The sequence below is a fragment of the Anomaloglossus baeobatrachus genome, chromosome 2, assembly GCF_048569485.1.
Source record: "Anomaloglossus baeobatrachus isolate aAnoBae1 chromosome 2, aAnoBae1.hap1, whole genome shotgun sequence".
NCBI lineage: Eukaryota > Metazoa > Chordata > Amphibia > Anura > Aromobatidae > Anomaloglossus > Anomaloglossus baeobatrachus.
This window is the reverse complement of record NC_134354.1, coordinates 218,602,794-218,884,358: the sequence shown is the minus strand read 5'-3', so window position 1 is coordinate 218,884,358 and position 281,565 is coordinate 218,602,794. Positions and strand designations below refer to the sequence as shown.

Sequence of the window (281,565 nt, the reverse complement as noted above, 5' to 3'; positions counted from 1 at the left end):
TTGTCGCTCCTAATTGGGAGACCCAGACAATTGGGTGTATAGCTACTGCCTCCGGAGGCCACACAAAGCACTACACTTAAAAGTGTAAGGCCCCTCCCCTTCTGGCTATACACCCTCCCGTGGGATCACGGGCTCCTCAGTTTTCATGCTTTGTGCGAAGGAGGCACACATACACGCATAGCTCCACTGTTTAGTCAGCAGCAGCTGCTGACTATGTCGGATGGAAGAAAAGAGGGCCCATATGGGGCCCCCAGCATGCTCCCTTCTCACCCCACTTTTGTCGGCGGTGTTTGTTAAGGTTGAGGTACCCATTGCGGGTACAGAGGCTGGAGCCCACATGCTGCATCCTTCCCCATCCCCCTTAGGGCTCTGGGTGAAGTGGGATTTACCGGTCTCCAGGCACAGAGACCGTGCTCCGTCCACAGCCCCTGGGAATCTGCTGGATATGGAGCGGAGTATCGTCAGGGACAGGGCCCTGCTACGCCAAGGTACTCTGTGTCCCCGTACAGTCCGCGCGCACACTGCAGCATTGCTGGGTGTGTTAGTGCGCCGGGGACAACAGCGCTGCGCGCTGGTGCCATTCCTATCTACAGCTTTGCTGAGAGGGGACATGTATTTGAAACTGCCGCGCGGCCGCTGTTGTCAGTTTTTTCGCTGCGGCGCGGCTGGGACTTGTGGTGCGCCGGGGACTTCCGCGCTGGCCGTGCATATATCACGGCCGCGCTTATTACTCGAGTCCCCGGCTTTCTGCGGCCTAGTTTCGTTTCGTTCCCGCCCCCAGGCCTGCCAGTCAGGGGAAGGGCGGGACGCTGTACAGAACATCAGCGCAGAGGGCTGGAGTCTGCTTTGCATACTCCAGCCCTCACACTGGGCACAGTGGGACGCCAGTTTCCCGCACTTTGTTTGAGGCACGCCCACGATCCACCTCTCTTCACAGGACGCCGGCAGCCATTCCTGTGTGCAGTCTGAGCTGGAGAGAGGAGACTGGGAGACCCAGACACGGGATTCTGGTGCCCACACACCCGCTTTCAGCGGGCGGTAAGCTGCCCTCAAGGGCTGACCCCCACTGGTGCCGAAGTGTATATTGTATTTTATGCTTGCAGCTTTACATTGCACTGTACGGTCGCTGGGGATCCTTTGCTATATACCCTCCTAGATTTCTCAGAGGACACAACAGCATGTCGACCGCAAAAAGCAAAGGTGCCAAGGCACAGGCTTTCTATGCTGCTTGTACCGCTTGTGGGGCTGTTCTACCGGCAGGTTCCATTGACCCCCACTGTGTGCAGTGCTCGGCCCCTGTGGCACTTGCTCGGCCGGGGCCTCTGCTGGAGGTGACCCAGGCAGTACCTCCTGTAAATACTGTCCAGGTGACAGGGACGGAGTTTGCAGTCTTTGCTGACAGATTGTCTGTGACTATGACTAAAATTCTTGAAACATTGCAGTCTAGACCAGTACCTCAGGCCATGGACACTGTTAACTCATTGCTCCCTGGTCCCCCTCAGTCGGAACAGCTCCGGGATCCGGGGGTGTCTCTTGCATCCCAGGGTGATGGCTCTGACACGGACGACAGTCCCAGACAGCCTAAACGAGCTCGCTATGAGCGGCCCTCGACTTCGTCACACTGGTCAGGGTCCCAGCAGGACTCTCTGTATGATGAGGCGGAGATAGCTGATCAGGATTCTGATCCTGAGACCGCTCTCAATTTGGATACACCAGATGGTGACGCCATAGTGAATGATCTTATAGCGTCCATCAATAGAATGTTGGATATTTCTCCCCCAGCTCCTCCAGTGGAGGAGTCAGCTTCACAGCAGGAGAAATTCCATTTCAGGTATCCCAAGCGTAAATTAAGTGTATTTCTGGACCACTCTGACTTTAGAGAGGCAATCCAGAAACACCACGCTTATCCGGATAAGCGTTTTTCCAAGCGGCTTAAGGATACACGTTATCCTTTTCCCCCAGACGTGGTCAAGAGCTGGACCCAGTGTCCCAAGGTGGATCCTCCAATCTCCAGGCTTGCAGCTAGATCCTTAGTTGCAGTGGAAGATGGGGCGGCACTTAAAGATGCCACTGACAGGCAGATGGAGCTCTGGTTGAAATCCATCTATGAAGCTATCGGCGCGTCATTTGCTCCAGCATTCGCAGCCGTATGGGCACTCCAAGCTATTTCAGCTGGTCTTACACAGATTGACACGGTCACACGTACATCTGCTCCGCAGGTGGCACCCTTAACCTCTCAAATGTCTGCATTTGCGTCTTACGCGATTAATGCTGTCCTAGACTCTACGAGCCGTACGGCAGTGGCGTCCGCCAACTCCGTAGTTTTACGCAGAGCCTTGTGGTTAAGAGAATGGAAGGCAGATTCTGCTTCCAAAAAGTGTTTAACCAGTTTGCCATTTTCTCGTGACCGACTGTTTGGGGAGCGCTTAGATGAAATCATTAAACACTCCAAGGGTAAAGATTCATCTTTACCTCAGCCCAGACAAAATAAACCCCAACAGAGGAGAGGACAGTCGGGGTTTCGGTCCTTTCGAGGCTCAGGCAGGTCCCAATTCTCCTCGTCCAAAAGGACTCAAAAGGATCAGAGGAGCTCAGATTCTTGGCGAACTCAGTTACGCCCAAAAAAGACAGCCGGAAGACCCGCTACCAAGGCGGCTTCCTCATGACTTTCGGCCTCCTCTCTCCGCATCCTCGGTCGGTGGCAGGCTCTCCCGCTTTGGCGACATTTGGCTGCCACAGGTCACAGACCGTTGGGTGAGAGACATTCTGTCTCACGGGTACAGGATAGAGTTCAGCTCTCGTCCTCCAACTCGCTTCTTCAGAACTTCTCCACCTCCCGACCGAGCCGATGCTCTGCGGCTAGCGGTGTCCACTCTAAAAGCGGAAGGAGTGGTGACCCCCGTTCCTCTTCTGGAACAAGGTCACGGTTTTTACTCCAATTTGTTTGTGGTGCCAAAAAAGGACGGGTCTTTCCGTCCTGTTCTGGACCTAAAACTGCTCAACAAGCATGTGAAAACCAGGCTGTTCCGGATGGAATACCTCCGTTCCGTCATCGCCTCAATGTCTCAAGGAGATTTCCTAGCATCAATAGACATCAAAGATGCTTATCTCCACGTGCCGATTGCTCCAGAGCACCAGCGTTTTCTACGCTTCGTTATAGGAGACGAACACCTTCAGTTCGTAGCCCTGCCTTTCGGTTTGGCGACAGCCCCAAGGGTCTTCACCAAGGTCATGGCAGCAGTAGTAGCAGTCCTGCACTCTCAGGGTCACTCTGTGATCCCTTACTTGGACGATCTACTTGTCAAGGCACCCTCTCAAGAGGCATGCCAAAACAGCCTGAACGTTGCGCTGGAGACTCTCCAGAGTTTCGGGTGGATCAACTTTTCAAAGTCAAATCTCACCCCGGCCCAATCGATAACATACCTTGGCATGGAGTTTCATACTCTCTCAGCGATAGTGATGCTTCCGCTGGACAAACAGCGTTCACTACAGACAGGGGTGCAATCTCTCCTTCAAGGCCAGTCACACCCCTTGAGACGCCTCATGCACTTCCTAGGGAAGATGGTAGCAGCAATGGAGGCAGTCCCTTTCGCGCAGTTTCATCTGCGTCCACTACAATGGGACATTCTCCGTCAATGGGACGGGAAGTCGACGTCCCTCGACAGGAACGTCTCCCTTTCTCAGGCGGCCAAGGAATCTCTTCAGTGGTGGCTTCTTCCCACCTCATTGTCAAAGGGAAAGTCCTTCCTACCCCCATCCTGGGCGGTGGTCACGACGGACGCGAGCCTGTCAGGGTGGGGAGCGGTTTTTCTCCACCACAGGGCTCAGGGTACGTGGACTCAGCAAGAGTCCACCCTTCAGATCAATGCTCTAGAAATCAGAGCAGTGTATCTTGCCCTACAAGCCTTCCAGCAGTGGCTGGAAGGCAAGCAGATCCGAATTCAGTCGGACAACTCCACAGCGGTAGCATACATCAACAACCAGGGTGGCACACGCAGTCGGCAAGCCTTCCAGGAAGTCCGACGGATTCTAACGTGGGTGGAAGACACGGCTTCCACCATATCCGCAGTTCACATCCCAGGCGTGGAAAACTGGGAAGCAGACTTCCTCAGTCGCCAGGGTATGGACGCAGGGGAATGGTCCCTTCACCCGGATGTGTTTTCAGGAGATCTGTCGCCGCTGGGGGATGCCGGACGTCGACCTGATGGCGTCACGGTACAACAACAAGGTCCCGGCTTTCATGGCACGGTCTCACGATCACCGAGCTCTGGCGGCAGACGCCTTAGTTCAAGATTGGTCGCAATTCCGGCTACCTTGTGTGTTCCCACCTCTGGCATTGTTACCCAGAGTGCTGCGCAAGATCAGGGCCGACTGCCGTTGCGCCATCCTCGTCGCTCCAGACTGGCCGAGGAGATCGTGGTACCCAGATCTGTGGCACCTCACGGTAGGCCAACCATGGGCACTACCAGAACGACCAGACTTGCTATCTCAAGGGCCGTTTTTCCACCTGAATTCTGCGGCCCTGAACCTGACTGTGTGGCCATTGAGTCCTGGATCCTAGCGTCTTCAGGATTATCTCGAAAGGTTATTACCACCATGAGACAGGCTAGAAAACCATCCTCCGCCAAGATCTACCACAGGACGTGGAAGATATTCTTATCTTGGTGCGCGGCTCAGGGAGTTCCTCCCTGGCCTTTTGCATTGCCTACTTTTCTTTCCTTCCTGCAATCCGGGTTGGAAAAAGGTTTGTCGCTCAGCTCCCTTAAAGGACAAGTCTCAGCGCTATCTGTATTTTTTCAGAAACGCCTAGCACGACTTACTCAGGTGCGCACGTTCCTGCAAGGAGTTGGTCATATCGTCCCTCCTTACAAGCGGCCGTTAGAGCCCTGGGATCTGAACAAGGTTCTAATTGCTCTCCAGAAGCCGCCTTTCGAGCCTATGAAGGATGTTTCCCTTTCTCGTCTTTCACAGAAAGTGGCTTTTCTAGTAGCAGTCACGTCTCTTCGGAGAGTGTCCGAGCTAGCGGCGCTCTCATGCAAATCTCCCTTCTTGGTGTTTCACCAGGACAAGGTGGTTCTACGTCCGGTTCCTGAGTTTCTCCCTAAGGTGGTATCCCCCTTTCATCTCAATCAGGATGTCACATTACCTTCCTTGTGTCCTCATCCAGTTCATCAATTTGAGAAAGGTTTGCATTTGTTGGATCTGGTCAGAGCACTCAGGATCTATGTGAGGCAAATCCCGGGATATGAAGATGAATTATGACTCCAGTCATAATCCCTCATCACTCCCTGGCAGTGCCCCCTCCCTTCTTGTTCTCAGTGTTCCACTTACACCTCCATGGCCATGTCCTGTGATATGGAAATTAGGTGGCTTGGGGACAATGGACACAGGATGACTCCCTGCCGTGACCCTGTAGTGGGGGCTGCTAGCTAGTTAGCAAGGCTATGGAAATAGCCAGACAGAACGACTCCAGTAAAAAATGGTTCATATCTCGCAAGCCATATTTCCGATAAATATGGCAACCATAAAAATGGTGTCTCCGCATGCGGACGATGCCGGCACACCCTTTTTATGGGAGCAGGACATTGGGAAATGCCCCAGGCGTGATATCAGCCAATGGGGAACTGGCAGACAGGTCATGAAACCTCTCATTCTGTAGCTAAATTCATAACTGTCACAATGAGAGCATTGGCGTCCGCCTACGACGCTCCCAGGCCAAGTTATGGCCATATTCCATGTTGTGGATTTTGTCCATAACTCCAGCCAGGGGTGGAGCAGTGCTCCCTCTGAGGTCACGAAGGTAGGAGGGGACCTGGATTTGTCCAGGTTGATAACCCTACTTCGGCCATTTTCCAGTGTTCTTTCGCTGGGGGTCACGTGCAGGAAACATCTGTGGGAGTTCCTGGAAACCTGGTCTACAGCGCCCCCCTGTGGCCAGACGCACAAGGTAACTGATTGAATTGCATACCTGTCTGTAAACCATGCTTTATCTGTAACTGTACTCTGACATATGTATATTCTGTAGATTCCCTATTGTATATATTGTAGTTTCTAGTGTGCTTTAGGCTGATTAAATTATATAATTAATCTTGGGCTGTTCTGTTATCTCGATCTTGAATCCCACGTCTGTGTGTTCGGCTAATAGTTACCGTGAAGCGGTTGGTGGCAGCGAGTTTGTGCCAAGGATTATTGTGGGGAGGCCAGTGAGATTCGGGGAGATTTTATATATTCCGCCCGCGGAGGTCGGGGGAATATATACCCTACTCTCACCGGGGACTCTTCAATAATCGGCATAAGTAGTATAGCGGCCTCCTTGCTTATTGTCGGGCAATTCCATAATTGGCCTGACTATAAGAGGGGCGCTAGAGAGCGCGTCACGTGCTCTGTCTGTCGGTCGGGAGGTATAAAGGAGGGGTGACCCCCACTTGTTACCCCCCGATTGTGACGTACTGGTAGCCAGCGCGGGGGATTTCTGAGTGACCCCCCGGTGGTTTGTGACAATCTACATTTCCCGCACGGCGCCCTTACGCCGCTCGGATGCACTCTTTGTCCTTGTCGCTTGTCAGCGTAAAGGGTCGCAAGCTTCCAAATCCACCCTGGCTCGGTGGATCAAGGAACCAATTCTTGAAACCTACCGTTCTGCGGGGCTTCCGGTTCCTTCAGGGCTGAAGGCCCATTCTACCAGAGCCGTGGGTGCGTCCTGGGCATTACGGCACCAGGCTACGGCTCAGCAGGTGTGCCAGGCGGCTACCTGGTCGAGTCTGCACACCTTTACCAAGCATTATCAGGTGCATACCTACGCTTCGGCGGACGCCAGCCTAGGTAGACAAGTCCTTCAGGCGGCGGTTGCCCACCTGTAGGACAGGGCTGTTTGACGGCCCTATCACGAGGTATTCTTTTACCCACCCAGGGACTGCTTTTGGACGTCCCAATTGTCTGGGTCTCCCAATTAGGAGCGACAAAGAAGAAGGGAATTTTGTTTACTTACCGTAAATTCCTTTTCTTCTAGCTCCAATTGGGAGACCCAGCACCCGCCCTGTTTTCTTAGGGATTTTTGGTTTTTTCGAGTACACATGTTCATGTTGAATGGTTTCAGTTCTCCGATGTTTCTTCGGATTGAATTTGTCTTTAAACCTGTTATTGGCTTTCCTCCTTCTTGCTTTTGCACTAAAACTGAGGAGCCCGTGATCCCACGGGAGGGTGTATAGCCAGAAGGGGGGGGGCCTTACACTTTTAAGTGTAGTGCTTTGTGTGGCCTCCGGAGGCAGTAGCTATACACCCAATTGTCTGGGTCTCCCAATTGGAGCTAGAAGAAAAGGAATTTACGGTAAGTAAACAAAATTCCCTTCTTTTTTCTTAAAAAAAAAAAAAGTCACCCTAATATGCATTACCTTACATTAGCATTATTCTCATACTTTGGCATTTGCCGAGAGCTACTACATTACTTGCGCATTTTTAGTTTGCAGTTTTTTATGGCTGCCATGCATGGATCCATACAGCATTGGCTATACACTGAACACTTATGTAAAATCAGTGCTCAGTACAAATTCACTATTGATCCTGAAGCGTATGCCCTCCTTATGGAAAGTATACTTTTTAATGCCATTCATCCCCCTGAAAAAAGTTAATTACAGCTGCCTTAGTCTGCATCACTGCGTATAATTGAAGAACATAGGAGCCTTAAGCCTGCTTTACACCTTACAATTAAGCATACGATATCGTATGCGATGTGACACGCCCCCATCGTATGTGCGACACGTTCAATTTGTTGACCGTGTCGCACAAACTATTAATTGCCGTCACACGTACTTACCCTTCCATACGACCTCAATGTGGGCGGTGAACATCCACTTCCTGGAGTGGGAGGGACGTTCGGCGTCACAATGTGGCCGGCCAATTGAAGCGGAGGGGTGGAGATGAGCGGGACGTAAACATCCCGCCCACCTCCTTCCTTCCGCATTGGCGGCGGGACGCAGGTACGAGGTGTTCATCGTTCCCGGGGTGTCACACACTGCGATGTGTGCTGCCTCGGGAACAATTAACAACCTGACATGCAATTTTTAGCAAATGAACGACGTGTATGCGATGAACGGTTTTACGTTCAATCGGACATAGCTGTCACACGCTACAACACCACTAACGATGCCGGATGTGCGTCACGACGTGACCCCGACGACACATCGTTAGATATGTTGTAGGGTGTAAAGCCCACTTTGGACTGCATATGGAGAGTAAAATAGCTTTAGTAAACTTCTTCCAGTGCTTCAGATATTTCTTCAATGATTCTTTGTGGCCAATGGATGCATAATCCAAACACTGTCAGTTGTGGTTGGTCATCTGTTACTTTGCAGGGCTCTACCTACATATGCAGAGCAGCAGGTGGGGTGAAGCCACCGGAGACCCGCCTGTCCGACTAGTCTCAAGCATATCTTTCAAAGTGTGTTTTTCTTCGGTGTTTGAGTCTAAAATACCTGGCTGAGATTATACAGCTAGTGCCTGATGTATGTATTAAAGTGAACAATTAACAAGCGTTCATGAGTTGCCTGCTCCTGATTCGAATTGAGAATCAAGTGCATGCTTAAAAGAATTTACACCGGACAAAGTCGGATGTGAAATCTCTTCTTGATCACAGTAATGGCACCGAGAGAGAGAGCTTCATTCCAGCAGGCACATGCACTTATATAAACTAGGAAAAGGGGCATGGTTGACTCTACAGTGGGCATACCCAAATGTGTTCATTGGTCAGAGGGTTGGTCCACGAATTGACCAATGGGTGGATCTGTGACGCTGGTGGGTGGGTCTGTCATCGGGGCAAATCTATGGTGACTCAGGTGGGTCCTTTCCTTACATGGTGATCCTCTTACATCTGGACATTCTTGCATTCTAGGGTATGGAGAACAGGAAATGGCAGCCATCTTTAGATCTGTGTCACGTGTATGATCTGAAAACTGGTTTATGTATAGAGAATCTTTCATTGAATACACTTCCCATAGTCCCCCAAGTCCGGAGTTGAATTATTTGATCCAATGGCCCTCCTCAACATACAGTTAGGTCCAGAAATATTTGGACAGTGACACAATTTTTGCGAGTTGGGCTCTGCATGCCACCACATTGGATTTGAAATGAAACCTCTACAACAGAATTCAAGTGCAGATTGTAACGTTTAATTTGAAGGTTTGAACAAAAATATCTGATAGAAATTGTAGGAATTGTACACATTTCTTTACAAACACTCCACATTTTAGGAGATCAAAAGTAATTGGACAAATAAACCAAACCCAAACAAAATATTTTTATTTTCAATATTTTGTTGCGAATCCTTTGGAGGCAATCACTGCCTTAAGTCTGGAACCCATGGACATCACCAAACGCTGGGTTTCCTCCTTCTTAATGCTTTGCCAGGCCTTTACAGCCGCAGCCTTCAGGTCTTGCTTGTTTGTGGGTCTTTCCGTCTTAAGTCTGGATTTGAGCAAGTGAAATGCATGCTCAATTGGGTTAAGATCTGGTGATTGACTTGGCTATTGTAGAATGTTCCACTTTTTTGCACTCATGAACTCCTGGGTAGCTTTGGCTGTATGCTTGGGGTCATTGTCCATCTGTACTATGAAGCGCCGTCCGATCAACTTTGCGGCATTTGGCTGAATCTGGGCTGAAAGTATATCCCGGTACACTTCAGAATTCATCCGGCTACTCTTGTCTGCTGTTATGTCATCAATAAACACAAGTGACCCAGTGCCATTGAAAGCCATGCATGCCCATGCCATCACGTTGCCTCCACCATGTTTTACAGAGGATGTGGTGTGCCTTGGATCATGTGCCGTTCCCTTTCTTCTCCGAACTTTTTTCTTCCCATCATTCTGGTACAGGTTGATCTTGGTCTCATCTGTCCATAGAATACTTTTCCAGAACTGAGCTGGCTTCATGAGGTGTTTTTCAGCAAATTTAACTCTGGCCTGTCTATTCTTGGAATTGATGAATGGTTTGCATCTAGATGTGAACCCTTTGTATTTACTTTCATGGAGTCTTCTCTTTACTGTTGACTTAGAGACAGATACACCTACTTCACTGAGAGTGTTCTGGACTTCAGGTGATGTTGTGAACGGGTTCTTCTTCACCAAAGAAAGTATGCGGCGATCATCCACCACTGTTGTCATCCGAGGACGCCCAGGGCTTTTTGAGTTGCCAAGCTCACCAGTCAATTCCTTTTTTCTCAGAATGTACCCGACTGTTGATTTTGCTACTCCAAGCATGTCTATCTCTCTGATGGATTTTTTTCTTTTTTTTTTCAGCCTCAGGATGTTCTGCTTCACCTCAATTGAGAGTTCCTTAGACCGCATGTTGTCTGGTCACAGCAACAGCTTCCAAATGCAAAACCACACACCTGTAATCAACCCCAGACCTTTTAACTACTTCATTGATTACAGGTTAACGAGGGAGACGCCTTCAGAGTTAATTGCAGCCCTTAGAGTCCCTTGTCCACTTACTTTTGGTCCCTTGAAAAAGAGGAGGCTATGCATTACAGAGCTATGATTCCTAAACCCTTTCTCCGATTTGGATGTGAAAACTCTCATATTGCAGCTGGGAGTGTGCACTTTCAGCCCATATTATATATATAATTGTATTTCTGAACATGTTTTTGTAAACAGCAAAAATAACAAAACTTGTGTCACTGTCCAAATATTTCTGGACCTAACTGTAAGTTGCCTGTAGATCAGGCAGCATATCAACTGTCAGGTTCCCTACAAATTACTGCTCCGGATATGGGCAATAACCTAAATGATGTTCAGTGTGATTTGCTAGACAAATGGGTCATAACATCTATTTTCACTTGTTAAAGGGAACCTGTCAGGTCCAATATGCACCCAGAACCATGAGCAGTTCTGGCTACATAACTCTAATCCCTGCCTAACCGTCCCTGCATCTGGTAGCATTGATAAAGAGATCCTTTAGAAAAAGTATTTCTAAAGATCTTTTATCGTATGCTAATGAGCGAGGGGATTAGTCCACTGGGCGTTAGCTCCCCGACCAGTCGGCCCCATTAGCATGTTAGTATGCCCACAGGGACGTACTATCATGCTAATGAATGTGCAGTGTCAGAGGCTCTCACTCACCTCTCCGCTGCCATCACCGACTGACACTGTATTTTAGCGCAGTGCGCATGACCCCAGACTTCTGGTCATGTGCCCTACTTAGTTTGAAGCCAGGACGCAAACACCCAGCTTCATAGTGCGCAAGACCGACACTCTAGTCAAGTGCACTGAGCCGAAATCCAGTATCTGGCAGCGGAGAGGTGAGTGTGACCATCCCTGACACTGTGCTTTCATTAGCATGTTAGTATGCCCCTGTGGGCGTACGAATATGCTAACGGGGCCACTAACGCCCAGGGAACTAGTCCCCTCGCTCATTAGCATACGATAAAAGATCTTTGGAAATACTTTTTGTAAATATCTCATTATCTATGCAAGTGTATACAGGGACGGTTATGCAGGGATTAGCAATATATACCCAGAACTGCTCATGGTTCTGGGTGCATATTGCACCTGACAGGTTCCCTTTAAAGTCACATGGCTGCAGATAAGAGCTCTGCCAAGATCCTCCATGTAAAAAAATACTCCAATAACAGAAAAGCAGTAATTGTTGGGGGGCGGGGGGGGGGGGGATTTCCGTTGAGGATACGTTTATACTATGTTAAAGGGGTATTGCCAAAATAATTTGGTTTTATAATACTGCAACAATTAAATGTGTACATTATAACTCCAATAAAAGTGCATATTGTCTCTTTTACGAAGAATGGTGGCCATTCAGGCTCTATTTACTCTCCAGTTGCCATTGGAATAGTCCTTGAAGTTCCAGATGCCCTAGTCAATGCTGTGCCTCTTAGCTGGTTTTATGATAGCATAACTGTGCCGTAACTAGAATAGAGCTTCTACTGTGAGGGATGATGTCTCAGTAAGAGATGCAGCTTACATGCAGTAAGTGGCTGTGTGCTGGTAAGAGAGGCGGTATACTGCAAGATGGACTGAATGTAGAGCAACAAGATGAGGCTCCGTTTACAGCTGGGGTCTCAAACTCTGCTTGGGGAATGGACCGCACGTAGAACAATAAAAATTGAGGGTGGCCGCATTCCTTGCAGGACAAAGTGACATGTTTAATGATTCCATGTTTTCCTCTATAAACCTTTAGATCACTATTGTGAACATTTTTGCTTGATTAGAACAAGCTTACACTTTTTTTGGTTAGTGAAGTGTGTGTATATATAATATATATATATATATTTTTTTTTTTATTATTTTTTTTTCAATGGCAAAAAATGTCATGCTTTATTCTGAATTTTTTTTTTTTTTTTACATTTTATCCCCTTCTAATATTGTTTTACAATTAGCAGCATCATACAGTCATCTTAGCCAATATCTTGTAGTAATGTCCCCCTTGTGTCCTGTATAATATGCACATCCTTGTGTCCTGTAGTTATGTCCCCCATACTGTAGTAATGTCCCCCATCCTTGTCCTCTGTGGTAATGTCTCCCATGCTTGTGCCCTATAGTAATGTGCCCCTTCCTTGTACCCTGAGTAATGTGCCTATTTTTGTGCCCTGTAGTAATGTTTCCCATCCTTGTGCCCTGTAGTATTGTGCCCATCCTTGTAGTATTGTCCATAATTGTGCTCATCTTGTGCCCGGTAGTATTCTGCACATCCTTGTAGTATTGTACTCATCCTTGTATTATTGTCTATCCTTGTGCCCATCCTTGTAGTATTGTGTCCAGCCTTGTAGCATTGTGCCCATCCTTGTAGCATTGTGCCCATCCTTGTAGTATTGTGCCCAGTAGTATTGTGCCCATCCTTGTAGTATTGTGCCCAGTAGTATTGTGCCCATCCTTGTCCCCTATTATGCTGCTCTTCACACATGCAAAAAAAAAAAAAATTCTCACCTTTCCTCCCATTCCCTCAGGGCTGCGTGCCGATCAGTGTTTGTAGTGTTTTGGAGGCAGCATGTTTCAGCTGCGTCCAGATCGCTGGGTTGTACAGTACAAGCAGAGTGGATGGGATTTCTAGAAATCCCATCCAGTGTGCGGCCCGCAGCAAACACTGACCTGTGGTGCGGCTGTCAGTGTTGCAAGTGTCTTCCATACTGAGCATACAGCGAGGAGACCGCAGCAGCCTGAACCCAGATCGTGAGCACGAGCAGCTAAGGTTTCCTGTATTCTCCTGCGGAGGAGACTCACTGCCCCGCAGTCAGGTCCCGCAGTGTCAAGGACATGACTGGTCCTGATCGTGGGCACATACCTGCTGTTTGTGGCTTACAATCGCAGTTCTATGCCGGGAGCCGGCGCCGGCAGGCAGGGTTTTATAGTACAGTTGAATCATTTGCGGTGCCGCGCAGAGGAGCTCTGAGCACTCTACCAATGGCTGCTGCCGGCCAATCAGATGCAAGTAGGTGACCTCATACAGCGAGATCACCTCCTTGCATCTGATTGGCCGCATCATCCATTGTGGTGTAGTGCAGACAGCTCCTCAACGCGGCACCGCAAATGATTTAACTGTATTATAAAACCCTGCCGCCTGCTGCCAGCTCCCGACATAGAGCTGCGATCGTCACGGGCCGCAAAAAGCAACCTCAGGGGCCGCGTGGTTGAGACATCTGGTTTATAGGGACTGAGATCATCTGACCGGTTTTTCCTGCTGCTTATCGTTCAGTGATGTGAAACTGCAATCCTGCTCCATTTATTTATAGAACAGAAAATTCTCTTCTGCCATATGCATCAGTATAGCAGCACTTTCATTTTAAAGGAAGGGTGTCATGGTTTTTATTTTTTTATTAATAGTGATTATGAAATCAAGTATTTTTAATACAAAATTAAAATCACTGCTTATTTTTTTATTTTATTGAAGCAGTGGGGGCTGCCATCATGGATTTGGTGTTTGTAACAGTTACCTCCTTTATGGCAGCCCCTTAGGCCTAGACTCCATTTAGTAACATTAGAGAAGGTGTCTGCTGTGACCTGCACGTGCCCCCTGGGATTTCCAGATCACAGCAGGAGGAGGAGATCAGAGCCATCATTGTGGAGCTCACAGCGTATGTTTGCTCCACTTTACCCCTGTCAACTTCCGGGATGTGTGAGTACGGGGTGTCGGGCCGCCTCCCCTCCCCCCACAGTTACCGCCTCCAATTACACCCTCCCCCCCCCCATCCCCCGCTGGCGAGCATGCAGCAGAGGTGTGTGTGTGTGTGTGTGTGTGTGTGTGTGTATATATATATATAATATATATAATATATGCATACATACAGAGCATGTGAGTACCGGCGCCTCTCCCCCCACTGCCGCCGCTAGTGTCTCCAATGCACCAATGACAACCTCTCCACTCTCCTTGCTGCAGGCGTGCATGTAGAGCAGTACGTGAGTACTGGCGCCCCTCCGCCACTGCTACCGTCTGCAATGACACACCCCACTTCCCCCCCCCCCTCGTGGATCTAAACCTCTCCTGTGTGATACTGCCTGCTGAGCTGTATCTAATCCGATCCTGTGTGATACTGTCTCCAGAGCTGGGTATGTAATCCGATCCTGTGTGATACTGCCTGCTGAGCTGTGTAGCTAATCCTTTCCTGTGTGATACTCCTGCTGTCCTTTGTGAGACTTCAGACATTTCTGGTCTCCAGCAAAATGGCTCTGCACTGTGATTCTAAGGGGTGCTTCACACACAGCGAGCTCGCTGCCGAGATCGCTGCTGAGTCACGCTTTTTGTGACGCAGCAGTGACCTCATTAGCGATCTCGCTGTGTGTGACAATGAGCAGCGATCTGGCCCCTGCTGCGAGATCGCTGCTCATTACACACAGCCCTGGTTCGTTTTCTTCAAAGCCGCTCTCCTGCTGTGACACACAGATCGCTGTGTGTGACAGCAAGAGAGCGACAAATGAAGCGAGCAGGGAGCAGGAGCCGGCGTCTGACAGCTGAGGTAAGCTGTATCCAAGATAAACATCGGGTAACCAAGGTGGTTACCCGATATTTACCTTAGTTACCAGCCTCTGCAGCTCTCACGCTGCCTGTGCTGCCGGCTCCGGCTCTCTGCACATGTAGCTGCTGTACACATCGGGTTAATTAACCCGATGTGTACAGCAGCTAGGAGAGCAAGGAGCCAGCGCTAAGCAGTGTGCGCGGCTCCCTGCTCTCTGCACATGTAGCTGCATTACACATCGGGTTAATTAACCCGATGTGTACTGTAGCTAGGAGAGCAAGGAGCCAGCGCTCAGTGTGCGCGGCTCCCTGCTCCCTGCTCACACTGGTAACTAATGTAAACATCGGGTAACCATACCCGATGTTTACCTTAGTTACCAGTCTCCGCAGCTTCCAGACGGCGGCTCCGTGCAAGCGCAGCGTCGCTTGCACGTCGCTGCTGGCTGGGGGCTGTTCACTGGTCGCTGGTGAGATCTGCCTGTTTGACAGCTCACCAGCGACCATGTAGCGATGCAGCAGCGATCCTGACCAGGTCAGATCGCTGGTCGGATCGCTGCTGCATCGCTAAGTGTGAAGGTACCCTAAATTTCATTCTCTCTTATCCCTTGGAAACACCCAGATTGGGAGGGGGCTGTGACATCACACAGGAGGGCAGATTCTGCCCACTTTGACTGCAGCTGTAATGTGAGCTATTTCTACAGTAGGATTTCAGAAGCTGCTTCCCCTTGTGTTTTTCAGAGTGGAAAATATCAAACTTTAATAATTTTTTTATATTTTGCTCAATTAAAAACAAATATCTAAACTAAACATTAATACTTTACATTTTTTCAGTTATTGAAAAAAAATTTTTTTGGACGACATCTTCCCTTTAAGATTGCCAATTTGTCTGCAAAAATCACAGCTCAGCACTGCCTTTCTATAAGAGTGCAGGACAATGGAGCGCTGCTAGAAGCAGCTAATGATATAAAACACTTCAGCTACACTGATATAGAAGGTAAAAGATTAAAATTAGTTAGACAAGTTGCTGTACAGGAGCAGACAGTACACAAATAAGCAGAAGGTGAATTCTAGACTTGGATTAACTTGAGGATATTTCATTTTAGGTGGTGTTACTTAGGCGCACAGGAGAAGGGAGAGTGGTGTGAATGAATGTCACCAAATGCTGATGGGAAATGAGTTTTTAGCAAATACAGTAGTACTGCACATTTTATGTGAAGCTGAATGCACTGGGGGGGACACAGGAATAAAAACAAAGGTACAAGAAAAACTTAAGTAGAAAAGGAAAAAAAAAAAAGCATCCTAGGGAACCCTGAAAAAAAAATTAAAAAAAATTCCAGCATCCGCAAAAAAAACCCCCAAAACACATAGTCAGATAAGGGCATTTATTTGCCAGAAACACGTAGACCCTTGTCTACAGGTGCTATTGTTAAGGTCTCACTGGATCTTTGTAACAACAACTGCAATCTACACAGGCAAGAAAATCAAAGCATAGATGTTCTGAAATTTAGTGATTTGTAATGAGAAATGACATAGGGAAAAAGTATTGACCACATAGGTGCAAAAAGCCATGTGGCATCATGACTCCAACCTAGCTATCTATCAGTAATTGGAAAGGAATCCTGCCACTCTGTGAGAAATATCAGTTCAATTGATGGCCTATAAAAACATGTCTCATTACCAAGGTCCCACAAAAGAAACTTCTCATGACAGGTAAAACCAGTGAGCTGTCTCAAGACCTTCACCACCTTATTGTTGGAAAAGATTCTTGATTGCATTTTGTTACAAAAGAATTTCTAAATTATTGAAGGTTCCTGTGAGCACTGTTAGGCCATGTGCGCACTAGAAAATGGAATATTTAGAAAATTCCAGACCCTCTCAAAGATACCCGCGGCAGAAATCAGTATGCAAATTCCGCATGCGGTTTTAACGGTTTTTATGTTGCGGATTTTCTGTGTTTTTTCCGCCACTTGGTCCCTGCGGGTTTTTGACAATAACCAATGGCAAAACCGCAGGAACCTGCAGAAAAGAAGTGACATGCACATTAATTCTGCAGCAGAAATTCCGTGGGTAAATCCGCAAGGGAAAAAAAAAAACGCAGTGTGCGCACAGGATTTTTTTTTTTTATCCGCATAGATTTTGCTGGCGAAGGACTGCAGAAATGTTATAAACATCTTCTGCAGCGAAATCCGTGTGTAATTTGCAGCGTTTGCACATGGCCTTAGGGCCATAATCTGAAAGTGGAAAGAGCATAATTTCACCCTAAGGCTAGCTTCAAACATCCGGCTTTTCGCTGGTTTGCCTGAATCGGCGCACGCCAGTACAGTGTATAAAGTACAATGGCAGAGCTGAAACTTCTGGGTCACATGCTCCGGTCACATGACAGCATATGACCGGTGCTTGTTGCGCTGCCATTGTACTGTATACACTGTACTGGTGTGCGCCGCATCTGCCAAACCGGCCACGACCAGGTGCTCAAGATTTCAGACAGGTGAATTGAATTGTCAGAAGAGATGTTCAAGAGCTGAGGACCACCTGTGGAGAGCCACAGAAAGACTTGGAATTAGTAGGTACAAAGGTTTCAAAGAAAACAATAAGTAATGCACTCAATCTCCATGGCATGTATGCACTCTGACCACGCAATTCTCAATTGCTGAACAAAATGCATGTTCAAGTGTATTTAGTTTACTCAACAATATTTAGACAAGTCTGTTAAAATCTGGGAAAATATAGTCTGGTCATAGGAGATTAAAATTAAACTCTATGGATGGCTAATAAACACCATGTTTGGAGGTTAAAAAGCACTGTATATCAACAGTGAAGTTTGAAAGTGGGAACAGTATTGCACGGAGTTGTTTTTCAGCATACGGCACTGGCAAATTTCATGTAATTGAAGGATGAATAGACAAATGTACCTAAACATTCTTGATAAAAATCTGCTGCCATTTACCAGGATGATAAAGATGAAATGAAGGTGAACATTTCAGCAAGACGATCCCAAACACACAGCCAAAAAAACTCAATTTGGTTTCAGAGAGAAAATAGAGCTGCTAGAATGGTCCAGCCAATTACCTGACCTGAATCCAATATAAAATATATGGAAGGAACTAAAGCTCAGAGTTCATGGAAGGAGCCCAAGGAATGTTCAGGATTTGAAGAGTGCTTGTGTGGAAGAAAGGGGAAATATAACTCCTGAGCAATGAATACGACTAGTTTCTCCATAAAGGAGGCGTATTGAAGCTATTATCACCAATAATGGCATTTGTACAAAGTATTACGGTAAATAAACTTAAGTAGGCGTAATCAATACTTTTTGCCTACGTCCTTTCTCATCATTAGACATCACTACATTTATGGATATTTATATTTTGATTTATTTGTGTGGATCAGATGGATTACCAACATGTAATAAATTCATGTCATTAGCACCTTTAATCCCTTCACGACCTATGACATGCCAGTATGTCATAGGTTGTGTCTGTCCTTATAGGCCATGTGCCCACGGGCGCTCGTACCTGCGGATATATTCGCAGGTACGGCCGCATGTTTCCCGCAGCTGCCCGCCGACATTCGCAGCTATTTTTAGCTGCGAGTTTCCAGCGGAATAGCTGCGGGAAACATGCGGACTTTCACGCGATTTACCTGCGGACGTCCCGGCCTCTATCTCCATAGCAGAGGGCCGGGATCTCCGCAAGTAAATCCGCATGAATAATTGACATGCAGTTAGGTGCGGCTGAGGGATCTCTGCAGGAGATTCCGCAGCGGCACTTTCCGCAGCGTGGACACAGACACTCCCCATGTCCCATAGGGTAACATGGGGAGTGCCTGTACATGCTAGAACCTGCGGATTTATCTGGAAAATCCAGAAAAATCTGAAGGTTTTCCGTGGCAAACTCCGCAGCAAAAAGCTCCCGTGGGCACATGGGCTTAATGCGGGCTTGCACGGCAAGCCCACATGTTTTCTCGACATGTCAGCTGACGTGCAGCTAACAGACTGGGGTGGATATCCAATCCACGTGCGCCTGTTAACTAGTTAAATTCCCCGTGTTTGATCATGGGGTGCCGATGGGTTGTCATGAGAGTCGGTGGTCAGCTGATGACGTCTGTCACTGTCATGACAGTTCCTGTGAACGCTGGCATTCACTGGAGATTAACATTTGTGCTGTAAAGAGCAGATTTAAAAAAAAAAATCAAATCGCCCCCTTTTGCCTCCTTGAAAATGAAACAAAAATAAATAATGCACATTTGGTTCTGCCACATTCAGAAATGCCCAATCTAGCAAAATATAAAATAAATTAATATGATCGATAAAGGCCATAATCAGAAAAAAATCTAAACACCAGGATTATGTTTTCTTTGGTTGCCGCAACATTGCAATAAGAGGTGATAAAGACATCACATCTGCCCAAAAATGGTTTGTCAGCTCAAGATGCAAAAAATAAGCTGTCACTGAGCCCCAGATCTAGAAAAATGAGAACACTAGAGGTCTCAGAAAATGGCGACAAAAGTGCAATTCCTTTTTTTTTTTTTTTTTTTTTTTTTTTTTTTTGACAAATTTCTGAATTTTTTTTGCACAAATTAGAAAAATAAAACTATATACATGTTTTGTATCTTAGAACTCGTACTGACCTGGGGGATCAAAATGCCAGATCAGTTTTACTATATAGTGAAAATGGTAAATTAAAAAAAAAATAAAAATAAATAAATTGTGGAATTGCACTTTTTTTTGCTGTTTCACAGCACTTGGAACTTGTTTTCCTGTTTTCCAATGCAGAATGAATGATGTCATTCAAAAGTACAACTCAATCAGCAAAAAAAAATTTAAAAAACTTATGGCTAGTGTTATGGCTCTTGGAAAAAAAAAATAAAAACCGCAAAATTGCTCCCCCCGCATAAGAAATGATTGCCGTGACTGAACCAACGTCACGGCAATGTCCCATCGGCTCTGCGTGTGCGCTCCTGAAGTGACGTCAGAAGCCCAGAGCAATGTTCACAGGGCATAATGAATCTGGGGACCTATAGCCAGATTCAGTGTGCATGCCCAAGCAGAAGACATGTAGTGCGCAAGCGCAGGATTAACAGGAAGATTGCCTTGATCTTGGAGCAATCACAGCAATCATTTCTAATGTGGGGGATGTTATTAAAAAAAATTGTGTGTGTGTGTGTATATATGTGTATATATATATATATATATATATATATATATATATATATATATATATATATATATATATAATATATAGTATTTTTCAACCTTTTCCCACATTTCAGGCTTCAAGCATAAAGATAAAAAATGTAATGTTATGGTGAAGAATCAACAACAAGTGGGACAGAATTGTAAAGTTGAACAAATTTATTGCTTATTTTAAACTTTCATAAAAAAAACCCCAAAAAACTGAAAATTGGGCCGTGCAATATTGTTCGGCCCCTTTAAGTTAATATATTGTAGCGCCACCTTTTTCTGCAATTACAGCTGCAAGTCGCTTGGAGTATGTCTCTATCAGTTTTGCACATCGAGAGACTGAAATTCTTGCCAATTCTTCCTTTGCAAATAGCTCGAGCTGAGGGAGGTTGGATGGAGAGCGTTTGTGAACAGCAGTTTTCAGCTCTTTCCACAGATTCTCGATTGGATTCAAGTCTGGACTTTGACTTGGCAATTCTAACACCTGGATGCGTTTATTTGTGAACCATACCATTGTAGATTTTGCTTTATGTTTTGGATCATTGTCTTGTTGAGAGACAAATTTCCATCCTATCTCAGGTCTTTTGCAGACTCCAACAGGTTTTCTTCAAGAATGGTCCTGTATTTGGCTCCATCCATCCCATTAATTTTAACCATCTTCCCTGTCCCTGCTGAAGAAAAGCAGGCCCAAACTATGATGCTGCCACCACCATGTTTGACAGTGGGGATGGTGTCTTTAGGGTGATGAGCTGTGTTGCTTTTACGCCAAACATATTGTTTGGCATTGTGCCCAAAATGTTCGATTTTGGTTTCATCTGACCAGAGTACCTTCTTCCACATGTTTGGTGTGTCTCCCAAGTGGCTTGTGGCAAACTTTAAACAAAACGTTTTATGGATATCTTTGAGAAATGGCTTTATTCTTGACACTCTTCCATAAAGGCCAGATTTGTGCAATGTACGACTGATTGTTGTCCTATGGACAGACTCTCCCACCTCAGCTGTAGATCTCTGCAGTTCATCCAGAGTGATCATGGGCCTCTTGGCTGCATCTCTGATCAGTCTTCTCCTTGTTTGAGATTACATTTTTGAGGTATGGCCGGGTCTTGGTACATTTTCAGTGGTATGATACTCCGTCCATTTTAATATGATCGCTTGCACAGTGCTTCTTGGGATGTTTAAAGTTGTGGAAATCTTTTTGTAACCAAATCTGGCTTTAAACTTCTCCACAACAATATCACGGACCAGCCTGTTGTGTTCCTTGGTCTTCATGATGCTCTCTGTGCTTTAAACAGAACACTGAGACTATCACAGAGCAGGTGCATTTATACGGAGACTTGATTACACTCAGGTGGCTTATATTTATCATCATCAGTCATTTAGGACAACATTGGATCATTCAGAGATCCTCAATGAACTTCTGGAGTGAGTTTGCTGCACTGAAAGTAAAGGGGCTCGCCCCATTTTTCAGTTTATTCTTTTTTACAAAAGTTTAAAATAAGCAATACATTTCGTTTTACATACTTTGTTTGAAGCCTGAAATGTGGGAAAAGGTTGAAAAATTCAAAGGGGCCGAATACTTTTGCACTGCATTGTACATACAGAAACTCAAGGTATGAGATACATACACCTAACCAAATAAAGTCTTGTTTTAAGATAGCTACATGGTTATTATATTTTTCCTATCGCCACGACAGCACCCACTGAGAGAGGGATCCGCCCCTCCAGGACAGGAAAACCTACAGATAAAAAAAGGGCGGTCCCTCTCCATCAGTTGGTTTCTTGTCCTGATGGATCGGAACCTATAGGTACCTGGGCTCCAGTACTGTCTTTGCGGTGTCTGAGGGAACGGCGGAGCTCTGGGTCTGGAAGCACGGTTGGTGGAGCTCCCGTGGTGGACTTCATTTTCCTAGTGTTTCTGCGTTGGTTGGCTCTGGTCCGGGTGAGGCCGCCAGAGAAACCACGTCTGCGGGAGGGTAAGTGCTGCTTCCCTCATGGCCGCCTGGTGAATGCGCGCGGTTCCCGGGTTAGTGTGGTGCGCAGTTGGGCGGGTGCTCCCCCTGCTGCGTTGCACGAGTGTTTGTGATGGCACTTCCAGGTTGTGGCTGGCAGCCGTGCACGCGTGGGGAGGGTGACCCGGATGTGACTGACTGCGCATGAGCGCTGGATGGTCACCGCAGCAGTGCCCCGGAAATGCACAGGAGCACTTCCGGGGTATTGGATCCGGAGGAGGCGACGCTGGAAGGGGCTGTGGGGTCCTCCACCTTTAAAATGGAGTTGAACCCTGAGAGAGCAGTGCTTGCTACTGCCCTCTGCAGCTATGGACAGCCCGCAACCTCCACAACCCCGGGATCCTTCTCGGGAACCATCCTAGGATCCATCCCAGGATCACAAGAGGAAGAGCAGCAGTGCAGATAGTCACTCCAGAAGTACTACTGCAGGTCGAAAAAGGAAGGAGGATCAAGTCAGATTTAAACCCTCTAAAATCCGCGAGATGATTACCTCGTCTCCAGCTCCGGTATCCGTATCTTTTGCTATTGGTGAGTGATCTTCGTGAAAGTACTCCAATAGCTAATGTCCCCCTTCTTGTCTATAACTGTGTTTAGGTCCATAGGAAGTGTTCAACAAAGCAGAAAAGAAGGGAATTTTGTTACTTACCGTAAATTCCTTTTCTTCTAGCTCCAATTGGGAGACCCAGACGATTGGGTGTATAGCTACTGCCTCCGGAGGCCACACAAAGTATTACACTAAAAAGTGTAAGGCCCCTCCCCTTCTGCATATACACCCCCCGTGGGATCACGGGCTGCTTCAGTTTTAGTGCAAAAGCAAGAAGGAGGAAAGCCAATAATTGGTTAAACAATTCAATCCGAAGGAACATCGGAGAACTGAAACCATTCAACATGAACAACATGTGTACCCGAACAACCAAAAATCCCGAAGGAACAGGGGCGGGTGCTGGGTCTCCCAATTGGAGCTAGAAGAAAAGGAATTTACGGTAAGTAACAAAATTCCCTTCTTCTTCGGCGCTCCATTGGGAGACCCAGACGATTGGGACGTCCAAAAGCAGTCCCTGGGTGGGTAAATTAATACCTCAAGTTTGGACTGTAAAAACAGCCCTTCCCTACATGGAGGCAACCGCCGCCTGCAGGACTCTTCTACTTAGGCTGGCATCCGCCTAAGCGTAGGCATGCACCTGATAACGCTTGGTGAAGGTGTGCAGACTCGCCCAGGTAGCCGCCTGGCACACCTGCTGAGCCGTAGCCTGGTGCCATAATGTCCAGGACGCACCCACGGCTCTGGTAGAATGGGCCTTCAGCCCTGATGGAACCGGAAGCCCAGCAGAACGGTAGGCTTCAAGAATTGGTTCCTTGATCCATCGAGCCAGGGTGGATTTGGAAGCCTGCGACCCTTTGCGCTGACCAGCGACAAGTACAAAGAGTGCATCCGAGCGGCGCAGGGGCGCCGTGCGGGAAATGTAGATTCTGAGCGCTCTCATCAGATCCAACAAATGCAAATCCAATTCATATCGATGAACTGGATGAGGACAAAAGGAAGGTAAGGAGATATCCTGACTGAGATGAAAAGGGGGATACCACCTTAGGGAGAAACCCCGGAATCAGGCGCAGCACTACCTTGTCTTGGTGAAACACCAGGAAGGGAGCTTTGGATGACCGCGCTGCTAGCTCGGACACTCTCTGAAGAGACGTGACCGCTACCAAAAAGGCCACTTTCTGTGAAAGTCGAGAAAGTGAAACATCCCTCAGAGGCTCAAAGGGCGGCTCCTGGAGAGCAATTAGTACCCTGTTCAGATCCCATGGATCTAACGGCCTCTTGTACGGAGGGACAATGTGACAAACCCCCTGCAGGAACGTGCGTACCTGAGGAAGTCGTACTATGCGCTTCTGAAAGAATACAGACAGCGCTGGGACTCGTCCGTTAAGGGAGCCGAGCGACAAACCTTTCCCCAAACCAGATTGCAGGAAGGAAGGAAAAGTAGGCAATGCAAATGTCCAGGGAGACACTCCCTGAGCAGAGCACTAAGATAAGAATATCTTCCACGTCTTGTGGTAGATCTTGGCAGACGTCGGCTTCCTAGCCCGTCTCATGGTGACAATGACGTCTTGAGATAATCCTGAAGACGCTAGGATCCAGGACTCAATGGCCACACAGTCAGGTTCAGGGCTGTAGAATTCAGATGGAAAAAACGGCCCTTGGGACAGTAAGTCTGGCCGGTCTGGTAGTGCCCACGGTCGGCCGACCGTGAGATGCCACAGATGCAGGTACCACGACCTCCTCGGCCAGTCTGGGGCGACGAGGATGGCGCGGCGGCAATCGGAGCTGATCTTGCGTAGCCCTCTGGGCAACAGTGCCAGAGGGGGAAACACATAGGGTAGCTGGAACTGCGACCAATCCTGAACTAAGGCGCCTGCCGCCAGAGCTCTTTGATCGTGAGACCGCGCCATGAAAATCGGGCCCTTGTTGTTGTGCCGAGACGCCAGTAGGTCGACGTCCGGCCTCCCCCAGCGGCTACAGATTTCTTGAAACCCGTCCGGGTGCAGAGACCATTCCCCTGCGTCCATGCCCTGGCGACTGAGGAAGTCTGCTTCCCAGTTTTCTACGCCCGGGATGTGAACTGCGGATATGGTGTATGCTCTGTCTTCCACCCACATCAGAATCCGCCGGACTTCCTGGGAGGCTTGCCGACTGCGTGTTCCGCCTTGGTGGTTGATGTATGCCACCGCTGCGAAGTTGTCCGACTGAATTCGGATCTGTTTGCCTTCCAGCCTCTGCTGGAAGGTTTGCAGGACAAGATACCCTGCCCAGATTTCCAGAACATTGATCTGAAGGGTGGACTCCTCTGAAGAGAGTCCTTGCCCGTCTGAGAAAGGGGTACGTTCCTGTCTAGGGACGACGACTTCCCATCCCATTGGCGAAGAATGTCCTATAGAAGTGGACGCAGATGAAACTGCGCGAAAGGGACTGCCTCTGCATGAGGCGTCTTAAGGGGTGTGACTGGCCTTGAAGGAGAGACTGCACCCCCGTCTGTAGTGAACGCTGTATGTTCAGCGGGAGCTGCACTATCGCTGAGAGAGTGTGAAGCTCCATGCCAAGATATGTCAGCGATTGGGTCGGTGTCAGATTTAACTTTGAAAAGTTTATGATCCACCCGAAACTCTGGAGAGTCTCCAGCGCCACGTTCAGGCTGTGTTGGCATGCCTCTTGAGAGGGTGCCTTGACAAGTAGATCGTCCAAGTAAGGGATCACAGAGTGACCCTGAGAGTGCAGGACTACTCCCACTGCTGCCATGAACTTGGTGAAAAGCCGTGGGGCTGTCGCCAGACCGAAGGGCAGGGCTACGAACTGAAGATGCTCGTCTTCAATAACGAAACGTAGTCAACACCGGTGCTCTGGAGCAATCGGCACGTGGAGATAAGCATCCTGATGTCTATTGACGCTAGGAAATCTCCTTGAGACATTGAGGCAATGACGGAGCGGAGGGATTCCATCCGGAACCGCCTGGTTTTCACGTGCTTGTTGAGCAGGTTTAGGTCCAAAACGGAACGGAAAAAGCCGTCGTCTTTTGGTACCACAACCAGATTGGAGTAAAAACCGTATCTTGTTCCTGAGGAGGAACAGGGATTACCACTCCTTCTGCCTGCAGAAGAGCATCGGCTCGGTCGGGAGGTGAGGAAGTTCTGAAGATCTAGTCGGAGGACGAGAACAGAACTCTATCCTGTACACGTGAGACAAAATGTCTCTCACCCACCGGTCTTTGACCTGTGGCAGCTAAATGTCGCCAAAGCGGGAGAGTCTGCCACCGACCGCGGATGCGGAGAGAGAGGGCTGAACGTCATGAGGAAACCGCCTTGGTAGCGGTTCCTCCGGCTGCCTTCCTTGGACGTGATTGAGCCTGTCAGGAATCTGCGCCTCTCTGAGCCTTTTGAGTCCTTTTGGACGAGGACAATTGGGACCTGCCCGAGCCTGGGAAGGACCGAAACCTCGACTGTCCCTTCCTCTGTTGTGTTGTTTGATCTGGGCTGGTGTAAGGATTGAGTCCTTACCCTTGGACTGTTTAATGATTTCATCCAATCGCTCACCAAACAGTCAGTCACCAGATAATGGCAAACTGGTTAAGCACTTTTTTGGAAGCAGAATCTGCTTTCCATTCCCTCAACCACAAGGCTCTGCGTAAAACCACGGAGTCGGCGGACGCCACTGACGTACGGCTCGTAGTGCAGGACAGCATTAATAGCGTAAGTCGCAATGCAGACATTGCGAGGTTAAGGACGCCATCTGCGGCACAGATGTACATGTGACAGTGTCCACGTGCGCAAGACCAGCTGAAATAGCTTGGAATGCCGGAGCAACCGACACGCCGATAGCTTCATAGACAGAGTTCAACCAGAGGACCATCTGTCTGTCAATGGCATCTTTAAGTGAAGTCCCATCTTCCACTGCAACTATGGATCTAGCCGCAAGCCTGGAGATTGGGGGATCCACCTTTGGACACTGGGTCCAGCGCTTGACCACGTCAGGGAGAAAAAAGGATAACGTGTATCCTTAATACGATTGGAGAACGCTTATCTGGATAAGTGTGGTGTTTCCGGATTGCTTCTCTGAAGTCAGAGTGGCCAGAAAAGTACTCAAAATACGCTTGAGATACTGAAAAGGGATTTCTCCTGCTGTGAAGCTGACTCCTCCACCGGAGGAGCTGAGGGAGAAATATCCAACATTCCCTTGATGGACGCTAGGAGATCATTCACTATGGCGTCACCATCCGGAGTATCCGGATTGAGAGCGGTCTCAGGATCAGAGTCCTGATCAGCTACGTCTGCCTCATCATACAGAGAGTCCTGCTGGGACCCTAACCAGTGATGAAGCCGAGTGCCGCTCCCAGCGAGCTCGCTTAGACTGTCTGGGACTGTCGTCCGTGTCAGAGCCTGCGCCCTGGGATGCATGGGACCCCCCCGGAGCACTGATTTGTTCCAAATGAGGGCGGCCAGGGAGCATTGTATCAACATTGCCCATGGTCCGTCTGGACTGCAAAGTCTCTAAGATGTTAGTCACAGTCACAGACAATCTATCAGCCGAAACTGCAACTCCGTCCCTGTCCCTGGACAGGGTTCACAGGTGGTTCCTTTGGCCACCTCTAGCAGAGACCCCGGCTGACCAAGTGCTACAGGGGAGCATTGCACACAATGGGGACAGTGGAACCTGCCGTGTGGAACAGTATCACGTGCAGTACAAGCAGCATAAAAAGCCTGTGCCTTGGCACCCTTTCTTTTTTGCTGCTGTTGTCTAGCCATCTAGAAGCATTAGCCAAGAATAGCGACCGTACTGAACACTTCAGCACATGCAGTACAAGCAGCATAGAAAGCCTGTGCCTTAGCACCCTTGCTTTTTTGCTGCTGTTGTCCAGCCATCTAGGAGTATATAGCCAAGAATAGCGACCGTACAGTGCAGTGTATAGCATACCAGCATAAAGTACAAATGAACACTTCAGCACATGCAATACAAGCAGCCTAGAAAGCCTGTGCCTTAGCACCCTTGCTTTTTGCTGCTGTAGTCTAGCCATCTAGGCATAAAGTACAAATGGCATTAGTGGGGTCAGCACTTCAGGTGCTGCTTACCGCCCGCACAAAGGCGGGTGTGTGGTCGCCCGAATCCTGTGACTGGTTGCCCAGAGCTTGTCTCCCTTCTCCAGCCCAGACTGCGTGCAGGAATGGCTGCCGGCGTCTTGTGAAGAGGGGCGGGCCGTGGGCGTGCCCCAGACAAGAGCGGGAAACTGGCGTCCCACTGTGTCCAGTGAAGGGGGCTGGAGAATGCAAAGCAGACTCCAGCTCTCGGCGCTGACTTTCTGTACAGCGTCCCGCCCCTCCCCTGACTGGCAGGGCTGGGGGCGGGAACGAAGCGAAAACTAGGCCGCAAAGCCGGGGACTCGAGTAATAAGCGCGGCCGTCCTATGTGCACGGCCAGCGCGGAAGTCCCCGGCGCACCACAAGTCCCAGCCGCGCCACAGTGTAAAACACCCCGCAGCGGCCGGCGCGGCAGTTTCTAACACATAAATTCACTCAGCTAAGCTGCAGTGAATAATAGCACAAGCGCTCCGCGCTGTTGTCCCCGGCGCACTAGCACTCCCAGCAATGCTGGTGTGTGTGTGCGCGATGTGTACGGGGACACAGAGTACCTTAATGTAGCAGGGCCCTGTCCCTGACGATACCCAGCTCCATATCCAGCAGGTTCTCCGGGTCTGTGGATGGAGCTCGGTCTCAGTGCATGGAGACCGGAAAGATCCCACTTCACCCAGAGCCCCGAGGGGGGATGGGGAAGGAAAACAGCATGTGGGCTCCAGCCTCCGTACCCGCAATGGGTACCTCAACCTTAACAAACACCGCCGACAAAAGTGGGGTGAGAAGGGAGCATGCTGGGGGCCCCATATGGGCCCACTTTTCTTCCAACCGACATAGTCAGCAGCTGCTGCTGACTAAAAACAGTGGAGCTATGCGTGGATGTCTGACCTCCTTCGCACAAAGCATGAAAACTGAAGCAGCCCGTGATCCCACGGGGGGTGTATATGCAGAAGGGGAGGGGCCTTACACTTTTTAGTGTAATACTTTGTGTGGCCTCCGGAGGCAGTAGCTATACACCCAATCGTCTGGGTCTCCCAATGGAGCGCCGAAGAAATAAAGAATGCCCTTTGTGTGCCTGAACACTGTGCAGCTCTTATAAAAAATGACTATGTGAGCCCTGTATCCAACAGACTGTACGGGAAGAAGCCCCTACATCCTATATCCTAGCAGCAGACCTTAGGGAACTTATCCGTACTGCGGTTCAGTCGTCCTTAAAATCGTTAAAAGGGTTGAAAATGCGTAGGAAAAAAATTGTGCGTCCCGATTCCTCTTCAGTCCTTAGTTCTGAAGTCGGGTTGGACGTTTCTTCCTCTGATGGTTCTTCCTCCTCCTCAGATGAAGCAGGGAGATCATGCTTTTCTCTGGAGGGGATGGATGGCCTTGTCAGGGCTGTTCGCTCCACCATGGGGATTCAGGATACCAAACCCACTAAATCTACTGCAGATGCAATGTTCGCAGGGTTATCCCAGAAGAAACGTAAATCTTTCCCAGTGAAAGATACAATTAAGGCCCTAATCAGGAAAGAATGGCAGAAACAGGATAATAGGGGGTTTCTTCCATCCTCTCCTAAGAGAATATATCCCTTTGATGATGATGACCTCTCTCGATGGTGTAAAGTGCCTAAAGTGGATGTGTCAGTGGCAAAATCTTCTAAGAAGTCTGCACTTCTATTTGAGGATATGGGCTTCCTGAAGGATACTTTTGATAGGAAAACTGATACTTACTTGAAAAGGACTTGGGAAGCCTCGGCCGTAGCACTAAAGCCTGTTATTTCAGCAACCTGTACAGCTAGGTCGCTATCGATATGGGTAGACCAGTTAGAGAAGCAGATTAAGTCTGGTTCTTCTAGAGATAAGTTACTCTCGTCCCTCCCACTCCTGAAGGATGCAATGGACTACCTTGCTGATGCCTCTGCAGATTCTGTATCTTTGTGGGCCCGATCTGTGGGATCGTCTAATGCTGCTCGACAGGCACTGTGGCTAAAATCATGGAAGGGGGACACGTCTTCATAAGCAAAATTGTGCACGCTCCCTTGTCAGAGTGAGATTCTTTTTGGGCCAAAGTTTGCGATATTCTAACTAAAGCAGGGGATAATAAGAAGGGTTTCCCTAACACATACATTCCTACCTTTAGGAAATCCTGCAAAAAGCGTCATTTCCAGTCCAACAGGTCAGAGCGCCGTGAAAAATATGACCATCGCACCTCAGGTTCCAAGGGTTCCCTGTTTGGTGGTACATCATTCAGGGGAAAACAACAGTAACATTGACCTCCCTGTGGGAGGTAGACTCCGTTTCTACAGTGCCATCTGGAAGACCATTACCTGTAGTTCCTTTATCCTCAATGTCATCTTTGACGGTCTTCACTTAGAATTTACTTCCATACTTCCACAATCTTTTGTGTTAACCCCTACTAGGAAAACGTCAGAACAACATAACGTTTTAGTGACTGAAGTCCTCACTCTAGTGCAAAAACGGGTCCTAGTAGAGGTCCCTGCCCTTCAAAGGGGCCAAGGGTTCTACTCTCCACTCTTTCTGGTTACAAAACCAGATGGCTCTTAGGCTATGTCCGCACTTTGCTTTTTACGTGCTTTTTACCTGCTTTTTCAACTGCAGCGTTTTAATGCCAAAGTGTTCTGCTTTTCAAGCATAGTCTATGGGAATTTGGGTTTCTTGTCCGCACTATGCTGTTCAAAATGCTGCCTTTTTGTGGCAGAAATTTGGGCAAAAACTCTGCTTTTTAAAGAAGCAACATGTCAATTGTTTTTGCCCTTTGCGTTTAGAACCGCAAAGCAGAGTTTTTGCCCAAATTTCTGCCACAAAAAGGCAGCATCTTGAACAGCATAGTGAGCACAAGAAACCCAAATTCCCATAGACTATGCTTGTGTCGCGGGCGGAGGAGGGGACGCCGCGCTCTCCCTCTGCTGCTCGGGTCCGGCAGGCACTGCGGCCTGCTGCTGCCGCTGCTCGGTGGCTCGAGCGATGGGCCGGATCCCGGGGACTCGAGCGGCACTCCTCGCCCGTGAGTGAAAGGGGGTTTGTTTTGGGTGTGGGGATTGTTTATTGTCCGTGACGCCACCCACGGTTGTGGTGATTTGTTAGCACCACCGCTGCTCTGTATGGGGTTCCCGGGAAGGATGGTATGGAGCAGCCAGTTGTTGTGTTGCCCCTCCGTGGGTAGGGGTTGGTGATCCCGGGGCCCAGTGATGAGTTGGGAGATGCAGGGCTTGGTGGGCGCAGGGACGCGGGGGCAGCGCTGTGCCTTGCGGCACTGTGGTACTCACTCAGCCAGAAATCAGGACACAGTTCTTAGTAAAACACTCGGCTGGATGGACGGGTACCCACAGACGGCTGCGGTTGTTGTTTCTCCCCTGACCCAGTTTGGTGGTGTAAGTCCTTTCTTCCACCTCCGTGCACTCTTCTCCTGCACTCCGGCTTCCAGCTGGCTCCTCGATTCAGTATCGGGGGGCCACTGCCCAGCCCCGGCTACCTGCGGTTCCACCAGCTGTCTCCCCGGCTCCCTGCAGACGGCCACTACCGTCTGCCGGACTCTCTGTACGAGGCCCTAGGCTCCAACCTAGGCCCCTGGCTATGTCTGCCTCTCTGCAGACCTTCTCTCCTCCTCTCCTAGGACTTGACTGGGCTTGTTTCCTGCCTCAGGCCAGCTCACTCCAGGGTGGGCGTCTCCATCTCCTGACTCCGCCCACCTGGTGTGTCAGTCTGAGCCCGAGGCAGAAAGCAGGTCACTTTGGGAATGTCTGCTGTGAACTGCTGGGGGTGGGGGTGTGTGTTGTTACCTGTGTCCCCTGGCTTGTCCAGGGCGACACACTTGAAAAGCAGAACACATCCATTTTGGCATTAAAACGCTGCAGTTGAAAAAGCAAAGTGCGGACATAGCCTTACAGAACAATAATCAATCTAAAAAAACTAAACCTTTTCCTAAAATATCGACCATTCAAAATGGAGTCGATTAAGTCAGTCAGAAAACTTCTTTTTCCCAATTGGTCTTAAGGCCCCGTCACACACAGAGATAAATCTTTGGCAGATCTGTGGTTGCAGTGAAATCATTGACATATTGTTCCATGTGTACACAGCCACAAACCTGGCACTGATTGTCCACAATTTCACTGCAACCACAGATCTGCCGCAGATTTATCTGTGTGTGTGACAGGGCCTTTAGACTTAAAAGATGCATACTATCACATCCCTGTCCAACCACATCATCAAATATATTTAAGGGTACCTGTCTTAATAAATAATTCAATCCAGCATTTTCAATTTGTAGCTATGCCCTTTGGAGTTTCACTTGCTCCTCGTATTTTCCTCCGTCATAGCCCGGTAAATATTTTAATGGCCAACAGATAGCCCTCTTAATATTATCATGGTCTCCACATAGCTTTATATATATTATAATTGGTCCACATAATCCTCCATAGTATTATGCATCCCCCATAGTCCTTCGTAGAATATGAGCCCTATACTGCCTTCCATAGAGCATATCACACTCCCAAAGACCTCCATTTAGTATAAAAGGGCCTACATTGTCTTTCATATAGTATAATGCACACCCATAGTCTACCATATAGTATAATGGGCCCCACAGAGCCCTCCATATATTATAATGTAGATCTTATAGTCATCCATATACTAAGCCTCCATATATTATAATGTCACCCTAGTTCCCCAGATGCCCACACTATAGTCCTCCATATAGAATAATGCAGCTGCATAGAGCTACAAATGGTATAATGCACCCAAAGCTTTAGCTTGGGATGAAGCTCGGGAAGGGGGGGGGGAGGGAGCGAAACACCTGAGTGGGCCCCTAACCAGATAACCATGATAATGATAACTTCGGTAGCACAGACTAATCGTGGGTATAGTGGAACCTCAGCAGATGGCACAGATATTGCCACTATATGGGGACTATATGTTGCTAGATGTCAGTCCTGCAGCACATACAAGAGATTACAGTGCAGTTATAGATAGTGACTTACAGCTGACGTTTTTCGGATGGAATTGTTCACTTTTCTCGACTCTTCCATCTGGCTCAGACCGATATGACAACGTCTTCCAGCCACAACTCATCTACAGAGCTTACAACAAAGACACATCTGATTTCTTACACTTCCAGCACTGTCCCCATCTATTCCCAACCTGCACAAACTCTTCATCCTTCTGATGCCCCAATACTGAGTTGCTGCTGCCATACATGTCCCTATTACTGCACCTGTTGTGTTCCACAAAAACAGTGCTCCTCTAACTGCCCCACATAGTAATGCCACCACTGTGCTCCTTACATAGTAATATTGCACTTTTGTGCCCTCTAGATAATAAAATTGCCTCCTAGAAGATACAATATTATTATCCTGTGCAAGTGCCCTAGAAAAGTGTCCATATTTTGTTCCTAGAAAGTAATATAACAATAACACTGGTCAACACAAAAAAAATCATCAGCAAGGTAATATGTCTGTTTTATGGAGTTTGATGTGCTGATTCCAAAAATATGCTTAGTCTTTTTCTATCACATAAAGTTTCTGAGATAGTATTTTTGTTATTACAATATTTCTGCTTTTTCAATGTATGCTGGGCCCCTCATGTGATATGCTCAAGTTGTTCAACTGGTCTTCGTGACTGGTTGAATATGAGGAAAGTGGCTATGGCAATTGCTGGTACCATGATTTGTCGAGAACCCAAAAATCATAGTGCTGACTGCTACTTTTGTTTTGTCAAACTGAAGGGCTTTTCTACAAAGAAAAAACATAAGATTAATTACCCTAAACTTGAATCTGTGATTAGGCCAGTTCCACATGATGGTACCTTGCCAATTCCGGTACCACTGTTGTCTGGATTGGATGAAAATGAAGTAGAATATGAAGACTATGGAGCCGAAGCTACTGGTGAAGACATGGAGACCTCAAGTCAAGATGAGTATGTACCTGATGGAGCAGCCAGAATGTTTTACTCAACGTGAATTAACCCCTTCACGACCATGGACGGAAAGATCTGTCATGGTGCCCTGGGCCTTAAAGACCAATGACGGATCTTTCCGTCATGGCGGAATCACGGCACCGGAGCCCCCGGTGAGTGCGATCACAAACCGCAGATTCGGGGAGGAGGGGACCTGTACCTGACCTCAGGAGGGGTGGTGCCTCCTCCCCGGACCTACGGAGGGTGTGATTGGCTGACGAACACCGCTCAACCAATCACAGCCACTGTAATGTTCCAGCCATTGAAAGTGGCTGAAACATTGAAATCCAGCCCTGACCAGTGCAGCTGTAGCACTGGCCATTGGCTGGAGCTGGGTGACCTCACTGGATCACCCTCCCCCAGCTCCAGCAGCTCTGATTGGAGAGATCGGCCTTGTGACCGATATCTCCAATCACAGTGGACCTGTTGCCGGTGACCGCCCCCCTCAGCTTCACTTGTCAGTGCTGCACTGCAGCACGCCAGCACAGTGAGTGTATACAGTGCAATGGCAGGGCGACAAGCTCTGGTACCATGCTGTTATGTAACCGGAGCATAGGACCCGGAAGTTGCCGCGCTGCCATTATACTGTATCAAACCGGCGAAAAGCCTCCCGATCCGCCGCCGCCCTCCTCCATCTGCCACTGCTCTCCCCGATCGGCTGCCCGCACCCCCACCTCTCACCCCCGTGATCGGCTGCCCGCCCCCTCGTGATCGGCTGCCCGCCCCCTCGTGATCGGCTGCCCGCCCCCTCGTGATCGGCTGCCCGCCCCCTCACTTCCATGTGTGCTGCCTGCAGCCTCCCCCTCATGATCGGCTGCCCGCCCCCTCACCTCCGTGTGTGCTGCCTGCAGCCTCCCCTCCATTATGTGCTGCCCACCCCCTCCCCTCTGTTATGTGCTGCCCGCCCCCTCGCCTCCGTCATGTGCTGCCCGCCCCCTCGCCTCCATTAACGCAGCCTCCCCTCCGTTAAGTGCTGCCCGTCCCCTCCCCTCCGTTATGTGCTGCCTGCAGCCTCCCCTCCGTTATGTGCTGCCCGCCCCTCCCCTCCGTTATGTGCTGCCCGCCCCCTCGCCTCCGTTATGTGCTGCCTGCCCCCTCGCCTCCGTTATGTGCTGCCTGCCCCCTCACCTCCGTTATGTGCTGCCTGCCCCCTCGCCTCTGTTATGTGCTGCCCGCCCCCTCTACGCCGTTATGTGCTGCCCGCCCCCTCACCTCCGTTATGTGCTGCCCGCCCCCTCGCCTCCGTTATGTGCTGCCTGCCCCCTCGCCTCCGTTATGTGCTGCCCGTCCCCTTGCCTCCGTTATGTGCTGCCCGCCCCCTCGCCTCCCTTATGTGCTGCCCGCCCCCTCGCCTCCCTTATGTGCTGCCCGCCCCCTCGGCTCCGTTATGTGCTGCCCGCCTCCACACCCTCGTGATCGGCTGCCCGCCCCCTCACCTCCGTGATGTGCTGCCTGCAGCCTCCCCTGTGTGATGTGCTGCCTGCAGCCTCCCCTCCGTTATGTGCTGCCCGCCCCCTCCCCGCCGTTATGTGCTGCCCGCCCCCTCCCCGCCATTATGTGCTGCCCGCCCCTCCCCCTCACCCCCGTGATGTGCTCCCCACTCCCTCACATGTCACCCCCGTGCTCCCCGCTCCCTCACCTGTCACCCCCGTGATGTGCGGTCCCTCACCTGTCACCCCCGTCATGTACGCTCCCTCACCTGTCACCCCCGTGATGTGCGCTCCCTCACCTGTCACCCCCGTGATGTGCGCTCCCTCACCTGTCACCCCCGTGATGTGCGCTCCCTCACCTGTCACCCCCGTGATGTGCGCTCCCTCACCTGTCACCCCCGTGATGTGCGCTCCCTCACCTGTCACCCCCGTGATGTGCGCTCCCTCACCTGTCACCCCCGTGATGTGCGCTCCCTCACCTGTCACCCCCGTGATGTGCGCTCCCTCACCTGTCACCCCCGTGATGTGCGCTCCCTCACCTGTCACCCCCGTGATGTGCGCTCCCTCACCTGTCACCCCCGTGATGTGCGCTCCCTCACCTGTCACCCCGTGATGTGCGCTCCCTCACCTGTCACCCCCGTGATGTGCGCTCCCTCACCTGTCACCCCCGTGATGTGCGCTCCCTCACCTGTCACCCCCGTGATGTGCGCTCCCTCACCTGTCACCCTCGTGATGTGCGCTCCCTCACCTGTCACCCCCGTGATCTGCTGCCCGCTCTCCGCTCACCTGTCACCCCCGTGATCTGAGCTCTACTCTCCTGTCAACCCCGTGATCTGCTGCCCGCTCTTCCACCTCTCACCCTCCCTGATCTGCGCTCCCTCTAGCACCTCTCACTCTCCCCGATCTGCTGCCTCCTTTATCTCCTGTCATCCTGCTGCCTAGATCCATCCTGTAAGGTAACTATCCCCAATTTCGCCTCCCACTACCACTCCCCTTCCCCCCCATCCCACCTCCTTCCCCCCATCCTCCGCTGCTTCTGCATCCACTGCGCCCTCTCCCATCCGCTGCCACCCTATCCCAGCCGCCGCCGTCTCACATTCACAGATGCTCCTTTTATATGCCGCTGCCTCCCCCATCTGCCGCCCCCCCCCCATCTGCCCCTGTTCTGATGCATCCTGTAAGTATTGCTCATGGCTCTTTTCTAACTATCCGCAATCGCATCTCCCACTCCCTCTCCCCCTCCTCCCCCACCCGCTTGCCGCCAAGTGCTAATCAGCTACGTGATTGGCTGATCAGGTACGTAATTGTTGCTCGAGTTTTTGCTTTTTTTTGTGCACCCCAAATAAAAAAAAAAAGACAACAACTTGAACAATTAGGTACCTGATCAGCAATCGTCCTGCAGTCGTACTCGACTTTGAACAGGACTTCTTTTTTCCATCCCACCTAGTCCCCCCCCTTTTTGCAGAACATCCTTGCGTGTGCCCTGATTTTTTTTTATGCCATGGGGTTCTAGTTTACAATATGGGGGAGCTCCACTGTTTCAGCACCTCTGGGGGTCTCCAAACACAACGTGAAATACGCTAATTATTCCAGACAATTTTGCGTTTGAAAAGTCAAATGACGCTCCTTGCCTTCTGAGCCCTGCTGTGCGCCCAAACATTTGATTTCCACCACATATGAGGTATCTGTGTACTCACGAGAAATTGCACCATACATTTTATGGTGCAATTTTTCCTGATACCCTTGTGAAAAAAAAGCTACCTAGTTGAAGTAACAATTTCGGGGTAAATTTTTTATTTTCACGGCTCAACTTTATTAACTTTTGTGAAGCCCCCAGAGGTTCAAAGTGCTTAATAAACATCTAGATAAATTCCATGAGGGGTCTAGTTTCCAAAATGGGGTCACATGTGTGGGAGCTCCACTGTTTCAGCACCTCAGGGGCTCTCCAAATGCAACATGGTGCAGCTAACGATTTCAGCTAATTTTCTGTTCAAAACGTCAAATGAAGCTCCTTCCCTTATGAGTCCTGCCGTGCGCCCAAACAGTGGTTTTTCGCCACATATGAGGTATTTGCGTGCTCAGAAGAAATTGCCCAACAAATTTTGGGGGTTCATTTAATCCTGTTACCCTTGTGAATATGCAATATTTTAGGCTAAATTAACAATTTTGTTGTAAAATGTTCATTTTTTCCTTCCACATTGCTTTAGTTACTGTGAAGCACCTGAAGGGTTAATAACCTTCTCGAATGTGGTTTTGAGTAGCCTGAGGGGTGCCGTTTTTGGAATGGTGTCACTTTTGGGTGTTTTGTGTCATGTAGACCTTTCAAAATCGCTTCAAATGTGATGTGGTCCCTAAAAAAAGTGGCTTTGTAAATTTTGTTGTAAAAATGAGAAATTGCTCATAAACTTTGAACCCCTATAACTTCCTTAATTTTTTTTTTCCCCAAAATTGTTCTGATGTAAAGTAGACATGTGGGAAATGTTATTGATTAATTATTTTGTGTCATATCTCGTTGGTTTTAGAGCATAAAAATTAAAAGTTTGAAAATTACAAAATTTTCAAAATTTTCGCGAAATTTCCGTTTTTTTCACAAAGAAACGCAAAAAATATCGGCCTAAATTTACCACCAACATGAAGCCCAATATGTCACAAAAAAACAGTCTCAGAATCACCGGGATCCGTTGAAGCTTTCCAGAGTAATAACCTAATAAAGTGACACTGGTCAAAATTGCAAAAAGTGGCCTGGTCTTTAGGGTCAAAATAGGCTTGTGGCTGAAGGTGTTAAATGATCTCATCAGAGACCTCTCATTGTCAAAAGATAAAGCTGAACTTCTTGGATCTAGGTTGAAACAGAAGAATTTTCTTCATGATGATGTTAGTGTGTTATTACCGAAACAGAAGTAACACTTTAATACAATTTTTCACAGTTGATGGACCAATGGTGTACTGTAACAATGTGAATGGCCTCTTTGAAGAACTGAATCAAGAGTATTTTGTTGCAGATTGGCGACTGTTTATTGACTCATCCCAGAGAAGTTTGAAAGCCGTGTTGCTTCACAATGGAAATATGAAACCATCAATCCCTATTGCTCACTCATGTCATCTAAAGGAAAGTTATGAAAATCTGTCAGTTGTTTTGGATGCTATACAATATAAGCACCTTCTTGTGTTTATGGGACAGTAGAAATACAGTAGAGCATTATGTTCGTTGTGATTGGGGAGAGATAAACATCTATGCTCCAGGTAGAGACAATGTTCAACATAATCCTTTAGTTGCTTCAACAAAAATCTTTCTTCCTCCACTACATATAAAGTTGGGATTGATTAAAAACTTTGTGAAAGCCATGGCAAAGACAAATTCAGAAGAGTTACAGTACATTTCCCAGAAATTCTCCATCATTTCACAAGCAAAACTGAAGGAAGGGGTATTTGTTGGTCCTCAGATCAGAGAGTTTATGAGGGATGATGTGTGTGAAGGAACTCTAAATGATAAGGAATTGAGATCTTGGAAAAGCGTCAAGTGGATCTGTGAAAACGTCTTAGGAAAAAATAAATCTCCAGAATATGTTGGTGTTGAAAAACTGTTAAATGTATACCAGTGTCTTGGATGTCGCTTGTCTCTGAAAATGCACTTTTTACATCCACATTTAGATTTCTTCCCTCAAAATCTTGGGGATGTAAGTGATGAACAAGGTGAGCGGTTTCACCAGGACATTAACACTAGAACTAATGAGGTAGTCATTTTGACTACTTTGCACTATGTATTTCTATATAGGTGTCACGAGTCCAGTAGTTCTAGTGTTAAAGTATTTGACCACCACTACCAGGGTTTTTGGAATGACTCAATGATGGCAGATTACTGTTGGATGTTATATGGGACAACCCTGAAAAATCGTATCAATGACAGTCTAATGTCAAGCACTTTTAATTTTTGCTCATATTTTGGTGTCTATTTTGCATGTGAAATTATTTTGGTTCAATAAAAACTGTTTTGTAAAGTGAAGCATTTTTTTTCTGATATGTAGATTACTGTTTTCTTAATGTCACCAATATATTTCCTATACCTTATAATAATGATGTCTATACACAGTATGAAGCTCCTACACCTTCCCTATACACAGTATGATCTTCCCATAGCTCCCTTATACACAGTATGATACCTCTACACCTCCCCTATACATGGTATGATAGCCCTACAGCTCCCCAAAATCAATTGTCCACACTATATAATGGCCACAATACATGACACACTGGTTAATTGTTCCCACAGTAGCCCCCACATTGTATAATGGCTTCAATAGTAGCCGCCACACTGTATGAGTGCTCCCAAAGTAGTTGCAACAATTAATAACAGCCCCCCACATTAGTTCTCATACTGTATAAGGCCCCCCCCCACACTTTATAAGTGCCTCCCACACCAGTGGCATAACTAGAGTCCGACGGACCCCCACATCTGAGATTTCTCAGATGGTAGATGAACCGACAAGGCGAGATAATCTGCTAGATCTGGTCCTGTCAAATAGACCGGATACAATTTCAGATCTACAGGTCCGGGAGCACTTTGGCACCAGCGATCATAATATGGTAAGCTTCAACGTAATATTCAATAGAACATTTCAAAGAGGAAATGCTAAAACCTGGAATTTTAGGAAAGCTGATTTCAACAAATTAAGGGAAGAGCTTAAATGTGTAGATTGGGACAAAGTCATGATAACTGGGGATACTGAACATAAATGGGGTAAGTTTAAGGATATACTACTAGAGCCCTGTAAAAAAACGTATACCCTCTGGTAATAAAATGTCCAGGCAAAATAAGCATTAAAATATACTCCTTTATTAATATAGACCTAAAAAGAGCAACGTTAATTACTCTAATACATACAAGTCAGATTCAAAAAGCCATCACTATCTAAGGTGAAAACACCATGGCCACTTAGGTTAGCCAATTAAGGACATACCCGCGAGGGGTCCTATCTAGTGATGGCCACAAGGAAAAATAAACACAAGAAAAAAACCAAACAAACAAAACCAAAAAGTGATGTTGCTGTGAGCAAAGGACAGTGGTCCAATTGACAAAAAACACAACATAAGAAATAATACCTAAAAAAAACAAATCAGTATGCATTCATCTTTCTGACAGTGGTCAGTCATATAAATACGTAAATACGCAATATATTTTTAGGTATTAGAAAAGGAATGGTCTCACCCAGTCCCTTTTCGTGTGAGGTCATGCAGTCTCTTGATCCCGAACAGTAGAGTCGTCCACCATATACTGACCCTACCACTGCTTGGGTACAAAAAAAGAAATGACTGCTGCCCCGAGCTTCCGTCCTCACAAGGACGGACCACAACTAGGTCTCAAGCTGGACCCCTATGCTGACCCTGATGACATTCCGACGCGTTTCGTCACTCAGACTCCTCAGGGGACATAATAATTGTCAGTCAGGTCCTTGTTGCCAGCCCTGAACCAAACCCACATGGCAGGATCCACATTATCTTTACTAAATAAACATCAGGTGAGCTGTACCTCCTGATTGGAGGAACGATATGACTCATATGTTTAAATGACCCCAGTTTTGGCCACGCCAGAATCTCTGACACTATGGTTTGGTGAGGGCTGGCAACAAGGACCTGACTGACAATTATTATGTCCCCTGAGGAGTCTGAGTGACGAAACGCGTCGGGATGTTGGGATGTCATCAGGGTCAGCATAGGGGTCCAGCTTGAGACCTAGTTGTGGTCCGTCCTTGTGAGGACGGAAGCTCGGGGCAGCAGTCATTTCTTTTTTTTGTACCCAAGGAGTGGTAGGGTCAGTATATGGTGGACGACTCTACTGTTCGGGATCAAGAGACTGCATGACCTCACACGAAAAAGGACTGGGTGAGACCATTCATTTTCTAATACCTAAAAATATATTGCGTATTTACGTATTTGTATGACTGACCACTGTCAGAAAGATGAATGCATACTGATTTGTTTTTTTAGGTATTATTTCTTATGTTGTGTTTTTTGTCAATTGGACCACTGTCCTTTGCTCACAGCAACATCACTTTTTGGTTTTGTTTGTTTGGTTTTTTTCTTGTGTTTATTTTTCCTTGTGGCCATCACTAGATAGGACCCCTCGCGGGTATGTCCTTAATTGGCTAATCTAAGTGGCCATGGTGTTTTCACCTTAGATAGTGATGGCTTTTTGAATCTGACTTGTATGTATTAGAGTAATTAACGTTGCTCTTTTTAGGTCTATATTAATAAAGGAGTATATTTTAATGCTTATTTTGCACACTAACTAATTGGGATTGCTGATTTACTAATAAAATGTCCAGGAATAAAAAGAAACCACTATGGATAAATAAGACTGTACAAAGTATAATAAAACAAAAACAAAGGGTGATTATAATCTTAAAGGCTGAGAATACAGAAATAGCATTTCAGAAGTATAAAGATATCAATAGGAAATGTAAAAAATAAATCAAACAAGCAAAACTAGCTACTGAAACAAAAATCGCCAATGATATTAATATAAATCCCAAAATCTTTTATAGACACATTAATGCCAAAAGGAAAACAAAGAATAGTATTGGCCCCTTAAAATATAATAACATGTTAGTTATAGAGGACAAACAAAAGACTGAGATATTAAATAGGCATTTCTCATTTGTGTTCACCAAGGAACTGACTGTACCAGGGATCATTCAACAAATGAAAAATCAAAGTTCACCACCCGATATAATTAATTTAACACAAGATGAAGTACGCCTACGTCTGAGTAAATTAAACATTGACAAATCCCCAGGGCCAGATGGCATTCATCCACGAATATTGAGGGAATTGAGCTCCGTAATCGACAGACCGCTGTATCTCATCTTTTTAGATTCTCTTGTAACAGGGTTGGTGCCTCAGGATTGGAGGATTGCTGATGTGGTACTGATATTTAAGAAAGGTAAGAGGGTAGATCCAGGCAACTACCGTCCAGTAAGCCTGACATCAGTAGTATGCAAAGTTTTTGAGGGGATATTAAGGGATGACATGCAAAAATATATTGCAGAAAATAATATAATAACTGACAAACAGTATGGATTCATGAAAGATAAGTCGTGTCTAACCAATCTGTTGGGGTTCTATGAGGGGGTAAGTGCAAACCTGGATACTGGTAATGCAGCCGATGTGATTTATTTGGACTTTGCAAAGGCATTTGATACTGTATCACATAATAGCCTTATACTAAAGCTCCAGAAGCAAGGACTAGGGGAAACTATATGCAACTGGGTAAGGAATTGGCTAAAAGATAGGAAACAAAGTAGTCATAAATGGTACATTCTCTAAATAGGCTATAGTCAGCAGTGGGGTGCCACAGGGATCTGTGCTAGGACCGATTCTTTTTAATCTCTTTATTAATGACCTTGTGGATGAGATTGATAGTAAAGTGTCAGTCTTTGCTGATGAGACCAAACTATGAAGAAAAAACAAAAAGCCAGCACCAAATGTGCACTTCAGCACTAAACATTCCAAACTGTACTTATTATAAAAATTTTGAGATTTTTGGCAAAAAATTGCACTTTCTTGAGCTGCCTCGCCACGTCACGGCAAATCTCATTTGAGGCAGTCCTACACTAAAATATTTTTATAAAATGTGCCATACGGCCTCACATATGAATAGTAGAACTGCTCTTAGCAGCACTCACCTGGTCTATTTCAATCCCGTACCCATGACTGAGTCATGGCTGTGGGCGGGACAGGTCCAAGCAAATGCTGCATGAAGTAAATAGCCTGTGGACAAAGCCTGATGACTTAATGTGAACAGTCACCAACCGCCAAAATCTAGACAGATGGCATACATCCCAAATTGGGGTGCATAGCAAGGTGGAGGTCAACCACCGACCAATTCAATGAAGAAAAAACAAAATGCCAGCACCAAATGTGCACTTCAGCACTAAACATTCCAAACTGTACTTATTATAAAAATTTTGAGATTTTTGGCAAAAAATTGCAATTTCTTGAGCTGCCTCGCCACGTCACGGCAAATCTCATTTGAGGCAGTCCTACACTAAAATATTTTTATATTTTGGGGATGTATTCCATCTGTCTAGATTTTTGCGGTTGGTGACTGTTCACATTAAGTCATCAGGCCTTGTCAACAGGCTTTTTACTTTATGCAGCATTTGCTTGGACCTGTCCCGCCCACAGCCATGACTCAGTCATGGGTACGGGATTGAAATAGACCAGGTGAGTGCTGCTAAGAGCAGTTCTACCATTCATATGTGAGGCCGTATGGCACATTTTATAAAAATATTTTAGTGTAGGACTGCCTCAAATGAGATTTGCCGTGACGTGGCGAGGCAGCTCAAGAAATTGCAATTTTTTGCCAAAAATCTCAAAATTTTTATAATAAGTACAGTTTGGAATGTTTAGTGCTGAAGTGCACATTTGGTGCTGGCTTTTTGTTTTTTCTTCATTGAGACCAAACTATGTAGGATATTAAAAACTGACCTTGATAGTACAATATTACAAAAAGATCTGGATAAGATGTCAGAATGGGCAGATACTTGGCAAATGAGATTTAATGTTGATAAATGTAAAGTAATGCACCTAGGACGGAGTAATCCTATAACTGCGTATACATTAAATGGAAGTAAGCTCGGGACTACAGAACAGGAGAAGGACTTGGGTATTCTCATTACAAATAAGCTGAGCAGCAGTGCTCAATGTCAAGCAGCAGCTGCTAAAGCAAACAAGATTTTAGGGTGTATAAAACCCAAAAAGTTAGCTCCTCCCTAGCAGTATACAACCCGAGCCGGAGGCGGACTCAGATCAGTTTGGTGCACAAGCAGTAGGAGGAGTACCAGAATCACCATACATAAAACAAAGTTATAACTAAAATAATGCAGCCGTGCGAACAAGTGGTCTATGAACATAAGACCGCTGAAAATGGCAGGCAAATGCAATTAAACAACCAAAAAACAAGCAGGGCGGGTGCTGTGTCCCCCAATGAAGACTCAGAGAAAGAGATTTTACGGTGAGTACACAAAAATCCTACTTTATCGTTTCATTGGGGGACACAGGACCATGGGACGTCCAAAAGCAGTCCCTGGGTGGGAATACATAATCACCGCAGACAGGAAGAAAAAAAAAGACCTCCCTCGGCGGGCTTGTACCATAATTGAATGCTGTCACCCTATTACAGGTGTGCAACTGCCGCCTGCAAGACCTTTCTCCCAAAACTAGCATCTGCCGATGCTTGGGTGTGAACATGGTAGAACCTAGTAAAGGTATGCAGGCTAGACCAGGTGGCGGCCTTGCAGACCTGGTCGGCCGACGCCTGATGCCTAATCGCCCAAGAGGCTCCCACTGCCCGGGTAGAGTGCGCCCTTACCCCCCCGCGGCGAAGACTTGTCCCGAATCCAATAGGCCTCAGATATGGCGGAACAGATCCATCTGGCAATTGTGGCTTTGGATGCCGATTTACCCCTCTTGGGACCAGAAGGAAGGACAAACAGACCATCCGACTTACGGACCGGCGCGGTCCTGGAGACGTAAATTCTGAAGGCGCGCACCAGGTCCAGGGTGTGCAAGGACCTCTCCAAGCTGTGAGAGGGGCCAGGACAGAAGGACGGAAGGACAATTTCTTCGTTTAGATGGAACGGGGAGACCACCTTTGGGAGAAAGGAGGGATCTGGCCGGAGAACCGCTTGTCCTGGTGAAAAACCAAAAAGGGGGCACGACAACAGAGAGCTGCCAGCTCTGATGTCCTTCGAATAGAAGTGATGGCAACGAGGAACACCACCTTCCAAGACAGGTGAGAAAGGGAAGAATCCCGCAAGGGCTCGAAGGGAGGACCCTGAAGTGACCCTAGGACTAGATTAAGGTCCCACGGTTCTAGAGGCCGACGATACGGCGGGGCCAGGTGGGCAACTCCCTGGATGAAGGACTTAAACTGTGGGCGAGAGGCCAGTGGCTTCTGAAACAGGATTGACAAAGCCGATACCTGGCCCTTTAGAGTGGCGAGCGAGAGACCCGCATCTAGGTCTGACTGCAAGAATGCCAATAAGGAAGGAAGGGAGAAGGCGAGAGGAGAAGAAATGCTGTGTTCTTCACACCACCTGAAGAATACTTTCCACGTGTGGTAATATATTTTTGATGAAGATGGCTTGCTGGCCCTAATCATTGTCTGTATCACCCTTGAAGAAAAACCAGCCTGAGCTAGAACCCAGGATTCAATAGCCAGGCCGTCAAATTTAGGACCCTTGAGTTCTGATGGAAAAGAGGTCCCTGCTGCAGAAGATCAGGATGGTCTGGAAGGCGCCACGGAGCGTCTGCGAGGAGCTGAGTGAGTTCCGCGAACCATGCTCGCCTGGGCCAGTCCGGAGCCACCAGAATAACTGGAATTCCTTCTGCCTTGATCTTCTTGAGGACCCTCGGGATCAGAGGGAGCGGAGGGAAGATGTACGGGAGACTGAACTGGCTCCATGACAGGGTGAGGGCGTCGACTCCTAATGCCAAGCGGTCGCGGCACCGCGCTACAAATTGCGGAACCTGACAGTTGAACCGGGAGGTCATTAGGTCCACATCCGGAACTCCCCATCTGTCGCAGATCTGGTTGAAGACTTCCCGGTTGAGGGACCATTCGCCGGAGGCGAGGCCTTCCCTGCTGAGGAAGTCCGCCGCCCAATTGTCCACGCCTGGGATGTGTACCGCTGAGATCAGGGAGTGATGACACTCGGCCCAGTGCAAAATCTTCTTGACTTCTCGCATCGCCCCGACACTTCTTGTGCCTCCTTGGTGGTTGATGTACGCCACCGCCGTGGCATTGTCTGACTGGATCCTGACCGGGCAACCCTGTACTAGGTGCAGAAACTGCTGCAAGGCTAGCCGGATGGCTCTTATCTCCAGAATGTTGATCGGGAGACAACTCTCCCGCGGTGCCCATCGTCCTTGCGCCGTGTGATGCCGGAACACTGCCCCCCAGCCCTGGAGACTGGCGTTGGTGGTCACTATCTTCCAGTGGAGCGGGAGGAATGACCTTCCTGTCGCGAGGTTGCGTTGATTGATCCACCAACGAAGTGAGTGGCGGGTCTCCGGCGAAAGATGAAACTTGCGGTCTAGAGCAAAGGGAGATCTGTCCCACTTCCTCAGCAAGGCCAGCTGGAGAGGCCGGAGGTGGAACTGTGCAAAGGGTACCGCTTCCATCGCCGCCACCATACGACCGAGGACTCGCATGCCGAACCTGATGGAAACTTGGCGCTGACGTCGGAGAACGTGGAGGCCTCGTTGCAGGGAGGACATCTTCTCCTGTGTGAGGAAAACTCGCCCTTGGGTGGTATCAAATACCATGCCTAAAAAGGTGATCCGTCAGGCCGGGGTCAGAGAGGACTTCTTCCGATTGATCAGCCACCCCAACCGTGAAAGGGTGTCGATCGTGACCTGAACCCCAAGACGACATTCATCGAAAGAAGAACCTTTGATCAACATATCGTCCAAGTACGGAATGACCATAACACCCCTGGAATGTAGGACGGACATGGCAGCCGCCATGATCTTCGTAAAGACTCTGGGGGCGGATGCGAGGCCGAAAGGAAGAACCGTGAACTGGAAGTGATCCTCCGCTATCGCAAAGCGGAGGAACTGTTGGTGAGAGGTGGCTATAGGGACGTGAAGATAGGCGTCTTGAATATCCAGCGATGCCAGGAATTCACCGACCTCCATGGACGCGATCACGGAGCAGAGTGACTCCATTCGAAACGGCCGAGGCCTCACCGACCTGTTTAGAAGCTTTAGGTCGAGGACGGGGCGGACAGAGCCGTCCTTCTTGGGGACCACGAAAAGGTTGGAATAGAACCCCTTGAAACGTTCTGCGGGAGGGACTGGTACCACGACTCTGGCTTGGAAGAGGGAATCTATGGAGTGAAAGAACGCGCGAGCCCGCGCGGGAGACTCGGGAGGGCGAGATAGGAAAAAACGTCTCGGTGGCTTTGAATCAAATTCTATTTTGTAGCCTGAGACGATGATCTCTCTGACCCAGGCATCCGCGGTCAGTGGGATCCACACATGCTGGAAACGAGACAGACGCCCTCCCACGAGTCTGGCGCTGTTGCGCGCCGACCGCGAGTCACTTGGAGGAGCGTCGACGGTAACCGGAAGAGGACTTCGTGGACTGGCGGGGACGTGAACGCCAGGCGGGATTGGTCTTGAATGACGGGGTCCTCCTGTCTCTCGGAGGAGAGCGGCTTTTTCGAGGCTGGGGAGGGGAGTTGAAGCTGCGAAAGGGCCGGAAACGAGCGGTGGGGCGCCGATTCTGGACGCGCTTGGGGCGAAATTGGGGGAGGGATGTACTCTTTCCTCCCGTCGCCTCGGAGATCAACTGGTCCAGCTTATCTCCGAAAAGACGTTCCCCCAGGAAGGGCAGGGAAGTCAGTGACTTCTTAGAGGCTGCATCCGCGTTCCAGGACCGGAGCCAGAGGGCTCGACGGATGGCCATATTGTTGCTGGAGGCCTGGGCCGCGCAATTGGCAGATGCCAGGGCTGCGTTGAGCAGGAACTCACCCGCGCGAGAAATCTGCGAGGAGATGTGGACCAGATCCGGATTGGCAGAAATGGCGCGGAGTCCGCAGCGTAGCGTGTCCGCCCAGGACATCAGTGCCTTCGCAACCCAAACCGAGGCAAAGGCCGGTGAGAGGGATGTGCCCGCTGCCTCGAAGGCGGAACGGGCCAACCTGTCAATAGTACGGTCCGTGGGGTCCTTGAGAGACGTACCGTTAGTGAGTGGAAGGACTGTGTGAGAAGACAGGCGGGAGATTGGGGGGTCGACCACAGGGGAGCCTGCCCATTCCTTTCGAAGACCTTCGGGAAAGGGATAATGCAAATCAATGGACTTACCGCTGGTAAATACCTTGTCCGGCTGTTGCCTGTGGTTGCGCAGTAACTCAGCGAATTCTGGATGTCCGCTGAATGCGCTCTGGGCCCGCTTCATCCGCTTACACGAGACCTGGATGCTCTGGGAGGAGACGGGGTCCACCTGTACCTTTAGGGTCTGGTTTACTGCTTCTACTAGGCTATTCACCATGCGCCGAACATCAGCCGCCTGCTCTGAGTCCAGCAGTGGTGCTGCATCTGAATCATCATCGGAGCGGTCAGAAGACTCCCGGGAGGGATGATAGTCTGGACCTGGGGATGAAGGTGAAACCTGGGAAGAGGCTGAAGACGAGACCTGGCGGGTCCGCTTCTGAGCAGCCGACGAGGTCCCTGCGACGGGGCTCACCTGCTCCGGAGGCGATTGCGTCGGGTCTGCGGGAGTCTGGGCGAGCGACGGCAGCAGGCGCAGTGCTTGCACGATGGTCCGAGAAGCCTCAGAGAGGGAATCTACGGACTGGGACAGGGACGCTAGCCAGTCGGGGGGGGGGGGGGGGGGCGGGACGCAGGGCCCTGTAGCATCTGGCGCTGCGGCAGCTGCGGTATCAGAAGCGTCGGCCGAGGAGTCCTGCGGAGGCTGCGAGTCTGCAGAACAGTCGGAGCATAGCGGGGCATCCTGGCCTTGGGTAAATTTGGTTTTGCAGGAGGAGCATGCAAAAAATAAGGCAAAAGGGGCCTGCTTGGGTCGGGTGGACTTAGCATTAGGCATGGTGGAAAAGGTACTCTCCCTGATGGCTGCTAGGAAGGAGACAGGAGAGGGTTAACTCGTCCCTAAACTAAGTGAACGCTACCTAGTGAGGGCTACTCCTTAGGAGCAGAGCTTACCCAGGTCCTGTGTGCTGCCCACCAGTCCAGAAGAGGGAGTCCAGGATTGAGCTGGCCAGAGAGAGAGAGAGAGAGAACGCCGGCGCGCTGCAGCCTCAGGGGACCAGGAACAGGCTAAAATGGCGAGGGGACGCTGGAGGAGGCTGGGGGAGGAGCAGCGTTCAGGCGCGAAAAACCGGAGTATCCACAGCCCCCACCATAAGCCAGGAGGCTGAGCGGTGGGAGGAGACTGGGCCTGACGATCGGCGGCCAATAGCGCTGCAGCGGGGGGGCATGGCTAGGACGCAGGAGCGACTAGGCCGAGACCGGGGCCTAAATTTTGGAGCAGCCAGGGGAAGAGGGTAGGAAAGGTCGGTCCTACCTGATCTCGGCACCGCCGGGCCCAGCGATGGATGCGGAGCAGGCAGGACGCTCTGCCCCTGCCTGTGTGCAGCGCCCCCGTCCTGGAAGACTGCGGGCTCCGGGGGAGCAGCGTGCTGAGGCAGGGAAGTGGACATCAGGATGAGGGTAAGGAGCTCCCCTGCAGGAGAAGGCAGCGGTGAGGGCCCCATCGGATTACAAACGCGCTGCGGAGGTCCCGACCCTGCTGTATGCCCCTGTACGCCCTTTGGGGTGATACCGCAGGGCGAATCAGGGGTGCCCACGAGGATCTGCCCACACGCGCAAACCCGGGAGTGGTACCACGGGGATGGACGGGGGAGAGGGCCCGAAATCTCAAGCCCCTGCGACCCTGGGGAGTGGTACCCACAGGGCTGCGGAGGATGAGTAAAGAGAATACCTGCAGAAAAAAAAAAGACAGGTATGAGAGCGATGAGCGGCGCCGAAATAAAGGAAAACGCAAAAAAAAACCAAATGGCTGAGGGGGGCCGAGACGGCCCACATCAGCCTCCTACGACACTAAGCAAAAAACTGATCTGAGTCCACCTCCGGCTCGGGGTGTATACTGCTAGGGAGGAGCTAACTTTTTTTGTTTACTTAGTGTCAGCCTCCTAGTGACAGCAGCATAACCCATGGTCCTGTGTCCCCCAATGAAACGATAGAGAAACCCTTGTTGGCCAGCACAGCAGTCAGATGTTTTTTGTAGCTGATGGTGAGGTTTGTGCACGTCAGGAGGAATTTTGTTCCAGTCCTCTTTGCAGATCATCTCTAAATGATTAAGATTTTGAGGCTGTCACTTGGTAACTCGCAGCTTCAGCTCCCTCCATAATTTTTCTATGGGATTAAGGACTGAGACTGGCTAGGCCACTCCCTGACCTTAATGTGATTCTTTTTGAGCCACTCCCTTATTGCCTTGGCTGTATGTTTTGGGTAATTGTAGTGCAGGAAGACCCAGCCACGACCCATTTTTAATGTCCTGGCGGAGGGAAGGATGTTGTCACTCAGGATTTTATGGTACATGGCTCCATCCATTGTCCTATTGATGCGGTGAAGTAGTCTGTGCCCTTAACACAGAAACACTCCCAAAACATAATTTTCCACCTCCATGCTTAACAGTGGGGACAGTGTTCTTTGGGTCATAAGCAGCATTTCTCTTCCTCAAAACACAGTGAGTTAAGTCCAAAGAGTTCAATTTTTGTCTCATCTGACCACAGCACCTTCTCCCAATCACTCTGAGAATCATCCAGGTGTTCATTGGAAAACTTCATATGGACCTGCATATGTGCCTTCTTGAGCAGTGGGACGTTGCGGGCACTGCAGGATTTTAAGCCATTACGATGTAATGTGTTACCAATGGTTTTCTTGGTGACAGTCGTCCCACCTACCTTGAGATCATTAACAAGTTCCCCCTGTATAGTTTTAGGCTGATCTCTCACCTTCCTCATGATCCTGGATACCCCACAAGATTAGATGTTTCATGGAGCCCTGATCGATTTCGATTGACACTCATTTTGTATTTCTTCCATTTTCTTGTTGTTGCACTAAGGGGGGCTTTGCATACTACGACATCGCAGGTCCGATGTCGGTGGGGTCAAATCGAAAGTGACGCACATCCGGCGTCTCAGTCGATATCCATTTTCACATGTACTGGTGACACATTGACATGCATGCTAATTATAATCAATGGGGATCTTCACACCTCTTTGTTTTCATAGGGACCATGTGTCCATGAGAACCACCTTCATGTCCATGGAATCAATCCACACTGAGACATGTCCAGGAGAAGCTTTGAAGCCTAAGAAACACCAATCCAACTGTTACATCCATTAGATGTGCCAATTCTGGCACTGTACCCGCTGTTCCCGATTGCCCTGGTATGATGGCAATCAGGTTAATGGTTTATGGGGTTGATGCCAGCTGTGAATTGACTATGGAGTGCATTATAATATAGGGAGGACTATGGGGGTGAATTATAATATATGGAAGACAATGGGGGGGAATTATAATATATGGAAGACAATGGGGGGAATTATAATATATGGAAGACAATGGGGGTGAATTATAATATATGGAGGACTATGGGGGTTAATTATAATATATGGAGGACTATGAGGGTTCATTATACTATTATTTGGAGGACTATGGGGTGAAATATAATATAAAGATTATGGCAGGTCCATTATAATAAATGAAGGACTATGGGGGTGCATTACAATATATGAAGGACTATGGGGTGCATTACAATATATGGAGAACTATTTAGGGCCCATTATACTATATGAAGGACCATGGCGGGTGCATTATACTATATGGAAGACTTTGGGGGTGCATAGTACTATATAGAGGACTATGTGGGGCGATGATAATAATTGGAGGGCTATATGGGGGGTCATTATAATATATGGAAGGCTATGTGGGGGCCATGATAATATTAGGAGGGCTAACTGCGAGTCATTATAATATTTGGTGGGCTATGATAGAGCCTTTATACTTTATGGAGGACTATATGAGGGCTGTGTTGGATGCCATTATACAGTGTGAAGAGGTGTGGGGGCATTATACTGTGTGGAGGGCTTGTGGGGATTATACTGTGTTGGGGTCATTTTCAGGGGTGGGATTCAAATTTTTAACAGAATCTCTAAACCCCACCCATTTGAAAAAACACACCCATTCTATAACCACACCCATTTTGACGCACTTGACCAGGCCATTTTTTGCAATTTTGACTAGTGTCATTTTATGAGGTTATAGCTCTGGAACACTTCAATAGATCCCAGTGATTCTGAGATTATTTTTTCGTGACATATTGGGCTTCATGTTAGTGATAAATTTAGGACAATATTTTTTGCGTTTATTTGTGAAAAAAAAATCGGAAATTTGGTGAAAATTTTGAAAATTATGCAATTTTCAAAGTTTGAATTTTTATGCTCTTAAACCAGCGAGACATGACACAAAATAATTAATAAATAACATTTCCCACATGTCTACTTTACATCAGCACAATTTTGAGGGAAAAAAAAATTATAAGGAAGTTATAGGGGTTCAAAATTTATGAGCAATTTCTCATTTTTAGAACAAAATTTACAAAGCCACTTTTTTTTTTTTTTTAGGGACCACATCACATTGGAGTGATTTTGAGAGGTGCACATGACAAAAAAGCTCCCAAAAGTGACAGTTCCAAAAACGGCACCCCTCAGGCTACTCAAAACCACATTCAGGAACGTTATTAACCCTACAGATGCTTCAGAGGAACTAAAGCAATGTGGAAGGAAAAAATGAACATTTTACTTGTTGCAACAAAAATGTTAAAGGGAACCTGTCATCGGAAATTTTGCTTTAAACCTAAATGTTTCTCCTTCTGCAGCTCCTGGGCTGCATTCTAGCAAGGTTCCTGTTGTTTTTTTGCTCCCTTTTACACGAAATATAATACTTTATAAAGTTGTACCTTTTGGGATGCAAATTTTCTAAATCGTCCATGGGGGCGGGCTCTCTGGTGTCCGTTATGTCCCTCCTGCTGATTTACGTCGTCCCCCAACGAGCATTTCATACTTCCAGGATACCGCCCAGTGAGCCCGTGGTCCGGCGCATGTGCAGTGCCACTGTAGCGGGACTGTGCACTACGTGCACAGTGTGACCGCTGGTGACGTTTGCGCAGGCACGAGATTATGGGTGGCGCTGTGTTGTCATCGCAAGTGCCCGCGCTTTCCCCTCTGCCTCCAGCGTTCCGCGCAAGCGCTGGCCAGATGACCGCACGTCCTCTCTTTCCCATCTTTCCCTGTAGCAGGAAATAGATGGGAGGATCGGAGCAGGACACCACCGGTTACGGCCAGTGCTTGCGCAGAACGCTGGAGGCAGAGAGGAAAGCGCGTGCACTAGATTATGGGTGGGCACTTGCAATGATAATCACAGCGCCGCCCATAATCTCGTTGGGGGACGTCGTAAATCGGCAGGATGGACATAACGGACACCAGAGAGCCCGCCCCCATGGATAATTTAGAAAATTTGCATCCCAAAAGGTACACCTTTATAAAGTATTATATTTGGTCTAAAAGGGAGCAAAAAACCAACAGGAACCTTGCTAGAATGCAGCCCAGGAGCTGCAGAGGGGGAAACATTCAGGTTTAAAGCAAAATTTCTGATGACAGGTTCCCTTTAATTTAGCCTCAAATATTGCATTTTCACAAGGGTAGCAGGATTAAATGGACCCCAAAATTTATAAAGCAATTTCTTCTGAGCACGCAGATACCTCATATGTGGCGAAAAACCATTGTTTGGGCGCACGGCGGGACTCGGAAGAAGCATCATTTGACAGTTTGAACAGAAAATTAGCTGGAATTGTTAGCTGCACCATGTTGCGTTTGGAGAGCCCCTGAGGTGCCGAAACAGTAGAGCTCCCCCACGTGACCCCGTCTTGGAAACTAGACCCCCCCATGGCATAAAAAAAATCAGGACGCACGCAAGGATGTGCTGCAAAAATGGGGGGGGGGGACTAGGTGGGATGGAAAAAAGAAGTCCTGTCCAAAGTGGAGTACGGCTGCAGGACGCTTGTTGATCATGTACCAAATTGTTCAAGTTTTGTCTTTCTTTTTTTTATTTGGGGTGCACAAAAAAAGCAAAAACTCCAACAATTACGTACCTGATCAGCCAATCACATAACTGTTCAGCTTTCGGCGGTAAGCGGGCGGGCGGGGGGTGTGTGGAGAGGGAATGGGAGGTGGGATTGGGGATAGTTAGAAAAGAGTTACGAACAATACTTACAGGATGAATCAGAACAGCAGCAGGATCACAGGAGAGATGGAGACAGATCGATGAGGCAGCAGATAGGGGGCAGCAGCAGATGAAGGGGAGCAGCGGTGGATGGGAGAGGGCGGCGGATTGGAGAGGGTGCAGCAGATGGAGGAGCAGCAGAGGACTGGAGATGGATGCAGGAGCGGCGGAGGATGGGAGAGGGCGCAATGGATGCAGGAGCGGTGGAGGTTGGGAGAGGGCGCAATGGATGCAGGAGCGGCGGTGGATGGGAGAGCAGCAGATGAAGGGAAGCTACAGATGGGTGGAGCAGCGGTGGATGTGAGAGGACGGCGGCTGGGAGAGGGTGGTGGCGGATTGGAGAGGGCGCAGCAGATGGATGAGCAGCAGACGATGGGAGATGGCGCAGCGGATGCAGGAGCGGCGGAGGATGGGAGAGGGCGCAAAGCATGCAGGAGCGGCGGAGGATGGGAGGGCAGCAGATGAAGGGGAGCAGCAGATGGGTGGAGTAGCGGTGGATGTGAGAGGGTGGCGGATGGGAGAGGGTGCAGTGGATGGAGGAGCAGCGGAGGATGGGAGAGGGTGCAACGGATGGAAGAGCGGCTGAGGATGGAAGAGGGCGCAGCGGATGGATGAGCGGCAGAGGATGGGAAAGGGCGCAACGGATGCAGGAGCGGCGGAGGAAGAGGGGGGGAGTGGGGTGGGTGGAAGGGGAGTGGGAGGTGAGATTGGGGATAGCTACCTTACAGGATGGATCTAGGCTGCAGGATCACAGCATATGAAGGAGGCAAGAGATGGAGGCAACAGATCGGGGAGGGTGAGAGGTGGGAGAGGGGGCAGCAGATAAAGCGGATGGGAGAGAGCGGGCAGCAGATCAGGGGAGGGGGCCAGCGGCTGATGTGGGAGAGCGGTGGCGGATGGAGGGGGGGCAGCAGATGGAGGAGGGTGGTGGCAGATTGGGGGCAGTGGCGGTTGATCGGGGGCAGTGGCTATAACTTACCGATGGGGCACGCACAGGGATTGCTCTCCTCACCTTCCACGGACGGAGTGAAGCTGAGGGGAGCGGTCACCGGCCCCAGATCCACGGTGATTGGAGAGATCGTTCACAAGGCCGATCTCTCCAATCAGAGCTGGGGGAGGGTGAAACAGAGGTCACCCAGTTCTAGCCATTGATCAGTGCTATTGCTGCACTGATCATGGCTGGATTTCAATGTTTCAGTCATTTTCAATGGCTAAAACATTACAGTGGCTGTGATTGGCTGAGCGGCGTTCATCAGCCAATCACAGCCTCCGTAAGTCCAGGGAGGAGGCATCACCCTTCCTGAGATCAGGCAGAGGTCCCCTCCTCCTTGAATATTCGTTTCTTGTAAACCGATTGCAGTCATTAGGGCTTCGGGACCAGGATTTTGCCATGACATACTGGGTACGTCATGGGTCCGTAAGTACCAGGGAGTGATGATGTACCCAGTACGTCATGGGTCGCTAACACAAATGAATACAGAGAACTGGATCGCCGAAGCCGTCTATTTTAACAACTGGTTCACCCAAACTGGACAGAAACGGCTGAATCCCACCCCTGGTCATCATACTTTCCAGGGGTAGTTAAGGGTAAGTTCTCACTTATGTTGTGTTAAATCCGTCAGGTCCGTTTTTGCAACGCAACGACGGATCCGTAGTTTTTTAGATGTCAACTGACGCAACGGATGAGTTATTTCACAGGATTCCGTTCACAGGAATCCTGTGAAAAATCTGTCACGTCTGTTAAATCCATTGTGCGTCCGTTTTTTTGACGGATCCGTCGTGATCTGTATGTGTTTGGGACAGCCCAATGGGTGTGCCAAACATGCTGGGCATGCTCAGTAGAGCATGATGGAATCCAGCACCATACACATCCATTATAGCTTGTGACGGATGGCGACGGACACCTGCTGAGTCCGTTTTTTTTCCCGCTCCAAAGAACGTTACATTCAGCGTTGCTCCCACCTCAGTCAGTAAACGACTGATCCGTCATGCGGTGGATGGGTGGTGCCCTGGACAAGCCAGGACGTCACAGGTACTGCAACAACACACCCCACACCCCGGCTAGGCACATCTAGGTCAAACACAAATCTTTTTTGCCTTCCTCCAGGGGCTGATGTCCACACCAGGGGGTGGGCCAGGCGGTTGGTCCCGCCCACCGAGGAGTTCACAGTCCTGGAGGCGGGAAAAGGGGTCGGGGAGAGATGAATTTTGGAGTTCGAGAAGTGAAGTGGTAGAGGAGCAGCCTGACTGTGTCCGGGTGCGTGGCCCCGGCACATACAGCAAGGTTGGCAAACGGTGGTGACCGTCTGCAGGAGAGGCTGATTGGAGCGAACCGTAAGGACCGGGGACGGGCGGTGGCCCGACGGTACCGGATCGGAGAGCGAAGAGAAGCCAGCACCATTCGGCAGGGCCTACGGACCCCGACCAGGCTAGGAGTCGCCGTAAAACTGGTCAAATCCGTTAGCGAAGGGAACCTCCGGGGTTTCCCAGCAGTCAAGACCCGATTGAAGGCAACAGCTCACACCGTGAAGGGAAACACAGTCACCGCCAAGGCTACAGTTCCCAGGGCCAGAGCCTGCGGGCAAAAGGGGCTCCCTCAGCATCCATCCAAGCTGGGGAGCGGGTTACCGGTGGGAAGCCATTGGAACTGTAAACACAACACAGGAGCAGGGAAAGGCAGTCACCATCAACCTACCGGGAGAACAACCGCAGCCGTCTGTGGGACCCGTCCATCCAGCCGTTTGTTTTACCGGAGACTTTGTATTATTCATTGGCTGAGTACCACCGTGCCGTGCGGCACCGCGCTGCCCCCGCGACCCTGCACTTCACCAGGCCCCGTAACCTGCCTGTCATCCCTAACCCTCACTGGGGCCCCGGACAACCAACCCCCCCTACCCACGGAGGGGAGAGCCAACATCCAAGCTGCTCCCTGTCATCGCTCCCGGGATCCCCGTCCAGAGCAGCGGTGGTGTCACAACCTCACCACAACCGTGGGTGGCGTCACGGACAATATCCCCAAACCACACCACCCCCTTTCACTCACAGGCGAGGAACGCCGCTCGAGTCCCCGGGATCCTGCCCACCGCTCGAGCCACCACCGAGCAGCAGCAGCAGCCGGACCCGAGCAGTGGGTGAGCGCAGCGTCTCCTCCTCCGCCCGCGACAGATGCAACGCAAGGCCATCTTTCGCAAACCGTCGCTAATAGAAGTCTATGGGGAAAAAATGGATTTCTGCAAAATATTTTGCAGGATACCGTAATTCCTCAAGGCGACGGAAGCAAAACAACGGAAGTGTGAACTTAGCCTAAGTGGGGGTGGGGGTGGGGTGCGGCACGGTCACTATACTGTGCATGGGAGGGTACCGTGGGGGAATTCCCTGTGGGGCACGTTTGTTTGCTTATACTTTGTGGCTGCAGTGAAAGGGGGATCTAGGGGCTTCACTGAGAGGATAATTACTCTATGTGCGGGCAGCAATGTTGTGAGACACGCTCTTATGTTCCTCAGCTGAATAGTTTTTTCTTTTTTGTTAGGGGCAATTAGAGCTGCTGCTATAGGGCCCATGATTTCTATGTACGCCCCTGCCCCCAATACATGTATGCCATTTCGGTGCGGACCCCCGAGTCGTCATGCTCCACATGTATGACGCCAGACTGTTCCCATGTGGTAAGCTGAGCGCAGCCCCGTCCTCACAGAAGCGGTCGGAGGGCGAGGTGAGCGGAGGGCGGAGATCTCGCGAGGGTTGGAGCAGAGGACGCGGAAGCGGCTGCGGGGGGAGGAGGGCGCAGGGTGCGCCCGGACAGAGTGAGTGGCCGGGAGTCCAGGGACAGTGACCGGTGCATGGACCGAGCGGGGCGCAGCGCCGGGTGAGGAGGGTGAGTGTCTCCACTTCGCGCGTGTTTCCGCGTATCCCGGGAATCCTATCGCCTGTGAGGACAGCACTGTATACTGAGCCGAGGGGAGCCTGCACTCCCGGACCGGCGGCGCCAGGTTCAGCCCTGATCAGAGCTTTGTGCAGGTGGAAAGGCAAAATCGGAGGGAAAAGTCGCATTGCCACGAAAGCCGCAGCGCAGGGGGCACAGTGCCTGCAGGACAGGGGGCTGGGAATGCCCGGGGTGCAGGAGGAGTGCGCGGTCCTGTGCCCCTTCCTGCAGTGCCCGGCTCAGGCGGCTTCCCAGTGCGACTGAACTTAGTAATAGCTTTCTATGTTGTAGATCTAGTTACAAGGAATTTCCCCAAATATCGATTTCTGTCGCGGGGATAAATGATTTCCTGGGGTCCATCCACTGGGAGTACCACTGATTCCAGCAGGGGGTCCGCAGAGCCTCATCCTGAACGAGATGTGCCGGCTTCACCTCCGCTCCGCTGATGGTCTACGTCTGGCGGAATTAGCGAAGCGTTGCACTGTGCGACTGGCGGAATTAGCGAAGCGTTGCACTGTGCAACTGGCGGAATTGGCGAAGCGTTGCACTGTGCAACTGGCGGAATTGGCGAAGCGTTGCACTGTGCGACTGGCGGAATTGGCGAAGCGTTGCACTGTGCGACTGGCGGAATTGGCGAAGCGTTGCACTGTGCGACTGGCGGAATTGGCGAAGCGTTGCACTGTGCAACTGGCGGAATTGGCGAAGCGTTGCACTGTGCGACTGGCGGAATTGGCGAAGCGTTGCACTGTGCGACTGGGTGCATTTTTGTGATTACGACAAAACTGCAGCGTGCAGACATCCCCTTAGCGGAACATCGCACTGCGTGACTGGCAGAATAGTGCAACGCTGTATTGCGCGACTGGTAGAAATAGCAGGGCGCCGTGCTGTGCGACTGGCGGGACAGCGGAGCGCCGTGCTGTGCGACTGGCGGGACAGCGGAGCGCCGTGCTGCAGTCGGCTCTCTACTCAGCGAGCTCACTGTAATCTCCCTGCTCTTTTCCTGACATCTTTTCTTCCTGAAGTCATTCCACGTGTTTAAAATGTTATTTACCTACAGATTACTACTACGACTGAAGGGGAAAAATAAATGTATATTATTTCATTTTTTTGCGGTCACGTTCCCTATGAAAAAAAAAAAAAAATTGGCCCAAAAGATCAGCACCTTGACAGAAAGCATAATGGGACTTGTTTGAGATTCCTCAGTGGTGCAGCCCCAGGCTTTATGCTTATAAAGGTTCCTTTTCACAACAGTTTTTTTTCCAGCAGTTTTGTCGATGGCTTCTATGTACATTTAGGTCAGGACCTACTTTTTTTGCACCATTTTTTAAGCCCTGTAAAGAATGACATAGAAGCACCAAAAGTAAACAATACCAAAGTATAGAGGGTTTAGAAAACAATGCCTCAGTGCTATCTTTAGATTACCAGCTCCTTGTTTACTTGCAATGATTGTTTTAACACCAGGACCTTATCATTACTTGGACTCCATTGGTTTGTGCCTTTTAGTCTGACACGCCCTGTCTCTGATAAGCAGCTCCCTGTCTATAGACATTGTACATACAGAGTCTGGTCTGGTCTGGGCAGGGAGAGCTTTCCCAGCACTGCTGCATTGCTAAATCTAAAATTCTGTGTCAGAATTGACGCACCCAGTCATCTAAGTGACACATCATTGGATTCAGGATCTCTTTGCCTACATCATGCTGATCTCAGATTAGATGGCAAAAACCTGCTGACAGATTCCCTTTAAGTCTATTAAGATGTGAGGTAAAGTAAATGTATTAGGACTGGTGGGTAGAGTTGATCGAAGACGCCAAAAACCGGGACCGGCGGATCACAGCCAGATTTTAAAGAGTCTGATCCTCTCCAGAATCCGGTGCCCATGAAAGTCAATGGGGACCGGAATCTGGAGATTAAAAATGTTTGTGGAGGTGATAGGGGGGTAGGAGCGAGCGCAGCGTACTCACCCAGGCGCTGTCATGGCCGCACACTCCTTCCGGGTCACGCTTTTACCTTCCGGAGCCGACAATTCAATATTCACTACTTTGCCCGTCCACCGGCGAGTGTAATAGGTTGCAGTTAGACGCGCCACCACCCTGACTGTCAGCTGAGTGCAGCCAATCACAGGTGGCAGGACTGCTGGTGGGCGGGGAATGCAGTGTATCCCTCGCAAGTGTGACTCCGGCTTTTTTTTTTTGTGTGTTAAATAAGAAAGAAAAAGCTGATATGTGGTCCCCGGCCCCCCCCCTCCCCCCCAAATTTTCATCCCCAGCCATGATAAAGCCGGCTGGGGGGCTGGTGTATTCTCAGCCCGCAACCGCCCTGTATTGCTGCATCTATTAGATGTGACAATTCTGGTGTGATACCGGTCCTTCCCGTTGGCCTGGAGCAGTGCCAATCGGGGTAATAAGGGGTTAATAGCAGCGCACAGCTGCCACTAAACCCTAGGTTGTGATGGCTCAGGCCGGGCATCTATCAGATACCTGCATCTCAAACCTGTAAATGAATGTAAATAATCACACACAGAAAAATCCTTTATTTGGAATAAAGAAAGTACAAAACGCACCCTTCTTCACCACTTTATTAACCCCCAGCACAGCCCTACAGCTCCGGCGTAATTTACACTAGGTCCCATGACGACACATCCATCTCTGCTACATGTCACAGCTAGCAGCCATAGAGAAGACCGGCAGCTCTGAGTGTAGCCTATTACTGAGCCGCAATGACTGGAGTAGAGACTGTCACAGGCTGCAACCAATCACAGACGAGAGGACGGCCGGTGGGCGGGGAAAACAGTGTAAGTGTCTGCGGGTCGGTATGGTGAGTGTGCATGTACCTAGAAACACATGCACGCTCCTGTCAGATGAGTGCGGCTGTGCCGGTGATGTCAGAAGAGTGCGGGTCTGCCATGACCTCACCCGGCACAGCCTGCCACTGTCTGAACATGAGCGTGTATGTACCTAGAAACACATGCACTCTCCTGTCAGAAGTATGCAGCTGTGCCAGGCATGACCTCACCCGGCACAGTCTGCCGTTCTCTGAATATGTGTGCATGTACCTAGAAACACATGAATGCTCCTGTCAGAAGTGTGCGGCTGTGCTGCAATGTCAGACTCGCGGGAGTCCTTCGCAAGTGTGACTGCGGCTTAAGAAAAACCGCATGCGGCTTTTTTTTATTTAAAAAAATAATTTAAAAAACCCCGACGTGTGGTCCCCCCCCCAATTTTTATTCCCAGCCATGATAACACCGGCTGGGGGCTGGTATATTCCAGCCCACAGCGGCTCCGTATTGCCGAATCTATTAGATGTGACAATCCTGGTGCGATACCGGCCCTTCCCGTTGTCCTGGAGCGGTGCCAATCTTGCTAATCAGGGGTTAGTAACAGCGCACAGCTGCTACTAAGCCCTAGGTTAGTGTGATGGCACAGGCGTCTATGGGATACCTGCATCACACTAACCTGTAAGTGAATGTAAATAATCACAGACACAGAGAACAATCCTTTATTTGGAATAAAATACAAACACACACCCTCCTTCACCACTTTCTTAACCCCCAATAGCCTGCAGCTCCGGCATAATCCACACGAGGTCCCATGACGACACATCCAGCTCTGCTACATCTCAGAGCGAGCAGCAATAGAAAAGACTGCCAGCTCTGAGTGTAGCCTATGACTATGACTGAGCCGCAATGAGCGATGACTGTCACAGGCTGGGGGCGTGTCAGACTGCAACCAATCACAGACAAGAGGACGGTCAGTGGGTGTGGAAAACACAGAAAGCTGTGTGTATGTACAGGAAGTGAAGCGCGACCTGGAAGCAGTGTATCGCCATAACACCGAGTCTCGGTAAGTATGAAACTCTAACTTATTTCTTCTTTTGTTTATTTTTACTTTTAATTGCCGAATGCGGATCATGCACCCGGAATCCCGTGTCCGGGTCCGGCACTCAGAGAGCTTGAAACCGTGCGGATCCGGAGTTTTACAGTCCATATCCGCTCAGCCCTACTGGTGGGTCTGAATGAGCTCTGAGTTATTGCCACTTTTCTGAATGTGTTATTGTATGCGTATATAATATATATATATATATATATATATATATATATATATATATATATATATATATATATATATATATATATATATATATATATATATATACATATATAATGTGTGTGTGTTAACTACCTTGTGTTAATGATTCAGGAAAGATAAAAATGCTGTATTGACTTGCCATGAGAAAGTTGAGTGCACAAAACTGCCATAGGCTATGTGCGCACACTGCGTTTTTTTGACGCTGCGTTTTTGTGCGTTTTTGGCTGCTAAAAACGCACAAAAACGCACCTGCGTCGAAAAAACGCGGCAAAAAACGCACGCGTTTTGCTGCGTTTTTGCTCACTGCGTCCTTATGCGTTTATCAGTGAACAAAAAAAAAGGTCTGATGTCATTTCCTTCTTCAATGTGTTCTTCATTCTCCACTAGTGTATGCAGAAGAGCAGACAGCTGCAGAACTACAAGGCTCAGCATCCTCCATCCAATAGTGTATGCAGGAGAGCAGACAGCAGCTGTCGAACTACAAGGCTCAGCATCCTCCTTCCAGGACTGTATGCAGGATTTCTTTGCCCCCCCAAACAAAAAAAATGACGTGGGCTTCGCCATATTTTTGTATGCTAGCCGGGTACAGCAGGCAGGTACGGGCTGCCCCCAACCCCCAGCTGCCTATTTGTACCCGGCTGGGAACCAAAAATATAGGGAAGCCCTTTTTTTTTTTTTAAATTATTTCATGAATTTCATGAAATAATTTAAAAAAAAAAATGACGTGAGCTTCGCCCAATTTTTGAGTCCAGCCGGGTACAACTAGGCAGCTGGGGATTGGAATCCACAGTGCAGGGTGCCCATGCTTTCTGGGCACCCCCGCTGTGAATTGCAGTCCCGCAGCCACCCCAGAAAATGGCGCTTTCATAGAAGCGCCATCTTCTGGCGCTGTATCCAACTCTTCCAGCTGCCCTGATGCCGGGTGGCTCGCCGGGTAATAATGGGGTTAGGGCTAGCTGAATAGCTGGCCCTAAGCCCGAAATTCATGGTGTCACGCCAATATTAGACATGGTTACCATGAATTTCTAGTAAAGATAAAAAAAAAACACAACACACAGAAAAATATTTTTATTAGAAATAAAACACAACACAATTAGTGACTCCATCTTTATTGAAATAAAGAACCCCCCTCCGCAGTAATCCTGGGTCAGGTTCCCGCGCCGTCCAATCCGGATCCAATATCATCTGATCGGTTTGCTGGAAGGCAAAGCGATCAGATGATGTGTCAGGATCAAGTGCCTGAATCACATCACACATCAGCTGATTGTATAAAAGCCGATTATACGATCAGCAGATGCATCGGTGCAAAAAAAAATAATACTCACTTATGTGCTGATTACCGGCAGCTCCTGCAGCGATGGGGCGGGAGTCTGATCCCGTCCGATCGCTGCAGCAGCTGCCGGTAATCAGGGATGAAGTCTCCTGACGCATCCGCTGATAGGTGAAGCCGGCCGGGCGCTGGCGTCACCGCGATACTTACGATCACCTGATGCGTCAGGTGACCGCATCAGGTGATCCATCGCCAGGTCCTGCATCCATCGGAGGTTTCCCGGCCGCCTGCACACAGTCGGAGCGGCAATACCGTGAGAGGAGATGGGAGCGGGCATGGCACCGGGAGGCTGCAGACAGGTGAGTATAACTTTTTTTTTTTTTTCTACTGTTAACTTTTGTTTTCGCAGCCGCTTCCACCTCCCGCCCAGACATGGCGCCGCACGGCAGCATACATGCACATGACGGGAGGTGGACGCGGCAGTGACGGTACCGGGAGGATTCACGCTTCTGTATATACTGACAGAAGGAATCCTCTTCCTGTACACGTCACTTTACTACCCACCTCCTGCGTTTATAGCTGCGTTTTTGGTCTTAGAAACGCACCAAAACGCAGCTATTTGCGTTTCTCATTGCGTCTTTCAACATCCCATTGAACTCAATGGATGAAAAGCGCAGTGAAAAACGCGGGAATAATTGACATGCTGCGTTTTTGTGGCACCACAAAAACGCAGCTGAAAAAAACAGATGTGTGCGGACAGCAAAAATGAAAACTCATAGACTTTGCTGGGGAAGCAAAGTCCTGCAGTTTTGAGGCCAAAAACGCACCCGAAAAACACGCAAAAACGCCGCGAAAAATGCACTGTGCGCACATAGCCATAGGCTGTCTGCTCTACGTCTATTCTCACCTATTAGTCATCTATCTGGCGCGTGACTGCAGCCGTGCGATTTGCATACATGCGATCACTTGCCCACTAGTAGTGCATAGCCTCACACAATGCAGTGACTTGAGCGAGGCCGGATACAATCTAGTGAGAATATGGCTGGCAGTATGACCACCCGCACTCAGCTCTGGAGAATCCTGACAGTGCGCACTTTGCTCACTGTGAGGATTCGCAAGTCTGTACTCACATTTAGTGACCCCAATTTTGGACAACCCCTTTAAGGAGAAAGCTGGTGCTCTTTTTACTATAGCGGCTTTGCCAGGGGTTTTTCAGTCTTTTTTTGTAGCAGCTCCACCATCAGCGTCTTTTCCTTAATTTTCAACTGTAAAGAGAGAGCTGTTTTTGAACAAAGTCGCCCAAAGAATGAGCATGTTAATTCCTCTAATTACTCCAGTTTCCGAACCCTGAAGCAGTTAAGTGACATAGGACAGACGTTCATGCATGTGCTGCCTATTTTTTCCTTGTAGAGTTGAAGCATCAGTGTTTTGTTCTTTTCCCAAATCTGCAGCACGTCATTTCTTGTTATCTTTGCAGTGTTTCTCACTCCTTCAAAACAATGGGGGAAGTAAATGTGAATAACAATGCACGTTTTCTACCCAGCATCTTTCCTGACGTCACCCTATAAATCAAATAGAAAACCGGTTTTAAATGCCGCGCTAAAAACCACAGATGCTGTAAAGAGATACTCACCTGGTAGGGTTGTGCCAGTCACAACCCCCTATGATCGCATGTGAGTGGTTTTATGTGGTTTAGCAGCGGCCCCAGAAAATCGGCTGCAGAGGGTCTTCCACAACATCGTCCGTGGACCGGGTAAGACCCTATTGCGCTTTTTTCCCCCTACAGCACTACTGACGTCACCCTGACATTTGCTGCAGAAAATTCTGCTGCAGTTACTCACTGTGAGCACATGACCTAGCCGGGATTTCCACACGTGGTTTAGCCTGTTCTTACTGCACACCTAACCGGAGTGTATCTATAGCAGGGGTGGGGAACCTCCGGCCCGCGGGCCGTATGCGGCCCGCGACGACTTTTCCTGCGGCCCCCGAGCGGTGGCTGCTCCCTGTGCCCGGCGGCGGTGGCTGCTCCCTGTGCCCGGCGGCTGTGGCTGCTCCCTGTGCCCGGCGGCGGTGGCTGCTCCCTGTGCCCGGCGGCGGTGGCTGCTCCCTGTGCCCGGCGGCGGTGGCTGCTCCCTGTGCCCGGCGGCGGTGGCTGCTCCCTGTGCCCGGCGGCGGTGGCTGCTCCCTGTGCCCGGCGGCGGTGGCTGCTCCCTGTGCCCGGCGGCGGTGGCTCCTTGTTCGTGGCTGCTCCCTGTGCCCGGCGGCGGTGGCTCCTTGTTCGTGGCTGCTCCCTGTGCCCGGCGGCGGTGGCTGCTCCCTGTGCCCGGCGGCGGCTCCCTGTGCCCGGCGGCGGCTCCTTGTACCCGGCGGCGTCAGTGGCAGCTCCCTGTACCCGGCGGTGGCTCCTTGTGGACGGCGGAAGCTGCTCCTCTCTGTGCGCGCTGGCAGTGCTCTCCGTGCCCGCAGCCACCTCCAGCACTCAGTGATCCAGGCCTCCCCCAGTTCTCTAACTGCCTCCAAGCGCCCCCAGTGATCTCTGTGCCGTCTCCCCAGTGATCTCTGTGCCGTCTCCCCAGTGATCTCTGTGCCGTCTCCCCAGTGATCTCTGTGCCGTCTCCCCAGTGATCTCTGCGCCGTCTCCCCAGTGATCTCTGCGCCGTCTCCCCAGTGATCTCTGCGCCGTCTCCCCAGTGATCTCTGCGCCGTCTCCCCAGTGATCTCTGCGCCGTCTCCCCAGTGATCTCTGCGCCGTCTCCCCAGTGATCTCTTTGCCGTCTCCCCAGTGATCTCTGTGCCGTCTCCCCAGTGATCTCTGTGCCGTCTCCCCAGTGATCTCTTTGCCGTCTCCCCAGTGATCTCTGTGCCGTCTCCCCAGTGATCTCTGTGCCGTCTCCCCAGTGATCTCTTTGCCGTCTCCCCAGTGATCTCTGTGCCGTCTCCCCAGTGATCTGTGCCCCCCCCCCCCCGTGAGCTGTGCCCCCCCAGTCTCCCCAGTGATCTCTGTGCCCCGAGCCTCTCCCAGGTCTGTCTGTGCCTTCAGCCTCTACCATCATTCTCTGTGCCCCCAGGGCTGTCTGTGTCCCTCCGGCATCCCCCAGGGCTGTCTGCCCCCAGCTATGTATATAACCCCAGCAATATTTATGCCCCCCAGTCTTGTCTGTGCAACCCAGTGATGTGTATATACTCCCAGTGATGTATGTACCCCCAGTGACGTCTATGCCCTGCTGCTTCCCTAGTGCTGTATATTCCTCTCAGCCCTCCCCAGCAATGTTTATGCCCCCCCAGCTATGTCTGTGCTCCCCGTCAATGATGTATTTACCCCCCAGTGATGTCTATGCCCTCAGCCTCCCCAGTGTTCTATATTTCTCCCAACCCTCCCCCTCTCCCTCTCTGTCCCCCTCTCCCTCTCTGTCCCCCTCTCCCTCTCTGTCCCCCTCTCCCTCTCTGTCCCCCTCTCCCTCTCTGCCCCCCTCTCCCTCTCTGCCCCCCTCTCCCTCTCTGCCCCCCTCTCCCTCTCTGCCCCCCTCTCCCTCTCTGCCCCCCTCTCCCTCTCTGCCCCCCTCTCCCTCTCTGCCCCCCTCTCCCTCTCTGCCCCCCTCTCCCCCTCCCTCTCTGTCTCTCTCCCCCTTAAGATTAATGGGGCGGGGGTATAGTGGGGTGCAGCTGACAGACTTAAATAGGATAAATTGTATGTTTAGAGAGACAATACCATATAATGCATAATGGTGACCCTATAGGTTCTAACTACAAACCAGCTTGTATCTGGTGAAGCTACTGTATGTTTGCACCAAAAAGTGGAACTATACAAACTCTGCATGTGTCTCTCTACCTGATGGTATTGGTGCAGTTACTCTGCACAAGTTGTGAATGAGATGTTTGGCTTCCCGAGACTTCCCACTGGGATCACAATTGGGATGTCCTTTATGTGAATTTGCAGAAGTTTGTGTATAGGAAATGTTAGAAGGGTGTGGCTCCCCGCTGTGACCTCTGTACAATGCAGTGATGGCTAGAGCACTGTGCCTGGCTAGTAACCGTGTATGTGCAGCTGTGTGAGTAAGCACTGCTTGGTTACAATCTATGGAGATTCAACACATACACAAAAATCTAAACACAACACTTCTGTTTTTGCTCCCATTTTTCTTGAGCTGAACTCAAAGATCTAAGGCTAGTTTCACACTTGCATTGAATGGCATCCGTTGCATTGCGTTGTGTGACTGATGCAACGGATCGTACAAAATAACGCAATCCGTTAGTTTTTTATTTCTGCACTTTACACATCTGAGCATGCGGCAGTTGTGTAAAGACGGTTATGTTAACGGAATCCGTCAAATAACTGATTCTAACGCAATCCGCCACCATAGGCGTCCATTATAAAAACAACGGACGCCGACGGAATCCTGCAGGTTGCGCTTTTTTGACACTCCGCCACTTACAGAAAAACGCTACATGCAGCGTTCCATCCGCCAGTCGGATGCAACGCAGCGTTGACTGACGGATGCAACGCAAGGCCATCCGTTCCTATCCGTACCGAATAGAAGTCTATGAGGAATAAAACGGTTTCCTGCAATGGTTACCGTAATTCCTCAAGGCGACGGATAGCAACGGATGCCGTTCAATGCAAGTGTGAAACCGGCCTAAGGCTTTTTCTATGTGCACAAAAGGCCTTATTCTCTCAAATATTGTCACAAATTTATATAAATCAGTGTAAGGCCATGTGCGCACTAGAAAGTGCCTTTTTCTGCAGAAAAATCCGGACCTTCTTAAAGAATCACGCATCTACGGTAAAAAAACACACCAAAACTGCAAAGAAATCCACATGCGGTTTGCCGTGGATTTTCCGCAAGTTGGTCCTTGTGGATTCTTACCATTTTCTATAGCAAAAACCGCAGGTACCGAGAAGTGACATGCTCATTAAGTCTATGTGCCCACGGGCGCTCGTACCTGTGGATGTATCTGCAGGTACGAGCGCATGTTTCCCGCAGCTGCCCGCCAGCGTCCGCAGCTATTTTTAGCTGCTAGATTTTAGCGGAATAGCTGCGGGAAACATGCGGCCTCTTATCTCCATAGCGGAGGGCCAGCACATCCGAAGGTAATTCCGCATGAATAATTGACATGCAATTATACATGCGGATGCAGAAATCCGCAGCATGTTCGGCAGCCGCACTTTCCACAGCATGGACACAGCACTCCCCATGTCCCATAGGATAACATGGGGAGTGACTGTACATGCTAAAACCTGCGGATTTATCTGGAAAATCCAGAAAAATCCGCATTTTTTCCGCTGCAAAATCCGCAGAAACAAGCTCCCGTGGGCACATAGACTAATTCCGCAGCGTAAAGTCCGCGGGTATAAAAAAAAAAACGCATTGTGCGCACAGCATTTTTTTAAAACCCATAGGATTTGCTGGGGAATGACTGCAGCAATGTTTAGACACATTTTCTGCGGCGAATCCGTGGCAAAATCCGCAGCGTGCGCACAGGGCCTTAGTGAGAACTTCTCCTTTGCTGAAATAATGCATCCACCTCACAGGTGTTGCCTAGATCTTAGGGTTCAGCTCATGAAAAATGAAAAGATAGCTAAAACAAGTGTTGCGTTTATATTTTTGTTAAGTGTGTCTGTGTGTCTGTGTGTCTGTGTGTGTATATATATTTATTATATGCACACACACACACACACACACACACACACACTCTCTGGGGGAGAAAAACATATTTATTCAGCCACCAATTGTGCACGTTCTCCCACTTAAAAAGATGAGCGGCCTGCACTTGGCATCATAGGTAGTGGCTGGGTGTGTCAGCATGAGAATGAACTTGCACAATTGGTGGCTGACTAAATACTTTTTTTCCCCACTGTATAATACTGTGCAGCATTTTTCCATATCTGCTTAAAACGTCTGGAAAGTAAGAATGTTTAAAAAAATTACTTTTATTAAGTACATGCAAATTGAGTAAACAAAAGAGAAATCATATCAATATTTGGTGTGACTACTTGTGATGGGCGGACTCAGACTGTAAAAATCCAGATCTGCGCGGATTCAAAAGTACGTGCACCGACCCCGGGCCTGGAGTTTTCAGGGAACTCCGGGTAACTATCTGGAAATGCAGGTAATTAAAAAAATAAATAAAGGAAAAATAAAGAAAGAATGGGAAAAGCTGGCACGTTATACTTGCCAGTCTCCGGCACGGCTGTAACACTACTTCCGGTGCACTCAGACGACTTATGGGGCCACTCATTATCCTTCATACATGTGCACTGTTTTCCCCACCCACTGTATTGTTGGTGGGGAAAGCAGTGCATATGTATTGTTGTACTGATGTATTGTTGATATTTTAGTCCTGAGGAACAGGTTCCATACCTCAAAACGTGTAGACCTATGGAATAAAAGAAATTTTAATCAACAGTTTTAAATCTTGTCTGGCAAATGCGCGGCGTTAACCCCTTCTCCTCTCCCGCTTTAAAGATTTCCCCACCCACTGACAGTCCCAGCGTCTGATTGCATTCAGACAGCGCCCCCACCCTGTGTGACAGCGTCTGACTGCTTCCAATCACACATGCTGTCTGTGTATGTATATTGGTGTAAAAATAACAAAATTGGTGTAGGGTCCCCCCATATTACGATACTCGGCACAGATAAATAATCATGAAAAATTGTCCACAAGATAATGAAGTCAGCTAGTGAAAACTGAATATCAAAGTGTCTATTCCCCTCCCAGTAATAAGCCAAGTGCAGTGGAGGGAGGGATTTAAACAAATAGTGCCAACTAGAAAATAAATGCACATCAATTTATTGAAATAAATACATAGGACATAACAGTAGGGGACCTCACTCTGAAGAGGCATCAACAAAAACCACAATAACACAAATAATGCAAACCACCAATTAACAGGAGACAAATGTAGCCGGACTAGTATCACTGAACCTGTAATCTATGACGAGCCAGACTAAAAGCATCAAATTACCTCTAAGGTGGGTTATCAGCAATTCGGTCTGTGAATCTGGTGTCCCTGTACCCCAACGCATGTTTCGTCACTTCCTCAGGGGGTGTTTGAGGGTTAGAAGGTAGATGCCAAAACGCGTGTTGGGGTGGGCGCCGTAAGCACATTGCTCCTGGGTCCAGATCTGGTAATACCTTTTGATTACTTCCATGTACACTTATGTATCTTCATATTGATAACATGTATGTATCTTGACAACAATACTGTTACTATTGGCTATTAATGAGTCATATGGCTATAGCATCTACTGGCAATAAAGATTCCAGGAGTATATATACCTTAGGGCTGTGGCAATTGATAGCACTATACTATCATACATGTATTCAGTGATACTATTATAGTAGCAGCAATATGGAGGGGTATATCTTTCTGCACTTTATTTTTTATTTTCTTCCTTTCATTTGCTGTGATATCATTGATACCTGGCAGTCTTCATATGTGGAGTGGAGATACCCTTTTCCTCACCACTTGTAAAAGAAAAACAATCAGATGTATTGTGTGATATATGCCCAATTATCTTTGCTGTTTACCTCTGTATGTGACATTATATAGCCATGTACCGTTGTGTATATTGGACTTATTAGGATTCTGGCACATTGTGTGTATTTTATAGTGCGTGTGACGCCCCATTTCTCCCAAATTTTTTTGTCAAGTTTTTAAATCAATAAAATGTATAATTGTTAATGACCCTTTTTCGTTTTTTTTCCCTCCGTAATTGATTTTTATGTACCCATTATAACCTATAGGGCTCTTCACATGTCCGTTTTTGTTATCATCAGCACAGATGACAATGGCCAGTACAAGTCTATGGGTTCATGAAACACAGATGGCCTATATCAATCTGCTGTACGGTTTTAACATTGCAAAGTATAGAAGTGTTGTAATTTAGGTATTTAATGATCCATCCATGAAAAAACACTGATGACACAATGATGGTGAAAATGGACAAATGGACAAAACTCTGATTACACGGTACCATTTTTTCATGTGTTTAAACACAGATGTGTGAAGGAGGCCTAACATATTGATGATAGACTTATTAGAAGGCTGGGCAGCCCCTGTAATGACTGGGTGTATGTTTGGGCTCGTCGTACTGCTGCAGAACAAATATGGACGCCATCAAGACTCCTTCCTTATGATATTACATGATGGATAAGTATCTGCCTCTATTTCTCATTATTGAGGACATAATTAAACCTGACCAAATCTCTGGCTCCATTTGCTGAGCTCCAGGTCTAAGCCTGCAAGGACCCTCCACCATGCTTCACTGTTACATGCAGACACTCATTGTTCGCTGAAGAGAGGTACAATCTGCCTTCTACAGACAAATATTCTCTAGATACTTGTATGCAAATAAGACACATATTCTAGTGCTATTTGAGTTATACTTTTATTGGTTAATCAGAAAAATTATATTAGGTTTTTAGAGCACAGTTGTCCCTTCATCAGGCAGGTTTACAAATGAATGACTAGAGCACAACATTTAAAGCACCACTCCAGCATTTTGTTTTTGTATTTCAATGCTGGAGGGATGTTGTAAATATAAGTCCCCTGCCCCCTGTGGTATACTCACCTGCCACCATCTTCATCTTTTTTTCCCATTGGTCTCTGTTGATTTGTGACCTTCCCACAACTCCAATGTTTCATAGTGTGCCAAGGTTAAAAATCAATCCAACTCTAGGAAAGCCTCGATCTGGCTCTCATAGTTACATTGAGCTCTTGTGACGTAACTTCTGACTTCCGGCCATTTGAAGTTAAACTCACAAGATAGTGCCGTGGGACCAGAGTAGCAACAAAAAAAGGGTGAAGATGGTGTCAGGGGAGTATAATAACAGGGGCAGGGGATTTATCTTTAAAACGCCACTCCAGCGCTGAATCCCCCTACCCCTCAAAAAACAAGACACTGGAATGGTGCTTTAAAAATGCCACATTTGTATATGGGGGCATGGGATGGTGCATCCTAAAGGTAAGCCATGGTAATACAACTGAGGTCTTTTTAACAAATAGAGATCTAGTAGGTGGTCATGACTAAATACATTCATACACAATAGACTAATATCACCCAAAAAAGATGAAATCTGTATAGAATTGAAAGGAGAACATTAACTGTAACCTACACTATGCACCTTTTATACAAGCAAAATGTCAAAATATTTCGGCCATACCTATGTAAATATTTCCAGATGTTCCCAGAACAGGTGACATTTGTGACAAGCTGCTCCTGATGGTGCTATATGGGGCATGTGGCCTCCGATATTACAACATATACCTGCAAAAACTGTATAGCTGCATTCCATTATTTTTGGCTATCGCCTTTTAAAAAGTGGAAATACAGTTAGGTCCAGAAATATTTGGACAGTGACACAAGTTTTGTTATTTTAGCTGTTTACAAAAACATGTTCAGAAATACAATTATATATATAATATGGGCTGAAAGTGCACACTCCCAGCTGCAATATGAGAGTTTTCACATCCAAATCGGAGAAAGGGTTTAGGAATCATAGCTCTGTAATGCATAGCCTCCTCTTTTTAAAGGGACCAAAAGTAATTGGATAAGGGACTCTAAGGGCTGCAATTAACTCTGAAGGCGTCTCCCTCGTTAACCTGTAATCAATGAAGTAGTTAAAAGGTCTGGGGTTGATTACAGGTGTGTGGTTTTGCATTTGGAAGCTGTTGCTGTGACCAGACAACATGCGGTCTAAGGAACTCTCAATTGAGGTGAAGCAGAACATCCTGAGGCTGAAAAAAAGAAAAAATCCATCAGAGAGATAGCAGACATGCTTGGAGTAGCAAAATCAACAGTCGGGTACATTCTGAGAAAAAAGGAATTGACTGGTGAGCTTGGGAACTCAAAAAGGCCTGGGCGTCCACGGATGACAACAGTGGTGGATGATCGCCGCATACTTTCTTTGGTGAAGAAGAACGCGTTCACAACATCAACTGAAGTCCAGAACACTCTCAGTGAAGTAGGTGTATCTGTCTCTAAGTCAACAGTAAAGAGAAGACTCCATGAAAGTTAATACAAAGGGTTCACATCTAGATGCAAACCATTCATCAATTCCAAAAATAGACAGGCCAGAGTTAAATTTGCTGAAAAACACCTCATGAAGCCAGCTCAGTTCTGGAAAAGTATTCTATGGACAGATGAGACAAAGATCAACCTGTACCAGAATGATGGGAAGAAAAAAGTTTGGAGAAGAAAGGGAACGGCACATGATCCAAGGCACACCACATCCTCTGTAAAACATGGTGGAGACAACGTGATGGCATGGGCATGCATGGCTTTCAATGGCACTGGGTCACTTGTGTTCATTGATGACATAACAGCAGACAAGAGCAGCCGGATGAATTCTGAAGTGTACCGGGATATACTTTCAGCCCAGATTCAGCCAAATGCCGCAAAGTTGATCAGACGGCGCTTCATAGTACAGATGGACAATGACCCCAAGCATACAGCCAAAGCTACCCAGGAGTTCATGAGTGCAAAAAAGTGGAACATTCTGCAATGGCCAAGTCAATCACCAGATCTTAACCCAATTGAGCATGCATTTCACTTGCTCAAATCCAGACTTAAGACGGAAAGACCCACAAACAAGCAAGACCTGAAGGCTGCGGCTGTAAAGGCCTGGCAAAGCATTAAGAAGGAGGAAACCCAGCGTTTGGTGATGTCCATGGGTTCCAGACTTAAGGCAGTGATTGCCTCCAAAGGATTCGCAACAAAATATTGAAAATAAAAATATTTTGTTTGGGTTTGGTTTATTTGTCCAATTACTTTTGACCTCCTAAAATGTGGAGTGTTTGTAAAGAAATGTGTACAATTTCTATCAGATATTTTTGTTCAAACCTTCAAATTAAACGTTACAATCTGCACTTGAATTGTGTTGTAGAGGTTTCATTTCAAATCCAATGTGGTGACATGCAGAGCCCAACTCGCGAAAATTGTGTCACTGTCCAAATATTTCTAGACCTAACTGTAGTTTTTTTCAGAAAAGAAGAGAAGTTCCCCCTTAGAACCACACTCAGGGGCCTCTCATCTAGCCAAATCAGATCTCCTGCTTTGCACGTCTGTAAATGGAGTTTCTGTATCGGCTTTTATCCTAAATGCCACGTCTCAGTAAGCGACATCGCTAGCAACATCACTGCTGAGTCACGGTTTTTGTGACGCAACAGCGATCTTGCTAGCGATGTCGCTGTGTGTGACATCCAACAACAACCTGGCCCCTGCTGTGAGATCGCCGGTTGTTGCTGAATGTCCTGGACCATTTTTTAGTTGTTGCTCTCCCGCTGTGAAGCACACATCGCTGTGTGTGAAAGTGAGAGAGCAACGATCTGAATGTGCAGGGAGCCGGCTTCTGACAGCCTGCGGTAAGTTGTAACCAAGGTAAATATCGGGTAACCAAGCGAAGCGTTTTGCTTGGTTACCCGATATTTACCTTGGTTACTAGCGTCCGCCGCTCTCAGGCTGTCAGTGCTGGTTCCCTGCACTCGTAGCCAGAGTACACATCGGGTAAATAAGCAAAGCGGTTTGCTTATTAACCCGATGTGTACTCTGGGTACGAGTGCAGGGAGCCAGCGCTAAGAGGTGTGCGCTGGTAACCAAGGTAAATATTTACCTTAGTTACCAAGCACAACATCGCTTCCACGCGTCGCTGGGGGCTGGTCGCTGGTGATATCTTACCTGTTTGACAGCTCACAGGGACCATGTAGTGACGCTCCAGCGATCTCTGCCAGGTAAGATCGCTGGTGGGATCGCTGGAGCGTCGCTTAGTGTGACGATACCTTAAGTCACAGGACAAGGCTCGTTAAAGGGTCGATATTGACTTTTAGGATTGCTACACTCCACAGGTGGCGATACAGTTCAAGGGATCTCTAAAGATGCTATTTGAAGTCTCCTTATGCCTGCTTGGCACTCTCCGGAAGGAGAAATGTTCCCCGTTAGACCTTTAAATGTTGACTGCTTGTGCAAGAAACATGGGCCATTTAATATGACTGAAGTTAAAAGCCCAAATCCACATTATAGTAAAGGAGGCCAGTCAACTATCCATCTAATGTGTTATTCTCTCCTGATCATTGAAGTAGGGGAGAAAAGGATTAGGCGCTTGACTAAATGACCTTTATGCCCTCCTTGACGATAAACTTCCACAAACGACGAACCAAACATGTACATTTGGCTGAACATGTATTTGGAGGGGAAGTGGTTGACTGATCAAGCCTTTGACAGACAGGCTCTCTGTGGCTACATTTTAGGGGGTAATGTGCTTCTTCAGGTGTTCTTGTGGTAAGCCACCCCTATGTACTGTATATTGTATAATCCTAACATGAGTATGTAATGTAAATGATGTTAGTTATATCTTTAGTTTTTCTTTCATTTTATTAAAAAGAAATAAAAATATATAGAATGCGTCAGCTCACCACACCGGAGGGTGTCTCCAGTGAATGCTTCGGAGCCCGACATGGATAAAGCAGCAGCCAGAAATAATCCAGCTAATCTCCATAATAAATGATAAAAACCGACGCTTTATTCAATTAAAGTAAAATCAAAGAGAAGGGTATATGAGGGCACCACGGCTGAGGTAAACGGGATCAAGCCAAAGGCACATACCTATATGATATAATCCAAAAAAACGAGAAAGATGGTGTGCGACAAATGGGATCACCAAACGTTATGCAGAAATTACAAATTATCTTTATTTACATGAAACCCAAAAATTCATGATATATTTAGTCAGTCTCCTCAGACTACGCGTTTCGGCCCTCCAATCTTTTACTGTGCTGAGGACACCATTGATATGTCAAGGCTGGAGAGATGTCATGTTTGCGGGTGACACACGGATGCTGTCATGCAAGCACTGGCTAATAAAAAGCCGCTCCGGAAGGTGAGCGGTTCACAGGCCGCCAGTTTAGCTGCCAGGTAACACTAACCTGGCTACTGGACAAGAGCCCCGCGAATAGATCCGCTTGTCTCTAACGTCAGGTTTCACTGCATTTTATATTCAGAAATGAGGAGTCAGAAAAGAGGAAGAGAGAGACTCGGAAAGATTGTGCTGAACTGTCCCTCTATTGAATACACAGCTCAGGATTGCTGCATTATTCCCTCCAGGATGCTGCTGGTCCTCTGTGTGCTGACTAATGGAGAGCAGCTAGTCACTTCCCATCAGCTCGCTCAAGAGAAAGGGGGAAAATGCAGGATACACGTCATATGAAAGCATGCTGACCCATTCAATCAGGTTTTTATGTTGAATATATTTAAAAAAATGTTTTTTACATTTTTCATACTATGAATAGAGATGAACTGATTTCGAGGAACCCTGTGAGCTGCCTCCGACCTGCTGACATTCCCAGGGTTTCTTCTGATGAGTAGACCTGGTGAAACATGAGTGCTTTGTGCCACAGACAGAAGAGGCACCAGGCATGCCTGCATATGAGGCATAAGCTGCCATAGATTATTCTGACCATATTGCCTTGGATAGATGTGTTCATGCCCAGTTTTCAGCAGCCGTTGGGAAGTCAGCGGGAGGAGGATGATGTACATGGTGGATCCTTTATCTATTGTATATAGGCGTTATCGCTCGTCCTGATTCTGTCTGTAATGATGAGATTGCTGGAAAAAAAATCTCCTGTATAGAACAGGGAGAATGTGTCTAGTAATAAGCCCAGCAGAGAGTGTGAAAATTGCTCTTTTTAAATAAACAGTAATAATTAGGCTATGTGCGTTTGCACAGCGTTTTATACTGCAGCATAAATGCATGCGTTGTGCATCCCCAGCAAAGTCTGAGAATTAAGCAAATTCCATGCGCACGTTGCTTTTTTTTAAACGCAGCGTTTTGGATGCCAAATATTTGACAAAATCGCTGCGTTCTAAAAAGCAACATGTCGCTTCTTTTGTGCGTTTTTGGTTGCTTTTCCCTCTGTCTGTGGGAGTGCAAGCATCCGGAACGCATCCAAACTGCATCCATCATGCATCTTTAATGCATTTTAAAACGTACATGGTGTCAAAACGCTGCATTTTATTTGACAACCAGAACGCAGATGTGCGCACATACCCTTAAGAAAAAAAAAAAAGAAAGAAAAACTTTTATAAATCTGATTTAAACTATAGGTCATTTTCTGATGACACATTCTTTTTTAACCCCTTGCTGGTAAAGTATATCCTAAATTAGGTGTGGGTATATGGACTGGTTCAGGAACTGAGTCTCCATACCCAGTAGGTAGTCTGCCGTCATGTGTATGTCTCATCTTCCGTGACATCTCTCCTCCATTACCTTCATATCCTGGTGGATCCTATCACCTTTTTCCTCTCTGACGTCTGCAATGTGATCTGGAAAATCTGTTTAAATGGCTATGGAGAGAGAGCATCTTTAGGCTCATATTAAAGGGAACTAAAACACAAGGACTTCACCATATAAAGTAAAGGCAGTGCCGTACTGGCACTAGCATGGTGAATAAAACCGTACCTTCAGATTTGATGTTGGATCTTTTGATTGCAGAAATAAACATTCATAAAGGTCCACAAATTAGTGCATCCTGTGATTGACGTGTGCAGCGGTGTGGACCTTTGTGGGTTGGTCCTTGGTGTATATACCTCCTCCTGAATCCTCTATGATGTGCGTCCTTTCCTGTTTTTAAATTTCATTCCGCCATTGCGTCTGTTGGTGGCCCGTGTGCATTACTACAGTATTGATGTCTTCATTAAAATGGCAGCGGATTCCGTGCATTTCCGTACTGAGATCTCCAGCTCCATTTTATTGAAAATACTGTGGTGAAGACTGTGATCGGCATCTGTGCATGCTTAGACTGATATATATTTTATTTTTTTTCACCTACGCACACGCCCCTGCCGCTCCATTGTCTTCTCCAATGGCACTGGCGATCACAGTGCACGAATGTGTGGACTCTAGCGCTATTTTACTGAAGACATTATTACTGTAGCAATGCGCACGCGCCGCCAACAGCAGCAACAACAGCGAGATATTTAAATAAAGGGGGCACACCATAGAGTACGCAGGAGGAGGAATATACACAGAGGACCCGATCTACAAAGGCCTATCCTATTGCACACATCAATCACAGGACGCACACATTTCTGGACCTTTTTGTTTTTGTTTTTTTTCTGCAATCAAAGATCCAATATCAAAACTGAAGGTATGCTTTTGTTCACCATGCTTTCACACTTTCACTTTACTTGGAATTTTTTTCCTTTTTTTTTTTTTCCCTTCAGTACATTATGTGCTAAAATTAACATTATCAATCAAAGCTACAACACATTTTGTAATAATAAACACGCCCCGTATGGCCATTTTAACTGAAAATTAAATGTTATACGTACGCATAAAGCGCCATTCACCTGGCGGAGGGCAGGAGAATGTCCTCCTCTGCATCTTGCCTCACCTTTCTTGTTTCATCTGATTAACCCTGCAGCCTGTACGTTTCAGTAAAGGCTCTTACTAGTGTCGTCATGGCTTCTTACAGACAGAAGTACAGTACGTGGTGATTGCACTGACTAGTTGGACTTTGAGAGTTATATTATGGGATGAGAAGATCTGCCAGAAGAAGGCGTCTGTTCCTTTCTTGCTGCTTCCTTCCTGGCGTTCAGGTGCTTTTCCCAGGCCACCAGTTAGGTGTGGCTCCTGTGAATATGAAGGAGGCCCCAGAGCCGCTCCAAGAATCTCCCTTTCGGTGCGATTTGAGTAGTTCACGTGCGTCTCATACAGAGAAGGAAGCCTGCAGACTAATGTCTGTGGTTTCATTTTACTGGTTGTTACATTTCTCCATAACTACAATCTTGTTTTTATAAACAGACGGACGGGCACATTTTGGGAAATGACTTGGCACTGGTTGTATCGTTCTTTGCAGGGAAGTTGCTATGTAAGTCCATTCTCTTATTTCTTATGGTCTCTCATAGTAAGAAAACAACACAAGAAAATTAATTACTTTTGCTATTAGGTCTATGATAAAATTTATAACGTATTTTTCGTATTATAAGACGCAACCCAAATATAGAGATAAAAAAGGACAAAAAAAATGGGGTGCATCTTATACTCCGGTGGACGTTGGTGTCTTACAGTAGGGCGGCGCCAGCAGTGGTGCAGTGGGGGTCACCGGAGGCAGGAGGGGTAATGGGGTATGGCAATGCTGGCTGCTGTGTGGCTAGCGGTGCAGCTGTCGGCGGTGTGATGTTCAAATAATGCCACTGGGAATTGGCACCTGCGCCGATTAAGCTCTCGACTCAAGCTCCATCTGCGCACACGCTGACTCCTGGCGCCATTATTTGAAGATCGCCACACCGTCCTGCTCCACACAGCACCCACCGCAGCCAGCGCAGCCCTGCACCGCCACAAAACATCTCACCCGCCACACCGTCCTGCTCCACACAGCACCCACCGCAGCCAGCGCAACCCCGCACTGCCGACAGAGAATCTCACCTGCCGCAGCCAGTACAGCCCCATACTGCTGACACAGCATCTTACCCGCTGCAGGCAGTACAGCCCTGCTCCATAGAGTGCCCACCGCAGCCAGCACAGTGCTCATTCTACACCTCCCTGTAATCTACATTCAGATTTTAAGACGCACCCTTCATTTTCCTCCCTAATTTTTGGGAGGAAAAGTGCATATTATAATCCAAATAATACACTATATATTTTTTGGAAATATTTTTCCATGGTGCATGTCAGATTGTTACCACCTGTTTGCAGCCAAGTTAGTCGTATGTGGAGGCAAAAGCTCTTTGCATATACGCCAATCATATCCATAGCTGTCCATCTACCTGAAGGAGGCTAAGTGTCACTGCTTGTATGCTTCAGCTTTTTATTAGCATTTTAGTATAATATACTAGACTTCTGCATTGTATAGAAAGATATATAGTAATTTAGTAATTTATCCCACTGTAGGCCTGTGCACTGGGATATAGTAGCCCAAAAACAGTTCTCAACCGAGGCAATTAAAGAAATATACTTTGACATATCGGAGGTTTTATTATTATCGATCATTGGTGTTATATCCTTCTTTTGAGAGGTTATCTGTACACTGGAATACAATGCAGGCTTCTCCCAGCATCTCTGGCATAGACTGCAAATATAATGTGAACAGAGCATTACATGTTAAGGTCTTTATTCAGTTGAGTGCGATACTGAATGTCCAGTAGTCCCATAGACTCTCTAAATGGAGCTACAGTGAGTACGTGCAACCATAGCGCATCAGCCACTCCTGACCACTGCGAGGAAGACCAAGGGATCTGTTCCCTTGTTCTTATGGCTGCGATCAGGCCTATTTAATATTATAAAATATTACAAGATGTATGATATATATTAATATAAAATTATTTAGTAACTTTTCTTAATTTGATATCTTTTTTCTGCAGGGAGCCATTCTACAGAAATGACTGAATATAAGCTGGTGGTGGTGGGAGCTGGAGGTGTTGGAAAAAGTGCCTTAACGATACAGCTTATACAGAACCATTTTGTGGATGAATATGATCCTACTATTGAGGTACAGTCTACAATCAGCCGAATTGACCAAGGATATGAGTAATATTTGCATGGGCACGGTCACTACACTAGTTCTCTTTATTGGTGCTACTAGAGGCTACCCTAAACATGTTAAAATAGGTCTTCTTGGTGTTTGAAAGATTAGGCAGCTCCAAATCACTTAAAGCATCACTACAGCATTTTTTGTTCTTTTTTTTTTTTTCTAGAGTGGTGCTTCTAGTTTAGGGTCCCTACTCCCAGTCCGATACTTGTCCTCGGGCATCTGTACCTTTTCCTGGCGCTGCTCCATTAATGCAGCACCAACTTGTGATTGCAACTTCTGACTGGCCAAAGTCATAAGTTACGACCAAAGTTCTCAATGAAAGTCTATGAGAGCCCGCAACTAGGCTCTCATAGATTGCATTGAGGAGTGACCTCCAGCTCACTTCATGAAACACTGGAGTGATCCGGCAGGTCACAAACTGCTGGAGACTGACCGGAGCATCACCAATAAATGGTGACAACATCGGAGGGGAGTATAAGGCTATGTGCCCACGCTGCGGAAAATTTGCCGCAATTTTTTTCACGGAAATTCCGCGGATTTTTAAAAAATCCGCAGTACAGCGAGTTCCCAGCCATTTTTATGGCATTTTGGAACTGCTGTGCCCATGCTGCATTTTTTTCCACAGCGGAAATAATGTGGATTTCTCTGCGGAAAAATCTGCAGCATGTCAATTATTCCTGCGGATTTTTTCACACGATCTCTATACTTACCTGCCTTGATAGAAGACACCGGAGTCACTTCCTCCGGTGCAGAGGAGCGCAGTGGAGCCAAGAGCAGACAGCAGGAGGTGGGTGGGGCCTGCATGAGCTCCGGTCATGTGACAGCCGGAACTACTTCTGGCCCATCCACCTTCTCCGGCAATGTGCAGACAGACACGGCCGGAAAGTGAAGTACTGCGTGTGATGGAGGTAAGTATGAATTCCCCGATCACTGCAGCACTTGTTCTGCATTGAGGATGCAGTGCTGAAGCCATGGTACTGTATCCTCAATGCAGAACAACCTCAGCATATCCGCAGGACATTCCACAATACAACCGCAGCATTGAAACAGACAAAGTTGTGCTGCGGTTTTCTGGGATCTCCTGCGGAATGTCCTGCGGATATATCTGCAAGACGCTTTCCCAGTGGGCAGATAGCCTAAAGTCCCTGTCACACACAGAGATAAATCTTTGGCAGATCTGTGGTTGCAGTGAAATCATGGACATATTGTTGAAACCTGGCACTGATTGTCCACAATTTCACTGCAACCACAGATCTGCCGCAGATTTATCTCTGTGTGTGACAGGGCCTTTAGGCAAGAGGCAGAGAGCTTAGAAGCACCACTCTAGCACTGACCAAAAACTGCAAAGCTGAAGTGGTGCTTTAACACTAGAAGTCCCAGGAATTTCGAACTCCATACGATTCCAATGGTAGAAATGTTAAGTGACCCCTCTCTGGGACTTCTAGTGTTAATATAAAGGGGTAAAAAAGCTCAGACTCGCTTGTCGGAGCACCAAGATGAATCCCACACAATCACTGTAAGGCTATGTGCACACGCTGCGTTTGTTTGACGCTGCGTTTTTGTGCATTTTTGGCCGCTAAAAACGCACCTGCGTCGAAAAAACGCGGCAAAAAACGCACGCGTTTTGCCGCGATTTGGTGCGTTTTTTTGCTGCGTTTTGCTGCGTTTTTGCTCACTGCGTCCTTATGCGTTTTTTATCAGTGAACAAAAAAAAAAAAGGTCTGATGTCATTTCCTTCTTCAATGTGTTCTTCATTCTCCACTAGTGTATGCAGAAGAGCAGACAGCTGCAGAACTACAAGGCTCAGCATCCTCGATCCAATAGTGTATGCAGGACAGCAGACAGCAGCTGTCGAACTACAAGGCTCAGCATCCTCCATCCAATAGTGTATGCAGGAGAGCAGACAGCAGCTGTCGAACTACAAGGCTCAGCATCCTCCATCCAATAGTGTATGCAGGAGAGCAGACAGCAGCTGTCGAACTACAAGGCTCAGCATCCTCCTTCCAGGACTGTATGCAGGATTTCTCTGCCCCCCCAAAAAAAAAAAATGACGTGGGCTTCGCCATATTTTTGTATGCTAGCCGGGTACAGCAGGCAGGTACGGGCTGCCCCCAACCCCCAGCTGCCTATTTGTACCCGGCTGGGAACCAAAAATATAGGGAAGCCCTTTTTTTTTAAATTATTTCATGAATTTCATGAAATAATTTAAAAAAAAAAATGACGTGAGCTTCGCCCCATTTTTGAGTCCAGCCAGGTACAACTAGGCAGCTGGGGATTGGAATCCACAGTGCAGGGTGCCCATGCCTTCTGGGCACCCCCGCTGTGAATTGCAGTCCCGCAGCCACCCCAGAAAATGGCGCTTTCATAGAAGCGCCATCTTCTGGCGCTGTATCCAACTCTTCCGGCTGCCCTGATGCCGGGTGGCTAGCCAGGTAATAATGGAGTTAGGGCTAGCTGTATATTATCAGCTAGCCCTAAGCCCGAAATTCATGGTGTCACGCCAATATTAGACATGGCCACCATGAATTTCTAGTAAAGATAAAAAAAAAACACAACACACAGAAAAATATTTTTATTAGAAATAAAACACAACACAATTAGTGACTCCATCTTTATTGAAATAAACCCCCCTCCGCAGTAATCCTGGGTCAGGGTCCCGCGCCGTCCAATCAGGATCCAATATCATCTGATCGGTTTCCTGGAAGGCAAAGCGATCAGATGATGTGTCAGGTTAAAGGATGTGAATCCCATCACACATCAGCTGATTGTATAAAAGCCGATTATACAATCAGCAGATGCATCAGTAGAAAAAAAAAAAAAATAATACTCACTTATGTGCTGAATTACCGGCAGCTCCCGGAGCGATGGGGCGGGAGTCTGATCCTGTCCGATCGCTGCAGCAGCTGCCGGTAATCAGGGATGAAGTCTCCTGACGCATCCGCTGATACCGGCCGGGCGCCCGCGTCAGCCCGAGACTCGATCAGCTGATGCGTCAGGTGACTGCATCAGGTGATCCATCGCCAGGTCCTGCAAGCAAGGTCCTGCCCCGGGGAGACTGCACACAGCCGGAGCGGGAGCGGCGATACCGTGACAGGAGCTGGGAGCGGGCATGGCACCGCGAGGCTGCAGACAGGTGAGTATAACTTTTTTTTTTTTTATTCTACTGTTAACTTTTGTTTTCGCAGCCGCTTCCACCTCCTGCCTGTACATGGCGCCGCACGGCAGCATACATGCACAGGACGGGAGGTGGACGCAGCGGTGACGGTACCGGGAGGATTCATGCTTCTGTCTATACTGACAGAAGGAATCCTCTTCCTGTACACGTCACTTTACTACCCACCTCCTGCGCTTATAGCTGCGTTTTTGGTCTTAGAAACGCACCAAAACGCAGCTATTTGCGTTTCTCATTGCGTCTTTCAACATCCCATTGAACTCAATGGATGAAAAGCGCAGTGAAAAACGCGGGAATAATTGACATGCTGCGTTTTTGTGGTCACCACAAAAACGCAGCTGAAAAAAAACGCTGTGTGGGGACAGCAAAAATGAAAACTCATAGACTTTGCTGGGGAAGCAAAGTCATGCAGTTTTGAGGCCAAAAACGCACCCGAAAAACGCGCAAAAACGCCGAGAAAAACGCACCGTGTGCACATAGCCTAAGAATATACAGACTCCATACAGATGTTGCCTTTTGTCAGATTTGATAGAAGTAGTGGTGTTCTGCATGTCAGTGAATTAAGCAAACTATCTGTACGATCTGTTTCTTCATATGTAAACTGTTTTTCCTTTGTCTCCTTGTAGGATTCTTACCGGAAGCAGGTGGTGATTGATGGGGAGACCTGCTTGCTAGATATCTTAGATACTGCGGGTCAAGAAGAGTACAGTGCAATGCGAGACCAGTATATGCGCACAGGGGAAGGCTTCCTTTGCGTGTTTGCAATCAACAATAGCAAATCATTTGCGGATATTAATTCCTATAGGTAACGCACAACCGTATTAAATATTTAAGCCTGCCTATTTCAAAGCATGTCAATGATTCCCTGGTGGCCACCTCTGTCGGCTTAGGGTGTGGAGTGTGACGTGACTGTGTATAAAGCTCATTTCCTCACTACAGCTTTCAAAGGACGCAAAGACTATAGTTACTTTCCCCACATAGTGAAGGCATATTGTCCTCTGGGTCTTTTTTCCCACTTCTCAACTGCTAATAAATTCTTCTGCTGTTGCTATTTGTTTTCTCATACTTTTTCATTTGTTGGCTGATTGCAGCCTGTTTACATGGCAAAATAATCATGAAACGCGCATTCTGTTCGTAATTATCTGGCATTGTAAATGCCCCATAAATGACAGCAATCAGCTCTTATCTTTTTGGGAAGCCTCCTATGTGGAGTAATAATTAGCATTGCATGGTGGACATTCATAAATGTTCTTGTAATGCATAGAGGAGCCAGATCTCACATACAAACTATGTTATTAGGAGAGGGCAGGATGAGCCCTTAGCAGGGTTATCCTTCTATATAGGTAACAAGAAATGTGCCTAGAGTTGGTTTCTTAAAGGGAACCTGTGACAGGATATTCATAATACTTACCTAACAGTCGGTGTGGAGCAGACTGGTCGGATGGGCTTCTCCGGGTCCCGCACATCCTCTTTTGGCCATCTTTGTCCTCCTGAAGCTAGTGTGGATATCGCGTTCTACGTCATCTACACTAGTCGACAGTGAGGTCCTGCGCAGGCGCACTTTTACCTTTAAAGCAGCACTCCCATTACCTTTTTTCCCTCTGAGGCCAGTTTCACACATCCGGCTTTTCGCTGGTTTACCGGATCCGGCGCTCTCCCATACAGTGACTACAGTACAGTGACAGCGCAACAAGCGCCGGTCACATGCTGTCATGTGACCGGCGCATGTGACCCGGAAGTTACAGCGCTGTCACTGTACTGTATTGTCTGTATGGGAGAGCGCCGGATCCGGTAAACCGGCGAAAAGCCGGATGTGTGAAACCGGCCTTAACCTGTATAAATGTTATTATGGGTTAAAACACTCACTGTTTTGCTTCTTAGGAGTCACGTGTTTGTGAGTCATACTCTCCAGATCACATTGTGCTGCTCTGTTGACCCAGAAGTAGTTTTTGCCATGAAAGTCTATGGAGTGTCAGAGACATACATCATTGGCTTTCATTGTAAAAGCCACTTCTGGCTCACACAAAGAGCAGTATAATATTAGAGACCCTATCTTGCTATCACATGACTCGGAAGAGGAGCGGACCGACGCTGGTTACTGAAGAAGGTGGTGATCAGGCAGTGTATTAACACGCTGATAATTAACATTTATAAAGGTTTAGGGGAAAAAAGGTAATGGGGTGCTTTTTTTGACTTGGAGAGTTTTCAAATATGAGCTTCAAGTTTAAAGTCTTGCCTTTTGATTTTGAGAGTTTTCAGTAGTTACACCATCTACCATATAATAATTATATGTCAACATGTTATATGTATTGTTTTTTCCGGCCATCTTTAATACATGAGGCTATACATGTAAAGCTGCATGAGCTGGTGTATTTGCAGACATTAAGTGTTGAGTGCATAGAGTAGGGGGGAACTGTTAAGAAAGGACCACGTTCTGAATAGATGAGGACAAGGGAGAACTAAGATCAGTTAGTTTAGTGAGTTGATATGATGAGCCTGACTAAAAAGATGGTTTCTTTTTCGCTCCTAATTGGGAGACCCAGACAGTGGGTGTATAGCTACTGCCCTCTGGAGGCCGCACAAAGAACTACACTTAAAAGTGTAAGGCCCCTCCCCTTCTGGCTATACACCCTCCCGTAGGGGTACAGATTCCTCAGTTTTAGCTTTGTGCGCAAGGAGGTCAGACACGCACGCATAGCTCCATTGTTTTTAGTCAGCAGCAGCTGCTGACTATGTCGGATGGAAGAAAAGAGGGCCCATAAACAGGGCTCCCAGCATGCTCCCTTCTCACCCCACTGTATGTCGGAGGTGTTTGTAAGGTTGAGGTACCCATTGCGGGTACGGCGGCAGGAGCCCACATGCTGATTCCTTCCCCATCCCTTTTTACAGGGCCCTGGGTGAAGTGGGATTTACTGGTCTCCAGGCACTGAGACCGGGCTCCATCTACAGCCCCTGGAGAAGATGCTGGATGGAGCGGAGTACATCAGGGACATGGCCCTGCATCCTCAAGGTACTCTGTGTCCCCGTGCAGGCGCTCACACCGCAGCATGCTGGGTGTTGTAGTGCGCCGGGGGACATCAGCGCTACGGCGCTTGTGCCATGGCCTCATTCAGCTTAGCTGAAGCAGGCACACTTCCAGGAATCGGTCGCGCCAGCCGCTGGGACTGCGGCGCGGCTGGCACTTGTAGTGCGCCGGGGACTTCAGCGCGGCCCGCGCTTTTACGGCGGCCGCGCTGATAACTCGAGTCCCCGGCTTTTGCGGCCTGATTCCGTTCGTTCCCGCCCCCGGACCTGCCAGTCAGGAGAGGGGCGGGACGCTGGCCACATCTAGAAATCGGTCATGCCGGCCGCTGGGACTGCGGCGCGGCTGGCACTTGTGGTGCGCCGGGGACTTCAGCGCGGCCCGCGCTTTTACGGCGGCCGCGCTGATAACTCGAGTCCCCGGCTTTTGCGGCCTGCTCCCGTTCGTTCCCGCCCCCAGACCTGCCAGTCAGGAGAGGGGCGGGACGCTGGCCAGTGCATCAGCGCTGAGGGCTGGAGTCGTTTTTACATACTCCAGCCCTCACAATCGGCACAGAGGGGACACTGTTTCCCGCACTTTTGTTTGGGAACTCCCACGGACCGCCCCTCTCCACAGACGCCGGCAGCCATTCCTGCTGACACGCTGAGCTGCAGAGGGGAGCCGGGGAGACCCAGACAAGAAATTCTTCGCCTCTTACCCGCTATTCAGCGGGCGGTAAGCAGCCCTCAGGGCTCACCCCCTCTTGTGCCAGTAGTATTCTTAGTATTTTGTTGCTACAAATACTTGGTATTACATAGCGCTGGTCGCCCTTTGGCTATAGACTCTCTCACATTCAGAGAGCCAGCAGCATGTCGTCCGCAAAACGCAAGGGTGCCAAAGCACAGACATTATATGCTTCCTGCACCGCATGTGGGACTTTTCTACCGGCAGGCTCCACGGACCCCCATTGTGTGCAGTGCTCGGCCCCTGCGGCGCTTGCACAGCCGGGGCCTCTGCTGGACGTGACCCAGGGTGTACCACCTGTGAATGCTGTCCAGGTGACAGGCACTGAGTTTGCAGCTTTTGCTGACAGAATGTCTCTCACTATGTCACAAATTCTTGACACATTGCGAGCTAGGCCTGTACTTCAGGCCACGGACACTGTGCAATCATTGCCCCCTGGTCCCCCTCAGCTCCAAGCTCCGGGACGGGCATATACACCTCAGGGTGAAGACTCTGACTCGGACGATGGCCCCGGGCAGCCTAAGCGGGCTCGCTATGACGGGCCTTCACATTCATCTCAATGGTCAGGATCCCAGCGAGATGAATCTATGGGTGATGAGGCGGACGTAACTGATCAGGATTCTGATCCTGGAACCGCTCTCAATCTAGATACACCAGATGGTGACGCCATAGTTAATGATCTTATATTTAACATCAATAAGATGTTAAATATTTCCCCACCAGCTCCTCTTGTGGAGGAGTCAGCTTCGCAGCACGAGAGAATCCATTTCAGATACCCTAAGCGTACTTTAAGCACTTTTCTGGACCACGCTGACTTTAGAGACGCAATCCAGAAACCCCACGCTTATCCTGAAAGGCGTTTTCCTAAACGGCTTAAAGATACACGCTATCCTTTTCCCCCTGAGGTGGTCAAGGGTTGGACCCAGTGTCCAAAAGTGGATCCTCCAATTTCCAGGCTTGCAGCTAGATCCTTGGTTGCAGTTGAAGATGGAGCGGCACTTAAAGATGCCACTGACAGGCAGATGGAGCTCTGGCTGAAATCCATCTATGAAGCGATTGGAGCGTCATTAGCGCCTTCTTTTGCAGCCGTATGGGCACTCCAAGCTATCTCAGCCGGGCTTGCGCGAGTTGACTCCGTCACACGTGCATTTGCCCCGCAGGTAGCACCATTGACCTCGCAAATGGCGGCATTCGCGTCGTACGCGATTAATGCTGTTCTTGACGCTACAAGCCGCACGGCAGTGGCGTCAGCCAACTCCGTTGTTTTGCGTAGGGCCCTGTGGTTGAGACATTGGAAAGCAGATTCTCATTCCAAGAAGTGCTTAACCAATTTGCCTTTTTCTCGTGACCGATTGTTTGGAGAGCGTTTGGATGAAATCATCAAACACTCCAAGGGTAAGGACTCATCCTTACCGCAACACAGACAAAACAGACCCCAACAGAGGAAGGGTCAGTCTGGTTATCGGTCCTTTCGAGGACCGGGCAGGTCCCAATTCGCATCGTCAAAAAAGACTCAAAAAGACCAGAGACGCTCAGATTCTTGGAGGTCTCGGTCACGCCCAAAAAGGGCAGCCGGAGGAACCGTTGCCAAAACGGCGTCCTCCTGACTTGAGGTCTCCGATTCCCACACCCGCGGTCGGTGGGAGGCTTTCCCACTTTGGCGACATCTGGCTGTCACACGTCAAAGACCGTTGGGTGAGGGATATTCTGTCTCACGGGTACAGGATAGAGTTCAGTTCTCGTCCGCCAACTCGTTTCTTCAGAACTTCTCCCCCACCAGACCGAGCCGATGCTCTGTTGCAGGCGGTGGCCGCTCTAAAAGCGGAAGGAGTGGTGACCTCCGTCCCTCTTCAGGAACAAGGTCACGGTTTTTACTCCAATCTGTTTGTGGTCCCAAAAAAGGACGGATCGTATCGGCCCGTCCTGGATCTAAAGTTGCTCAACAGACACGTAAAAGTCAGGAGGTTCCGGATGGAATCCCTACGCTCCGTCATAGCCTCAATGTCTCAAGGAGATTTTCTAGCATCAATAGATATCAAAGATGCGTATCTCCACGTGCCGATCGCACCAGAGCATCAGCGTTTCCTACGCTTCGTCATACACGACGAACACCTGCAGTTCGTAGCGTTACCTTTCGGTCTGGCAACAGCCCCCCGGGTCTTCACCAAGGTCATGGCAGCAGTAGTAGCTGTACTGCACTCGCAGGGTCACTCGGTCATCCCGTATCTAGACGACCTGCTTATAAAGGCACCCTCTCAAGAGGCATGCCAACACAGTCTGAAGGTGGCACTAGACACTCTCCAGAGTTTCGGGTGGATTATCAACTTTCCAAAGTCTCATCTAACCCCGACCCAATCTCTGACTTATCTTGGCATGGAGTTTCATACTCTCTCAGCGATAGTGAAGCTTCCACTGGACAAGCAGTGCTCGCTGCGGACTGGAGTGCAATCTCTCCTTCAGAGCCAGTCGCACTCACTGAGGCGCCTCATGCATTTCCTAGGAAAGATGGTAGCAGCAATGGAGGCAGTCCCGTTCGCGCAGTTTCATCTGCGCCCTCTACAATGGGACATTCTACGCCAATGGGACGGGAAATCGACGTCCCTCGACAGGACTGTCTCCCTCTCTCAGACTGCCAAGGACTCTCTGCGTTGGTGGCTTCTCCCCACCTCATTGTCACAGGGAAAGTCGTTCCTTCCCCCGTCCTGGGCAGTGGTCACGACGGATGCGAGCCTATCAGGGTGGGGAGCGGTGTATCTCCACCACAGGGCTCAGGGGATGTGGACTCTGGAAGAGTCCACCCTGCAGATCAATGTTCTGGAAATCAGGGCAATCTATCTTGCCCTGCGAGCCTTCCAGCAATGGCTGGAAGGCAAACAGATTCGGATTCAGTCGGACAATTCCACGGCGGTGGCGTACATCAACCACCAAGGGGGAACACGCAGTCGCCAAGCCTTTCAAGAAGTCCAACGGATTTTGACGTGGGTGGAAAACAGAGCGTCCACCATATCCGCAGTTCACATACCAGGCGTGGAAAACTGGGAAGCAGACTTTCTCAGTCGCCAGGGCATGGACGCAGGAGAATGGTCCCTTCACCCGGACGTGTTTCAGCAGATCTGTTGCCGCTGGGGGACGCCGGACGTCGATCTGATGGCGTCACGACACAACAACAAGGTCCCAGTTTTCATGGCACGGTCTCACGATCACCGAGCACTGGCGGCAGACGCCTTGGTTCAGGATTGGTCGCAATTCCGACTCCCCTATGTGTTCCCACCTCTAGCATTGTTACCCAGAGTTCTCCGGAAAATCAGGTCCGACTGCCATCGAGCCATACTCGTCGCTCCAGATTGGCCAAGAAGGTCGTGGTACCCGGATCTGTGGCATCTAACGGTAGGCCAACCGTGGACACTACCAGACCGTCCAGATTTGCTGTCTCAAGGGCCGTTTTTCCATCTGAATTCTGCGGCCCTGAACCTGACTGTGTGGCCATTGAGTCCTGGATCCTAGCGGCCTCAGGTTTATCTCATGAAGTTGTTGCCACAATGAGACAGGCTAGAAAACCTTCCTCAGCTAAGATCTATCACAGAACGTGGAAGATATTCTTAGCGTGGTGCGTGGCTCAAGGGTTTTCTCCCTGGCCATTTGCATTGCCAACTTTTCTTTCCTTCCTGCAGTCTGGGTTGGAAAAAGGCTTGTCGCTTAGCTCTCTTAAGGGTCAAGTCTCCGCGCTATCCGTATTCTTTCAGAAGCGCTTGGCACAGCTTTCTAAAGTACGCACTTTTCTCCAAGGAGTTTGTCATATCGTTCCTCCTTACAGACGGCCATTGGAACCCTGGGATCTGAACAAGGTTCTCATTGCTCTCCAGAAGCCGCCTTTCGAGCCTTTGAAAGAGGTTCCCCTTTCTCGGCTTTCACAAAAGGTAGTTTTTCTTGTGGCGGTCACGTCTCTTCGAAGAGTGTCCGAGCTAGCGGCGTTATCTTGCAAATCTCCCTTCCTGGTGTTTCACCAAGACAAGGTAGTACTGCGTCCAATTCCAGAGTTTTCTCCCAAGGTGGTTTCTTCCTTTCATCTCAATCAGGATATCACTTTACCATCTTTGTGTCCGCATCCAGTTCACCAATTTGAAAAGGGTTTACATCTGTTGGACCTGGTGAGAGCACTCAGGATTTACATTTCTCGCACGGCGGCTCTACGCCGTTCTGATGCGCTCTTTGTCCTAGTCGCTGGTCAGCATAAGGGATCGCAAGCTTCCAAATCCACCCTGGCGCGGTGGATCAAGGAACCAATTCTTCACACATACCGTTCTGCTGGGCTTCCGATTCCATCTGGACTGAAGGCCCATTCTACCAGAGCCGTGGGTGCGTCCTGGGCATTGCGGCATCAGGCTACGGCTCAGCAAGTGTGCCAGGCGGCTACCTGGTCGAGTCTGCACACGTTTACCAAACACTATCAAGTGCATACCTACGCTTCGGCAGATGCCAGCCTAGGTAGACAGGTCCTTCAGGCGGCGGTGGCCCACCTGTAGGAAGAGGCTGTCTGACAGCCCGTTCATGTGGTATCTTTTTACCCACCCAGGGACTGCTTTTGGACGTCCCACTGTCTGGGTCTCCCAATTAGGAGCGAAAAAGAAGAAGGGAATTTTGTTTACTTACCGTAAATTCCTTTTCTTCTAGCTCCAATTGGGAGACCCAGCACCCGCCCTATTTGTTCTTAGGGTTTCGTTTTTCGGGTGCACATGTTGTTCATGTTGTTTCTTAAGTTCTCCGATCATGTTATCGGATTGAATTTGTTTTTGAAACTGTTATTGGCTTTCCTCCTTCTTGCTTTGGTACTAAAACTGAGGAATCTGTACCCCTACGGGAGGGTGTATAGCCAGAAGGGGAGGGGCCTTACACTTTTAAGTGTAGTTCTTTGTGCGGCCTCCAGAGGGCAGTAGCTATACACCCACTGTCTGGGTCTCCCAATTGGAGCTAGAAGAAAAGGAATTTACGGTAAGTAAACAAAATTCCCTTCTTCTTTAGGGCACTCTTAAAACTGAGCATTAATTGAATTGTTCAGGGTAGTGCATTGCAGAGAACTAGGGCAGCATGAGAAAAGTCTTTGAGACTGGAGTGGTAAAATTCGGATTATTAAGGATGATCGTCTTAGGTCATTAACATGACAGAGAGCACAGGTGTGCTCAGAGATGATTTGTAGGGTCGTGCACAACTGGAGAGTTGTGTGGGTGAGCATTTATATTCTAAAGAGGTTGGGCAACCAGTGCAAGAACTGGCACAGGGTAGAGGTATCAGTGTAGTGGCTGCACCACATAAATATGAGCTTGGTTGCTGCATTCAGGACAGATTAGAGAGGGGAGAATTAAGTGAGGGGAAGATTAGTAGTAAGTCGAGATAAGAGTGATGGTAAATGTTTTTGTATTTTGAGGATAGGAAAAGGGTTTCAAAGATAACCATTAGGCTCCACTACTGCAGTGCCGCCTGTGTTTTCATGTTTGATGCAGGGCTGTGGAGTCGGAGTCGGAGCTCATTTTGGTGGAGTCAGAGTCGGTATAAAATGCTCCGACTCCGACTCCTAAAATATATAATAAATTGGGGACAGTAGTCCAATGCAGAATGTGCTGAATATTTTACTAAATAACATTTAGTATAATGCTTATATTTAAATGAAAAATTTATTGTAGTACAATGTGAACATCAGACATTTAACTATTTTTATGATACAATAATCAATGTATTTGGATAGAACATAAAATATACTCATTAGAATACAACTCTAGAACACAAAAAACTAATAAATTGTAAATATGTAATATATACACACACAAGATAAATACACACAAGATATATATGTAATCTACTGTATATTGCATAGTGTATTACATATTTACAATTTATTACAGTTTTTTGTGTTCTAAAGTTGTATCCAATAAATATATTTTATGTTCTATCCAAATATATTGATTATTGTATTATAAAAATTATTAAATGTCTGATGTTCACATACACATGTTCACGTACTACAATAAATTTTTCACCTAACTATAAGCAATATATGTAAGAGTCAGTCGGTGCAAGAGAAATTGAGGAGTCTGAGTCGGAGTCGAAGGTTTGGCTTACCGACTCCACAGCCCTGGTTTCATGTCTGTAGTGCCTTAAGGCATTGCATGTATAAATAACCACATAATATGGTTTTGTAATCCTCTTGAATCCCAGAATCTTTACCACTAGAGCAAGCTATATGTTATAAATGGCTGTTCTTTTATTTTTAGGGAGCAGATAAAAAGAGTAAAAGACTCAGATGATGTTCCTATGGTACTTGTTGGTAATAAATGTGATCTCCCGACCAGAACTGTGGACACCAAGCAAGCCCAAGAATTGGCTAGAAGTTACGGAATCCCATTTGTTGAGACATCAGCAAAAACAAGACAGGTATGAGCTCACCTTTTATGAATCTCTTGCAAGCGTTGAAAAATTTTCTACAATACATACAGCAGATGAAATAAGTATTGAACACGTCACCAATTTTCTAACTAAATATATTTCTAAAGGTGTTATTGACATTATTTTCTCACCAGAAGTTGGTAACAACCCATCCAATTCAGACATTCAAAGAAATCAAACCATAGATGACTATAAATGTAGTGATGTGTAATAATGAGAAATGACACAGGAAAAAAGTATTGAACACACTTAATGAAGTTTATTTAATCATACAAACGCCTTTGTTAGTAATGACAGCTTCAAGATGACTCCTGTACAGAGAAACTAGTCAAATGCGTTTCTTAGGTGTGATTTTTGTCCCATTCTTCCACACAAACACTTTTCAAATCCTGAAGGTTCCATGGGCTCATTCTATGAACTCTGAGCTTTAGTTCCATAAATGTTCTATTGAATTCAGGTCAGGTGAGTGGCTGGCCCATTCTAGCAGCTATATTTATTTCTTTGAAACCAATTGGAGTTTCCTTGGCTGTGTGTTTGGCATTATTGTCTTGCTGAAATGTCCACCCTTGTTTCATCTTCATCATCCTGGTAGAAGGCAGCAGATTTTTATTAATGTCTTTGTATATTTGTCCATTCACCCTTCATTCAATCATGAAGTTTGCCAATGCCCTATGCTGAAAGACAGCCCCACACCATGATATTCCCACCTACAAACTTTACTGTTTGTATGGTATTTTTGGGGTAATATGTTGTGCCTTCTGGCTCCCAAACATGGTGTGTAATGAAGCATCCATGTTGGTCTTATCTGACCAGACTATATTCTCCCAGTATTTAACAGGCTTATCTAAATGTTGTTGAGCAAACTTTAAGGCTATGTTCACACACTGCGTTTTTTACCTGCGTTTTTGGTCCGTTTTTGCTGCAGAAATTTCTTGAGAAATTCTTGTAACCTTTCTGCAGACATTCCCCAGCAAAACCTATGGGGAAAAAATTTGCTGTGCGCACACTGCATTTTTTTCTTAAGAAAATTCTTTCAGTAGATTTTCTTAAGAAAAAGAATGAGCATGTCACTTCTTTTCTGCAGCTAACTGCGTTATTTCACTCCATTGACTGTAATGTAATCATGAAATAGTGCAGGAATAACGCAGGTAGCAAGTGATGTGTGTTATTCCTGCGTTATACCTGCGTTATTCCCGCGTTATTCCCGCGTTTTCGGGACATAGTGTACATCCCTGCCCTGCGTTTTGCAGGGAAGTGATGTCACTAGGACAGGAAGAGGAAGGAGAAAAGAAAAAAAAAGCGTGTGCTCCGCTCTGTTTTTACCTTCCAGCCGGGTAAGCACACAGCGGCGGCCCGGTATTCTCAGGCTGGGGAGAGCGAGGGACAGGGTTAATGCCCCCTCCCCCTCCCGCAGCTGGGAATATCAGCCACAGCTGCCCCGGGACTGTCGCATCCATTATGCGGCAGTCCCGGCGTGTTACCGGCTCCTCCAGATGCCGTGATGCTGGGGCAATCCAGGTAATATGGAGTTAACGGCAACTAATAGCTGCCGCTAAGTCCAAGATTAGTGATGGCAGTGTCGATGACACGCCGTCACTAATCTGAAAGTAAAGGTAAAGAAACACTCACATCACACACCGAAAAATCCTTTATTTTGAATAAAAGACAAAAAGCCCCTCTTTCTCCAGTGTATTAACCCCTCCCAGACACAGCTCCGACGTAATCCACAGCGATGTCCCCCGGCGCTTCCAGCCCTGCTCCAGCCGCGTGTGACAGTTCTCCACGGGTCAGTGAGCGAGTTCTGAATGCGGCTCCTGAGCGAGGCTGCGGGTAACTACAGGACATTTCTCACGGCCGCTGATGTGAACACATTACCGGCCATGAGAAGTGCACTGTGTGGGGGGAAACGTCATAAATAAAGCTGGAATATCTATCCCTCTATTATCTATCTTATCTATCTATCTATCTATCCCTCTATCTATCTATCCCTCTATCTATCCCTCTATCTATCCCTCTATCTATCTATCCCTCTATCTATCTATCCCTCTATCTATCTATCCCTCTATCTATCTATCCCTCTATCTATCTATCCCTCTATCTATCTATCCCTCTATCTATCTATCTATCCCTCTATCTATCTATCTATCTATCCCTCTATCTATCTATCTATCCCTCTATCTATATTATCTATCCCTCTATCTATATTATCTATCTATCTATGCCCCTAAATATCTATCTATTATCTATCTATCTATATTATCTATCCTTCTGTCGATCTATCATCTGTCTATCTGTCTATCTATCTATCCCTCTGTCTATCCCTCTATCTATCTATACCCCTAAATATCTATTATCTATCTATATCCCTCTATCTATTATCTATATCTATCCCTCTATCTATTATCTATATCTATCCCTCTATACTCTATTCCCCTAAATATCTATATCTATCTATCTATCCCTCTATCTATCATATATCTATCTCTGTATTATCTATTTTTTTTTTTTTATTTTCAATGTGCTTTATTGCTGTAAAGGCATTAAAAAATGCAGGGACCAACTTGAAAGAAAACGCACCGAAAACGCATGAAAAACGCAACGAAAACGTATGAAAAACGCACCTGCGTTATTGGTGCGTTTTTAACGCAGGTGCACTAATCCTTAACTCTCAAGAAATTTCTTAAGAAAAATCATTTATCTAGTGTGAACATAGCCTAAACATTCTTGAACATGCTTTTTATTCAGCAATGGAGTCTTGTGTGGTGAGCGTGCATACAGGTCATGGAGGTTGAATGCATTACTTATTGTTTTCTTTGAAACAATGGTACCTGCTGATTCCAGGTCTTCTGTAGCTTTTGATTGATGATCCTTGTCTCTTGGACAGCTCTTTTGATAATTCTTTGCACTCCTCTCTAAATTTGTACCTGCTCCTGCTGTTTTTGGTGAAATTATGTATTTTCCACTTTTGGATTATGGCCCAAACAGTGCTCATTCGAACCTTCAGCAGCATTCTTCTGTAACCAAAGCCATCAGAATATTTTGTAACAATAAGGTTGCAAAGGTCTTGAGCCAGCTCACTTGTTTTACCCATCATGAGATGTTTCTTACGTGGCACCTTGTTAATGAGACACCTTTTTATAGGTCATCAGCTGAACCAGCTGATATTATTTTTCACTAAGTGGCAGGATTGCATTCTAATTACTGATAGATTTCAGCTGGTGTCATGAATTTCCGTGACTTTTTGCACGCCTCTTCATGTGTTCAATACTATTTTTCTCCATCGTTTCATTGGGGGACACAGGACCATGGGTTATGCTGCTGTCACTAGGAGGCTGACACTAAGTAGACATAAAAAGTTAGCTCCTCCCCAGCAGTATAACCCCTGAGCCGGAGGCGGACTCAATCAGTTTTTGCTTAGTGTCGTAGGAGGCTGATGTGGGCCGGCTGGGCCCTCTTCAGCCACTTGATTTTTTTGCGTATTTTTTAAATTTTTTCTCGGCGACGCTCGTCGCTCTCATCTGTGGTACTTTTGTCTCTACAGGTATCGTTTCTCTACCTCAGCTCTCGCAGCCCGTGTGGGTACCACTCCCCTGGGTCGCAGAGGCTTGAGACGTCGGGCCCTCTCCCCCGTCCAATTTCCGTGGTACCACTCCCGGGTCGGCACGCGGGGCAGAACCTTCCGGGGCACCCCCTATTCACCCTGCGGTATCACCCCAAAGGGTGTAAGGGGCATACAGCAGGGACTGGACCTCTGCAGCGCGTCTGGATGTATGCTGGGGCCCGCAGCGCTGCTACGTTTACAGGGGGCCCCCACCCCCCACTGGCGTCCACCTCCCTGCCTTCCTATTTCTTCTCCCTGGTGCCGCAGCCTTTCCTCCAGGGTGCGGAGCACACAGGAACAGGTGCAGAGCTCCACGCCTGCACACTGGACAGGGGAGCCGCCGCCGACCAGGTAGGACACCCTCTCCTACCTTCCCCTCCTCGGCCGGCGGCGAAATTTAGGCCCCGGTCTGGGCCTAGTCACCGGACGCCCCGATCCACATCGGGCTGCAGAGTGCAGCGGCGTGCACGGAACTTCCGGACGGCTCCGGTCATCGCGGCTGCGCCGCCGCTCCGTTCGCTGGCAGGGCAGCCGGTCGGTATCTTCCCTGCTCGGGCAGCTCAAAAATTTAGGTCCCGGCTTCGGCCCTGTCCCCGGCGTCCTAGGCCCGCCTCCTGCCGCAGCGCTATTGGCCGCCGGCCGCTCGGTCGCCACCCCCCTCCCAGCCCCAGGCATCACAGGGGGGCGATGGAGGGGTTTTTCCCGCTCTCCTAGGCCCGCCTCCAGCCTCCTCAGCATCCATTTTAGATAACAAAAAAAAAAAAAAAAGTAGAAAAGAGGGATTATAGCAGTCCCCTGTTCTGCGGATTGCTGAGGCTGCAGCAACCCTCATATCTGGGGAAAAGTTGACCAAAAATTGGCCACCTTCATTTAACGATAGTGGTTGTTTTTTTCTTTTTCCTGGGCTCAGTTTATTTCAATATGTAAAGGTAGATTTATATATATATTTATTAACTCTTATGAGCACTCCTTCGGGGTCTTTGGGTAGTATCAGGGATACAGTTAGTATGGGCTGTTCCCTCTGTTGTGGATTACCCAAATGATGTTACTTTAGTGTTTACAGCTACCGCAGCCCCTGGCACTCCACGCTCCTGTATCCCGCCCCTGCCGGCGGGTTAGCGCCCTGTCTCAGGCCCTACATCCCCTCGCCTACGTCCCTCGGGTGGGTGCGCATGCGCTGCGTCCCCGGCCGACGCTCTGTCGTACCATCCGCAAGACTGGCGCAACCGGGGAGATGAGTCCCGTACCATGGACCTTTTTCCTCTGCCCAAGGCGGGCCCGCCAGGTCTCGTCGTCTGCGCCCCCAGTTTTCACCTTAATCCCCAGGTCCAGACTGCCTCTCCTCTGGTAGCCTTTCGACCTCTGGGGGATGGCCCAGGCGTTCCACCTCTGCTGGACTTCGAGCAGGAGGACCCGGATGTTTGGCGCAGGACTAATAGCCTGGTAAGGATGGTGAGTCAAGCCTTAAAGGTACGGACAGTCCTTTTCTCTCCGGCACGCACCGGGGGAGGTGAGTCCCGTACCAGGGACCTCATCCACTGCTCGAAGCGGACCCGCCAGGTCTCGCCTTCGGCGCCTCCCCCTGGTTTTTCCTTCATTCCCAGGTCAAAAATTCCCGCTCGTCCAGGAGCCTTCCGACCTCTCTGGTGATGACCCAGACGTACCACCATCTGCTGGATTCCGAGCAGGCGCCGAGGTTCGACGCATGGCGATTAGCTGGGAGAAAACGGTGAGTCAGACCATAAGAGCACGGATAGTTCTCTTCTTCTCTCTGAGCACACAGGTCTCCTTTAAGACTTTCCTAGCGGACCCATGATGTTTGCAGTGGTCATCCAATAGTTCGCAGAGTTACTGCTCCTTCACAGACACCATCCAGACAGGACGTTACCAGCGGTAAATTTTGTTATTGTCTTTATCCATTCTCCAAGGGGCTCCGGGGAGAAGGGGCATGCCCCCCTGTCATCCACCCGCCTGGTTTCCTCTTAGCTGATCATCCCTAACGTGACGGCTCTCAGGGACTACACGGACACCCTACGCAGCGGACTACATTCCATCTCTGCCGATTCAGAACTGGTGGACTTCTGCGGTAAGTACCTTCTCATCATAGCCTTGGCGTTTTACCAGCTGCACGGCCTGAGCCTGTAGCACCAGTGTGACTCCCGTCGAGGCCTCTGACTCAGGAGCTGGAACGCGGAGAGGACATCTAAGGAGTCGCTGACTTTCCTTCCGCCTTTAGGTGACCGTCCCTTCGGAAATAGGTTAGTCCACTGGATCCCTTAGGCTACGTGAGGGAAGCGTACATCTTCCCCTAGGCTACATGAGGAAAGAGCACTTCTCTTCCCAGCATCGGCCCAGACGCTCAGGATCGTCGCCTCACGCTCTGTCCAGTCCGTTCGACCCGCAACAGTCACGGCGCCTCTAGCTCTTAGACAGTCCCTCCGCCTTGCATTGCAGCGGCCAATTCCAGTTTTAAGAGCGCTTACGGGGGTCTGGGCGTCTGTTCCTGCACATCCTACTCTGCAGGGCCGTTACGGTCACTCCGCCCATAAACGACCTGGGGGTCCAGACTTCTTCCGTCAAGGATCCTCGTATCGGGGTTTAGACCCGTCATCGTCACCTTTTCGCTACTAGGGTAGTTGATCTACCGGCCCGGTAGATCATCCCTTTAGGCATGTTATTCGAGACCGCCCAAGGGAAGTTACTCTTCACGCAGGAGTAGTTCTCTTTCCCGCACCAGGTCGGGTTCGGTAGGCGAGTCCGCAGTGGTTGGTGGAGGTGATAGCGGCGGTACACTTACCAGTTTACATCCTTGCCCTTCCAGAGGTCCCCACAGAAGAACGGAGATAAATAGCTTCCGTTTGTCCCGGGGACCCGCCTTTCCCCTCCTAGTGGACCAGTCTTCGTAACCGTTCCCTGGGAAGATCCCCTCTCCGTCTCCTCTGGAGAATAGCATCAGCCGTTACCAGTCTCCTATGCTAGGGTGGGCGTGCCCACCTTTCCACAGCTCGGTCCCGAGGGACACCCCTTGAGTGTGGTCTCCCCTTCAGCATTCCAGAATTCAGATCCATCCGGTTAGACCGGTTACGTTTTTTCTTCACTGGGGCGAGGTTGCCCGGTCAGGTTCCAGTCGAACCATGCCACAGCGGTGGCGTGCATCATCCACCAGGGAGGCGCAGGAAGTGTCATGACAAAGGAACAGGTCAAGAAGTTCTTGCTCCGGCCAGATCTTGTCGCGCTCTAATCTCGGCAGTACACATCCCTACCGTGGACGTTTAGGCGGCCGTTTTGTTCTCAGCAGGAAGGGCCTCGCCTAGGCAATTGGCTCCTCAACAGGGAGGTCTCCAGCCAGATCTACGACGAAAGAAGACGTCCAGTAGTGGTCCTATTGGCCCCCGATCCAGCTTTCTAGTCAACGGCGCGTCTAGGGTGCCCCCTTCTCTGCGCTAGGTGACGACGCCCTCGGCCGGCCGTGAGGCCAGTTCATTCTCTCGGACTTCTTCCCACGGCTTCCCATGATCTCGAGCGTTCTGAAGATGGACCAAGGCAGAAGGTGCCGATGGAGGGGCCCAGGCGAGCATAGCTCACAGAACTCACTCAATCCACTCGCAGATGCCATGTGGCGCTTCCAGACCGTCCAGTTCTTTCGGGTCGTGGCCCTCTCTTCCACCAGGACTTAGAAGCCCTAAGTTTGACGGCCTTAATAGCGGATCCCGGGTTCTAGCTCGCACAGGTCGATTGGCAAGAAGGATACAGACAATGTGTAGACCGGGAAGCCGGTTCCCTCGAAGATGTATTACCACACGGGTGGAGTTCCTCCGGGGTGTAAGGAGCACTTCTTCTTTCTCTCTCTCTCTCTTCCTTCCTGCACTACTGCCAGGTTGGCAGTCAGAGCGGGATGCGGCTTCTAGCGCGTCCCTCTAGGGGCCAGGTGTCAACGCGGTCATTCCGGTTTCAGAGACGTATCACTTCTCGTTCCACGATCAAGAGTTTCACACAGAGAAGCGTCCATCTGGCTCGGCGGCATCACCGTCCACTAGGAACGTGGGACCTTAATCTAGCGATGGGTTCACTTCACGGCTCTCGGTTTGAACCTTTCCGAGTGCTTCTTACTCCCACCTGTTTTGGATAGGTGGGCTCGTCGTGGCCGTCTCCTTTTTTCAAGGGGCATCAGGGCGGACAGCTCTCTCTTGTTGCCTTTGTTCCCCCCTTTTGTTCCGGGTCCTCCAGCAGGGCAAAGGGGGGTGCTCCGGCCACTACCCTCCTTTCGGTACAAGGCAGCCCGCCTTCCTTCCAGATAAGGAGATTGGGTTTTCGGGTTCGGTCCTAGTACCTTCTCATCCTGAAAAGGGGCCTAATTCGTTCCTGAGCTGGTGTGAGCTCTCAGTAGTTGTGCCCTCTGGACCGCACTATTCGGTTTTCACCGACAGTCGGTTCATCTTTTCAGGACAGTTCATCCTTTCACCCGGTTCCAGGAGGCGCATGCCGGCGCCCAGGGCTAAGATTCCCACATGGATCCTTGCCGCCATAGGTGAAGTCTATCGCATGGAAGACGGACCTCCGCCGTTTTTTTCTACCGTCCAGGGGGAGTCTCCTGGATGATTGGACTTCAGACGTCGATGGTCCGATGTCTGCCGGGCCACCACATGGTCTAGTCGGCAGACCTTACTAGTTCCTAGAAGGTTCACACCCAAGCTTTGGCAGAGGCCAGTCTTGCCGTTATCCTTGTGGGCGGCAGTAGCACGCCTGTAACAGGGTAGGTATCTGTAGGTCTGGGTCAAGCCCGACAGGAGGAAGCGGTTTCCTACCGATCTACGGTGATGGTTCTCTTCCCACCCACGGACTGCTTTTGGACGTCCCATGGTCCTGTGTCCCCCAATGAAACGATGGAGAAAGATAGATTTTTGTGTACTCACCGTAAAATCTCTTTCTCTGAGTCTTCATTGGGGGACACAGCACCCACCCTACTTGTGTTTTTTGGGTTACATTTTACATGTCTGTTGCCTCAGTGGCCTTATTCCCAGGCCATTGTTCGCACGTCTAATTGGTTTATAGTTTTTTTCCTTGTCTTATCTAAGATTGTTTGGTTCTCCTCCTACTGCTTGTGCACTAAACTGATTGAGTCCGCCTCCGGCTCAGGGGTTATACTGCTGGGGAGGAGCTAACTTTTTATGTCTACTTAGTGTCAGCCTCCTAGTGACAGCAGCATAACCCATGGTCCTGTGTCCCCCAATGAAGACTCAGAGAAAGAGATTTTACGGTGAGTACACAAAAATCTATCTTTCTCTCATTATTACTCATAACTTAATTTATGGACATCTACAGTTTGATTTCTTTCTTTGGATTGGATGGGTTAGTAGTGACATCTGGTAAGCATTTCATGCCAAGAGCGCCTTTAGAAATATATTCACTTAGAAAGTTGGTGACATGTTTGATATTTATTTCAGCCTCTGCCTGTATTCTGTTAATATAGTTGTCACAGAGTCTCATTGGTTTCCATGCAAACTTTCTCTCCAGGGTGTTGAAGATGCTTTTTATACTCTGGTTCGTGAAATCCATCAGTACAGGATGAAAAAGCTTGATAGCAATGAAGACAGTAACCAGGGCTGCATTAGATTGCCTTGTTCCCTCATGTAATCTGGTAAGGGATAATTATCCGTGATAAATACTGATTTTGTGCTGTGATAATCTGTATTTAGAGATTTTATGGCTACTTAAATTTTTATCAACTCTCATTTTATAGAAATTTTTGGCCAAAGCACTGGAGGTCTTGCACTCCACAAGAAGACCAAAACTGGCATGCCACCTGCACAAGACTGTTGTAACAGAAACTCCACTTGACAAATCATTTACCTCGTTCATGGATGGTCTTATCACTGTGTGCACACTTACCACACAACTGCTGCCATGTGGGCCAACATGTTAACTGCACCTGTTGGAAAGCTCTAACCCCAAAGGAAATGACCTTGATGCTTGTACTCGAGTGGTTAAACAACGAGTATGATGTGAAGATGGTTGCTTTGCATTCTTTTATGGCTGCACTTCATCTCAAGGATTTACGTCATGTAGTGACCACTTGCCGTGCGGTTTAATAACTTTGGGGCTATACCACTATAATTCATTATGTCTTATTTGGGGAGCAGTCCCTTTTACATTGAACTGGCAATGATGCCTGATGCACTGTGTTCAGCCAATTATTGCTTATGTCCTTTGATAATTATTAGTCAATATTTGCCGCTTTCACAAAACCACCCCCATCCAAATGTTTAAGAAGAACTACATGATGGCCTTTACAATTCTTGAGAGCCTGGATACTTGCCTTTCTGAGTCGTTCTGGCTTGAGTTCTATTGAAACACAACTAATGGGTATAAGGACCAAAAGGATAACGTTCGCGATAGCAAACTGTTGACATGGGTTTGTAGTTGCTCACCGTCTGCCTTACTCTTACGGCTTACAAAGATGGCCACATATACTGGGTTATGTTAAACTAACCTTTTGTTTAGATCAGTATTTTATAACAATGAAATGTAAAATGTATTGTCCTTATGTATTTGTACATACTTAATCATTTCATATAACATTAAACTGAACTATAGATTTATGTAAAGCCATGCAACTCGGAGTGACACTTTCTGTATATGATCCATAACTCTGATGTCTTTAAAATATACATTTTACTTATTTCTTCATTTTTTTTGTAACCTGTTGTAATATAATGAAGACTTGAAATATAAAGTCAGTTTTACTTTTTTTTGTAAGATACTTGCTCATGCAAACATGTGTAGCGTTCCTGCTAAATACCACGGCTTTAAAACGACGTCTGAAATTATATGAACTCTAAGTATATTTGCCCACGAGCAGGACTCGCTGCGTTCAGACCGGCAGGGCTGCATGTCTCCTCCGCAGGAGACCGCAGCTGATTGTGCCCACAATCTGGGTTCAGTGCGCTGTGGTCTCCTGCTTCTGTTCTCCCTACGGAGGACGCATGTGATTCCGCAGGAAACAATTGACATGCTGCGGTCTGGAAAGACTCACGGCAGATCAGTGTTTGCTGCGGAAAAAAGAAGCATATTGGGCACGGGATTTCTAGAAATCCATCCACTGTGCTTTTACTGTACAACACAACGTTTTGGACGCAGCTGAGGCGTGCTGCATCCAAAACTCTGCAAATACTGATCGTGGGCTCGCAGCCTAAGGAGAATTCTGAGTCTTGGGCTGTTATGGGGAAAACTTTTAAAGCTTTATATAAAGCAACTATGAACACCAAGTATGTGGAAATGTTACTGTAGCCTTATGTCTGGGTATCCATGTTTCGAGTCACAGATCCAAGCTAAGCTCTCTGTTCCTCTTCCCCCATGACTACATTCCGTATCTGTCCAGTATTCTGGTAGCTTTGTGTTGTCATTCAAGTCCACATTTTCAATCAATATAAATGCCATTTAACACTAGAAGTCCCAGAGAGGGGTCATTTGAAATTTCTACCATTGGAATCCTATGGAGCTCGAAATTCCTGGGACTTCTAGTGTTAAGCACTATTTACTTTCCTGATTTATGTAGTATTCTGTGATTCCATGGTTGGACTTCTGTCCTTCTAATACAGAATCTAAATCTTGTTTACATACTGTTTAAATAACATTTTGGCGCTTGCAGACAACACAAGGTGGAGCATTGGATCCTGTTGAATGATCATAGTGAGAGATTTTGGCCTTTTAAAATGTAGCATGACAGCATAAGACACAAAAAAAATAGGCGTTTTGGCTTAACTCTCAAAAGGTCCAAAACGTCAAGGTTACATATAAAGGACAAGGGAAAGGTCGCGTGTCAAAGAGGATTTAGCTAAGGATTCCACCATCTTAAATTATAAACTCAAAGAAAGTAAAGGCCCCGTCACACACAACGAGATAGCTAACGAGATCGTTGCTGTGACGCAGCGATCCGGCCCCTGCTGTGAGATCGCTAGTCATTGCTGAAGGGTCCGTACCATTTTCTTCAAAGGTGATGTTTTGCTGGGAAGGACACATCGCTGTGTTTGACATCTAACAATGACCTCCTATACAGGTCGCTCATCGTTACTGCGTCGTTGGTAAGGTATGACTGTGTGACATCTCACCAGCGACCTCCCAGCGACTTACCAGCGATCCTTATCAGGTCGCATCGTTTTCGGGGTCGCTGGTAAATTGTTAAATGTGACGGGGGCTTAAGGATTACGAGATTACATCAAAGAAAGATTGTCATCTCCAAAATAATAATTGAACTTTTTAGACAATCGTATAAGACACTTTGTTAGCCCATCTTAAAAAAACCTGTTATTCTAGATTAATCTTGTTTAAATAAAAACTATTTTATTATATATGCATTTGAAAGGACTTTGGTGCACTGTTCTGCCCCGTCAGATATCCCTTCTTTGCCCCTCCTTTTATAGTGACTGACTGCTCTCGCTTTGGAGCAATGCCTGATCTAAATCCCAACCCTGTAAATACAGAAACTGCAAGGGCCAAGAGCATGCACAGTGTCAATGTGTACGGGAGCGTCATCTTCCCTGTGTGTGTAGCGGCCATCCGCTGCTGTCTGATCCTGTGTGTTGGCTGCTACACGGGAGAGTGATGGCAGCACACACATGGATATTTTGTGCATTCTCATGTCTCTCGTCAGCATCTGCTGCCTGCTATTTTGTAACCTTGTGCCTAAGGCTAGGTTCACATTTCTGTCAATTTCTATCAGTCTCAATCCGCGGCTCTGGTAAACAACGGAATCCGTTTGGCGGATTCCGTTGTTCCCATAGACTTGTATGAGCGGCGGATTGTGACTGATGATGCTGCGTTGCATCCTCCGCCCAACTGATCAGTTGTGGAATGACTGACCGCCGGGCGGAAGGAACGCAGCCTGTAACGTTTTTTTGAGCAGCGCAATCTGTAGCATTTTGCTGTGCATGCTCTCTCTGGCTCCCTGCACACGTAACCAAGGTAAATATCGGGTAACCAAGTAAAGTGCTTTGCTTAGTTACCCGATATTTACCCTGGCTACGTGTGCAGGGAGCCCGACACTACCCCGCTCGGCCTCGCCCCCTCCCGCACTCCACATGTACACACACACGCACGCACACACACTCACACTCACCTGTCCCAAGCCATGCAGTCACAGGCACTGACGTCCTCAGCGCCATGGCCTCACTCGGCTCCACCCACCCCACACTCCGACCCCCGCACACATTCTCGGTGGCCAAACGATCAGCTGATCACCCTGCGGCCAGCTCCTGTGATCGATCAGCTGATCACCCGGCGGCCGTCACCCGTGAGTGATCAACTGATCACCTGGCGGCCAGCACCTGTGAGCGATCGGCTGATCGCTCTCATTAGCCGGCCGCCGGGAGATCATCTGTTCGCTCTCAAAAGCCGGCCGGCTATTGTGAACGATCAGCTGATCGTTCTCTCTTTTACAACGGAGTCCGACAATGAATTCTAATTCTTGTCATCCGTTGTACAACGCATCAGTCACAAGCGTCAAGCAACGCATGTGACTGATGCAAAACAATGGAAATGTGAACCTAGCCTAACGAGTGACCACTACGCGCAAGAAAGGGATCATGGCGCTCTTACACACAATGTGTGCGCTCTTGGCCTCTGCAGCCTCAGTATCTGTAGGGTTGGTGATTTGGATCAGATCACTCCAAAATGACCATTGTCAATCACCATAAGGGAAGGTGTGGGGGATGCCCTTGAAGTCCCCTCATTTACATATCTAATAAAGTTGCATTTATATTAAACCAAATTACTAAAATATACAGTATCAGTATAGTTTTTATAGGGGCTACGTCCCCTACATGCATGTTTAATTAGTTCAGTTTCAGTTCTGGGGGTGACAGACTCCCTTTAACATATTTGTTGTCACAACCTCACTGCGCTTGGATTCACACTTGCTCCTTCTGCAAAATTCCCACTGTTTTCCTGGATGTGTACCAAAAAAGCTTAAAGTGGCTTAAGACAATGGATGGACTGGAATTTATGCAAATATTATTCCAAGGATTTTTGTTATTCTGAAGCACTGTGCACATATTATGGCACGTAACTCCTGTACTGTAATTCCTTTGGGACATGTGCTGTGACATTATTTTTTTTTCTTTCCGCTAAGGGTACTTTCACACTTGCGTTCAGCGGAGTCCGTCACTATGGAGAATAGCGCAGTCCGTTAACGCACTGCGCTATTCTCCATAGACTTGTATGGACAACGCACTGTAACGCAAGTGTCAGCGTTGCATCCGCTGGATGACGCAGCGTCGTTATTTTGACGCTGCGTCGGGCGGAAGAAACGCAGCATGTAACTTTTTTTGAGCAGCGCAATCCGTAGGATTTCACTGCGCATGCTTTTTTTTTTTTTTTTTTAAATCACAAACTTTATTTTGTCCTTCGGTGGCCAAACGTTCAGCTGAGCGCCCGCCCGCCGGCATGTGAGAGCGCTCAGCTGAGCGCCCGCCAGCATGTGAGAGCGACCGGCCGCCGGCATGCCCGGCCGCCGGCATTTGAGAGCGCTCAGCTGAGCGCTCGGCCGCCGGCTATTGAGAGCGATCAGCTGATCGTTCATAATAGTCGGCTGCCGGTAAACTGTAAAGAAGAAAATAAAATAAAAAAAAAGCTTTCCGTTGTTTTGTACGATCCGTTGTGCCACTATATGCAACGCATCCGTTGCATCCGTCACACAACGCAATGCTATGGAAGCCGTCCAACGCAAGTGTGAAAGTAGCCTTAAGGAACAGTTTGTATCTGCTCAGTAGACCTTCAATGGGAAGTTTCTGTGCCCCATTGTGTGCCAATCTGCATTTAGGCTGGTAGAACAGCACAATAGTGTTTAATACTTTGTAACAGTGGCTATGTGGACGTCTTACATAGGCCACTGACTTCAGGTTGTTGTGTTTCTCCACTTCATTAGTTGGGACAGTGTCCTTGGGGGACTGTACTTTACTTTGAAAAATATAATAAACACAATTGTGATTCGGAATAATGATTTTATCTAGGTTATGTATACCTAGCGACATGTCAGTGGCCACTGAATTGCATAGGTAAAACCATTAGTGAATTCCGGAGACCTTTCATGAATCATAAGGCTAAGTTCACACTTCCGTTGTTTTAAATCCGTCAGCTCCGTCGTTTCTTTTATGTCAAATATTTCAAAAGACTGACCTGCACATCCTACAAGTGTGTATAGGTGCCAGCTGAAAAAACCTAGCAAATACAAAATGGATACAGCCGCACACTAAATGCCATCAATGTATAAGGGAACTCTGGTATTGCATTACTGCTATATGAAAAAATGAGATTTTTAGTTTATGAATTGGCCAATGCATGTAAGCCCGGAAACCAAACTGCAAGGTAAATCTCAATATTCCGGGTCCCTAACTAAAATGCCACTATCTAGGTTAAAACATCCATGTCTGGGCAGCTAGACTCAAAATCTAACTTGAAATGCCACTATCTGGACTAACCTCCATGTCTTGGCAGCTAGTGTGCGGCTGTCCCATTTTAGTTAGGGACACGGAATATTGAGATTTACCTCGCCGTTTGGTTTCCGGGCTTACATGCATTGGCCAATTCATAAACTAAAAATCTCATTTTTTCACATAGCAGTAATGCAGTACCAGAATTCCCTTATACATTGATGGCATTTAGTGTGCGGCTGTATCCATTTTGTAGTTTCTTTTATGTCAACTGACGCAACGGATGTGTTATTTCACAGCATTCCATTCACAGGAATCCTTTGAAAAAACGAATCCGTTACATCCGCTGTGCGTCTGTTTTTTGACGGATCCGTAGTGATCCGTTTGTGTTTGGGACAGCCCATTGGGCGTGCCAAACATGCTGGGCATGCTCAGTAGAGCATGACGGAATCCAGCACCATAGACATCCATTATAGCTCTTGACGGATTGCGACGGACACCTGCGGAGTGCATTTTTTTGCCGCCCCAAAAAAACATTACATTCAGCGTTGCTCCCTCCTGACGGGCAGTCAGTAAACGACTGATCTGTCGCGCGGCAGAAGCAACACAAAGCCATAAGTCACAATCTGTCGCTAAGAGAAGCCTATGGGGAAAAACGGATTCCTGTAAAATATTTTGCAGGATACCGTAATTCCTCAAGGCGACGTATTGTGACTTATGCAAAACAGAAGTGTGAACTTAGCCTTATGCTTTGGAGTGAACTTTTTTTTTTTTTAATTTGTCAAAGGGAAACAAATGGATATTCAAGATCAACTGAATGTGGATTAGTAATCAAAAATAAGGTAAGATGTGTGGAGCTGCTCATCAGTTGAGGCTGTGCACAGACTGGCATAACACTATTATACACTTGATGGAAGACCCTGATAGCTGCTGAACCAGGACAAAGAGATGAGGAAATGGACTGCAAAATAAGTGGTGTCACTAGAGTGCTGCCATATCCAAATAATAATTAATTGACTTAACTGACCTAGGTTAAAAGGTTAGATTATATTGACAACGCATTTCGGAGCTGATCTATCTCCTTCGTCAGGTACATCAGGAAACCACCATTGACTAAGCAGTGACATAACCAAGAATCACAACCCCTGTTCAGCTGTATACGAATACATTAAAATAAAAAGCATCTTAGGCCACGTCCATACGGTGAGTATTTGGTGAGTTTTTTACCTCACGATTTCTAAGCCAATATCAGGAGTTGCGCAATCAAGACAAGTATAAAGCCTGCTTTACATGCTGCAATTTCTCGTGCGATCGCACCCGCCCCCATCGTTTGTGCGGCACGGACAATTTCTTGCCCGTGTCGCATAAAGTCGTAACCCCCCCGTCACACGTACTTACCTCCCAAACGACCTCGCAGTGGGCGGCGAACATCCTCTTCCTAAAGGGGGAAGGACGTTCGGCGTCACAGCGACGTCACACAGCGGCCAGCCAATAGAAGCGGAGGGGCGGAGATGAGCGGGACGTAAACATCCCGCCCACCTCTTTCCTTCCGCATTGCCAGCGGGACGCAGGTAAGCTGTGTTCATCGTTCCCGGGGTGTCACACGGAGCGATGTGTGCTGCCTCGGGAACAATGAACAACCGGACGTTCGATTTATAGAAAATGAGCGACGTGTCAACGAGCAATGATAAGGTGAGTATTTTTGCTCGTTCACACTCGCTCGTAGCTGTCATACACTACGATATGTCAAACGATGCCGGATGTGCGTCACTTACGACGTGACCCCGACGACATATCGTTTGATATATCGTAGCGTGTAAAGCTCGCTTTATAGAAACATGTCACCACTTCTGCATTATATACCCACTCCTGGTTTAAGCTTACAAATACTGAAGTAAAAAACTCATCAAATACTGAACGTGCACACGTGGCCTTAGGTCTCATTCACACATCAGTATTTTTGATCTATATCCCATCAGTTCTTTTTTTTTCTTTTTTTTTTTTTTGTATGCAAAAACCCAGGCGTGTCTCCAAAACACAGAACTGTGTCAATCTTTCAATTATAGTTTTCTCTGTAATGCTCCACTTCTGGCTTTGCTATACAAACACTGATGCAAAAATACTGATGTATGAATGAGGCCCTAGCGTTCGATGAATTTGCACAAAGGATGAAGGGTTCTACATAAAATATTAAAGTGCATAAAAATATCTGAAGTATAACAAATGTTTATTTTGTCTAAAAATGTTAATCCTAAAAATACATATAAGACAAGAGAAATAACACTAGGAATGTTTAGCGAATATGGTCTATAGTTTTATTTAACTAGCTTGAGTCAATGGTCCATTTAAAACTCCAAAAGATTTGCTATTTAATCAGTCATCATGTGGCTCTGTTGGTGGCTATTACCTGTTAAATGTCTCTGTGAATCTCTTGACAGTGATATGTAAAACGTGCTGGTAGGTGGGGGGGGGGGCAGGCACGTAGTTACACGTTACTACTGGCACATCCTTGATGTGATCCCAGGGTGCCATGGGGTTGTCCTAACAAGCAGGAGTCAACTGATGACCCCCGTACCTGTCATTACGATCCTCCACTGAGAGCAAGCTCAATGCTGGCATTCATAGGAGATTGTGATTCTAGTACACCATTATGTTTAGCACAAGTATTCAGATGAAGTGAAAAAAAAAAGTTTTTAAAAATATGAAATTTCTTTTAAAAAAAGTTCAAATTGCCCCATTAAAAGTTAAAATATGTTTGGCATTGCTGCATTCGTGAAAGTTCTAAAAATACGATCAGTGAACAGCGTAACAAGAAAAAGAAAAAAAAGAAACCAAAACACCAGAGTTATTTTGGGGGGGGGGCCACTGCAACCTTGAAATAAAATGCAATAACAGGCTTTTAGGGCATCACATACCATGTTTGGGTGTATCATTAAAGCCCTCAGATAGCCCTATATCCCCAAAAATTGAAAACGATACAGGTCTTCGAAAATGGTTGCAAAAGCAAACTTTTTTTTTTTTAAATACAAATTTCAAATTTTTTTATTTTTTTTTTCAATACCAAAAAAAATGAAAAAAAGTCACATTGGTCGTGGTGTCAGTGTGGCATAATAATCAGCACCCGGTTCCTCCTCCCCACCTTCAAAGGTTTGAACAGGAAGTCAGGGCAGCGCTCTCACCTTGCTCAAATGTACAAAGGTGGAGAGGAGGAAGCTGGGTGCTGATTGTTCACGGGGCCTGCGTGTTGTAACAATGTTACGTGGGTCCCAGGAATACAACTTCAGACATTGTTGCAACCGCATCTGAGGCGAGTATAGGCTTATTTATTTTTACGGGACCGAATAAGGGGAATGAGTAGGGGTTGTCCAAGTAGTGGACATCCTCTTTAAACGATATTTGAATCTATCACCCTTTGCTTTTGTTTGTACCTTATTTTCATTTTCCCTCTTATGACACTTGGATTAGCTTAGGTGCCTAGTTGAATTAAAGGCTTCTTTCAGGATATACCGTATTTTTCGCTTTATAAGACGCACTTTTGTTCCCCCAAATTTTGGGGGAAATTAGGGGGTGCGTCTTATAATCCGAATATACGGGAGGGGGGTTATATATATATATATATATATATATATATATATATATATATATATATATATATATATATATATATATATATATATATATATATATATATATATATATATACATATATCACACACACATACAGAGTCCAGTGGAGGTGCGGGCAGCTCTGGAGCGGTGCTGGGGACTACTTGGGGCTGGGAGCGGCAGCGTTTGATCTCCTGCTCCCGCTCATATAATATGCACAGCCGCTGTCCATCAGAAGCGTGGTGCTGAAACTGCTGGGCTGGGGGAGCTGTGCATATTATCTGCCTGTGCTTACCTTTGATTGCACAGGATCCCCCCTCCCCCTGTGTTAGATATGGCCTCCCGTGCTACCCATAGTAAAATAATAAACTCTTTACTCACCTCCTCCAGGTCTGCCCGTCTCCCTCCTGCTGGCTGTGATTAGGCATGCAGAGATATCTCTCTCTGCTGTCCCGATCACATGACCTCCACTAGAACTAGGAAGTGCAGGAGACAGGAGGAGTTCAACCCCGAGGAGGGACACACGAGACAGGACTGTGCTGCAGAAGGTAAAGAGTTTATTATACTAAAAGCAGCAACATGGGGGCGATATGTAACAGAGGGTGATGTGTGCCTGCCACAGTGGCCCTGTCTGCCTGCCACAGTGGCCCTGTCTGCCTGCCACAGTGGCCCTGTCTGCCTGCCACAGTGGGCCTGTCTGCCTGCCACAGTGGGCCTGTCTGCCTGCCATAGAGGATGTGTGCCAGCCATAGGGGAAATGTGGCATCACTGGGGGACGTGTTCAATATAAGGTGGCCATATCCAGATTAAGGGGGCTAATTTTAGGATGAGGGGGCTATGAGGGACATATACCCTATATTATTTGTTAAACGGACACTGGCATTATAAGACGGACCCCATTTATTAAAAAATTCTCTATTCCTTCACCAAATTTGGGGGTGCGTCTTATAATCAGGTGCGTCTTATAAAGCGAAAAATGCGGTACTTGGCTACCCCATATCTAGAAATTATTTTATTTTTAGGAAATTTGGTGGAAAAAAAATCACCATCAATAAGCTTCTGATAAAACAATGAAACAAACTTCTTTTCTTTGAACGGGCTTCAGCTCAATCTCGAACTATGACAACTTGATGGATGAAAGCTCTGTAGGAAGATGGATCTTGTGCAACCTAGATAGGTCCACCAGGGTCTTCTCCACTGTTATCTTGAGTGCATCAAGCCATTGGATTGCAGATCTTCCTCTTCACCTTGTTCCTTCTATTTCTTTGTCGCTCCAATTGGGAGACCCAGACAATTGGGTGTATAGGCTATGCCTCCGGAGGCCGTACAAAGTATTACACTAAAAGTGTAACGCCCCTCCCCTTCTGCCTATACACCCCCCGTGCTCCCACGGGCTCCTCAGTTTTTTGCTTTGTGCGAAGGAGGCAGACATGCACAGCACAGCTCCACAGATTAGTCAGCAGCAGCTGCTGACTATGTCGGATGGAAGAAAAGTGGGCCCATATAGGGCCCCCAGCATGCTCCCTTCTCACCCCACTCTTGTCGGCGGTGTTGTTAAGGTTGAGGTATCCATTGCGGGTACGGAGGCTGGAGCCCACATGCTGTTTTTCCTTCCCCATCCCCCTTAGGGCTCTGGGTGAAGTGGGATCCTATCGGTCTCCAGGCACTGAGACCGTGCTTCATCCACAACTCCTGCGGAGCCTGCTGGATAGGAGCCGGGTATCGTTCAGGGACATGGCCCTGCTACTTGGAGGTACTCTGTGTCCCCGTGGGGACCGCGCACAGCAACACTCCAGCATTGCTGGGTGTGCTAGTGCACCGGGGACCGCGGCGCTGACCGGGTTAAATGTGCCATTACACACTCAGCGTCGCTGAGTGTGTTTGTGTTTGGGGACGACCGCGCTGACCGCCGCTGCCATGTTTAACACTGAGGCGCGGCTGGGACTTGTAGTGCGCCGGGGACTTCCGCGCGGCCGCGCTTTTACGGCGGCCGCGTTTATTACTCGAGTCCCCGGCTTTTGCGGCCTAGTCTCTTTTCCTCCCACCCCCAGCCCTGACAGGCAGGGGAAGGGCGGGACGCTGTTCGGGACGAGCAGCAATGAGGGCTGGAGCATGCTTTGCATACTCCACCCTCCTCACTGTGCACAGTGGGGCTCCAGTTCCCGCACTTTCTGGGTCACGCCCACGGCTCCCTCCTCTCCTCAGGACGCCGGCAGCCATTCCTGTCAGCTCCTCGGACGCTGCAGAGGGGGACATATTCTGGGAGACCCAGGCAGGGATTCTGGTGGCCTCACTACCGCTTTAAGCGGGTGGTAAGCAGCACCTGTGGTGCTAGCCCCATTGTGCAGAAGTGTAATTATAAATTATATGTTTATTTACACTGTATGGTGCACAGTTGATTTCTGGCTATATACCCTATTGTGTGCTCAGGGAAGACAATAGCATGGCGCCCACAAAAGGCAGGGGTGCCAAAACACAGGCTTACGATGCTGCCTGCGCCGCATGTACGACGCCGCTACCGGCAGGTTCCACTGACCCTCACTGTGTGCACTGCTCGGCCCCTGCTGCACTTACTCAGCCGGAGCCTCTGCTAGGGGGGGCCCAGGGGGAACCACCTGCTAACACTATCCAGGTGACAGGGACGGAGTTTGCAGTCTTTACGGATAAACTCTCTGAGACTATGGCTAAGATACTAGAAGCCTTGCAGTCCAGACCGGTATCTCAGCACAGGGACACTGTTGAATCATTGTTCCCTGGCCCCCCTCAGTTGGACCAACAATGTCCCCCCGGGGATTCTCATAGATACCTGGCTGAGGGCTCTGACACAGACCCCAGCCCCAGACCGACTAAGCGAGCTCGCTTGGCAATTCCCTCGACATCTTCATATTGTTCAGGGTCTCTGCGGGGGGAATCTCTGGTGGATGATGCGGAGACAGCTGATCAGGATTCTGATCCTGAGGCCGCTCTCAACCTTGTTACTCCTGATGGTGACGCCATAGTGAACAATCTTATTGCGTCCATCAATCAAATGTTGGATATTTCTCCCTCAGCTCCTCCGGTGGAGGAGTCAGCTTCTCAGCAGGAGAAATTCCGTTTCAGGTTTCCCAAGCGTACACCGAGTATGTTTCTGGACCACTCTGATTCAGAGAGGCAGTCCAGAATCACCATGATTGTCCAGATAAGCGTTTTTCTAAGCGCCTTAAGGATTCACGTTATCCCTTTCCCCCTGACGTGGTCAAAGGTTGGACTCAGTGTCCCAAAGTGGACCCTCCAATCTCCAGACTGGCGGCTAGATCCATACTTGCAGTGGAAGATGGGGCTTCACTCAAAGATGCCACTGACAGGCAGATGGAGCTCTGGTTGAAATCCACCTATGAAGCTATCGGCGCTTCTTTTGCCCCAGCATTCGCAGCCGTATGGGCGCTACAAGCTATCACAGCATGTCAAGCGAAAATTGACGCAGCCACGCGCACGTCCGCGCCGCAGGTGGCGTCCATAACCACTCAGACGTCGGCATTTGCGGCTTACGCTATTAATGTCGTCCTGGACTCTGCGAGCCGTACGGCGGTTGCATCCGCCAATTCGGTGGTACTCCGCAGGGCCTTGTGGCTACGGGAATGGAAGGCAGATTCTGCTTCCAAAAAGCGCTTAACCAGTTTGCCAATTTCTGGCGACCGATTGTTTGGCGAGCGTTTGGATGAAATCATCAAACAATCCAAGGGGAAGGATACATCCTTACCCCAGCCCAAACCGAACATACCCCAACAGAGGAGGGGGCAGTCGAGGTTTCGGTCCTTTCGGGGCGCGGGCAGGTCCCAATTCTCCTCGTCCAAAAGGCCTCAGAAAGTTCAAAGGAACTCTGATTCATGGCGGTCTAAGTCACGTCCTAAAAAGACCACCGGGGGTGCCGCTACCAAAGCGGCTTCCTCATGACTTTCGGTCTCCTCAATCCGCATCCTCTGTCGGTGGCAGGCTTTCCCGCTTTTGCGACACCTGGCTGCCATGGGTAAAAGACCGTTGGGTGAGAGACATTCTGTCTCACGGTTACAAGATAGAGTTCACCTCTCGTCCCCCGACTCGATTCTTCAGGTCATCCCCGCCTCCCGAGCGAGCCGATGCTCTTCTGCAGGCGCTGGGCACTCTGAAGGCAGAAGGAGTGGTGGTCCCTGTTCCTCTTCAGCAACAGGGTCACGGTTTTTACTCCAACCTGTTTGTGGTCCCAAAGAAGGACGGGTCTTTCCGTCCTGTCCTGGACCTGAAACTGCTCAACAAACACGTAAAGACCAGGCGGTTCCGGATGGAATCCCTCCGCTCCGTCATCGCCTCAATGTCCCAAGGAGATTTCCTTGCATCAATCGATATCAGAGATGCTTATCTCCACGTACCGATTGCTCCAGAGCACCAGCGCTTCTTGCGCTTCGCCATAGGAAGCGAACACCTGCAGTTCGTGGCACTGCCGTTCGGCCTGGCAACAGCCCCACGGGTTTTCACCAAGGTTATGGCTACTGTAGTAGCGGTCCTCCACGCTCAGGGTCACTCGGTGATCCCTTACTTGGACGATCTCCTGATCAAGGCACCCTCTCAAGAGGCATGCCAACACAGCCTCGACGCTACTCTGGACACTCCAGAGTTTCGGGTGGATCATCAATTTTCCAAAGTCAAATCTGACACCGACCCAATCGCTGACATATCTTGGCATGGAGTTTCATACCCTCTCAGCGATAGTGAAGCTTCCGCTGATCAAGCAGCGTTCACTACAGAAAGGGGTGCAATCTCTCCTTCAAGGTCACGCACACCCCTTGAGGCGCCTCATGCACTTCCTGGGGAAGATGGTGGCAGCAATGAAGGCAGTCCCTTTCGCGCAGTTTCACCTGCGCCCTCTTCAATGGGACATCCTACGCAAATGGGACAGGAAGCCGACGTCCCTCGACAGGAACGTCTCCCTCTCTCAGGCGACCAAAGCTTCCCTTCGGTGGTGGCTTCTTCCCCCTTCATTATCGAAGGGGAAATCCTTCCTACCCCCATCCTGGGAGGTGGTCACGACGGACGCGAGTCTGTCAGGGTGGGGAGCGGTTTTTCTCCACCACAGGGCTCAGGGTACGTGGACCCAGCAAGAGTCCTCACTTCAGATCAATGTTCTGGAAATACGGGCAGTGTATCTTGCCCTGAAAGCGTTCCAGCAGTGGCTGGAAGGCAAACAGATCCGAATTCAGTCGGACAATTCCACAGCGGTGGCATACATCAACCACCAAGGCGGCACACGCAGTCGGCAAGCCTTCCAGGAAGTCCGGCGGATTTTGATGTGGGTGGAAGCCACGGCCTCCACCATCTCTGCAGTTCACATCCCAGGCGTGGAAAACTGGGAAGCAGATTACCTCAGTCGCCAGGGCATGGACGCAGGGGAATGGTCCCTTCACCCGGACGTGTTTCAGGAGATCTGTTGCCGCTGGGGGGTGCCGGACGTCGACCTCATGGCGTCCCGGCACAACAACAAGGTACCGACGTTCATGGCACGGTCTCAAGATCCCAGAGCTATGGCGGCAGACACCTTAGTTCAGGATTGGTCGCAGTTTCAGCTCCCTTATGTGTTTCCTCCGCTGGCACTGTTGCCCAGGATGTTACGCAAGATCAGGGCCGACTGCCGCCGCGTCATCCTCGCCGCTCCAGACTGGCCGAGGAGATCGTGGTACCCGGATCTGTGGCATCTCACGGTCGGCCAACCGTGGGCACTACCAGACCGACCAGACTTGCTGTCTCAAGGGCCGTTTTTCCATCTGAATTCTGCGGCCCTCAACCTGACTGTGTGGCCATTGAGTCCTGGCTCCTAGCGTCCTCAGGGTTATCTCAAGAGGTCATTGCCACTATGAGACAGGCCAGGAAACCAACGTCCGCCAAGATCTACCACAGGACGTGGAGGATATTCTTATCCTGGTGCTCTGATCAGGGTTTTACTCCCTGGCCATTTGCCTTGCCCACTTTTCTTTCCTTCCTTCAATCCGGATTGGAAAAGGGTTTGTCGCTCGGCTCCCTTAAGGGACAAGTCTCAGCGCTCTCTGTGTTTATTCAGAAGCGCCTAGCCAGACTTCCACAGGTACGCACGTTCCTGCAGGGGGTTTGTCACATCGTTCCTCCTTACAAGCGGCCGTTAGAACCCTGGGATCTGAACAGGGTGCTGATGGTTCTTCAGAAACCACCATTCGAGCCAATGAGGGATATCTCTCTCTCACGCCTTTCACAGAAGGTGGTTTTCCTAGTAGCAGTCACCTCTCTTCGGAGAGTGTCTGAGCTAGCAGCGTTGTCGTGCAAAGCCCCTTTCCTGGTGTTTCACCAGGACAAGGTGGTTCTGCGTCCGGTTCCGGAATTTCTCCCTAAGGTGGTATCCCCCTTTCATCTCAATCAGGATATCTCCTTACCTTCTTTTTGTCCTCATCCAGTTCACCAATGTGAAAAGGATTTGTACTTGTTAGATCTGGTGAGAGCACTCAGACTCTACATTTCTCGTACGGCGCCCCTGCACCGCTCGGATGCACTCTTTGTCCTTGTCGCTGGCCAGCGTAAAGGGTCACAGGCTTCCAAATCAACCCTGGCTCGGTGGATCAAGGAGCCAATTCTCGAAGCTTACCGTTCTGCTGGGCTTCCGGTTCCCTCAGGGTTGAAGGCCCATTCTACCAGAGCCGTGGGCGCGTCCTGGGCTTTGAGGCACCAGGCTACGGCTCAGCAGGTGTGTCAGGCGGCTACCTGGTCGAGCCTGCACGCTTTCACGAAACACTATCAGGTGCATACCTATGCTTCGGCGGATGCCAGCCTAGGTAGACGAGTCCTTCAGGCGGCGGTTGCCCGCCTGTAGGAAGGGGCCGTTTGACGGCTCTATTACGAGGTATTATTTTGCCCACCCAGGGACTGCTTTTGGATGTCCCAATTGTCTGGGTCTCCCAATGGAGCGACAAAGAAGAAGGGAATTTTGTTTACTTACCGTAAATTCCTTTTCTTCTAGCTCCAATTGGGAGACCCAGCACCCGCCCCTGTTTTTTTGTGTACACATGTTGTTCATGTTGAATGGTTTCAGTTCTCCGATATTCCTTCGGATGGAAGTTACTTTAAACCAGTTTATAATTTTTTTCCTCCTTCTTGCTTTTGCACCAAAACTGAGGAGCCCGTGGGCGCACGGGGGGTGTATAGGCAGAAGGGGAGGGGCGTTACACTTTTAGTGTAATACTTTGTGCGGCCTCCGGAGGCATAGCCTATACACCCAATTGTCTGGGTCTCCCAATTGGAGCTAGAAGAAAAGGAATTTACGGTAAGTAAACAAAATTCCCTTCTTTTCCACCGATGATCTCCCCCTCCAGCGATTGCGGTCTTCGAATGAGATGAACCAATATTTTGTTGACATTTTTCAAGCAGATCTAGAATGGGTTAAGTGTTTGAATAGCAACACAGTCAGCAGTTGCTTCTCTCAGGGTCAGATGAATCTGAAGGGCTGGAATCTTCTTTCCTCCTTGTGTTTTGTTAATACTGTTTGTCATCGGGTACATGTAGTGTGAAAGCATTAAGTACAGCTGCCCTGAAAGAAACTGTACGTCCACTAAGGGGCTCGTTCATAGTAATTAATTTACTCTGAGGGTTAAGTACAATTATTAAAATTTGTTACCACAGTTTGAGATGGTTATTTTAATGAATGCCCTTAAATAAAAAATGGCTAAAATAGAACTGTTATTTCTGGTGAAGGAAAACCTAATTCCTCTTTTTTTTTTTATTAAATGTTTTAAACTACATGAAGTTTTTGGTTACTGAGGAGGCATATAACATTTAAATAGGGCTTGCAGCCATGTTAAATATGACAAGAGGCTGTTGGAAGATGAAATAGGATTTATTACATCATTTCAAGATAAATTTCAAGTTCTCATTATATATATACAGTGCCTACAAGTAGTATTCAACCCCCTGCAGATTTAGCAGGTTTACACATTCGGAATTAACTTGGCATTGTGACATTTGGACTGTAGATCAGCCTGGAAGTGTGAAATGCACTGCAGCAAAAAAGAATGTTATTTCTTTTTTTTTTTTTTTTTTTTTAAATTGTGAAAAGTTTATTCAGAGGGTCATTTATTATTCAACCCCTCAAACCACAAGAATTCTGTTTGGTTCCCCTAAAGTATTAAGAAGTATTTCAGGCACAAAGAACAATGAGCTTCACATGTTTGGATTAATTATCTCTTTTTCCAGCCTTTTCTGACTAATTAAGACCCTTCCCAAACTTGTGAACAGCACTCATACTTGGTCAACATGGGAAAGACAAAGGAGCATTCCAAGGCCATCAGAGACAAGATCGTGTAGGGTCACAAGGCTGGCAAGGGGTACAAAACCCTTTCCAAGGAGTTGGGCCAACTTGTCTCCACTGTTGGGAACATCATCCGGAAGTGGAAGGCTTATGGAACTACTGTTAGCCTTCCACGGCCTGGACAGCCTTTGAACGTTTCCTCCCGGGCCGAGGCCAGGCTTATCCGAAGAGTCAAGGCTAACCCAAGGACAACAAGGAAGGAGCTCCGGGAAGATCTCATGGCAGTGGGGACATTGGTTTCAGTCAATACCATAAGTAACGTACTCTACCGCAATGGTCTCCGTTCCAGACGAGCCCGTAAGGTACCTTTACTTTCAAAGTGTCATGTCAAGGCTCGTCTAGTCGTCTACAGTTTGCTCATTATCACTTGGAGGACTCTGAGACAGACTGGTTCAAGGTTCTCTGGTCTGATGAGACCAAGATCGAGATCTTTGGTGCCAACCACACACGTGAGGTTTGGAGACTGGATGGCACTGCATACGACCCCAAGAATACCATCCCTACAGTCAAGCATGGTGGTGGCAGCATCATGCTGTGGGGCTGTTTCTCAGCCAAGCGGCCTGGCCATCTGGTCTGCATCCATGGGAAGATGGATAGCACGGCCTACCTGGAGATTTTGGCCAAGAACCTCCGCTCCTCCATCAAGGATCTTAAGATGGGTCGTCATTTCATCTTCCAACAAGACAACGACCCAAAGCACACAGCCAAGAAAACCAAGGCCTGGTTAAAGAGGGAAAAAATCAAGGTGTTGCAGTGACCTAGTCAGTCTCCTGACCTCAACCCAATTGAAAACTTGTGGAAGGAGCTCAAGATTAAAATCAACATGAGACACCCAAAGAACCTAGATAACTTGGAGAAGATCTGCATGGAGGAGTGGGCCAAGATAACTCCAGAGACCTGTGCCGGCCTGATCAGGTCTTATAAAAGACGATTATTAGCTGTAATTGCAAACAAGGGTTATTCCACAAAATATTAACCCCTTAGTGACGGAGCTAATTTTCACCTTAATGACCAGACCAAATTTTGCAATTCTGACCAGTGTCACTTTATGAGGTTATAACTCTAGAACGCTTCAACGGATCCTGGTGATTCTGAGATTGTTTTTTCGTCACATATTGAACTTCATGTTAGTACCAAATTTAGGACAATATTTTTTGCGTTTATTTATGAAAAAAATTGAATATTGGCAAAAATTTTGAACATTTTGCAATTTTCAACTTTTGAATTTTTATACCGTTAAACCAGAGATTTCTGTGACACAAAATAGTTAATAAATAACATTTCCCACTTATCTACTTTACATCAGACCAATTTTGGAAACAAAATTTTTTTTTGTTAGGAAGTTAGAGGGGTTCAAAGTTTATCAGCGATTTCTCATTTTTACATCAAAATTTACAAAACCATTTTTTTAGGGACCACATCACATTTGAAGTGACTTTGAGAGGCCTAGATGATAGAAAATACCCAAAAGTGACACCATTCTAAAAACTGCACCCCCCAAAGTACTCAAAACCACGTTCAAGAAGTTTATTAACCCTTCAGGTGCTTCACATGAACAAAAGCAATGTGGAATGAAAAAAAGCAAAAATTAAATTTTACCTAAAAATGTTGCTCTAACCCAAATTTATTCACTTTTAGAAGAAATAACACAACAAAATGGACCCCAAAACTTGTTCCCCACTTTCTTATGAGCACGCCGATACCCCACATGTGATCAGAAACCTCTGTTTGGACAAATGGGAGGGCTCGGAACAGAAGGAGCAATATTTGAATTTTGGAAAGCAAATTTGGCTGAAATAGATTGCGGGCACCATGTTGCATTTACAGGTCCGCTAAGGTACCTAAACAGAAGAAATCCCTCACAAGTGACACCATTTTGGAAACTAGACCCCTCAAGGATTCTATCTAGGGGTATAGTGAGCATTTTAGATCCACAGGTACTTCACAGATTTTGTTAACGTTACGTTGTCATATTGAAAATTTTAATAATTTTCTCAAAAATGTTGCTTTAGCATCAATTTTCTCACTTTTTCAAGAGGTAATTCCAAAAATTTGACCTCAAGGTTTGTTAACCACTTTTTTATGAGCGTGGTGATACCTCACATGTGGTCTGAAACCTTTGTTTGGACAAATGGGAGGGCTTGGAACGAAAGGGGCAATATTTGAATTTTGGAAAGGAAATTTGGCTGAAAAAGATTGCGGGCACCATGTCACATTTGGAGGACCCCTAAGGTACCTAAACAGCAGAAACCCCGCACAAGTGACCCCATTTTGGAAACTAGGCCCCTCAAGGAATTTATCTAGATGTTTGGTGAGTACCCTGAACCCCCAGGTGCTTCACAGAATTTTATAACGTTGAGCCATGAAAAAAAAAAAAAACATTTTACCACAAAATTGTTATTTCAACCAGGTAGCTTTTTTTTTTACAAGAGTAAAAGGAAAATATTCAGCATAACATTTATTGTGCAATTTCTCCTGAGTTTGGCAATACCTTATATGTGGTGGAAATCAACTGTTTGGGTGCACAGCAGGGCTCGGAAGGGAAGGAGTGCCATTTGACTGCAAAATTGGCTGGAATCAATAGCGGACGCCAGGTTGCATTTGGAGAGCCCCTGAGGTGCCTAAACAGTGGCTGTCCCCCACAAGTGACTCCATTCTGGAAACAAGACACCTCAAGGCTTTTATCTAGGTGTATAGTGAGCAGTTTGAATCCACGAATACTTCACAGATTTTGATAAGCTTAGGTTGCCATATTGAACATTTTCATTTTTTTCACAAAAATGTTGCTTCAGCATCAAATTTCTCACTTTTGCAAGAGACCGTGGACCCAACAGGTTGTTATCCAATGTCTTATGAGCACAGGGATACCCCACATGTGGCCAAAAACCTCTGTTTGGATAAATGGGAGGGCTTGGAATGGAAGGAGCACCATTTGAATTCTGGAAAAGTTGAGATAAATTGCGGGCACCATGTCACATTTGCAGGGCCCCTTGGGTACCTATACATTAGAAACCCCCCACAAGTGACTCCATTTTGGAAACTGGATTTTATTCAGGAGTATAGTAGCATTTTGAATCCACAGGTACTTCACAAAAATGTTGCTGTAGCAACAAATGTCTCACTTTTAGGCTATGTGGCCATGATCCAGCGACACGGCGTCTAGTACACAGTGTCAGCCTCCTGCAGAGATGTGAGTGTTGTCCACGGGAGAACGCAGCTGCCCATGCCCACGATTTGGGTTCAGGCCGCTGTGGAGCTCTATGCTACCTGCAGAGAACACTCATCTCCGCAGCATAAATTGACATGCTGAGGCTCGGGAAGCTGCCGCCACAGGTCGGTTTATGCTGCGGAGAAGAGAAGTACATTGGGCAAGCACATTGGGCATGGGATTTCTAAAAATCCTTCCACTGTGCTTCTACTGCACAATGCAGCGTTATGGACGCAGGGAAAACACTCCGCGCCCAAAACGCTGCAAATCCCGATTGTGGGCGCACAGCCTAAAATGCTACAATGGATGAATGGATAGATGTCAAACAAATATAACGTCCCACCCCCTGCATATTCTAAGCTGGCGCCCTTTAGTGCCTTTCATGTGGCACTAAAGGGTGCCTAGCCTTGTATTTAGCCCCCCAAAAAATTAATAATTAAAATAAACGACGTGGGGTCCCCCCTATTTTTGATAGCCAGCTAGGGTAAAGCAGACAGCTGTAGCCTGCAAACCACAGCTGACAGCTTCACCTTGGCTGGTGATCAATTTGGAGGGCTCCCCAGGCGTTTTTTTAAAAAAAAACAAAACGTGGGGTCCCCCCAAATTAGATCACCAGCCAAGGTGAAGCAGACAGCTGGGGTCTGGTATTCTCAGGGTGGGAAGAGCCATGGTTATTGGACTCTTCCCAGCCTAAAAATAGCAGGCCGCAGCCGCCCCAGAAGTGGCGCATCCATTAGATGCGCCAATCCTGGCGCTTCGCTCCAGCTCATCCCGCGCCCTGGTGCGGTGGCAGACGGGGTAATATATGGGGTTGATACCAGCTGTAATGTCACCTGGCATCAAGCCCTGGGGTTAGTGATGTCACGGCATCTGAACAGATACCCGACATCACTAACCCAGTCAAGAAATAGAAAAAAATAAAGACAAAAAAAAAATTTATTTGAAAAAAAACTCCCCGAAACATTCCTCTTTTACCAATTTATTGTAAATAAATAAATTTCGATCGCTGTAATCCATTTTTGAGGTCCCACGCCGTCTCTGGATCTTCTAGAATATGGGGGGCACGTTCAGGGAACGTATCCCCCATTTTCTGGAAGAGCAAGCTCTCCATGAGCAGTGTGGGTGCAGTAATCTGAGAATACTGCACTCACACTGCCCCGGTCCAACCTAGGGCAGAGTGACCTGCAGTAACCTCATTCTAGAATATGAGGGGCACGCTCACAGAACGTACCCCCCATTTTCTAGAACAGCAGGCTCTCCATGTGAGGAGTGTGTCTGCAGATTACTGCACTCACCCTCCCCCGGTCCACAGTGGAGCAGCCTACTGCAGCAGCGACGTCAGCGTCCCTGCTTGCAGGGATCCAGCTGACAGCCGCTGTCTGCGCATGCGCCGCCAGCATTCAAGAGAAGGAGGCGGCGTGATCGCGGGGCCGGAGCACCAGCAGCCAGGTAACGTATGACCGGGGGCTGGGGGGGGTGACCGGGGAGTGACGGGGGGACCTGGGGACAACTTTCTGCCGCATGTGATGTGTCACATGCGGCAGAAAGAGTAGGATGAATGCGGCCGCCATTTTCCACGCTCCGGAGGGGGGAGGGGGGAGGAGGGAGGCGGCTCTGGAGAACCGGAGGGGGCTCCGGGGACCAGAGATCTCCGGTGTACCGGAGGAGGGGTCAGGGGGAGGACATTTCCCTCCGATCTGAAATGTTTGATCATTTCAGATCGGAGGGAAATGAATGCAGAGCCGACGGCGGCGGCAGTTTTCAGCGCGCGTCGGCGCCATCTTGGATTTTCCAGAGGGGGGGTAGGGGTGGTGGGGGGACTCTCCGGTACCGGGGGCTTTGGGGGCACTAGAGGATTATATTTATTTCTCATCTGACATGTTTGATCACGTCAGATGAGAAATAAATCAATTTTACCGGCCATTTTTTTTTTTTTTAATGTTGTCGCCGGTATACGGTGTATACCGGCGATCGCATTAACGGGGTCCAAAAAAAACACCCCGATTCATAATCTTGGGGGTCTCAGCTACCTCCGGTAGCTGAAACCCCCGAGATTTTTCGTCACTGGGGGGCGCTACAAGCTTTTTCCGGCCTGACGTCTCAAGACGTCGGAACAGAATAAGTACCCTGTTTTTCCGACGTCTTGAGACGTTAGGCCGTCGCTATGGGGTTAAACCTAGGGGTTGAATAATAATTGACCCACACTTTTATGTTGAAAATTTATTAAAATTTAACTGAGCAGCATAACTTGTTGGTTTGTAAGATTTATGCATCTGTTAATAAATCCTGCTCTTGTTTGAAGTTTGCAGGCTCTAACTTATTTGCATCTTATCAAACCTGCTAAATCTGCAAGGGGTTGAATACCACTTGTAGGCACTGCGTGTGTGTATATATATATATATATATATATATATATATATATAATATTACACAACTTTATAAACTATTTCAAAGCCTAGGGCGCATTTCAATTCACTGACTAACAATAGCAGGTGTCTCTAAAAATAATACTGCAATTGGAATTGGCAGTCAATTAGTGTAATATACTTAAAATATAACCTTTTATTAGTTACATTAAGAAGGTGCAAAAATCTAGCTTATGATAACTAAAACATCTACTAGGGCCAAATCTAAGATTCATCAGCTCAATATGCATTGATATTAACAAATATTCACTGATCGGTCAGTTATACAGTTGTGCTCAAAAGTTTACATACCCCGGCAGATTTTTTGCTTTCTTGGCCTTTTTTCAGAGACTATGAATAACACAATCTCTTTTTACACTCATGGTTAGTGGTTGGGTGAAGCCATTTATTGTCAAACGATTGTGTTTTCTCTTTTTAAATGATAATGACAACCAAAAACATCCAAATGACCCTGATCAAAAGTTCACATACCCTGGTGATTTTGGCCTAATAACATGCACAGAGGTTGACACAAATGGGTTTGAATGGCTTATAAAGGTAAGATCCTTACCTGTAACCTGTTTGCTTGAAATCAGTGTGTGTGCATAAAAGCTGAATGAGCTTCTGGGATCCAGACAGACTCTTTCATCTTTCATCCAGTCACTGACGTTTCTGGATTGTAAGTCATGGGGCAAGCAATAGAATTGTTAACGGATCAACGGGAAAAGATAGTTGAACTGTATAAAATAGGAAAGGGATACAAAAAGATATCCAAGGAATTGATAATGCCAGTCAGCAGTGTTTAAACTGTGATTAACCAATGGAAAAATCAGGGGCTCTGTAAAAACCAAACCACAATCAGGTAGACTAACAAATTTCATCCACAACTGCCAGGAAAATTGTTTGGGATACAAAGAAAAACCCACAAATAACATCAGCTGAAATACAGGACTCACTGAATACTAATGGTGTGGCTGTTTCAAGATGCACAATATGGAGACACTTGAAGAAAAATGGGCTGTATGGTTGAGTCACCAGAAGAAAGCCATTACTGCAGAAATACCACAAAGTATCTCGCCTACAATGCGCCAAACATCACAGAGACAAGTCTCCAAACTTCTGGAACAAGGTAATTTGGAGTGATGAGACCAAAATCAAACTTTTTGGCCACAACCATAAACGTTACATTTGGAGAGGTGTCAACAAGGCTTATGAAGAAAGGGTTACCATTTCTACTGTAAAGCACAGAGGTGGATCACTAATGATGTGGGGATGTGTGAGCTACAAAGGCACAGGAAACTTGGCCAAAGTTGAAGGAAAGATGAATGCAGCACGTTATCAGCAAATACTGGAGACACATTTGCACTCATCAGCCAGAAGCTGCGCATGGGACTTCCTTGGACGTTCCAACATGACAACGATCCAAAACACAAGGCCAAGTTGACCTGTCACTGGCTACAGCAGAACAAAGTGAAGGTCCTGGAGTGGCCATCTCAGTCTCCTGACCTCATTATATGATATCATTGAGCCACGCTGGGGAGAATTCAAGCCCGCAGTTCATGCAAGAAAACCCAGGAATTTACAGGAACTGGAGGCTTTTTGCAAAGAAAAATGGACAGCTTTACAATCTGAGAAAATAAAGAGCCTCATCAACAACTACCACAAAAGACTTCAAGCTGTCATAGATATTAGAGGGGGCAATACATTATTAAAACTGGGGTATGTGAACTTTTGATCAGGGTCATTTGGATGTTTTTGGTTGTCATGATTTAAAAAGTGAAAACACAGTAGTTTGACAATAAATGGCTTCACTCAACCACTAACCATAAGTGGGAAAAAAAGATTTTTTGTTATTCATATTCATATTCTCTGAAAAGAAGGTCAAAAAAGCAAAAAATCTACCGGAGTATGTAAACTTTTGAGCACAACTGTATTAGATAGATTGTACTGCAATTTTATGATAAAATGGTATTGATAGCCATCATAGGGTAAGGCATCTGATCAACTAGTTAACCAAGAAAATGAAGCATTTATCCCGGAAAAATTATTGCAAATACACGTTTTTTCATACACCTGTTTATTTCCTTTGTGTGTATTGAAACAACACAAAAAAACTGATTAAAGGCAAACTGAGCATAATTTCACACAAACCCCATTGGCCTGACATTGTTGGCACCTTTCTAAAATTGTGGGTAAAGAACTTGTTTCAAGCATGTGGTGGATATTTAAACTCACCAGCGGCAAGTAATAAGTGTGGGCAATATGAAAATCACACCTGGAATCAGATACAAAGGGAGAAGTTGACTCGATCTTTGCATTGTGTGGCTGTGTGTGCCACACTAAGCATGGAGAACAGAAAGAGGAGAATAGATTTGTCCTGAGGTCTGGAGACCCAAAATTGCTGTGAAACAGTAGAAAAGGAATAGATGATTCTAAAGTTCTCAGTGATTTTTTTTTTTTTTAAATTCTAGAGCGGGGGGGCTCCAACATTTGGCTCATGGCCCATGATGTGTGCCTCATGGCTGTCTGCTAGCTTTGTGCATTAGCACCACGTCAAGGAGCCAGCTATGAAGAGAAGGTCTCTAGATGATGACTTTTATAAGTAGCTTTGCACAGAAGAGCAGTTCTGGACGTGCATATACTGGTAGGGGGGACGGACAGCGGAGAGACGTTTAGTAACCTGGAGATAGCACAGTACTTTTAGTCATGGCGTGCTTGAATAACGAAGAAAGTGGTACAAAAGGTTCCAGTGTGCTTTCTATCAGGAAGATTTGGCCAACATCAAACTGGTAATGATGGTTTCTGAGTGTCTACTGTACAACTGAGGGGTTAGGGAGGTTGAATGTCGTTTGCAACTATTGCTCTGGGTTGAATGTGGCTCTCAAGGTGACAAAGGTTGGGGACCTCTGCTCTAGAGTGTCAATTTTCAACTTGGTCAAATATCTGACATACTAGAGCTAGCAGCTTGGGAACACCCTAGTGCTCGCTGCGTCTGCAATGCTAGTACATGACTACTAAGAACAATCTTCATGTATTGGGATCTCATAGCTTAGATGCTGCACACAATCCTGAGATCAAAGCATGCAATGTCAGACATTACCTGAAGAAGCGTTCAACCAGTAGTATGTTCAAATATAGACTATGTTTAAGAAATATCTTCCCATGTTATCCAAAGATGAGCCCCTATGTGAACTTCAGAAGTTGGCCTCTAAATATAAGGAATAGATAGCCAGGATTTTGGGCAATATAAATTCACTAAGAACTGTCTTGTCATAAATTGAGGTATTCTTGCGTCAAAAGTCCAGGAAGCTACAAATGTGGTAGGTCCACATGTAAACTTTGCAGATACAGTACATGCAGTAAACTGGAGGCGACTCCATCACTAGGAAACTAAACAAGATTAGTGGATAGCATATTTTGGATCTGGGTAAATCAGAATGTAGGAATTGTTTTGAAGTTCCCAACCATTTTCTACGTACTTGCTACAGGAGTGGCCACTGACAGTGAAGGGACCTTATCTGCTTTTCCCCAAAAATAAAAGTCATATTTTTCTTTCCCCCAAAAAAAGCGCTAGGTCTTATTTTCGGGGAAGGGATTATTCTCGGGGGGGAAATGGGGGTAAGGTTACCCCCCCTTCAAAATGCAGATTCCCTTCCTAGGATCATCATACTTACCAGACCCCGGGCGTCTTGAGTGCCTCCCTGGTCCTACTGCGATCTTTGGCGGCCGCTCCCAGCAGGTATGTTGCATGCCGTTTTTCCCTGCTTCTGCCCGACACTCCCACATCAGATCAAACACACACTCACACTCATCAGATTGCATACACACATATCAGATTGCATACACACGCACATCAGATTGCATACACACGCACATCAGATTGCATACACACATACACACACGCACATCAGATCACATACACACTCACACTTCAGATTGCATACACACACACACACTCACACATCATATCGCGTACACCTACACATCAGATTGCATACATACACACATCAGATTGCATACACACTCACACATTAGATCACACACACACACACACAAGATCGCACATGTAATCGCGTGCGCACACACCACAGCCAGCAGTGTGGACTCTGCTTTCTTGTCTCTATGATGCATTCCACACGCAGGTCCTGGAGCTCCAATATGCAGCATCACAAGTCCTTATGCTGCCCAGAAGCAATCAATATCGCTGGATGTGGTGAGCGTATGTGCAATCTGTTGTGTGATTGTGTGTACAATCTCGTGTGTATTTGTGTGCGCGCAATCTGATGTGTGTGGGTGTGCTCTCTGCTGCATGTCCTTGATGTGTTCCACTGCTCTCGATCGGCATCTGGTGAGTATGATTGTGGGGTCTTCTCTCTTCTGACTTTTGGGAGTGTCTGCTTTCTATAATGAAGTGTCCTGCAGTATTCTTTAACTTTTTTAGCTGCATGGACACTTCATTATTGAACCGTGACTAGGTCTTATTCTCGGGGGAGGTCTTATATTAAAGTCTTGCTATAAACTCCTGCTTGGCCTTATTTTTGGGGGAGGTCTTATTTTCGAGGAAACACGGTATTTTCGAGGAAACACTGTATGTTTAGCACAATATAACATTTTCTGATGCTGATACATCATTATGCACGCTCGTATAAAATACTTGTTACAATGACATTTTGTGATTCATTTGTTCAGACGACCAGGTGATTATTTGTTCTTTCAGTCATAGTTGTAACAGCCCAAAATGTTGTCTTTCTATATCAACTTCATTAGATGAGGCCTTGATTTATTTGCAAGATGAGCTGTAGTTTTTGTTAAAGCATGACTCCAGCATCATTTTTGTATTGGGGTTTTTTTTTCAGCGCTGGAGTGGCACTTTAAGTCCCCTGCTCCCTATCATATACTCACCTTCTGGGTCTTCCGTTTTTAACAACACTGCTCTGGTCCCACAATGTCTTTTTGTGACTGTAACTTTTGACTGGCTGGAAGTCAGAAATTACATCACAAGCTCCTAATACAACTCTATAAGAGTCAGAATCAGGCTTTCATAGACTTACATTGAATTATGACCTCCAGCGCGCTCCATGAAATACTGGAGCTGCCGTCAGGTCACAATCGTCAGAGACCAACAGAAGTGGCGGTGATAGAAGATGAAGCCACTGGGAAGGTGAGTATAAGACAGGGTCAGGGAACTTAGATTTAAAGCACAATTCCAGAGAATTGAAATAAAAGAAACAACACTGAAGTGATGCTTTAAGCGCCAATTTTTACCAAACACGTTTATAATATTTACAATAGTGTTAACTTTTTGGAAAAGATTTAATGAAGAAAAATAAACAATCACGCCAATTTGTTTAAACCATTTACCAATCACCGTAAATAATCTGACCACCCTATTGTTCAGGTTGTTACGATTTCAGGGGTACTAAATATATCCATGTTGTTGACACTTATTTTCAAAAAATGTAGGAGTGTGATTATTGTAATTGTTTTTCCAGATTTTTTTTTTAATAATGGTTGCATTGTTTACTCTAAATGTAAAAAGGCTTGAACAATAGAATGGTCTTGATGGACATTTAATGTATATCCAGAGTGATCTTTCAATGCTCGAAACGGATTGGATATTTCATGGAGATGCCATGGTTAACTTAAAGCCGAGTGCTGGAGAAGAGACTGTTCTTTTTGCATCATCTGCTACTAAACATTCTGTTCTTGTGAACTGGTCTCCTCACATGGGATCGTGATTGTAAAGATAAATGGGATCAGCGACTTGCCAAAAATTGTGTGAGTGCTTGAAGGACACGTCCAGAACCATTAACACTTCAACAAATTTTGCAGATGGTGGTATATCACTTAGCATTTTCTTAGGACTAGTCCAGCGTTATTCTTTCATATAGTTATGAGTTTATGACTATACCAATTATTTATACTGTAGGAGACAGTTGGCATTGTTTTTGGTCACTCCGCATGCATCTAGGTGCTTATGTGTTGTTTCCTATGCATTTCAAGATACAAAATCATAAATAAATACTTGTTTACAGTATTAACAGTGTATGCACAAGTGTTAGGCAATTTGTGTTTTTGATCATTTTTATTTCTATAGAAATATCCAGCATATTTTGCAGCAGTTTACAATTCAGAAAGGATTTGTACTAACAATAAAGACATTCCGGAGTAACACGTAATTCAACAGGTACCAAGAGGAGTGAGGGCCGTACTCGCAAGCTTTCAATCTATAAAGAAATCGTGAAGACACAAAAGCTAAATGGTAAAAAGTGTTGTATCATATGGTCCAGCCATCAATATGAGGGGCTGCTGATAAGTCTTTGGCTTTACCCAGATAGGATGATGAAACTTTACATTTATTCCACATACTCTCCACTGATGTCAACACACTTCTTACATCGGTATTCCAAGTTCTGTACGCCTAGCAAAAAGAAGGATTTCAGTTGTGCCTCAAACCAGGCATCCGTAGCGGCCATGGCATCAGAAATGGTGTGAAATTTGGTGTCCTTGCGGTGTTTCTTCAGGTTGGGAAACAGATGATAGTCGGAGGGAGCTAGATCTAGTGAGTAAGGTGGGTGGTCAACCAGCTGGAAGCTCAGCTCTGCCAGTTTTGCTGTGGTCGCTTGTGCAGTGTGAGCGGAGGCGTTGTCTTGCAGGAACAGGATTCCTTTGTACAGCTTGCCGCGTCTTTTGGCCTTCAGAGCTGCCTTCAATTGGTTTAAAAGTTCAATGTAATACCTTGCATTGATGGTGGAACCCTTTTGAAGGTAGTCCACTAGCAGCACACCTTCCTTATCCCACAACACAGACACCATCATTTTAGTGGCTGATTTTTGCACTCTCAACGTCTTTGGGCGAGGAGAACCACTGTGCCTCCACTCTTTTGACTGCTCCTTGTTTTCAAGGTCATACAAATAAATCCAGGTCTCATCCATAGTGACCAGTCGATCCAGGAAGTTCTTATCAGTCCGGAAACACTGACAACTGGACCGGGAAGTTTTCACTCGCATGCTTCTCTGATATGTTATCAAACATTTGGGGACCCACTTTGCAGATAGCTTCCTCATGTCCAAATGTTCATGGATAATGACACAAACACATTCATGGGAAATTCCCATGATGTCTGCTATTGTTTTAGCTGAAATTCGTTCATTCTCCAGTATGCCAGTATGAGGTTGTGCACAGCATCGACGATCTCCAGAACAACAACCACTCTCGGTCGTCCAGGATGTTCCTCATCAGTAGTGCTGAAGTGGCCCATTTTAAATTTGGCAACACAGTTCTTAACTGTGGAATATGAAGGGCATTGATTCCCCCAATGTCTGCAACATATCACCATGAATATCCTTCATGGACTTTCCTTGCAGAAATAAGAATTTTATCACTTCTCTGCTCTCAGTTGCTGTGAATATCGCATTAGACTGCGCCATTTTGTTTTCCTGTGTGCGTAGAACACTGTTGCCATAAGCAACAAACACAAAATTTTGAAAACATATATTAGACTATAAGGCTTTTATGTGATGTAACATTTGTTACCATAGAAACAAAAAAAATCACAAAGCCAAGGACTTTTCAGCAGCCCCTCGTATAATAGGGGATTCACATATCGCTGCATGATCCGGTTACCAGCCAGTATGTGTACAAGTACAGGTACAAAGGGCTAATGGGTACATGGAGGTGGTAAACAGATGGTACAAGGGACCAGATTTGGAAGAAAATTTTGTATGGGCAAAACAGGATTAGTTACATAAGTGACTTGAGCCGATAGGCCAGTCTAAAGAAATGCATTTCTAGGGTACATTTAAAACTGTGGGCATTGGGAATTAATCAAATTTTCCTAGGTAGTGCATCCAAGAGAATTGGTGCAGCTGACAAAAATTTTCAGACATGGGAGTATGAGGTTCAGATTATTGAGGATGTCAATCTTAGGTTATTAGCGGAATGGAGGGCACGGGTAGGGTGCTAGACAGAGATGAGGGAGGAGATTATTAGGTGGTGCACAACTAAGGAGGGCTTTGTGGGTGAGAGTGATAAGTTTATATTGGACTCTGTAGTAGTAGTGGACGGGCCACCAGTTAAAAGACTGGTTGCTGCATTTGGGATGGATAAAAGAGAGGAGAGTTTAGTAAGAGGGAGTCCAACTATTAAAAAGTTGTAATAGTTCACACATGAATATGAGCAACAGTAAGATGATTTTATTATTGAACAACTCCAGTGCTGTCAGTCAATCCAAATAATAAACCTGAAATCTGAATCATTGATATAGTAAAAGTGATGTTTGGTCTTTATTAAGAGAATGTGGGCAGAATTACCGTATTTTTCGCTTTATAAGACGCACCCCCAAATTTGGTGAAGGAAAAGAGAATTTTTTTTTAATGTTAAATGGGTTCCGTCGTATAATGGGAGTGTCCGTCTAACAAATCATATAGGGTATATGTCCCTCATAGCCCCCCATCCTAAAATTTGCACCCTCAATCTGCATATGGCCCCCTTATATTGAATAAAGCCCCCTTGTGCTGGCACACATCCCCCAGTGATGCCACATGTCCCCCATTGTTGGCATACGTCCCCTATTTATGGCACACTTCCCCGCGTGCTGGCACACGTCCCCTACAGCTGGAACAGGTCTCCTATAGATGGCACACGTCTCCTACAGCTGGCACAGGTCTCCTATGGATCGCACACGCCCCCCTTTGCTGCCCCTGGCCCCCTATGGATGGCACACATGCCCCTGTGCTGCCCATGGCCCCCTATGGATGGCACACATCCCCCTGTGCTGCCCATGGCCCCCTATGGATGGCACACGTCCCCCTGTGTTTGATATGGCCCCCATGCTGCTGCCCATAGTAAAATAAAAAACTCTTTACCCACCTTCTCAAGCGCTGTCCTCCCGGTGTCTCCCTCTGTGCTGCTGAGCTTCCTGCTTCTCGGTGTCGGTCATGTGATCAGCAAAGCAGAGTGACATCATCTCTGCGTGCCTGATCACAGTGGCAGCAGGGAGACCGGGGAGACACCGGGAGATCAGCGCTGGAGGAGGTAAGTAAAGCTTTTTTATTTTACTATGGGCAGCAGCATGGGGGCCATATCTAACACTGGGGAGGCATGTGCCATCAAAGGGGGGCGCATGCACATATAATATGCGACGTTCCCCCAGCCCATCACCGCGGTGCGGTTTTAGCACCACAGTGATAGAGAGCGGCAGTGCATATTATATGAGCGGGAGCAGGAAATCTCCCGCTGCCTCCTGCAACCTCCACCATCCTGCCTCAGCCTCCAGCACCGCTCGAGAGCTGCCCCCATCTCCCCTGGGCCCTGCAGTATATAATCCATATATTCGGATTATAAGATGCACCCCCTACTTTCCCTGAAAATTTGGGGGAACAAAAGTGCGTCTTATAAAGCGAAAAATACAGTATGTAGCTAAATGAAAAATGTAACGTTTCACATCTTTTTTTTTTTTTCAAAGGTGCAAAAATATGTTTTTGACATTTCTAAAAAAAAACAACACACTGTTTCAAGGAAGTCTCTTTTAAAAACTGGCAGCATATCTGGGAATTGATTTTAAGTCTTGCTTAAACCTGAAAAGGTCCAACTAGCTCATATTTAATTCAACCAGCCCAGAGCGTATCCCACGTCCACCTTGCTGGTGACTTAGACGAGTTGGAGGTCAGTGCCCAATAGTAATCCAACCATTGGCCCATCCGTCTGTTCTGTCAAGAGTCACTCTCATCTCATCAGCCCATAAAACCTTTGAAAAAATTGTCTTCAGATATTTCTTGCCCCAGTCTTGACATTTCAACTTCTGTATCTTGTTCAGGGATAGTCGAGTTTCAGCCTTCCTTACCTCAGCCATGTCTCTGAGCACGTACTTCTGAGCTGTCCAGACAGGTTGCAGTTCTGGGATATGATATTACTGGAGGATTACGGGTTCCTTGTCACTTCACTTTTGATTATTCTCAAATATTTTGCCATTAGAGTAGTTTCTTTTTTTCAACTCCATTTTTGTGACCCTGTTGACAAGAAAGCTTTTGGTGGTTTTATGATAACGCCCCAATATCTTAGAAATTTCAAGAATGCTGCATCCCTCCAGTTTTAAGAATTTTTGACTTTTGAAGGTCAGTTAAATCTATTTTGCCTGAGGTAAATAATCTGTCTAAGGCTATGTTTCACACGCGGCATATTTTTTGTCAGTGCATCTTGAGTGCATTTTAAAATGCACCAAAAACGCACCACGGCAAAAATGCAATGCATTTTTTATGTGTTTTACCGCGTTTTGCTCAATGCTTTTTTAAGTCAAATTTATTGACTGGAGGGCTAAAAAATGTGGTAAAAGCACAAAAAGAATTGACATGCTGCATCGTGAAAAAACGCAGCCAAGATGTAGCCAACAAAAGATGCCCGGAGTGGACAGCAAAATCAAAATCTCATAGACTTTGCTGCGGGAAGGAAATGCATGCATTTTGGTGCATCTTTGTGACCTCAAAAACGCACCAAAAATGCAGCAAAAGATGCCCTGTGTGAACTTAGCCTAATAATTCTGTACACCTTTATTACATTGTGTAAGGATAATCCTGGGAGTGGACCCACTGGACCATGCACCGGACTTCCCTGCTACGCCGCCTCGAGCGAACCCCTATACAAGGACTGTTGGGCGTAACCGCAGAGGGCCTAGATGCATGGAAGCCGGGATCAGCAAGAGTCACTGGATGCAGTGTCCGATCTGGATCGGATACAAGTTAACGGGAACAGGCAGAAGTCCAGAACTCAGACTGGTGCAGGTCACAGGAGTTAGGCTGAAGTCCAGGAGCAGAGGCTGGTGCAGGTTAACGGGATCAGGCTGAAGTCCAGAGGCAGAGGCTGGTGCAGGTTAACGGGATCAGGCTGAAGTCCAGAACCGGAGACTGGTGGAGGTTAACGGGATCAGGCTGAAGTCCAGAACTGGAGGCTGGTGCAGGTTACTGGGATCAGGATGGAGTGTGTGCTCAGAACAGTATTCAGGATCTGCAAGCAGAGACAGGGTTACACCAAGCACAGGCATAGAGGGACCTGAACAACTAGTACAAGAGACAAGCTACAGGGACACATTGAACAAGCACAGGCCATGGGGAGTAGCAAGTCTTAAATACCCAAGGTGCTTATTAGGGACCTTCTGGACAGCTGTACTGGCCCTTTAGGTCAAGGAAAGTGCACGTGCGCGCCCCCTAGTGTGCATGTGTGATGTCCGTAACCTGGAAGTCAGAGCCGAGACCACAGGAGAAGAGGCAGGACGCTGGGGCCCAGGTCGCTGATGTGAATGAGCAGCGCGGGGCCGGGACCGACGGGGAAAAGGTATGGATGGGGTAGCAGGCGAGCGGGCTCAGCGGGAGCAGTGACCCCAGGGGTTGGAGCGACAGGTGGTGAGCGGTGCGGGTGGACACATTGTACATACACAGATCTTTAGAAAGTATTCCTAAAGTCGGTCTATGATATGTAAATGAACCTTATGACTAGTTTATGGGGCATTAGTTTCCCAAGACTAGTCGGCCCACTTAGCAAATTATCTCACCCCTCTGCCATCGCTCTACAAATCACGCACGTGCACACAGCTTTGTTCACTTCTATCATTGAGCCTCTGAAGCTTGGTCCATACATTCCAGCTTAAGATAGGTGCACAGCATGGGATCGTAAGTGGTGAAGATGATTCGCGTAAATAGAAGAGCTGAAGAACAGCCATCTTCTGCACTTCTGATCATACATAGTTCACCTTCCTGAAGCCGGGACGCATACACCCAACTTCAGAGGCTCAATGATAAGGGAACAAAGCCATGAACATGTGCGTGATTTGTAGCGCGCTGGTGATAACACCGCCTCTTGTAAATCATGGGGCTTGATAACTTGCTAAGTTGGCTGTCTAGTCTGAGTAAACTAACGCTCCATCTTCTAAAATAAGGGTCAGTTGAATATCAGAAATGAACTTTTGAAATCTAAAGATCTGTTTTTATGTCCAATGTAATAAAAGGACTGGTAGGTACAAACAGCTGCATAAAATGATATGGTCAAAACAGTCACTTGCCTAATGGTTGTACACAATGTGTATTGTGCATAAAACAGTCTGATTAAGATTTGATTTAATACATTTCATATGTAATATTGAGTTTTAATTTCTGGTCCCAGGATTGGTTCTGCATTTAATTGTGTGTAATACATACTTTCTTAATGTTGTGTAATACGTGCATACAATCCAGGGAATAACATTGCAGCGTTGTACATAATTCGGTGGTGGGAGTGAGTTTCATTGCATCTGTTCTCTGGCAACTACTTTATACCCCATGCTGGAAATAGCTTCCTCGCCTTTTAAAGTGTATAGATCACATTACTGCAAATGGAGACTGCACAGACTAGCAGTTTGATACTCCGAGTACCAGCTAGCTGTCTTCTCCACTTATTCCCCTGCTGAGCTGTGAAGAACCGGCACCAAAATGTCACAAACGACTAGTAAGTTTTTGTGTGTATACTTACGGGATGTCCAGTGCATGTTCTAAATAAAAAAGTAGCCAAGGAAATGCAGAATCTAGAGAACCACTTATGCTGTAAACTTATCTTTTCATCCCCATCAATTACTTAGTACAACTTTTACAAATTTGGAGTTGGTTGGATTTTTTCACTTGTCCGGTGATGTCTAATTGTCTAAGCACATGAAGATGTCTTGACTAAAGTTCCATCTATAACTAATACGGTCTATATAGTTACAAAACGGAAAATGTATTATCTTTATTTTTTTTACTGTTCTCGCCTATATTTTAGTCAATAAAAAGAAGAGATATATCACATTTTTTAAATCCCAAAATTAACACATTACTTAGAATATATGTGATAATGAGGTGCTGAGGGGTAATATTGTCAGAACATTAATCGTGGCAGAACACTGTGTACTGGAAATAGTCCTAATAAGAATAACGGACTAATCCGCTTGTTGATGGTTTCCAAATAGTAACTTGAGTGCTTCCTAAATTGCATAATGTAGAAACTAAAGGGTGTAAGAAAAAAATATTGATGAAGAGATACTATTTAATAATCACAAGTGAGGATTTTGCTAATTAAAGTATGGGCATGGCCATATTCAAAATATATTTATTTTGTTCACAAAAGCATACAGGCATCTTCCCCATGACAAAAAGCTTATTGCGTTGTAGCCTTTAAAGAAACTTTCTTTAGCATCTGAATAGCACCTGAACTCAAGCACAGACTTCCATGAAAAGTCCGTGTTTGAGTTTGAGCCGTTGACAATAGGTGTCTGGTACAAACTCAGAACTTTACAGTTCGGGTTTGCTTATCTATACTGGTAAGCTATCCGGAGGAGCAACTTTGTATCTACTGTTTTCTTTGTGCTGCCGTGCTGGTTGTCTGTGCACCTTAACCCCTTAACGACCGCCGATACGCCTTTTAACGGCGACAAATTAGGGTACTTCTTCCTTTCTGCCGCTTTTTAACGGCGGTCGGAAAAAAGGGTCTAGCGCCCCCCAGAGTCACAAAATTTCCGGGGTCTCAGCTGCCGGGGGTAGCTGAGACCCTGGAGATCATGATTCGGGCCGGTTTTTCCGGTCCCTGCTCACCTGATGACCGGTATACACCGTATACCGATCATCAAGTTATAGTAAATGACCGCGCCGGTAAAAAATGATTTATCTCCCATCTGGCATGATCAAACATGTCAGATGGGAGATAAATCTCCTTCCCGGTTCCCTCCGGTCCCCTCGGTATCGCCAAAGTGCCCCCCCCGACCCCCAACCCCCTCCCGAAAATCCAAGATGGCCGCGCGCACCGGCGAGCACAGCAGCGCGCCGGCCGCATTTCCCCCTTTCCTATGGTTTCTGTCGCATGTGCCATAACACATGTGACAGAAACCTGCTCCCCAGGCCCTGCCAAGTCACCCCCTATCCCCCCCGGTGTTCCCCGGTGTCCTACATACCTGTCGGAGCGCTGATCCCCCGCGGCCCCCTCCTCCGGCTCCTTCACAGCAGACGCCAGTCACATGTGCAGAGCGCGGCTGTCAGCTTCCTGTGTTCAGGACGCTGGCTGCTGCTGCTGCTCGGCACTCTGCAGCTGTGACCCGGGGAGAGTGGGTGCAGATTCTTTGCACCCACTCTCCTCAAATGGAGGGTCCTCACACCTAGAAAATGGGGGATACGTTCCCTGAACGTGTCCCCCATATTCTAGAAGGTCCAGAGTCGACGTGGGACGTCCAAATGGATTACAGCGGATTTTTTTTTTTTTTTTCAATAAATTGGTCAATCAGGGAATGTTTTGGGGAGTGTTTTTTCAAATAATTTTTTTTTGTTGTCAATTTTTTTTTTTATTACTGTCAATTAGTTATGTCGGGTATCTGATAGACGCCGCGACATAACTAATTGCTGGGCTTGATGCCAGGTGACATTACACACCTGGTATCAACCCCATTTATACCCCGTTTGCCAACGCACCAGGGCGCGGGATGAGCTGGGGCGAAGCGCCAGAATTGGCGCATCTAATGGATGCGCCACTTCTGGGGCGGCTGCGGCCTGCTATTTTTAGGCTGGGAAGAGTCCAATAACCATGGCTCTTCCCACCCTGAGAATACCAGACCCCAGCTGTCAGCTTCACCTTGGCTGGTGATCTAATTTGGGGGGACCCTACGTTTGTTTTGTTTTTTTAATTATTTATTTATAAATAATTAAAAAAAAAAAACAGCTTGGGGAGCCCTCCAAATTGATCACCAGCCAAGGGGAAGCTGTCAGCTGTGGTTTGCAGGCTACAGCTGTCTGCTTTACCTTAGCTGGCTATCAAAAATAGGGGGGACCCCACGTCATTTATTTTAATTATTTTTTTTTCTTTTTGGGCTAAATACAAGGCTAGGCACCTTTTTAGTGCCACATGAAAGGCACTAAAGGGCGCCAGCTTAGAATATGCAGGGGGGTGGGACGTTATATATGTTTGACATCTATCCATTCATCCATTGTAGCATTTTAGGCTATGTGCCCACAATCAGGGTTTGCAGCGTTTTGGGTGCAGAGTGTTTTCCCTGCGTCCATAACGCTGCATTGTGCAGTAGAAGCACAGTGGAAGGATTTTTAGAAATCCCGTGCCCACTGTGCTTTTTTTCTCCGCAGCATAAACCAACCTGTGGTGCAGCTTCCCGAGCCTCAGCATGTCAATTTATGCTGCGGAGATGAGTGTGCTATGCAGGTAGCATAGAGCTCCACAGCAGCCTGAACCCAAATCGTGGGCATGGGCAGCTGCGTTCTCCCGTGGACAACACTCACATCTCTGCAGGAAGGCTGACACTGTGTACTAGACGCCGTGTCGCTGGATCATGGCCACATAGCCTAAAAGAGAGAAATTTGTTGCTACAGCAACATTTTTGTGAAGTACCTGTGGATTCAAAATGCTTACTATACTCCTGAATAAAATCCTTGAGGGGTCCAGTTTCCAAAATGGAGTCACTTGTGGGGGGTTTCTAATGTATAGGTACCCAAGAGGCCCTGCTAATGTGACATGGTGCGCGCAATTTATTTCAACTTTTCCAAAATTTAAATGGTGCTCCTTCCATTCCAAGCCCTCCCATATATCCAAACAGAGGTTTTTGGCCACATATGGGGTATCCCTGCGCTCACAAGAAATTGGATAAAAACCTGTGGGGTCCACGTTTTGTTGTTGCCTCTTGATAAAGTGAGAAATGTGATGCTAAAGAAACATTTTTGTGAAAAAAATGAAAATTTTCAATATGGCAACCTAAGTTTATCAAATTCTGTGAAGTATTCGTGGATTCAAAATGCTCAATATACACCTAGATAAAAGCCTTGAGGTTTCTTGATTCCAGAATGGGGTCACTTGTGGGGGGCCTCCACTGTTTAGGCACTTTAGGGGCTTTCCAAATGCGACATAGCGTCCACTAATTATTCCAGCCAAATGTTCAGTCAAATTGCACTCCTTCCCTTCCAAGACCTGCCGTGTGCCCAAACAGTTGATTTCCACCACATATAAGATATCACCAAACTCAGGAGAAATTGCAGAATACATTTCATGGTGATTTTTTTCCTGTTACCCTTGTGAAAAAAAAAGCTACCTGGTTGAAGTAACAATTTTGTGGTAAAAGTTTATTTTTTTATTTTCATGGCTCAACGTTATAAACTTCTGTGAAGCACCTGGGGGTTCAGGGTACTCACCAAACATCTAGATAAATTCCTTGAGAGGCCTAGTTTCCAATATGGGGTCACTTGTGGTGGTTTTTTGCTGTTTACGTACCTTAGGGGTCCTCCAAATGCAACATGGTGCCCGCAATCTTTTTCAGCCAAATTTCCTTTCCAAAATTCAAATATTGCTCCTTTCGTTCCAAGCCCTCCCATTTGTCCAAACAAAGGTTTCAGACCACATGTGAGGTATCACCGCGCTCATAAAAAAGTGGGTAACAAACATTTGGGTCAAATTTTTGGAATTACCTCTTGAAAAAGTGAGAGAATTGATGCTAAAGCAACATTTTTGAGAAAAAAATTACAATTTTCAATATGACAAAGTAACGTTATCAAAATCTGTGAAGTACCTGTGGGTCCAAAATGCTCAGTATACCCCTCGATAGAAGCCTTAAGGGGTCTAGTTTCCAAAATGGGGTCACTTGAGGGGGGTTCCTGCTGTTTAGGTACCTTAGGGGATCTGTAAAAGCAACATGGTGCCCACAATCTGTTTCAGCCAACTTTGCTTTCCAAAATTCAAATATTGCTCCTTTCATTCCGAGCTCTTCCATTTACTCAAACAAAGGTTTCTGACCACATGTGGGGTATCGGCGCGCTCATAAGAAAGTGGGTAACAAAGTGTGAGGTCCAATTTTTGGTGTTACCTCTTGAAAAAGTAAGAAAATTAGTGCTAAAGTAACATTTTTAGGTAAAATGTTAATTTTTATTTTTTTTTCATTCCATATTACTTTAGTTCCTGTGAAGCACCTGAAGGGTTAATAAACTTCTTGAATGTGGTTTTGAGTACCTTGGGGGGTGCAGGTTTTAGAATGGTGTCACTTTTGGGTATTTTCTGTCACCTAGGCCTCTCAAAGTCACATCAAATGGGATGTGGTCCCTAAAAAAATGGTTTTGTAAATTTTGTTGAAAAAATGGGAAATTGCTGATGAACTTTGAACCCTTCTAACTTCCTAACCTCAAAAAATTTTGTTTCAAAAATTGCGCTGATCTAAAGTAGACAAGTGGGAAATGTTATTTATTAACTATTTTGTGTGACATAACTCTCCGGTTTATGGGCATAAAAATTAAAAGTTTGAAACTTGCAAAATTTTTAATTTTTTTGTCAAATTTCAGATTTTTTCACAAATAAAATAAAAAAATATCATCCTAAATTTACCTCTAACATGAAGCCCAATATGTCACGAAAAAACAATCTCAGAATCACCGGGATCCATTGAAGCGTTCCAGAGTTATAACCTTATAAAGTGACACTGGTCAAAATTGCAAAAAATGGCCTGGGCATTAAGTACAAATCTGGCTTCGTCCTTAAGGGGTTAAGCGGCACATGAGCAGATTGAGAACTCAAAACATGAATTTCAGATATGACTGCCCTTGCGCCATTTTATTGGAAGCCTGCTATTTCCAACCATCTTTCTCGCTCTTAGCACCTCCACTTCGGAATTGCTTTGAACACAGGCTGACATGATTGAAAGGGTCTGACTGGAATACTTAGTTCATTAGGCCAGTCCCCTTCTCTGTCTTGGAATTAGCTATGATGGAGAAGGCCACTGACTTGTGATGGGTGGACCCGAACTGTAAAAATCCAGCTCTGTGCGGGCTACCTAGTAACTGTGCACTGATCCCCGGCTCAGAGTTCTCAGGGAATTATCCAGATCTGGCCACCCAGGTAATTATAATAATAATAATAATAATAAAAAAAAAAAAAAAAAGAAATTAGGGATAGAGAAGACGTGTTGTAGGTACCAGTCTCCCGCGCAGGTGTAACAGTACTTCTGCGGCTGCTCATTAATCTCATGCACTGCTTTCTCCCTCACCGGCAGTCCCAGCATCTTTGATTGGCTGCAAATAGAGCGTGTTCCCACCCTGTGTGGCAGTATGTCTGACTGCAATCAGTCACAGATGCTATAAAAAAAAAAAAGATTGGTGTAGTTTCCCCCCATATCATGATACCCAGCACAGATAAAGCATACGGTTACAGGCAGCAGTCCCCAGACCTGTGCTTATCTTGGCTGTGTATCAAATAAAAGTGATCCCATCCAGGTTTTTTTCTAATTATTTATTTTTATACTCAGGAATGATTAAAGCCGGCAGCTCTGGGCTGGTATTCTCAGGCTGAAGAGACCCATGGTTATTGGACCCCTAACCTAAAAACAACGAAGGGATTTTTTGCCAGGAGATCCAGATTTAGTGAAGGAATATGGTTTATAAATTTTAGCACCAAATCTGTATCTCTTGGCAAAAAAATGCTCAAAACAGTTTTGACGCAGTTTCAGTATAAATACTCTGTCTGTCCTGACAACCCATCAGCGCCCCGGAATCATGTAATGGGGACATTGATGGGAGTGGGGAATGATGCACTCCCCACCTTCACACATTAAATCTCACTGTCAGAGATTAACAGCGGGATTTAACCGGTTAACAGTGGCGGTCGGATCACAGATCTGACTGGCACTATTAGAGACACATTGGCTAATCAGCTCAGCTGATGTACAGGGAAAACTGCAGGCTCAGTGTGTGAGCCCGCATCAAAGGGAGCGACACGACCTATGACGTACCGATACGTCATAGGTTGTGAAATAGTTATGCGCTGAATCAAAGCTTTTCTGTACTATAAAAAACACTTAAAAAGCTTCTTTACATTTGCACCATCAAAGCATCAAATAATGGTCAAAAAGCATAAGAAATGCAACAAAAATGCAATATTCAAACAAGGATGTTATTGTGTAGTTTGGTGCAGACACCTGCAGAAAACAAAAAACTCAGTATTTATGCAACGTGTGAACAAAAAATAAATCCACATGTCCCAACTAGAGATTAGCATGACCCACAGATGATGAGCCAACCCAGGTAATTAGAAGCAGTGTTGGGGAAGCTGGAAGGGAAGAGATTCGTGGCCTCCCCCCCTGCCGCTGGTTATCACTTACCTGGACCTGAGTCCCATGAATCGATCGGCTCATCTCTAGTCCCAACCGTCTTGGATGTAGCAGGACAGTCCCGGATTTGGGTCTACGTCCTGAAGTCCTGGGCATCTGCTGAATGACCCTCACTGTCAAAGCCCCTCTGACTTCTCTTCCTGGCAAGATAAAAAGATATGGGCGTGGATAGGAGTGTGGTACAAAAAATTGCCATGGCTTTCTAAGTGCAATGTATAATTTCTTCACGTTTCTGTTCTTCAAAAGTTGGGAGGTATGGAAAAGGTTAATGTCAAAATCCTTGATGGTACTTTGGGTCCAGTGTTTACTCACTTCTACAGGATGCTGCTGTGTCTAGTCAGTAATAAGATGCTGGACAGTGATCGTCCAGCTTCTTAATCATTCCAGGCAGAGCTGGAATGACTGTGCAGCAGTATCAGTCAGACCGGTCTCTATATGATCCATGGTAACCAAGAGAAGAGCTCAGCTCTACACAGGAGCAGATTTTCCCTCAGCAGGGCAGGTTTTATATTTGCCCTGGTTTGTGTGTTGTACCCCAGTCTCTAAAGAGACTAAAATGAACCCATATTATGTCTGTATGGCACCAGCAGAAGACACTTTCCTATACATTCTCAAACATTTTTATGGCTCTCAACTTTAGATAAACAGAAAAAGGGATTTACTAGGCAGCGTCTGCAATCTCATGTTTTTCAGACTAGATTATACTGCCCAGATTTGAAAGACAAGAAATGGACATATAAAACGTAGCGTGCCATGGCAATGTCTTATCATACGCTAAGTGTGTGCTCACACAGAACTATTGCTCCTCGAGAAACCCATTAGTGTTGCCATACACAGTATGGTACCCCTATCATGATTCCCACAGTGCCCATAACACACAATATAATGCTTACACATGCAGTTTAATGTCCCTACACCCCCCACCACACACACACACACACACACACACACCCACACACACTGTATAATGTCCCTACAATACATTCCCCTACACACAGGATGCACACCCACACCATGTGATGCCCCACAGTCCCCTAATACAGTATGATGTCCCCACAGCCCAACTACACAGTATGATGTCCCATCAAGACATTCTCCTGAACACAATCTGCTGCCCCAATTCTATACACACACCTTGCCTGGAAATTATGCTCCTTTTCTCTGCTGCCTAAGTGTGTGACCTCAAAATGTCACATGCCCTGGCAGGGCCTTCAGTCTTTAGATTTAATGGTGGACTGGTGGACTAATGATCTGACAGCCGTTATATCAAATTGTATCTATATCCTGAGGACACAGTTACAGCCAAAGTCGGGACATATTCCCAACCTACTGGGATAGTGGGACAGAGTCACAAATTCGGGAAAGTCCCGCTGGATGAAAAACAGCTAAGAGGTGTACTAGACTGAATATAGCATTTACACCAAACTTTGGACTGTACACAGCATTTACATCAGACTGTAGACTGACTGAAGAAGTTACACCAGACTGTGAACTGAACACAGCATTTACATCAGACTGTAGACTGATTAAAGCAGTTACACCAGACTATGAACTGAACACTGCATTTCCAACACACTGTGGATTGACTGATGGACATTTACACCAGATTGTGGACCGACCACAGAATTTACACCAAACATGGACTGACTGAGGGGCATTTACACCAGATTGTGGACTGACCACAGCATTTACACCAGACTGTGGACTGACCACAGCATTTACACCAGAACAATGGCAGCCTGTAAACTAGACTGTGATCCACTAACCAAGGTTGCATGTTTGACCCATTCTGATCACACGATATGGGTTGATTTACCTTTAATATTCTAACATATATCGCTGGGTGCAGTCTTGCCGGTGTCTCCTTGTTGTGCACATGTATTGCAAGATATAAATGAACTTTGTGAACTTTGGAACAAGTTGCTAAAATGTCCAGTGGCAAAAAGACATTTAAAAGTAGAAGGGGTAACACAGTTTATTAGAATTCAGACCAGAAAGATCTACTAGCAGCAACTTATTTATAGGCGTGTTCAACTTTTTAAAAACTTGCTCCCAAAATGGTAGAAAGTTTGTAAAGTAACAAAACCAAAATGTACCTTTCCCAAGGCGAGCGTTGGCTAAACACATGTGCTTCTATCTGTGTGTTGGCTTTAGGCGTGACATCACTTTTACAGCTCACAACTAATCACTGACTTCAGTGTTCTGCTGTTGCAGATGGCATGAGCCGCTGAGCTCAGTGATTGGCTGCAGCAGTGATGTGAGCTGTCAATATGACATCACATCTACAGCCAAAACACTGAGATAAAAGAAGCAGAGTAGGAGAGAACTGTCTGATTTTGGTACTTTATTATTTATGGACCACTTTTTTAAAAGTGGGAAAACCCCTTCAAGCCCCCTACAGATTAAATTATCGTTGACTGAATGCAGCTGTCCATCTAAGGCTAGTTTCACACTTGCGCTATTTTGATGCAAACGGAATCCGTCACTAATGTAGTACAGTTCATTTATTTACAGTGGAAGCGCGTTACTATGGCGCGTGTGTGTGTGTCATGCAGTACCCGCTTGTGTCCACATGATGTCGCGCTTCCACTGTAAATAAATGAACTGTACTACATTAGTGACGGATTCCGTTTGCGTCAGAATAGCGCAAGTGTGAGTGAGCCCTAATGTGTATGGCAGCCTGCAGTTTCTCCCCACACAAAAATTTCTGCTGGCATTATTAAATTCCAATGCTGGATCTTTTTGTTTTTGTTGGTGGTAAACCACTGACAGAGATGTGTGCGATCAGCTTACTCTGCTCTCCCCAATAACAACATATGCCCATCTTAAAGGGGTGGTTCACCCATATTTATTATTTGCTAGATCGATATTATGTTGAGAAACAATGTTTTAGTGCCTGTGAGCGGTGCTATTGCGGACCGCTGTTCCCCATCTCCTGATCCCCAGGCTCCGTGACCTCGGGGATCCGGTGATGTCACGTCAAGTTCCTGATCACGTGACATCACCGCGGCCGGCCACAGTCTCCGTGAGTGATTGGCTGTGCGCGATGTTTCACCGCTCAGCACAGCCCAGCGTGACAGCCCATCAGCTCCCTGCTCCCTCCTCCCTCACAGCTAAGCGCTGCAAGCAGGAGACACACTAGGCTCCGCAGTGATGTCACGTGATCAGGAACTTGATGTTACATCACTGGATCCCCGAGGTCACGGAACCCGGGGGTCAAGCGATGGGGAACAGCGGTCTGCAATAGCGCCGCTCACAGGCACTATTGCCAACATAAGGTATTTGAGAGAAACCTTGTTTCTCAACATAATATCAATCTAGCAAATAATAAATATGGGTGAACCACTTCTTTAATATTGGTGAATTAGGAAAAATAACTGTTGGCCACAGAAGGGTTTCAGTCGAGCACTCAGTTGTATGGGCACCCAAATTCTGACAAATATATCCCCACAATAAGGAGAAACTAGTGTGCAAAAGGGAAATAGACTATACAACTTTGCAACGGTCTAACCACAGCACGAACAGGAAGCCCCTCTTAATATTAAACGCCCATACCATTGTCATCCACAATTTTGGCACACAACCAATAGTCATAATAATGTATGAATGCAATATTTTCTGACAATATTTTCTTTAAGAATTCTTTGGCTTCTAAAATGTGATTTTTGCATGCTCCAAAATGTTGCACATGACACAATTGATGTACAATGCTCTTTTTAGAAATGTAATTCTTAACTCCACGTACAACAGATTAATCTTATTAATTTCTACAACTTTCTACAATTATTATTTGACCAATTACACTTCAAAGTCATCAAAGAATCACAACCCTAGTGCGAATCAGAATTGTTATGTGGCCAAAGGGCAAAAAGGACTCTAAGAAGACGCTACTACCCTTTGGAAACAATGTATCCAAAAAATAAGTAGATTTGAATGAGTAAGGTAAACAAAATATTTCCCAAGGGTTTCCTTAATCATTTTATCATTTTATATAGTTGTTTATTAGGAAGTTACTAATACTCCAAATTATTAACTAACTATTCACTTACTGTTATATATATATATATATATATATATATATATATATATATATATATATATATAAATAAAAATATACACTACAGTTGAAAAGTTTAGGATCACTTACATATTTACTTACTGTTTGAAAGAAAAGCACATTTTTTTTCAATGAACAGAATTACGCTCTATACATTTTTACTGTTGTAAATTACTAATCTAGCTGCAAACGTGTGGTTTTTAATGCAATATCTACATAGGTGTATAGAGGCCCGTTTCCAACAACCACCACTCCAGTGTTCTAATGGTACATTGTGTTTGCTAACTGTGTTAGAAGGCTAATGGATGTTTAGAAATCCCTTGAAAGCCCTTGTGCAAGTATGTTAGCACAGCTGAAAACAGTTTTACTGATTAGAGAAGCTATAAAACTGACCTTCCTTTGAGCTAGTTGAGAATCTGGAGGATTACATTTTGTTGGTTCCATTAAACTCTCAAAATGGCCAGAAAAAGAGAATTTTCATGTGAAACTCGACAGTCTATTTTGTTCTTAGAAATGAAGGATATTGCATGCGAGAAATTGCCAAGAAACTGAAGAATTCCTACAACGGTGTGTACTGCTCCTCCCTTCAGAGGAGAGCACAAACAGGCTCTAACCAGAGTAGAAAGAGAAGTGGGAGGCCCCAGTGCATAACTGAGCAACAAGACAAGTACATTAGAGTCTCTAGTTTGAGAAATCGATGCCTCACAGGTCCTCAACTGGCAGCTTCATTAAATAGTACCCGCAAAACACCAGTGTCAACGTCTACATTGAAGCGACGTGTCCGGGATGCTGGCCTTCAGGGCAGAGTGGCAAAGAAAAAGCCATATCTGAGACTGGCTAATAAAAGGAAAATATTAATATGGGCAAAAGAACACAGACATTGGACAGAGGAAGATTAGAAAAAAGTGTTATGGACAGACAAATTGAAGTTTGAGGTGTTTGGTTCACACAAAAGAACAACTGAAAAGATGGTGGAAGAGTGTCTGACACCATCGGACAAGCATGGTGGAGGTAATGTGATGGTCTGGTGTTGCTTTGGTGCTGGTAAAGTGGAAGATTTGTACAAGGTAAAAGGGATTTTGAAGAAGGAAGGCTATCACTCCATTTTGCAATGCCATGCCATACCCTGTGGACGGTGCTTGATTGGAGCCAATTTGATCCTACAACAGGACAATGACCCAAAGCACACCTCCAAATTATGCATGAACTATATAGGGAAGAAGCAGGCAGCTGGTATTCTATCTGTAATGGAGTGGCCAGCCCAGTCACCAGATCTCAACCCTATTGAGCTGTTGTGGGAGCATCTTGACCGTATGGTACGCAAAAAGTGCCCATCAAGCCAATCCAACTTGTGGGTCTTTTGAAGCATGGGGGGGAAATATCTCCAGATTACCTCAGCAAATTAACAGAATATAGCACCATGTGTTATTAAAACATAACCTTTATTATAAATAGTCTAAGATAGACAAACTAAACATGAAGTGATCCTTCACCTATTATAAAACCAATGTTGGCCCAGCCACCCAATCTGACTGGAGCTACAACCACATCAAAAATATAAGGGTAATTTCTTAATATACATATTCACCCTAATAACCATAAGCAGACAGGAGAGGCAACAAATAGAAAACCAATACACATGTACAACTATATTCCCCATATATAACATTCAAAAGAATCGCATATAACCATATTTTAACACATATGCGATCAAAAGGTTTTAATAAAACCAGTAGTCCTCATAAATACCCCACATATACATATATTCATATTGTTTCTATGGATAATACATAATAATACATATATACATAATACATGACAGATAGTGTGACTAAAATGTAAGCCAATCACCATCACTATGTACCTCAGATAGTATTCCAGGTTAATTATCATGCAATTAATAGCAAGATGTTAGTTCCACACAATATATGGGGGAAAAAAAGGAAGGGGGGGTCCACCTAGGACTCCTGACTCACGAAAGGTAAATCTCCATAAATTCCGTACATGTTAAATATAGAATCACACATCTGTACATGTATTCATGTTACATATAGGATAACACATATATACATATTAGCCATATAAATGGAATGATCTCACCAATGTCATCATGTTTCAGATGGTAGATCAGGTCTCTCCTGCGTCTGTAGTAGAAATACCAGCAAAAGAAAAAGAAAAGGCGGTGACAGGGGTCCGGTCAATATCCCTGTGTAGGACTAAACTGACCCTTATCTTCCCATTAGCTTCCGCCCTTACAAGGGCAGACCACAGCTGGCCCTATTGTGGCTGACCCTTGCAATTCATCCAGGCGCCCCCCTACGCGTTTCGCCTAATAACTCATCAGGTGAACATAGCACCTAATACACACAGTAGCTCAAACAAGAGCCTAATGTTATAATGCGTAGGGAGGCGCCTGGATAAATTACAAGGGTCAGCCACAATAGGGCCAACTGTGGTCTGTTCTTGTAAAGGTGGAAGCTAATGGGGAGATAAGGGTCAGTTTAGTCCTTCACAGGGATATTGAACTACAGTTCAAATGTTTGGGGTCACTCAGACAATTTTGTCTTTTCCAGACATTGACGAGGTTAGAAATAATGATTTTTACTTGAATTATTAATTTTCTCCTTCACACTTTGCTTTCGGCACAGAATGCTCATTTGCAGCAATTTCAGCTTTGCAGACCTTTGGCATTCTAGCTGTTAATTTGATGAATGAATATAGCAAATACTAACCACCAATAGGCGTCCAAATATAGATCTCACATGTAAGTTAAACCAGAATATAGTACCATGTGTTATTAAAACATAACCTTTGTTATAAATAGTCTAAGATAGACAAATTAAACATGAAGTGATCCTTCACCTATTATAAAACCAATGTTGGTCCAGCCACCCAATCTGACTGGAGCTACAACCACATCAAAGGTATAAAGGAAATTTCTTAATATACAGTACAGACCAAAAGTTTGGACACACCTTCTCATTCAAAGAGTTTTCTTTATTTTTATGACTCTGAAAATTGTAGATTCACATTGAAGGAGTTCCCAGAGATGCTTAGCATTTGTTGGCCCTTTTGCCTTCATTCTGCGGTCCAACTCACCCCAAACCATCTCGATTGGGTTCAGGTCTGGTGACTGTGGAGACCAGTTCAACTGGCATAGCACCCCATCACTCTCCTTCTCAGTCAAATAGCCCTTACATAGCCTGGAGGTGTGTTTGGGGTCATTGGTAAATTAGTGTCAGTTCGCACCATCTGTCACTGTCTTGGCCAAAGTGGACTTCATGAAAGATGATCGAGGAGGAAACCGCTGTTAAAAGCAAATCATAAAAAAACAAGAAAGAAATTTGCCAAAAGACATATTGACAAGCTACAGAACTTCTGTGATAGTGTCCTTTGGACAGATATGACAAGACTGGAGCTCTTTGGCAAATCACATCAGTTTTTGTGTTCATTAACGCAAAAATGAAGCATATAATAAAAAGAACATTGTACCTACTGTGGAGCATGGAAGAGTCTTGGTTATATTTTGGGGCTGCTTTGCTTCATCTTGCACAGGTTCTTTTAAATCTGTGCACCACAAAATCTCAACACTATAAAAAAATTGTTTAAAAGAACTGAAGTCCTCAGTGGTTGATACCTTTTAATGGCTAAAAATATTTTTTTTTACTGCCCCATTCTATGTCCTGTTGTGTATAAATATGTGACTCTTCAGATTTTGTGTTATACCATGCCTGATGAAGAGACCTGAGTAGTCTCGAAAGCTTGCAATTATTACCACCTTTTTAGTTAGCCATTAAAAGGTATCAACCACTGAGGACTTCAGTTCTTTTAATCAATTTTTTTTATCTCTACTGGCTAACACGGTACAAAGATATATTTTACTGGCAACACTATAAAGACATTCTGGAGCGAAATGTGTTGAACAGTGTTAGAAGGCTTGGTTTTAGTCATAGGTCATGGGTCTTTCACCAGGATAATGACCTAAAACACACAGTTAAACACATCCAAGAATAGCTAAAAGCAAATCATTGGACTATTCTGAAGTGGCTTCTATGAGCCCTAATCTAAATCTGATTATACATCTATGGAAGGAGCAGAAACATACAGCCTGCAGAAGGTGCCTCCACATCTGAGGAGTGGGTCAAAATACCTGTAGAGGGATAGAAGTCTCATTGAGAGTTACAGAAATGATTTGTTTGCAGTGATTGCCTCAAAAGGTTGTGCAACAAAATATTAGGTTAAGTGACTATCATTTTTGTCCAGACCAGATTGTTTTTTACATGTTTCTGTTGAACCTCAATTCAAAAGTGATGTCCGATTTTCATTTGTTAATATTATAAAGTAAATGTAAATTGAACATTACTTTAGTCATGTTCAAGATATATCAGTGACTTTTGTGGGTTTTTCTAAAGGCCGCTTTACACGCTATGACATCGCTCAAGCAATCTCGTTGGGGGTCACATAATTTGTGATGCACATCCAGCCGCTTTAGCGATGTCGTTGCGTGTAACACCTATGAGCGATTTTGAATCGTCGCAAAAACGTTCAAAATCGCTCATCGGTGACATGCCCCCCTATTCTTGATTAACGCTGCTGCTGCAGCTAGCGATGTAGTTCCTCGTTGCTGCGACAGCACACATCGCTACATGTGAGACCGCAGGAGTGAGGAACCTCACCTTTCCTGCGTCCGCCCGCAATGAGAAAGGAAGAAGGTGGGCGGGATGTTACGTCCCGCTCATCTCCGCCCCTCCGCTTCTATTGGGCGGCGGTTCAGTGACGCTGCTGTGACGTCGCTGTGACGCTGAACGAACCACCCCCTTAGAAAGGAGGCGGTTCGCCGGTCACAGCGACGTCGCTAGGCAGGTAAGTATGTGTGACAGGTCCGCGCGATGTTGTGTGCCACGGGCAGCGATTTGCCCGTGTCGCACAACCGATGGGGGCGGGTACGCATGCTAGCGATATCGGTCACGATATTGCAGCGTGTAAAGCGGCCTTTACTTTATCAGAAGGGCACCAACAATTTTGTCCATGTGTGTATCTTGTAAAGAGTTTATTTTTATTATTAGCCTCTAAATGGCTCTTGTCTTTTCCATAGGCTTCACATCATAGGCCATTTTTAAAAAAAATAGATGTATTGATGTAGGATGAATTGACAATAATGTGAATATAGCTGGTTGTAATTAGTGTGTAGTCATATTGGTAGTGCCTATTCCTGCAGCGATGGCGGTCACATTCCTTGTAGCACAGCCGTACCTTACATAACTCATGCGGTTCTAAACTCTTGGTGCATGTTTCATAAAGGTCATATTGACCAAAACATTACATAATTTTAAGCACCATAGTGGCATAGTTCATCAAATAAATGTAGCTGAATTTCATATTTTGGAGTGCAAAATTTCCTTTTTATTGCATTATTACTGGGTTGTACCCAATCTGAGCACCCAGAAACCTAGGAGTGCCATATTTCTCTATAATACCATACCAAGAAGAATTATTTCAGAACTTTTTCCATCTTTAATCACATATCTGTCCAAATCCATTGAAAAAAAAAAAATAAAATAATAATTTTAAGGGGGAGAATAAAAATTAACAAAACTAAAGTTGCCTAAGTGTGAACACCCGCTTACAATTGGAATGTGGTTCTGTTCAGAATTAGCAAATCACATTTGAACTGATGTTAAATAGTAGTCATTGTACTGCTGCCATCTCTAAAGTGATTGAAAGTGTGGTTCTAGAAAACTGATCACAACTTTCCAAACAAATGTCCATTGAAATCAATCACAAGATGCCTAGAATGTCTCAGCGATGCCAAGGAGGTTTGAGTTCTCTATAGAGCCCTTACTATCTGGAAATGAGTGGTTGGCTTTGATCTCAGCTTTCATCGTTATGACCTTCTCAAATGTAGGTCATTTTTATGTTCTGAAATAACAAGTAAATATAAAAAATAGGATGGTTTGATAGTTGATAGATGATTACAAATCCACCAAATTTTAATGCTAACACAATGCACAATAATGAGACCAATCAATGTAGTAGTTTAGATATGACTGTTTTCTTATGTTTGGGGGGCATCTTCTTCTCTAAATGTAGGTCTACATTTTAGCTATCCATGTCCCACTGTTGGGTTTTCATCGGTGGTCCTAAACTGGTTCATTACATCACTGCACATTATCCACTGGCCTTTTCATGGTGATCATTTCACTTTTACTGTAGATTTACTACTGTTGTCCTCATCATATCAAACTGCTGTGGTTATTCTCTCTGATAATAGCATTGTTTTCTTCAGAAAGCGCTGAGGAGATCCGAAATTTGGCTGAGAAAGTATTTGCAACAGAAGTTATGGATGTTGATGCCAAGGAAGATCCCTTTGATGTAGCAGAAAATTGCCCCATTGCACATAATGAGTTGGCAGATCACATGGCTAAGCTGGATACCAAAGAGGCACAAGATAAAAGGTAATTTCAGAGAACATTGTGCAATTTCCAGTAACCAAGATATTACCACATTTGAACAACTAGCAGCCATATGATATGCCGATCAAGGCAAATGGTCTCATAAGGACAAGTCTACTGATGGAGCGGACCACAAAGACTGTAAATGTGTCGCCCTGGGCAAGCCAGGGGACACAGATAACAACACACACGCACCCCACATTCCCTGTAGGTACACCAGCTAACCCAAAAATCCTTGTTGCCTTCCTCCAGGGGCTAGTGTCCACACCAGGGGGTGGAGCCAGGCGGTTGGTGTCCACCCACCAAGGAGTTCACAGCCCTGGAGGCAGGAAGTAACCAGGAGATGAGTCCAGGAGGAGGAAGTGGAAGGAGTAACAACATAGATAGCTCAGGGAGGAGCAGGAGTGAGGAGCTAAAGTGGAGGAGTTAAGAAAGTGAAAGTGAAGGTAGTAAAGGAGGAAACAGCAGGAAAAGTGACAGAAGGCCTAGAGTTGGTCTGTGGCTGTGTGCCCAGACGGAGTCAGCAAGGTCAGCAGACAGTGGTGAAGATCTGCAGTGGGACTGTCTGGAGGTTGCTGGAAGGGCCACGGAGGCTGTGTGTATCCGGGGGCCTGGAGCAGTATACAAAGGGCAGTCAGCACCAGAGCAGGGGCTTTCGGATCCCAGCAAGGCTTGGAGTCGCTGTAAATTGCTAAATCCGTTAGTGAAGGGGACGTAGATCCCCCAACAAGCAAGTCCTGATTGACGGCAAAGGTCCAACCACAACGGGGAAACACCGCCACCGCCAAGGCACCAGTTTCCCAGGGCCGGCGCCTGCGGGCAAAGTGTGGAGCTCCTCCGGCACAGATTGCAGTCGGGGAGCGGGTAACCGGTGGGAATCCACCGCTACCAAACAGACATTTCAAAGGTGCAGGGAAGAGACCGTCACCGCTAACTGCAGGGAACCGCAGCACCGTGAACCGTCCGAGGGACCCGTCCAACCAGCCGTTTGTTTACCGAGAACTGTGTCGTGTTTACTGGCTGAGTGAGTACCTCAGTGCCGCAAGGCACAGCGCTGCCCCTGCGCCCCTGCACCCCACTGGGCCCCGGGATCACCAACCCCTACCCACGGAGGGGGCAACACAACACCTGGCTGCTCCGCATCACCATCCCCGGGACCCCCATACTGAGCAGCGGTGGTGCAATCACCACAACCGTGGGTGGCGTCACGAACTATAACAATCCCCACACCCAACCACAAAACCCCCCTTTCACTCACGGGTGAGGAGTGTCGCTCGAGAAACCCCGGGATCCGGCCCACAGCTCGAGCCACCAGGAGTAGCTGCCGTACCCGAGCAGAAGGGGTGAGCGCGGTGTGCTGACACCCTCCTCCCCGCCCGCGACATATACTTCTGTACATGCCCCAGTAAACACAAAAATAGCAGTGCATAAATAATGTTACATTTGGAGATCTGATATATTACAGCCAAAATATTTATTTGGAAACCCAAATACAGTTCAAACACAAATTTTACCTTTTTAATAGGAAGAAGCGTATAGAGCGGCTTAAGGCTATTGTTGCCAAAGTTCCCGATTCCGGACCGAAGCCTATTGCCATGACAGTAACGGATGATTCAACCCCACTGTATAAAATTGTGCCGGATTTCCAGAGAGTAAAAATCACAGGAGACTTTGCATCCGGGGTAAGACAATCAAATGTAAACAATGTGAATATGAAGATTAGAGAAAATATTGTAGAAATTACCTGCCTAATTATTGCTATAGTATACAAACACTGAATATATGAAATTGGAATTGCATTACTGCTATAGAAAATATGTTAAGAAATTAGGTACTTAACGCACAAAGTGGCCAATTCATGGGAGCCTTACAGCCAACGACAAGGCATACTCCTTTGTTGGGGCCCTAACCTTACATGCTTCTACCCAGACTGAAAGCCTACAATTTTAAGGGCAAACAGGATCCAGCTCTAAATAAGAATGCCCTGCACTTATTGGAGGAGTGATCAGTCAGAAAGAGTATAGTAGAAATATCAAAAACCTAGCAGCCTTAAGCAGAATAAGACAAATGTGAACAGGTGCAAGTAAGGACAACTAGTTAATATAACAAAAAAATACAACCGCACTTTCAAATGCTATAATTAGGCTATGTGCCCACGGGGAAAGTGTCCTGCGGTTATATCCGCAGGACATTCCGCAGTGGCTCCCAGAAATCCGCAGCACAACTTTGTCTGTTTCCATGCTGTGGTTTTCTTGTGGAATGTCCAGCGGATATGCTGCAGTCATTCTGCATTGAGGACACAGTACCATGGCGTGCGCACTGCATCCTCAATGCAGAACAAGTGCTGGAGTGATCGGTGTGACGACCTGGACTCTCATGGGTTAAAGTTTCTTAAAATCCAGCCAGACAGCATGATAGATTGTCTATAGACGGGGGAGAAGTCCCTCATTGTTTTTACAAGACTCTTGTTGACTCAATGTAATTGTGTTGGCCACTGAAAGCCAAACGTATTGTTTCTCCAGACATTTCCAGTAACCATTGTATTGTAGTTGTGTATTGATAATGTAATTACCTTAGTAGCCATTGTCTAGTCGGTGACTCCCAGTTTACATGTACACCCTCAGTCTTTCTATGCACATCATTTAAATGAACATTATCCATGCAGCTTGAAATTCCTCCAATGGGAGAAGCAATCTTGTCCAACCAATCGATGAGGATGCAGTGTATCCAAGTAGAAGGTTGTGGCTATAAAAAGGACTTCTTTAAGCCACCAGGGGTTGTTGATGGATCCAGTCTAAGCTCTTTGGAGCTGACTAGAGGATCAGGATATCTTATGGCTTCAATCTAGGGACTCCGGACCCGGTTGGAGACCATATCCACAGCCTAGGGATTTCAACTCCGGCTGCCAGGATTTTATCATCAAACCAGGACTACCTAAGGAGGACACGCAGGTTGGGACAGTTCAGTCACCTGTTACAGACTTTGCAGACCTCAGACAGCTTGGAACCTGTGAGGCATGGACATTCTAAATCCCTGGTGAGCCAGCGGAAGGGTGAGACTCTGTTGCCTGTTACATTTGTGTGTTTTGCTGGTTATGTGTTATGTGCTAATTGTTTGGGGATCCAATAAAGTCTAATTATTGTGGTTCCCTCACCCTGTGTTGTCTGAGTAGTGTTACGCCCACAGTTAAGGAGGCCGGCGTTCAGTTGGGATGAGCCCTGAGCCACGCTGTCTTTCTAAAGGCGGCGGGTTTTAGTGGACGAGAGCACCCACTGAGCCCCGTGTCTCCACAATTGGTGGCAGCAGTGGGATACTACTCAGCCTGGTTTACCCAGGGGAGCTGCAGTGGACTGGTGTTTTCGGACACCGTCCAGGGCTCAACAACCAGGGAGGCACATAAGCATACCCAGCAGGCCATAGGGGAGGCATTCAGGTTTCGGACGCTGCCATGTCCAACCCCACCAGCTCAGCCATGGGACAAGGACAAGAGAGGAGTTACGACCGCTGCAGTAAATGGATGCTGCAGGATCTGTGCCGGAGGCGAAAGATTGTCTGCTGGAGCGCTGAGACTCGGTCGGACTTGATCCGGAAATTAGTCCGTTGGGATGCCCAGAATGATGCAGAGGATGATGAGGATCCCGCCGATATTGACCCAGAGGATGTAGACTATGTGCCACATCATGGATCTAGTGACAATTGGGAATCAACTTTGTCCAAAATGGCCCAAGCCACAGCGTTGTTGGATGCATTGGGGCCTAGATCCTCAAGAGAAGAGAGGGCTTATGTTCTGGAATATGTTTATGGGATTCCAGCTGCGGTACTGCTAACACCAGCCGGTCGAGAAGGATGGTCCCGCTACCCAGCAGAAGCTGCGCCAAAACGAAGGACTACAAACAGGGCCTGTGACTCGCCCAATCTATGGCGCTGTTATACATGTGGGCGCAATGGACATCTATATAAAGATTGTCTCCAAAACCGAGGCCGCATGCTTGGAGCCCATCTGCCACTCCAACCAGTCAACATATGCCGAGATGAACCAACGAGACCTGAGGAATGCTACTCCCAAGAAACACCAATAGTTGAGGAAGTAGTTTATCCAGTCCACACCCTACGGCAGGCCGGACACCGTACACCAGCCAACCTCCATCCCCACATCCAGACGGTCAAGGTCGGTGATATACAGGCTCAGGGACTTCGAGACATTGGATCTTCCATCACTCTGGTAAGCCCAGTTATTGTTTCTCCAGAAGACCCTGTACCAGATTCCCAATTATCCATCTCCCTGGCTGAGGGCCAGCGCTCAGATGTCCCTCTGGCATGTGTGCAGTTGGACCTAAGGAGCGACCAGGGAGAGGTCGAGGTGGAGCTTGTGGACAGCCTCCCCACACCTGGTATTTTGGGGACCAACCAGGAAGTGATCGATGTGGGGATTGTGAACAGCCTCCCTATTCCTGACATTGTGGAGACTGACCAGAGCAAGGCTGATGTGGAGCTTATGGACACCGTCCACACACCTGTTGTTTCGGGGACTAGCCAGGAGGAAGTTGAAGTGGGGTTCATAGATGGCCCCACCAAGCCTGTTGTTTCGGATACCACTCAAAGGGAAGTGAAAGTGGGGCTTGTGAATTACCTGCTCACACCAGTCATTTTGGAGAATGACCTAGGACAAGGACTAGCCAGTCAGTTTGAAGAAGCCATCACCCACCTCCAAGCCAAGCAGGACCCTGATGTGGATCTTTCTAACATCTTTTCCAGGGATGGTTTGCATTCCCGTTCTCCATCATCCACTTCTGAGCCAAGAACCGCGAGTAAGCCTAACCACACTGTGGCTATTGACTGGGGGAGGATTGATAGTGGCAGATTTGTGCAGGCCCAACTCATGGACCCCACCTTAGTGCTTGTCCACCATATGGCTGCTCAACTTGGGGGAGGTAATCAGGGGGAGGTGTATAGATGCGAGCCTCTGTTGCTGACCTCACCATTAAAAAGGACAATGCCGTCAAGAGGAGAAGGATGATCGGAAGCCTCTCATGTCTGGCTAATATTAAGAAGGGGGAGGAATGTGACGACATGGACTCTCATGGGTTAAAGTTTCTTAAAATCCAGCCAAACAGCATGATAGATTGTCTATAGACGGGGGAGAAGTCCCTCATTGTTTTTACAAGACTCTTGTTGACTCAATGTAATTGTGTTGGCCACTGAAAGGCAAACGTATTGTTTCTCCAGACATTTCCAGTAACCATTGTATTGTAGTTGTGTATTGATAATGTAATTACCTTAGTAGCCATTGTCTAGTCGGTGACTCCCAGTTTACATGTACACCCTCAGTCTTTCTATGCACATCATTTAAATGAACATTATCCATGCAGCTTGAAATTCCTCCAATGGGAGAAGCAATCTTGTCCAACCAATCGATGAGGATGCAGTGTATCCAAGTAGAAGGTTGTGGCTATAAAAAGGACTTCTTTAAGCCACCAGGGGTTGTTGATGGATCCAGTCTAAGCTCTTTGGAGCTGACTAGAGGATCAGGATATCTTATGGCTTCAATCTAGGGACTCCGGACCCGGTTGGAGACCATATCCACAGCCTAGGGATTTCAACTCCGGCTGCCAGGATTTTATCATCAAACCAGGACTACCTAAGGAGGACACGCAGGTTGGGACAGTTCAGTCACCTGTTACAGACTTTGCAGACCTCAGACAGCTTGGAACCTGTGAGGCATGGACATTCTAAATCCCTGGTGAGCCAGCGGAAGGGTGAGACTCTGTTGCCTGTTACATTTGTGTGTTTTGCTGGTTATGTGTTATGTGCTAATTGTTTGGGGATCCAATAAAGTCTAATTATTGTGGTTCCCTCACCCTGTGTTGTCTGAGTAGTGTTACGCCCACAGTTAAGGAGGCCGGCGTTCAGTTGGGATGAGCCCTGAGCCACGCTGTCTTTCTAAAGGCGGCGGGTTTTAGTGGACGAGAGCACCCACTGAGCCCCGTGTCTCCACAATTGGTGGCAGCAGTGGGATACTACTCAGCCTGGTTTACCCAGGGGAGCTGCAGTGGACTGGTGTTTTCGGACACCGTCCAGGGCTCAACAACCAGGGAGGCACATAAGCATACCCAGCAGGCCATAGGGGAGGCATTCAGGTTTCGGACGCTGCCATGTCCAACCCCACCAGCTCAGCCATGGGACAAGGACAAGAGAGGAGTTACGACCGCTGCAGTAAATGGATGCTGCAGGATCTGTGCCGGAGGCGAAAGATTGTCTGCTGGAGCGCTGAGACTCGGTCGGACTTGATCCGGAAATTAGTCCGTTGGGATGCCCAGAATGATGCAGAGGATGATGAGGATCCCGCCGATATTGACCCAGAGGATGTAGACTATGTGCCACATCATGGATCTAGTGACAATTGGGAATCAACTTTGTCCAAAATGGCCCAAGCCACAGCGTTGTTGGATGCATTGGGGCCTAGATCCTCAAGAGAAGAGAGGGCTTATGTTCTGGAATATGTTTATGGGATTCCAGCTGCGGTACTGCTAACACCAGCCGGTCGAGAAGGATGGTCCCGCTACCCAGCAGAAGCTGCGCCAAAACGAAGGACTACAAACAGGGCCTGTGACTCGCCCAATCTATGGCGCTGTTATACATGTGGGCGCAATGGACATCTATATAAAGATTGTCTCCAAAACCGAGGCCGCATGCTTGGAGCCCATCTGCCACTCCAACCAGTCAACATATGCCGAGATGAACCAACGAGACCTGAGGAATGCTACTCCCAAGAAACACCAATAGTTGAGGAAGTAGTTTATCCAGTCCACACCCTACGGCAGGCCGGACACCGTACACCAGCCAACCTCCATCCCCACATCCAGACGGTCAAGGTCGGTGATATACAGGCTCAGGGACTTCGAGACATTGGATCTTCCATCACTCTGGTAAGCCCAGTTATTGTTTCTCCAGAAGACCCTGTACCAGATTCCCAATTATCCATCTCCCTGGCTGAGGGCCAGCGCTCAGATGTCCCTCTGGCATGTGTGCAGTTGGACCTAAGGAGCGACCAGGGAGAGGTCGAGGTGGAGCTTGTGGACAGCCTCCCCACACCTGGTATTTTGGGGACCAACCAGGAAGTGATCGATGTGGGGATTGTGAACAGCCTCCCTATTCCTGACATTGTGGAGACTGACCAGAGCAAGGCTGATGTGGAGCTTATGGACACCGTCCACACACCTGTTGTTTCGGGGACTAGCCAGGAGGAAGTTGAAGTGGGGTTCATAGATGGCCCCACCAAGCCTGTTGTTTCGGATACCACTCAAAGGGAAGTGAAAGTGGGGCTTGTGAATTACCTGCTCACACCAGTCATTTTGGAGAATGACCTAGGACAAGGACTAGCCAGTCAGTTTGAAGAAGCCATCACCCACCTCCAAGCCAAGCAGGACCCTGATGTGGATCTTTCTAACATCTTTTCCAGGGATGGTTTGCATTCCCGTTCTCCATCATCCACTTCTGAGCCAAGAACCGCGAGTAAGCCTAACCACACTGTGGCTATTGACTGGGGGAGGATTGATAGTGGCAGATTTGTGCAGGCCCAACTCATGGACCCCACCTTAGTGCTTGTCCACCATATGGCTGCTCAACTTGGGGGAGGTAATCAGGGGGAGGTGTATAGATGCGAGCCTCTGTTGCTGACCTCACCATTAAAAAGGACAATGCCGTCAAGAGGAGAAGGATGATCGGAAGCCTCTCATGTCTGGCTAATATTAAGAAGGGGGAGGAATGTGACGACATGGACTCTCATGGGTTAAAGTTTCTTAAAATCCAGCCAAACAGCATGATAGATTGTCTATAGACGGGGGAGAAGTCCCTCATTGTTTTTACAAGACTCTTGTTGACTCAATGTAATTGTGTTGGCCACTGAAAGGCAAACGTATTGTTTCTCCAGACATTTCCAGTAACCATTGTATTGTAGTTGTGTATTGATAATGTAATTACCTTAGTAGCCATTGTCTAGTCGGTGACTCCCAGTTTACATGTACACCCTCAGTCTTTCTATGCACATCATTTAAATGAACATTATCCATGCAGCTTGAAATTCCTCCAATGGGAGAAGCAATCTTGTCCAACCAATCGATGAGGACGCAGTGTATCCAAGTGGAAGGTTGTGGCTATAAAAAGGACTTCTTTAAGCCACCAGGGGTTGTTGATGGATGCTGATGGATCCAGTCTAAGCTCTTTGGAGCTGACTAGAGGATCAGGATATCTTATGGCTTCAATCTAGGGACTCCGGACCCGGTTGGAGACCATATCCACAGCCTAGGGATTTCGACTCCGGCTGCCAGGATTTTATCATCAAACCAGGACTACCTAAGGAGGACACGCAGGTTGGGACAGTTCAGTCACCTGTTACAGACTTTGCAGACCTCAGACAGCTTGGAACCTGTGAGGCATGGACATTCTAAATCCCTGGTGAGCCAGCGGAAGGGTGAGACTCTGTTGCCTGTTACATTTGTGTGTTTTGCTGGTTATGTGTTATGTGCTGTTAATTGTTTGGGGATCCAATAAAGTCTAATTATTGTGGTTCCCTCACCCTGTGTTGTCTGAGTAGTGTTACGCCCACGGTTAAGGAGGCCGGCGTTCAGTTGGGATGAGCCCTGAGCCACGCTGTCTTTCTAAAGGCGGCGGGTTTTAGTGGACGAGAGCACCCACTGAGCCCCGTGTCTCCACAATCGGGGCGTTCATAAATACCTCCATCACGCAGCACTTCTCTCCGTCTCTGGCCGTGTGTGCACTGTGCAGAAGTAGGTGGGCGGGCCTGCACTAGCTCTGGCTGTCACATGACCGGAGCTCGTGCAGGTCTGCCCACCTCCTGCTTCCTGCTCCTGGCTCCACTGCTGTCCTGTGCACGGAGGGAAAGGGACCGGGTGTCTGCTATCAAGGCAGGTAAGTATGGGACCAAGGCAGATTTCCACAGGTAATTCCACGGAAAGAATTGACATGCAATTACGTGCGGCTGTGGGACATCCGCACCATGTTCTGCAGCTGCACGTATCTGCAGCATGGACACAGCACTCCCCATGTCCCATAGGATAACATGGGGAGTGTCTGTGCATGCTGAAACCTGCGGATTTACCTGGAAAATCCAGAAAATCTGCGGATTTTCCGCAGATAAATCCGCAGATTTCATCTCACGTGGGCACGTAGCCTAATGTGGGCTTTACACGAGACGATAGATTGTGCGATATGTCGTCGGGGTCACAGTTTTCGTGACGCACATCCGGCATAGCGCACGACATCTTCTCGTGTGACACCTCTGAGCGACGCAGTATCGCTCACAAATCGTGAGTCGTTTGCTCGTCGTTAACTTTCATAATCTTGTTTATTTTCATGGGAGCAGGTTGTTCATCGTTTCCGTGGCATCACACGTTGCTCCGTGTGACACCACGGGAACGATGAACACAGCTTACCTGCATCCCACGGCACCCTCCTGCTTAATGGAAGGAAGGAGGTGGGCGGGATGTTTACATCACGCTCATCTCCGCCCCTCCGCTTCAATTGGCCGGCTGCCGTGTGACATCGCTGTGACGCCGAACGTCCCTCCTACTTGGACGTTCGTCACCCACAGCGAGGTCGTCCGGAAGGTAAGTGCATGTGACGGGGGATAAACGAGGTTGTGTGCCACGGGCAGCGATTTGCCCGTGACGCAAAAACGACGGGGGCGGGTACGATCGATTGTGAAATCGCACAATCGGTCATCCCGTGTAAAGCAGGCTTTAGAGTTGAGCAAGTACCTAACTATTCGTACTCGCTATAACGAGTACTGTCTAATACTCGCGTATTCATACCAAATAGCATATGCAATCTAAGTCAATGGAGAAAAACGCGCAATGTAATGAGTAACCCGAATGCTGTAGTATTCGCTACTCGCATGAAAAGTGCGGCATTTGGGTTACTCCCTACATTACAAGTTTTTCCCCCATTGACTTGCATTGCACATGCTATTTGGAACTAATATGCGAGTATTAGACAGTATTCGTTATGAGTATAGCGAGTACAAATAATTAGGTACTCGCTCAACTCTAGCTATAATATATAAACATTATAAGGCTTTACAGCAAAGGGGTATACCCTGTCGCTGGTTGTTAGGCTCTCATGAATTGACCAATTTGTGCGCTAAATACCTCATTTTTTAATATAGCTTCTATAGCAGTAATGCAATTCCAATTTCATATTTATTGTTTGCATATTATACGGTAGCATTTCAGAATACAGCTGTATATTCTTGGATATATTAACCAGTTGTCTTGGCTTGCACCAGTTCACACTTGTCTTATTCTCTGTGGAAGGGGCATGTCAGTTTTTTCTATGTGATTTTATCACAGTGACATCAGAACTCTTGTCTATAAAGGCTTTTCTCACTTTTCACCCATATCTGCAATTTACACTATTTTGTGTCTTACCGTCCTCACTAATATAAGTACACAAGTGGTCAGTGAATTAAACTGACATGTAAGTGAGGGCTTATCTATGATATCTGAGTCCGCTGCATGCAAAATAGCGACATTAAATATCATGGACTTTTCCTTGAGAATTTGAAAGTTATAGGCTGCCCAAAATAAAATTGTTTTTAAAAATGCTTCTGAAAACTTTCATGTCAATTGTTTTTGCCATTTGAGTTTTGAACTGCAAAGCAGAGTTTTTGCCCAAATTTCTGCCACAAAAAGGCTGCAGTTTGAACTGCATAGTGGGCACAAGAAACCCAAATTCCCATAGACTTTGCTTGAAAAGCAGAACACATCCATTTTGACATTAAACGCTGCAGTTGAAAAAGCAGCAAAAAAGCAGGTAAAAAGCAGGTAAAAAGCAACGTGGACACATAGCCTTAAACGTTATTGCCATCTTTATAGATGAATATTGTCATATAAAGCTTGTAAAAAGACAAATTTTTCCAATTCACTGCCTATTAAAATTTACAGTAATTCTTGAGATATTTACGCTTTTTTTTTGTTTATAGCTCGTTGCTTGGGAAACTGACCACCGCTGCGTGTAAGCTGTGCACTAAACCTGGACAGGATTAGGAGGTAACAGCTCCCTCTGGTGATCCTGACCAGTAGTGCTTACAAGCTCAATAGAAAGAGCGTGTAAGTACTGTGCATTTCTGCTGTCTAGTTGTGGTAATCAGCCTCCAAAGCAGCAAGCTGCTATTTTTGTATTCATAATAATTGATTATATAATCAGTTATTTTTAATACAAAGAGAAATGTCTTGTTTTAACAGTTTTTTAATTAATATTTCTGCAGCCGCTGGAAGCTGCTATTATTATTTGCTGGTGTGTAAGTGAGCACTACACTTACACACCTTAAATACGGCAGCCCCTGTACATAGGAGACTGTGGTCAGAGTCTGACCACATATTTTAAGCTTTGGCTGCCTCCACCTGTGAACTGGGGAAACCCCCTGGCTGCATTTTGGTGTAGTCTAGAGTGGTGTTCTAAACTTAAATTTTCACCTATCACCAGAGTTGCCATCTTGACTCTTAATTTTATCTGAACAGCTTATCAACAAATCACTGATGGACAATATTTTTTACGGACACGTTGTAAAACCATAATAAATCATTAAGCTAATAAGTGATCCATCTCTACAGCCCATACTTATGATATGCAGACATTAGCTATATTCACTGCTAAATGTAAAAGAATGATAATTACAATCAAAATAATCTTAGGGAAGTCCATACTTCTGTTCGGGTTTGGCCACCGAATAATAATAGAAATAAAAAAAGGAAGAAAATAAGGAATAAACCAGGTCCGTTATACTTACCAACCTTCCCCATGGCTGTAACACTGCTATCGGGTCCGATCATTACTTCACTGCTTCCCCGGCACACCGTCAATCCCGGCGTCTGTGATTGGTTGGAATCACACATGCTGTCTTCGTCCCTATAATGGTGTAAAAATAAATAAATACATAAAACAAATGGCGTAGGGTCCCTCCACATTATGATACCCAGCGCTGATAAAGCATACGGCTACAGGCTGCAACTCCCAGCCATGTGCTTATCTAAGCTTTTTTTTAATTAATTAAATAGATACAGATTATTAATGCAGATTTGCTGCTGGAATTTATGCACCAAATTCCTGCACCAAATCTGCATCTTCTGGCAAAAAAATTAATCTAAATGTGATGCGGTTTTGATGCAATTTTTTTCTGCCAGGAGATGCAGATTTGGTGCTGGAATTTGGTGCATAAATTTCAGCACCAAATCTGCATCTCCTTACAAAAAAACATAGTTTAGGTGTTGTTTTCTGTCAGCAGATGCAGATTTGGTACAGAAATGTCTGCAAGAGATTTCTACACCAAATCTGCATCTCCTTGAAAAAAAAACCCCACATCAAAACCACATTGCGTTTTTGCCAGAAGATGCAAATTTGGTGCAAATATTTGGTGTATAAATTTCAGCACCAACTCTGCATTTCTTGGCAACACCCCCTCCAGTTTTCTGCCAAGAGATGCAGGTCTCATTGAACTCAATTAGTTCACCTGAGGTGAGGTCACTGAGTTGAGTGAGTTCACCTGAGGTGGGGTACCATGGAAACCTCCAGCTGTGACCACAGGTAAACTCAGTGAAGTTACCAATCATGTTCTCTAATGTGCCCTCATGCTGTGACTTCAGTTTGTAGCAGAGCCAGGATCGTCGTGGGACCTCGTGTGGATTATGTCAGATCTGGATGTCTGGGGATTAATAAATTGGAGAAAGAGGGTGTGTTTTTTGTATTTTAGTTCAAATAAAGAATTTTTTTGGTGTTTATGTTTATTTCTTTTCATTTACAGGATTAGTAAGGGGGTCTCATAGACCCCTACCCATTACTAATCTAGGGCTTAGTGGCAGCTGTGAGCTGTCATTAACCCCTTATATTACCCCAATTGCTAGTGCACCAGGGCAATTGTGATGATCCAGGTAAAGCTTCGGAATTGTTGCATCTAATAGACGTGATAATTTTGGGCAGCTGCGGGCCGCTATTTTTAGGTTGGGGGGCCCGATAACCCACAGCTGTTGGCTTTATCATGGTTGAGTATCAAAATTGAAAGGTACCATACGCATTTTTTTAAATTATGCATTTAAATAATTTTTAAAAAGCTTCATAGGGTCAATCTTATTTAAATACACAGGCAAGATAAGCACACGGCTGGGGGCTACAGCCTGTATCCGTCTGCTTTATCTGTGCTTAGGGTATGGGGAATACACAATTTTTTACATTTATTTTTACACCACTATAGAGATACAGACAACGTATGTGATTCCAACCAATCACAGATGCTGTCACACAGGGTGGGGTCGTGGTCTGACTGCAACCAATCAAAGACGCCAGGACTGATGGTGGGTGGTGGAAGCAGTGAATATGTACGAGAATTAATGAGCGGACCCAGAAGCAGTGTGACGGCAGATGTTTGTCTTCAAGTCCGGTCCCAAACCGGACTTTTTCTTTTAAGTCCGGCCGGACCCGCGGAACCCGAACATCTGAGGGTTTTCCCATCTCTACCTGATATTTTACTTTTAATACGTAAATACGTAATCTAATATATAAAGCTCAGTGTATGTGTGTGTGTATGTATGTATGTCCGCTAAAGGAATCCGCACCGTCGCATTTACAATCACGAAATTTTGCACAGACACTCCATGTGACTCAGAGAACGTCATAGACTATGTTTGGGCGGGAAAATTTAACCCCGTGCTTTCCAGTTACTCTACAAAAATCCTGCAGCTATTAAACTGAATGGAGCTGGGAGCTATAGGCTATAAATAGCAACTGTCAGTAGTTGCTATAGGAACAAAATAAACTGTTAGTATAAGATAGGATAGACAGATAGAGACAGAAAAAGACAGACAGAGAGAGACAAACTAAAAAAGAGACAGACTGGGAAAGAGACAGACTAGGAAAGAGACAGACGGGCAAAAGAGACAGACCTGGAAAGAGACAGCCCTGGAAAGAGACAGCCCTGGAAAGAGACAGCCCTGGAAAAAGACAGACCTGGAAAGAGATAGACCTGGAAAGAGACAGATGGGCAAAGAGACAGACGGGCAAAGAGACAGAGTGGCAAAGAGACAGAGTGGCAAAGAGACAGAGTGGAAAAGAGACAGAGGGGCAAAGAGACAGACGGGCAAAGATACAGACGGGCAAAGAGACAGCCCTGGAAAGAGACAGCCCTGGAAAGAGACAGACCTGGAAAGAGATAGACCTGGAAAGAGACAGATGGGCAAAGAGACAGATGGGCAAAGAGACAGATGGGCAAAGAAATAGAGGGGCAAAGAGACAGACGGGCAAAGAGACAGACGGGCAAAGAGACAGAGGGGTAAAGAAACAGACAGGCAAAGAGACAGCCCTGGAAAGAGACAGACCTGGAAAGAGACAGACCTGGAAAGAGACAGACCGGTAAAAAGACAGACGGGCAAAGATACAGACGGGCAAAGAGACGGATGGGCAAAGAGACAGACCTGGAAAGAGACAGCCCTGGAAAGAGACAGAAGCCGAAAGAGACAGACCTGGAAAGAGACAGACCTGGAAAGAGATAGACCTGGAAAGACACAGACGGGCAAAGAGACAGAGTGGCAAAGAGACTGAGGGGCAAAGAGACTGAGGGGCAAAGAGACTGAGGGGCAAAGAGACTGAGGGGTAAAGAGACTGAGGGGCAAAGAGACTGAGGGGTAAAGAGACTGAGGGGAAAAGAGACTGAGGGGAAAAGAGACTGAGGGGAAAAGAGACAGACCGGAAAAGAGACAGACCGGGAAAGAGACAGACCTAGAAACAGACAGCCGGGCAAAGAGACTGCCGGGCAAAAAGACAGCCGGGCAAAGAGACAGATGGACAAAGAGACAGACGGGCAAAGAGACAGACGGGCAAAGAAACAGAGAGAGAGAGACAGACAGATACAGAGATTGAGACAGATAGACTGATGCAAATACAGAGAGATAGAAACAGACAGACAAGGAAAGAGACAGACAGTGAGACAGACAGACAGAGACACACAGACAGAGACTGGGAGAGAAACAGAGAGACAGTTACTATCCCGGGCAACGCCCAGGTACTACAGCTAGTATACTATATAAGTTAATTTACTAATAATGTACGTGATACATTCTGTGAATCTAATCCCATCCTGTGTGATACACTTTGTGTATGTAATCCCATCTTGTGTGATACACTTCATGTATCTAATCCCAGAACATGATATAGTCTGTATATCTAATTCTATCCTGTGTGATACACTCCACTGAGCCCTGTATCTAATCCCTGTGTGACACACTATGCATTAATACTTTTCTTTTTTTTGTTCACATTTTTTTTTATCAGTTAGTGAAATCTATTTTCTATTAGACTAGTGGTTATTCATTATTTGTGAAGTGAAAAGTTATACTCTAGTTATGGTAAAGGAATAAATTATTGAATGCTATGGAACTTGATAGATAAATATCACAATTTTAAAAAACTCGGTATTAGGCCTGAGTCACACATGCAACATTCAAAGTCCAGATATGGACCATGATATCTGGATTGGCTGCCAATCTCCAGATCCAAACGTCACAGCTTTATACTATAAGGCTTTTGAGTTTTCACCAGGAGATTTGTGGCCAATCCGGATATTGTGGTCCATACTTGGGCTGGGGATGCCAGATGTGTGAAAAGAGCCTATTTGTGAGCATTGGTAATATCCTTTCACCTAGTGTGTGAGTATATTGTAATGCTGGTTACAATTCATTAGTGTTAAGGCCCTGTCACACACAGAGATAAATCTGCGGCAGATCTGTGGTTGCAGTGAAATTGTGGACAATCAGTGCAAGGTTTGTGGCTGTGTACAAATGGAACAATATGTCCATGATTTCACTGCAACCACAGATCTGCCAAAGATTTATCTCTGTGTGTGACGGGGCCTTAAGACGGGTCTATCAGTTTGAACTTTAGGAAAGGAAAGAGAGTTTTGCTGCTTTACACAGTAAGGCCCTGTGCGCACTGGAAAACGGAATTTTCTCAAGAAAATTCCGCAGGCACTGAAAGATTACCGCACCCGCGGTAAAAAAACGGGTATTGCCGGGTATTGTTCGCGGTTTTGCTACGGTTTTGCCGCGTGCGGGTTGGTACGTGTGCTTTAATGCATTCAATGCAATAAAGCACATTGAAGAAAAAAAAAAGTCATTTCCTTCTTAGATAGCAGACAGATAAATAGATAGGTAGAAGAATAGATAGAGAGATAGCTAGATAGTTAGATAGAGGGATAGATAGACAGAGAGGCAGAGAGTCCCTGTGAGCACACGCTGCATTTCTCACGGTCGGTAGTGAGTTCACATTACTGGCCGTGGGAAATGCCCTGTGGTTACCTCTGCTGTCTCGTTGCGAGGCTGCATTCATTCAGCGCTGTCTCAGTCGCGGCTGGATGCAAGCATCGCAGGACGTGGATTACACCGGAGCTGTGTGTTTCGGGGGGTTAATAAACGGGTGAACCAGGAGCTTTTTTGTGTTTTATTTAAAATAAAGGATTTTTCGGTGTGTGTGCTTTTTCACTTTACTTACGGTTTGATCATGTCAGCTGTCTCATAGACGCTGCCATGATCAAGCCTGGACTTAGTGGCGGCGATCCGCCACCATTAACTCCTTATATTACCCTGTCTGCCACCGCATCACGGCAGCAGGAAGAGCTGGGGACACTCCAGTACTGCCGCATAATGGATGCGACAGTCCCGGGGCAGCTGCGGCTGATATTCTCGGCTCAGGGAGGTAGGAGGGAGGCGGGGGACATTAACCCTGCCCCTCGCCCTCCCCAGCCTGAGAATACTGGGCCGCCGCTGTGTGCTTACCTCGGCTGGACGGTAAAAATACGGCGGAGCCCACGTGTTTTGTTTTCTATATTTCCGTTTGCTTTCTATGTGTATTCTATATGTCTATGTCTGTGATGTCTGTGTGTGTCTGTGATCTGTGTGTGTGTTTACTCTCTGCTCCGCTTACTCTTCCTGCCATAATGACATCACTTCCCTGCAAACCGCAGGCAAGCGATGAACATTACCGCAGGTAAACCGCGAAATACTGGAGGGAATAACGCAGGAAAACGCAATGAACTGCACAGAATTTGCTGCCTGCGTTATTCCCTGCGGGATTTCATGATTACATTGCAGTCAATGGAGTGAAATCCCGCAGTGACGTGCGGAAAAGAAGTAACATGCAATTGTTTTTGCTGCGGGAATCCCGCAGCAAAACATGCAGCTGTCAAATTCCGCATAGTGCGCACAGCATTTTTTTTCCATAGGTTTTGCTGGTAATTCACTGCAGAGATGTTATGAACATTTTCTGCAGTGAAACATGCAGCAAAACCGCAGGAAATCCGTGGGAAAAACTTGTAAGTGCACACAGGGCCTTAGAGATACCTCTACCAATACTACCGGTATGTAAACAGCCATAGTACAGTAGAGTGCAAAGTGCACGTTACTACCATACTAGTAACTGCGCACAGTGTATTCAACCAACAGGCCACCCAAAGCCACAAGCTGTAGAGTGGAGAAGTATTTGGAGTAACACAGTTGTAATTTTCCAGGATGACATACATTACATAACTGGTGATTTGAAGATGTGTATTACCATGACCAGACTTCTGGATGACAAGTCTGGGCTGCTCATTTTGATTATTTGAGAGGATCTATTTCAGTTTGTGTCTCCTTCCTTCATAAATATGTCTGTGACACGGGTATCAGTTTACAAATGGTTGACAGCTGTTGACCTGTATATATATGATATTGCAATTTATTATGCCTACTTGAAATAGACTGCGTGTTTCCTAGACTGACCTGCATTACCACCTGGAGTGCACTGTGAGATGGTATTATTAATGGTCGTTTGGGGTTCCAATTTCAATAAAAAACATTAAAATAAGTAACGACTCTAACTAGAGATTAAACTAGTGTTAGAAAGATATGGATTGGGGCAGCCATAAAAATTAACAAATGTCTTGTATAACTATAAAGTTCTCCTAATCAGGATCTGAGCTGAATTCAAAGGATCTTCTCATTACAATAGGTTTGCAACTATCGGTGTCAACACATGCAGTGTGTAGCTGCGGTGTGATAATTATTATTATTATTATAGCGCCATTTATTCCATGGCACTTTACAAGTGTAAAAGGGTATACGTACAACAATCATTAACAGTACAAAACAGACTGGTATAGGAGGAGAGAGGACCCTGCCCGCGAGGGCTCACAGTCTACAGGGAATGGGTGATGGTACAATAGGTGAGGACAGAGCTGGTTGCGCAGTGGTCTACTAGACTGAGGGCTATTGTAGGTTGTAGGCTTGGTGGAAGAGGTGGGTCTTGAGGTTCCTCCAATATGTAATATATGTATATTGGAGTTTATATGTCTAGGTTTGGAAATAAATAATGATATACATATATACTTATTTATTGATATATACCTATATGTATGGTTTTATATTTGCATATCGCTATCATAATCTTTATTCTGCTTGCATGTGTTTTGCTGCTCATGCGATATTTATAGCAATCATGTTTTGATATATACCTATTGAATTTGCTTGTATGTAAGTCTGACTTTTTTTCTTTTTTTCTCTCTCTATGATGTCATATCCGTTTTATTTCTCCTGCCTCCCCTTTTCCTTTAAATCTCCACTTGGTTTTCCAATCTATATGGATTGAGATTAAGAGCATGTAGCTCGAAACGCGTAATCCTTGTCATCTCATCTCATCTCTCATGGGGATTTTTTATACCTTTGGATATGATCTATATCTATTTTTTATGTAAGTTTGAATAAAAATCAAGTTTTACACATATATCCTGGACACGAGTGCTGAATTCTTTCTTTTTTCCTGGTATTCAGAAAAAAGACTGACTGGAACACCTATATGTGTGAATTAGGTGCTAGCCTAAAAATACATGACTATAAAGATAATAAGCTGCACACTAACCACTATCAAAATATAAACATGAAAAATGGTGAAGTGTTACTGCTATAGGGATACTAAGAACAATGAAAAATACATTTAGCTATCTGGAAAAAATGAAATACATGAAAAATGGTATTGCAAAACTGCTATGAATATTTGAAAGTAATAGAGATGTTTAGCAAATGTATTGATCAAAGCAAATTTTTTTGAATAGCATGCAGTTTGTTCTGACTGAGAACCCAGAACCCCGCCCTATTACCAGACTCTATTCTTGATCCTATATAGCCAGGAGCCTGTCTGCCCATACTTGGAGATTTTTAATAGCACATAGAGGCATTAAGATTAGATTCCCGAAAAATTAGAGATTACCTTGTCGTTGGTTTTCGGGCTCATTTGCATTGATCAATACATTTGCTAAACATCTCTATTACTTTGAAATATTCATAGCAGATTTGCAATACCATTTTTCAAGTATTTCATTTTTTTCCAGATAGCTAAATGTATTTTTCATTGTTCATAGTATCCCTATAGCAGTAATGCTTTACCATTTTTCATGTTTATATTTTGATAGTGGTTAGTGTGCAGCTTATTAGGCCTAAGACACCCGGCATGAAAATCGGAGCGAGTGGAATGTGATAAAACATCGCTTTCCACTCAGACCAATATTACCCTATGTGCCAGTGGACATGAGCGATTATTTTCTCAGCCCTAATAGGACCGAGAAAACAATCACAGCATACTGCGACTGTAATGCGATCCTAGATTCTCTCGCACCCATTCAAGTCTATGGGGCGAGAAAAAAAATCGCACTGCACACGCAGTACACCGCTGTAATGCGAGTGCAGAGCGAGAATGACAATAGTCGGCAACGGAGGAGAGAGGGAGATAAATCCCTCCCGCCCCTCGTCAAAACTGGCCCGCCCCTCCTCAGAGGCGACCTGCCCCTTGCAGCTGTAGTCCGATCGCACCATCGGACTTCAGTTGCAGTGACACTTGCATGACAGTTGGCTCCCGCTGTGCTGCCAGTGTGAGCCGAGTGTCATACAAGGATCGCAGTAGTGCCCCGCGTGGACCCGGCCTTATCCTTATACTCTTTAAATGATAGACTTATAAAGCATTTTATTTTAAAATATTTATAATGTAAAATAATGTAAAATAACATGTATATACTGTCAGCCCTCACGGGCAGGGTCCTCTCTCCTATACCAGTCTGTCTTGTACTGTTAATGATTGTTGTACATATACCCTCTCTCACTTGTAAAGCGCCATGGAATAAATGGCGCTATAATAATAAATAATAATAATAATAATATACAAAACGTACATTGACTTTAATGTAACAGTATGTACATAGTAAAACAAAGCCATCTAACTGTACAATGGCGCACCCTAGTGTTTACAGATATCAAGCACAACCATATTTTATATAGCGTACTAACAAAGTTAATATTTAACACTAAAAGGTGTTTTCCCGGACTGTAAGGCTTTATTCATACATTGCGTTTTTTTCTTGAGTTTTATGCAAAGTAAAAGCTGCTTTTTACAATATCAGCAAAACCCATGAGAGTCCAGAAATCTCGCACGTTTTTTTTTCCTGACTAAAATGGAAAACTGCAGATTTTTTTAAAGAAGCAGCATGGCGACTCTTTCAGTGTTTTTGCAGCGTTTTCTTCACCATTGAAAGCCATGAGTGCAAAAATGCAAACGCTTTGGTGAATGAAACTAACTTTATTTAAACATGTACTGTAGACAAAAGACACACAAAACGCAGCCAAAACCTACTTTCTTGAAGCAGCTTTTTTACTGCCAAGAGAGCAAGTTTTTGACTACAGAAAAAAACGCAATGTGTGAACACATCCTAATACTGATGAGAATCCTGAGGATAAAATACTGGTAGCGGGGATCTAGAGCTGATTGAAGGTAAAATAATATAAAGTAAATAATGTAAAGTGATATCAATTTAACCCCTTTCTGACATTACTGTTATGTCCTATTTTAACGTCACTTAACAACCAAGGAGGACATAACAGTACGTCCTAGCAATTGCGGAGGCACAGGGGGCTGTGCACATGCGATCGTGGTCAGGGACTCGGCTCACTTGACAGCTGAGCCCCATTCCTCGCAGCCAGGGATTTTGCCCATGGTGCTGCTTTTCTCCACAGTGTAAATTGACATGTGGTGCAACTTGCCTATAGTGTCCATAGCTGGGATAACAGAGCGAAAGTCCACAGAGCCCCAAACCCTGATGGTGGGCATGGGCAGCTGCGTTATTCTGCGGAGAAAAATTGCGTCTCCGCAGGGGAAGAGACACTACATCTGAAAAATTCCTAATGCTAAATTCACTGTAGTGAGGGAGTCACTTTGACTTCACGTCTGGCCTGTGGTCCGCGGGGGGTCAATCGTTTATCGCCTCTTTTTAGGTGTGCACAAAAGTGTGGTCATCAACAGAATTGCTCACCTTTGAAAAGACGGACACCACTGAACAGAGGCCAAACGGAGTCTGGAGTAAGGCTATGTGTGCACTAGTGCGTTTTACCCGCGGATTTACCCGCGGATTTGCCGCGGAAATTTCTTGAGAAATGTCTGCAATCTTTGTGCAGACATTTCCCAGCAAATCCTATGTGAAAAAAAATAGCTGTGCGCACACTGCGGATTTTTCTCTAGAAATTTCCTTGAGAAGAATTTCTTGAGAAAATTTCTTGAGAAAATGAGCATGTCAATTCTTTTCCGCAGGTACCCTGCGGATTTCGGCAGTACAGCCTGCAAAATCCGCAGGGAACAACCTGCGGGAAAATCGCGGCAAATTCGCGGCTAATCCGCGGCAAATCTGCATTCGGATTTGGTGCGGATTTTTTCCGGAGGTCCGGAAATCTTCCACTCCCAGAAGTTTCTCAAGAAATTTTCTTGAGAAACTTCACAGTTCTAGTGCGCACATAGCCTTACTCTGCTGCCTCATTAGTGAATGGATCTGTCACAGGTTTCACCTGAATCACATATTTTGGAAATGTAGATGGAAACCCTGATGTAAGTCCTCAGCATAGAGCACAAGATAAATATGAACCACCAAATATCATTCAACTGAACCAACAAAAACAAAAGTCCCCACTCAGGTACGTCATTGGTTAACAGAATTATAGGGGGCTTTCATATTACTGGTAGCACAAAGGCTCTCGAAAAACGCTATGGCTCCCCTCCTCAAAAAAAGAAATCCAGCAAAATCTGCACTTCCAAATCAAAATGCGCCCCCCTGAGCCCCACAATGTGCCTAAACTACAGTTAGCATCCACGTTTGGCATTGTTGTAGTGAGGAGAGCCCGCTTAAATGTATTAGGTGCAGTTGGGCACAATGAATGGGCACTAAAATGTATTGGGCATGACAAGAACTTATTTGCAATTTTTAATTCCGCAACATTCACTGTGTGTTGACACCATGCGTGTTTTTTACAGACTAAATCATCACTGCACCCATAGATGAGTTCTCAGAGGGGTGTAATTTCAAAAATTTGGTCACTTGAGGGGCACTTATTCTGTGCTGGCATTTAGGGGCTCTGCAAACGAAGTCTGCATGCTTTTCTTGGAAAATCTGTGCTCCAAAAGTCAAATGGCGTTTCTTCCCTCCTGAGCACTGTGGTGCAGCCAAATGTTCTGTACAGTCACATGTGGGGTATTGCCATATTCAGGAGAAATTGTGTAACACATTTATGGGGCCTTTTGAAAATTGGGGTTAAAACAACATTTTAATGGTAAAAATGTAATTATTTTTTGTTCACCACCCAATAATATAAAATTTTGTGACACACCTGTACTGTCAATCTGCTCACTGCACCCCTGGATGAATTCATTGAGGGGTGCTGTTTGTAAAATGGGGTCACTAGTGGTAGTTTCTGCTGTTCTGGCACCTCAGGGGCTCTGCAAATGTGACATGGCACCCGCAAACAACTCCAACTAAATCTACACTTCAATATTGAGCTCCTTCCATTCTTCACTTTGTATTGTGCCTCATAAGTAGTTTTCAAACACATATGGAGTACTGGCATACTCAGGAGAATTGCACAACACATTGTATGGTTCATTATCTCTCTTTATCCTAGTGAATTTGAAAAATTTGGCGTTAACGCAACATTTTTGAGGTTTAAAATGTATTTTTTCATTTTCACAGCTCAATGTTCTAAAATTCTGTGAAGCCCCCATGGGTTCCAGGTGCTCACCAACCATCTAGATAAATTCCTTGAAGGGTCTAGTTTCCAAAATTGGGTCACTTGTGGGGAAGACTCCACTGTCACTGTTTAGGCACATCAGGGGCTCTACAAACGCGACATGGTGTCCGTAATAATTCCAGCCAGCTTTGCAGTTAAATGGCGCTCCTTTCCTTCTGAGACCTGCCGTGCACCCAAAAATTTTACTTCCTCCACATATGAGGTATCATCATACTCAGGAGACATTGCACAATAAATTTCATGATGCATTTTTTCCTGATACTATTGTGAAAAAAGCAATCTGGTGGAAGAAACAATTTTGTGGTAAAAATGTATTTTTTTTTTCTATTTTCATGGCTCAACGTTATAAGCTTCTTTGAAACCCTCGGGGATTCAAGGTGCTCAGCAAACATCTAGATAAATTCCTTGAGGGTTCTAGTTTTCAAAATGGGGTCACTTGTGGGGGAGCTCCACTGTTTAGGCACATCAGGTGCTTTCCAAACGCGACATGGTATCCACTAATGATTGCAGCTAATTCTAATTTTTCTTTCAAAAATTCAAAGAGTGATACTTCCCTTCCAATCCCTACCGTGCACCCAAACAATTGATTTCCACCACATATGAGGTATCTGCGTACTCAGGAGACATTGCACAATAAATTTTATGGTGCATTTTTTCCTGATACCTTTGTGAAATGCAAAATTTTAAGGCTAAAGTAACATTGCTGTCAAAAAAAGTACATTTTTGTATTTAAATTTACTACTGTGATGAAGTACAATAGGTCATGAAAAACAGTCTCAAAATCACTGGGATCTGTTGAAGTGTTCCAGTTATAACTTGTCAAAGTGACACTGATCAGAATTGCAAAAAATGACCTGGTCATTAAGGTGAAAACGGGCTCGTGTGTAAAGGGGTTAATCAATGTGTGACAATACAGAATTAGTCAATATGTCAATATTCTACAGTATTAAAACCATAAGTAGAAATTTGTTTTCTAGAAATGAAGTTAGAATTTCGAAAATCTGGAAAACTTGTCAGAATTAACTGTTTTCCTTCAGAAGACTGAAATATTGAGATTAAAATATTGATGTATTAACTCTATCTCAGGTGACCGTAGATGACTTTGAGCTGGCTGGGAAGGGTCTGTTTCGGGCTCTGACCATACGAGAAAAGTACATGAAGGCCTCCTATCAGCAATACCCAAGAACAGTATCCCAATATCTCCGGGACATTGAAGGTGCTATTTGGAAAGAGACAGATGAAGTCCACCCAGGTACGAGGAGAACAGGTTCTGAGATGTTAACATATTTCCTAGGAGCATAAAATCAGAGGAAAGAAGGTTTAATCATCACGGAAAGAGATTATTTACTGTGAGAACAGTGAGATTATAGAACTCTGCCACATGATTTTGTAATGATTAATTTACTAAAAAAAAGTTTCTCTTGAAAAACGTAATATTAGAGGTTACAGATTAGTGATGGGACGTTGTTGATCCAGGGAACTAGTCTGATTGCCGTATGTGAAAAGTGGAAGTAATTCTACCATAATACGAGGCAAATAACATCTGCCCCATGGGGTTTTTGCCTTCTGCTGAATCTACATGTTAGGCCACGTGCACACGTTCAGTATTTGGTGAGTTTTTTACCTCATTATTTCTAAGACAAAACCAGGAGTGGAACAGTCAGAGGAAAAGTATATAGAGACACCGGCCCCACATCTGTTTATTTTACCCAATCCTTGTTTTGGTTACAAATACAATGGTAAAAACTCACCAAATACTCAACATGTGCACATGGGCTTAGGATATAGGTTGAACTTGGACTTATGTCTACTTTCAACCTAAAAACTATGACTCAAATATATAAACATATAGGTTACATTGCTCAAACTTCATTTTTTTCACTGTTACTTTACTACTTTGCTCTTGGGTGGTTATAGAGGGTTGTGGCTCGCGGTTCTATTATATACACTTGGGTAATAAACCATGTCATTTGGCTACAGATCCAACTTTTTGACCTGCGTTCTATTTATTCATACTGCTTAAACAGCACTTCCTATATTTCCATCTATTATTAGAATTGCTTTCATAGCAAACATGACTGACTTATGGAAGCTGTAAGAAGTTCATATTTCTAGCCGCTTCTGTTTTGACCTCACAGTAGTAGACTTGTAGTGGCCAAATGTATGTAAAAAGGAATTTGTAGGGGCTGTGTGAGACCCAACTTCTATATGCCCGATTAAAACATATGTATGTCATTGACACGTAGGATTGCCATCCATGTTCCAGAACACAGTGTTAACATTTTCAGACCTGTCTTGGGCTCATGCATTTACATGGATGGACATTCATGTGCGTAATAATGCAGCTATGACAATTCCAAATAATTATTCATGTTCAGAAAACGTGGACCCTCAGCAATAAGCCGATCACCCTGCCATCATCATCTATGAGAATGTTGGCATATACTGTATAGTAGTAAGTGGCCCATGAGTATAAACTAGATGTATGTGTGAAATCTGAAGTGAACAAAGTGTAAGACAATGTATAACTGTTCATTTGTATCCTACAATTAAAAGGATTTTCACTTTTCACACAAATTTAATTTTAAATTTCGTTTTAATTAATAGATCTTGGAATAATAATAAGTTCCACAATTCAATCTGTTTAAAAAATTCTTGTGCTGAGATAATCTTCTATATAGTTAGGTCCATATATATTTGGACACTGACATAAATTTTGTTTTCTTTTACCTGTTTCCTGAAACATATTAAGATATAGTTATATATTGGACATGGACATAAAGTTCTGACTTTTAGCTTTCATTTGAGGGTATCAACATTAAAATTTGATGATGGGTTTAGGACAGTCAGGGCGAACCTTTCAGAGGCCGAGTGCCCAAACTGTAACTCTAAACCCAATTTTTTTTCTCGAGTGCCAACACAGCAATTTAACCAATTCTATTACATAAATAATTGATTTTAACCTTACCTTTGCAGCCTTCTCCTCTCTTCAGCAGGGGGCATCACGCTCATGCTTACCACAGATTGACGCTGAGCCACTCCCACTGCCCTTTCCAGACACAGCAGTTGGATTAATCTTTATGGAAAAAAATGCAGAATATTAGACAGACAGATTTTAGCATGGAATGCAATCAGACTTCACCCTGTAATCCACATCTACATTTCAAAGTCTGAACATCTCGAAATCCCATAAAGACATACAAGTTGCTCCCCTCCCCCTTCATTGTGTAGTTATGTCCCCTTCCTGGGCCACTTCTTGGTAAACATGTCCCCCATCCTGATATACTGTATATTTCCTACATTCTGGTATATTTGTTCCCATCATGGCCCCATCCTGGTAAATGTTCCCCCATCTTGGTAAATGTTCCCCCATCCTGGCATGTTCCTCACCCTTGTAAATGTACCCCATCCTGGCATGTCTCCCCATCCTTGCATGTACCTCATCCTGGCATGCACCATATCCTGGCACGTACCTCATCCTGGCATGCACCACATCCTGGCAGTTTCCCCATGCTGGCACTTTCCCCCCCTGGCATGTTTTCTCCATGCTGGCACTTCCCCCCCCTGGCATGTTTTCCCCATGCTGGCACTTCCCCCCCTGGCATGTTTTCCCCATGCTGGCACTTCCCCCCATGGCACGTTTTCCCCATGCTGGCACTTCCCCCCATGGCATGTTTTCCCCATGCTGGCACTGTTTCCCCCCTGGCATGTTTTCCCCCATGCTGGCACTTCCCCTCCTGGCATGTTTTCCCCATGCTGGCACTGTTTCCCCCCTGGCATGTTTTCCCCATTTGGGCATTGTCTCCCCCCGTGCATGTTTTCCCCATGCTGGCACTTCCCCCCCTGGCATGCTTTCCCCATGCTGGCACTTCCCCCCCTGGCATGTTTTCCCCATGCTGGCACTTCCCCCCCTGGCATGTTTTCCCCATGCTGGCACTTCCCCCCTGGCATGTTTTCCCCATGTGGGCATTCTCTCCCCCCTGGCATGTTTTCCCCATGCTGGCACTCCCCCCCCGGCATGTTTTCCCCATGATGGCACTTCCCTCTCCCCCCGGCATGCTTTCCCCATGCTGGCACTTTTTCCCCCCTGGCATGTTTTCCCCATGCTGGCACTTCCCCCCCCTGGCATGTTTTCGCCATGTGGGCATTATCCCCCCCCCAATACAGCTGCAGACAGGTTAACAAAGAAAAAAAAAACATACTGTACTCGCCTTCCAGCACCCGGCTCCACTGCTGCGCGCCGTTTGGTCCTCAGTGCCCGCGCGGCCACAAGACGTCACGCCGGCGCTGCCTAAAGGCGCTCCCAATGTCTCCTAGGCAACAGACCTGCAGCCTAGGAGAGGGGGAGTGTCAAAGCGAGGAGAAATGTCTCCTCCGCTCTAGCACAACTTTGAACTGCCGGCGCGATCGCGTCAGCGGTACAAAGCAGCAGCATGAGGCGACAGCGCGCGTGCCAGCAAAAAAGGGCTCTGCATGCCCTGGCTGGCACGCGTGCCATAGGTTCGCCATCACTGGTTTAGGAGTTTCATCTCCTTTACATGTGTCACCCTGGTGTTAAAGGGCCCAAATGTAATTGGACAATTGACTCTCCAGCGGTGTCATGGGAAGTGTGGGCAATTCCTTTGTTATTTCATTCTCAATTAAGCACATAAAAGGTCTGGAGTTGACGTGAGGTGTGGAGCTTGCATTTTGAAGTTTTTGCTGAGAAGTAAATATGCGGTGAAAGAAACTCTCCATGCAGATGAAACAAGCCATCCTTAAACTACAAAAACAGAAAAATAAAAATCCCAGAAATTGCTACAATATTAGGATTATCTAAATCTACAGTTTGGTACATCCTAAGAAAGAAAGAAAGCACTGGTGACATCAACAATGCAAAAAGACCTGCACGCCCACTGAACACAATGGTGGTAGATGTGTGGCACCCCTGACATGGTCAGGCACCACTGAGTACTGCACCCACACTGGGTCAGTACAAACAGGTAATCCCGAAGGCTGAATGGGGTGTGGACACACAGACACATAGTGAACAGGTTACACACACAACAGAGATGGGACCCCTGGGCAGACGCAGGAGGGGGTAGTGGCCTCCACATCTCAGCTAGTGGTGCGGTGGAGAGCTGGTTGCTAAGTTGCAGTGGCAGGCACAGTGGGGAGGCTGTAGTGAACTAGTCTGAAGTGAGGAAGCACAGTGTGCAGCTGCAGAAGGAGGACATGCGCGGGGTCACTAGTCAGACCCTGCACGTGTCGTGGCTGTCGGCGGGGGAGTTCGGTTGCCACACAGTCAGCCTGAATGGCACTTCAGGAAGAAGCGAGGTGACTGAGTACGGGGACTTCTGGTAGACCAGGCCTGCACAGGGAAACAGGTCCCTAGAGCAGCAAACCAAGTATTCGGTCTGCTAAACCTGCTGGTGAGGGTGCTGAATGTGCCTCACCAACCAATACAGAGCCCGCAGCATCAGAAGCAACGAGGGAGCCCATAAGTGAGACAGGGCAAGAAGCCATCTTTACTTGGTCCACGCTGCTAGCAAACAGGCCAGAAAGGGGAGAAAGGCAGTTGCGACTTCCCTGGGTAATTCCCGCAATACTCCAAGTCAGGGGTCACCCCAACCAAGAAGGGCTAGGAAGGCGAGTTGACAGCCACCCCTGAATCAGCCTGAAGGATACCTGGTTCCACCTGGTTCATCATAGCATCGCCCGGGTTGCCTCACTCTACCATCTGAATGTGAGTAAAAACCCTGAAAAACATTTCTGGACTGTGTGTGAGTTCTTTTGCGACCTGTGGTACTACGCACATACACCCGAGCCCCTGGGGCCAGCCTCACTCTCGGGAAGCCATAACACCAAACTGCAGACACCATCAGCCCCAGACGCTCGTTAAACAGCAGTGGCCGTCACCCCTCATCCTGACCGCAAAACCAAGAGTGGCATCACGATTCCTATTGAAGTTAACCTGACGTACCTGTTGCCAGAAGGTTTCCAGCACGTGAAGACCCTGCAGCGTCCCTGGAGGTGGAGAGAAGTCCTTGAGGTCCTGGAGGCGATTGCTGCAGGTGAGGGGCTTCACAGATGATCACAGAATAATTACCATGGTGAAGAGAAACCCCTTCACAACATCCAACAAAGTAAACAACTCTCTCTAGGATGTAGGCGTATCAATATCTAACTGTTGTTTACTCACGGCGGTGTTGAGGCCAATGCACTGAGGATGGCTGGTTTCGACCCCTGGTGCCTTTTGTTCGAGTGCCGGTGTGGTAACCTGGTAGCTTCTTTCCCCGGCACCTTTCACTGGTTGGTGGAACCCTGCAGCCTGGAGCGTCTAGGGGTCCCCTACTGTCTGTCGCCATTCTCTCGTCCGTACGGCGGGCAGTGTGAACCCTGTAGGGTCGGTATTCTGTTCCTGTCCCTGGCTCTATCTTTACAGCTGGTGCTCCCGGATTCTTGGGTTAGTGAGGTCCTTGAAGGTCCCCTCACTGTGCAGGTATTTGTTAGGTAGCCTGAAGCTTTCGCCTGACCTAGGGCCCTGTGCCCCGTCGGAGCTCTGGTTCCAGGGGTACCTGACTGTACCCACCCTGGCAACCACTCTCCTACACCACCTAGGTCACTGCTACACGACCCCGACTGGAGACACGTCCGTCCCCTTCAACTGTCACTACCGGACTCCTCTTTCTGTCTGTCCCCTCCCACCTGGTTGTCGGCTAGTGGTCTGGACTGGCTCCACCTCTGGGTGACCATCCATTGGGTCCCAGACTAGTCAGTCACCCATGATTGGGAGAGGGAAACTGGGGATGTGTATGTGTTTTGATGTTACCGGCACTGGTCTTCCAGGTCCCTGGGGGTAGGCCCTGCATCTTCGTCAGGATGCAGTACCTATTAGTGCCCTGATGGGTTCAGGGGGCGCTACAAAATAGAGTATAAGGACTTTAAAACATGGGATCATAGCTGATTCTTTATGGCAGGTAAAACATTTCCCTGCCTGTTTCTAAAAACGTTTTACCTTAAGGAAAGAATGAATTGCAATCCCATGTTATAATGTCTGTATACTTTTTACTTCGTTCCTGGTCCAGGACCTTGGTGTAATCAGACCATGTCCCTGTCACTGCCATTACACAGTACGTAGCAAGGACACATATATAAGATTCTCAGCACAGGAACTTTTTTTAACCACATCCAATTGTGGAACTTTTTATAAGTTCCAAGATATTGATTAAAATATATTTTCTTCTTGTGAAATAAGTGCAGTATAGTACAGCATGTAGGATTTTTGTAGTATTAAAAATAACAGTCCATGTTGTTGTATATAGCAAGAAGCAGTATCCAGGTTTTAACAGTGTCATGATAATAAATGGCTAAAATTGCAAATTGCTTGTAAAAACAAGAAACTATTCAATTTATTTGTTATTAAAAATCTACTCTGTTGTCAAAAATGGAGGGATTTTAGATTACTGCTTGCTGGGGGAGGGCAGCACTTAGAAGCTCATGCCAGTAGAGATTGTGTAGCGCCCCTGACTACATCGGGATGCTACAAAGAGCTGCATGCTGTCACCCAAGGTGTAGGGCCTACCCCCCATGGTTCCAGGTTCCTATCAACAGTGTCACTAATATCCGCACTACAACTCCTAACCACACCTCACACCAGCCATGGATAGACACACCAGTGGGTTGTAGAAAATTTCAGGCTCACTGCTAGTACTGGTGCTTGAAGGGAAACAAATTGCTGAATGTATCTATATATCCCCAGCACACACAATGAAAATGGTGGACAAAAGTATGAATGCAAGTGACTTTATTTTGAGAGACTGCAAAAAGTGGACCTCGACTAGACACTCACTGTCCATTCACCACTGTGACTGCCTACTGCAAAATGGGAAGATCCTGGCTTCCACCTCTATGATACAGTCGTCCTAAATGACCCGCGCAGTCTTGATTTTGCACATGACGCAACTACCTTGAAAAAGGCGTAAAAGCCGAAAAGTTGGGGTGTTGCTCTAGTTGAGGTCCACTTTTTGCAGTCTGTCAAAATAAAGTCACTTACATTCATACTTTTGTCTTACATTTTCATTGTGTGTGCTGGGCATATATAGATACATGCACCAGTGGGTTGGTCAGGTTAGAGCAGGGGCATCCACCTAGGGGTCAGGCAGACTGGTGGGAGGGGAGACGAGGAGTTGAGAGTTAGCCCTCAAAGAGTGAGGACCTGGGGAGTAGCAGCTCCCAGGGAGGCGACAGGTTCGGTAGCAGACGGTGGTCAGGGACCACAGGAGTCGTGGACCGGTATCAGGAACACTGGACAGGAGTGTAACAGACGCAGTCTAGGAGGACTGTCGGCACCAGAAAGCCCAACTACCTTACCGGTACCGAGCACGGCGGGGGTACAGGACCCTAGATCAGGGAAGAGCTTCAAGCGCCTTGATAATTAACCTGGTGAGGATAGTCTCTTTATGAACTTTCCCCAAGAGCTCATAGATTGAAGGCATCAGCACAACACAGGGGATAGGGTTCTCCAAAAAACACAACCCACTAAAATCCCTAGTGCCAGCCATCATGAGCACAGCTACCATAAACACGGGTAGCGTAGCCCCGAAAGCTTCAAGCCGAAGGGCCACAACGGTCAATCAATTTGTGCACGGAGGCAGACCTCCGGACTTACCAAGTGACACTGGTGGGAGTGGGACCTGGACGGGCTTGCCCCGTAGAGACTGTGGTGCCTAGAGACTTTGGTTTACCATCTGTGTGAGTGTCTGCTTATTCCACCTAATCCTGCACCACGACTACCACAGTGAGTAATCCGACCACTGCACCCTGCTTTTCAAGGCCAAGCCACCCGTTCACCAGATCCCCACTGACCGGGGCCTTCCCTACCTGCGGAGGGACTGATACCTGGCTGCCCCAACACCTTCTGCCCTGGTACTCCCTTCGGCAGCGGCGGTACTCCCCTTTACCGCAACATATAGGTGGCGTCACAAACATTTATCCCCTGTAAATACCCCCTTTTACATTTGAGTGGCCGCAAACCCCCGGGTGCATAGACCCTCGAGCCACAGCAACTCCGGATCCAAGCAGTTCGACTGCTGCAGGGGTGGCACAATTGTAAGCGCTTTCCCGAAGCTGAGTGAATCACTGGGTATGGCCAGCTTTAGTGCCGCTTCACTTCACTGATACTGCAGAGGTAAACTGCCTCTGCCTGCTGAAAAGTGAACGCACAGTTCGGGCCTGCGGCATCCATGTCATCTGCCTAGGCTGTTAATCAATTGATCAGGAGTGCACTATCCACACCAGGCAGGAAGCTGGGAGGCAGGAGAGCAGTGCGCTCCTGAAGACAAGTTGACAAAACCCCTTTCATTTATGGAACATATATATTCACCCCCAAAACAATGGGCATGTCATATTTTAATACACAGTTTTCATTTATTTTTTTCTTACTACAGTATAATCAAACTGGTGCAAAAATGCCACCAATATGTTTTAAAATGAAACACACACACACACACACACACACACACACACACAGAGTTTGCATTAGAAACAGTGTTGTCGTGGCCCTCACCAGGTTATTAGGATTTCAGAAGATCAATCTTCCTACTATGTAGAATTTTGTAATCTACGTATTGATTGCGGGGTCATTCACTTACATATATGGAGTAATTTATACATCTTTTTGTTGCTGGGGATTTTAACAAACTAATATAAAATATTACTATTTACACAGCAATTCTTATGTAGTTTATGTTCACAATATTGGATTCTAATCTTTTAGGGACTATTATTACAATTATGAAACATTTACTTTCTTTCCAGACTTTACACCTACAATTTCAAAAGGAGAAGATCCTTTCAGGACGGACAATCTACCTGCTGATCTCGGATATAAACTTCAGACCAAAGATGGTGTGATTTTTGTCTACTCAGACGATGATGCCCTGACAAAAGGAAAACCAAAGGATCTCAACTACCCAGATATCCATGTCTTTGTAGATGATATGAACTTTTTAATAACACTTATTTCTCAAGGTCCTGTGTAAGTACAAGCAGGGAAAATCCCATTATTTCGATATAAGAAATGCAAAATGTTCTCTTATCTGACACTATAGTTTTCAGACCCTTTCCACATATGTGTATCACAGGGAATTTTTTTTGCATTAACTATAAACAATTTGAGTTCATATCTACAGATACTTTCAAACTAATAATTTATAAAATTCTGTTTTCATGTAGCTACCACTAGGGGGAGCTCACAGCATTGCCACGTATACAGCTATAATGAGCACCGTGGCAACTGTATACATATAGTAAAGGGAACCTTTCAGTTGTCTCAACATGTCTGATTTCATTTTTATTTTTTTTTTTGCAGGGGTGGGGGGCATATACAGTATATAGAATTGAAACCAGAAGTTTACATACACTATCTAAAATACTTATATGCATGTTTTTCTCACTATCTGACATGTAATCACAGAAAGCCTTTCCAGTTTTAGGTCAATTAGAAACCAAAATTATTTACATTTGCCAAATGCCAGAATAATAATTGAGCGAGAATGTCTTAAAGTATTTGTATTACTTTCTGCCAAGTCAAAAGTTTACATACACTAATAGTACTATGCCTTTAAACAATATGGGATAGTCCATATGATGATGTCATGACTTTGGAAGCTTCTGATAGGTTTATTGGCAACAACTGAGACACCTGTGGATGTATTTTAATGCACACCTGAAACACTGCTTTTTTGAGTAGCATCATGGGAAAGTCAAAGGAAATCAGCCAAGATCTCAGGAAGAGAATTGTGGACTTGCACAAATCTGTTTTATCCTTGGGTGTAATTTCCAGATACATGAAGGTGCCTCATTCATAAGTAAAAATAACTACATGCAAGTACAAACAAGATGGGAATGTCCAGCCATCATACTACTCAGGAAGGAGATGGGTTCTGTGTACCAGAGATGAATGTGCTTTGGCCAGACATGTGCATATCAACCCAAGAACAAAAGCAAAACACCGTGTGAAGATGCTGGTGGACGCTGGGCCGAAATTTCTACCAACAATTGTGAGAAGCTTGTGGAAGGCTATTCAAAACCTTTGACCCAAGTCATACAGTTTAAGGGCAATTGTACCAAATACTAATGAAATGCATGTAAACTTTTGACTTTTGAAAGTAATAAAAATGCATTAAAACATTCACTCTCATTATTCTGGCATTTGGCAAATATAAATAATTTTGGTAATCATAATTGATCTAAAACGGGAAAGGTTTATTCTGATTTCATGTCAGATAATAAGAAAGACATGCATATGTGTCTTTTTACATAGTGTATGTAGGCTCCTGGTTATATATACAGTAGAGACCAAAAGTTTGGACACACCTTCTCATTCAAAGAATTTTCTTTATTTTCATGACTCTAAAAATTGTACATTCACATTGAAGGCATCAAAACTATGAATTAAAACATGTGGAATGAAATACTTAAAAAAGTGTGAAACAACTGAAAATATGTCTTATATTCTAGGTTCTTCAAAGTAGCCACCTTTTGCTTTCATTACTACTTTGCACACTCTTGGCATTCTCTTGATGAGCTTCAAGAGGTAGTCACTAGAAATGGTTTTGGTTTTCCAGTCTTGAAAGAGTTCCAGAGATGCTTAGCACTTGTTGGCCCTTTTGCCTTCACTCTGCGGTCCAGCTCACCGCAAACCATCTCGATTGGGTTCAGGTCTGGTGACTGTGGAGACCAGGTCATCTGGCATAGCACCCCATCACTCTCCTTCTTAGTCAAATAGCCCTTACACAGCCTGGAGGTGTGTTTGGGGTAAATGTCCTGTTGAAAAATAAATTATGGTCTAACTAAATGCAAACCGGATGGAATAGCATCCCGCTGCAAGAGGTTGTGGTAGGAATGCTGGTTCTGTATGCCTTCAATTTTGAATAAACCCCCAACAATGTCAGCAGCAAAGCACCCCCACACCATCACACCTCCTCCTCCATGCTTCATGGTGGGAACAAGTCATGTAGAGTCCATCCATTCACCTTTTTTATAAAGACACGGTGGTTTGATCCAAAGATCTCAAATTTGAACTCATCAGACCTAAGCACAGATTCCCACTGGTCTAATGTCCATTCCCTGTGGTCTTTAGTCCAAACAAGTCTCTTCTGCTTGTTGCCTGTCCTTAGCAGTGGTTTCCTAGTAGCTATTTTACCATGAAGGCCTGCTGCACAAAATCCCCTCTTAATAGTTGTTCTAGAGTTGAGAAGGTGTATCCAAACTTTTGGTCTGTACTGTGTATATATATATATATATATATATATATATATATATATATATATATATAATTTGAGTGTATGTTTATGTGTATATCCGCTAAAGGATTCCGCATGACTTACAGTCATGCATTTACAATCACGAAATTTTGCACAGACACTTCATTTGACTCAGGGAATGTCATAGAGTATGTTTTCAGGGGAAAATGTAACCCCGCGCTTTACAGTTATTCACAAAAACTGCTGTTCCCACACACAGAGACACATACAGAAACACACACACAGAGACACATACAGAAACACACACACAGAGACACACAGAGACAGACACACAGAGACAAAGACACACAGAAAGAGACACACAGAGACAGAGGCACACAGAGACAGACACAGAGACACACAGAAAGAAACACAGAGACACACACAGAGATAGAGACACATAGAGAAACACAGACACATATAGACAGACACACATAGAGACACACACACAGACACACATACAGATACACAGAGACAAACACACAGAGACAAAGAGACACACAGAGACAGACATAGAGACAGAGACACACAGAGAGAAACACAGAGACAGAGACACACAGAGATAGAGACATAGAAGAAAGAGACACACAGAGACAGAGGCATACAGAGACACACATAGTGACACAGACACACAGAGACAGACACAGAGACACTCCGAGACAGACACAGAGGCACACAGAGACAGACACAGAGACACACACACAGAGACAGACACACAGAGACAGAGGCACAGACATACAGCGAGACAGACACAAAGATAGATTACATAAGCAAGGATGATTGACCTTAGGGAGATCAACATCCAGCACCACGGAGACACCATCACGTGTTTCTTAATGCAGTGAATCTAGAACAAGGCCCCCTGGGAAAATTTTTAGACACAAAGATAGAGACACAGAGACAGAGACACAAAGAGACAGAGACAGACGCACAGAGAAAAACACACAGAGACACAGAGATAGAGACAGACACACAGAGACAGATACAGAGACACACAGAGACAGAGGCACACAGAGACACACAAACACAGAGAGACATAGAGATAGACGCAGAGACACACACAGAGGCACAGACACACAGAGACATAGACACACAAAGACACACACATTGAGAGACAGATACAGAAACACACAGAGATACACACAGAGACAGACACTCAGAGAAAGACATACAGAGAGACACACACACACAGAGACACACACACAGAGACAGAGACACACACACTTAGTGACACAGACTCACACAGAGATAGACACAGAGACAGGCACATACAGAGACAGAGACACACAGAGACAGGCACAGAGACACACACACAAACACACATACCGAGACAGAGACACACAGGGACACACAGAGACAGAGACACACAGAGACACAGACACATAGAGACAGAGACAGAAAGAGACAGAGAGGGAGACAGACTGAGAGGGAGAGTGGCAGAGAGGGAGAGTGAGAGAGACAGTTACTATTCCGGGCAACGCCAGGTACTACAGCTAATACAGTTAGGTCCAGAAATATTTGGACAGTGACACAATTTTCGCGAGTTGGGCTCTGCATGCCACCACATTGGATTTGAAATTAAACCTCTACAACAGAATTCAAGTGCAGAGTGTAACGTTTAATTTGAAGGTTTGAACAAAAATATCTGATAGAAATTGTAGGAATTGTACACATTTCTTTACAAACACTCCACATTTTAGGAGGTCAAAAGTAATTGGACAAATAAACCAAACCCAAACAAAATATTTTTATTTTCAATATTTTGTTGCGAATCCTTTGGAGGCAATCACTGCCTTAAGTCTGGAACCCATGGACATCACCAAACGCTGGGTTTCCTCCTTCTTAATGCTTTGCCAGGCCTTTACAGCCGCAGCCTTCAGGTCTTGCTTGTTTGTGGGTCTTTCCGTCTTAAGTCTGGATTTGAGCAAGTGAAATGCATGCTCAATTGGGTTAAGATCTGGTGATTGACTTGGCCATTGCAGAATGTTCCACTTTTTTGCACTTATGAACTCCTGGGTATCTTTGGCTGTATGCTTGGGGTCATTGTCCATCTGTACTATGAAGCGCCGTCCGATCAACTTTGCGGCATTTGGCTGAATCTGAGCTGAAAGTATATCCCGGTACACTTCAGAATTCATCCGGCTACTCTTGTCTGCTGTTATGTCATCAATAAACACAAGTGACCCAGTGCCATTGAAAGCCATGCATGCCCATGCCATCAAGTTGCCTCCACCATGTTTTACAGAGGATGTGGTGTGCCTTGGATCATGTGCCGTTTCCTTTCTTCTCCAAACTTTTTTCTTCCCATCATTCTGGTACAGGTTGATCTTTGTCTCATCTGTCCATAGAATACTTTTCCAGAACTGAGCTGGCTTCATGAGGTGCTTTTCAGCAAATTTAACTCTGGCCTGTCTATTTTTGGAATTGATGAATGGTTTGCATCTAGATGTGAACCCTTTGTATTTACTTTCATGGAGTCTTCTCTTTACTGTTGACTTAGAGACAGATACACCTACTTCACTGAGAGTGTTCTGGACTTCAGTTGATGTTGTGAATGGGTTCTTCTTCACCAAAGAAAGTATGCGGCGATCATCCACCACTGTTGTCATCCGTGGACGTCCAGGCCTTTTTGAGTTCCCAAGCTCACCAGTCAATTCCTTTTTTCTCAGAATGTACCCGACTGTTGATTTTGCTACTCCAAGCATGTCTGCTATCTCTCTGATGGATTTTTTCTTTTTTTTCAGCCTCAGGATGTTCTGCTTCACCTCAATTGAGAGTTCTTTAGACCGCATGTTCTCTGGTCACAGCAACAGCTTCCAAATGCAAAACCACACACCTGTAATCAACCCCAGACCTTTTAACTACTTCATTGATTACAGGTTAACGAGGGAGACGCCTTCAGAGTTAATTGCAGCCCTTAGAGTCCCTTGTCCAATTACGTTTGGTCCCTTGAAAAAGAGGAGGCTATGCATTACAGAGCTATGATTCCTAAACCCTTTCTCCGATTTGGATGTGAAAACTCTCATATTGCAGCTGGGAGTGTGCACTTTCAGCCCATATTATATATATAATTGTATTTCTGAACATGTTTTTGTAAACAGCTAAAATAACAAAACTTGTGTCAGTGTCCAAATATTTCTGGACCTAACTGTATATATACAGTAAATATAGAATCCAGATTTTATAGTTTGTTGTAATATGGCAAAAACGCTATATTTCCCTGTCTTGAAAGCTTACAATATAGGTGTTTTCTATTTACAGTAAGACATACACTCATCGACGCCTGAAGTTCCTGTCATCTAAATATAAGGTCCATGAAATGCTCAACGAGCTGGAAGAACTGAAAGAGCTGAAAAACAACCCACATAGAGATTTTTACAACTGCAGAAAGGTAACACTAGGCCTATATGTTTACATGGTTTGCGGAAGCCTCGTGTTTTGCATATATAAGGAATTGGAATAGTTGTCGTGTTTCCACCCCTGAACACACCGATTTCATTGTAGTAATGTGACGTATAATGTATAGTACAAGTGCATCTATTTCAAGTGTTTATTACTGTTAATGTTGATGATTATGGCTTACAGCCAATTAAAGCCTAAAAGTCATTATCTCAGAAAATTAGAATATTATAGAATATAGAAAAATATAGAAAATATAGAATATATAAGACCAACTGAAAAAAAATATTTTAACCTCGGAAATGTTGGCCTACTGAAAAGTATTTACAGTAAATGCACTCAATACTTGGTTGGGGCTCCTTTTGCATGAATTACTGCATCAATGCGGTGTGGCACGGAGGCGATCAGCCTGTGGCATTGCTGAGGTGTTATGGAAACCGAGGTTGCTTTGATAGCAGTCATCAGCTTGTCTGCATTGTTGGGTCTGGTGTCTCTCATCTTCCCCTTGACAATGCCCCATAGATTCTCTATGGGGTTTAAGCCAGGCGAGTTTGTTGGCCAATCAAGCACAGTGATACTGTGGTTATTAAACCAGGTATTGGTACTTTTGGCAGTGTTGACAGGTGCCAAGTCCTGCTGGAAAATGAAATTTCCATCTCCAAAAAGCTTGTCGGCAGAGGGAAGCATGAAGTGCTCTAAAATTTCCTGGTAGATAGCTGAGTTGACTTTGGTCTTGATAAAACACAGTGCACCTACACCAGCAGATGACATGGCTCCCCAAAACACCACTGATTGTGGAAGCTTCACACTAGACCTCATCCAGCTTGGATTGTGTGCCTTTCCACTCTTCCTCCAGACTCTGGGACCTTGATTTCCAAATGAAATGCAACATTTACTTTCATCTGGAAACAACACCTTGGACCACTGAGCAACAGTACAGTTCTTTTTCTCCTTGGCCCAGGTAAGACGCTTCTGACGTTGTCTATTGGTCATGAGTGGCTTGACACAAGGAATGCGACACTTGTAGCCAATATCCTAGACACGTCTGTGTGTCTGTGTGTGGTCGCTCTTGAAGCACTGACTCCAGCAGCAGTCCACTCTTTGTGAATCTCCCCTAAATTTTTGAATGGCCTTTTCTTAACAATCCTATCAGTGCTGCAATTATCCTGGTTGCTTGTGCACCTTTTTCTAACAGACTTTTTCCTTCCACTCAACATTCCATTAATCTACTTGGATACATCATTCTGTGAACAGCCAGCTTCTTTATCAATGACCTTTTGTGGCTTACCCTCCTTGTGAAGTGTATCAATGACTGCCTTCTGGACATCTGTCAAGTCAGTTGTCTTTCCCATGATTGTGTAGCCTTCTGAACCAGACTAAAGAACCATTTTAAATGCTTAGGAGGCTTTTGCAGGTGTTTTGTGGCAATTATTTTAATTTTCTGAGATAATGACTAATTTTCACTGGCTGTAAGCCATAATCATCAACATTAACAGAAATAAACACTTGAAATAGATCACTGTGCGTGTAATGACTCTATATAATATATGCATTTCCTTTTTTGTATTGAATTACTGAAATAAATTAATTTTTTGAGGGTATTCTAATTTATTGAGATGCACTTGTATGTCCTGTGTATTTTGAAGGTAATGTAATGTGAATTGTGATGTATTGTGTAATATATAACAATTACACCCAAAATTATGCCAAAACCAAAAAGGATATAGGCAAAAAAATGCCAAATGGCAGTTGTATAGCACCAGATCCACACAAAATATATGGACAGGCTACCAAGTTAAATATAAAGCCGAGACTAAAAAATATCCAGTAAATATTAGTATCAAATATATTTTATTTTACTAATTAATACAATTAAAAATATATACTGCAAGGTGTAATGAATAGTGAGACAAACAACCAAGGAAGGAGCAGCACAAAAGGATGTATTACATTTGGCAGCAGAATAAATAATTTTATATAAATACGCTGGCTGGAAAAAAGAAGTGCCAAAATATATATATAGAAAGTGACAATGCATATGGCAATTATAATATAGATTGCTGACAATAAGCAGGCAATTACTCTGAAAGTCAGGTATATGAATGTTCTTCGGGACCTGGTGCCGGCCAGAGGGTAGTTATGACTTCAGGTAACATCTTCTGATAAAACAAAAAAGCCAGCTCAACTCAAAAATGGCAAGTATTATAAGATGTGCACTGCACTCAAAATTCCAAACTGTACTATTTTAAAATTTGAGATTTTTGCAAAAAAAATTGCAATTTCTTGAGCTACCCCACCACACATTTTTTTTGCCAAAAATCTAAAATAGTACAGTTTGGAATTTTTTAGTGCAGTGCACATCTTATAATACATGCCATTTATTACTTGAGCTGGCTTTCTTGTTTTTCTTCAACATCTTCACTTGTAAGGAATATCTATTTATATACTTTCTACTTTCAGAGTCATCTGCTGTGCTGCTCCTTCCTTGATTGTTTGTCTCACTATTCATTACACCATGCAGAACATATTTTTAATTGTATTAATTAGTAAAATAAAAGATATTTGATACTAATATCTACTGGCTATTTTTTGAATCGGTTTCATATATAACAATGTAGTGTGGTTATGCTGACAATAGGGCTAGAATTAGTTCACGTTGGGCCTAGCTTACAGTGGGAGGGGTCAGTAGATAGGGAAAGACATAGTTTCCTTCTAGAAAGGGAGTTAGGACCCATCATGGGACTAGAGCAGACCCATGATCTGAATGGTCATCAAGGCCACATGCAGTGGGTGTCCTGTGGCAGACAGGACCAGGAGACTGAACCAGGAGAACGTGATCTGAAGGAACTGACTGAGATGCAGAATAAGGGTAGAAGGATGTCTGGCTGTCCAGCCCTAAATGACCTACAGCTCCTGAAGGTAACAGGTGAATACAGAATAGCACATGAGGCAAAGTGACTGTCCCGGGCGAGCGTTCCCTAGGCATGTGAAAGCTTGAAGTTGGAATCTCACCATATTGGCAAATCACCCTCCTCCATGAGTAGAATCAGAAGCAGAACACCAGGGAAAATAGAATGACTTCCACAAACTGCACTGTGGAGTTAAGCTGGGTGGTGCTGAAGCTAGCCAGACCTGTGAAAGCATCAACATCTCAGTTGTGTCTGTAGAAGGTGTGTTAAAGGATGCTCTGTATTATTGAAATGTTTGAGAAGTTGTGTACTCACTACCTAGTGTATAGAGTAACACTATGTTGCTCCAAAGGAAATGATGTTCTACTTGTCGAAATGAGTTAACATCGGGTTCTGGCCAGCCAAAGGCATTGGTATCATGCGGCCATGAATGGGCATACCACCCTCATGACACAAGTCCACACACTCAGTCAAGACCACATCTTTCATGTAACTTTCCGGGGTGTAAGAGAACTGCACTTCGTAAACGATTACCGCCCCATGACATGTTACACATATTACACCAAACCTTGCCTACAAGCAATGGTTTTGTATTTCCAGAAAAGAGTATAGTCTTCAAGTAACAAAAATGTTGTATATCATTGAGTAAATTTCCAGCAGTATAAATATCTCCATTGTGGTTGGTTTGCCTTGATTTTAATATGGTTCTACAATTGTTTAGCTATATAAAAAAGCATAATGTAAGTGTTTCACCCCTCTCATTCTATTAGATTGTAAGCTATTATATGCAGGGATATTGGCTGTTGTCACTATTGTTAGATTTTAAGATGGTTAACACTTGCCGAACCCAAAACGCTGTTGAGATGTTTCTTGTACCTCTTAAGGAATCAAAGGGGAGAAAGTTATGCACTACAAACCAAGATAGGGAAAGCATACAGAGATAGATGGGGACGCAAGGTGACTCCACTCTACCAATCCCTTCACTGGCTTACCATTGCCCAAAGATTCCATTTCAAAACCCTAACCATGACATACTGTACAAAGCAATCCACAATCTGTCTACTCCATACAACTGTGACCTAGTCTCCTGGTACCTACCTGCACGCAACCTCCAATCCTCACAAGATCTACTTCTCTACTCCCCTCTTATCTCCTCTTCCCACAGTCATATACAAGATTTCTCCCACGCCTCCGCCCATATTCTGGAACTTTCTACCACACCATATCAGACTCTCACCTTTCGTGGAAACCTCCAAAAAGGAACTTGAATACCTAACTCTTCCAACAAGCCTACAACCTGCAATAACTCTCAGTCCACTATACCGCTGCACGACCAGCTCTACCCTCACCTATGGTATCATCACCCATCCCTTGTAGCCTGTGAGCACTCACGGGCAGGGTCTGCTCTCCACCTGTACTAGTCTGTTTTGTATTGTTCAGGATTATTGTACTTGTTTTTATTATGTATACCCCTTTTCACTTGTAAAGCGCCATGAAATAAATGGCATAATAATAATAATAATAATAATAGAAGCAAAGGTAAAATAATCATCAGCATTTGGACAGACACTGACCAGGCTGTGGCCCAGCAGAGAAGGAAACCGATCATGCAGCAAGAAGCCACCAGATTGAGACCCAAGACCGAGGCATGACAATAGGTTTTCCTTGTTCTTATTGGAATTGCACATTGTAGATTCAGACTGAAGGCAGCAAAACCTCAAGGAACATATGTGGAAACAAGGATTAAAGAAAATACTATGTGTGACACAAACCAGAGTATGTGTTGAACCTTGGATTCTTCAAAATCCCCCCCTTAAATGCTAATTACACTTCCTTGGCATTCTCTCAACAGGTGATCAATGGAATAGCTTTCTTATAGTCCTGGAGGATGACCCAAAGGTGCTGAGCATTTCCCTTAATTTTGTGTCCCAACTAATTAGAAACCATCTCAATTGGGTTGAGGCCAGGTGATTCCAGAGGTCATCTGAAGTCACATAACCCTTGCATAGCCAGGAAATGTGTTTTGAGTTATTGTCCTGTTTCAACACAAATAATGGCTGCATTAAGGTCAAACTAGATGAGACTGCATGCCATTGTAGACTGCTATGATAGCCATGCTGGGAAGTGTGCCATAAACGTGGACTAAATCACCAACAGTGAAACTAGCAAAGCACCCCCACACCATCGCTCCAACGCCTCCATGCTTCAAGTTGGGCATCACACATGTAGAAACCATCCACTCACCTTTTCAGTGTCTCACAAAGATGTGGCAGTTGTTACCCAAAATCACAAAGTTTGACCCATCAGATCACAGTACAGAGTTCCACTGATGTAATATCCAGCCCTTGTGTTGCAAGGCAACTTCCTGATTAAGCTGCTTGGAAGAATGTGTAAAGCTGTCATCAGGGTAAAAAGGGGTACTGGTTTGTTTCATGCGTGTTTGTTTACTGCTTGTTTGTATGTTCCTTCTTGGTTTTGCTGTCATCCGTCTGAATCTACAAGGTGCACATTCCAATAAGAACAAAAAAATACCATGAACAGCGTGTCTCCAAACTTTTGATTGGTAATGTATTATAAGACATTTTGTCACTAAAGCTTATCACTTTATATGTGATGTGTGTTTTAAAGGTTGACACTCATATACATGCCGCAGCCTGCATGAATCAAAAGCACCTTCTCCGCTTCATCAAGAAATCTTACAGAGAGGATTCAGAACGTGTGGTGTATAATGCCAAGGGGAAACAGATGACCTTAAAACAAGTGTTTGAAAAACTGAAGCTTCATCCTTACGATCTGACAGTAGACTCTCTAGATGTCCATGCAGTAAGTGTCTTCATTCTTATCTAGAGCCTTTGTGTGCCTGTGCTTATCAAAGAAAAGTTACAGATATATTCTGAGGTCATATCAACTTTTTCACACAAATGGTAATGTGTTATTTCTGCCTAATCTATGTAGAATCTATGTATTCTGTAGAATTGCATGTGAAAAACAAAAACTCTAAAACGGATCGATATTATGTCAGAGACTTTTTTTTCCATATTTTGCATTTATTCATATATATTTTAAATTCCATAATTTAGCTGAAATTATCTATATTTTATACTGTACTAACAAATTCCCCGTGGCTTCACTTGTGGAAAATATTTTAAATTGTTGGGTATGCTTTCTCAAGTTGTTCACTTGTATCAGCTGTTTGAGGCCTCTGCCACACTCACGTGCCGAGAGACACGTATTTCCCCTGCGAGTTCCATGCAGGTAAGTACGTGTCTCTGGTACGTGCGGGACACGTGTGTTCTACGTGTGCTATCCGCGATAGCACACGAAGAACCGGTAATTTACATACTCACCTGGTCCTTCCTGCTGTCCGCGCTGCTCTCCGTGGTGCTGATCCTCGGTCTCCAGCCCTCCCGTCTCCCCGCTGCTGCTGCCAGGCAGTGAAGTGAATATTCAATGAGAATAATGAGCGGCGGTCGGCAGCAAGAGGCAGCAGTGGCAGAGACAGGAGGGCTGGAGAAGGTGAGTTAATGTTTTTGGTTTTTTTTTCACTGACACGTGTGTTTTCTCCGGTGCGTGTCACACGGGACCGCATCCACACTACACCCGTGTGGTACGGGTGCGGGCCGTGTGACACCCGTGCTGCCGGAGAAACCACTGACATGTCAGCGCTTTGAAAAACACACACACATACAAACGCACACGGACACACGTTCTGTGTGGTTTAACGTGTGTGTGCCTGCTACAGTAGGGTAGCATTGCTTAACGTGTCTCCGTGCCGTCGGTACGTGTAAAAATTGACAAACACGTGCCGGCGGCAAGGATGTGTATCGCAGGCCTGAGGCAGTCTTGCCTGCTTAGCTTTTGGATTAACTTGCCCAATAGATGGTCATTTTTTGTGTGTCATTTTAAAAAATAATTCTTAAGGAGGCTTTACACGCAGCGACATCGCTAACGATGTCGCTTGTGAAAGGACCCGCCCCCATTGTTTGTGCGGCAGGGGCAAATCGCTGCCTATGGCGCACAGTATCGCTAGTCCCTGTCACACGGACTTACCTGCCTAACGACGTCGCTGTGGCCGGCGAACTGCCTCTTTTCTAAGGGGGCGGTTCATGCGGCGTCACAGTGACGTCACACGGCAGCCGTCAAATTGAAGCGGAGGGGTGGAGAGCAGTCGCAGAAAAGTGACGCCCACCTCGTTGCCGGAGGACGCAGGTACGGTGTTGTTCGTCGTTCCCGGGGTGTCACACGTAGCGATGTGTGCTGCCTCAGGAACGACGAACAACCTGCGTCCAGCACTATCAAGGATATTTGGGATTTGAACGACGTGTCAACGATCAACGATTAGGTATTTGTGATCGTTAGCGGTTGTTCGTACGTGTCACACGCAACGACGTCGCTAACGAGGATGGATGTACATCACGAATTCCGTGACCCCAATGACATCTCGTTAGCGATGTCATTGCGTGTAACGGGGCCTTTAGTATTATGACCCTTAGTAGTTATCTCCCACTGATCAGAGATCTTACAGGTGAATCTACAGTATATCTATAAAGCAGAAAATGTGTGTCCTGAAGGATCTGAAATCTCATTTATGAAAACTGCCTCACAGTCAGACTGTTCTAGTTGTCCATAGCAGCCAATCAAAGCTCAGCTTTCACTTTACCTCAGCATCTTCAATCCTGAAAGCTGCACTCTGGTTGCTATAGGCAACCAGAACGCTCTTACTGTGAGGCAATTTTCATAAATGAGGCCCCAGTTACTTCTGCTCTGGTTGTTGACAGCTGTTGCTATGATTACAGACTTTAGAGTGACTTATCAGGTTGCCCCACCTTAGTGACTATATGGTTGCTGCCCCTTTAAGAGTGACTCTTTGGATGTTGTCTCTTTAATTCTTTTAGACTCTTGGAGCAAAAACTGTAGTTTTGCATTCAATACACCAACACCCATTATCTCCGTTAGTTCTATAGAGCCTAAATTCAGGGGGGTCAAATCTCATAAAAAAGGAGGAGATTTCAAGTTTTAATGTTCACAGTATTTTTAGTCTGGTGTTAAATTAATTGGACGTACAAAATTTCACTCACATTGGGTGAAAACTGTGGTTTTGTATTCAGCGGGCTACCACATACAAATATTCTGCTGTATATATACCATATATAGTTTAAAACAGCTGTAAGATATAGCACAAGCTAATGAAGATTGTGAATTGTCAATATTAACCACTGTACCATTGGTAACTATCACATTTGCGATACTCAAAGTAGTTGTAAGTCCCGTTTCTAATATAGAACTAAAAGCCCCCAAATACTTTAGACATAAGTTGACCAAACCCAGTGGTTTTTGACCAGATTGACTGACCATTATTTGTGTATGGGTGGATCCTGACTAGAGTTGAGCGCGGTTCACGGTTCGCGGTTCTCCAGTTCGCGGTTCGAGTGATTTTGGGGGCTGTTCTAGATCGAACTAGAACTCAAGCTTTTTGCTAAAAGCTCGACAGTTCGAGTTACGTTCGAGAACGGTTCTAGCAGCAAAAGCAGGGCTTTTTACAGCTACAGTGTGCAGGGAGCCATCGCTGGCAGCCTGCCAGAAGCTGGTAACCAAGATAAACATCGGGTATCCAAGCAAAGTGCTTTGTTTAGTAAGCCGATATTTATCCTAGTTACATGTGCAGGAAGCCGACACTTCCCCGCTCAGCTTGCTCCGCCCCCTCCTGCACGCAGCATGTACACACACACACACACACACACACACACACGCACACACTCACACACACACTCACACTCACCTGTCCCCAGCCATGCAGTCCACGACACTGACGTCCTCAGCGCCACATAGCCCCGCTAGGCTCCACCCACTTCAAACTCCGCCGCCCGCACACATGGCCCCGCTAGGCTCCGCCCACCTGGCACTCTGCACACATGGCCCCGCTAGGCTCCGCCCACCTGGTACTCTGCACACATGGCCCCGCTAGGCTCCGCCCACCTGACACTCTGCACACATTACCCCGCTAGGCTCCGCCCACCTCGCACTCGGCACACATGGTCCCGCTAGGCTCCGCCCACCTGGCACCCTGCACACATGGCCCTGCTAGGCTCCGCCCACCTGGCACTCTGCACACATTACCCTGCTAGGCTCCGCCCACCTCGCACTCAGCACACATGGCCCCGCTAGGCTCCACCCACCTGGCACGCTGCACACATGGCCCTGCTAGCCTCCGCCCACCGTGCACTCTGCACACATTACCCCGCTTAGCTCCGCCCACCTGGCACTCTGCACACATGGTCCCGCTAGGCTCCGCCCACCTGGCACTCTGCACACATGGTCCCGCTAGGCTCCGCCCACCTGGCACTCTGCACACATTACCCCGCTTAGCTCCGCCCACCTGGCACTCTGCACACATTACCCCGCTAGGCTCCGCCCACCTCGCACTCGACACACATGGCTCCGCTCGGCTTACCTGCGGTGATGAAGTCCCGACATCCCGACCTCAGCACTGTCACTGTCCTCCATGGCCACCGCTTGTCACATCACCTTCTCTCGCTTCTGACCCGAGACTGTGACTAGCGGTGACGTCACGGGCCGCTCACGATACTTGGCTGTGAAGGTCATTGAAATCAGTGACAGGTGCTGTCAGCAGTGCAGGAGATCAGCGCAGGTAATGTACCTCGCTGACAGCAGCACTTGTCATCCCCTGCAGTGACCTGGGCTGACCCATTGATGTTAGCTCAGGTCACTGCATTGCTCTCCCAGCCAATGGGGAACATCATGCTCTTCATTGACTGGGACAGTGTGGATCGTCATGGGAACCCCTTGGATTACACCAGACCTGGATTTGTTTTTCTTTCTAATAAATTGGTTAAAGAGGGAATGTGTTGGGCAGTGTTTTTTCAAATAAAAATGTATTTGTCGTCTATTTTTTTTTTATTACTGACTGGGTTGGTGATGTCGGGTATCTGATAGAAGCGTGACATCACTAACCCCAGGGCTTGATGCCAAGTGACATTACACATCTGGTATTAACCCCATATATTACCCCGTTTGCCACCGCACCAGGGAACGGGATGAACTGGGGCGAAGCACCAGGATTGGCGCATCTAATGGATGCGCCACTTCTAGGGAGGCTGCGGACTGCTATTTTTAGGCTGGGGAGAGTCCAATAACCATGGACCTCCCTAGTCTGAGAATATCAGACCCCAGCTGTCTGCTTTACCTTGGCTGGTGATCCAATTTTGGGGGGACCCCTACGTGTTTTTTTTTTTAATTATTTATTTAATTTAAAATAACAGTGTGGGCTGCCCTCAGTTTTGGATTACCAGCCAAGGTGAAGCTGCCAGCTGTGGTCTGCAGGCTGCAGCCGTCTGCTTTAGCCTAGCTGGCTACAAAAATAGGGGGAACCCCACGTCATTTTTTTTCATTTTTTTGGGCTAAATACAAGGCTAAGCACCCCTTAGTGCCACATGAAAGGCACCAAAGGGTGCAAAATTACAAAATGCAGGAGAGTGGGACATTATGTGTCTTTCTGCCATTATAATGACAGAAAAGACTGATATGAAGTGTACAAGCACAAGAAAATCACCAGAGCGCTCCACGCTGTGAAAAGCAGTAGGAAATGGCACTGGAGTGAACATGTGACCGCCTCATGTAGGTTGAAGCTATGGATCTGTACCGCCCTGGGGGCTCTGCTGCTCTCCGCCGAGCCGCTCGGATCCGGGCTCGGGTTGTCGGTGGCTCGAGCGCCTCCAGACCGGGGGCCACGTCGCTTTGGAAAGGGGGGGGGTTTGGTTGTTTTGTTTGGGGTGGACCGGTTTCACGGCCGGAGCCGCGGTGACCAGTAACAGTTCGTGACGCCACCCACGGGTCGTGGTGAGGTGATGGGCAGGGGGTTTGTTGGTCCCGGGACCAGGTTGCAGGACGCACGGGCTCGCTTGCAGCGCGGTGCCTGATGGCACTGGTGTACTCACGATTAAACCACATAGAGTCAATGGTAAACCAAGTTCGGTGTAGATCGGTGTCCGCAGCCGGCTGCGTGTGTCCCCAGTGAGGTTGGTGATGTCGCCTTTCTCATGCACCTTTAAATTTGCTATAGTGACTCCTATGCTTCAGCAACAGTAGTCCGCTCCCCGACTTTTGGGTACCGGAGGAGCCCTTTTGCCCGCAGGCGCTGGCCCTTTGGATCTCTGGCCCTTGGCGGTGGCTCTTATCCGGAATCGGTGGGCTGTTGCCGTCTATCGGGACTTTGGATGGGAATGAACCCCTGAGGTCCAGGCCGTAATCAGTAGATTTGTCTGAGCCCAGTTGCTTCTGGGCTAGAACGGGGTCTGAGCACCCTGCCTGGTGCTCCGGTTGACTTGTTAGCTCCCCAGTTCAGGTTCGAAGGATCCCCACCCTCTTCTCGATCCCTACGGTTCCGCAGTTCAGTCCCTGACCGGACTCCTGCAGACGGCCACCACCGTCTGCCTGCCTGACCGTTCCAAGGGGTCCTAGGCTCCGTCCTAGGCCCCTGACTCTCAGCTCGCCACTTTTACTCCTCTCACTACTCCTCTCCCCACTCGACTCACTTGTCCTTTCCCTGCCTCAGGCCAGCAGACTCCTCGGAGGGCGTGCCTATCCGCCTGGCTCCGCCCACCTGGTGTGCCTTGCTAGACCTGAGGGAGGCGGTCAGGACTTGTTGGCTGCTGGTGCCTCACTGGGGTGGGGGTGTGTGTGGTGTTGTGTGTTGTTACCTGTGACCCCTGGGCGTCCAGGGCATCACAGATCCTGGGTAAAGTTATGTATTTTCCCTCCTTCAGTTTTTTTGCAGTACGCAAACAAACAGAAGGCACACAGATGACATACGGACCGTATATGGAACAGAAACGGATGCCACACGGATGCACCCGTAAAAAAAACAAACCGTATTTTGCGGACCGCAAAAACGGATCGGTCATGTGAATGTAGCCTTATTCTGATCTGCCGTTTATAAACAGCAGGCAGAAATAAGTGAATAGCACCCCCCAGGGTCAGAAAATCTCCGGGGTTTCAGGGGGTAGCTGAGACCCTGGAGATCATGATTTAGCCCGTTTTTTCCGGTCCCCACTCACGTGATCACCGGTATACACCTTATACCGATGATCACGTTACAGTAAATGACAGCGTTGGTAAAAAAAATTTTATCTCCCATCTGGCATGAACAAACATGATAAATCTCCTCCCCGGTCCCCTCCGGTCCCCCAGTGTCGCCAAAGTGCCCCCCTGACCCCATCCCGGAAATCCAAGATGGCTGCGCGCACAGCAGCGCGCCGGCCGCATTCACCCTACTCCTCTGATTTCTGTCACATGTGCCATGACACATGCGACAGAAAACTCCTCCCCAGGCCCTGCCAGGTCACCCCCTATAACCCCACCGGTGTACCCTGGTGTCCCACGGTACCTGTGCAGCGTTGATCCCCCGCGGCCCTCTCCTTCACAATAGACGCTGCCGCATGCACAGAGCGGCTGTCAGCTCAGCTTCCTGTGTTCAGACACAGTAAGTGGTGGTTATGCATCTGTAAGCTAAATGGGCGGCACGGTGGCTCAGTGGTTAGCACTGCAGTCTTGCAGCGCTGAGGTCCTGGGTTCAGTTCCCACCCAGGACACCATCTGCAAGGAGTTTGTATGTTCTCCCCGTGTTTGTGTGGGTTTCCTCCGGGTACTCTGGTTTTCTCCCACACTCCAAAGACATACAGATAGGGAATTTAGATTGTGAGCCCCAATGGGGACAGTGTTCCCAATGTATGCAAAGCGCTATGGAATTAATAGTGCTATATAAATGAATAAATTATTATTATTACTGCAATGCCCTGCTCATGAGGTAAGGAACATAGTTGATCAGGAGAGCTATATACTACATTTCCAAATGGAGGTATTTGATTTTATAGTTGCCCTGCTGAACGACTACCAAACATGAGAGTCCGTTATACGCCACAAGAAAACATGTCTAAATAGCGAGCTCTGTTGGTTAGTATTCATTCAGCTGGATAACTGGACTTAAAGGGGTATTCCATCTCCAAGATCCTATCCCCAATATATAGTAGGTGGAATAGCAATAATATCAGCAAATACCAATATTTGGAAATGTAGAATAGTTCTCCTGATTAGGCATGCCCTTACCTCATGAGCAGGGCATTGCAGCTTTGGTAGCAACAGTTACGACATGGACTCTGCTGCTGTGGACCCGGGGAGAGTGGGTGCAGATTCATTGCACCCACACTCCTCATTTGGAGGGTCTGCACTCCTAGAAAAGGGGGGATACGTTCCCTGAGTGTCTTCCCCCATATTCTTATTTTTTTTCTTACAATAAATTGGTGAAAGAGGGAATGTTTTGGGGAGTGTTTTTTCAAATACATTTTTTTTGTCGATTTTTTTGTTAGTACTGACAGTTTATGATGTCGGGTATCTGATAGACGCAATGACATCACAAACTGCTGGGCTTGATGTCAGGTGACTTTACAGCTAGTATCAACCCCATTTATTACCCCGTTTGCCACTGCACCAGGGCACGGGATGAGCTGGGGGGAAGCGCCAGGATTGGCGCATCTAGTGGATGCGCCATGTCTGGGGTGCCTGCGGCCTGCTATTTTTAGGCTGTGAAGGCCCAATAACTATGGAACTTCCCACCCAGAGAATACCAGACCACAGCTGTCCGCTTTACCTTGGCTGGTGATCCAATTTGAGGGGGACCCTACTTTATTTTTGTAATTATTAATATTTATAAAATAATTATAAAAAAAGAGCCTGGGGTGACCTCCACATTGGATCCCCAACCACGGTAAAGCTGCCAGCTGTGGTTTTCAGGCTACAGCTGTCTGCTTTACCCTAGCTGGCTATCAAAAATGGGGGGACCCAACGTCATTTTTTTTTATTTAAATAGAAAAAATTAATGGGCTTTCCTGTATTTTTATTTCCAGCCAAGGTAACGCCAGGCAGATGGGGGTGGCAACCTGTAGCTGTCTGCTTTATCTGCACTGAGAATCAAAAATACCGCGGAGCGCTACGTAATTTTTTTTAATGATTTATTTTTACAGCACTGTCATGTCAGGCAATCAAAATACAGGGAAGCCCTTTTTGTTTTTAGTTATTTAAATAAATAATTAAAAAAAATATATATGGGCTCCCGCTGCATTTTTTGTATTGCTAGCTAACAGTAATCCAAGCAGCTACTGGCTGCTAACCCCCACTGCTTGGTGTTACCTTCACTGGCAATGGAAAATCCAGGGAAGCATTTTTTATTTTTTTGCCAAAAAACTACAAAAAACCGACGTGCGCTTCGCCATATTTTTGTATGCTAGCCAGGTACAGCAGGCAGGTACGGCTGCCCCCAACCCCCAGCTGCCTATTTGTACCCGGCTGGGAACTAAAAATATAGGGAAGCCCTTTTTTTACTTAATTCATGAATTTTATGAAATAATTAAAAAAAAAAAAAACAATGTAGGCTTCGCCCTATTTTTGTGTCCAGCCGGGTACAACTAGGCAGCTGGGGATTGGAATCCACAGCACAGGTTAGCCCGAGGTTTCTGGGCCCCTCTGCTGCGAATTGCAGTCCGTAGCCGACCCAGAAAATGGCGTTTTCATAGAAGCGCCATCATCTGGCGCTGTATCCAACTCTTCCAGCAGCCCTGAAGCCGGGTGGCTTGTTGGGTAATCATGAGTTAATACTGGGCTTGTTTTACTAGCTTGTATTAAGTCAGAGATTCTTAATGTCAGGCACGTTTGACCCGGCCATTAAGAATCTCCAATAAAGGGTTAAAAAAAACACCACACAGAAAAAAAATACTTTAATAGAAATACACAGACACATTAGAGACTCCATCTTTATTACCCCCTCTCAGCCCTCCATGATCCTGCTCTTCTGTCTTCTTTCCCCTTCAACACATGCAGCTCTGCTACATCAGACAGCACAGCTGCATGGGAGGAAGATGCTGTGCTCCGTGCAAAAATCACTCTGTGAGAGTGACCACAGGCTCCCGGCTGTAAGTGGTGGCATGGGTTGCCATAGCAACGCTGCTCCGATTACTTGATTCCGGTGCCGCTGCGTGCTGGTAGCGGGACGTCCCCGTCACCACTACCAAGCGCGTTGCTATGGCAACGGTGATCTCCGTTATTGACTGGCTGTGTCAGCCGGCCAGGAGCCGGCTTCTGCGGATGCTGGTAACTACGGTAAACATCGGGTAACCAAGAAGCCCTTCCCTTGGTTACCCGATATTTACCTTCGTTACCAGCGTCCGCCGCTCTCATGCTGTCAGTGCCGGCTCCCTGCTCCCTGCACACATAGCCAGACCACACATCGGGTTAAATTAACCCGATGTGTACTGTGGCTAGGAGTGCAGGGAGCCAGCGCTAAGCGGTGTGCGCTGGTAACCAAGGTAAATATCGGGTTGGTTACCTGATATTTACCTTAGTTACCAGGCGCAGTATCGCTTCCACGTGTCGCTGCTGGCTGAGGGCTGGTCACTGGTTGCTGGTGAGATCTGCCTGTGTGACAGCTCACCAGCAACCCGTGTAGCGACGCTCCAGCGATCCCTGCCAGGACAGGTTGCTGGTGGGATCGCTAGGGCGTCGCTTAGTGTGACGGTACCTTAAGGGAACGGGGAAGCAGAGCGGGGAGTCGACCGTGTGCTAGAGGATGTCGCCGGTACACGGCGATACACAAACGTGCACCGTGTAACAGAGAGATGCAATGACAGGTCCTACATGACGCGTCATAGTCATGTGACCAGTCAGTAGCCAATGAGATAATAGACACGTGACTGGTCACATGGCTATTTTGATGTCATGATAGGTCCTGCATCACTGCTGGTGTTCCTGGAGGACGCAGCGATTACCGATGGAAAAGCTGCAGGAGACAGAGTGCAGGACGCATCCTGGGAACACGTAAGTGTTATGGCAATGTTTATTAACTGTATGTGTACATTTATAATGCGTTTTTATGTGTTTGTGATTGCCTCCCATTGTTTCCTATTGGTTCGAGTGGTTCGCCGAACCGGTTCACCGAACCGAACTAGAACCAGACCTCGGTTCGGCGAACCGAGCTCGAGCCGAATCACGACCGGTTCACTCATCTCTAATCCTGACTCCTGACGTTGGTGGAGACAAGGATCTGGCCATTGACGTTCAACAGTTGATTCTTGTGGTCGGTGTGAGAGATAAGCCAATAACAGAGGAGTCTGGCAGTGGCGCTCTCATGAAAATACAGGAACGCTCGTCTCAGCCGTAAAGGAGAGTCATGAGAGTGCTGTCGGCTGAATGATCGTTAAGATGACAGTTATCCAATATGTATGATCAGCTTAAAGGAGAATTGAAGTCTATTAACTTAAAATCTTTGTTCTTTTCATCTTGTGTTGGAAGTGTCACTTCCAGTTCTGTAAATATCGCTTCTCAAGAATGATGTATTATCGTCACAGTCAAAACTGGACCAGAGGCTTTAGATTAATGTTGGGTAACTGCAATATCCAAGGGGCCAGCCATCCCGCTAATCTGTATGAGGGCTTTTGAACTATTATCTAGACAAAAAAACTGACTGTGCACCCCTCCCCATTAGCCACAGGTCATTTTATTCTCTAGTAGCAGGTTCCTACTTACCCATACACAGGAGGTTTGTTAACCAAAGAGAGGCTTTAGTTCAGTGTAGGTTCCCAGTATAGACGATATGTCGACTTGGCTACTGGGCAGATATAGAAATGGCCATTTTTGTATGCTAAATATCTCAATTTTTCCTAGATTTCCTTAGGCAGTAATGCATGTCTATATTCTTGCATTCATTGTTTGCATGCTTTAGCATTTCAGAGTGCAACTGTATTTTTTTGTTATTATTTGGCTTTTGAAATATTCACAGATATCAGAGGATGGAGAAAAGAGGAATCAAGCAGTTGAATTAAAAGGGAACCTGTTAGGTTAAAAAAAAAATGCTATTAACCTGGAGTTAATCTGCAGGTTAATAGCGTTCTGATGCTGCCCACTTTTAACTTTATTCTCCCAAGCATCCTCAGGCTTACAGCCATAGGGGTGGTGTCAGCGGGCATAGTCAGCGATGGCTGTAACCACACCCCTTACACTGACTGGCAGCCGACTCAGCAGTAAATCCGGCGGGTCAGTGCTGGCGGCGCATTGATGCCGCTCACTATGCCCAGAGGAGTGACTGAAGCACCACTGACACCACCACTATGACTGAGGATGCCGAGGGGAATAAAGTTAATTTCTTCCTGGCTGCAGGGCTCTCGATGTTGGAGCCGGGCAGCTTCAGAACGCTATTAACCTGCAGATTAGCCGCATATCTACAGGTTAATAGTATTTTTTTTACCTGACACGTTCCCGTAAAGGGGATTCCATGGGGTAAAAGCCCAAAGGGGACACAAGCTACATGTATATGTGTGGTTTATACTGTTTGTAGAACAGATTATCTGAAAAGTTTCTTTCATCATTATATCGACTTGCTTTACATCTTTTTCAGGGAAGACAAACTTTCCAACGCTTCGACAAGTTTAATGCTAAATACAATCCAGTTGGTGCAAGTGAATTGAGAGACTTGTATCTGAAAAGTGAAAATGCTATTGATGGTGAATATTTTGCCACTATAATAAAGGTGAGACGTTACCATACAATTACATAAATCGTGTCCTCATACTCTACTCACACATCTCAGATCCTGCTCGTCAGCATAGCATAAGTAATATTGATTATAATACACTAGTTACTTAGATTGTAGAATGAGTTGATTGAGAATTAATCAGTGAGCCTGTTCTGACAGTCTGAAGGGAAATTTAGTAACCTCTTTATCATTTTGTTAGCTCCTTATAGCTGATTTGTGAGTAGAGCACACAAAGTTGAATGTGCAAACAGCCTTTTAAAAAGACAAACCATAAAATTTTTCAATGAAACTCAATTTCAAAAATTGAGGGGTCGCGGGTGTTGGACCCTAAGGATAGGCCATCATTGTTAAAGTAGTGGACAAACTCTTTAAGTAAAATTCTTTCTCAGTGGAGAAAGAAAAACCATAGAATCATAAATATATATGGCAAGTGCAGTAGCTATTTTCTGACAGTTTCACATACACGTTGTATGGAACATGTTCTGCTCCTGAGCCCGCTTCATACATGCAGTGCGGACATCCGCTACACATGTACAATGGATATTTTCACGGGGTTAAATCTGTCAAGAAATCTGTCTTATGTGAGGCATCAGATTCCAACTTTTGGTTATAAAAAGTAAATGAAGAGGTGAGGAAAAGCTGGAGGGAGAAAAGGAGGTACACAAAAATTAACGGCTAAAAAATGCAGGATACAAGCCATGCAATGGCCTGAAATAATATTATCCTCATGTACACACACTGGACAGCTTATTCTGAAAGCATAGTTCTATTTTAAAGCAAAGCTAAAATCACAAAAATGCCCTATTGTTTAAATTAGATTTATGTGTCACATATTCTTTAAGCATTTTTGGACGTGTAGTTTTTGTTCACTTTACAAAAGTAATCTTACAATTCAATATTTATCTTGGCCACTGAGGCTTTTTTAGATTCCTATTTCCTGTTTTCTTCAGGAAACGTTTTCAGCAAGGTTTCTTGTCATGAGAGGCAGGATTGCAATGACAGGTAACACCAGGGGTGTAACACACGCGGTCATACAGATAGTGACTGGACTCGTGCTGAAGGGGGGGCAGCTGACCGTGGCGCCTACTACAGCTGGATGTGCATTCATTAAGCTGAAGTGTATTGCGTTGCAGCTGACCTTGGTGTGCTGTGGATGGGAAACATATATACCAGGATGGGCACAGGATAGAGAACATACTGTATATACCAAGATAGGGGACAAATATACCAGGCTGAGGGACATACAGTATATACTCGGATGAGGTACATATATACCAGAATGGGTTCTGGAAAGGGGGCATATATACCTGGAAGGGGCACAGGATGGAGAAAATTACAACACAATGGAGGGGAGGCAACACATATGTCTTTATGAGGATTTAGAACGCTGTAAAGGCCCATACATCTGAACAACATGCCAGAGGCAGGGATGCAGATCCAGTTCTTGCACGGGGGCAGATCTGACTGTAGTTACACCACTGAGTAACACCTTTATATACATCTGATAACACAGGATTGAACATTCAAAGTAGGCGATGTCCCACCTGCCCGTGCTCCCCCTCCCTTCACAATGGCTTTTGCACAGGCTCATTAGAGACTTCAATACAAAAGTTAAGGCCCTATTAGACATGAACATTTTTTAGCGATTGAAGAGCGAATAGTTATGGCGGTTATCATGCATACAATCTCATTATTACAGAAGCAAATGTTCGCTCAAAATATTGCTGTTGCGGTTGCTGGAAGGTCACTAGTTGATCATAAAAGCATGTATTACGAGGTAATAATGACTTATTACACTGTACACTTTTATGCCAACAAGTGATAATTTTCAAGCAAGCTGAAAGATCTGGTTTTGTGAGAATCAAATGATATTAAGATCACTAGCATTTATTACACACTGTGAATATCGCTCTGTTTTGAACGATATTGCAATTTTCTGCACAATTTTTGACCTGTCTAATAAGGGCACTAGAGTCAGGATTCGACCATTGTAGCTATGGCCTTTTGTTGTTTTGAGATTAAAAAGCTCCATTAGGCTGTGTAAAAATGGCAATATTTTATTTATTTTTTTAAATCAAGTATTCTTTATTGAAAAGATTATTTTGTAAACTCCAAACAGAACACCCTGTGAACCGCGACAGAACAGTAATATCATTCGCTGGAATGTGACATGCATCTCACAGGTACAAAGGCATATAAAAGATATATAATACATATGTCACAAAGTCTCAATGACAGTATTTAGCTTGTTCTTTAACCCGTAGCAAATGGTGTAGATAAGTAAGGAGAAGCATAACTGTAGTAGGAACTCTCCCTTAAAAGGATTAGCCATCTGTCAGGAGTGCAAGTCATTCATGAAAGCGCTCAACTCTCATCTGTTCCTCTAAAATAATCCCGCTCTACCATAGAGAGATTTTACAACAGACAAAGCCTAAATCTGGCAAATTCTCTAGACGCCAGTCCGGAGTGGTCTACCCACAACGCCCAGATTTTGTCAAATTTACTGAGACAATTTCATTTGATATAGATGTGCTTCTCCATATTAATTTCCCAGTTTAATTTATCAACATATTCTGACATTCCCGGAGGTCATTCAGAGATCCAGTGCTGCGCCAATATTTTCCAGGCGGCATATAGCTTCCGCGCCACTGCTGTCTTACCATGGTCATCAATCCGCAAATCCTCCACATAGCCCAATATGGAAACCAACGGTGTCATCTATATTTCCACTGAATAGACCCTATTGATAATACCTGTTACTTTTTTCCAAAATCTTTCTAGCTTTGGGCAGGACCACAGCACGTGCAACAACCCAGCATTATTAACTTAATTTTGCACCTGTTGCACATGGGGTGGGTCGTGCACCAGTCTCATATAGAAACTGTGAAGTACGGTACTTATGGTGAATGAGGTATAGTTAAGATAATCTATGCAGCTCGCTCAAGGACAAGTCCGGTACCCTTGGCAATATTTCAGTTTTAATACACATTGGGATATGTAAAAAGATACAAAGGCAAAAGTATTTAAAAAAAATACATTTAGCATAAAACCTAATTTAAACTTAAAAATTTGTAATTTTGTGATGATAGCTTCCCTTAAAAGTGTTATTCCTATCTTACACAGGCTATGCCATGAATGATAGATATTGCTTCCTCATTTATACAGAGAATCAAGCTCAGTTTTGGCCGTACATCCAAAATTGCTTTATTTCATTTCATTACTCCCTGAAATTTTTTTTTTTACAAATAAATTTGTTATATTAAAGGGTATATCCGGGACTTTGAAATAAATAAAAATGTGACTAAGCACTAACAGGTAGTTGCTACCTGTCTGTTTTGCTCGACGCCGTTCTTAGACGTCACAACGCAGTCACAGACCAAACCTGCTGGCGATCCAGCAACTTCCGCTGACTTCACATCAAGAGAGTGGCATCTTCCCATCTGTTTTGCTCTGCGGGACAGCCGACGTCATGCCGATTGACAGCTGGCTCCACTAGTTAGGCAACGGGAAGCTAGCTGTCAATCACCATGATGTCAACTGTCCATTACAGTCTACAGAGCAGAGTGGAAAAGATGCCGCTGCTCTGTTGACAAAGCAACTGTATTGTTGGCAGGATCAGTCTGTGCCGGCGAAGAACAGTACCGTGCACAACAGGCAGTTACGTAGCAACTACCTGCCTGGTAATGCTTAGGCACATTTCTTTTTTCTTTTCTTTTTTTGTTTAATTTTTTAAGCCCCGAATATATTCATAAATCTAAATCATGCCTCAAAAAACAAATAGTTATACAGTTACATTGCAGAAAAAAATCTAAATGTTTTGTCTCTCTGCATGCGGCAATGCAAAAATGAAAAAATAGAAATAAGAAACTTGCCAAAATACGGTAGGCCTATTAGTGAAAGGGGTACCCTCAGGTAGTAAACTGATAAGTTCTTTTTATATTGTCTTTTGACTATAAAAATAGCAAGGGGATTGAATGATTTTCTTGAAAAATATAATATTATAAGTTATGCGTTCTACTAGATTCTATGATGTGACGTTGATTAAGGGAACTACTCTGATTGTCGTATAAGGAGTCGTGAAGGAATTTTTCCCCTAAAATGGGGAAATTAGCATTTGCCTCATGGGGTTTTTGCCTTTTTCTGGATCAATATGTTGTGTTGTAGTTTGAACTTGATGGAGTTTTGTTTTCTTTCAAACTTAAAACTATGAAAGCATCCCTGATGGATTCTGTAAAAAATGAAAGGGGTGGTTCACCCATATACAGTGCCTACAAGTAGTATTCAACCCCCTGCAGATTTAGCAGGTTTACACATTCGGAATTAACTTGGCATTGTGACATTTGGACTGTAGATCAGCCTGGAAGTGTGAAATGCACTGCAGCAAAAAAGAATGTTATTTCTTTTTTTTTTTTTTTTTTAAATTGTGAAAAGTTTATTCAGAGGGTCATTTATTATTCAACCCCTCAAACCACCAGAATTCTGTTTGGTTCCCCTAAAGTATTAAGAAGTATTTCAGGCACAAAGAACAATGAGCTTCACATGTTTGGATTAATTATCTCTTTTTCCAGCCTTTTCTGACTAATTAAGACCCTCCCCAAACTTGTGAACAGCACTCATACTTGGTCAACATGGGAAAGACAAAGGAGCATTCCAAGGCCATCAGAGACAAGATCGTGGAGGGTCACAAGGCTGGCAAGGGGTACAAAACCCTTTCCAAGGAGTTGGGCCTACCTGTCTCCACTGTTGGAAGCATCATCCGGAAGTGGAAGACTTATGGAACTACTGTTAGCCTTCCACGGCCTGGACAGCCTTTGACAGTTTCCACCCGTGCCGAGGCCAGGCTTGTCCGAAGAGTCAAGGCTAACCCAAGGACAACAAGGAAGGAGCTCCGGGAAGATCTCATGGCAGTGGGGACATTGGCTTCAGTCAATACCATAAGTAACGTACTCCACCGCAATGGTCTCCGTTCCAGACGAGCCCGTAAGGTACCTTTCCTTTCAAAGCGTCATGTCAAGGCTCGTCTACAGTTTGCTCATGATCACTTGGAGGACTCTGAGACAGACTGGTTCAAGGTTCTCTGGTCTGATGAGACCAAGATCGAGATCTTTGGTGCCAACCACACACGTGACGTTTGGAGACTGGATGGCACTGCATACGACCCCAAGAATACCATCCCTACAGTCAAGCATGGTGGTGGCAGCATCATGCTATGGGGCTGTTTCTCAGCCAAGGGGCCTGGCCATCTGGTCCGCATCCATGGGAAGATGGATAGCACGGCCTACCTGGAGATTTTGGCCAAGAACCTCCGCTCCTCCATCAAGGATCTTATGATGGGTTGTCATTTCATCTTCCAATTAGACAACGACCCAAAGCACACAGCCAAGAAAACCAAGGCCTGGTTCAAGAGGGAAACAAATCAAGGTGTTGCAGTGGCCTAGTCAGTCTCCTGACCTTAACCCAATTGAAAACTTGTGGAAGGAGCTCAAGATTAAAGTCCACATGAGACACCCAAAGAACCTAGATAACTTGGAGAAGATCTGCATGGAGGAGTGGGCCAAGATAACTCCAGAGACCTGTGCCGGCCTGATCAGGTCTTATAAAAGACGATTATTAGCTGTAATTGCAAACAAGGGTTATTCCACAAAATATTAAACCTAGGGGTTGAATAATAATTGACCCACACTTTTATGTTGAAAATTTATTAAAATTTAACTGAGCAACATAACTTGTTGGTTTGTAAGATTTATGCATCTGTTAATAAATCCTGCTCTTGTTTGAAGTTTGCAGGCTCTAACTTATTTGCATCTTATCAAACCTGCTAAATCTGCAGGGGGTTGAATACTACTTGTAGGCACTGTATTTTATTTTCTAGATCGATATTTTGTTGAGAAATAATGTTTCTCTCAAATACCTTATGTTGGCAATAGTGCCTGTGAGAGGCGCTATTGTGGACCACTGTTCCCCATGCCTGACCCCCGGGGTCCGTAACCTTGGGGATTCGGTGATGTCACATCAAGTTCCTGTTAACCTGACATCACCGGCCGCCCACAGTCTTCCTGAGTCACTGGGCTGTGGGCAGTGTTTCACCACTCGTCACAGTCCAGAGTGTCTGCTGCTTGCAGCGCCCTGCTGTGAGGGAGGAGGGAGCTGATGGGATGACATGCTGGGTTGTGCTGAGCGGTGAAACACTGCCCACAGCCCATCACTCACGGACACTGTGGCCGGCTGCGGTGATGTCAGGTTAACAGGAACTTGACGTGACATCACCGGATCCTGGGGGTCAGGCATGGTGAACAGTGGTCCGCAATAGCGCCTCTCACAGGCACTATTGCCAACACAAGGTATTTGAGAGAAACATTGTTTCTCAACATAATATCGATTTAGAAAATAAAAAAATATGGGTGAACCACCCTTTTAAGGTATGATGAATACATGAATACTCAATCAAGTTATCTGTTGTTCCATAGATACAAGCCAATATACTCATTTATGAACTGAGGTCTATATCTATAGGACCAGGCTGGATGTAGAACAGGTATACAGGTGTTATCCAAAATTTTTAAATTCATAGCTAATTCTTACTTCTCTCCATTGAGCTTTTCTTAGTGGCAAAGCAAGATTTTTCTAAGCAAAATTAAGCTAAAGAAAAAGTATGAGGAAGGCAAGTATGAACCAGTCTGCAAGCCAGTTGCCCTAACCAGACCTTCATTAGACTAATATTGATGACTGACACCAGGAACTACATTTTTAATGTGTGCTGCCAACTAGATGAAAACACATCATGGATAAAGCACATTAACCCTGAAAAAACAATATTGTAAACACATATCTTATTTATCGTAGGAAGTGGGTTCAGACTTGGAAGACGCTAAGTATCAGTACGCTGAGCCGCGCTTGTCAATCTATGGACGATCTCCTGAGGAATGGACTAAACTGGCCTATTGGTTCAATAAGCACAGGGTTTACAGTCCAAACATGAAATTTATGATCCAGATCCCAAGAATATAGTAAGTACGGCATTGGAGGGTTAATTGCTCTAAACAATTTTCTTCCATAGTAGAAGAAACCCAAATCTGTGATGCCAACAATTATTATAAAGACTTTTAATAGTGGTTTAGAAATTTATAACAGTTAAGATGATGCAATTATATTATTATGATATAGCAAATGCATATAAATGTAAAAGAGGAAAAGGTGTAAGCTACAATTTTCTTTTCCATTTTTATTGATAATAAATTAAAACCATCGATATAGTACAGAAAATAAGCACTCGAAAAGTGTTGTTAAAATGGGAACCTTGTGGGAAGTACATCTGGGCAAAAATATACCGTATATTGTGTCAAACAATGATAAAAATTATGCACTATTGTATTGCTGATGTTTCACACAGCTGTATATACACATAGACAAAGAGAGGTATACATAATACATATTGTACAGGCAAAGACACTGAAATGAAATGAAGTGCTGAAATGGTTAATATTTCATAGGCAAAGAAACATAACATTGAGAAATGTCTAGGAGACATGTGGTAATTTAGATACAGTTGAAACCAACTGTTTACATACACTATCTAAAAAAAACACATCTGCATGTCTTTCTCACTAGCTGACATGAAATCAGAATAAACCTTTCCCATTTTAGATCAATTAGGAACCAAAATTCTTTATATTTGCCGAATGCCAGAACAATGAGACAAAGATAATGTTTAAATGCATTTTTTCTTCTTATGATGATGTTGAAGCCTAGGGTTCTTCACCTTTTTTTTGGAACAACATTCCAGACTTCAGTAACGTCATGGGCGCACCCAGGATCAAAACAAGGGGGGGGCAAGCCATGGTCGGTCAAGTACGCCGTACACATTATTGGGAGACGCTGGGGGACTGTGGGATATAAAAATAACTGGAGGACTCTGAGGGAGGCCATATACATTATTGGGAGACGCTGGGGGCCTGTGGGATATAAACATTACTGAGGTACAATGGGGGGCATACACATTACTGGGAAATATTGGGAGGCATGCACATTACTGGGGGCTGGAGGGCATACACATTACTGAGGAATGCTGGGAGGCATGCACATTATCTACTGTACCCTCACCCATCCCCCTCACCCCACTATACCAGTGCACGACCAGCTCTGCCCTCATCTACTGTACCCTGCCTCACCCATCCCCCTCACCCCACTATACTGCTGCACAGCCCATCAGCCTCACTTCACTATACATATAGAATTATATACAGAAATTTTCAAGAAAAAAAAAAACACCACTCTTCATGACAATACATATAAAAAGTCAGGTTTTCGTGACGTCTTTAATAATAAAGCTGGCCGACACACACAAGTACAAGATAAATGCAATAAAAAAAAGAAAAAACAGTGGCAATAACGCATTTAAGGCCTCCAGCTGTGGCTCTCCTTACCTGGGCTTCTATTCTCATGTACCGGACCCGCTTCAGGACTGGAGAGACAAGGAGTGAGAGGAGGCGGTGTCGGCGCCGGCATGCGTTCCACTGTGGAACGCTTATAGATCGCCGTGGGAAGAGGAAGCGACGTGCGGGGGCGGCAGCTGCAGGATGACAGCAGGAGGTTGGGGCAGGTCCAATACGCTCCACTCTCCACATTGCAAAGAGGAGAGAGAAGGCGGTCTCAGCATGCATTCCACTGTGGAACTAATAGGTGCATGCCCTGCCTGCTTCTGGGGGGGGGCAGCTGCCCCCCCCCTGCCCCAGCGTGGGTACGCCCATGAGTAACATGCATTGCACAGTATTTATATGGATGTCTGTAATCTCACTATTACAAAGCATATGAGTCGCCATCACTGCAGTGTTTTTCGCACCAGAACTGATAGATCTTGTGATGAGCCGATTTGTTGACTTTGATATTTTGGCTTGATGTCCACCTCTTGGATTTTGAATGGATGGACAGACTTCATTTTGTATTCTTCTAACTATCATGGCACTCACATGATGCAGTTTGGCTGTTTTCTTGGCTGAGACCACTATTGATAAGCTGGATGTTGATGTTTCTCTTTTTTTGGGAAATCTTCTTCATGGCTGCTCTCTGATTTGAACCAGTGTCCTTACGCCTGGGAATCAACCTAATGACACACAGAGCTTACAGTGGGGGAAATAAGTATTTGATCCCTTGCTGATTTTGTAAGTTTGCCCACTGACAAACACATGAAGAGTCTAAAATTTTAAGGATAGGTTAATTTTAACAGTGAGAGATAGAGTATCCACAATAAAAACCAATCACATTGTTTAAATGTATTTGCATTTTGCAGAGAGAAATAAGTATTTGATCCCTCCGGAAAACAAGACTTAATTACTTGGTGGCAAAACACTTGTTGGCAAGCACAACAGTCAGACCTTTTTTGTAGTTGATGATGAGGTTTGCGCACATGTCAGGAGGAATTTTGGTCCACTCCTCTTTGCAGATCATCTCTAAATCATTAAAATTTTGAGGCTGCCACTTGGCAACTCGAAGCTTCAGCTCCCTCTACAGGTTTTCTATGGGATTAAGGTCTGAGACTGGCTAAGCCACTCCATGACCTTAATGTGCTTCTTTTTGAGCCACTCCTTTGTTGTTTTGGCTGTATGTTTTGGGTCATTGTTGTGCTGGAAGACACAGCCACAACCAATTTTTAATGTCCTGGTGGAGGGAAGGAGGTTGTCACTTAGGATTTTACAGTACATAGCTCCATCCATTGTCCCATTGATGCGGTGAAGGAGCAGAGAAACAGCCCCAAGACATAATGTTTTCACCTGTATGCTTGACATTGGAGACGGTGTTCTTTTGTTTCATAGGCAGCATTTCTCTTCCTCCAAACACGGGAAGTTGAGTTAATGCCAAAAGGCTCAATTTTTGTCTCATCTAACCACAACACCTTCTCCCAAACACTATCAGAATCATCTAGGTGTTCATTGGCAAACTTCAGATGTGCCTGTACATGTGCCTTCTTGAGCTACGGGACTTTGTGGGCACTGCAGGATTTTAAGCCATTACGGCGTAATGTTTTACTAATGGTTTTCTTGGTGACAGTTGTCCCACCTGCCTTGAGATCATTAACAAGTTCACCTTGTGTAGTTTTAGGCTGATCTCTCACCTTCCTCATGATCCTGGATACCCCAAGATTTGAGATTTTGCATGGTACCCTAGATCGATGTCAATTAACACTCATTTTGTATTTCCTCCATTTTTTTTCTATTGCACCAACAGTTTTCTCCTTCTCACCCAGCGTCTTACTTATGGTTTTGAAGCCCATTCCAGCCTTGATTAGGCCTATGATCTTGTCCCTGACATCCTTAGACAGCTGTTTGCAAATCAATTTATATAATTTATACAATGTGATTTTCTGGATTTTATTTTGGATATTTTATCTCTCCCTGTTAAAATTAACCTACCCTTAAAATTAGAGACTGTTCATGTCTTTGTCAGTGGCCAAACTTACAAAATCAGCAAGGGATCAAATACTTATTTCTCCCACTGTATTATGGAATGTGAGTACAGGTTATAATTTGTAGTGTAGAGGAAAAAAAAATATTGTTCCACCACCAGGAGCAAAACAGTAACAATGCAGTCACATGACAAGAATCTGCATAACAAATCATATGTTAAATAGGTTCAACTCAAATTAATATATGAGATCGCTAAAATGATTATCTATAAATAGATGGTAGTCTCACGTTTGAAGCTGTAGTGGATGATGAGATATGGAGTCGGAAAGGCAAAAGTTCAAAACATTGCTACCTTTTTGCTCGTCAGTATATCTGCCAATATTGGCCACTGATAGCCATTAGTAGATCTGGGAGAGATGGTGGGAGCAAAAGTTTAGTTGACCCTTAACTATGTGTCAATTATATTCTGTCTTAGTGACAAGTAACCAAATAGCACAATATTTTTTACGGTTAAATAGCCCAGTGAACTCATCATCATTTTTTAACCCCTCTAAATAGGACACGTGTTTGATGACAAATCCACTTTAAATATTTATGCACCAAGAGCCATGAAGCATTCCATAAATTAAAAAAAAAATTAAGTAATGGTTCTATGGTTCTATTTGTAAGGTCATAGCTACTCTTTCCTTCACTGCAAAGAGGCAGTTTGCTTTCCCAGTGAATACAGAGGGCTTGTTGGCACCTCCCTGGCACCAATCACTCAGGGCAATGAGCTGTCTTTCCATCATGATACACCCCTGTATCATCTGTTACTTGTGTTTGACTTACCAGACTGAAAATATTACCGAAATGGTCTATTGTTCTAGTAAGCCTAAGGTCTAGAAGGTCTGAATCATAATGTGAGTCATTGAAGTCAGTGAGCCTCCCAGGCAGATGTGCAGATGGAATGGTTGTCAATGGATTAACATAGGCGAAGAAAATTGTATGCATTGTTATAATTATTTTGTTTCACTTCCATTCTGTGTGATATAATTAGGGCAGTTGGTTGACTGCTATTTACAAATCAGGGTGGGTACAGGGAAAGGATATTATTGTAGCAGAGAAAGCAGGAGGTGCCATGAAAATACCTGACAAAGGTGTGTGAAATGCCCCTTTCCCTCAATTAAAGGTTGCCAAACCACATCCATTAGCACTAAGGAAAAAACAATAAGCAGCACCAAACCAGTCTGCCAATACATACTATTAAATGTGTGTGTGTGTGTGTGTGTGTGTGTGTGTGTATATATATAGGCATATGTATGTATGTGTGTGTGTTGTGTGTATATATATATATATATATATATATATATATATATTATATATATATATATACACACACACACAGTATATATATATATATATATATATATATATATATATATGTGTGTGTGTATATATATATATATATATACATATATATATATATATAGGTATATGTATGTGTGTGTGTGTGTATATGTATATCTATATACATATATATATATACACACACACAGTGTATATATATATGTGTATATGTGTGTGTGTGTGTGTATATATATATATAGGTATATGTATGTATGTGTGTGTGTGTATATATATACATATATATATATACACACAGTATATATATATATATATATATATATATATATATATATGTGTGTGTGTGTGTGTGTGTATATATATATATGTACATATATATATATATATATATATATACACACAGTGTATATAAATATATATATATGTGTATATGTGTGTGTGTGTGTGTGTGTGTGTGTGTCTCTGTCTCTCTTTCTCTATCTATAATTGCCTTATTCTGTCTCTCTGTCTGTCTTGCTCCAAAATTGTGTCACCGTGACAGTGTCATTTCAGTGAGAACTGTCGGATTGGCCGCTGGGCTCGGCCTGGCCCACCCCCCCCCACGGATTGGCCGCTCGCCTCGGCCTGGCCCCGCCCCCCGCATGGATTAGCCACTCGCCCCGCCCCTCCGCACGCATCGCCCGCTCCAGCGTACACCGGCTCCCGGTACACATGTGCAGGGAGCCGGCATACGCTGACGCCTCGCCCGCTCAGCCCCGCTCCAGCGTACACCGGCTCCCGGTACACATGTGCAGGGAGCCGGCACCCGGCCCTCCGCAAGCATCGCCCGCTCCAGCGTACACCGGCTCCCGGTACACATGTGCAGGGAGCCGGCACCCGGCCCTCCGCACGCATCGCCCGCTCCAGCGTACACCGGCTCCCGGTACACATGTGCAGGGAGCCGGCATACGCTGATGCCTCGCCCGCTCGCCCCGCCACACGTTGGCACACTCGGCCCCACCCCCGGCGGATATAACCTTGCGATGCTGGGATCATGACGGAGCCGGTGTACGCTGGTAACCATGATACACATCGCATAACTATAGGAACCGCTTCCCTTAGTTACCCGATGTGTATCATGGTTACCAGCGTACACCGGCTCTCGCTACACATGTGCAGAGAGCTGGCATACGCTGACGCCTCGCCCGCTCAGCCCCGCTCCAGCGTACACCGGCTCCCGGTACACATGTGCAGGGAGCCGGCACCCGGCCCTCCGCAAGCATCGCCCGCTCCAGCGTACACCGGCTCCCGGTACACATGTGCAGGGAGCCGGCACCCGGCCCTCCGCACGCATCGCCCGCTCCAGCGTACACCGGCTCCCGGTACACATGTGCAGGGAGCCGGCATACGCTGATGCCTCGCCCGCTCGCCCCGCCACACGTTGGCACACTCGGCCCCGCCCCCGGCGGACATAACCTTGCGATGCTGGGATCATGACGGAGCCGGTGTACGCTGGTAACCATGATACACATCGCATAACTATAGGAACCGCTTCCCTTAGTTACCCGATGTGTATCATGGTTACCAGCGTACACCGGCTCTCGGTACACATGTGCAGAGAGCTGGCATACGCTGACGCCTCGCCCGCTCAGCCCCGCCCCCGGCACATGTTGCCACGCTCGGACCCGCCCCCGGCGGCCCCAGCATAGGGGATGGAGCACGATGGGGGGTGTGCAGCATGGAGGATGGAGCACGATGGGGGGTGTGCAGCATGGAGGATGGAGCACGATGGGGTGTGCGCAGCATGGGAGATGTAGCACATTGGGGGGTGCGCAGCATGGGGGATGGAGCATGATGGGGGGTGTGCAGCATGGGAGATGGAGCACGATGAGGGGTGTGCAGCATGGGGGATGGAGCACGATGGGGGGTGCGCAGCATGGGGGATGAAGCACGATGGGGGGTGCGCAGCATGTCAGATGGAGCACGATGGGGGGTGCGCAGCATGTCGGATGGAGCACGAAGGGGGGTGCGCAGCATGGGGGTTGAGTACAATAGGGGGTGCGCAGCATGGGGGATGGAGCACGATGGGGGGTGCGCAGCATGGGGGATGAAGCACAATGGGGGGTGCGCAGCATGGGGGATAAAGCACAATGGGGGTGCGCAGCATGGGGGATGGAACACGATGGGAGGTGCACAGCATGGGGGATGGAGCATGATGAGGGGTGCGCAGCATGGGGGATGGAGCACGATGAGGGGTGCGCAGCATGGGGGATGGAGCACGATGGGGGGTGCGCAGCATGGGGGATGGAGCACGATGGGGGTGCACACCTCCCCCCAAAACACACATACACACACGCACGGCACAACACACCACACACACACTGGGAACCACAAACACCGCCCTACACAGACACCCACATACACACAGACAACGCCGCACACACACAACACCCAACACATAAACACCGCGCCATACATAAATATACGCACATACCACACAACACACACACTGCATTAAACATACCTCCCCCCAAAACACACACACGCACTACACACCCACACAAACCGCGCAACACACACAGCACCACACACACAGAACGCTGCAGACACACAGCGCTCCACAAACAACGCAACACACATACAACACCGCTCTCACACACCCCCACACCCAGACAACACCCAGAACATTTACAGCGCCCTACACAAACACTTGGTAACTACACACAACAACATCTATATATATATATATATATACTAGAAGGTGGCCTGATTCTAACACATCGGTACTCTAGAATTTATTGTGTAGTTAATGTATGTTTTTTGTTATATATATCGATGTTGTTGTGTGTAGTTGCCACTGTTTGTGTAGGGCACTGTAAATGTTCTGGGTGTTGTCTGGGTGGGGGTGTGTGTGAGAGCAGTGTTGTATGTGTGTTGCGTTGTGTGTGTTGCGTTGTTTGTGGAGCGCTGTATGTCTACAGCGTTCTGTGTGTGTGGTGCTGTGTGTGTTGCGCGGTTTGTGTGGGTGTGGAGTGCGTGTGTGTGTTTTGGGGGAGGTATGTTTTGTGCAGTGTGTGTGTTGCGCGGTATGTGCGTATATTTGTGTATGCCGCGGTGTTTGTGTGTTGGGTGTTGTGTGTGTGCGGCGTTGTCTGTGTGTGTGTGGGTGTCTGTGTAGGGCGGTGTTTGTGGTTCCCAGTGTGTGTGGTGTGTTGTGCGGTGCGCGTGTGGCGCTGTGTGTGTGTTTTGGGGGGAGGTGTGCATCCCCATCATGCTCCATCCCCCATGCTGCGCATCCCCATCGTGCTCCATCCCCCATGCTGCGCACCCCCATCGTGCTCCATCCCCCATGCTGCGCACCCCCCCATCATGCTCCATCCCCCATGCTGCGCACCCCCCATTGTGCTCCATCCCCCATCGTGCTCCATCCCCCATGCTGCGCACCCCCCATCGTGCTCCATCCCCCATGCTGCGCACTCCTATCGTGCTCCATCCCCCATGCTGCGCACTCCCCATTGTGCTCCATACCCCATGCTGCGCACTCCCCATCGTGCTCCATCCCCCATGCTGCGCACCCCCCATTGTGCTCCATCCCCAATGCTGCGCACCCCCATCGTGCTCCATCCCCCATGCTGCGCACTCCCCATTGTGCTCCATCCCCCATGCTGCACACTCCCCATCGTGCTCCATCCCCCATGCTGCGCACTCCCCATCGTGCTCAATCCCCCATGCTGCGCACTCCCCATCGTGCTCCATCCCCCATGCTGCGCACCCCCCATCGTGCTCCATCTCCCATGCTGCGAACCCCCCATCATGCTCCATCCCCCATGCTGCGCACTCCCCATCGTGCTCCACAGTCACACATCAGACAGTATACACGCACACATCTGATCGCATACACTCACACCCCACTTCTCCCTGTGCCCTCCGGTGGGCGGTCCCAGCAGCTGTGCTGCACGCCGTGCTCCTCTGCCAACACTCACAGATCCGATCACATACACTCACACATCAGAACACACGCACACACCCAATCGCATACACGCACACACCCGATCGCATACACGCACACACACACTGACGATATCGCACATACGCGCTCACACACTCACAACATCCGGAGATACCACATGCTTCCGGCCATGTGATCCTCCGGCAGGTCCTGGAAGGTCACTGCACGCACAGTATCGCCACCGAGAAGTAAGCGATATCACTGGATGTTGTGTGTGGATGCGATCTGATATGTGTGTGAGGTGTGTGTGAGAGTGAGTGAGTGTGATCTAATGTGTGTGTGTCTGTTCTTATGTGTGTGCGTGTGTGTGTGTGTTCCGCCGCTGCAGGACCTTGATGCGCTCACCTGCTCCCGGTCGGCGTCTGGTGAGTATGACTGCGGGGTCTTCTTTCTTCTGTCTTCTCTCTTCTGGGGGTGCCCGCTGCCTATAATGAAGTGTCTTGCAGTGTCTTTAACTCTTTCACCGCTGCATGACACTTCATTATTGACCGCAGCGTATGCCGGCTCCCTGCACATGTGTACCAGGAGCCGGTGTACGCTGGAGCGGGGCTGAGCGGGCGAGGCGTCAGCGTATGCCGGCTCCCTGCACATGTGTAGCGGGAGCCGGTGTACGCTGGAGCGGGCGATGCGTGCGGAGGGCCGGGGCGAGCGGTTAATCCATGCGAGGGGCGGGGCCAGGCCGAGGCGAGCGGCCAATCCGTGGGGGGGCGGGGCCAGGCTGAGCCCAGCGGCCAATCCGACAGTTGTCACTGAAATGACACTGTCACGGTGACACAATTTTGGAGCAAGACAGACAGACAGACAGAATAAGGCAATTATATATATACAGTGCCTACAAATAGTATTCAACCCCCTGCAGATTTAGCAGGTTTACACATTCGGAATTAACTTGGCATTGTGACATTTGGACTGTAGATCAGCCTGGAAGTGTGAAATGCACTGCAGCAAAAAAGAATGTTATTTCTTTTTTTTCTTTTTTTTTTAAATTGTGAAAAGTTTATTCAGAGGGTCATTTATTATTCAACCCCTCAAACCGCAAGAATTCTGTTTGGTTCCCCTAAAGTATTAAGAAGTATTTCAGGCACAAAGAACAATGAGCTTCACATGTTTGGATTAATTATCTCTTTTTCCACCCTTTTTGACTAATTAAGACCCTCCCCAAACTTGTGAACAGCACTCATACTTGGTCAACATGGGAAAGACAAAGGAGTATTCCAAGGCCATCAGAGACAAGATCGTGGAGGGTCACAAGGCTGGCAAGGGGTACAAAACCCTTTCCAAGTAGTTGGGCCTACCTGTCTCCACTGTTGGGAGCATCATCCGGAAGTGGAAGGCTTATGGAACTACTGTTAGCCTTCCACGGCCTGGACAGCCTTTGAAAGTTTCCACCCGTGCTGAGGCCAGGCTTGTCCGAAGAGTCAAGGCTAACCCAAGGACAACAAGGAAGGAGCTCCGGGAAGATCTCATGGCAGTGGGGACATTGGTTTCAGTCAATACCATAAGTAACGTACTCCACAGCAATGGTCTCCGTTCCAGACGAGCCCGTAAGGTACCTTTACTTTCAAAGCGTCATGTCAAGGCTCGTCTACAGTTTGCTCATGATCACTTGGAGGACTCTGAGACAGACTGATTCAAGGTTCTCTGGTCTGATGAGACCAAGATCGAGATCTTTGGTGCCAACCACACACGTGACGTTTGGAGACTGGATGGCACTGCATACGACCCCAAGAATACCATCCCTACAGTCAAGCATGGTGGTGGTAGCATCATGCTGTGGGGCTGTTTTTCAGCCAAGGGGCCTGGCCATCTGGTCCGCATCCTTGGGAAGATGGATAGCACGGCCTACCTGGAGATTTTGGCCAAGAACCTCCGCTCTTCCATCAAGGATCTTAAGATGGGTCGTCATTTCATCTTCCAACAAGACAACGACCCAAAGCACACAGCCAAGAAAACCAAGGCCTGGTTCAAGAGGGAAAAAATCAAGGTGTTGCAGTGGCCTAGTCAGTCTCCTGACCTTAACCCAAAAAAAACTGAAAACTGGTGGAAGGAGCTCAAGATTAAAGTCCACATGAGACACCCAAAGAACCTAGATAACTTGGAGAAGATCTGCATGGAGGAGTGGGCCAAGATAACTCCAGAGACCTGTGCCGGCCTGATCAGGTCTTATAAAAGACGATTATTAGCTGTAATTGCAAACAAGGGTTATTCCACAAAATATTAAACCTAGGGGTTGAATAATAATTGACCCACACTTTTATGTTGAAAATTTATTAAAATTTAACTGAGCAACATAACTTGTTGGTTTGTAAGATTTATGCATCTGTTAATAAATCCTGCTCTTGTTTGAAGTTTGCAGGCTCTAACTTAGAGTACCTTCACACTTTAGCGATGCAGCAGCGATCCGACCAGCGATCTGACCTGGTCAGGATCGCTGCTGCATCGCTACATGGTCGCTGGTGAGCTGTCAAACAGGCAGATCTCACCAGCGACCAGTGACCAGCCCCCAGCCAGCAGCGACGTGCAAGCGACGCTGCGCTTGCACGGAGCCGGCGTCTGGAAGCTGCGGACACTGGTAACTAAGGTAAACATCGGGTATGGTTACCCGATGTTTACATTAGTTACCAGCGCACACCGCTTAGCTTTGCTCTCCTAGCTACAGTACGCATCGGGTTAATTAACCCGATGTGTAATGCAGCTACATGTGCAGAGAGCCGGAGCCGGCAGCACAGGCAGCGTGAGAGCTGCGGAGGCTGGTAACTAAGGTAAATATCGGGTAACCACCTTGGTTACCCGATGTTTATCTTGGTTACAGCTTACCGCAGCTGCCAGATGCCGGCTCCTGCTCCCTGCTCGCTTCATTTCGTCACTCTCTCCTGTCACACACAGCGATCTGTGTGTCACAGCAGGAGAGCGCCTTTGAAGAAAACGAACTAGGGCTGTGTGTGCATCTTATCAAACCTGCTAAATCTGCAGGGGGTTGAATACTACTTGTAGGCACTGTAGATAGGATTGTATTGTATTATTGCTGTTATGCTGCTATGCAATCAGTTTGCCTTTTGATGTTTGTCCAGTCTCTCTCCCTTTTAGATCTAAAGCAGGTAACCCCTCCCTTCTTCATGTTTAGTTAGTATTGAGTCAGCCATCATTGCCTCATGTTCATCCTCTGCACATCCCTGGCTAATAATCTTCTTTTCACCTGTGTGCATAATACAAGAATTTCAGCCTGAGAATAAAGGTCTTAAAATCTTCATACATGCCTCAGCAACTGAGTTGACACAGCCTGACAAAGTTCTCGGGGCGAGGACTGATTCAACACAAACATGCATAGAGACGTTGTCCAAAAAGTCCGAGACTTACAGCCCAGTTATGGAGTCAGATTACAAGTCATAGGTGTGTCTTTTCCTTTTGAAGAAGACTCCTCGTTGGCTAAATTTCCTAAATCTTGTTGCAAAGTTTGTTAAAGGGGCGATCATTGACTTCTAGGGTAGCACCCTCCAATACATAGTATAAGAGACCAAATTTGCATAGTGGAGATGAAAAAACGCAACTTAAAAGATGGCATCTGAAAATCTTTTATATTGTTGGAGGAATGATAAGAATTGTTAAAATAACAAGGGAGAAAGAGCAAATAGTCTGACTTCACTGTGTTTTTTAGTCCACAAAGCATTGCTTGGCTGTACTTGGACTCAACACATGAAAACTAATGTGCATGTAAGATATTAGATGGAAAATTCTTAAAGTAGTCTGTAAAATAGGTTAAGCTCATACTATATACAGCATAAATTCATTTCTGAATAGTATCATATGTTATTTCATCTGTGTTATATATTTTTATAGTGATATATTTAGAGCTCAGAAGTTTGTGCCTAATTTTGGAAAAATGCTGGAAAATATCTTCATGCCAGTGTTTGAAGCCACAATTAATCCAAACGCCAATAAAGAGCTCACCGTGTTCCTCAGACATGTAAGTCCTCTTCTTCAGGGGTTTAAAAGATGGTATGTTAGTGACAAACGTTATTATGACCATTACACACAAACCACACATGCATATCAGATACCTACAGTTATGGATTGATGAATTTCTCAAGGTCAGGTTCACATTATGTATTTGTTGCATAGTTTAGGTTGTAAAAACTTTCTTTTATGCGCTCTACAAAAGTTTGAAGTCAGGACGCGTACACCCGGCTTCATAGTGCGCATGACCGAAAGTCCAGTATCATGCACACTGAGCCGAAATCCAGGAGTCGGACGCAATGGCAGCAGAGAGGTGAGCACTACCATCCTCTGACACTGCGCATTCGTTAGCATGTTAGCACGCCCACAGGGGTGTGATTACATGCTAAGAGGGCTGACTAACCAAGGGAACTAACGCCTTGGCGACTAGTCTATGGTCTCATTAGCATATCATATGGGTTTAGCGCCCCTGAACCCATCAGGGCACTACAAGGTTCTGCATCCAGCCAAAGATGCAGGGCCTACCCCCAGGGACCTGGAAGACCAGTGTCGGTAACCGCAAAACACATTGTAATCCCAGTTTTTCCCCACCCACACAGACTGGTGACAGACTAGACATGGACCCAATGGATGGCCACCCAGGGGTGGAGCCAATCCAGTCCACTAGACAACGACCAGGTGGGAGGGGACAACAGACAGTCAGTTAGAGTTAGTAAGTGAGAGGAGACGGACGCAACTGTTCTGACACGGGAGTGTAACAGCAACCTGAGGGCCCAGGCATGTGGTTGTCGGAGGAGTACAGCGAAGTACTCCCGGAACTATAACACCAACGGGGCACAGAGCCCTAGGTCAGGCAAACGCTCCAGGCAGACCTGATAAACATCTGCACAGTTAGGGGACTATCCAGGACCTCACTGACCTTAGAAGTTCGGGGGTACCAGCAGTAACGGGAGAGCCAGGCAGCGGAACCAAACACCGTCCTTACAGGGTTCACACTGCCGCCATATGGACCAGAGACTGAAAGACAAACAGGAGGGGACCCCAAGTCGCTCTAAGCCATGGGGACCCACCAACTTGAGAAAGGTGCAGGGGAAAGAAGCCACCAGGTTACCAACCGGCACTGGGACTAAGGGAACCAGAGGTGAATACCAGCCTTCCTCCGGGTACAAGTTACCATCTACAGTGAGTAAAGAGAACCAGTTAAACAGCAACCCTTGTGTAGCCTACCCTTCTTTCTACGTCTAACTCCATCACCTAATCCCCCTGGGGCTCCGGCCCTACTTGCGGAGGGCCCAACATCCAGGCTGCCATCATATCAGCCCCAGTGGAACGATTGTGCAGCGACGGTTCCATCACCATAACCGCAACCCGCAAGTGGCGTCACGACATAAACTTTATTGAATATTCCCTTGTATATAAACCCCTTTTAAAAGCGACCCCATGGACACAGAACCGGGCAACGGCCACCCAGTGACACATCCCAGTCGTACACTGCCCGGGATTGAGTACCCCATAGCCCTGGGCGGCACATGGGATCTTTAGAAATACTTTTTCTAAGGATCTCTTTATCTATACTCCTATAGGCTGGGACTGCTAGGCAGGGATTAAGAATATGCACCCAGAACTGCTCGTGGTTCTTGGTGCATATTGCACCTGACAGGTTCCCTTTAAAGGAAATCTGTCAGCAGGATTTTGCAGTATAAGCTGAGGACAGCATTCTGCAAGGGATAAAAAAAGAAAAAAAAAAACTGTACTTCTCTTTTCTGAGTTTGAGCTATTGTTTACCTAAACTTAAGGGTTTATTACCCTGTGATTAACATTAGAGGACTAGAGGTCCAGTCACACTAAGCAACTTACCAGCGATCCCAACAACGATAGGGATCGCTGGTAAGTTGCTAGGAGGTTGCTGGTGAGATGTCACACTGCGACGCTCCAGCGATCCCACCAGCAACCTGACCTGGCAGGGATCGCTGGAGCGTGGCTACACAAGTTGCTGGTGAGCTCACCAGCAACCAGTGACAAGCCCCCAGCGCCGCGTGGAAGCTGCTGCGCTTGGTAACTAAGGTAAATATCGGGTAACCAACACGATATTTACCTTGGTTACCACCGCACGGAGCTACACGTGCAGAGAGCAGGGAGCAGCGCAAACTGAGCGCTGGCTCCCTGCTCTCCTAGTTACAGCACACATCGGGTTAATTACCCGATGTGTGCTGCAGCTAAATGTGCACAGAGCAGGGAGCAGCGCACACTGCTTAGCGCTGGCTCCCTGCTCTCCTAGTTACAGCACACATGGGGTTAATTTCCCGATGTGTGCTGTAGCTACATGTGCAGAGAGCAGGGAGCAGCGCACAATGCTTAGCGCTGGCTCCTTGCTCTCCTAGTTACAGCACACATCGGGTTAATTAACCCGATGTGTCCTGCAGCAACATGTGCACACAGCAGGAGCCGGCAGCACAGGCAGTGAGAGAGGCGGAGGCTGGTATCAAAGGTAAATATCGGGTAACCAAGGACAGGGCTTCTTGGTTACCCGATGTTTACATTGGTTACCAGCCTCCACAGAAGCCGGCTCCTGCTGCCTGCACATTTAGTTGTTGCTGTCTCGCTGTCACACACAGCGATCTGTGCTGCACAGCAGGACAGCAACAACTAAAAAATGGCCCAGGACATTCAGCAACAACCAGCGACCTCACAGCAGGGGCCAGGTTGTTGCTGGATGTCACACACAGCAACATCGCTAGCAACGTCACAAAAGTTGTTCGTTAGCAGCGATGTTGCTAGCGATGTTGCTTAGTGTGACGGGGCCTTAGGAAGTCCAGTGCAATATTATCTGGCATGCCCCCTGCTGTGATTGACACCTCAATGGTGTGGGCAGGACAGCTCTCTCAGCTCTGCTAAACTCAATTATTTGATAATTTCAGTAATCTAAGTTAAACATGGTTAGTTTCAGGATCTCTTTGCCTATATCATGCTGCCCTCAGAAGAAGTAGCAAAAACCTGCTGACAGATTCCCTTTAAAAATAGGGCAATTTTTTGCCCTGTCTGTAAAAATAATTTCTGGTGTCTGTGATTTTTTTTTGAGCCCGAGGAAACATACAAATTATTTTGACTGTAATTACCATCATTTTACAGTTTATGCAGCTGATGTCTTCATAGCAGAATTATTGGCTGTAGACATATCACACTTGTAATCATAATTTATTATGGTTTTCAAATGTGCCCTTAAAAAAATATTGTCTGTCCGTGATTTTTAGATAACCTGTCTAGAAAAAATAAAAAGTCAAGGTGGCAACCCTGGTTTCTATGCTAATTCCACATCATAATATTTCAGCAATGTGTGATTCTGGCCTTTAAGCTTTTTCAGATATTTTTTGACTGAATATTAATTACAACATTCTTGTATTCTCATTTAATAGATAACTGCCTTTGACAGTGTGGATGATGAGTCTAAACATAGCGGCCACATGTTTTCATCAAAGAGTCCATTTCCCCAGGATTGGACCATTGAGAAGAACCCATCATATACATATTATATATATTATATGTATGCCAACATCAGAGTGCTGAACAACCTGAGGAGGTAGGACACAAGGCCAGCTGCACGTCTTCCTTGTTATGAATTGTGTTGGTCATACAGGACAACAGACAAGGATCCTCCAATTCTCCCATAAATCACAAGGCACAAAACACCTTAAAGGGAATCTGTCACCAATTTGACCTTTTTACACTGTTAATATGGGCATACAGGTTATAGAATGCTAAAAAAGCCTTACCTGTATGTCTCATATCAAATGCCTTGTTGTTAAAATATCATCATTTATGACTTTATGTAAATGAGCTGTTCTGGGCTATGGGGCGGATGCTGCCTGGTAGATAACTCCGCCTCCAGAGATTATTTTAAATAAAAGGGATGTTCCCAGTGTGATGTGTGATGACCGTTCTTTGCAGATCTATGTGTGATTAGAACTGACACTTCTGCAGGTGTTTCTCAGCTTCAGCCTTCAGACCGTGCTGCAATATTGGTGTAATGAAGCAGAGCTCAGGGAGCTGCAAAAATGTATTTGAAAGAAGACAAATTTCCTTTCTCCTGTTCTGTGTCAGTTACTTGTCTCACACTGGTAACGTCCCTTTTATTTAAAATAATCTCTGGAGGCGGAGTTATCTTCCAGGCAACATCCGCCCCATAGCCTGGAAGAGCTCATTTACATAAAGTGATAAAAGATGATTTTTCCACAACAAGGCATCCGATTCGAGGCATAAAGGTATGGATTTTTTCAGTAGTCTACAACTTGGATGTCCGTATTAACAGTTTAAAAAGGTCAAAACGGTGACAGATTCCCTTTAAAGTACAATGTGGAATGAAGCAGAGACTCCTCAATTTGAGTATACAATGGAAAAAAAACCAATCGCCCTGAGAAAAGCTCATGGAGAACACTATAGAGAATAATGTATGTGATGGAAACTATGTTGAATAGGATGACAATTCCAAACAAAAGCCAGTGATCATAACCAATGGATAGGTTAAAAATACTATATTATTATTATTATTATTATTATTATTATTATTTATTATTATAGCGCCATTTATTCCATGGCGCTTTACAAGTGAAAGAGGGTATACGTACAACAATCATTAACAGTACAAGACAGACTGGTATAGGAGGAGAGAGGACCCTGCCCGCGAGGGCTCACAGTCTACAGGGAATGGGTGATGGTACAATAGGTGAGGACTTAAGGGCAGGCCCAATTCATCGAGACCTGCCATGCTGGAGTCAGAATCTCCTGATTAATGAAGAAGTGTATGCACCACCTGAATCAGCATCCTCGGAGAAGTGGCTTGCCTCTCTGTGTGTGCTTTGCCACAGATCCTACTCTAGTCCCTACTGGAGTAAGTTTTGCGGCATAGCAAACAACATTGTTCTTCTTATTTTTGGCGAGTGGTTATTGCCATGCCCATGTCCCGCCCCAGATCTACCCACTTTGTTGGAGCGGAGGAAAAATGCTGTGACAATGCTCATAGTCCCAATTTAGGATAGCCGCAAGGTGCACCAAAAATATGTGACTTTAAAGCTTTTTTTACTCCAAAATAGTGATGTAAAAGTTTTGATGAATCAGGCGTTTGTTTTTACCTAGGGAACTTTAAAGGGACTCTGTCAGCTGCATTTCACCCCCAACACTATTAATACGTGCATGTAGCTCTTTCAAAGACAAATCCAGTCCCATCTTCTGTTACTGAGAAATCAGCATCCAAATTGTGCTATGCAAACAAGGCTGAAGAACTATGGTAAAGCTATAGCCTCTGTCACTCCAGCTCTATTCCCCAATCACCTCTTCTTCCTGCTTGGCTGACAGCCTCTATGCTGTATGACGTCAGGAGAAAGAGCTATCAGTGAAGCAGCAGGAGGTGGCACTGGGCTGGGAATAGAGCTGGAGTGACAGAGGCTTCCGAGCTACAATAGCAATTTGCAAAACAGGGATTTTGTTATTTTTACACAATAAAATGCAGGTTAAAGTAAACATGTAAAATCCTTTAAGTTCAATCTTTTTGTATTTATAAACCTCATGTGGAAGGCAAGAAATACTCAATTAAATTGTACAGACTCAATGTGTCATTAAGTGGAAAAAAAATCCGCCCTTACACTGCTGTGCTGATATAATCTGACAGATCATTGGATCAACATTGTACATCAAAACTAGTAATTCTGTCTTGTATCTTACAAGGTACATGTCAGCCTTTTCTTAAATATCTACACACATTTAGTCTGCATTTCTTTTTAACTTAATGATGAAATTGCATTTCCATTACCCTGGGGTCTTCAAAAAGAATAACGTGTATTATATTTACATACAGGATCTAGATTACTGGGTTTTCCTTAGAACTTTTTAATTAGTAAGCCTCTGGAGCCACTGCTAATTTATGTGGCACAGATGGGAAAGGGTTAATGGCGGTGTCCTGTTACGCATGTTATTGCACTGTGTTTGGCATGTAATGCTAGCAATCCCATAATCTCCCAGTTGGTGTCGCTTTCTAATAACGGACGATGTTTGTGTGCAGCATTTTTAAAGAATAACAGCTGAAAGAAAAAAATCCTCAGCATTCAAAGGTTTTCCGGGACCAGTGCAACGAACTATATTGGCGGGCTTTGACCTAATTGCCAATGGTTTAGAAAGTTACACTGATCTATATTGATATATGTAGTATGTATTTATATACTATAGTACACACAGAATGTATGTTTTAGGGAAATCATAGGGCACTGATTGTGTTACATATATCCAAAATGGTTTCTGAGTAAATTCTTAAAGTGTGGCACTCTGATTTACTATAGTTTGATATGATTGAAATATACACAATATATAGTTGTGTTGAATAGTCCTCTATTTCAGAAGAAAATGTAATTTAGGCGTACTCTGTGTTATAGCAATTCTCATTAGACAAATGGTTTTTCCATGTGTTATTTGTGTCACTTAAGCAGCAAGATATATAATATTCAGTATTTCCACCTCTTACGTTTTGCATGACTCCGGAATGTCTAACTAAAGGCCTTACCATGAACCAACCAACCGTCCCCACCCACCAGAGTTCTTACCTAAAACAAACACAAAGACTGCGTGACATTGGATATAAAGGCCACAGCAGCCCCATTTATTAATAACAAAACATAAACAATATATACAAATATTTCAAAACATACGTTGAAGAAAACCCTGAAAGGAGGGGGGTAAATAAAGGTTGACAAAACAGTTCAGTGCAACATCGGCTCCACCTCCTGCCCTCAGCTGCACCACAATGGCTTGAGGACACCTAGCCAGATGTTGCCCACCCCATGTCGCGCTGAGACTCAACCCAGCAATGACCCGTATCACCAATTACTTGCACCACCAGGGGTAACTCGCTCCTGCACTGGGTTCCCCCCTCTCTTCTGTGCAAACCCCCACCTTCAGGTACCCCCCTCCTTTCCTCCGCTGCTGCGACGAAATCAGGATCTTACTCCTCTTCCACGTCAGTTGTCGAGTCTACCACCAGGGCGGGCGGGAACGAATCAGGATGCTGTCCAGGTAACAATGGCCACCCCCACCCTGACCTGACCTATATATACGACCCCCCCCTTAAGCACCAGCCCCTAACCAATCAAACTGACCCCAAAGCTCCTCCCCAGCTTTGCCGCACAAACTGCATTTTAAACTTAACCCTTTAATGACTCTATGGCTTAGCATCCCTCCTAGTCATGCTGCCCTCCCTTGAGCCCCTTTAGGGCAGCAGTCCGGGCTATTCCTGTTTAATTGGGACAGATAATTCGATTTGGGCTGCCCTAATCACGGTCTGGGCAGCATGAATCAACTGAAGGTTCCCTTTAATGGTTTGGCCAAACTTAAGTGAAATATTATATGCCAAAAAATACTATGAAGTGTTAAAGGGGTTGTCTGGCCTTGGGGTACGCTTTGTGACGGCAGAATTATGAATCTTCACAGTGCGCAGTGTACTCACTGTCAGGATTCTATAGTACTGGCGCTCATGTGACTGCAAGTATGCTACTTGCATACTCCCAGGCACATTCCAACATTTATTATTATTGAGTGAGGCTGCGCACGTCTACTGGTCAAATGACTGCATATATGCCAATTGCATACTTGTGGTCATGGGCTCGTTAGCTCTCATTGCTATAACCACAGAAACCAGACAGCAGGCACATTGCGTGCTGTGAGGATTCGCAAGTCTGCCTTCAAGGGTGTGCTTTGAGATCTGAAAAGATTTTTGTGTTTAACGCTTTATTATCTAATAGTATTTTCTTGCTGTAGTGTACGTACGTACGTACATCCATACGTATATAGATACATGCATACGTACATATGTACATACGCATGTACAGTACATACATACACATATGTACATACAGCTTGCACTGAAATCAATTCCACCCTAATGCTAAATTTACACTCTGTGATCTGCATCCATGTATAAATAAGTTAAGGGTGGAACTTTTCTTTAAGTCTTGGTTTTCCGCCTCCTTGCAATGAATCCTGGCAGCAGTCCAGTGACAAGTAGAAGTCTCTGGGAACCCTCTTTGGTGGTTTAGACATGATGGAATATAGCACACTTATGATACCTTGTTTTCATAATACCAGCAATTTATTTGGAGCTATAAAGAAATATTATTCATATTTATAAACTTTTAAGTTGGGCTCTACAATAAAAGCAGGTAAACTATACCCATGAATGTAACTGTTTTTTTCATAAATCAGTATTTAAAACTTTGTAATACTTCATATATGCAGAAAATGGCATCTTCTTCACCTTTCTGCAGCCTGTAGTTCCCATTCCTTACCCCTGTCTACAGGGCCTTTAATAAACCTATTCAGCTTCTGATGTATTTGTCTAGTGTGAAACAGTAAATAGAAGACAGGGAGGAGCAGACATAATGGCAGTATCGCTTCCTCAGTGTGTTTATGGGAAGGCATGCTGTGAGAGGGGAGAGGGAGCAGCAGAGGGAATATCTAAAGCTGGGTTCACACATAGCGACAGCGACAACGACGTCGCTGTTACGTCACCATTTTCTGTGACATAACAGCGACCTTGTAAGTCGCTGTTATGATCGCTGCTTAGCTGTCAAACACAGCAGAAATAGCAGCGATCATAACGACGCTGTGCTACATGTGCAGAGAGCAGGGAGCCGCGCTTAGCGCTGGATCCCTGCTCTCCTTGCTACAGTATACATCGGGTTAATTACCCGATGTGTACTGCAGCTACATGTGCACAGAGCAGGGAGCCGCGCACACTGCTTAGCGCTTGCTCCCTGCTCTCCTAGCTACAGTACACATCGGATTAATTACCCGATGTGTATTGCAGCTACATGTGCAGAGAGCAGGAGCCGGCACTGGCAGCGAGAGCGGCGGACGCTGGTAACGAAGGTAAATATCGGGTAATACTCACAGCAAGTTGGGCAGTAGTGTGTACATCGCCCAGGCCAAAAGCTAATGCTCTACCAGGATACAGCTAAACCCCCACTAATGTGGAAGCGTCACAGGTGCAGGAGAAGCAGATCACACACACACTTCCATGGAATGGAGGGGAGGCGAATGCTAGATGATAAAACTGCACACAAGTGGCTTGCATAGAGTGCTGTTCACATGCAGATGACACAGTCACAAACCCGCAGCCTATTAGGTGACGCCCTTCTATTAGATCAGGCGGGCTGCCAAGCCGTACCCCACTGTGTATCATGCACGGACAGACACTCTACAATGCAAGGCCCAACAGAAAGGGGCCTGGCTGTATCCTGTACAAACAAAAAAAAATATGAGGTTTTTGTTGGTATTTATGGCCATAAAACGTAAGCCTACACCCTCGTCACGGGACCTCATGTCTGTAGGTCCCTACACTAAATATAAAAATAGCAAAAAAAGAGGACAATGTCCTCCAAAAATTAAGTATTACTCACAGCAAGTTGGGCTGTAGTGTGTACATCGCCCAGGCCAAAAGCTAATGCTCTACCAGGATACAGCTAAACCCCCACTAATGTGGAAGCGTCACAGGTGCAGGAGAAGCAGATCACACACACACCTCCATGGAATGGAGGGGAGGCGAATGCTAGATGATAAAACTGCACACAAGTGGCTTGCATAGAGCGCTGTTCACATGCAGATGACACAGTCACAAACCCGCAGCCTATTAGGTGACGCCCTTCTATTAGATCAGGTGGGCTGCCAAGCCGTACCCCACTGTGTATCATGCACGGACAGACACTCTACAATGCAAGGCCCAACAGAAAGGTAGAGCATTAGCTTTTGGCCTGGGCGATGTACACACTACAGCCCAACTTGCTGTGAGTAATACTTAATTTTTGGAGGACATTGTCCTCTTTTTTTGCTATTTTTATATTTAGTGTAGGGACCTACAGACATGAGGTCCCGTGACGAGGGTGTAGGCTTACGTTTTATGGCCATAAATACCAACAAAAACCTCATATTTTTTTTTGTTTGTACAGGATACAGCCAGGCCCCTTTCTGTTGGGCCTTGCATTGTAGAGTGTCTGTCCGTGCATGATACACAGTGGGGTACGGCTTGGCAGCCCGCCTGATCTAATAGAAGGGCGTCACCTAATAGGCTGCGGGTTTGTGACTGTGTCATCTGCATGTGAACAGCGCTCTATGCAAGCCACTTGTGTGCAGTTTTATCATCTAGCATTCGCCTCCCCTCCATTCCATGGAGGTGTGTGTGTGATCTGCTTCTCCTGCACCTGTGACGCTTCCACATTAGTGGGGGTTTAGCTGTATCCTGGTAGAGCATTAGCTTTTGGCCTGGGCGATGTACACACTACAGCCCAACTTGCTGTGAGTAATACTTAATTTTTGGAGGACATTGTCCTCTTTTTTTGCTATTTTTATATTTAGTGTAGGGACCTACAGACATGAGGTCCCTTGACGAGGGTGTAGGCTTACGTTTTATGGCCATAAATACCAACAAAAACCTCATATTTTTTTTTGTTTGTACAGGATACAGCCAGGCCCCTTTCTGTTGGGCCTTGCATTGTAGAGTGTCTGTCCGTGCATGATACACAGTGGGGTACGGCTTGGCAGCCCTCCTGATCTAATAGAAGGGCGTCACCTAATAGGCTGCGGGTTTGTGACTGTGTCATCTGCATGTGAACAGCGCTCTATGCAAGCCACTTGTGTGCAGTTTTATCATCTAGCATTCGCCTCCCCTCCATTCCATGGAGGTGTGTGTGTGATCTGCTTCTCCTGCACCTGTGACGCTTCCACATTAGTGGGGGTTTAGCTGTATCCTGGTAGAGCATTAGCTTTTGGCCTGGGCGATGTACACACTACAGCCCAACTTGCTGTGAGTAATACTTAATTTTTGGAGGACATTGTCCTCTTTTTTTGCTATTTTTATAAATATCGGGTAACCAAGGAAAGGTCTTCCCTTGGTTACCCGATGTTTACCCTGGTTACAGCTTACCGCAGCTGCCAGACGCCGGCTCCTGCTCGCTTCATTTCGTCGCTCTCTCGCTGTCACACACAGCGATGTGTGCATCACAGCGGGAGAGCGATGACCAAAAAATGAAGCTGGACATTCAGCAACGACCGGCGACCTCACAGCAGGGGCCAGGTCGTTGCTGAATGTCACACACAGCGACAGCGACGGGACATCGCTGCAACGTCACAGAAAATGGTGACGTAGCAGTGACGTCGTTGTCGTTGTCGCTGTGTGTGACACCACCTTAAGTCAGAGTACAACTCAGACAACACCCCAAGAAGAACCCCCCCCCAACATGCAGCAAGAAATATGCATTTATGTACAGCGGCAGAAAAAAGATCCAACATGTGCAGGTAGACACAGGTTTTGTGGCCTCTTCATAGGAGTGATTTGATATCTCTAGTTATTAAAGGGAATCTGTTACCCTTTTGCTTTTTTTAGTTATTAATATGAGCATAACTAAATGCACAGGCGCGAGATTTCTGGCTGCGCACCTGACGTCACAGAGATACCAGAAAAGAGAAGGGGATGAGGAATCCTGTGTAATGGAGACCGGAGGCCAGCTTATCTTCCGGGCAGCACATGCCCCATAGCCCAGAAGACAGACAATATAAAAGAGGATTTTGCCAAATGACCCATCATCCAGGAGGTATACAGGTATGGCTAATTTCACATTTATGCCACCTGTATGCCCATATTAGTAACTAAAATAACTAAATAGGGTGACAGATTCCCTTTAAACGTTAGCATCATATCACCATGCATAATAAGAAAAATTGAAACTCTTTATGTTGTTAAAACTTGTTTCTTGTTAATATTATGGCAGGTAAACCTGGTTTATGCATCATTATGTCCATATGTCTTGTTTTCTGTCTTCAGGAGCTCACCACTTCCCTGCTTAATGGTGGATGGTGCGCTCCTGAAAACTGACAGTTAGGACTGGTAGGATGGTTGTGCGGCAGGCCCGACTGTGCACGCTCACATGCGGCAAGCACAGGTAACATTGAAGGAGTGCAGGTGAACTGAAGCTTGTGGGATCCAGTGATCAGGCCCGTTTTAAAACAACACATTTCAGACTTTATAGCAAACAGCTAATTGTATAAACACCTGACCTCTGATAGACTGCAGTGGTGGTCGGTAGCCTAGGCAATGATCTGTAAATTGTCCCATTGTCCACTGCTTTTGAGAATGGAGAGGATTTTGAATTGCAAAGTTGCTTGTTTTTACAAGCACTTTGAAAGTTTACCCATTTAATAGGATTGGACAACTGTTTTAAGTGCAGTGTGAATATGGCCTTATGTACTGCATATCACTATAAGGCTATGAAAGAAAAAGAAATCATGGTTTGGCCATTATGTCGACGACTTGGTCTTTGTCTGGTCGGGAGACATGACGGCCGTGCCTCACGTTTTGGAGTTTTTGAACCAAAATGATATAAATTTAAGTTTTACCTATAGTCATGGAGGCCTACAAGTTCCTTTTCTGGATATTACACTCACGGGTGATCCTTGTACGAAATCAGTCAATTCTTGTCTTTATAGGTAAGAAACCGCAGGTAATACTTTACTCCTTGCCTCAAGTAACCATTCTCCGTCACACAATCAATGCAATACCACATGGAGAATTCATGCGGACAAGACGCTTATGTTCTAGTGATGCTAGCTTTGATAGGGAGAGTTTAATAATAAAAAAAATGATTAAAAGAGGTTACTGTACTACTGCCCTAAATCACACATGCAATATCGTATGTAGTCGTTCTAGACAGAATGCACTTTATAATAATCACCAACTTCCCAGGGGTCATTCTGACAAAAATCAGAGATTAATTTTCTCTACAGCTTATAGTGTTCATTTTCAGCAAATAAAGGCAATAATTCTCAAATATTTGCCTGTTGTTAATCAGGATGATATCCTGGGAAAGGTATTAAAAAATGGTTGCGTGTGTTGCAAGATGAGGTTGATCCTTGGGAAACATACTTTCCCCCAGCCTTTTTTTCCACAGTAAACCGACAACAACATTGGTTGCAAGTGAAAGGTTTTCATAGGTGTGGGGGATCTAGATGTAATGATGTCTTTTTACCCAAAATAGAAAAACTGTGATTTCACTTCCTTCTAAGACGCATACGATAAAATCTTTCATCAATTGTGATACAGATCATGCAATTTATTGTATTGAATGTGCAACATATGAATTGCGTTATGTCGGATATACTTCTCGTAAAATAAAAAAACGTGTGGCTGAACACATTGCAAATATCAGTAATGGCAATGCTTCATACTCAGGAGCTGCCAAACACTTTATACAGTCATATGAAAAAGTTTGGGCACCCCTATTAATGTTAACCTTTTTTCTTTATAACAATTTGGGTTTTTGCAACAGCTATTTCAGTTTCATATATCTAATAACTGATGGACTGAGTAATATTTCTGTATTGAAATGAGGTTTATTGTACTAACAGAAAATGTGCAATCCGCATTTAAACAAAATTTGACCAGTGCAAAAGTATGGGCAACCTTATCAATTTCTTGATTTGAACACTCCTAACTACTTTTTACTGACTTACTAAAGCACTAAATTGGTTTTGTAACCTCATTGAGCTTTGAACTTCATAGGCAGGTGTATCCAACCATGAGAAAAGGTATTTAAGGTGGCCACTTGCTAGTTGTTCTCCTATTTGAATCTCCTATGAAGAGTGGCATCATGGGATCCTCAAAACAACTCTCAAATGATCTGAAAACAAAGATTATTCAACATAGTTGTTCAGGGGAAGGATACAAAAAGTTGTCTCAGAGATTTAAACTGTCAGTTTCCACTGTGAGGAACATAGTAAGGAAATGGAAGAACACAGGTACAGTTCTTGTTAAGCCCAGAAGTGGCAGGCCAAGAAAAATATCAGAAAGGCAGAGAAGAAGAATGGTGAGAACTGTCAAGGACAATCCACACACCACCTCCAAAGAACTGCAGCTTCATCTTGCTGCAGATGGTGTCAATGTGCATCGGTCAACAATACAGCGCACGTTGCACAAGGAGAAGCTGTATGGGAGAGTGATGCAAAAGAAGCCGTTTCTGCAAGCTCGCCACAAACAGAGTCGCCTGAGGTATGCAAAAGCACATTTGGACAAGCCAGTTACATTTTGGCGGAAGGTCCTGTGGACTGATGAAACAAAGATTGAGTTGTTTGGTCATACAAAAAGGCGTTATGCATGGAGGCAAAAAACACAGCATTCCAAGAAAAGCACTTGCTACCCACAGTAAAATTTGGTGGAGGTTCCATCATGCTTTGGGGCTGCGTGGCCAATGCCGGCATCGGGAATCTTGTTAAAGTTGAGGGTCGCATGGATTCAACTCAGTATCAGCAGATTCTTGACAATAATGTGCAAGAATCAGTGACGAAGTTGAAGTTACGCAGGGGATGGATATTTCAGCAAGACAATCATCCAAAACACCGCTCCAAATCTACTCAGGCATTCATGCAGAGGAACAATTACAATGTTCTGGAATGGCCATCCCAGTCCCCTGACCTGAATATCATTGAACATCTGTGGGATGATTTGAAGCGTGCTGTCCATGCTCGGCGACCATCAAACTTAACTGAACTGGAATTGTTTTGTAAACAGGAATGGTCAAATATACCTTCATCCAGGATCCAGGAACTCATTAAAAGCTACAGGAAGCGACTAGAGGCTGTTATTTATGCAAAAGGAGGCTCTACAAAATATTAATGTCACTTTTATGTTGAGGTGCCCATACTTTTGCACCGGTCAAATTTTGTTTAAATGTGGATTGCACATTTTCTGTTAGTACAATAAACCTCATTTCAATCCAGAAATATTACTCAGTCCATCAGTTATTAGATATATGAAACTGAAATAGCTGTTGCAAAAACCCAAATTTTCATAAAGAAAAAAGGTTAACATTAATAGGGGTGCCCAAACTTTTTCATATGACTGTATAATGAGATTAAATATGACCTGCTCTATTTCGTTGTTGAAATATTATTAATGGTACTTTACATGAGATACTCTCTACTACGGCGTTTCACAATCCCTTCCCCCTTCCTTTTGTCCAATCCTACTTCTTTGCTTTTAGTGTGTGATTTTAATCATGTGTTACTTATTGTCTCTAACTATATTATTGATCTCTGCCTATAAATGTCTAGAGCTTGCTAAAAATGTTAGCCTATGATTAAGGACGCTCTTTTGAGTCGGAAACGCGTCACGGTCTTCTAAATATGGATGGACTTTTTTAATAATATGTGACAAAGAATGAAATTAGTTTACGTTGGATGTGCCGATATCTTTTCCTTCTATTTAAATCATGGATAGGCATTATTCATTCTACTTCTCTCTTTGTCTGCATAATATACTGTAATACAACAATTATATTTTTGGCTATAGCTACATTGATTTTAGAAGGAAGCCAACCCTCTACACTAATTGTATAATATGCATAAAGCTAACCCAGCTAATTGGCAGCTGTTTTATCCAGACTCTCCTTTCTCCTGACCCACATTAGATGCTATTATAGCTTTTGTTCTACCCTTTTCAACTCCAGTCCAATATTCCTTAATGCATTCACGTGATCCAATGATTGCCAACTGCTTCTACACATTCCAATCCACCCTATGGGAAAATTACTATTTAGCAATAATAGCAGATTTAGCTTGACGTCCTTATTACCTTCACCATGTCAATATTACAGATCTCACTGTATATAATAGACTTGTAAGGAGATGATTAGGAAGATTTATTCTCCTGTAAACTACTAATAATTACTAGGTTATATTGAAAATACAGACTAGATACATGTAGGTAATAGGGCAACATTTATATGACAATTGACTTGTAATCCCAGGAATTATCATAAAACCATACTGGTTGGGGAACACATATTCTACAAGCTCATGATGATCAAAAAGTTACTTTAGGAAGAAAAGATTATTTATATTTCACATACCTTTTGATTTGACCCTTGGAAGAAGATAAACCAATAGATCTATTAAAAGCATTGTGTTAGTGGACAGATCAAAAGGATCACCCTAACATATACACTTCATTTTTTAATGGCCTTCAGTTCGATCTCATGTCTTCTAAAAAGATTGATCTTGTGCAAGCCTAGATAGGTCCACCAGGGTCTTCTCTCTGCCTTTATCTTGATAGTATCAAGCCATAGGGTTGCCGGTCTTCCTCTTTGCCTTGTTCCTTCTATTTTTCTGACCATACTCTTTATGGCTGTGTATATTGGATGAAATTCACCAATGCCAGTCTATGGGTACAGTAAAAGAAACGGACAAAATGCCGACCATCCGTATGCTGTCCAATTTTTATGCACACATCTCAAAGCTGAAAAAAGCTAATAAAAAATATAGATAGGTTAGATGATAGGAAGATATTAGAATAGATAAATATCTTGCAAATTTCTAATTTAACAACCCCCTACATATTATAAACTTGCACCCTTTAGTGCCCTTCATGTGGCACTAAAGGCTTGTTTAACCTAATAAATAAATCATTTTAAAAAAAGACATGGGGTCACCCCTATTTTTGGTAACCAGCAAAGCTAAAGCAGACAGATGGAGACTGATATCAGGATGAGAAGAGCCATGGTTATTGGGCCCTTTCCAGCCTAAAAATATCAGCCAACAGCCTCCCCAGAATTGGCACATCACCAATTCTGGCTTTTCGCCTTGACACTTCCCAATTACTCTGGTACGTTGGCAATCAGGGTAATAGTAGTTGGGTTGATGTTAGCTGTGAATTGTCCAAAAACACAGCTAACATCAAGCCCTGGTGTTAGTAATTGTGAGGTGTCTATCAGACACCCCATTACTAACCCAGTAAGTAAAGAGAAATAAAATAATACAAAAATAGTTTATTTTAAAAAACTCCAGTTGATATTTTCCCTAGTTCACCAATTTATTAAAAAAAAAAAAACCCATGTAGGTCTGACGTAGTCCAGGGAATCTGACATGAAAACCTGAAAAACATAAAAAAAGACAACTAAAAACAAGAGCAAAGTTATGTGATTATGCACCAATATTTTAGCAAGTTCAAGAGTGCTCTAGCCATCTGTAAGACGTTTAGCAATTTTTGACTTTTCAGAGTCAGATTAATCTCTTTTGGCCCATTTTGTTTGAGGAAAACAATCTGCCTAATAATTCTGCACATCTTAAAAATAATAATAAAGAAGTGAGTTTATTTGAGGGGGACATATAGTAATAAATGTATAATAGATTTTGTTTTATTCCAGGGAGAGGGGAATGAACACTTTCCTGTTCCGCCCTCACTGTGGTGAAGCTGGCGCCATCACTCATTTATTAGCAGCGTTCATGACGGCTGACAATATTTCTCATGGATTGAACTTGAAAAAGGTAAAATTTTACTTTTCACGTAGGTGTTTTTAGAAAAGAATGTGCCTTATATGCACAATTTTTGTTTTTTCCATATGAAAAATGTATTATGACAGGCAGCATGTATTTATCAAAATTAGTTGTGAGAAAAAGGTAAACTAAGATGAATTTTGGTTCGGCTGCCACAAGTGGGGATCACTTTATTTTTCATATAATTATTATATTAATATTATTATTATTAATATTATTATTATAATTATTGTTTTACTATTAAGGGGGTATTCAAATAATAACAATTTATCACCTGTCCATCGGTTGTGGTCCAAAAGCTGAGACCCCCACTAATCACCAGAACAGTGTTCCCACGCGCCCTGCTTACATTGACTTGTAGTTGTGCACGCGCTCTACTGCTTTATTAAATGTTGATAGGGCTGATGGAGATTGCTGACCCCTGTACCCTGTTTTCTCCATCAGACCCACACAAAGTTAAATTAGTGATTACTCTTTGGTTGCTCTTTTTTTTGTAAAATGTGTAAAACCTTTGTTTTATAGAGTCCTGTGCTGCAATACTTGTACTTTTTGGCAAAAATCCCTATTGCCATGTCACCATTGAGTAACAACAGTCTGTTTCTGGAATATGCCAAGAACCCATTGTTGGATTTCCACGAAAAAGGTCTGGTCATATCCTTGTCTACAGATGACCCCATGCAGTTCCATTACACTAAGGTAACAACATGCTAAATATATATTTATTTTTATATATATATATGTATATATATATATATATATATATATATATATATATATATATATATATAAATCCTGTTATTTTTCTGGTCACCTAGACATATGATGACTTATTTTTTTGTGGGACGAGTTGTACTTTTGAATGACACCATTCATTCTACCAGATAGTGTACTGAAATTGTAGAAAAATATCCAAATACGGAGAAATTGTGCCCCCCCCATCCACAATTTTGACATGGTTTTTTGGGAATCGTTTTTACGGTATACTTTTTTTGGTAAAAATGACCTCACAATAAGATTCTCCTCATAAGCAGAATACCAAACATTTTTTCATTTTTATTTTAGTGCTGAAAAAAAATCTGAATTTTGCAAAAATAAATAAATAAATAAATAATGCGGTTTTGTTGACATTTTCCAAGACCCATAATGTTTTCATTTTTTTGTCAATGCAGCTGTGTGATGGCTTATTTTTGCGGGGTGAGACGATTTGTTATTGACGCTATTTTTGGGTTAGATATGATGTTTTGATTGCTTATTACAGCATTTTTTATGGTATTGCAGTGTCCAAAAAAACGTAATTTTGGCGTTCTTGATTTTTTTAGGTTTACAGTGTTTACCGATTGGGTTAATTATTTTTATATTTTGATAAATCTTTTCTGATACCACAGGTGTATTTTTTTATTATCTTTATTTTTAATGGGGCAAAAGAGGAGTGATTTTAACTTTTATTTTTTAATATAAAACATTTTTTTCAGTCTTCACTGTTTTCAATAGTATTTTTAAAGGACTTGAATCTGTGATTGTCTGATCACTCGTACTGTATAGAGCAATGCTTAGCCTTGTTATATATAGTAAAAATCACAGTCTCTACGCACGATTGTTAGTGGCAGGTCCTGGCTGTAACACACAGCCATTACCTACCGAGTATGGAGCGAGCTCATCCCATCAGCCCACTCCATACACCGGCTTCTGACTTGCGCTGTACATGTACCATTGTCTTAATTTTACATTTTTTTTTCTTCAAAAATTAATAGTACACGTAAACATAAGTAACTTTGTAATATAACGTATTAGAGAAATTCACTTCCTTCTCCTCCTGGACTGGTTTTTCACACTCAAATTTTTCAATTAACAGGAAAAATCTGTCTTTAGTGAATACTGATTTTCCCTTTACTTAGATGAGATGACAATTGGTGCTCATAGAGTTTATGGAGAACTATAACTGTTGTTTCAGGAGAACTTGCAGCAGAATATCTGTGTCTGCCTGTAGCTCCTCTTATGTCACAAAACAATTTCCAACTGCCATCTCCTATCTCAGTAATATGATAGTCTGCACTGTATATACCTCTACTACACTGAATTAAACATTACCTATCTTCAAGGAAAGTAAGAATTGTGGCCTATATGAGACACAAGGAAAATTAGAATATTATTTTTTAAACTAGAAACTGTTCACACAGAGAAAATATGACATCCTGCTCTTTTAGCTCTCTGATGCTAAATAGTGATTGCAGTTGCCGCAAAAAAGACATCATAGAGAAATACAGAACCATTTTGCTGTGAATTCATCTCTGGGGTGAGATAGTAGAAGACCTACTGGTAGCAGGAACAGGCTAAGCCTATGTATGTCACCCTGCCTCTCCATGGTGCTGCACTAGCCGCTTACTGCTCCTTCCCTATCCATAGACTTATGTGCAGCATATAACAGGATTCCTCTGTGAAGCTGAAAATTAGTCTCATATCTGCCTGTCTCAAGACTGAACTATATAGCACATAAAGTGTGAATAATATTCAGTCCATAAGAAAAGGGAAAGGAGATTCTGAAAAAGCAGGCATTTTTTTTTCTAATAAAATATATTACACAACTTTTTATTTTTTCTTGTATTATGAAAGGTTTGTTAAAATGTCAGTAACAAAACCTGTTCTACTCCTTTATTGCTTTATATTCCTCATTAATTCATGGTTAACCAAATATCCTAATTTACTTGCTGTTACCATCAGGCCTGAACTACTGTAGTGTCACTGTCTGTTCTGAAGCCTCATTTAAGAAATACATGACATATACACACCCCACTAGTGTATCAAATGTAATAATAATATAATACTGTAATATTTATTCACTTATATAGCGCTATTAATTCCACAGCTCTTTACACACATCTAACTCACGTGTTGAGATCCCGTGGTGCGCTTTGGCTCTGATAAAGTGGGTTAAGACCATTTGATCATCTTCAAAAAATAATCTGACCATACATGTTGGATAGTTGTTTTTTGGATAACTTTGCTTACATAAGTGTACATGTTCATATCAGTGCCTCGTCTGACTATGAACTGATCTTGTTGGTAACAGGAGCCGCTCATGGAAGAATATGCCATTGCGGCACAGGTTTTCAAGCTCAGCACCTGTGACATGTGTGAGATTGCAAGGAGCAGTGTTTTGCAGTGTGGATTGTCTGATGAGGTAAGTACCTTTCTTCCAACAGGATATATTTACTCATTATACTACTTGTGTACTCTGTGCCATATTCCCTAACACCTAGCAACAGACTAACTCCTAAATAGAAAAGCAATGGGAAAAGATATTCAAGTGGCATGATGTGGAGAGATAGACCGAGAGATAAGAGTTTAGTGCTGGGGGTCCAACCTCCGAGACCTCCTAGTAATGAAGGAACCATAGTGTTGCTTCAGTGCTGCATCCAATACATTGAAGCCCCAAGGAACTGCTACCGGCCCTATTCACTTGCTGCAGTTAGTGACCAGGAAGACCCCTGGGTAGAAGAAAAGTTATGGTGGTGACTTAATAGGGTCAGCGGGGTCCCTCAGTAATTATTAATTGATAGCCTCTCTCTACCATATGCCATTGCTTACTGAGAAGGAAATACTACTTTGTCTTCAAGCATTTGAGCAGACTCAACAAAACCTAGTATAATCGTCTTAGTTGTTGGTATGTGGAATTATGGGATGTCCAGTTTGATTGAGTAGAAATGGATTACAATACTACACAAAACCTGTAGACAAGTGTGTTACTGTATTTTGGTAACGAAGCAGCCATGTTTTTCTAATTCCATACTAACTGTTTAAAGCAAAACGTAATTACGAACAGTTATTGCTGACACACTTAACAGGTACTTAAAGGCAACCTGCCTTGTAAAAGAATACTACTAAGATATGCTGTTAATCTGCAGGTTAATAGTGTTCTAAAGCTGCCCACCGAGAGCCTTGCTACTGGTAGGAAATTAACTTTAGTTAGATAGCCTCAAGCTTTCAGTCATAGAGGAGGGCTGGCCAAGTTCAGTCACCGCTCAGTGATTAGTGACCGGGTCTTGTAACCGCACCTGCAGCACTGATTGACAGCTGGCTCCAGTGTTAAGCAAGGTGTCAGTCATTTTACAACCACCGCTCAATATGTACTAAGCAGTGACTGAACCAGTGCCGGTCCACCTGTATGACTGAAAGTCTGAGGCTGTCAGGAGGAATAAAGTTGATTTCCTCCTGGCAGGGGGGGCTCTCTTTGCAGGCACTGGGCAGATTCAGAATGCTATTAAACTGCAGATTAACCTCATTAATAAGTTAATAGTATTTTTTTAACACGAAAAGTGAACTCTAACTGTGAGAATGGAAAGTAAAAATCATTCCTATAGGCATTCGTAAAGGGTATGTGATCTCTAGTACACATTTTTGTGTTATCATCGAAGAAGCTGTATTACTAGAATGAAGAGGAGTATGTCTTTCTTACAAGTGTCTTTGCCTGAGAGCAAAGCTTGGAGACATGGCAATATCTAACTTGTTCAGATATCCGTGAAAAATAGTCCGAATGTGAGCCGTGATGTACGGACAGATCAGGGGTCTCGCACCATAAATTTCACAGCCTCATAGGCATATATGATGCTGTTGAGTTTTAGTTGGGAGATCTGCTGCCGCGTCCAATCCGTACATCACGGCCCGTACTTAGACGGTGTTTCATGGACATCTGAATGAGGCTTTTTTCAGAGAAATCCCTCCTCTTGCTCACTTGGTAGAAGAATTGGTGCAGGCCTCAGTGATCTTCTCACATATCTGTATGAAATGAATACAGAAATATCTACGGAAGAGTGCAGAACAGTGAGAAGGGTTCACATTCCCACAATAACGCCCCAAAACAATGCATGTAATCATAAGAATAATAAACATGACTAAAACATTACTGGTAATAATGAAATTACTACTAACTTGTGTCTCTTTTGTGGATTAAACAGCACAAAAGAAAACTGATAACAGGGTTGGATTCTTCAACCCAATTACATGGATTTATGTGGTAATTTAATAATAATGAGTTGGTAATTGAAGGCCATATGGTGGTAATTATTAAGAGTTACTATAACAGCATGACTGCTATTTTTCCATGTACATTATACGCTAAGCAAGTGATGAAAAAGGAAAATAGACATGAATTTGTTCAAATCATATTTTTGAGATGTTAACAATGTAAATGTTTGGTTTGTGTAGGAGAAGGCGCATTTTCTTGGGAAGGATTACCATATGGAAGGGCCTCAAGGCAATGATATCCGCAAGACTAATGTAGCCCAGATAAGGATGTCTTATAGATATGAGACCTGGTGCTATGAGCTCAATCTGATCCTTCAAGCTTTGAAAACTGCCGAGTAAGGAGCATCATAGGAAGTCTACAGACATTGGTCAACCTCCATGGTTGAGGAAACTTCAAGCAAGCTTGAAAATTCCTGGATGGGTCATTTTAAAGGCCGATGCAGAATTGATATGTTCAGTATTTCAACCTAAGGCTGGGTTCACATGTGTATATTTTGCGGTTTTTATATGCCCGACCTGACCGTGGTCATATGTGAGGCTGTAAGTTAAGAGTGGGAGACCCGTCTCCAGAACCGTGAAATACGCTCATGTGAACCCGGCCTATGTTGAAATGCTAATAATTAAATCCCTGATCTTAAAATTAGAGTAAACCACTGTCCTCCTTTGGTTCTTAAAGAGCTATTTCCATCCTAATTGGTTGATTGCTTTCCCCCCCCCCGCAAGGACCCTCAGCAATCCTAGTTCTTTAAATTTGTAGTAGAATGGCGCACCACTGCCATGATTAATGTCTGCAGAACTGATGGTGATAGCCGAGCACATCTCATCTCCCTTTTTGATAAGATAAACAGATTTTTAATAATAAATTTACAATATTTCCAAAATTGTATCTCTGGTTTTTAGATTTAACTAATCTGACTGCTTTATATAATTTCTGAAAGTTTTAGATTTTAAAAGAAAACCAAAAACATTCAACTATATATATATTTATCAATGAGTCATACATTACATTTACCATCCCCAAATTTGGGGTGTGTGGTGATGGTAATGCAATTTATGCAGTCAAGGTATTATCTTTATTCAACAATAGGTTTAAAATTGATATTTCCAAATCAAAAAAAGTACATTTGCCCCTACGGCCACTTAGATAAAATGTGGAGAATGACGTTTTGTTGTTTACGTGTTTTAAAAAAAGTGTTTGTTAAAAAAATATTTTTGTGTTCATTACCAAAAATACTGCCAATGGCCTCAGCAATAAAAATGAATACATCATATGTAAAGTCTCAATTGCTTTTCCTTTTTTCTTCCCATTTCCTTCCATTTTACTGCTCCCCACCACCATAAATGGAAGCTTGAACAGTAAAGTAGGATGCAGGGTCAAGGAACAGAGAGCAAAACAGACACTGAATTTACGTGTTGTTGAAGGGTATTTGCAGGTTATGCTTATTACAATGGATGAGGAAGAAAACAGAATAACTTTCTTTTGACAGTTTTGCCATTTTTAGAAGCCACCCCATGAGTGAGTGTCTAGACAAAATCATATTGAGCAATTGCTGCATTAAAATCTGATGTAAGCGGAGGCTATTTTCTGAGGGGGATCGATCACGTCAGCAGTTTTCACTTCCTCTTCTACTGGTTTCCAGAATACAGTATGACATATGTCTAATCTTATTGTTTATATATGATTCCTTCATATTAATGTATAAGAGATACAGATATATAGCCTTCAACAGAGTAGTAATGTAATCCTAGAGCAGGGGTGCCCACCCTTTCTTGCTATGAGTGCCCTTTCATTAGTAACACATAGAACTGTGATCTGCTCAGGGCAGATCAAAGTATTGTAGTGCACCTGTGCAGGACCTCACTGCTAGCAAGTGTGTATGACGTAGGACGCGTCATGCACGCCGACTTCAGAAGAAGGAAGACCAAGATGGCCGAAAGAGGAGGCGCCGGTCCCAGAGAACAGCGCCACCCATTTGACCAGTCTGCTCCGGAGCGACCTCCTAGGTGAATATTATAAAGTATTTTTTTTGTTCTACACAGTGTCCTGGGCTCTTATATACAGCATGTTAGAATGCTGTATATACTGTAAGAGCCCACTGGTGGTGCCCGCAGCTTATAGTCACCAAATCTGCTGACAGGTTCCCTTTAATCACGCCTCTAACTGACAGTATCATCCTATCTCCCCTCCACCTGGTATATGAGCATCCATATCTGATCTCCTGGATGGTCTCCTCAGAAAAGTCATCATCTGGAGACCCGCTCTCCATAACTGTTTGCTGGACCTAGTGCTAATCCACCAAGCCGGCAGATAGCCGTGACCCACATATCATGTGCCCATGAGCCACAGGTTGGGGACCCCTATCATGGAGTCTATAATTTATATCTAATTAAATGTCCAAGAGTCAGAAGTTAATCTTGGGCAAAATAGACCTTGGCACCATAATGATTTTTTAACTTTCTGTTCTTCAGGCTATCCTCAGTAACAAAACTGACTTATCCTCTCTGTCACCCTGAAGATTGTCACTTACCTTTTTTAGTCGAACAACTACTTACTTGCCAACCCATTATATATGACAAAAAGGGCAATTGCCCTATGGGCACCCAACTACTTAGTGGACTCCACCTTGCAGTATCCTCAAGTGCTTTTCAGACATTTCTATAAGACTGACACAAGTTTTAAGAGTTTTCCATACTAACTAAGGACTAAAATTTTTTTTTTAATTCTTGATATAGGTAAAATATATCTTTGTACCGTGTTAGCCAGTAGAGATAAAAAATTGTTTAAAAGAACTGAAGTCTTCTTGACCTGAGTAGTCTCGAAAGCTTGCTATTATTACCATCTTTTCAGTTAGCCATTAAAAGGTATCAACCACTGGGGACTTCAGTTCTTTTAAACAATTTTTTAATTCTTGGGATTCGTTTTTTTGCTCTCCTCCTTCAAAGAGGTAAAACTTTTATATTTTCCAGCAACATAACCATATGAGGGTTAGTTTTTTTTTAGTTTTGGATAACATCATTCATTTTACCATACAATATGCTGAAAAATAAGAAAAAAAATTCCAAGTGGGATGAAATGGCAAAAAAAACCCAATGCCAACATTTTTAGATACATACATTTAGTCACTTATTATTGTATTTTTTTAGGGAGCATAATAACAAAAAAATACGTAGATCTGCAATTTTAATATTTGTTTTTACTTATGGCTTTTACCGGATGGGTTAATAAAGTTTAGATATTGCTGTTACCTGTACAGGTGTGCAATAGCAAATAAGCTTTTGTTTTTTTTTCTTAGTTTGTTCATTTTTAATGGTAGAAAAGGGGAGGGATTTGGAATCTATTTATTAATGTATTTTAGATATTTTAAAACATTTTGTGTTTTTTTAAAATAAACACAGCCCAGTAAGTGACACCTTGCTGTAATAAGGGTCTCTACTCCTACATTATTCTGCTTTCAGATTACATAGTAAAAACCTGCTTCAGATTTCATTTAAAATATAACAATTATATCCATATATATATTAGACTAACACTTGGCGAGTAGGATCAGCCAATAGTCTAATGTGTTCAAGACCTCACAACTATCTCTGACATCCTCTGAATGATCCAGCATGTCGGATTTCCAATGGCCAATTTTTTCATTCTCAGAGACCTAAGGTGTCAAAGGATATCCAGAAAAGAAAAGACAAGGCACTCACCAGAAATGCAATGTGACTCCTATACTGAATCAAAGTGCCTGAGTCGGGAACTCACTATTTATGATGCGGAGAGTTTATCTGAACAAGTGCCCAGTTTTTTCCTCCTAAGGATTTCCTAAGGTGGTAAAGGAATCTGGTGGCGGCTTTCACATAGAAAACACAGGAGTCCTCGACTTAGCAGAGCATTTCAGTACATAAGAGACTCGAAAAAGATAGAGGATGGCCAAATGATCATTCGGCCAACAGCTGTCTATTGCTATAGGATTTATGGCTCCTCCATTAACAACACATAGTAATTCAGAGTAAATTTTATGGTGGAAGATACCCTTTAAAAGATCGCATACAGGTTCCTATTAGTGGTTTCTTGTAATATACAGCCTTGTCATTAAGGTAAATGAGTTGAGATACAATGTGGCTGCAACGTGATGGGATTTGTGTGACTCATGGTATCACATGCAAAACATGCATAAACAACAAGCAATCAGTCATGGTGTATATGTCACAGTCTCGAATCTGCCAGCAAGTGTGTATGATGGATGCAAGTATATCAGCCCCTGTGTTTGTCCCATATATACATGACATACATGCTTCAGATTGAAAACTTAGTATAAAATTAGAAAGAAGCATCCATTTCATTTTGTTTTTGTCTATTACCAATGCTATTAAAAAAAGCTTTTTGTTGTCATACTGCTTTTAGGGTATACACACAAGGTGCAATTAGCTCCAATAATTGGAGTTATTTTTAGCTCTCACGTATAGGGGATACCTGACAGTACACATATGGCTCATTTTTATTCCAGCACGGTGAACATGTCTTCTCTTGTGCATAAATCATGAGTATAATTGGAGGATTTGTCATAAGATTTTAAGTTAGGTGTGGGCAACTTTTCTCATGGCCACTCCCCATTTATTATACATAGATCTAATTTCCCGTTGCCTCTTTGAGGTCACCAGATGCTTATATTTAACTCACGATTGTAAGTTGTGCTCAGACATGTCCCTCGAGATTATACTTTTCACATCCACACCCTGGTCTTCTCTATATGAGACTTGGTTATATACACTTTGCAAAGTGATTAACCTTTTCGGCACATAAAAGCTATTCACACTTTTCGCATGGAAATATTATTTTTTACATATGCAGTTTAAGACCTCATTCAGACATCTGTTTTTCACGTATGTGTTTTATCGGTGTTTTTACAGATGGAACACATAAGCATTAAAGTCTATGGGGCTGTTCACATGTTGTGTATTTCTGCAGACTGAGTGTGCACAAACAATTGCGGAAATTTTTCTGGTTTTAACCTGTGTCACAGATTAAAGTTACCCATGCAAGTCTATGGGTCTGTGAAAATCACGGACAGCACACACATGGCGTCAATGTACAGTTTGTGTGGTGTTCATGTTTAATATTGTAAGGGTACGCTCACATGAGTGTATGAATTGGATGAGTGAAATGCGAGAAAATCTCACATTGCACTCGGACAAATGTTATTCAATGAGGGAGAGGAGATGGTCAGCTTTTTACTTATCCAGATTCTGGATGAGCGAAATGTCGCAGCATGCTGCGATTGTCAGCTGACAGCCATGTCACTCGCACCCATAAAAGTCTATGGGTGCAAGTGAAACTTCGGACTGCACTCAGATGATATCCGAGTGCAATGCGATAATCGCATCAGATGATAATGGAGGAGATGGGGAAACCAATCCCCCCCTCCTCCTCCACAGCGCTCGCCCTCTCCTCCGCAATTGTGATCTGATCTCAGGATCGGATCACAGTCGCATGACACTCAGTTCATGCTCGAAGCAGAGAGGGAGCCGGGGGTCATTAGCATATCAAATCCGATGCTCTCACATCGGATGCCATACCATTGTGTAAATCCAACTTAAGTTATAGGAGAACTTCTGTAATTCATGAAACACTGATGGTAAAAACTGATATACTAAACATACACTGATGAAAGTTGGATCCAAAATAATGGTCAGTGGTTTTAAGTATGAAAAAAAATCACAGATGTCTGAATGAGGCCTAAAGGGTGCTTTACACGCTGCGATATCGCTAAGGAGATATCGTCGGGGTCACGGTGGTTGTGACGCACATCCGGCCTCATTAGCGAGATCGCAGCATGTGACGCCTCTGAGCGACCGTAAACGATCGCAAAAGAGGGAAAAATCGGTGGTCATGATCGTCCTAAAACAAAAAATCGTTTTCTTCTCATTAGCGATGTGGTTCGTCGCTTCTGCGGCACCACACATCACTGTGTGTGACACCGCAGGAGCGACAACCATCTCCTTACCTCCGTCCATCGGAAAAGGAGCAAGGAAGGAGGTGGGCGGCATGTTCCGGCAGCTCATCTCCTCCCCTCCTTTTCTATTGGGCGGCGGTTCAGTGACGCTGCTGTGACGTCGCTGTGACGCTGAACGATCCGCCCCCTTAAAAAGGAGGCGGCTCGCTGGTTACAGCGACGTCGCAGAGCAGGTATGTGCGTGTGACGCTGCCGTAGTGATAATGTTCGCTATGGCAGTGATCACCACATATCTGCCGTATGAAGGGGGCGGGTGATATCACGCTCGACATCGCTAGCAATTGCTAGCAATGTTGCAGCGTGTAAAGCCCGCTTAAGTCTACCCACATTAACATATGCCTAAAGGGGGCTTTACACGCTACGATATCACTAGCGATATCGCTAGCGAGCGTACTCGCCCCCGTCGTTTGTGCGTCACGGGCAAATCGCTGCCCGTGGCGCACAATATCACTAACATCCGTCACACATACTTACCTTCCTAGCGACGTCGCTGTGGGCGGCGAACAACCTCTTTGTTAAGGGGGGGTTTCATGCGCCATCACAGCGACGTCACACAGCGGCCAACTAATAGAAGCGGAGGGGCGGAGACCAGCCGCATTAACGACACGCCCATCTCTTTGCCGGAGGACGCAGGTAAGCTGTTGTTCGTCGTTCCCGGGGTGTCACACATAGCGATGTGTGCTGCCTCAAGACAAACAACCTACGTCCACAATGATCAACGAGATTTTGAAAATAAACGACGTATCAACAATCAACGATTACGTGAGTATTTTTGATCGTTAACACTCGCTCGGAGCTGTTACACGGAATGACGTCGCTAACGACGCCGGATGTGCGTCATGAATTTCGTGACCCTGATGACATATCGTTAGATATGTCGTTGCATATGTACCGCCCCGCACTCGGCTACAGCCAAGCCGCTCGTATCCGGGCTCGTTTCTGGTGGGTGGCTCGAGCTCCTCCCGGACCCAGGGGGGTCACGTCGCTCTGAAGGGATGCTGACGCTACGTGAGGGGGTGGTGTTCGGTGGGGAGGTCCACGACTGAGGCCGCGGTTGTTTGGGGATTAAGTTCGTGACGCCACCCACGGCTTGTGGTGAATGGATGGACATCACTGCTGCTGTTGACTAGGCTCCCGGGGACGGTGTTGCGCAGCTTGGTGTCGACCCCTCCATGGGTAGGGGGTGATGGTCGCGGGGGCCTGAGGGAGGTGCCGAGGCGAGGGGGGGTGGATGCGTGCTGGCATGTCGGTGAGGCGCGGTGCGTGGCCCGAGGGCACTGTTGTGATCACTATTACAGACACACTGGAGTCTATGGTAAACCAAACAAGATGGTGGATGGTGCCTGCAGCCGGCTGCGCTTTTCCCCTTTTCAGGTTGATGGTTTCCGCCTTTCTTCTGCACCTCACTTTTGGTAGAAATGATGACTCCTATGCCTGAGCAACGGTAGTCCACTCCCCAGCTTTGTGTGTGCTGGTAGAGCCCATTTGCCCACAGACGCTGGCCCATGGGATCTCGATGCCTGGGCAGTGGCTTTCTATCCCTATGGTTGGGCTGTTGCCTTCAGTCGGGTCTTGGGTGGGAAAGGACCTAAAGTCCAGTCCTCAATAAGTGGATTCGACTCAGTCCAGTGGTTTCTGGGCATCGTACTGGGTCTGAGTACCCCTCCTGGTGTTCGGGTTTCCAATCGGTTCCCCGGTTTGGTACCGGCGGGCCAACACCCGGTCCTGGTCCCTTACGGTTCCACCGGCTATGATCCCAGCTCCTGCAGGCAGCCACCACCATCTGCCTCCTTGCCACGGTACCAGGGCTACCACCCCGGCACCGGTCAGTGTTGTCGCTGCAGACCTGACGCCTCAGGCCTGCTGCACTTGAACTTGACTCCACTCCACTCCACTGCTCCCTTCACAGACTGTTTGTTTTCCTGTCTAAAGCCCTCTGGACTACTAGGTGGGCATGGCCAACCACCTGGCTCCGCCCCCTGGTGTGACCATTGAACACTGAGAGAGGTGACAAGGGTTTTGTAGGTTGGCTGCTGTCACCTTATTAGGGGGGAGGTGTTTGTGTAAGGGCCTACCTGTGACTACCTGACTAGTCCAGGGCGTCACACGTGTCAAGCCCCCTTAAGGCAAACAATCTGAACTGTCCAATACATCCAAAGCCCAAACCAGCAGATACAATCCCTTCAGATCTATGAACACAGATGACAATTCATACCAGCCACTTCTCTGTAATATACTGCAAAACACCATCTTTTTCTTTTTAGGGGAGAGACAAGCAAAGTAAGCAACATCCAAATGATTAAAAGGCTATAGAATTAATTAAAGCATACAGCAATCAAATCAATTCCTTTGTGAACCTAGACTCCTATTACACTACTCATGTTTTACCCTTAAAGGTAATCTGTCACCAGATTTTTGCTACGTCCTCTGAGTGCCCACACCACAGTTCTCTATATACGGTACATTGTCTAGTGAGCTGCTTTACAAAGAGTGAGGCATGGTCAGACAGTACTCACACGCACTGCAGTCCTGGCAGTTATAATCTTCTGGTCATTAAACCTTCATTGTGTGGAAACAAGAACACTAAGCAAAGCCAGGTAAAATATATCTTTATACAGTGTTAGCCAGTAGAGATAAAAAATTGTTTAAAAGAACTGAAGTCCTCAATGGTTGATACCTTTTAATGGCTAACTGAAAAGATGGTAATAATACAAAGCTTTTGAGACTGCTCAGGTTTCCTCTTCAGGCTCAATATAACACAAAATCTGAAGAGTCACATATTTATACACAACAGGACATAGAATGGAGCAATAAAGAAGACAAGTTATGAGAAGCAGAACTATCACTATAGCAAGAGGACAATCAGTTGTGGCCATAAATATTGCAGCAGTTCATAGATAAGCAGTGTGTAAGGGTGGTGTCACACACAGCGACGACGACAACGACGTCGCTGCTACGTCATCATTTTCTGTGACGTTGCAGCGACGTCCCATTGCTCTCGCTGTGTGTGACATCCAGCAACGACCTGGCCCCTGCTGTGAGGTCGCCGGTCGTTGCTGAATGTCCAGCTTCATTTTTTGGTCGTCGCTCTCCCGCTGTGACGCACACATCGCTGTGTGTGACAGCGAGAGAGTGACGAAATGAAGCGAGCAGGGAGCAGGAGCCGGCGTCTGGCAGCTGCGGTAAGCTGTAACCTGGGTAAACATCAGGTAACCAAGGGAAGACCTTTCCCTGGTTACCCGATATTTACCTTCGTTACCAGCGTCCGCCACTCACGCTGCCAGTGCCAGCTCCCTGCATATGTAGCTGCAGTACACATCGGGTAATTACCCGATGTGTACTGTAGCTAGGAGTGCAGGGAGCCAGCTCTAAGCAGTGTGCGCGGCTCCCTGCTCTCTGCACATGTAGCTGCAGTACACATCGGGTAATTAACCCGATGTGTACTGTAGCTAGGAGTGCAGGGAGCCAGCGCTAAGCAGTGTGCGCGGCTCCCTGCTCTCTGCACATGTAGCACAGCGACGCGTGTCGTTATGATCGCTGCTGCTTCTGCTGTGTTTGACAGCTAAGCAGCGATCATAACAGCGACTTACAAGGTCGCTGTTGCGTCACAGAAAATGGTGACGCAACAGCGACGTCGTTGTCGCTATGTGTGAACCCAGCTTAAGTTTTATTGTCCTCTGATTGGAGTGTCTGGTCCTGGCTGTGATTCTCCCAGATGGTCTGAGGAGCACATTTCTTAATTGATGTAAAAAGACATAAATCCATGTGACACATTCATTCCTGCTCTGAATGTGTCAAAGGTCATCATAAGTTTGTATTCCCAAAGTCACCTATCTCTCTGGGACTTGAAATTTCCTTTCAATACCAGCAGTTTCATGTCCGTGATGCTGTGGTCTGGGTTACAAAAATGTTTGGCCACAGGTAGATCCATCCTTTTTTCTCTAAGGCTATGTGCCCATGTTGTGTTCTATTACGCAGCGTGTAAGTCACTGCATGTGCGTCTCAGAACGCAGCCGAAAAGCTGCTTTCTGAGACGCATTGTAACTGCAGAATTCCTACAGAATTCATGCATTCTGGATGCTTGCTCTGCCATGGGAAAAGCATCCAGAACGCACATTTTTGTCAGTGCAGTCCCACTCGACTCTGCTGCATCCCCATAGACTTGCAGAAGAGCTGAGTGGGACCGCACTGTCAAAAAGAGCATGGCTGGCTGCGAGACAGAGCCGCGTGATCAGAATGAACTCGGATAAACTTCACCGGACTTCATTGTGATCGTGCGGCTCTGTGCGTGTGCCGTGGCTTGATTTGCGATCACAGGTGAAGGACTAAGGACTAAGGTGAAGGACTTCTTTTCTGAAAAATGCTTTTTGGAATTCCCTTCAGGCTAAGTGCACATGGAGTCTTTTTGCAGAGTGTTTGAAGCTGAAATTGAGCAGAACCTCCATGTTTTGAGGAGTTTTGAAGGAGAATTTATAGAGTTTCCCCTCAGTTTCTGTTCTAAAACCTTCTCCACATAAAACATTCTAGCTGCCATACAAGTTTCACACAACTTGACATCAATAGGATGGTTGAGTTAATAACGTGACAGACCGCAAATGAAGGGTCTATATATTTGGTATACAGTGGGGAAAAAAGTATTTAGTCAGCCATCAATTGTGCAAGTTCTCCCACTTAAAAAGATGAGAGGCCTGTAATTGACATCATAGGTAGACCACAACTATGAGAGACAAGACAAAATGAGAAAAAAAAACCCAGAAAATCACCTTGTCTGATTTGGCAAGATTTTATTTGCAAATTATGGTGGAAAATAAGTATTTGGTCAATAACAAAAGTTAATCTCAATATTTTGTTATCTATTCTTTGTTGGCAATGACAGAGGTCAAATGTTTTTTGTAAGTCTTCACAAGGTTGGCACACACTGTTGTTGGTATTGGCCCATTCTCCCATGCAGATCTCCTCTAGAGCAGTGATGTTTTGGGCGTTTTGCTGGGCAACATGGACTTTCAACTGCCTCCAAAGGTTTTCTATGGGGTTGAGATCTGGACACTGGCTAGGCCACTCCAGGACCTTCATATGCTTCTGTGCCGCCCCCACGTCAGCAGCCGGGCTGCTCGGATCCGGATCCGCGGTGGCTCAAGGGGCGGCCGGACCCAGGGGGTCGTGCAGCCACTCAAATAAAGGGGGGGTATTTACAGGGGATGATATATTTAAAGTTCGTGATGCCACTCGTGGTGTGTGGTAAGGTCGAGTACCACCGCTGCAGCTGCGAGTACCCAGGGGCGATGGAGTGAGCAGCTGGGTGTTTTAACCCCTCCACAGGTAGGGGGGATTCCCTGGGACTCGGTGATGGAGTTGGGGAGTACTGTTTGGAGTGAAAGTGTCACTTGCGTACTCAGTCCATAAAGCTGACACCGACAACTTGGTAAACCAAAGTTCTGGACACCGCTGCCGCTGAGGGGAGCTAGTTTGGGTCCTGTCCCCACTGGTGTTGCCTGATGATCTGTGACCTTTCCCTTGGCACTCAGTTCTCTTGCTAGTTGGCCCCTGTAATGTAAAACTAGTCGGGTCCCGCTCCCCAGTGTGGCTAACTGTGGGAGCTTGCTCTCAGGGTTCACGCTTGGGATTTTCTGGACCATTTTTTTGGAAAGTCCTATCCCCCTCGTCGCGCTAGTACCCCGATTTTGGACCGGGTGGAGAGCGGATCTTGAAGGCTCCGTTCTCGTTGGGTAAATTGTCAGCTTGCCTGCAGCTACTCCCTAACCTAGCCGTGAAGCCCTGGTCCCAGTCCGGTGATGGTACAAGGCCGCCGGCTGTCCTCCTCGACAGTTCCGTGCCCCTTGTCACAATCCCCTGCGACCGGGGGTCCAGCTCCTACTAGTCCCAGACCACCATCTGCCACCTAGTTACTTCCAAGGAGCCCAGCTCCTGACCTCCTCTCTCCTTCACTTCCTACACTCCACTGACATACTCCTGACACTCCTGACCTCCCCTTACCAACCCCCCAAGTGGGCGACCCTATTTCACTCAGACCGTCCACTGGTGTGTCTAGTGGGTGTGGTGCAGAGTGTTCCTAGGATTTTGATTGGCTGGTATTGGCAACACCATAAGTTGGGGACCCGTAACCAAGGAGGAGGTGGATATTGCACAGAAGGGCAGATTGCACAATACCCTGTGACGACCTGATAGACCAGGGCATCACACTTCTTACGAAGCCACTCCTTCATTGCCCTGCCGGTGTGCTTGGGATCATTATCATGCAGAAAGACCCAGCCACATTTCATCTTCAGTGCCCTTGCTGATGGAAGGAGGTTTTCACTCATAATCTCACGATACATGTCTCCATTCATTCTTTTATGTACACGGATCAGTCGTCCTGGTCCCTTTGTAGAAAAACAGCCCCAAAGCATGATGTTGCCACCCCCATGCATCACAGTAGGTATGGTGTTCTGTGGATGCAACTCAGCATTTTGTCTCCTCCAAACACGACGAGTTGTATTTCTACCAAACAATTCTACTTTGGTTTCATGAGACCATATCACATTCTCCCAATACTCTTCTTGATAATTAAAATGTTCTTTAGCAAACTTCATACGGGCCCGGAAGTGTACTAGCTTAAGTAAGGGAACACATCTGGCACTGCAGGATCTGAGTCCCTGGTGGTGTAGTATGTTACTGATGGTAGCCTTTGTTACGGTGCTCCCAACTCTATGCAGGTCATTCACTAGGTCCCCTCATTTGGTTCTGGGATTTTTGCTCACCATTCTTGTGCTCATTTTGACCCCATGGGGTAAAATCTTGCGTGGAGCCCCAGATCATGGGAGATTATCAGTGGTCTTGTATGTCTTTCATTTTCTTTTTATTGCTCCCACAGTTGATGTCATCACACCAAGCTGCTTGCCTATTGCAGATTTAGTTTTCCCAGCGTGGTGCAGGGCTACAATTTTGTTTCTGGTGTCCTTCGACAGCTTTTTGGCCTTCACCATAGTGGAGTTTGGAGTGTGACTGTTTGAGGTTGTGGACAGGTGTCTTTTATACTAACAAGTTCAAATAGGTGCCATTACTACAGTTAATGAGTGGAGGACAGATGAGCCACTTAAAGAAAAAGTTACAGGTCTGTGAGAGCCAGAAATCTTGCATGTTTTTAGGTGAATAAATACTTATTTTCCACCATAATTTGCAAAAACAATCTTGCCAAATCAGACAAGGTGATCTTCTGGGTTTGTTTTCTCATTTTGTCTCTCAGTTGTGGTGTACATATGATGTCAATTAGAGGCCTTTTAAGTGGGAGAACTTGCACAATTGGTGGCTGACTAAATATTTTTTTTCCCCCACTGTATATAAGAAAAGAGAAAAGTGATTTAAAGGAAAACCTTATAGGGGAAGCTGGTCAATAAATTCTCAAACCTTATTCCTGGACTAAATTTCAAGATAATAGTGTTTACCTTTGAAACATGAAAAATATGCTTATCATTAGGGATGATCGAATACCTAAATATCTGCCTTCACGAATATCCGACGAATCGGTCGGCACTATTCGACTATTCGCGAATATTTGATGTGCAATGTAAGTCTATGGGAAACTCGAATAATTTCACGTTGGACCTAACGGCGAGCTGTGGTGACTAGGGAAAAGGCTGAAATGGATGGGAAAAGGCAGAAACAGTATGGGCACAGCCTGTAGAAGGTGCTTGACTGCATTTCTGGTGTCTTGGAATAACGTGCTCAGAGCAGCACGCAGCTTTTATGTAGTCGCCAGAACAGCTGTCAAGCCAAATCACTTTTTTGACAAACAGAACGCATATCTCTCTCTCTCTTTCCCACCCCCCCTCCCCAGTGGCGTGTACATTTCCAGGCTGTCAGGTCGCCTTCCTCTGACTCCCGATCATATGACTCCAATGCCCGCCCATAATCTGCAAGTCAAAGGATCCTGTAAAATAACACTTGCGTTTGCACCACAACAAAGATGGCTGCAGCGTTACTGTGAGGGCAAGCAACATCAGATGTGTTCATTGGCTGGTAAACAAGTGCCAGGAAGTCAGAATTGAAAATGATAGTATCAGAGCAGATGTTGTTTTATCCGCCGGATACCAAATAGTGGCGAATACATTCGCTCATCCCTACTAATAATCTTTCTCCAAAGAAACTTTTAGTGTACTTATTTTTGTAGATGCTGGATTTTTTTCCTTTTTTCATATCTTGCGAGTGTCGCTTATTGAAGATAGCTCGCTGTAATTGATTATAATAATAATAATAATAATATGTATTCATTTATTTATTTATATAGCGCTGTTAATTCCACAGCACTGTACATACATTGGCAATACAATCTAAATTCCCTATCAGTATGTTTTTGGAGTGTGGGAGGAAACCGGAGTACCTGGAGGAAACCCACGCAAACACGAGGAGAACATACAAACTCCTTGCAGATGTTGCAAGGCTGCAGTGCTAACCACTGAGCCACCGTGCCACCCATATCTGATGCTTCCAACAGCCTTGCAACAATATTAGTATTCCTAGTCATGCTGAAAGGCTCCTTGAAGGGTTAGACATTGGAAATAGCCAAAAATGCCTATCCTTTGGGGAGGTGAATTGCATACTTGATATATTGCCCATAAGACTTTCCGCTTAGCTCTACTCCTTAAATGGGTTGTACGGCCATCTTATATTGATGACCTATTTTTCGGGGGGGTCTCACACAGCACTTCACCAGTCAGCTGTGTTCAGATCTCAGCAACAGCTGCACGCTGGATACAACTACCACTCTACTCATGGTTTACATCCAAGCATCACAGGAAAAAATAATAGCTGATCAGTGGGGTGGAAGGTGTCAAATCCTCACCAATCTACTATTGATGACCTATCCCGAAAATGGGTCTTCAATACTAGATGCTTTGAGAAACTCCTTTAAAGAGAGCCATCTCCCAGTCTTTCTCAAAGAATTTAAAACTTCTAAACAAAATGTAAAAAATAATGGTGTGACCCTCTTCTGTGTTCCTGGAGAAGAGAAGGCCTCAAGAAAGTGCATTCGGTTTATAGTACCATTGACTAAGGAGAAACTGAGCAGAAGTCTCCTTCACCAAAAATCCTGGAGCAACTGCGTTGGCTGCAGTTGTGGCTTGTACACCTTTGTACAGATACGCTATATGCACACATCTTTATCAGGCAGCTTGAACAAACTAAAAAAGACGCCGCATCCAAAGGACACCATGTGCACATACCCTTTGGTAAGTGCTAGATTTGTTGGAAAAATGTAGCAATATGTTTCATAGCGAACGCAAAATAATTACAGACATGTAAAATAGAACATTTTAGTGGAGCACTGAATCAAGTACAGATGAGTAGACATGACTGTAACAATGGTGTACACGCATCATCCTTCCTCATCATTTTTGAATAAAGTTGTTTATTTCACAATCTTAGAACACAATGGAATATGTTATTTCCCAATATTTATGTTGTCTCTTTTCACTCCTTTTGTTTTCTGTCCTACAAAAACAGAGCAAAATCTGTAACAAACACATCATGAGTATACCCCAAAGGTGGCCATACGCCTTCAAAATGTGCTCTATTGACCGACATGTATTTCTTCTGTCCACCCCAATCATATGAATGCTTGGTTTGACTGATCATAGATTTATAACCTATGCACATGATATGTGTATAATCATTGGGGGTCCAATCTCTAGACCCCTGATCCTGAGAATGGGTATCCAAAAGTAATTTGTAGTAGTGAGCGAGCACTACCATGTTTGGGTGCTCGGTACTCCTAATGAGCAGTTAATACTTGGATGGGTGCGATACGTGTACCCGTGTATAATGGAAGTAAAAGGAGAATTTGAGTATTTTTCCTGGAAATCTTCTGGAAATTGAGTTCCCCATTGACTTCCATTATACTTGGTGCACAAGTAGCGCCTATCTGATATACAACTGCTCATTAGGAGTACCGAGCACCTGAGCATGGTAGTGTTCAGTCATCACCAGTAATGTGTGTGAATGCTTGAACATAGTTCATTCACTTCATTCCATAGGAATTCCAGAGCTAATCAGTGGTCCCGGCACTGCCCTATTATCATACATTTATTTCTTACTCCATTCAAGGAAATTCACCTCCAAATTGACAAGTGTTGATAACTGGTATGGGCCGGGATTCACACAAACCAGCATGAACAAAAATGTTGCATTTCAGGAGTTTTCAGACATTCTTTTGCAGTTTTTTAGGCAACAAAAAATCTGCAGAAAAATCCTGTCAGTCAGTCTTTGTCACTTTTTTTTACAACTTTGCAGCTAATTTTTGGTGATAGTTTGGTTTTGTGCTACTTTTTTTTTCCACAAGCTACCTTATAGAACAGGAAAAGGCTTGAAAAATGTGTGAAATTAATGTAAATTTGCACTAAGAAAAAAAATGCCAGAAAAAACTACAATATCAATTATTCAAAATGCCCAAAAAAACAGCTCAAATTGAGCCAAATTTTTAACGCACCATGTGCCAGATTTATTACGTATTTTAGACATTTTTGGTCTTGCGAATGACAAGGGTCTAGATGCCCAAAAGTGGACAATCCCTTTACACCTGGGCACTTATTTGTTTTAGACCAATCCATAAGTAGAATGTTATATGGGTTGTCGAGGTTTATGAGTATAAAACATTTAGATTATAAACTCTTAATTTAAGGTCTTCTCTACCACGCATCTTGAGATTACGCCTTCAAGTCCATCACTGTTAGTGGAGAGAGGGTCATGTACCTGCAGCTCTCTCCATTGGTTTTTAAGGATGTTCCAAAAAGTGGTGTGAATTTTTCTGCTAATTAGTGTAATTTTTCTCCTATGGACTGCCATTGTTTTTCTTAATTGGATAAAAAACGCAAGTGTTAACACGACTTAAATTTTAGTTGCGTTTCCCCCATTACATGTTATGTAATTCTATGTGAAATTTCACAACACTATTCTAATATTTTTGAAGCATTTTTTTTGCTTTGTTTGCTTAGTGAAAATCTGATGTCATTTGAAGGAGAATTTATGAAGCAATATGGAAAATTTTTAAGTATTCACAAAACGTCATGCAACACTGTGCACAGTATTTTTATGTATGGTGTTTTTGTGGCATTTTTGAGGTTTGTGGAGTTTTTCAAAATTGCTTTAGTTATGACATTTTTTATGCAAGATTTGAAGCGCGCTAAAAAAAAAGCAATTGGAAAAAGTAACAAAATATGTTTGGAAAAAACTTTAAAATAATTGCATGTAATTTCACGGCATGTGCAAAAATAAATGTCTTTGATGGAGTTCTCATAGTTTAAAGGGGAAATGTCATGTGAAAAAAACACAACATGCTGATATAGGGAAGTGTTGGAAACCTACCCAGTGCCTGCACATTGAACACCACTGCCAAGGGGAAATTAACTTTATTCTTCATGGCAGCATTCGGCTCTCAGCCACTGGTGAGGCAGCGGTGCGGGTTCAGTGGTCACTCTGTGTATTTAGAGCAGTGACTGTAACCACGCCCCGACACTGACTGACAGCTTCTTCTAAAGCTGAGCGGCTTTCAGCGAGTGCAGGTAGCATGGTTACAGCCGCCGCTCCCCATACACAGAGCAGTCACTGAACCTGCATCAGTGCCGTCCCTGTGACTCACACTGGAACGCTGCCAGGGGAATAAAGTTAATTTCCTCCCAGCAGCTGGGTTTCAATTACAGGCACCTGGCAGGTTCAAACCACTTTTATCCTGCGGATTAACCCCATATCTGCAGGTTAATAGCTTTTTTTCACATGACAGGTTCCCTTTAAAACTAGAACAACAACATTTGGGTCAAGGGTATAACAATACATTTGGGCCAAGGGTATAACAAAACAGCATAACAATTACGGTACTCTGTGAATCTACCTAAAAATAAATACTATAGTGAACAATGTAATTTGTACATGTGTGGTGCTGAATTTAGCTCTTTTCAATTCTGTAGTGTGCCGAGAATCCACAACAGATTTATTTTTTCTTTGAGAAAATGGGGTGTTAAAACTTCATACGCTAACATTGAATGTGGCAGGAAAATTATTTTATGTCAAACCAACTTTAAAGGGAATCTCTCACTTGGTGTTTGCCAGCTAATCTAAGCAAAGTATGAAGGTCTTGATTCCAACAATTTGGCTGCTTGCTGTAGTTTTGATAAAATCACTGATATATCAGAAAGAGATTAGTCTTGAATACTCCTGAGCTCTGAATAACCCAGCCCTAAGCACTGATTCACCTGATTCACAGTTTTCTGCCTATGCACAATGTACACAGGAAGCTGCCATTCAGTAGTGTGGGTGGGATTATACAGGGCTCAGCATTCAGAGAACTGATACTGTAGATCTGCAGCAGATAAAAAAGTGATTTTATCAAAACTGCAGCAAGCAGCCCAGTAAGTGATATAGTTCACTAGAATCAGGGTCTTTGCCCCTACATCAAGCTGCTCTCAGATGGGGTAGCAAAAACCTGGTGAGAGATTCGCTTTAAATTTGTGACACTTGGGTAAGATGAAAGTCACTGTAAGAACCTGATATAACAACCATGTACAATTCTAGGATCAGATCCTAATACTAGAAGGATGGAGGTGTGAATAATAAATGTTTATAATGCTGGTTTTTAATTCAGGTGAGTATGTCACTTGTCAATTTGCCATACATACAGTAGCTGATACTATGCAAAAGTAAAGCGACCTGAACCACTCAGTGTGTCACCGCTGTGCCAAGAAAGTTTAAGTATGACCTTAACAACATCCTAACACAAATATCCCACACCTTCAGCCACGCCAATGTCAAACCCACAATTAAAGTTTCAAAATAAAAACGTGCGGTTCACATCCTGCACTTATTTAGCTTTTATGTTTGTTCTGTGGGAATAGGATGCAGAATGTGAAATCGTTATGTTGTAATCAGGTAGATGCTATTGAGAATTAATGTGCAACAGATACAAATACTCCAGATTTTTATGATCCAGCCCAACCAGCAGAAGCCACCGTAGAGCAACATTTAGACTTCTGTACATTATCTGAGAGATCAGCTTTAGCAAAATGCATATTTAGAGTGGTTGGAGGAGAAAACATGGCCGATGAGTTCCAGGAGCAGCACCGCACCTGTCATTTAGTATTGCAGTCCATCTGCATTAAAGTGATTTGCGATTTTGAGATGAACTGCAATATCACACACAACCTGTGGACAGATATGTCACCATTTTTGGAAGAGAGCATCCATGGTTTCTAATTATATATAATGTATTTAAATTCCAGCAAGATGGTGGTCGACATTATCGGAGCACTACACAAATATTAAGTAGGAAAAATATCACCTAAAATAAAGGCCTTGAATAATAATTTGAGAGTTTTTTAAGTCACTTTTCTTTTTCTTGTATTGTTAAAGAGAAAATAAAGGCACTCGATAATGAAGAAGTGTACTAGGCCCGTGAGGGTGATGCCTGCCCTGCAATGCTTACACTCCATGAATAATGTAAGCAGTGCTGCTATTTTCTCTTAAAATCTGCTGATTACTATCTATCCATAAGCTGAGCACCATTACCAGTGTGTTTGATGCCTGATTTTGGCCCTTGTTGCTGCTGTTGCACTTGTCCTGTGGAGTTGACTGTATACAGAGTCCACAGTGCCAGTAAGAAAATGACTTTCTTTTTTTATTAAACTTCTTTTTTATTTTATCGTATTCACTGACATTTATGTGATGCCCCTGGACTATCAGGTCATCACAGGGTATTGTGCAATCTGCCCTTCTGTGCAATATCCACCTCCTCCTTGGTTATGGGTCCCCAACTACATGGTGTTGCTTACATCAGCCAATTAAAGTCCTAGGTACACTCACCCACCAGACACACCAGTGGACGGCCTGAGTGGAATTGGGTCGCCCACTTGGGGGGTTGGTTAAGGGGACGTCAGGAGTGTCAGACAGTTTGAAAGTGAAGGTTGGAGAGTGAAGTGTAGGAAGTGAAGGAGAGAGGAGGTCAGGAGCCGGGCTCCTTGGAAGCAACTAGGTAGCAGATGGTGATCTGGGCCTAGTAAAAGCTGGACCCCCAGTCGCAGGGGATCGTGACAAGGGGCAACTGCAGCGGTGGTACTCCACATTACCACACACCACGGGTGGCGTCACGAACTCTAAACACAATCCCCTGTAAATACCCCCTTCATTTGAGTGGCTGCATGACCCCCGGGTCCGGACGCCCCTCAAGCCATCGCGGATCTGGATCCGAGCAGCCCGGCTGCTGATACGGGGGCGGCATATTTATTGCACCAAATTAATCAAAATGGCGTGTGCAATAGTGTAGCTATCAGGGGGGCAGAGGGTGTGGTCACCCTGGGCCTCTCAGAGGTGCCCACCTAGACCTACCGCCACTTAAAACATTTTTGTTAGTGTGCTTTTTAAAGGAGAACAAAACAGGATAGGATAGGATAATTGATGGATAGTTAGAATAGATAGAGAATAGAAAGATAATAGGTAGACAGATAATAGATAACAGATAATAAATAGATAGATAATAGAAAGCACATATAGAATAGATTGAAAGAAATAACAGAATAGCTCTATAGAGGGGTAGCCAGCTTGGCCAGCTGTTTTTTTAAATTTTATTTTGTTAAAAAAATGACGTGGGGTCCCCCCATTTTTCAGATCCAGCACAGGAACAGCAGCAGCTGCAGGCTGCAACCTTCAGCTGTGTGCTGTACTTTGGCTTGTTATGAAAACTTGAGGGGATCCCACTCTTTGTTTTTTAATTATTTGATTTAAAAAAAAAAGACTTGGGGTCCCCCCCATTTTTTTTTTAAACCAGACAAGGTACAACAGACAACTGGAGGCTGATGTTGTTAGGGTGGGAAGGGCCATCGTTATTTGGCCCTTTCCAGCCTAACAATGGCAGCCCACCGCCGCCCCGGAAGTGGCACATCCATAAGATGAGCCAATTCTGGTGCTGGGCCCGGCTCTTCCCATTGCCTGGTGCAGTGGCAATCGGGGTAATAAGGAGTAAATAACAGCCCACAGCTGCTACTGAGCCCTAACTAGGTGATGGCAGGAGTCTATGAGACACCCCCCATCACTAGTCTGTAAGTGAAAATTAAATAAACACAAACAACCGGGCAGTTCTGTTCTATGGCGCTCGCTGTGACCTTCAGATATGTAGCAGTGCTGGAAGTATCGTGGGACCTCGTCTGGATTACGTCGGACTTGGAGGATTGTGTTGTGGTTAATAAAGTGGTGAAAGAGGGTGCTTTTTTGTCTTTTATTCCAAATAAGGCATTATTTCAGTGTTTGTGTTTATTTCACTTACACATTAGTAATGTAGGTTAGACGCCTGTCGGTACTAATCTAGGACTTAGTGGTAGCTATGAGCTGCCATTAACTCCTTAACTCCTTATTACCCCGATTGCCACCATATCAGGGCAATCAGGATGAGCCGTGTAAAGTCACGGGACTGTCGCACCTAATAGAAGTGACAATTCCGGGCGGCTGCTGGCTGATATTTTTAGGCTGGGGGGGCTCCCAAAAACGTGGGTTTTCCCAGCCTGAGAATACCAGCCCTCAGGTGTGAGGCCTTATCTTGGGGGTGCGTCTGACTGCAACTAATCACAGCCACTGGTGGGCGGTGGAAGAACTGCATAGTCTATGAAGATAGTGAGCAGCTCGGGAGCAGTATGACAGCTGCGCCGGTGATTCGGTAAGTATGAAGCGCTTGCTCCTACCCCTTTGCGCCAGATTCTGGTCCCCATTGACTCTATGGGAACCGGCATCTAGCCAGATACCAGGGATTAATCCTCAGCCAACCTGAAGTCAGCGGGGAATTGATCTGCCAGCCCTCCGAAATGCACGGACAAGACGCAAAAAGAATTGACATGCTGCATCTTGGCTGCGTCTTCAAAAATGCAGCCAAGATGTAGCCAAAAAAAGATGCACTGTGCGGACAGCAAAATAGAAATTTCATAGACTTTACTGGGAGAAGGAAACGCATCCATTTGGTGCATCTTTGGGACATGAAAAGTGTACCAAAGAAAAAGTTTTGGTACCGTGTTAGCCAGTGGAAAAATTATTGAATGCTCTCAGTGAGAGGAACAAAAGGTATCACAAGATTATAATTTTGTTCCTCTCACTGAGAACATTCAATAAGTGTACCAAAAATGCAGTAAAAGATGCCACATGTGAACATAGCTTTACAGCGTGCACAGTAAAAAGGCAGGAAGACATAGGAAAAAGTGGGAGGCAGAGTGGCGTGAATCACAACGGGATTCTTTGGGTGCCCTGATGCGATGACATCACCGAGTTGGTTCTATCTGCCAGTAGATTCCTCAAGATCCAGGGTTAAGTGAGGATAAGATTTTTTTTAGAATTTTATTTCAATAGTGCTTGTGGGAGAATTACTGGTGGCCATCATACAGTGTGGGGGAATATTCGGGGTCATCATACAGTGTAGAGGAATACAGGGGGCTATCCTACAGTGTGGGGGAGGCTACTGGCAGCTATCATAAAATGCGGGGTCTTACTGAGGGCCATCATAAAGTGTGAGAGACTACTGTGGGCCATCAAAAAGTGTGAGAGACTACTGAGGCCCATCATACAGTGTGGGAGGACAACAGGGGTCATCAAAGTGTGGGGGACTACTAAGGGCCATCATACATGTTGAGTAGGGCTACTGACGGCCATCATACAATTCGGGAGTTACTGGGGCCATCATATAGTGGGGGTTACTGAGGACTTTCATGCAGTGGAGGGGTGTCTAGGGGGTCATCACAATGGGAGGGGATTACTGTGAAGCCCATCATGCAGTGCAGAGGGAGCTGTGGATCCATCATGCTGTGCAAGTGAGCTATGGGAGCATCAGGCTGTTTATAGGGTGCTATGAACCCAACATGCAATGTATGTGGAAGCTATGGGGGGCATCATGCTGTGCAGTGGAGAACTACATATGGGGGGACTCAGCGGACATTATTAAATGTTAAAGCACCACTCAGTGCTAGAGTGGTGCTTTAAATTTAAGTCCCCTTCTCCCTGTCTTATACTCACCCACTAGGGTTTTCATCCTTTTCGGCTTGAGTAACATCTCAAGCTCTCATGACGTATCTAAAAGGGATAATTGGGTCTCCCATGTACAAAACCCTTCTTACCCACTCTACTTGAAATGAAGACATAACAACTTTTTATGGGCGAATGGCCACAGCTTTTATTTAAACGGTATACATGTATCACAACTTGCGGCTCGACATGCCACCCTCTTTTAACATAAACCGATACATGTATACCCTCCCAACTGACAAACAACCGATAGGTCCGTCCAAGAAGCCAATAATCATCCTTATCCCCTGGCCGTAACATACCACTGGCCCAGAGGACCACCTCGGCTGTGACCAACCAACCCAAGGTGTGGGGTAATAACGTTCCATCGTTAAAATACCCCTCCCCAGAACCTGCAGGACCTACGCCCACAAGTTCCCAATCCTGTCTGAAGCCACTACCCCTGAGTGCCTTCATACTCCCCACCGACTATCGGTGCTCCCAGCCTCTAGGAACGGACCTATCCCCCCGCTGCGACAAACAAAGAAACCACCATATAAACCCTTTGATGTTATTGTTTTTTTTTTGTTTTTTTTTTGTTTTTTTAAAACTTTAATTGTGTTTTTTTTTTCTTTTTTTTTTTTTTTTTTTTTACATTAAGGGCGGGTGGGCGGGCCACACACGAAATGGCACCCACGGCAAAGAGGAGGTACTGCTAACGACTGCCCCTTATAAAGCCCCCTTTCTCTCCCCACCCCTTATGACCTCTGGCCCAATCCTCGCCGCTCACCAAACCACCAATCCCTTCATCCCTTACATAGCCCTATTCCCTCCACATTAACCCCTTCCTACCCTATACCCTCCCGATAGTCATGGGGCTCATTCACCCCTATGGGGCTCATTGCCCATCTTGACGTATCTAAAAGGGATAATTGGGTCTCCCATGTACAAAACCCTTCTTACCCACTCTACTTGAAATGAAGACATAACAACTTTTTATGGGCGAATGGCCACAGCTTTTATTTAAACGGTATACATGTATCACAACTTGCGGCTCGACATGCCACCCTCTTTTAACATAAACCGATACATGTATACCCTCCCAACTGACAAACAACCGATAGGTCCGTCCAAGAAGCCAATAATCATCCTTATCCCCTGGCCGTAACATACCACTGGCCCAGAGGACCACCTCGGCTGTGACCAACCAACCCAAGGTGTGGGGTAATAACGTTCCATCGTTAAAATACCCCTCCCCAGAACCTGCAGGACCTACGCCCACAAGTTCCCAATCCTGTCTGAAGCCACTACCCCTGAGTGCCTTCATACTCCCCACCGACTATCGGTGCTCCCAGCCTCTAGGAACGGACCTATCCCCCCGCCACAGACCGGCCACGTGACCCCTTACGTGGCCCGGGCCCCCCACACCCCCAGGGCTTGCTCCAGACCATCCCGCAAACCAAGCATCCACAAGTCCAAGCCAATATCTGTGAGATGCACCCCATCTCTCCGCAAATATTGCCCTGACGACTCCTCCAATTCCTTATGTCGCACCACCAAGCCCCCATTCCGCGTCACAAACCGGCCAATCGCCCTATTCAACTTAATACGTGCCCTATTAATCCGGTCAGCCGACCTCCCAAAACGCCAGTTCTCCCTAGCCACAATATCCGACCATACTATAATAATACCCGGGAACGCTCTCCACAGGTGCAGAAGATCCAACTTAATGTCCCTTTTTAATTCCCTCGCTGTCCTCACCCCTAGATCATTTCCACCCACATGCAAAATGAGAACATTAGGATCCTGGTCGATCCTGCTATAGTACGCCACCTCTGGCCGAACTCTCCCCCAGGTCATGCCCCGAATCCCGATCCATTTGACCCGTGCCTCCGTTCTCGCCACTCCAAGTTGCCGACCGTCGGAACGCACATCCGCCCGCAACGCTCCCCAGTAAACAAAGGAATGCCCGAGAATCCACACCAGGCACACACCTAAAAAATATAAAACCAAAAATAAACAGCAACTGAACGAAAAAACCATGTCTCACAATAAACAGCTATTGACCCCCGTAATTCCAAACCAGCCGAATCACTCCCCCTCACCCCTCAGCAGGTGAGGCCTCACGTACAAACGGAACCTGGACGACTCCCATCTCCCAATACGCCGGATACAATCATCGCTCAAACCCCACCTGGCCGCCTCTGTCGCTGCCCCAATCCGAAAAGAGTGTGACCCATAGTCACCCGGCACCTCCCCCACTCGTGCCAACACAGTTTTGAAAACCGCAATAAACTGGAATCTGGACAATGCAGATCCATCCATGTGTCTCAAGAAAACCCCAGGATAACCTCCCCTTATCTTCAAAAACTCTGTTACCTGCCCAACCGGGCACAATGGGTGTCCCGGAATCCCATACAAAACCACCAGGCGCCCGCGCCCCACCTGATCCGTTTTGGAAAAACGTAATCGACATTCCACTCGATCTACCCCAAGCGTTACGTCTCCCAATAACAACCCTCCTACTACCTGCTTCGCCGGGCTAACCAACTCGCCAATCCGAAAGGCCCCGAAAAAGGCCAACACAAATGCCACTGCAAACAACGTCTGTTCGTAAGGGGATGCACACACGTCCCCCAAGCACCCCACTAAACGCACTAACAATGGAAGCGATATCGGCCGCCTAGAGTCCCGCGACCGCGCCCCTCTTCGAAAACCCTTCATGGCCTGCCGCACTAGAAAATCCTTCGTGGCATCCCGCACCCCTTGCAACTTGAATAAAAAGGCCAAAGCTGACAACCGGTAACTCATTACCGATACGGACCGCCCCGCTGAAAAATCGCCACTAATCACCGCCAAAACCCCCACCACTCGGCCATGATAACCCGGCTCCATGCCCTCCGACCTGCCTAACTCTTCCCACTCATTCCACACTGCCTGGTATCGGCACCAAGTAGCCTCAGACACCGATCTCCTAATGCCCTCCAAAGCTACACCAATGCTAGATCCCACAACCATTCCGGACATAGTGCTCCATCGTCGTCTGCTCCCGGCACCAGCCTTCTGAACCTGCGAAACTGAAACCGAGACAGCGCATCAGCCACCTCGTTCTGAACCCCCGGCACATGCCTCGCCACAACACAAATGTTCAGTGCCAAGCAACGGAGCACCAGATGCCTCAGATACCCCACCACCGGGGGAGATTTTGCTGACAACGAATTGATCGAATGAACCACCGCCATATTATCACAATGCATGCAAACCTTTTTTCCCGAAAATTCAGAGCCCCACAGCTCGAGCGCCACTATGATCGGGAACAATTCAAGCAAAGCCAAATTCTTTACCAACCCCTTCTCCTTCCATGCTTGTGGCCACCGTGCCACGCACCAATGAGTCTGAAAAATCGCTCCAAAACCCGTCGCCCCTGCCGCATCCGTAAACAGCTCAATCTGACTATTGGACATTGCCTTGCTCATCCACAGTGTCCTACCATTGTACCTGTCTAAAAAGGAATCCCAAACCAGCAGATCCCCTTTCATCACCCTCGTCACTCTGACAAAATGATTCGGCGCTGTCACTCCAGCAGTCGCGCTCGCCAATCTCCTATTAAATATGCGCCCCATCGGCATGATGCGACAGGCGAAATTCAATTTTCCCAAGACTGACTGCAACTCTCTCAGCTTCACCTTTTTAGCCTGGTATAATGACCGCACTGACGCTTTCAAATCCACCAACTT

General features: G+C 45.8%; 2 protein-coding genes across 2 annotated transcripts; both read left to right on the top strand.

Moving 5' to 3' along the window:
• Nucleotides 1-57,759: 57,759 nt before the first annotated feature.
• Nucleotides 57,760-104,530, top strand: NRAS (NRAS proto-oncogene, GTPase). Its single transcript, XM_075335616.1, has 6 exons — nucleotides 57,760-57,896; nucleotides 80,657-80,784; nucleotides 84,625-84,803; nucleotides 94,010-94,169; nucleotides 103,297-103,420; nucleotides 103,523-104,530. The coding sequence occupies exons 2-5, from the start codon at nucleotides 80,674-80,676 to the stop codon at nucleotides 103,414-103,416; spliced, it is 570 nt and encodes a 189-aa protein (XP_075191731.1). The 5' UTR covers nucleotides 57,760-57,896; nucleotides 80,657-80,673; the 3' UTR covers nucleotides 103,417-103,420; nucleotides 103,523-104,530.
• Nucleotides 104,531-139,131: 34,601 nt separating this feature from the next.
• Nucleotides 139,132-256,085, top strand: AMPD1 (adenosine monophosphate deaminase 1). The gene is made up of 15 exons (XM_075335615.1): nucleotides 139,132-139,239; nucleotides 156,247-156,415; nucleotides 157,938-158,094; nucleotides 180,646-180,811; nucleotides 189,358-189,577; nucleotides 195,108-195,237; nucleotides 200,783-200,977; nucleotides 212,613-212,744; nucleotides 219,594-219,757; nucleotides 232,320-232,446; nucleotides 235,850-236,013; nucleotides 249,662-249,782; nucleotides 250,314-250,487; nucleotides 252,859-252,969; nucleotides 254,994-256,085. The coding sequence occupies exons 1-15, from the start codon at nucleotides 139,224-139,226 to the stop codon at nucleotides 255,150-255,152; spliced, it is 2,205 nt and encodes a 734-aa protein (XP_075191730.1). The 5' UTR covers nucleotides 139,132-139,223; the 3' UTR covers nucleotides 255,153-256,085.
• Nucleotides 256,086-281,565: the final 25,480 nt, after the last annotated feature.

Bases quoted from the DNA above. Each gene is read 5' to 3' on its own strand.
- AMPD1 (XM_075335615.1), top strand. The intron at 156,416-157,937 runs GTAATTTCAGAG...CCTTTTTAATAG, and splicing joins AAAGAGGCACAAGATAAAAG to GAAGAAGCGTATAGAGCGGC. The intron at 236,014-249,661 runs GTAGGACACAAG...GTTTTATTCCAG, and splicing joins GTGCTGAACAACCTGAGGAG to GGAGAGGGGAATGAACACTT.
- NRAS (XM_075335616.1), top strand. From the start codon at position 80,674: ATGACTGAATATAAGCTGGTGGTGGTGGGAGCTGGAGGTGTTGGAAAA. The intron at 80,785-84,624 runs GTACAGTCTACA...GTCTCCTTGTAG, and splicing joins AATATGATCCTACTATTGAG to GATTCTTACCGGAAGCAGGT. The intron at 84,804-94,009 runs GTAACGCACAAC...TTTTATTTTTAG, and splicing joins GCGGATATTAATTCCTATAG to GGAGCAGATAAAAAGAGTAA.